We start from the raw sequence: 288,358 nt of genomic DNA on the forward strand, positions 1-288,358 counted from the left end.
TTTAATGTTCAACACGTTGCACGTTTAGACATGCTCTTCTACATACTTTGTATTTAGCAAGTGGTTCTTTTTTTCCTGACCTCACTCCTCTTACATCAATAAGACATTTTCACTCAGAAAACCGCCAAATCACTGTATATTTCCTCTTTTTTGGACTATTCTCTAAATTGCAGTGACAGATGTGCACGTTCTGCTTCTAGAGGTCTAGAGGTGCATAAGTGCACGTAGTTGCTGCCATGTGATTGGCTGATTAGATGTTTGAGTTAATGAGCAGTAAAACAGGCGTATCTAATAAAGTGGCCGGTGAGTATTTATTCAATCACTGCAGCAGGTGAGTAGCCATCTGCATCCTGCTCCATTCATTCACAAATACTAAATTAAACGTGCATCCATCTATACATTACTGTGTTATTTTTATTTAAATGAATTTGAGATGCCCCTTTCCCCCGTCCCATGATGACAATAAACACACATTCACTCACGGTTTTCTTTATAAAATATGTCATCTCATACTCACATGGTTCTGTACTGTTGTACACAAGACAGGTAAAATCCACACCACCGCACATACATCTTAACAACAAACCACTGCTCTTGTGTGTTACACAGGTTTTCACTGTTGGCTCATGGTTTTCCTACAGATATCATCAAAGGTATTACCAGAGGTCTACGCCAGCTCTCGCCTCTCTAATTGGCTCTACTGTGGAAAAGCAGCTCATGTTTGTTTTGCTTATGGCGCCTCGCAGAGTTTCCACAAGTACTTAGACATCAACAAGTTTCGGAAACCGCCACAGCGACCGCAGCAGCCAGAGCGTAACCTGTCAGGGCTTAAGCGCCGAAAACAGACACTAAAACAACTTTTACAGCCAGTGAGGTTAAAGATTTAATCGCCTCGGAGGGAAATCACTTACTTCATGTTCACAAAACTCTGGTAGCACTCAGGTGACTGGATGAACGTGTCTCCAAACCCATAAAGAGCAGTTTATTACTTGTACATCACAGTTTAGTGTTCAGATTTTTGCTTTTGGAATAATAAATGTTTTCCTCAAAGCTTTTATGCTGACGGTTATGTGTGTGTGTGTGTGTGTGTGTGTGTGTGTGTGTGTGTGTGTGTGTGTGTGTGTGTGTGTGTGTGTGTGTGTGTGTGTGTGTGTGTGCTACACATTTATATCAAATTCTTCCTAAAACCCAAACATTCAACTAAAAAGGACGAGTCAAATGCTCTTGTAAAATCCGAGCAACCCAAGTTTAAAAAGTAGTTGGTGGACATCCAAAGGAAGGTCCACTGCAGCGAAGCAGGACAGTGGTTCTTTACCCATTAGTTAACTAATAATACACCTAAAAGCAGTCAAAAGACTGATGGGTATCAGCTCTGAGTGTCTTTTTTTTCTCTTCCAAAAACATAGAGGAGTTTCTGCAGCACACTGTATCCCTCCTCGCCCTGCTGCTGTACACAAAGGGCCACAAAGTAAAACAAAATGCTTTTTTTCTGTGGAACAAATACAAGTATAAATGTAAGGCATTGGTATGAGAGGCCACTGAGCAACCCCTAAACAGTCAAAAGTACAAAAATACAGCAAGCTCCTCCTCTCACAGCTGCACTGGCGACTGCCGAGACGTCTAAGACGACGGGAAGAGACTTTTAAAAGTCTGCAAGATACAAAACCCACTGCAGTTTCGTACAATGACTGGAAAGGGGGGCCTTTGTTTGTGATAAAACATTATAACCCCAACTAATTTCTGTCCAGGCTTTCATTTGCTCAGTCCATGATCTTTAAAACTCTGCAGACACACAAAACACAGTCTCTTCGTCTTCAGTTTCATTCATTCACAGTGTAACAAGAAGCGACAGACGAGCACGGACAGTCAGCTTGAGACATATCTCTGTGCTCCGGCTGAAACTGTCGCGAAGTCGTCGAAATCCAACGTTCCTCGAGATCTGTTGGCTTCGGGTCCACTAGCAGAGGTCAGAGACGTAGTCAAAGTCCCGGAAACTGTCCTGGTCTTTGCGGGAGAGCGCACGGGGCTCACGTGGAGGCGTGAGCGTCGGAGGTTCCGTGGTGAACTCCTCGTCAAAGTTACTGACGTCTTCTTTGCCGCCGATGGACGGGACGAAGGGAGGGGGCAACTTCTTCTGCAGCAGCGCCTCCCAGTCCATGCTCTGGAGGGAGAGACGGACAAGAATAAGAGCAAGAAGAGCAATTAAAGCTGCAATTCAAAGGGCTTCGAAACAACCACCATAACAGTCTGGCTGTAAACACACGAGAAAAACCTCTTCCACCTCTCAGTGTTTGCTAACGAATCTCCATCTTGCGTTCTCACCCCCAACAAGTTGCCTAGGTACCTTTAAGTCTACTTACTCTGAAAAATGGCTGCTTCTTCACCTCCTCTGCATCCTTCTCACCAGATCCCAACCTTCTCTCTGGGTTCCTCCTTAACAGCTGCACACAGACACACGAGAATAGGAAATGACGAGTGGCTATAACAGTGAAGCATCAACTGTCTGACTGTGAGTAAGTGAGGATGTCGGACTGATTCAGTGTTTCACGTGTAAGTGCAGCATTTGTCACATACAGTTTGTGTGCATGAGCGAGCTAATGTGTGTGTGTGTGTTTTTGCTTTACCCTCCTCATGATGCCAATAGCCTCAGTGGAGAGGAAGCGTGGGTAGCGGACTTCATCATTCACAATGCTGTCAAACACCTCCTCTTCATCATCCCCTGGGAAAGGAGACTACAAAAAAATACACCGGTCACACAAAAGCACAGTTCACTGAATCCACTTTTGATATTCTGTCATTTAAAACAAAATCAGCATTTAACTACAGCGAACACGAGTAATTAATCGGCACCAGATCAAACTAACACGTGGCTATAATAACTCCATGACCAGTGACAGAGGGCTAGCTCTTACCTCTCCCACCAGCATTTCATAGATGAGGACCCCCAGGCCCCACCAGTCTACGGCTCTGGTGTAAGACGTGTCTGTCAGGACCTCGGGGGCTAAAAACTCCGGAGTCCCACAGAAGGTGCTGGTCCGGTCACCAAAACCCATTCCTGCAGAAAAAAAACGAAAAAAATGATCTCTGAAAGCTAAAAGAGAAACAAAATCACTTCTTAATTTACCTGAACTTCAGATGATGAAAACCTGCCGCTCTGTACTGTTTAATCACTCATATTCCGACATCTGTTTAAATTTCAGAATCGAGTGGAGGTATTACGCCAATTTCCAACTGCTTTACTGGAGACATTTTCCATGATTCACAGTTCAAAATGAGGGTTATTTATCTTACACAGAGGCTTTTTTTGCAGCCCATCAGCCTATCCTCTGCCTCAGCCTCAACTTTCTCGTGATTGGGGATGTGGAGATACCTGCTGTGGTGACCCCTTGTAACAAAGGCTTGGGCAACAGCAGCTTTTTCATATGCTGACCTTATTATTTGATATTGAGGCCATGTTTAATATGGGCACCCTTCATTGTAACCATACAAACAGATGTTGGATAATATGGAGAAGCTAATAGGTCACCTATGGTGTTTCTGAGCTCAAGGCAGGGTTCGGTTGACCTGCTTTTCAGGCTCCCTGACAGACTAAAAACATCACACTGTTTTCCGGTTGTAAGTAAATTTGTATCCCGAAGCAAAGACAAAAACAAATAAAAGACCGTCTGTCAGTAATACACAGATCCACCTTCTTTGCAGAGTCCAAAGTCAGCGATCTTCACATAACCATCTGTGTCTAGCAGCAGGTTGTCGAGCTTGAGATCTCTGAAAGGGAGAAAACATGCAGGTGAGAATCAGTATCTTCGTACAGCATTTAGATACAAACTCTCTCTGTGAACTGACTGTAATCCCAGCAGACTGTACTAAACTGAGCCTGTACAATAATGCTCACAGCAAACGTCAGCCTGATGGTGCGACACTCAGTACCCCGGGGATGAATCCTACAGCTTCTGGATGCCCTGAATGATCCAGCATGTGGTACCTGATATTTTTTCAGCTTCGGGTTTTGTGTTATTCCTTGTTTGCGCCTTTATTTTGAAAGTGTTTCAGCCTTTGTGTGTCTCTGGGGTTTTTGGTTTCCTGCTGATTGTCAGTCACACCAAGTGTATAAACACTCTTTCCTTTGTCAGACTGTCTGTTTACCTTGCTCTGGTTTCTTTTGGATTATTTAACTTTTGGGATTTTCCTGCCCCATAATGAGGCAAAGTGTGTAAAGTTTTATAAAATAAACCTCCCACTGTTGAAGCTCCTATTTGCTCTATCTGGGTCCTCTAACTGAACTGCAAAACTTAGACTGACATTTCAACCTATGCTGGCAGAAATGTTTAGAAATTAAGAGCTCGATTTAACATCGATCTTTGACGTTTCTATTAGTCTGATGCTTCCTGAGGTGAAAGAAAGCTCAGTTTTACATCAGTTAAGAGGTTTGTGTGGGCTCGACTCACCTGTACACAATCTTATGGTCGTGGAGGAACTGAAGTCCGAGAACCACACAGGCTGCGTAAAACCTGAAGCCAAAAGCAGAGAAAATCAACCTCCAGTTAGACGCGATAAAATGGGAACTTCATATTAATAACAGACATACTGCTTTCAGACCACTAGCCACTGTAACCAAATCTGCTGTCTGAGGCCTGACAAACAGCTGCTCCCCAGCTGTTGAACTCCTCGGTATGGGGACAGCAGTAATAGTGCTGAGGGTTTTCTGGCATTATGTCCTTAAAAGACCCTGCACACCCACTGTAAACCTCATACAGATGGCTTCACTTATTTCAGCGGATCTTTTTAGACTGTGTGGGTGTGCTTATGCTGTGGCGTCTCCCTCATTTCTCTTCACTGATGAGAGTTTGGTGACCTCATGATAATCCCAGGATAAATTCAACTTGTGCAGAAATCTAACAAATAAACAAACATAACTTCAACAGATTTCTGGAGGATGGAAGGCCTTTAAAACATTCAGTCTAATACAGCGCATCTCTAAAAGGTTTTCACATCTGTCCTAATGCTCAGCAGCGCACATGTACAAATCATAAAATAGAATAGAATAATCCTTTAATTGTCCCACAAGGGAAAATTGGTTGTAACAGCAGCAAAAACAACGCACACATACAAACAGAACAGGACACAGAACAGAAACGCACACAAACATATTTACATTATGGACAAAAGTTACAAAAACAGAGTACTGTACAGTTATTAAGAGTAAAGTACAGATAAAAATGGCAAACCCAGGCTGTAGTGTGCAAACAGAGCAGGGTACTGGAAGATGTTTAAGTAATTAAGAATATTTAGAAAAGGTACAGATTGTGTATTGTACCTGTAAATCATGTTAGTATGTCTTGTGTAAGTATGGCTTATGTGCCAAGAGACGTGCCACATACACGGTACATAAGTTACTTTGAATTTAAAGATCGCAGACGGCTATTTCACACTAAATGCACAAAGATGCTTTTTGCTCTCAACTTTGTCACAGTTAGTTATTGTCAACAGATTACATATATGTGACCCTTCTATCTCTGGCTACACAACAACAACAGTTGGCATAAGCTAACGTTATTCCGGCTAATGTTAGGCTCAAATGTCTAAAAAAAAATAAAATAAAATCACGCTTTCTCTTTGATAAACAGTTCGACTAAATTCTCATATTGTATCAGAGTTGGACAAAGTTAGATCCACTTCAAAGAAAATGTCACTAATACTGGCTAACAGTGGCAAAAGCAGCTGTTAATGTCAAAAAAGTTCAGGATATCCTCAACAACTCAGTTCAGTATCGCTTCACCGTCTCATCAACGTATCGATCGGACTCTTTCCACAAAATTTTACAGCCTCCTCCAGAGTAAATATAAGTCCACACATATTGAAAGCTGAGGTAAACAGTGGACTGACAGCCTACACTCACTACAGATGAACAGCGCCCTGATTTGTTTGCCCTGTGGGAAAAAGTGGGAAAAAACACTGGTGTATTTAACAGTATTGACTCCCACTCTGAGGTGAAGGTCGAGATATCGTGCTTGACGGATTCTCGTTAATGTAACTGATGTTTTAAGAAGGGATCTGTTTACAATCTCTGTGTTTTAATGTACATATGGGCGATTACTACATAAAATGAGTGTTTATAACTGATCCCTGAGGTTGACTAAATTCATCAGGACTAATCTCTGGGAAAGCCTAAAATTTGCATGGAAATACTTCAAGGATAATCCATTTATTACGTACACGGCCCGTGGCTCTGTGAAGACGTCTGTGTGGATGTGCATCATCAGGTCGCCTCCTGCTGTGTACTCCATAACAAAACACACGTGCTCTGGTGTCTGGAAGCACGCAAACAGGTTGATCAGGAAGGGATGGTGCGACATGTTGACGATCTCAAAGATGCGCTTCTCGCACATCAGACTAGGGGAGGAAGGAGAGAAGGAAAGAGTGGAAGAAGAGGCAAGAGGAGGAGAGAAAAAAAAAAGATTAGAGGGCCATTTAAACATAATTAGATAGTGTTTATTTTAGCCTATGAGAAAACCCACACTCAGCCCACAGATGAACTGTAATCACAGTGATTCAAGACACAAATTAAATCCTGTGAGTAAATCTACTACTGGAGCGCTTAATCTCTGGGCTAAAAACAACAACCACACATCACACAAGCACAGGGCTGAGGAATAAACATCAGCACACACCTATCCACCTCATCCCGAGCAACGATATCTCCTTTTTTCAGGGCTTTGATGGCATACATCGTGCCGGTCTTCTTGTACTCAGACAATAACACCTGTAGACACATAGACACACTCTGATTAACTCTAACACATATAAAGCATTGTTTTTTTTTTAAAAAAATCTTCTTTTATTAGAGCTTTTAAAACTTCTCAGTGGATCCACGTGTGATATGGTTTCTTTTTCCCCCTGCAGTCACCAATACTTAAAATGTGGCCTTCATGTGCACCTAACAGCATAAGGAAAACAAGCTTTCTTTTTTACAAACTGTCTTTTATTTTTGTTTGCCTGATTGTAGTTGTGACAGTCACATTGTGAGAATCCACAAACAGAGAAGCTGTTAATCTGGGACTTTTTTGCTGTTGTGACCTTCAGTATATTTGAGGGAATAATAAGAAAAAGACTCTTGTTCTTTGTGTTGTTATTAATTGGTTCGGTTGTTCCAGTTTTTTTTTTTTTTCTGGATTAGAAAGAAATCGTACCTTCCCAAAGTGTCCACGACCCAAAACAGCAATGAGCCTGAAGTCCTGGAGGGACAGCGGACCTTTCTTCTGCTTGCTGGAGAAACCAACAGGCACGGTGAGGAAGAACATTTAAACTAGACACCAAAAAGTAACAACTGCTGATATTACATGACACACATATAAGGACTGTGTACGTGTGGATAATACAAGCTGAATAATACATTAATACATACATGTAATAATGGGGAGCAGACATTTTAAGCTGCAACAGGAGGAAAAGCAGAGGATTTATCAAAAACATCAATGATTCTGTTTTATTCGGGTGTCTGAAGATTTTTGACAGCTAATAACGCAGCAGCTGCTCTCCTGAAAACGCCCAGCTGGGAGCGCTTGAGAGCGCTTGAAAGGCTTGCCTCCAGGTGAGTGTTTGGTTGCTATGATACAGAAAGTACACAGACGTAATCTGCTGCAGGTACCTGACTCTCTGTCTGACTGCTGCTTTTACTCACACACGCACAGGAAACCAAATATTCCTCATAGTATTATTTTAATGTTAATACGCACACTTGCACGTGTGCACACTTGGACAGCAGCACTTAAAACTTGTGACAGAGGTTTGCTGTAGCGTTTCTCCCACTTCCACTGTGCTTAGACAGCTGGGTAAAAAGTGACAGTGGTGCATGCAGCTGGTTACATTTGTAACTCTCTTAAAACCAGAAAAAAGATAGATGTGTAGCGATGAGCACAGAAAAAATGCTCAGCCTGTCGCCATGCTGATGTCGCTTTGAGGACATCAGGGAAAAAAACAGAACACATGTAGTGGGTTTCCTCCATCCATAAGCTTCAGGCCTTTATGCTTGGAGGGTTGTAGGGAGGCTGAGGCGAACACCAGCAGATGGTAGGTAAGAGTCAGGGTCATTCATTCACACTTGCATTCAAATATTGAGCAATTCATAATTAACCTGTACATAAAAAGGCCTGTATGGTCTAAAGGCTCAAGCCCAGAAACATTCTGGCTTGGACGTGAGATTTAACCAGAAAGTCAAAGATCAGCTGCTCATCCGGCTCGTGATCTTTCACAATTCACAAGTAATTGTGATGTAGAAAGTCAGTTAGAAAATTTAGGTGTCGTTGGTTGGGTGTTTTAGACAAAGTAATAAGAATTCAAATCCACTGAAAGACCAAAACAGCTCAAACGACCTCTGTACGTTTCCTAACCGGAGGAGGCCCTGTGATAAACGCAGGATACGCTGGAGAGATTGTCTCTTGGCTGGCCTGGGAGGCTGGGGGGAGAGAGGTCTGGGCTTCTCTGCCCTCACAACCGAGCCCCAGATAAACGGCATAAAACAGATGATGGCTGGTTTTATTTCCACCTGTGCTTTTCCTACTGCCACATTTCAAAATGTTTTTTTGTCTGATAAACTTCATCCTCATTATTATATATCATCATTTATCATTAAAATCCAAACAAATCCATTTTAGAAAACAAAGAAGTAAAAGTGTTTCGGTGAGTGTGCGTGCGTGTACCTGCTAACTGAATGGGTTCGGACAGGGGACTCAGGGGCGAGGTCTCGGGGGGAGAGGGGATCGATGACTAGATGTTGGTCCTATCGGAGGACATGCGAGGGAAGAGACAAAAAAGGAACAGACGTGCAGAGACAGAGATTATAAAACAACATGAAATGGAAGACAGGAGACGCAGTCTGGAGCTGATGGTGACTGACCCTGCGCTGGATTTTAAATCTTTAAACCCCGCAAATACCAGGTCGACCACAGTCCTTTACATCCAGGTGTGGCTGTGCTGCTAACAGGAAGGACACCGTAACAGAGCAGAGAGTGGGTCGATTTTACGTCTCTGTTCACATCAGAAGGAGAGCTGACGTAAAGCAGCAATATTTGCAGTATTTACTCATACCGTAAACTCTTCCTCTTTCAGTCATTTTCTTGTAAATCAGACTCATGTCACATGACCATTATTTAAATGTTAAATGCCTAAAATTATATTAACTTAATAACTAAATCTCCTGTCATTAAAATGATTTACAGGCTTATGTGACTTTATAATGATGGAGCCAAGTCTAACATAATTATTTTTTCTTTCACAATCAGTGTTCAAAAAAGGAGTGTTTGTGCTCCTGCAAGCTACCTGGGAGTTAGACAAGGTTAAGGCACTAGAACACATCCCAAGCCCTGAAAAGTACAGTGTGCTTACAATGTAAGATGGGGAAATATTTGATTTTATTTATTTGTAATTTTTTCTCTGATACTTGCCTCCTTTCATCGAAACTTACCCAGAATGTATACATTTTTAAAAATTACTTAAACTGCATTACTTAACACTACTTGTATTTGATGCTGTTACGCCTTTCTTTCCCTGCCAATTCGAACTTTTAGTTTCTTTTTTAGTTAGGAAAGCCCCGTCCCTCATCACACACCTCCCCTAACTCCCGGGTTTCCTCTCGCTCCATCGGTCTCACTGGAGTGTTAATGTCCATGTCTCTCTTGTAATCGCCTCTTATTGGAGAGTCGCTGTCCAGACTCAACTTTTCCACTGAGATCTCCCTGAAAGACCAACAAATACACACACACACAAATAGACCAACGTGTAACACAGACAAACAGACAGAACAACACAGAAGGGTAGTTAGACACGGGGCTGGGAAGGCATCGTTTGCTTTATTCTTTGTCTGGAAACAAAAGGAAAAAAGGTTCAAGGAAAGCTGCTACGTTTGATAGCAAAGTCTGACTGACGGTTATCAAACGTCACTCCCGATGAAAGACCGAAGCGTGTGCACCTGCGTGTACATATCTCAATGCGTCTCACCCAGAGTTGAGTGTGAGGCTTTGTGCGTTGGGACTGTAGGTTCCTGAGTTGTTGACGGTGGGGATGGCGTTTCGAAGCAGCCTCACCCACGTTCCGATATCCACGTTCATCTGACGAGCCCGGAGGAACGCCTTGCCTGAAAAATGCACAAACACACACATCTAGTCAGAGTCAGAAATTAATCAAACATAACATTCAGCCACTAAAACTATTTTGTTTCTGTTCAGGAATGCTGATATTTAGCATCTTAATAAAAAATGTTAAAATTAAAAATGGAAATTTCATAGATGAAAACAGAAATAATATTTCAGCATTAAAAACATAATGTTAATTTAAGAGTTTTCACATACTGGCAGATTAACAATTACAAGATCATAAAAAAATATTTTTTATAAGACACGTTTACGTTTATGTTTTTATAAGACAAAAAAACACCAGACCTTTACAGAGTTTAGCTCAAGTTTTTATATTCTGTTTGCTTTCCTATAGAAATGAAGGTAAAAAAAAATAATAGTCACCACTAGAGGGTGCTGTGGTCTAAATAAAAAAAGCAGGGAACTGATGGCATAAGCAGTTGTATGTTTTACTGCAGGTAGTGTCCATCTTCCTGTCATGATAAAACTTTTAAAGTTTTACTGTTTCTCCATATAAAACTGCCCTCAGGCTGCTGAGTAGAAAATGGAAGAGAAATAGAAAATGTGTAATGTTTCTTCGCTGCTCTGTCTGCTCCCCACCTTGTTGCTTAGAAAAGACTTTCTTCTGCCTCCGCAGGCGCGGGACTCTCTCAATAACCGGGTTAAAGAAGGTCACCTGGAAAACACACAAAACAAAACATGAAAAGAAACGACCAAAAAAACCCACCCATATTTTATTTTTACGCTCAGAAACAGCCTTTCAAGTGTGACGTATCAAAGCAACGCTTTCCAGCACAGGTGCATGTGGCAGCTCACGGGTGGGCGCGCACATCTGAGTGTGTGTTTGAGTACGAGTGATTCGCCATTCATTTCGCTGTTTCTTTTTTGCAGGTGTGTGGTATGTGTGTACCTCAGCCAGCAGCAGGCCCTGAGGCTCCAGCTCCAGCTGAACTCTGTGCTTCTGGTTGTCCAGGAACTCCTCCAGCTTCAGGTACTTAAGAGCGCACAGCGAGCGGTAGTCCTTCCAGTAAACTGCGATCTCCATCTCCCTCGACTGAAGCGCAGGCACCCAGCGGTATCAACAGAGAGAAAAGCTGCCTTAAAAAAACTCTTTGGTGCCTGCGTGCAAGTTTGTGGGAAGGAGATTGTATACTGACCCTTTCAAGCTCCACAGTGAACGTCTGGTCCCAGGCCTGCTCTCCCACAGTCTTCCAAGCAGTCTGACCCACCACTGTGTTATCCAGCTTCAGCACCGCACTCACCTCAGCTAAACACACACGCAAACCAATGATTTCCTTCATTAATGAATCCAAAAATGCACAAAATAATAAAACAAAAAAATTAACGCCGACCAATAGGTTCCTTTGAGATATGGAAAAAAGGACTAAGACCTTATAAAAAGCTGTTTGCAAACTGCCTTTAACCTCCTAGGACCTGGCGTCCACATATGTGGACATCATATTTTGGGTTATTTAGACCAAAATACTCAATTTTGCTCTACATGGGCCTAATATCCACTTACGAGGACATTTTACTGCAACTGTTCTATCAAAATTTTAAACAAATATCCTCATATGTGGCTCTCATTTTTCTTAAAAACAAAAATAAGGTAAAAAAAAAAATCTGGTAATTCTTTGTTTTTACTTTCATCGGGTCCCAATATGCCCAAATATCAAAGAGAAATTAAAATGCATGTTGTGGAGGAGTTCAAGTCTTAGGAGGTTAAAGCATCTGTCACGACCTGACAAATAATATCTAACCTGATGAGCCTAAAGGGACCCACGACAAAGTTGAGGGGAAAAAAAGCCAATACAGCCAACAAAGAAGACATAAAAAGCTGAAATGAAAACCTTAAATGCACCACGTGCACACTCATACAGTCACTCACAGGAGAGCTCCTCTGTCTTGCTTGGCGTCTTCCCGCTGACGGAGCCACTGCGTCCGTAGAGCCCCTTGCTGCCCCTCATGAAGGACCGCGTGTCTCCGGGGCTGTAGCAGGGCAGCATGAGAGGTGTCCCTTTATTGCGCCCTGGGACCACCTCTAGTAACCCAACACAGCCCAGCAGCTGCACTTGTAATGTACCTGAAGACAGAGGAAAACAATGTAGGCACAACCTGAATGCATTCCTCGCTTCTGTACCTTCTTCTTCATATTGTAGGCTTCTCCTGAGCCTGTATGATATACCAGTGAGAGGCGATGGCTTGCTGAGGGTAGTATACTGGTTTTGAAGGTAGGGGGCGCCGTGGCGGGAGCTGAAGGCAGGTGAGGAGGCCAAGACCAGCTCCTCTTTGATGATGCTGGCCTTTGGATGGTCCTCTGGCAGCTCTGCCAGGCGCTGGTCAAGAGAATCTCTCAGCAGGTCCAAACGCTGGGAAGCCTCGCTCAGACGAGACTGTGCCTGCAGAGCATCGAAACAGACGATATCTACCTTTTAAACTCTCAGACAGACATAAAAAAAACAAGAAGTCCTATGCTACTTCTCAGTGCGCAGATATCACAGTAGCACACCTTAATTTAATCACATTTTTTGTGACCTGCTGCTTTTAAGTGCATGCAGAAAGACAATGTTAGGCTTGAGCGAGTTTTTATGTTCATTTATAGAGTAAGTAAAGGCGTGCGAGTGAGGATTCAAACGGCAGAACTCTCACGGCATGTGGTGAGAAAACAAGTGGTTCATTGTCACTGTGGGGGTAAAATGCAGCACGTTACGCGGCAGCTGCTGTTGTGAGGCTCTCTCTCAAATATTTTTATGAACAGATTGCAGAGTTCAGCAGCTGAAACTGTTCTGCGAGGGATCTGACATCACGGGACACTCCTGCTCTGAGTTTCCTCGACGTATAACGAGAAACCATATCAGACCCAGACAACTCAAGATGCCATAATGTTGGTGAACAAACAAACAAAAAAAAAAAAAACTGTTGATAAGAGATCAAATTTTTGTGAAGGATCTAAGGCAAAGCCAAAGATAGCTGAAGTCTCAGAAGTAAGAGATAGCGGAAAACAAAAGGAGCAGATCTGAAGAAGATCTACAGGTGTGTGTCAGCATGATGTCATCGGTACAGCTGCCGTCTCACACGTGTCTGTGTGCGCTTTGAAGTGTGTGAAAGCGAAACATCAGCAGGATCCGCTCTAACCTCAGACAGAGCTTTCTTGTCCTGAACTTTGCTGGCCCCCAGGAGCCTGAGGACGTTTTTGGCCCCCTCAGCAACAGCATGCTCCACCCTGTAGTGATGTCTCAGCTCTTCGATACGCAGCTCCATCCCGCACACGTCTTGGTTACCTGCGTGAAGGAAAGGGGCAAACAACATTACTGCACAGCCGACACGATGGCAATCTCCTACGCAGTCTCTGTGCTGCGCGCGTGGCAGCTACGTTAAGGCTTTCCTGTTTTGCCAATGGCGTGTTACAGGGAACTCCCCTGGGCATACTAAGTTAGGTTAATGCCTTAATGCCTGTCATGCATTACACAAGAGGCGAACAAAGAAAACATTAGCGAGGCCTAGAGGGAGGTAAGCAGCCTCTGACTGTTCCCCAGCAAGCAGTGCTTAGCATAATTCCAGCCTCTCCTTCCAAATAGCCCCATATCCCTGCTCTAAAAGCAAACAGAGCAACCAAACAAAATAAGTCTCTCACCTATTTACATTTTTAAAACAGCTAGCAAGACTAAAGCAAAACCACTGCTCTAAATTTGTAGCTTCATCTCTGCTTTTCTCAGAAATATAGTACCTCATAAATGTACATTAGTGGGAAACAGAAAGTCTTATAATGAGATGCAGTGCTTTCAACTCAAAATCTAAAAACATGCTCAAGCTCCCTCACTTAAAAGACCAGATATGAGAATCAGCATAAGAGCAGCACCCTACAGCACAAATTAGAGCAAAGTGCTTAGCTTAATGGCACCAATACAGCCTTCAAATGATGGGCAACAAACTGAGAGCACTCAGATATGGGAAGAGCCGGAAGGAGGTGTGCGAGCGTGATAAGGAAAAGGACAATTGGACAAATGGCATTCAAAGATGATGCATTTGACTTTCAAACACCAGATTGGTTTAGAAGAAGGACAGAAGACCAGGATGGATGGTTTTTACAATTCTGAGCTGCTCAAATAACTGCAGGAGACAGAAGAGAAAGCAAGGACAGGAGGGAGGTAGGGGTGGAGAACGAAGTGGGTGCTTTTATCTCCTAATAAGGTGTTCTGCCTGGAGCCCAGACCTCTGCTAGATGACCCCTCCACCGGGTGTGGTGCCTGGAGACTGTCTGTGTACACCATACACACAGCCCTGTGATATGGTGTGTGTGTGTGTGTGTGTGTGTGTGTGTGTGTGTGTGTGTGTGTGTGTGTGTGTGTGTGTGTGTGGGGTTTAAAGAAGAGAGACAGAATCAGAGCCAGAGAATATACAGCCGTGGTTGCTGTTAGAGACAATCAAATAGAGAAGAAATACAAAGGGAGGGGTGTGTGGTGGTTGATCAATTTAGTCTGATAAACACGAACATTAGCTCAAGCTGAAATTGTAGTTTAAGAAAAAGCCAAATCTGGCTGTGCAGCATCATTTTAAACTCTGCTGGAGAACCATTAGCTGCTGCTAGTATAACACACCCCTTTGTGCTCAGTATCAGAGCATGAAAATCCAATTAGAGATGCACAGACTGTTGGATTCTGGGTCAATACCAACACAGATGTTTACAATAACACTTTACGATCACAGCCAATGGAGACAGTGTACTGTTTTTTCACATTTTGCCTGCTTTGTTGTTAATTATTCCTCCTTTTATTCCAGTGAAGACAAGAAACTAACATTTTAGAAAGATTTAACTGGTGTAAAACTGATATGACAACAGATTTCAGCCACTGATATTTAAATGCTATTTTGTCAGCCAACACACATACACTCACCTACTGCTTCCCCAAACCATTACACCACCAGCAGCAGCCTTAACCAATGATTCAAGGCAAGATGGATCCATGCTTTCATGTTGCTTACATCAAATTCTGACCCTACCAAGTAAATGTACAGCAAAAATTGAATCATGAGACCAAGCAATGATTTCTCATGTGCTACTGTCCAGTTTTAGTGAGTAGCCTGAACTGTAGCCTCAGTTTCCTGTTCTTAGCTGACAGGAGTGGCACCCAGTGTAGTCTTCTGCTGCTGTAGCCCATCTGGGTTCAAGGTTAGCATTCAGAAATGCTCTTCTGCATACCTTGGTTGTTTCTGTTATTTTACTACTAGCTCAAAGCAATCTGAATATTCCTCTAAACAAGACATTTTCACCCAGAGAACTTATGCTTTTCAGAACATTCTCTGTAAACCCCAGCTTTCTTCTCCCATTCAGATGCTCAGTTTGAGCTTCAGCAGCTCATTTTGACCACAACTTGATGTCTAAATGCATTAATCTGCTGCCATGTTACTGGCTCATTAGATGAGCTAAACGGATGTACCTAATGAAGTGGACTATGAGTGTACGTATTTGTGAACGATGTTCGTATATGTTGATACTTTTATGCTGCCAAAGCTGTGGCTTGGCTGCATTGCTTTTCATCCTTTTAATTTTCACTTTTAAAACAATTTCAGAGGGCTAACATTTTAAATACGCTGCTGCTTACTGTGGTCATTAGCCTCTATATGACTATTTATATCACGTCGGAGCAGTGGAAAGAACTCCAGATCATTAAAAACCCTTTAGGTTTTCCACATGGAGGACACAGATGGATAAAGTATGCCCTTAAAAGGCCCTTAAATAATCCTTCCAAATGGACATCATCTTCATTCCCTTAGAAGACACCCTGTCTTTTAACAGCCATCGGCGCTCGTCTGACAGGAGCAGAAAGGAATAGATAGCCCCAAAGGGAATATACCGTCTTTAAATCTGTTTTTTACTTCCACCCCCTCCCATCGCTCTCCCTCTGCTCTCCTGGTACATTTTACCAGACTATTCACCTCCCGTGACCGGCATCAGTCGGCCTGTTTTCCCAGCAGAGGGGTCTTAATGGTCCACAGCACTTAGTGCCCTATAGCGGCATGTTCACCTGCCCTGGCATTGATCGCCCTGCCACAACACATAATATGAATGTCCAACAGTAAAGGGAGAAAGCACACAGTTAAAAAAAATAAATGTTTGTTTGACTGTATCTACAACTGCACTTCGGTATGTGTGTTTATATCCATGCAACTGCTGCACACCTGATGTGTTTCGTTAACATGAAAATAAAGAGACTTTTAATCTGCCCACCACATTTTTTGTAGGCTTTTTTGTGTGCATCTTTGTGTGAATCGAATTGATTGTGCTAATATACCAGGTGGGCTATTTCACAGGCTTTTCTGTCCCTTATTTGGCCACCACACCGATATAAACAGACACACACACGCACGCACAGCTTTCAGCGCGTCAACTCCAACTATCCTCTTCATCTTCTTCTCCCAGGCAGAGAGATGAAAACAGAGTCGGCTCTTCATTGATCTGTTTATGCTCTCTCATGTCTGCTGTCTGGAGCTGCTGCTCAGGACAAAACGTATTACACGCAGAGAAGAAGAAAAAAGAGACTGCAAATGCCACAAAGGGATAGTGAGATTGAACACACCTGACTAAAAGCACCTTGTCACTGCCAGCTGACCACAAGATTTAATATGCGATCGTTTAGTTCACACATTATGTAAGTACGGGCCAACTTAACACTCTTTCTGGCTTTATATGCAATAGAGCAGGTTGGATTTAATTTCTGTATCCACACTGATTTACTGCCAACAGACCAATTTACTGTGATTTGGATCAGCAATGGGTGCACTGATGCTTTATGGTCCTGACTGTGTAATTGTAACCTCTGATGGCTCTCTACTTTATAGACATATAAAAAATGCACTAAAATGTACCTCGGGAAATGAAAAGACCATGGTCAAAAAGCACAGGTACTACAAAAGAAGAGCAATCAATGTGGTTAAATGTGTCTATATCCCTTTAAACTCACCCTGTGTGTCGTCATTATGCTCCGTGGCCTGAACAGCTTTTCGAATTTGCATGCGGATGATGTCGATCTTGGTCTTACTGTCCTGAAGCATCTGCTGCGCCGTCTGCAGCATCTTCTTATCCTGGGGAACCAAACAGTAAGCAAGCCACATCACAAGACAGAAAAAGTAGACAATTATAACTGTCATTAAGACTATGCACCAGTTAGTGAACATCACAACAAGGTTTTCCTGCATTTACTTGCCATCAGATTAAACATTATAAATCAGTAAATCTAAAGCTAAAGATATAAAATCTTTAAAAAAAAGAAACTAGGATGTATATGAGACAAAATATAAAAAAATATTATAAGATCCTGATTATGAGATTATAAGATCTCACCATATATATAAAATACAAGGTTAAAGGAATGATGTTTGTCACTTTACAAAAACAAAAGCAAATAAATAACTAATTCTACTGACGAATCAACAGGGTGCCATATCCCTGCAGCAGTAAGACAAGTGGAGATGGAACAGAAAGGCTAAAAGACAACGAAACAAAGGCAATGTATATAGTAATAAAGGTAATCAGGTATTTATGAGTCAGCAGATGGCAAGGTTACTAACATGAAAGTGTGCACACAGTCTGCCACTTGGGAGGGGGGAATCTTTGTCTTGGACATTTTAACCCTTGCAGTCAGTGCTGTACACTTTCTCCTGTTCAGCTGTGCTTGACAGTGTGTGCATGTGTGTGTGTAGGCTGTTCCGTACCTTGGTGGATCCATTGGAGTAAACAGGGATCATATTTTCAACTCCCTGTTTGACTTTGAGCTCAATGTTGAGCTGTCTCTCCAGGGCTGCGATGCGTTCCTTGTGGGCTGACGTACGACTCTCAGCCCCCGGAGACTGAGGACACTCATCTGTGGCAACAAGTAAAGGTTGGAAAGTATAAAATAAGGAACAAGATGAGGGTTCACATGGTGTGCTCTAAAGTGAAAATACCCTTTAGGGAATTACAAGAGTACTCCAATAACATTGCACTGTATTTCTGTGTGGAGAGTACAGGAAACTGATCCAGTGACTTAAGATCAGAGATCAACCACAGCCATAAGGGAAGAAACAAGCTGTAGCAAACAATGTCAAGCAAGATGATATAATATAAATAATAACATAAAAATTTCTATGCAGGCGCTGTGGAGAGCATCCTCACACAGAACATCACATCCTGGTATGGAAACAGCTGTGTCGAGGATAAAAAAGCTATTCAGAGAGTGATCCGCGTGGCAGAACGCTGCTGCAGGACTGCTCTCCCTTCCCTACAGGACATTTACGTCAGGAGATGCTGGACTAGAGCAACTGAGATTTTGAAGGACCCGTCCCATCCCAGCAACGAACTGTTCCAGCTTCTGAAATCAGGCAGAAGGTTCTGCACCATCCGAACAAGAACAGAGAGGCTCAAGGGGAGTTTTTATCAGGCCATTCGTGTGTTGAATACTCATTCACTGTATATATAAAGTTCTGTCTGTCTCTTTTTTTCTTTGCACAGTCGAGGAGCGTATCAGGTCACATTTCACTGCGTGTTATACCTGTATAACCAAACACGTGACAAATAAAGAATCTTGAATCTTGAATAAGCAAAAGCAAATTTTCTAATAAGTTGTAAAGTAGGAGGAAAAGAAATACTACATGACTGCAGATGCTGAGGACTGAGCTCATACTAAAAATGGCTTCCCTTGTTCATGTTATACAAAGTTAGATCATTATGTTTTGAGTCTGTGCTCCACCACATTTTACATCAAGCAATCAGGATGTGATTGAAGTGTACGCTGAGCTTTAATTTAGGGGTTTAAGACACATTTAGCATGAACTGTTTAGGAATTACAGCACTTTAAATACACAGACTTCTATTCCAAGAGGCTCAAAGGAAATTGGACAAACTAACATTTTAAATATAAGGATTTAAAAAAATCCTTTGCAGTTTATGACTGTCTATAATCCACATCATGAAATGCTGTGTTTGCTCTCTTGAGATGCACACACAGCATTTATTGCAGCCACCCTCAGTTGCTGCTTGTCTGTGGGTCTGTCTGCAGTCAGTTTTGTATTTCAAATCAAATCACTTGATTTGATTAATAACTGAAAAGCAAGCGCTGTTTGGCTGAGATTGCTTGATCAGTTTTGTAGCATGTACCAAGTCAAGTGCTCTTGACTTGGTTAGTTTGTTTGTGTTTTTTTAAAACCATGGAAATAATTCTGTCATCACCCACTTAAACTGTCTTCTGTGGTCTTCCAGGCCATTTTTGGTGTTCCTGAGCTGACCAGTACATTCTTTCTATGTAAGAATGAATGACACTGCAGATATGGTCACTTCCAAAGTTTTTGCTGTCTCTGATTGGTTTATTTTGTTTCTTCAGTCTAACGATTGCTTCCCTTACTTGCAAATACCTCTTTCTGGGCCTCATTCTGAGATTTCCAATGAACTTGTTAGTTAATTACTTTTGGTCCTCTGAAACGGTGTATAAAAATGGCTGTAATTCCTCAAAGATTTAACGCTTGAATTAAAGCTGAAAGTTTGCATTTAAACCACACCTTGATTGCATGATTAAAAATCTACTATTGTGGTCCTAGCTGCACAAGACTCACACAGCTTTTGGATATGAAAAGTAAAGTTAATGAGTATATGTTCTCAATTGCTGCTGTCAATTCTCATTAAATAAAACTTGTTGTCTGTTCTCTAAACGATGTTCCCTATCAGAGCCAAAAAGGCTGATAAAGCAGGCTGTGTGTTAGGGTGGACGAACGTTTTGATTAACAAGTCACTACAGTCCAAACATGTAGTATCTCTGCCACAAACACACTTGTACTTAGTATGCTGGTCATTACACCAGCTTATGCACTGAATTAATTACTGAAGATTAATGACTAAAGATAACGGAGCGACAGTTTCTAGCATACACACCTCGATTCTCTTCTCCTCCCTTCACCACAATATGAGCGTCCAGTTCCTGCAGCTGAGCATGCAGGTTCTCCAACTTGCGGTTTGAAGAGCGCAGCTGACTGTCCACCTGAAGACATAAAACCATTGCTGTTATGGAAACCATATTATCTACATAAAATCGTCAGTGTACACGCCCACCAGTGAATAACATGCCGGACAACGTGTGGACCACTAACAAGACATGCAAGAACACAATGACAAGCAAGAGAAGATGTCAATCTTTGAACCAATTCAAAGACATTAAATTAAGCTTTCCTTTATTTTCCCTATAATAAACATGCTGCGCAGTGCTCTAAACACTGTGATTCAGACTGTTTTTTTATACTCTTGGCTGTGTATGACATCAAAAAGAGGGGATATCCCTAATATGGTCATCTCAGGCAGAACACTCAAAACTTGTTTACAAAGGGCACTCAGTGAAGTGAAAGTGGACTTAATGGCTTGTTTCAGACAGAGAATGAAGTAAGGTGCTAATCCAAGGCCCAGGATGGGATAAATAAAGATTATTTTAATTTCTAAGTGAGCCAAAGCTGCTGTAAAGAGAATCGATCCACTTAAGCTCTCAGTAATTTTCTTGAAACAACATCTGAGCCTGAAAGTCATCAAAGAATTTATTATTTTGTTATGTTGACCTTCTGCATTAATCTTTGTTTTTTTAAGTAGTTAGTTCACACACAATGCCATTACACCCACAGGCTCTGCAGGAAACAAAAGAAAAGCCATAAATAGTTCTCCATTAATGCTGCTGGGTAATTTGCTGACAAGTGAAAACTATTAACCTGAAGGTGACATATTTCTGTGCTCGCTCAGTAATAAAACAGGTGTAATTGCATGAGAGTGAGCTACAGTTCTTTCCCTTTGAATAGTCATGACTTTTTTATGGCTTTACACAAACACAGCCTGAAACTTTAAGAATCTTCCATCTATAAAACTGCTCCAGTATAATGATAGCACAACGGTTTGATGCATACTCTGTGAGCAGCAGTGTCTAGGCAATCCTTTTTAATATTAAAGTAGCTGATGTACGTTTCAAAAAGGTGCCGTTGTGACAGATTTTGCATCAGAGGAAAAATGCAGGTTACAAAGTAAATGACAAAGTAGTCATTCACGCTCCTTGAAAAAAAATCTCCTGAAAACAAATCCACAAGTAGTAAAGGTACGCCATGTGAGTAGAGTGACCTGTCTGTGGTTTATTTGATCCCTGTACCCACATAGTAGACAGGTCTGGCCCGGATCTGGTGTCAAGCCAGCACTGATGGCTGACTTCTGGCATGGTAAGTGGTATGTCATCCAGATATGGGCCAGGCCTGGCGTAGGTGGCACTGTGTATGTATGGCATGCTACATCTTGCCCGATTGTGGTTGATTGGTTTATGTGGCCCAGGCTCATAGAAAACAGGTCTGGCCTGGATCTGGCATCAAGCTGGCACTTCTGACTGACTGGTATCATGGCAGGGAGTAACCATGATGTGGGCCAGGTCTGGCAATGAGGCACTATTTATTTTCCCATTTTAGTTCGAAGACCTAAAATGCCATGTTGCAATACTATACTGCTATGGTAGCCAACTTTCCAAATACAGGTTTCACAGGTTTGTGAGTGTACACTTTATCCAAAACCTAGTGAGGGTTTACTCATGTTTACCACCGGGTGGCTGTAGCTCAGGAGGTAGAGCAGGTCTCCTACTGATCTGAAAGTACTGAAAGTTTAGTGGTTCGATCCCTAGGTCTGCATGTCAGGAGGGTGAATGTGTATGAATGTAGTTAGGAAGCACTCAGTGTAGAGAAAGTGTGGGATTGGGTGAATGTAGCATGTTGTATAGAGCACTTTGAGTAACCTGGGAGAGTAGAAAACCGCTATATACGAATCAGTCCATTCACCGTCTGAGCGGAGTTTTCGTCATGTGACTTTTGCACTTTTATGTTCCGGCACATGTTGTTATTACATGGCTTGATTAAAGTGGACATTAGGCTGACATCTGGGGCCAGAGCTGAAACTGTTCTGGGCCAGCAGTGTGTCTGCAACTGGCCCGTGGCTGCACACAACTTACACCTGGCCCACATACCGCAAAGAATGGCGGCCCTTTGGTGGCCCCGATCAGGTTTTCCAGAGGTAATCCACACATGGGCCAGCACAGGACCACCAGTGTGTCTGCAACTGGCCTTGTGCTGGCCCATGTGTGGGTCACCTCTGGCAAACCTGATCTGGGCCACCAAATGGCCGCCATTCTTTGCGGTATGTGGGCCATGTGTAGCCACATTGTGTGGGCCACATCCGGGCCATACCAATTTTGCTATGTGGGTATAAGCTGGGATAGGCTGCAACTCACCCACCACCCTAAAGTGAATAAGTAGAAGCTGAATAAATGGATGGACGGAACTCATTGTCAAGTTCAAGACACCAATTTGAGCTTTGTGACATGGCGTATTATCCTGCAGGAAGCACCCAGTAAGAGATGCATACAATGTTGACATAAAATGATGGACATGGTCAGGATCAATATTCTGGCTTTGGCATTTATGTGCTCAGGAGGGTCAACAAAATATCCCCACACCATTACGTCACCACCTCTGCTTTCATGTTGTTTACGCCACATTTTGACCCCACCATCCAAATAATGCAGCTGAAATCAAGACTCATGAAACCCAGCAACATTTTTCCAATTATCTACTGTCCAGTTTTGCAACTTTATATATGTTCTTAGCTGACAGGAGTGGTCTTCTACTGCAATATGCCATGTGCATCAAGGTTTGACTTATTTTATGTTCCATGATGCTCTTCTGCATACCATGGTTGTAATGAGTGTTTATTTAAGTTCCTGTTGCCTTCCTGTCAGCTCAAAGGAGTGTAGTCATTCCCCTAAACAGGACATTTTCACCCAGAGAAATGCTATAGTGATATTTTCTCTTTTTTTCTGTGATTGTGTGGGAAAATCCCAGTAGACAGCATTTTCTGTACTTTTTCTTACTCAGACCAGCCACGTTAAAAAAATCACCATTTTTCCACTCCTTGCTCAGTTTGAACTTTAGCAAGTCATCGTGATCACGTCTACATGGCTACATGAATTAAGTTGCTGCCACGTGATATGCTGATTATATATTTGCATTAAAAAGCAGTTGAACAAGTATAACTGATAAAGTGGGCAGTGAGTCGTGCCGCAGGCAAAGTCTGACACTCTGGGAAGTGACCTGTTTTCTGCAGTTGTTTAGAAATTCCTGTTTACATGTGTCATGAGCATGAGCACACAGCAGGAGATAGTCCACTTCAAATGTGTTTTCACTGGAAATGTTCAGGCTGTTTAGGCGAGTGTGCTGTCTACAATGCAGTAACACCAGTGTTCAGTGCTTTGCATATGTAAAAACAGCATATGTGCCTGTGTGAAGGATTGAGGACACTTCACAGTGTGGAGATAGGTGCCCAGAAATCTCCACACTTTGGAAAGTCCCAGTCTACTGAAAACAAACAAACAGCATAGCAACTTAGCATGCTAACAAATCTGTTCAGCTCCGGTAAACTCATGTACTCCTGATTCACCGGCCTCATTTCCAAAACACTGTAATTGAACCAGTTTCCTGTTATTACTGTGGTAAAACTGAGTAACTAAATAGGGCTGCTCTGATAACCTTATTTTTTCCTACCTTGCCAAGCTATAGAGGTTTTGCCTGTCTTATTAACAAAAAAAAAATCACTGCAAAGTCTTTAATGTCATTTATTTCATCAGTTCCCATTAATAAGCATGATACCTGGAGCTTTTTGGATTTAAATAAAACCCTACCTGCTGTGCATTCCTCTTGTCAGTCGTCGCCCTGCGCAAGTTCTCGGCTCCCTCCTTGATCTTTAGCTCCTTGCGAATTTCCCTACGGATCCTTTCCCGCTGCTCATCCAGAAGCTGCTGAACACTGGAGTCCGAGAAGTCCGAGTTTTGGTCCAGACCAAGCTGCTCCAGAACCGACAGCCCGCCTGGGTCACTCTGGACAAGAGGAGAGACGGAGCGGGAAAAAACGAGGAGATGATTAGACGAAATCAACAATCAAATCACTCTGCCTTAGCCTGGTTAGATGGGGTGTTGAGAGTGAGAAAGACAGAAGAGGAAGAGATGGTGAGCAAGATAAGGCAGTAATGGGGGGAAAGAGAGCAAGACATGATAGTGATTGGCGTGAGGGATTGGTGGGGGTAGAGAGGAAAAGGGCAAACAAGAAAGCTACAAAAGGAAGCAGGAGGATGGGAAAAAGATGCAGGAGGAGCGTCGAGGAATGGCAAAAGTCTTCTTCAGTTGCTGTTTACAATACTTTCAAACAAACTCTGCAACGTTTAACCTGTTTACAAGCAGCGCTTTGAAACTACTGATGTTCAGGAATACCATTAGAGATGCTATTTTCAGGAAATTTGTCTGCCAAATGAAACTCAGACTACACACAAGGATCAAAGTGAATTACAGATCTGTCCCATGACCCAGACTGGCCATTGTATTCATTCAGAGCTTTCTCACGAGCCAGTCCCTCTCTTCTGTGCGAGAAATCCAACGATTGTCTGAAAGTACATGAAAAACAACAGCACAACAACATATAGGTACTACAACGTGAAGGGACTCCACTCACACCACAACTTTTTCTTCTGTACTAGGAGGCTATTTACATATTGTCTGGTCTCGAGCAGAGCTACAGCTTACTATAAAATAAGTCATCAGGAACCCGGCAGCAGAGAAAGACTCCGGGTTACTCGAAATCACAGTCACTCAGCCACTATTACAGGAACTCACAAATCAAACAAACAAGCCAACACTTCACCTCAGAGCTGTCCTCATCCTCCTCGTCACCATGCCAACACATAATTCCCTCGGATTTTGACGTCCCAAATAATCTACAGAGGAGCAAAAACCTTGCAGTACGCTTCTGAGCTCCGCCAAACTGTTAATGCCACACAGAGTGCGACAAGGGCTAAGGGGAGAAAAACGATAAAAAGAGATAAAGAGAAGGAGAGTTAAGTGAGGGAGGAGGGGGAACGCCTCCAAAAGAGGATATCCGTCCCAACACCAAGCTGCTCAGGCCTTTCCTGTTTCCTCTGCGATTTTGCTGCTGTCAGTGGCGAGTGAGACACAGAAGAGGGTCGCGGCTCAGCACATAAAGAATGCATTCTCCCTGTTAAAGCTTTAGTCAATTATTATTGTATCTGTGACACAAAGCCATTAAGTTCACTGCTTAATCTGATCTGGCTAGAAGTGAATTTGTGACAGCTATGTTTTTTTTAAACACTCTTAATTTGATGGTTGATATGATCTTAAGGGCGGAAACAGGGGGAAGGATGCGTTTTCTAAGTATGGGATCAGAGCCAGAGAGTAAGGTTTGGACGCATTACTGCTGCCTGCTTGACCTCCCATTTCCTTTGGGCTCGACATCTACAAACCCCAGTGGTGATTCCCCATCGCTTATAGAAAGCCTTCTTAAAATATGATAACATCGCTATAGAAGCTACAGTGGGTGGACTCCAACATTATTAGAACTATGGCTGACTCATAATCAGCCTTATTTAGAAGAAATTGATGCATTTTCCTGTAGGTCTGACCACATGACAAGCAAAATGTCTATTATGCTGAAACTCTAATAAATAGAACCAGTTAGTAAATGATTTTATGACCGCATTAGGAAGGAGAAAGGGATTTTCCTTTGGTTATTGGCAAAAACTTCCAAAGGGCAGGAAAAACCTTGATGATCCTTTAAACTATAAGACAAAGAGTGAGTAGTCTGTGTCATGTTGTACAATATCAGTTTTGAGATACAGGATTATCTGACAAATAGCTGTGATTTGTAGCCCGGTGGTCTCAGAAGAAACAAAAACATGCCGAGTTTTGATCGTCCCCCCGTGCTGTTGTTGAGTTTTGAGGCTTGGCCACAGTGCTGTGAGTCCTGTTATTCTATGACTCGTTTCCTGCTGCATGATGATTGGCTGATAGCTTACCCACTACAACCACATTTAAGAGAATGTAATTATGAAAATTACAACCTTGAAACAGACGATTTTTGGTATACAAAACACGCCATTACTCATCAGTGGATGTGTGTCAGTATAATTCAGATCATATACACTCATCATGGGAATGAATGTCATGGTAATTTGGGGATTTTAATGATTTCTTTGAACTGCTCTTTTTTCCAGGGTGGAATGATTGTACAGCATACATCTTTAATGACATTGACAACGAAGAAAAAAATTGGGTGCACAGGTTTGAAATGTAAGTCCAAGAAACTCAGTAAAGATCTAAGAAGGAGAATTGTAGATTTACACAAGTTGAGAAAGTAACTTGGAGCCCTTTCTAAACAATTGCAGATTCCAAGATCATCAGTTCAAACAAGTGTATGTAAGTTATTCAGAGGTGTCACCACTTTGCCAAGATCCGGAAGAAACCACGATCTGCAAGGATGTTCAGGAACCACTTAGGAGCCCCCAAAGCCCAAGCCTGCCATGAACTGGAAACTGCTGCAACACCAACGTTACTGTGCACAGTGAAATCAGTTTTCCATCACCATGGACTGAGAGGGTGTTTTGTAGTCAAGGATGCAACAAGAATTGAGCTATTTGGCCAAAATGACAAGAGCTATATTTGAAATAGAGGTGACACTTTCAAACCTAATAGCACTGTCCCAACCATCAAGCATGGTTGTGGTAGCATCATGCTCAGAGGCCGCTTTGCTGCCAGCGGTTCTAGGGGCACATCACACAAAGTGAATGGGATAAGAATGGAGAAGAACTTCACCTCAAATCAACATCTAGATAGTTGAAACTTGGACATAGCTGGGTGTCCCAACACCACAATGGTCCCAAACACATCAAAACTGGTTTTGAATGGATAAAGCAGGCTAACATTAAGCGCCTGGAACGGCGTTCCCAAAGCTGTTGAAACCAACAGGCTGGAGGTCGGACGAGTTTGAATGAATTCTACTGGTTCTGCCTGGAAAAGTGGTCAAATATTCAGCCAGAATTATGCCACAAACAAATGAGATTGGTCTTGGTACTACTTGCTAAGGGTCATTTAACCAAATATAAGTGAAGGTACACGAATGTATTTGAGCCTGAATGTATAGTTTCGACCCTGTGTGGATTAGAGAAAATGCAAGATAAATTCAAACTTGTGCACCCAATACTTATTTTTTAGTTAAGTTATTAAAGATCTATGCTGTACAATCATTCCGCACCTGAAAAAGAACAGATCAAAGAAAAGCACAAAATGATCATGACATTCATATTTAAACCTGTGATCAAAACTGCATAAGACCAAGGAGTAGGACTGCCTTTCACTTCTTAGTTGGAGCAATCCAAACTAAGTGGACATATTACTCTTTAAAACTTAAAATCTTTCCTGTTTAATAAATCATTAGCATCTAGCTTATAACAGAGTGAGTGAAAAACAGGATGCAAGTATACAGAAAGGCAAGAGTATGCTATTAGCATGCTGACATCACTTTGCCACAGCAAAAATGAATGCAGCTCATTAGGTGCCCTTCTGTAAGCAGTCACTGATAGCAATCACAACAACCAAAGTCATGAGGTCAGCAGTGACGGGCCTTTCATGATGACTAACGATGAAGTGTTTTAACTGGATTCTATGATTTCTATTTAGGGAAGCGTGTAAAAATGGTTTTTTTTTTGTCATATTGGGAGAACCTGAGTGCAGACGGGACTAATTATCTGTGATTTTGCAATTTGTCTGTGTGTCCACATAAAGTTGACTCATCTCTGTCTAAATTTAATATAATTGCTTCCTTTAATTGGAAAAGAGGGACTTTGACTGCATTTGTCAGTAAGCTTTAGTCTGTTATGATTCATTTTTTATAAAAATAAGTTAAAACTGAAGAAAAATACACTGTTAGGATATTCTGTGCTGGCATTTCATTGCTTGACATGAACTGTGGATTATTAAAATGTACAGCAATGTCATTTTCTTCTTTGTCATGCCTGAGGACCACATGAAACATTACCAAGGGCTAATAAAGACTAGCAGGCCACACTATGATAATCCCGAGTGTTTGTGAAGTGGTTGGATAAATCTATACAATCTAAAAAATAACTGCATAACACCTCAAGCACAATAAAAGTTAAAGCAGTCACATCTGTGAGTTCTATGCGATATCATTAAAAACAGCAAGTAAAAAGGGTCTCTGTGGCTCCTAAAGGCTGTAAACCAAAATAAAGACATTTATAACTTTACCACTAATCACGCAGCGCTGCTCTTAATATCACCAACGACCATCTTTGAAAGGAAATGTTGACTTTTTAAAGCAGAGACTCTTGTCTTTATGAGCAAATATGAGCCTTCTGGGTGGCGGCTGTTATTCTAAGGCTGTGACCCCTCTTAATCCAGAGTGACTGATGAAGACGAGGAGAAAGCTCATTGATGCCAAGACGTCACTTTAACACGACACAATCCTCCACGTCTACATTTGCGTCTCCACCTCGTTGTATACATATATACACGTAATCCACACCTGCAGCTGTAAAAACAAACACACAAACAAAAAACCAGACTAAACGTTTGCTTTATTTCCAGCAGACGATCTGCTGTTGCTAAAAAAAGGCTGAAGTGTTTGAGTAATCGTGCATTGCTGTGTTTGTGCTGTTCCTCACTATCAAGTGATTATCAGTGAGATGGTGAAGTGATTGTGTAACTGAGCCAGAGGGAGGCTGTTTAAGTTCTCCTACTTTGCATATACTCTCCTGTTATCCACAATTTTGGGCAGAGATGCCAATAAAATGGAGTCATGTTACAAATAAAGCTTGATTCACTGCGCTGCTTTTGATGTGTACCTCCTTAAAAATGCGGCTACATAACAAGGCAGCAGAGACAAGTGTTGGACTGCAAGACATCTGGTGGCTGCTTTGGTTTTCTTGAACAAGTTTCTGATCCGAGCAGAGATTGTTCAGTGACGAAGAGAATTTTAAGAAATTAGAACGACCACTATCTTCTCATTTTCAGTAACACAAAACTAGGAGAGCAGCGACCTTTAGTTTCCTCTCACTGTGCGCTTAGTTTTAAGGCACACTGTTTAAATACAATTGTCATTATGTTAAAGTAGAAGCTCTAAAGCTCAAATTTCCTCTTTTTGATGTAAACTGTATCTGGTCTATAGGTTTGGTTGTAGTTTCTCCAAAGGTTACATTAGACTGTATCTTAGCTCAATGCTTTTGTGACGCGCTGAATTCTTTAATGTTGTGTAACTATGGCCATACTTTTTCTGTCTTTTCTTTCACATTAAAGGGACTCATAGCAATAAGTAGTTTCTGGACTGTATATTGTCACAAAAACTGCAATAAATCCTATTGTTTTGCAATCTTAAGATCATTTGCACTATGAAATATGAAATTTAATTCAAAATTTTTATTTATGGTATTATGTTATCTTCATTTCACTTGGGTCTCTATTTCTGTGTGTGTTTAAGAAGGTGATGTTTGGATGGTAGCGTCCACAGGAGATGTTTTGGACCTGCTTCGCAGCACCAGACTCCGCAAAGGAAGTTAACGGAGAGAAGCGACTAGGCTGGGGTGATGTGATGTTGTCAGTAAAAACTTTTTTGAACCGTTTTGAGGCGAACGACTGACTTTTGTCCATACCAGGGAGGAGAGAGAGTTGCAATACTAACAGAAAATAAATGTATGGATGACTTTTTACCGGTTTTACTCTGAAATTGGTTCTTATTTTTAAGAAATAAATATTCAGTCTTAAAACAATCAACCCTCAGACCAGCAGGCTTCAGGATGTGCCACTTGTTACCTTCCAGCACAACATCTGCTAAAGACATGTCAGCAGCATTCAGATGTCTGAATAATGCGATCTGACACAGATATGTAGGCAGCACAAAGAGGAAGCACCAAGTGAGTCATAATGGTCACGGTGAAACTGACGCTGTTCTCACCTGACGTAAATAAAGCCGATACAGTCCAAAAAACAACGTCACTTTCCATCTGCTGACCCCTGTGTAGCAGTGCAAAGACGGCGACAGCTAAGGGACATGAATGACTCACCTCGTGCAGCTTGTTAGTGAACTAGCCCAGGGAGGAACATACAGCTGCAGTGTCCAGGGAAGCAATGACGGGCTAATTCAATAGATAACGGCACCAAGCGAGGTTAATTCAATCAGACTGTGTGAGCAGCACAGAGGAGCCTAGGGCTGGACAGAGATGGACAAGGCAGGATCGGGGTAGAGTGCAGGGTTTTTTTGGTGTGTGCATGTACTCCACTGTGAGTACAATAGCTGGAGTTTTCCAACTGAGTGATAACGACCACTCAGTTCAGAGATAGTGTCCACACAGAGGAAAGACATGGCTCTGAGAGTCTTTCTATTCTATTCTTATGCAGACTTTAGGTGTCTGTTAATATTCTGGACAAATGGTAACCCTGCAACATGGAAATTTTGACGCTTCAAAGAAGTCTTCGCTGTGTTAAGTTGTCATGAGGAAGAGCCTTGCCCATTTTCTCCAACACGCATATTTTCTCCAGTGTGATACAATGGCTGGAGTTTTCCAAGTGAGCGATAATGACCAGTCAGTTCAGAGAGAGTGTCCACACAGAGGTCAGGGAAAGGCGGTGCCAGGCAAAAATAGGAGGACAGATATTCACTTTGAATGCACAGACACAGACACTCAAAACAAGCAAAAAAAAAAACCAAACCCCACCACGTCAGGTTCCAGTGAAACATGACCACATGTCTCCTGGGGAGCAAGGCCACACAGCTCAGCCCAGTTCAGGCTGACAACGTGATGTTATTGTAGAGGGTGGGATCAGTGTACTCTGGTGGTCATAGCGCACCCTTTTCAGAGTGGCCTGGCAAACATGATGAGAAGTGAGAATGCCATTTTTAAAAAAGAAAAAAATGACTGGACGCCTGTTCTGTCGTGATAGAGGAAGGACAGATGGGCTAATAATAGAGGAGGAAGAAGAGAGAAGAGGAAGAAGAACGATACGCTTCAGGAAGCATTTCATAAAGAAATAAAAAATATATATAAGTATGAGATAGCACCAGTGGTTCAGTCTCTACACTCAACAAGGAAACGCATAACTATTTTAATCAACAGATGATGACTATTTATAAGGGCCAAAAGAGCAGCATTTCACGAGTCATGTATGTTAACTTATTACTCTTAGCTTTGTTAAAGGGAAAACCCACGTGGCAACCTTTAGGACTGAAAAATGTGCAGTTCCATTGCAATAATGTGATAAATAATTGATTGAGTATTGTTGCGTAAACTCCTTCTATTCATGTGCTCTCATTAGCAGGTGTCTATGCCTGTGTTAATGCACCAATACTGTGTTTCAATTCATCTTTCTGAATGAACATAACTTAGCCTCTCATGCAGTTATAGTCTGAGAGCTAAGGTGCAAGTGTAAAAAATGATGATGATCAAAAGCTAAAAACAAGAAGCTACATCCATGTAAATATTGTATACACAGTCTAAGAAGAAGAATGGCCTCAGTCTTTCTCTTAGTTTATGTGGTACTTGTTTAGCATTAGCTACATTTGGATCTCTGTGCACATGGGAGCCACAAGTGAAGTTAGAATGAATGTGTGTATGGATAAGTCTTGGAAAAAAATATTAGTAATTAGTCATTTTGCTCTTAGCAGCAAATTTATTTACTTCTGTTAGTCCTGAGCCTAGCTATGGTTTCCTAAAAACATACACGGCGTAACAGAATGTGATACACAAATCTAAGAGTAGTTACTGAGGAGCAAAGCAGATATTGCCTGATGGTTTATTAAGACCAGACTGATATTGAGTGAGCAGCTCAGTTCACCATTAATAAGGAAAAAGCGACATGAGTCTCTTCCTGTTAAAGGGAGTTCTTTATTCCCACTGTTGCAGAGTGCTATTTTTTTCACTGAGACATTGTTGCACCAGGATCCCATACAACGGGTGATTGTTATTCTTTTACACCACAAAGTTTTAACTGTTGAAGAAGCAGATGTTGAGGAGTCTGTGCAAACTTCCTAGGCAATTCAGCCAAATAAAAGGAAGCTAAAATAAATCCAAATAAATGCATCTTCAAAGCACGCAGCCACCTCTTCTTTCCTTTACTGTTCAGTCAGGAAAGTGTAGGGATTAGCCATTAAGGTAAAGATGTGGTGAACAAAACTTAAAGAACCAAAACAGAAAGAAATATAAGCCTAATCATAGTCCTTGTTTCTGCTGACACGCACTTTCATTTATGCAAACGTTTTTCACTAACAGCTGAAACCAAGAACGCAGTGGTGAGCAACAGAAGCAAAAAGGAATTCCTCATGTGATCAATAACCACGATAATGTTTGGGAACTGCACATGCTGCATGGCTAGAAAGGGGAAGGCAGAAGTCATATCTGTAAGTGTTTACTGTTTCCTCCACATCAGTCACAAAACAGATGGTGCACCTTCATGGTGTGTGGTTAGTAACCCTGCATCACTGCACTCTCTGTTTTGGAGGGTTTTATAACCCAGCAGTTAATGTGGCCGACCCTTGAAGTAAACATTTAAAAGGAGTGAAAGTGAGTAAGGAGAGGGTGTAGAGAGTGGATTGTATTTGTGCCTAAGACTAGCAGCTCTGTGATGTTTATATTTCTTTAGATTTTTAATATTATCCTATTAATCTATGCTAATTAAAGTCATGATAATGCAAATGCCATTAGCAGGATCCATGTTTTGTGAACAATGACTGAACAAAACAGCACACATATCTATCATCTGAACCCAACTGCTGGAACTGAAGCAGCAAAGTAAAATTGCTGCTACCATGACTTAACAGTCCATGTACTCCAGGACGAGGGCGATGAAGAGATCATGTTTCTGTAACACACACACATACACACAAACAACAATGGCAGAACCATGATTCAGCACGGGGTTCCTCTAATGGATTTACAGTAACTTGTATGTGATTTCCTGCAGACCTATTCCACTCGCATATGGGTCATTTCGAACTATTGTACTAAAAAGATGAAACTCAGGATCTCAGGAAACACCATTTCCTATTCTTGTCATGCTGATGGACTGCAAGGCACAGAGGCAAGGACAGGGAGTGGGACTAATAAGCAGAGAGTGGTATGATGCCCAGAAACGGAAAGCATACAAGAAGAAAGATGGAAATAAAAAAACAAAACAGTTGAAGGGAAACGGTGGTTTGCATAGCCAGTTTTGACCTTAGATCAAAAGTCATTAACATGCAAATTTTAGTAAGAAGTGCATCAACGATATTCAAATGGCTCGCTCAGGTCAAAGAAAATACAGACTGGTGAGAGTAGCAGCCAAAATGTGGAGTCACGCTAAAGAAAAGGAGAGAGAAGTGGTTAGCGATGGGCCAAGAGGGGCAGAGAGACAGACGGAGCAAACAAAGAGAGAGTGGCGAGGGGACAGGAAGAGAGGGAGGAGAGAGAGACCGCCGAGGCGGCTGAGAGAGCCACGGGGTTGACGCAGGCAGGACGGGGGGCAGAGAACGGCAATGAATCAGCAACCGCACACTGCAACTACAATGTGCAAGAACTGGGCCAGTCAAGTATTCACCACAGTAGCTCGTAGACAGCAAAGCAAAGTGGCTGCTGGCTCAGGTCTTTATATATCTGGAGCAATGGCAAGGTTGCTTTTTTTGCTCCATCTTTCTAGCGTTTATATTACAGTATTAATAAATGCCTCTGACACAAAAACCACCAATAAAGGGCTAACTGGAAATGATAACAGTGATATTTCCATTTACAACAATGGAAAAATGCCCATTATAGCATTCCAAAGAGCTAGCATGACTTTTAAATAACTTTTTTATCTTTGGACTCCAAACCCGAAAGATTCCTCCTCCTTGCATGTTTGCAAGCTGGAACCACTAAATGTTTTTTATGCTACAGAACTGATTGAAATGATTAGCATAGAGGTTTTTTGTTTCAGCTCCATTAGATACACATCTTATTTAGGAGGAGGAGCTTAAATAAAATAGGACTAAAAAAAAATGCTATCCGGTTGTTCAGTGATGACGCGACGAATCCTACTTCCGGGTCTAAAGTAGTCTGCGTTTAATATGGCTTTTGTGTTGTTAACATGTTTAATGTTATGTATTTTCTTCTATTTGATCTCAAAAAGCTCCTAAAACAGTCAGTGATCACTGTTGACCTCCCTCGGCTTTTATTATCGCTAACCATTTATTTAAGCTCAGTTTTTAAAACCTTAGGATGTAACTACAGCACAGCCCATGCAGCAGTATATGAATGACTAACCTCGTATTGTGGATGGATTATCTCAGTTGTTCTCCTGGCTGAAGTTTGGTCCTTTTACAGCATCCTGCCATGCGATTACATTTGTTCCTGACCACCGAGAACACTCACGGTAACTTTTATCGAGTGGAAAAAAAGTTAGCTTGTTTATATTATGCTAACATAGCTGTGTCGCTAGCGGTCACGTAGCACATCATTATATACCAGCTAGCCCAACTTCAGTAACCCTACAAACGTCACTGCTGTTTAGTTTTCTGTCTTCATTTATGCTGGAAGTGATAACAGAGCTGTACGTTTTAATTTGTTTCCAAAACCCCGCAGTCAGGACATGCTATATTGTATTTAGATAGAAGCTAGCGAGCTAACTCCCTGCTAACTTCTAACTCCGTTAAATGTCATAAATTCCGTTTTCATGGATGCCTGGATGTTAAACTCAATTGTTACACCTGGTAGAGCAGAACGCTGATCATTTTATTAAAGATGAAAGACTTTAGATAGTTTTTCAGCTCTCAGTAATGCCATAGTGATCGTTTGATATATGGACCTGCAGCGGAGTTTTAGACCCAGACACGGCTAGTGACGTCAGACTGAACAACCGGATAGGAGAACATAATGACTATAATTGGGACGGCGTGGCCTGACCCACAACTTATAAATGCTCATGTAAAAGCATAATCATGAGAATGAGGGCAAAGATGGGAAGTCCCGGTTGTTATATTCACAACTTCCAAGCCTTCCAGTACAATCCCCCCTTTTATCTTCATCATCTCCAACCTTTCTGGCCAAGTTTTCAGGCTCTAATTTGTTTTGTGCCACATCGTTTAGTGTCATCGCCGCCACCTTAATTAAAAAGGAAATTCATACAAAAAAAATCAATGATCTTTAAGGCAAAAAACACGTATTTCAATTTAAGAATCTCACTTTGTTGTCTTGTGTTAGCTCAAATGGCAAGCCATCACTGAATCTGAAGGCCATTGTTCTCACGTCCTACTGGCCACTTCAATTTTGCACTGGTGGAGGAAACTGAACTCTGTCAGCTGCAGCCAGTTTTCCCCAAAATGACTGCACACTCGTTCACTTTACAGCTAACTTGTAAAGTCTTATAACAAAAAACAAAAAAACTTGACTACATCAGCGCTAGAACCATGTTGAAAGCCATTAGCCACAAATGGAGAAAACCTGGAACAGTGGTGAACCGTCCCAGACCACGGAAATGACTCCATCGACAAGTGATGCAGGACGTCACCAGGAACAACATCTAAAGAACTCCAGGCCTCACTTGTCTCAGTTAAGGTCAGAGTTCATGATTCACCAATAAGAATAATAAGAAAATTAAAAAAAAAAAAGGCATCCATGGAAGATCCAATGAGAAAACCACTGCTGACTAAAAAGGACACAAGGGATCATTGCAAATTTTGCCAAAAAATAGGGGAAAAAACCCATCTTAATAATTCCCAAGTGTTTTAGTCCTGTTACATGTGGTATAAAACTAACACAGCATTTCATAAAAAAAAAAAAACACGAGAACAGTCAAACACAGTGATGGTAATGTGATCCTCTGGGGCTTCTTTGCTGCTTCAGGACGACTTATTGTAATTGATGGAACAATCAATTTCAGTCTCTACCAGAAAAGGTTTGACCATCAGTTCATGACCCTGAAGCTCAAGCTCACTCGGGCTATGAAGCAGAACAATTATCCAAAACATACCAGCAGCTCCAAAAACAAAAAGAGAGAAGCTGAGAAGGTTTTGGAGTGGGTTAGTCCAGTCCAGATGATTTGGCATGACCTTAAACGGACTGTTCAAGCTTGAAAACCTTCCAATGAGGCTAAATTTGAACAATTCTGCAAAGAAGAATGGGCCAAAATTCCTGCATAGCATTTTGAAAGAAGCATTGCCAGTTACCACAAACACCTGATTGCAGATCTTGTGACCAAAGATGGCACAACCAGTTATTACGTTTAGGGAGGGCAATTACTTTTTCATTTAGGGCCAGGTAGGTTTGGATAGCTTTTTCAGCTTAATAAATGAAAACAACATTATCTTTGACATGTGTAAGACTGAAATCCAGAAAGGGGCAACATTTTTTCCAGAGCATTGTTTGTGGAGAATCTTCAGCTGGGATACTTCGCTCAAGCAACTGAGAAAAGTGGCAGCCATTGTATTTAAACCATGATCTGATTCCTACGGTAATTAGTAAACCCATCTAAAATAATACACTCATGGCCTCTTTCCATTAGAGACGGATTATTCTGTATCTCTCTTTAAGAAAACTCTTAATGACTGAAAATAAAGCCTCAACAGCGAGATAACCATTCAGAGCAGACTTACTATGAACTAGAACATTATGAGATTATTACGCATCCTCCTGTAGACTCTGCATCAACCATGTTTCAATCAAAAATGCTTTTTAATGTGTTGGACAAATACTACTCTACCTACAATCCTAAATTAAAAGAGTAACGTCTCCAATTGGCCCCAGAGAGATTTTAAATCTTATCTCTTGTGTCTATGGGCACATTATGTGTTTCTAGACATATTAGAACAACTGTGTCCAGAAACACATAAAACAGAACATTTATCAAGACACACAAGTCAAAATGAGGCTGACCTTTTCTAAAATGTGCTCTGTCCAAACCTGAAATTTGTCGGCTTACACTCAAAACAACAGGTGCTAATGTTTTCATATACACTCAATGCTGGACATGCAAAGTCAAGTCTTACTGCCTTACCCATATCCAGGTATCCATTTTCCTTCCATCCACCTCTTTATCTGCAATGTTTACTTGGTTTTACTTTCTTTAGCTGCTTACTCAAAACCTCTGCTGGAACAAACAGACTCAGAGCAGACAGAGCTGACCAGTTTCAGAGCAAAAGGAAACCTTCTTCAGGTATTTGCAGTAGTGAAACGTGCAGGTCAAACGGTGGCTCCCAGTTTCAAATCTTTCCTTATGTCTTTTCCTCATTTCCCTGACACGTCAGTAAGCTGCTTTGTTATGCAAACTTTTGGGTGGAGTCCTGGATTCTCACCTGGATTACTACTGATATCCTACAGCAGACACAAACAAAGCCACTACACAGATACATTACCTGTTACGTGTCCAACAGCAGGTGCAAAACGTCCAAGAAAAAAAAAAGGATTCGTAACCCCCCCCCCCTTTAGACCCCCATTCTTTTTGCTTTCATTTATAACTTTCACACATGCAAAAACTGAACATCTTATACAAAGTAAACACAAAATTATTTTGTTTTAAGTTGAACGTTCAAGAGAGCCCCACAACGGCAGTGAGTAATCAGATTAAATAAACACCTTGCACAATATGCACAGCACACTGTTACTAGTTATTAATGACCTTATATTGGTTATTATTGAACTTATACAGGTTATTAATGAAGTGTGAGATATATACTGCAAGGGAAATTTTAAATGGTAAAGGGCCTGTATTTGTATAGCGCTTTACTTAGTCCGTAAGGACCCCAAAGCACTTTACACTACATTCGGTCATCCACCCATTCACACACACATTCACACACTGGTGATGGCAAGCTACACTGTAGCCACAGCTGCCCTGGGGCACTGACAGAGGTGAAGCTGCCGGACACTGGCACCACCGGGGACTCTGACGACCACCAGTAGGCAAGGACACAACGATCGAGACTGTCGGAGCCGGGGCTCGAACCGGTAACCTTCCGATTACAAGACGAACTGCCAACTCTTGAGCCACGATCACCCCATTAAAAGTGAAACTAACTTAACATCGATCCATCAGAGACTCAACTGTGATTTCCTGATGGAAAAGCTAAAACTTCGAAGAAAGCTGACATCCTTACAACAAGCATAACTTCTTTACTTGTGATCACTGTGATTCAAATGCAGATAGCAGTTATAAAACAATAACACTGATCCTATGATCTGATAATGTATCACGTCAAAGAATAGTCGATAGTTGAAAATGATTAGAATTACTAGGATCTTCTTTGAGTCGGTGATGGAAAATACATTTATTAGTCTTTTGATGACTCAAAAATAGATGCATCCTTCGAGACACTGTTTCTCGTCATTTTCTAATAATTTACAGGCAAACTGAAAGAAGTGCAGCCCAACGAAAACCAGATCTTTGCAGCGAGAGAAGCAACAGGTAAAAATAAATGTTAATGAAAAATGGCTGAAAGCCACGGAGCCACAAATGTTTAGAGACAAAGGTTAAAGATGAATCAATCATAAAAAGACTTCAGTAAACAGAGCTGGACGTTTACATGACAAATATCGCCAGGTGGGAATGTAAACACAGACCTTTTCCCTCCTTGAACTTGCTTCCATAATCACAAAACCATTCCAGGAACCGAGAAGGAGAGAAAAGGAGGCGAAGGCAAGAAAGAAGCAGCTATTCAGACGGTTAGTCTTTAGAGGATAGCTGCTGCATTAATCCCCTTCATCAGCTGGGGGCTGGGAGATCCTCAGCACAGCAGGTCTCCTGTCAATCACCTTCTGCTCCAGAGGTACTTATTGACAGACCACACCTGTCAATCACTGTCCAATCCCCGCTGAGTCAGTGAAGAAGGTCGGCAGCTGTCTATCGACAATACATAAGTAGAATAGCTGACCTTACAACATGCCAACATGACTGACTGAGCACAGAGGGGCTTTACCTGAAATGTTCAGCTTCTCATAAAACCAGATTGCGCTCATAGACCTGTCTGTGTGCAAGGAAGAGGAGTAGGAGAAAGAAAGACCCATTTTAAAAGTTATACATAGTACATGTGAACTCTTTTACATGAAACTATGTAAGCACCAGAAAACCGAGGAAAATCGCTCTCTCAGTCAGAGAAATACCGCTACCTGAGTGGGCGTGCAGAGTTTTTAAATTACAACAAGCAAAAGAACAGAGTGAATGTCAACTACAGCGTTTAAATAAAAAGCTCCCTGATGGCGTCTTCAGGCCAAATGAAAAGTGAAGTTGACATGAACGGAGCTAAATCCATACAAATATTTCAACTTTGGTGAAAATTGTAGGCGTCCAAAGTCTACGATTGTTGAGATTCTCCCACATGTTTATTCTAGTTATTTTTGTAATAATTACAATGGAGAACACGGTTAGTGCTGCTGACGGTGGGCAGCTCTGTTTGACTTTACTTTTCCATAGAGACAAAACAAAACAGGGGGTTTGGGGAAAAGTTAGTGAAATCGCAGAACTTCCTGGAAAGTTCTGAAAAAAAATCTAATGTTACTTAAATCCAATCGGTTGCACTTTGGAAGGAAGTACAGTCATTGGAAACATAGAGTCATGTGACAATTTAACCTTTACTTAACTAGGAAGTCATCTGAGGTTTAACATCTATTTTTAAGTGACAGGCACACATGTGCATAAGCACACATTAGAATGACACAACTTTAAAAAACAAAACACATAAAACAAAATAAAGTCAAAATTATACAAACGAAGTATACCCTTACTGCTTAGGACATATGAGGGCAAGTAACAGCCAGGTGCTGCTAATCAAATGCAACTGATTAACTGATCATCAGCAAGTGTGACCAGCTCTGATGGTGGTGGTCTGTGTTAACCCAATCTCACATTCATCCAAGTAGTGAACATCCCAGTTCATTATTATTAGAAAAAGACTGAAAAAGTTTGACATTTCCGGAAGGATAAAGCTGTTTCTCTCTAAAAAGAACATGGCAGCACAGCTTAGGGTTGCAATATTGCATGTGAACAAATCAAAAGACAGAAGAAACCGACCATGAACTCCTCTCTGTACCAAAGTATTCTAGACTTAAATGTGAGGTCATGCGTCTGTCAGCTGAAGCTTCCCTAAAATTGGGTCGCACAACAAATCTACAACAGACTGGCTGAAAAAGAAAAGAATGAAGATGCTACAATGACCCAAGTCTAGACCTCAACTCGACTGACCGCAAACCACAATAAACACAAACAAGATTGTAAGAGTGGGAAAAAAATCCCCCCAGTGATGTTAGAGACTCAGAAAGTCATACATAAAACAATTACTTCAAGTTATTGACGCTAAATGTGGTTCCAGGAGCTACTGAATCATGGGATGTACTTAGTAGGACTGTAGGGTGGACAAACAGACCAACCTTCCACTTTCAGTTGTACAAATATTAACTGTGACACCATCAGTGGACAAAAAGGTAAACAGTACGCCCATGTGTAGGTTTAATAAGACGATGAATTTAAAGCTCATGTCAGACTGACCAGTAACAACTCTGTAGTTACGATTGCAGGACAAAGTAAAAAGCAGACAAAAGCGTATTTACATATTTATAAACCAAGAACTGAAACTACCAAGTCCTCCCAGCCGTGCATCACCCAGTGCAGCCTGCTGAAGCACTAATGCAGGTCAACAGCAGCAAGATCAAATCTTGTGGACTTCTTAATGTACTTTTTCAGTTTCAGTGGTTGAGAGACAGAAAAAAAAAATGTAACGCAGATGCTGCTGATAACACTAAACATTCGTCACAGAGTAATAAAGTGGTAGCACATATCTGAAAGTGTGTGTGTGTGTGTGTGTGTGTTTGTGTGTGTGTGTAGGCAGCTCTTGTAGAGATGTCTCGGTAATTGCTTTGACAGGTCTGGGGTATTGTCTGAGATGAGCTTCAAGGAAAAACAGCACTGCAGAGCTGCACAAACTAAACTGATATCACTGCACTTCATGTGTCTTTCAGCGTGTGTGTGTGTGTGTGTGTTAATTCTGAAGTGAAGGGACTGAAATGGTTCTGCAGGCCTGACTTGCTATGTAGCACTAATGTGTTGCCAGTTTAGTTTTGTCACGCATAAAAAGCATGAAAAACAGCAGAGAAGAAGCATTCCCGGATGTGTTGACTACACGGGGATTTGAGGCCAAAGGTTACATGCAAACTTCCACCTGAAGTCAAAACAATGTATGCTTCACTTTGCTTATGAGCAGCACGCCAAAGGAAATGTGTCCAGCAGACTGCAAGTGTGTATGTGTGAGTCAAAGAAAACATCTGGAGGCATTTCTGAGATGCCTGAGTGATGACAACAGCCAACCTGGCAGGAAAGAAGGGGAGGAGAGAGGAAAGGATGAAAGGAAAGGTAGCGGACGAGTCGAGAAGCAGCAGAGCGATAAAGCTACCACGCTATAACTTGTTTAACTTCAGTTCCTCTGAACCTAATCAGTCTTCATTTGTCATTTTTTATGTCAGATAGCAGCACATGGACCACACAGAAAATCTTTTAAATTAGAGGTGCTGTCAAAAACTGAACTGTGAGGACTGTTTCAGACAGTAGCGGCAGATACTGATCAGTACTGGAAGAATAAAAGCAGGACCAGTGTCTAATATTCTTTTACCATCATTTGTCATTTAACAGCACAGAGATTGATTTAGTTATAGGGGTATCCTATTAATATTTAAAGACATATTCTTACTTCACTGGTTTTTAGATAGCACTTCTTTACAGAGCAGACAAAGCACTTCTAGATTCTTCCAGTTTAACTGAGTTGATCTACTTAAAAAACAGTGAAGTGAACTAACTAACCATCCATGCATCCTTCTCCCCATCCACACCTTCCAGGTCCTCCTGAGGCATTCCCAGGCCAGATGGGATGCACAGTCTCTCCAGCAGATTCTGGGTCTAACCCCGGGCGTGCACTGAAAACCTCCAAAGGGAGGTGCCTGTGACACGTCCTAACCAGATGCCCAAACCACTTCAACTGGCTCGTTCCTACATGCAGGAGCAGCGGTTCTCCGGGTGTTCGTGCTCCATCTCTAATGCTACAGTAAAGCCCAGCAACTCTACAGAGGAAACTCACTTTGGCTGTTTGTATTCGCAGCCTTACTTACTTCTTCAACAGGTTTGACCAGCCCACAACCCCCCCACCCTCACCCTCACCTTCACTACTGAGTCCTCCCCCCACTCTCCTGCCTCCCTCGCTTCCCCCCCTTCCTGACACCATGACACCCCCCTCCTCCAATCCCTCTCTCAGCAGCAAGACATCTCCCCCCCTCCCCTCCTCCCAAACATCTCCCAGTGTCACAGTGGATCAGGTCAGGAGGCAACTGAGGAAGCTTTGCCCCAGAAAGGCAGCAGGCCCAGACAAGGTGTGTCCTAGGATGCTAAAGGCGTGTGCTGCTGAACTTGGGGAGCCGCTACAACGAGTCTTCAACCTCAGTCTGCGACTGGGGAGAGTGCCCGCCCTATGGAAGACATCCTGCATCGTCCCGGTCCCCAAAAAGAACCGGCCCAATGAGCTGAATGACTTCCGACCGGTGGCACTGACGTCACATCTTATGAAGACTCTAGAGCGGCTCTTCCTCAACTTCCTCCGACCACAGGTACAACATGCCCAGGACCCACTACAGTTTGCATACAAGGCGGGTGTCGGAGTGGAGGATGCCATCCTGTACCTCCTACACAGAGCCCACTCACACCTGGATGGGGGAAAAGGCACGGTCAGGATACTGTTTCTTGACTTTTCCAGTGCCTTTAATACCATCCGGCCCTGTATGCTTCAGGAAAAACTGAACAGGATGGAGGTGGACCCCTGCCTGGTGGCTTGGATCTCCGACTACCTCACCGACAGACCACAGTACGTCAGGCTGAAGGACATCACGTCTGACACTGTGGTCAGCAGCACAGGAGCACCACAGGGAACTGTGCTGTCCCCTCTTCTCTTCACCCTGTACACCTCTGACTTCTGCTACAACTCTGAATTATGCCATATTCAGAAGTTTGCAGATGACACGGCCATCATGGGGTGTATCTGGGATGATCAGGAAGAGGAGTACAGAAGTCTGGTGAGGAACTTTGTCGCATGGAGTCACACAAACCACCTGCAACTCAACACCTCAAAGACTAAGGAACTGGTTGTGGACTTCGGGAGGTCCAGAGAAGGTCCACTGCCGGTTCAGATAGAGGGGGAGGAGGTGGAGGTGGTCAACAAGTACAAGTACCTCGGGCTGTGGGTGGACAATAAACTGGACTGGTCATGCAACACAGAGCACCTGTATAAAAAAGCCCAAAGCCGACTGTACTTCCTCAGGAGGCTGAGGTCTTTTAACATCTGCAGGAAGCTCCTGAGGATGTTTTACCAGTCGGTGGTTGCTGGAGTACTTTTCTATGCTGTGGTGTGCTGGGGGAGCAGCACAGCAAAGAAGGACTCATCCAGGCTGGAGAAACTGATCAGGAGGGCTAGCTCTGTGGTCGGCATGAAGCTGGACACTCTGGTGACAGTGGCAGAGAAAAGGACATTAAACAAACTGATGGACATTATGAACAATGCTGGGCATCCTCTGCACACGGCCATAAACAATCAGAAGAGTCTGTTCAGTGACAGGTTGCTTCTCCCCAAGACAAGAACTAACAGACTTAAAAACTCCTTTGTCCCACACGCCATCAGACTGTTTAACTCCTCTCTGGAGGGGAGAGGGAGGGGAAACAGGAGGACAAAGGAGGGGGGAACAACTAAGCTGTAGTGCCTCTTCACCTCACTGTACAATACCTTGTGCAATACTTTTGTAAATAGTCAACAGTGCAATAGACTCAATACTTGAAATGTGCAATTCACTTGTATTTTTATTTTTTATTCCTATTTATTCTATTTATCCCCTTTGTATATTTTATTTATATTTGTCTCTGTATTTATATATATGTATGTGTGTGTGTGTGTGTGTGTGTGTGTGTGTGTGTGTGTGTGTGTATATATATATATATATATATATATATATATAACAATTCTGTAACTGTAACTTCGGTCGTTGCTGTGCTTTTTGGAAGTCGAATTTCCCAGAGGAACCCACCCGAGGGATTAATAAAGTTCTATCTTATCTTATCTTATCTTATCTTATCTTACTGTTTTGGACATTCCAGACATTCCAGAGTGGCTGTAAACTGCTCCAGTTCCATTTATTTCAAAGTACAATATTTTTTTATTCACATAACTGGTGTTGACAGAATATTAGCAGAAGCTAATCTTCTCTAGAGTTCAGACAAAATGACAAATAAACAAAGCTTTATTCAGGCTTTATTTAAGCCTGAATAAATGCAGGACTATTCTTCTAGTTTGTGGTTTGGACTGCTGCTTCACAGCTAAAAGGTCATGCATGTATTGAAGATTAGGCTTAAAACTTTCCTTACAGGGTGTAAGGCTCTCCTGTGTGGTGTTTGTATGTTCTCCTTGTGCTTGTGCTGTAATCTACAGGGAGTGCAGAATTATTAGGCAAGTTGTATTTTTGAGGAATAATTTTATTATTGAACAACAACCATGTTCTCAATGAACCCAAAAAACTCATTAATATCAAAGCTGAATGTTTTTGGAAGTAGTTTTTAGTTTGTTTTTAGTTTTAGCTATTTTAGGGGGATATCTGTGTGTGCAGGTGACTATTAGTGTGCATAATTATTAGGCAACTAAACAAAAAACAAATATATACCCATTTCAATTATTTATTTTTACCAGTGAAACCAATATAACATCTCCACATTCACAAATATACATTTCTGACATTCAAAAACAAAACAAAAACAAATCAGCGACCAATATAGCCACCTTTCTTTGCAAGGACACTCAAAAGCCTGCCATCCATGGATTCTGTCAGTGTTTTGATCTGTTCACCATCAACATTGCGTGCAGCAGCAACCACAGCCTCCCAGACACTGTTCAGAGAGGTGTACTGTTTTCCCTCCTTGTAAATCTCACATTTGATGATGGACCACAGGTTCTCAATGGGGTTCAGATCAGGTGAACAAGGTGGCCATGTCATTAGTTTTTCTTCTTTTATACCTTTTCTTGCCAGCCACGCTGTGGAGTACTTGGACGCGTGTGATGGAGCATTGTCCTGCATGAAAATCATGTTTTTCTTGAAGGATGCAGACTTCTTCCTGTACCACTGCTTGAAGAAGGTGTCTTCCAGAAACTGGCAGTAGGACTGGGAGTCGAGCTTGACTCCATCCTCAACCCGAAAAGGCCCCACAAGCTCATCTTTGATGATACCAGCCCAAACCAGTACTCCACCTCCACCTTGCTGGCGTCTGAGTCGGACTGGAGCTCTCTGCCCTTTACCAATCCAGCCACGGGCCCATCCATCTGGCCCATCAAGACTCACTCTCATTTCATCAGTCCATAAAACCTTAGAAAAACCAGTCTTGAGATATTTCTTGGCCCAGTCTTGACGTTTCAGCTTGTGTGTCTTGTTCAGTGGTGGTCGTCTTTCAGCCTTTCTTACCTTGGCCATGTCTCTGAGTATTGCACACCTTGTGCTTTTGGGCACTCCAGTGATGTTGCAGCTCTGAAATATGGCCAAACTGGTGGCAAGTGGCATCTTGGCAGCTGCACGCTTGACTTTTCTCAGTTCATGGGCAGTTATTTTGCGCCTTGGTTTTTCCACACGCTTCTTGCGACCCTGTTGACTATTTTGAATGAAACGCTTGATTGTTCGATGATCATGCTTCAGAAGCTTTGCAATTTTGAGACTGCTGCATCCCTCTGCAAGATATCTCACTATTTTTGACTTTTCTGAGCCTGTCAAGTCCTTCTTTTGACCCATTTTGCCAAAGGAAAGGAAGTTGCCTAATAATTATGCACACCTGATACAGGGTGTTGATGTCATTAGACCACACCCCTTCTCATTACAGAGATGCACATCACCTAATATGCTTAATTGGTAGTAGGCTTTCGAGCCTATACAGCTTGGAGTAAGACAACATGCATGAAGAGGATGATGTGGACAAAATACTCATTTGCCTAATAATTCTGCACTCCCTGTATAGTGATAGTAAGGAGGAGGTGGAAGAGAGGCTGGAGATGGAGAGGTGGTGGTGTACTACTGTTTGAAGATAAAAAACACAGGAGGCCGAGCTGAAGATGTTTACTAGGAATGGCAGAATGGACAAGATTAGACATGACTAAATAATTGGGACAGCTCAGACTGAGATGGTTTGGACACTGAACAGAGGAGGGACAAAGGATGTTGACTACTGATGCCAGGCAGGGGGAAAAGAGGAAGACCACACAGGAGGCTCATGGATGTAGTGAAGGAGGTCATGAAGAGGGTTAGTGTGACAAAGGAGGATGCTAGAGATGGGGTGAGATGGAGGCAGATGCTCTGCTGTGACAAACCCTGAAGGGAGCAGCCAGTCCTTTCTGGTTGATACTTAACACAACACGGCAGAAAATTTAATTTCAGTATATAGTGAACTCTATGAGCTTCCCATTTTGTTCCAGTCTCCCTTGGTGACACTTCTTTTCATCTAATTTTCTGAAAGCAGAGGGAAGGATGAGACTGGAGGGGGAAAAGAAAAAAAGACAGAGACCACCCTTCCCCACGAGACAGACAAAAAGGCCAAAAAAGCCTCCAAGCAGAGAGAGAGAGAGAGACAGACAGGCTGAAGGAGGTGGACAGCAAGAGAGTAAGAGACAGAAGGAAAGGGAGGAGAGGGGAAGAGAGATGGTCAGCCAAAAAGTGATAAAGAAGCAGGTGGAGGAGCAAGGGAGGATGGTTGGCCCTCAGAGCCAGAGGCGAATAATAGATAAAAGAGCATGTGAGAGCATGCTGGCAGGCCAGACTGGCTGCCAAATGCACAGACATCAGACACATGAGGGGAAGGAGGAGGATGAGAGCCTGTGTTCATGGGTGGAGAAGAGTTCATTGAGAGCACTTTGGGCAGAGTACAGCAGTCTGATATATAGAGTGCAGGGCTGAACATTAAATCATCCTCCCAAAGATCAAAAACAATCAGTGAGGGAGGCACTGTAGTTTTTATTTTTTTTAAATATTCTACATGTTTTAAACCATTTCTGAAATCGAAATAATCTCCCTGCATTTCAAGTGAGGGTCTTTTTAAAGAAACATTTCTTATTTGGGCCTCCAGGCATCCTGCAGTCCAAAGGCAAATAACACTGTATGTGATGGGAAGCAGGAGGGAGCGTCATAGCCAGAGATGGAAACAGCGAGGGAGGGAAGACTTGCTGCGAGTAAAGACAAGAACAAGAGGGAGACCGGGGTTCACAGCTCTGTCAAACAACAGTATGCAGCCAGCATTTAAATTTCGCTAGATGTGAAGCTTGAGGTCAGTGTTGTACACTGAAATAAAGCCACTGAAGGAGTTAATACATGAATAAATCATAAAACTGCAACTCCAGTGTCAGACTAGCTTGTGAGACTTGTGTGTGTGTATTTAAATGGAAGACGAAAATGGCAGATTGTGAACAAAAGTGTTAAAGAAGTTGAAATTGGCCGTTTGTTGCTGAAGAGAGAGGAACACGAAACACTTTTAAAAAGAGTAACTCTGATTTGAAAGAAGCTAGCCCCATGACAGACTGGTGACCTGTCCACTGTGCACCCCACCTCTCGTCATGTGGTAGCTGGGATAGGCTCCGTCGCCCCCTCAACCCTAAATTGGATAAGCAGAAGTAAATTGATGGATGGAAAAAGAAACTAAATGTATCTCATTGACTGTTTTCTTTTACCCGCCAGGCAAGATGCAGCTACAATGAAAGACTGTCCAGACCTTTGGATGTAAAATGTGAGAACTTAATAATTAAATTTTTATCCTGACATTTCTTCAGAGTCATTGAATTAATTCTTGATTGATGGACAAAAAGAGGTTACAGTGAACTTAACTTTGAACACCAATACCCATTCACTCAGTCCAGGTGACTGTACATTATAAGGTGGTAAACGGTACGGGATTAAAGATGATGGCAGAGTCTTTACTGTCAAATGTACTAAAAGTTACATTAAACAAATTTAACCTCCTAGGACCTGGCGTCCAAATATATATATGGATATATATATTCCATGTTGTTTTTACATTCATCGGGTGCAAAGAGAAATTAAAAATGCATGCCATGGAAGAGTTCGTGTCTTAGGAGGTTAAAAACAATTTTGATTCTGTTAAGTCTAATTGTTGAATGTTGCCATTGTGTTTCTTAAATTTGTACAGTCTTGGTTCAAGCAGTAGGATCAAAGCCATTCCTTTGATCCTGACCACCTCTCCAACCACTCTGTGCTGGGGGAGGTTTTATTGTAGATACATCCTATCTGGAAGATCTGCTTCTTTTGATGTAGGCTTCCTGCGTTTACGACCCTTTGGTCAGCAGGAGGTCTGACACACACACACACACACACACTCTTACAGAAGTTCACACATATACATAAAATGCTTTGTCTTAGAACCAAGGGGGCGTGGCTTTGTTCTGACGTGTTTTGTGTGAACTGTCTCTCAATAAAAGGTAGCAGGAGGAAGTCAGATCTGGGGGTCATTTTCGTGGTGGACACAGACGAGGCCTCCCTTGCGCAAATAATCGATCGATCGACTGTCTTGTTTTCTTCATGATGAATAAGTCTCTAGAATTAGCGGGGCTTGTGGAAACACAGACCCAACAGATTCTGTACATCAAATGATATTTATAAATCTCTTTTTTTTTTTTTGACATTTTTATTATTACGTTGTGAGCAGTCCAATGGTACAGACGTAGAGGCGAAGCATCATACCTTCAAAGGGGGGGGATTTTTAATCTATTGCTTCCTGTGGGGACAGTTCGTTCCTTCTAGTGTCACACGATGCCTTTTCTATAATGTAACAGCTTCCTGAGTCTGGAGCAGAGTTTTTAAAGGTTGGCATTTTTCATTAGTTTTCATTTTTTTTTGTTTCCAGTTTCCCAGAATGAGTTACAGTTTCACTTTAGTGTTTTAATTAGTTTCAGTCTTAGTTTGAGTTTAATTTATGTTAATGTGGTTGGTATTTGTCTTTGACAAGATTTAAGAATTTCACAACAGGTATTTCCAAACCACTGAAATGAAATGCCCCCAAGGACATAAAGTTTGGTAGTCATTATTGTGACTGCAGAGTGTTGTTCAGTTACAAAGAGTCTGCTAATTTCAAGTTCGATTCAATTCAGTATACATTTTATATAGCACCAAATCACAAAAACAGTCGCCTCAAGACGCTTTATATTGTCAGGTAAAACCACAAAATAATATAGTGAAAACTCCAACAATCAGATGACCCCCCTATGAACAAGCATCTGGCGACAGTGGGAAGGAAAAACTCCCTTTTAACCGGAAGAAACCAGACTCAGGGAGGGACGGCCATCTGCTGTGGCCAGTTGGGGGTGTGGAGAGGACAACAGGACAAAGACATGCTGTGGAACAGAACCAGAGATTAATAATAAATAATGATTAAATGCAGAGTGGTGTATAAACACATAGGGAGTGAAAAAAGCGAGCGAAGAAGAAACACTCATCATGGGAAGTCCCCAGGAGCCCAGACTGATTGCAGCATAACTAAGGGAGGATTCAGGAGCAACGTGCTCTAATGGGATGATATGGTACAATGAGGTCTTTAAGATTTTGCCTAATTATCCAAGACTTTGTATGTGAGGAGAAGGATTTTAAATTGGAAGGCTGGATTGAACAGGGAGCCAATAAAGAGAAGCTAATATGGGACAAATAAGCTGTCTCTTTACCACATTAGTTCATGATGTTAGCACCCTAATCTTCAGTTATTAGCACAGTTATTATGCAGCTCTGAAGCCCATATGGAAAAGATATATATAAATCTTATAAAGTTTGTATCTGTCTTGGGTGAAACTTGTATGAAAAGCATACAAGAGTGAAAACAGATATAAGATCCCTTGAAAAATTATATAATGAAACTTGTATGTTTTGGATACTTACTAAAACAATATATGAAAGTAATGAGGAAGTGGCCACTTTCATGAGTAAATCATATAAGTTTTTACTATTTCTTTTCCATATATGGAGTATAGAACATCTGGACCAACAGAAAAGTTATTTTCATCAAAAAACAAACATGCTGATCTCCTTTGTCTTCTATTCAATCTGTTGTTTTTCACCAGTTTATACGATCAATACCATTAAACAATTTGTCACAGTGCCTGTGTTGTGGTCCAGTGAACTGTTCCAATAAAATCTAACCAACGGCAGTCACAGATGTCAGACAAACTAGCTCGAGAGTAAATATTCATTTTTCTGTTGCAGTGACTTTTAGTTCTTTAGAAAACATGTCAGGTTTGCTCTTTAAGCACAGCATGACTAAGAGTTGACCACGAGCAAGCCACACCTGCACGTTACAATATGTGTGATTGCCACAGTGTGCGTGCGTGTGTGAAAAAGCCACGTGAACTGACTGTGTGAGCAATGTGGGTAGAAAGTACGTCACATTTGTGTTTTAAAGCACCCGAGGGAGACTGAGGGTGCGTGGCTGGTGAAAAGAGAAAAACAGAGTCGAAATGCATGTTAACATGCCCCAAGAGCACCCTGGGGATTCATTGTGAGTGTGTCTGTGTGCGCGTGTGTGTGTGTGTGTGTCACAACATTTACGGTTATGACAGTTGGGCTCAGGTGTGGCAGCAGGAGCAGAGACCAGTGCAGCAGGTCTCTGGGTTTATGTTTAAACAGCCTGCAGAGACAAGTTCAGCTCACCAACAGCGGTTGTGTGGTCACAGTTGGAGAGACATAACTCATATACATACACATTTGTGGTAAATCAAACTAATGTCCCTAATTTTCAGCTACATATATCAAGAATAACTGAAAATGTGACAAATGTGAATCTAAAAACATCTCTACTCTCAGGTAACTGAATACCTGCCGATGGCAGGAGAAATACGCTGCGACTGAACAAATGAACTCTTCTATTTATTTAGTTTTTAAAAATCGGTCAACTTTAGCAGGCAATTTAATCAAACATCTGCCACGCAGGTTGTGGTTGTGCAAGAACATTTTAGGGGTTCATATGAAGATTATCCCCTTACATCATTTCAGTTTAATCTGCAAAAAATCTCATTTTTAATATTGTTAAAAGCAGCCAGCTTTGCTCAGCCTTACAGACCTTCAGACAACAACTTCTCCTGCATCTAAATAAAACAAAAAGAGCCGACTTTTGAAATACGTTGATATTATCGAGGCAGCAGATCAGTTCTGTGGAAGGTGGGTGAGTTACTATACCTCGTAAAAGTGGAAGACTTTGTGTAACTGAATCTAAAGCAGAGAAAGGTTAAGGTTCATGTTTTGGTGGGTTTGTATCAGGTTATATAAAGTATTCGGGGGGGGATAATGATTGTGTAACCACTGTTTAATCAAGTGTGAAGGCTCAAAGCATCTCAGTCCCATCTCTAATTACATAGCCAAATATAATTCTAGAGACTACGCTTAGTTAATTGTCCTCTAAGAGGCCACTCTCATTAAAGTGTCCAGAAAAAGTGTTGACGTGTAAACAGACTTGGGAGAAGAGTGCTCGGTCCCTCATTAAGTGCAACACTGAGTAACGTATGCCTAATCCTAACCCTTTCTGTTTTTTTTTTTTAAATAACATCACTGTTTGTTTCCAAAAGTTGATTCTGTTCATCTGGACGTAGCGTTTTGTGGGAGAAACGTTTTGTCACTCATCCTTCTTCAGTCTCAGCTGACTGCAGGTTTCCCCCAATCTTATAAACAGTACATTTGCATAATGACTGAAACCAGCCCACTGAGGAACAATGGGCTGGGAGGTCAGTTTCTTAATCTTAATTATGCAAATTCTCATGACCATTGATCAGCAACCACTGACTAAAACCCACTGATCAATGGCCATGAGTACCATTCACAGAGAGTTGGGGATTGGCTGCAATCACAGCATTGTAAGATGGCGAAAGATGTACCCTTAGGCCCCCTCCTCGATTCAGAGATGGTCTTTCCCTTTTCACATAAATGGCCTCCTTGACTCTTCGCTCAAACCAGCGTTCCTCCCTGTCCAGGATGTGTACATCCTCATCCTTGAAAGAGTGTCCACTGGCCTGTAGGTGTAAATAGACTGCAGAGTCCTGGCCTGACGAGGTAGCTCTTCTGGGTTGTGCCATCCGCTTCACCAGAGGTTGTTTGGTTTCCTCGATGTTATAAATCCTGGCAATCCTCCTGGTACACTGTGTTACTCTGTTTGTGTTGGGGGACCCGATCCTTGGGGTGGACCAATTTTTGGCGCAGCGTGTTTTGGGGTTTAAAAGCCACAGAGACCCGTTTTTTTTTTTTTTAAAAAAAAGCGTCTCAACTGCTCCGATACTCCTGACACATACGGGATCACTACAGGTTTTCGCTTAGGCAGCGTTCACTGTTTGTTGGATATCACGAAAAGTTTGCCATAATCCTGGATGATCCTGCTTTTTGGCATCTTAGAAACACAGCTGTGGCCAAGCAAGAGCTAGAGAAGCTTATTCATGCCTTTATTTCATGCATTGCTCTTTTTCTTTTAGACTGTTTAGTTTAGTTCAGAATGCTGCGACTCAAATTTTAACAAAAACAGGAAGACAGAGGATATCAGCTCCCTGTACTGGCCTCCAGTAAAATACGGAATTCAAAGTATTGCTCACTGTTTATATTAGTAATTAAATGGCTTGGGTCCTACGTAAGACTTGTTTAATGAAGCTAAACAGGGTCATTTATCTGCACATAACTGGAACCAAGTACCCACTGAGGTCAGATCATCTCCAACCTCAGCCATTTTTTTTTTTTTTAAAAAGAGGCTAAAATAAGGATTATTCACTGCTGCTTTGAATGAATCAGGTAGCTGTATCATGATTGTTAATATTATTTCTGTCTATTATTTTTTAGTTTGGAGTTGATCCTGTAAAGTACATTAAGGGATTGTAGTGTTTGAAAGGTGCTACTTAAGTAAACTTGCCTTGCCTAAACAAGTCGTTGAGTCTTTCAGCAGCGTATTTCACTTCATTGTCCTCAAAGTAATGATTATAAAAGGCTATCTGTGTATTGTTGTATTGAAGGACATGTTCAGACTGAAAGTCCTGCACACCAACCGTCTCCTTTTTCCCCTTTTAATTTCTCTCTTTAGTAAGGCACACTCATCATATCCTCTCCCATAATAAGGGCACTGATGCAAATACCTTTTGCATCTTGATTTGATTTAATTCAAAGTGATTTAACTGCAGCTCCACCCAGTTATCCAACCATCCATTGAACTGAGGCCCCGAGCTGGTGAAACTCCCAGTAGGCCAAATGTTATCAGTGCAACTTGATCTCCAGCCCTTTGTAATGAGAGGGATTGTTTGTGGGGAGACTTTAATAACTCCCGCAGCCTATTTATATCTTGTAAGTCACACACTGCGTATGACGCACTATAAAAGCACACAGGCACACCCACGACATGTGCCACAAACTTTGATAAAGACCGTCTCGTAACTGTCTGCCAACAGTCACATTAAAGCAAAGAAAAAAAATACTTTAAGTACGTTTTCATACAGTGGGTTATCTATTAACTCTAGATGTGACAGCAAACAAGTTTGCACACTGAGATAATGCAGCGAACCAACAACAGTCTGGTGATATGTTCACAGACCGAGAGTGTGTATGACACCAACAGGATGGTGTTATAACGTAGCAAGAATTATTTTAGTAAATTACCCATGTCTACATATGTTTAGTCTACTTGGCTTTAAGCTGATTAAGAGCAACAAGATGTCTTGAAACTAAAAGCTTTCCTTCTAATTATCCCTAGCGGAGGACAGCTCTTTAGAGCCAACAAGCCACACGGGTAAACATGGGGGAAGAAAGCTGGAGGAGCAGCTGGTACACAGCAAGGAGAAGGAGGAGGGATGAGACAGCAGGAGGAGTAAATGATAACGCAAGACCAACGTGGCGCTTGCTTTACTTTCGCAAATGTTGCTGATCCAGTACCATTTGTGATGAACGTTTGTTCATGCGGCGGTTTCCTTAGAAATGTGGAGAGCACCATTAACACAGCACTGCAAATACTACACTCACAGGACGAGGTACTATGTCTGAAAATCCTTCAACGATGTTCACAGAGGAGGGGACCTACGTAGCTCTTAAATAAATACGTTTTAAGGAAGTCTGACAAGCAAAATTGTCTAGTTGGTCCCGTTTAAGAGAGTTAAACCATCATAACCAGCTCTCTCAGTAGCAACTGACTCCAAGATTAGCATCAGAATATTCAGCCAATGAGGGGAATTGTTTGACAGACATCTGTATACATTTTTATACAGATATTTGGTGTAGTATAAACACAACTGTCAGAAAGATTACTTAAAAAAAAAATCAGTTTTCCGTATAATGTCATTAAGAGTCAAACACAAAGCAAAAACAAAACGAGTCACTTGTAGCGATGAGCGTGCTTCACGGTGCATAACAGATTTGAGTTTAAGCTGACTGTTCAGCTGACTGTGCCACAAATTTACTATCTTTGTTTGCTTTCAGGGTTCTCTTAGAGATGTTTTTGTGCTAAGGGGGCTTTTCAGTGAGAACACTCCAAAAGCTCTCTGTACACTCGCTTCTTAGCCTAAAAGATTACCTATCAGTTAACCACTGGCTGGTGAACACATACAGACAGATACTGTATTCCTCAGGAGTCAGAGAAGAAAAGCAGAGCTAAAAGAGTGAATACTGGATTTACACTTGCCCCTAAATGGGTTTAGTTATGTTTCTAAAATGAATGTAGAGCTGAATACACAGTATTGTGCAAAAGTCTTGAGTCACCCTTTATTTCTTTATATTTTTCATCCAAGGAGCTGGACATTCTTGGAATTTTTAACTGGTCTTGAGCAACAATTCTCCAGGTTTTCTGAAAATCTTTTCTTTGGACATCGGCTGCTTTTTCACAGATTTCCAGTCCAGCCCTTTTATTCCTCAGAGGAATGTGTTTTGGTTTCTTATTCCAGCTAATGCTGACCTATGAATCATTCAAGAATAAAAAGGCACCCAATTCAAGGGATTAACCAGTGTTATGTGTACACATAACAGACAGCTTTGCAAAAACACATGTTTAAGCAGTATTTTTAAGCACCTACTAGCATCCAGTCACAAAAACACATAGTTCCCCAAAATTAATAAAATGACAGGCATAAAACAGTATTTTTGTGTCTACAAGGTGATTTCTAAAGCGCCGTCAACTAAAACCACAGAAGCACAAAAAACTGTAAACTAGGTCCAAATAAATGTTTATAGATTAACAGGATCTGAAAGTCATGTCCTTGAGAAACAGCAACGACCTGACACAGGACCAGAGATCTGATCCTTCAGCTGACCATCCTTCCACCTAAATAGTGAAAGGGTGGCTGTCAAAATGCCTTTCTTGAGGAAGAGAGAAAGAAAACTGAGGGATGCCAAATTACACAAGAACTTCAGTCTTAATGAGAGCCATCTGTAGAACACAGAGGAGGTTAAGACTGCATTTCAGCCAGTGGTGCTGGAGATCTTATCAAAGTCTCGTTAAAACCACACAATTTGCACACAAAAATCACCCCCTTTAACATACTTAAATGTCCCCACACACCCTTTCTTTTGTCCTAAACCACACGTTTATGTCAAATCACGGCAGATCTGCAGTGTTGGAGACACAAAGCAAACAAGTACGCACAGACAATACAAAATTGTTTCTGGTAACAGTATTTCCACTTTAGTGCTATATAGCATTTCTGTATTTGCTGGTGTTTTCTTCTCTTTTTGGCAACGTCTCTAAAAGCTGTACATCCTTCTATGCAAAATCTGTGATGGTATTTTCTTACTTTGCTTGCTTTTTTGTCCATTTTATAGTATTTTCTTGACCCGCGGTGTACTGAACTCTCAGCACCACTTTCCAAATGTGTCCAGTCGACCAGATTTCAACCTGGCAGTGAGGCTGGCTTAAACAGAAAAAAATGATCAGCATATAAGAGCAATTTTGTGACTACTTGCTCAATAAACCCACATTTGTGCCAGAAACTCTGTTTAAAAAAGGTCAGATAAAATAATAACTGAAGAAGCCATCTTTTTGTTTAATAGGAAGCAAATCCCCCGGCTGCCCCATGAGGCTCACTCATACAGCACACAGCGAAGCATGCCCAGCTTATTCCATTAACTGATGGTGTATTGCTTTGTTCATGGACTGTTTACCAGCTGCCCCCCCGCTGTGAGGAAAATCACCAGGATTAAATTTCATATTGTGTACAGGAGGATGAGAGCATCGCTCGCTTAAGGACGGCAGCATGAGAGACAATCAGGGTTTGTGCAGGCCTGCACTTTGTTCATCAACATTCATGCCTAATGCTTACTATACAACACATAAAACACTCCATTTCCTGATTATTTCTCCTCAGAACCAATCAAAACTCTAAAACTGCATCAGCTTAAATCTCCAAATATCTTATCCTATTAGAGGAAGAGCGCATTTCCCTGAAACACTCTCCCTCCGGCAACACCAGAGATTACAGCATAATGCTCTCTGTTGATTTATTTTTCCTAAAAACAAAGGTCTCTGACCTTTAGACGCAAGCTCAGCGTTGGGTTTTAAATGCACCACAGTTTAAGGCAGACTAAATTATTTGGTTTATTTGCTATTCGAGTTCTTTCAGAAGGATTGTAACCTACACTTTAAAGCACAAATCCTTAGGATAACATCACAGCAGCCATGCATTCAGTTGTCCGTCCCAATTCCCTGATTGTTTCAGCAAAGACTGAGTTTGTTCTAAATATATAAAGTGTCCTCTGGTAGGTTCAGAGACAGTTAACATAACTGAGTGGCTGTTTAAACTGCACGGCAGGACTGACCGATGAGGCTGGGATCGATGTATGTGTCCCGAGGGGCCCTGGGCACTGCCATAATGAGGAAGGGGTCAGGGGTCGAGGTATGTCGAGTGCAAGGTTGCTGGTTTTGACAAGCCAGGCCGGGACCCAAATGAGCACGAAAGTGAGGAACTACTGCCATCGTATAATGAAACTTCAAAGACTTGACATTAAAAAAAGAGGTGGTATCCAACTTTAACGGATGCAGATGTGAGGGCAGAACTTCGGCATCTGTGGCCTGGCCTCATGCGACGAAAAACAGCCACAGGCAGTGAAATGTCTGTTTCATTTATGTTTTAATTGAGTGACCCGCCCTGAGCCACTCACTCCTGATCACTCCGGCCCTCCCAGTTCTCACCCAGAAAGCTGGCGGAGGTTAACTGGCCAGGGGTGATAGGTGATGTCACAACAGTGTGTGAGCTCAGCCTCGCTGGCCTGTGTGCGAGCGTCTGGGGAGAAGGAGGGGTCCATGCGAAGCTGGAATGCAGGGGTACATCGCTATGAGGTCATGGGAATTATGGGATGTTTGCACAGAGGGAAGGCAAGATGTGAAACAAAGATAAAGAAACAGGGAGGGGAAAAAAATCCACGGACAGGAACGCCAGTTTACAATAGCTGCTGCGGCTCATCACATCTACCAAGCACACAGGCAGGCTCTCAGTTTAAGAAAAACAAACACCTCCACCCCTCCACCCAAAAAACTATTAACAGTATCGGACTTTAATACCTTGCCTGAGGGTGGGCAGCTGGGCTGGTTGGTTAGTGAGGGTGTGGTCACTAACACGCTCCAACAAGGATGAGGAAAATAAACTCATAGTGAACTGAATGTGATCTGGGCTGCTACTGTCAGACAATGCAACCTATTGTACCGCTGCGGCCGTAGAGCCTCATCATCAGCACATCGCCCCGTGGCCCCTCCTCTTCCCTCCACTGTTGTGCCCTTGCAAAACTTTGCCCCCATCTGAAATGCTCCTATCAGGGCACCAACGATCCAAGCAATGAGCCAGTGCTATTAAAGCTCTTATTTTGTTTTCCCATCAGTACCAAACATGTAACTTACTGTAAGAAAACACCCCATTTTTAGACGCTGTTAAAAGACTGATTTGCCTGCTAATGAGACGTTTATTGGCTCTTATGTGGTTCCTTTACACTCATTTCAACAGATCAACAAATTTGAGAAGTGAGAGGGGCAAAATAATTTAATGCATGACAAAACTGAGAAGATCTTTGGCAGGCTGCTATAATAGGGAGAGCAGAAACAGAGCAACTGTAATAGTTGACAACAATCACACCCCATCTTATCTTAGAGACCCAATAACACAATCTCACACCAATAGAGCATTTTACTCTCCATTGGTGTGATATTGTGAGCTTACCTGTGGTTCCTAGAATATTTAGTAGAATGGGAGACAGACCCTTCAGATCTCAGGCCCCTCTTCTGTGGAACCAGCTCCCAGCTTGGATTCGGGAGACGGACATTATCTCTACTTTTCAGATTAACCTTAAAACTTTTCTTCCTGGTAAAGCACATGGTTAGTGCTGAATCAGGTGATCCTAAATCCTCCCTTAGTTTTGCTGCATTGACAGGTACGAACGGTCTAATGTTAAAATGCCCAACTCTACAGGATCAAAAAGCAGGTTTAGAACCTGGTACAAAACAGCTGTTTTTTAACTCTATGTGTAGCTTCTACCCTTAATAACATCTCTACTGTTCCTGAAATTATCCACCTGGATACTGGAGTTAGGGGCGTCACCACATTTTTGACAGATGTTCCAACTCAAACCACCACATGACACTAAGAAGTCAGTGCCTCAGTTCTGATGACAGTTTTTATTAGTCTGGCTCTCCAAAACCAATGTCTCACACCATGGTGGCTACATCCATGTTTTATACTGCCTATGATTGAAACATGGATTATGTGTGGTAGAGGAATAGCGTTGGTGGGCTTTTAAAACCTCATTTTAATCATCGTCAAACTGGTTTGAATTGCTAACGCTTCTGATGACACTCATTTGACCTTTGACTTCTCAGTAGAAACAACTAGTGTTAATGGTTTTGTAGATGCTATAAAATTCCACGAAGGTCAGATGAGATTAGGCAGACATGCAGTAGAGCTGGTAGGAGGTTCTGATCATGTGTTACAAGCCTAAAAACAGAAACATTCATGCGAGTGAATACATCACATGATAGGGAGTACATGACCCCATTAGTCCACATTGTTTTATTAAACTGAGAGGCCTGCTATGAAAATGAATGTGGATATTAATTTCCTCTCAGAGTCTCCGGTTTCTCAACAGTTCCTTGATGCGTTACTGTGGATTCTGTCTGCCTACATGGCCACGGGGCTGAGAAAAGTCTATTTTGTGTGCATAACTGTCTCCTTACGTCATTGTGAGGCTTATGGGAAGCTCTCCTATGCATTCCCTGGAGTGTCTGACTCTGTGTGTGTCTTTAAATATTAGACCTGAATGTGTGCTCATGTAAATTGTGTAAAAAAAAAAAGAAAAAAAAAAAGAAGTTTGTCATTAATGAACAAATACAGGATTTTCAAAATTTTCCACGCAACAGATCCATCCACATACAAGAAGTGACACATCTCCCCTCGACTCCACTATTGTCCGCCTTCTAACCTTCGCAGGGAAGTGTGACGCAGTTGGATTCAGGCTTCTATTGGGGCTGTTTCACATGGTTTTCCTGTGGGGGCAAACAAGCGGCACACCAGGGGAAGGCTGTAGAGCTTCACTGCCTGCCTCTGATGTACAAAAATGGGAACTTAAGAGGGGAACTCCAGGAACTTTACACATCAAGACGTGTTTGCAGGACTTGTGGAGGAGTTCTGCATATCTGAACAAATAAATCCTTAGAGAGGTGATAAGATAACTCAAGTTAAGTTACTTCAGTCTGTGTTGGTTAAAGATGAAGATTGAAAATGGAAACCCCATAAAATAAAAAAGAAACAGACTGATTTATGCATCAACTAGGAAGCCTGGAGACCTGCCATGTCCTGACTACACAAAGGTGTTTTACTACCTAGGACAAAAGCTACAAACTTTAAGGTAATGTACCTCAGTAGCCATTAGAAATAAGGCTCAAATATTACATGTGTCTGTTTGAAAAAACAAGTGAAGAAGTTTAAAAAATAATAAAGAAGAGGGTTAAGGGCAAAAATAAACATCAATGAAATCAAAAGAAGAAAATAAGACCTTTGCCATGACTTGATACAGTTCTTATGTCTACTGACTACTACATAGATTTAGTCATACGAACAGCTTCCCTTAATACACTGGAAGCAGGAAAAAAACTAGTATTTCTTTGTGTCATACAATTAGTGCTGAAGAAGTTGGACAAGTGCTGAAACCCTGCATCAGCACATATAAGATAAATTTAGAGATGAATGCCCCGCAGACCGCTTCCAACTGATGCACCCGCTCCATGAAAACATGAGGAAGTTCCACCAGTACATCATCATCAGCTCCTGTGGACAAAAGGGGGTTTCCAATTCTGCTGAAGCGGTTGCCACTTAAAGTAGCCTCTCCCTTTTCAACTTTACTGGAAAAGATCAAAGACCCAAGTCCATGTCTAGATCTCCTTCTGTTTTCCTTCTTTTACTGACCATCCTTCTCCATAGACTCCAAATCTCCTGAGACCATGATAAAAACAAAACATGTACACAGCAGACCAGAGAAATATCAAACTGCTCTTAGTGCTGCTGTTTGCCTCCTGATTATTGGAGTCTTGCGATATTCTTAGAAAGAAAAACATAACCACATCTTTTGTGGGAGGCAGAAAAAACATCTGGCTTTAAGCTGTAGGCGCTCTCATTAGGTGGTTGATTCAAATTTACAAATTCCAATCAATGGCACATCTCGCACATTGGTCAGCGGAGTAGGGGAACCAAAATTAGACCTATCTGTTTGGCATAGTACAGAAAAAATCTATGCCAAACAGACTGGGCAGATAGTTGTTTACCCGGTGAGGACGTCTGACACAGAGTGCGTGTATTGGCACTTTAACGTCAAGGACAACGAGGCTAGAATTGGTTAAAGAGGCAGAAAGCTTTTAAAAGCAGTCACATAATACGGTGTAGTCAAGCAGCATAATTAACTGGGCTCATTTTCCTAAAGACACATGCTGGTGCTCATAGCTTCCTGACACAAATAAAAGGGGGAAATCTAATAAAGTCGCTGTCTTTGTAGCTAACAGTCATTCTTAGACTAGTCTCTTGATGAATTAGACTTGATATACCAACGCAAACATTTGAAAGTTCTTTTCCTAAATGTTTTGTATCCAAATCCCTTTTTTCCTTGGAAAATGCTTTATCCTTCAAACCAACCTTTACTCTGTTTTTTGTTTGTTTCCCTTCTGGCTTTGAGTAGTTTTAAAGGAGTACTATTGTTAGAAGCCTTAAAAGTGACATGATCGTAATACAAAGAAGCAATTCTCTTGTACTTACTGAACTTAAAGAATTTTTTTAGCTTTTCTTTTTGAAAGGAAATTGCAGAAACAGTTTTACATGCTGTAATAAAACACTGAAAGCAACACATTAATTAATTCATTTAATGGGATATGACATTACAATCACAAGACAAATCTCTTGACCATAGATCTGTGATAAAGATACGTGTAGCAACTTACACACTTTAGCAACTTTACTTACTGTTTAATTAAATCAATTTAGTATCCATACCCCTTTCCATCAATTTATCATGCTGCTTTTTTAAATTTCCCATCTCACAAACACAAGCTGCTCTGACTGAATGGTATCTTTACCCGACCAGACCTCTCGGACTGTGGCACCCAGCCGCTATCCAAGCCACATAGCATCAAATCCCTACGCCCATATAGTGAACCCCTCTGGCCTGGCTGTTTGATGGGACCACAGGAACTCTGTATTTGGCAGACTAACAGTCTCTTGTTTTATTCCTCTTTATAGGGGTTTCTGAATTGGAAAGTAGTCTTTGGGGATTTAATCAGAATAGCTACATGAATGTTTCTTAGATGATGTGTCTCAGGCTTCTCCTACTGTGGGCAGACTCAGTAAGGACACAATGGAGAGAGCATGTCTCTCAGCTCACTTGGAAATACTTTAGTATGTCAACAGGAAGGAGGCGAGGAGGTGGCTCTTGGCATCTATTAATTGGATGGTTGGTGGTTCCATGTCTGGCAAGATCCTAAGCTCAAGTTCCTCTTCCATTCATCCATCAGAGCGTGAATGTTACACAGAAAGCACTTAAGAATATAAAAAGTGCTTGTAAGAATGGGTGAATGACATTTGTTGTGTGAAGTGCTTTGAGTAATAAAACAGAAAAGAGCTATAGCTATATCCTATTGTAAAGTGTCCTTGGGTGACTTGAAAGGCGCTCATAAATAAAATGTATTATTATTATTATTATTATTATTATTATTATAGCAGAACCAGTCCATTTCCCATTTACCTCCTGTAAAATGTGGATAACCACCTTTGTGTGATTGCTTAGCCTGATGATCCATGTTAGTGTAAGTGAAGCTAGTTAAGAGAAAAAGCTGTCTTGGGTTTATTGAACTTCCCTCATAGTACAGGCCCCATGAGCAACAACCTAGCTACTGGAGGAAAACTACAAGCTTTGTCACCAGGTAACCCTCAAAATCCAGTGAGAGCACGAGTTCTCATGTGTGCCTGCATCCATGAATGCGTTTGCAGATCAACACACCTTATTTGGTTATAATGTACTGGAGGGAAGTGGCAGCATGGGTGAAATGACAGAATGTGGGCAAACAACATTTGAGTTTAGTCAACACTTTATGGCAACAGGAACTCGTAGACTTGCACACTGGTTATAAATTTCATATTTCATTATTATTGCAAGGAGCCCGTCTGTTCTGGAGCTATCACCTCTATTATCTTCTTCATCTTCTGTATTTTCACTTGCATACGTTCCAAACCTCTAATTACAGAGTAAACCAATGCCAATTTTTCAGCCGTGAATAATTGGCATTAACGTTCCTAAATTACAAATAGGAATTCAAAGTAGTAGACAACCTGTACACCGACGTCATCTGCGTGACGACACGGACACACCCATTTCTCAGCTGCACGCAGCTCCAGGCTTGTACATCAGCTGACACACAGCTCTAAATGTCAACAGCTTCTCAAATCCAGTGTGTATGAATCTCATAAAACTTATCTGCCCCCTTCATGTTCTTCAGTTTCAGCCTAGATGACTTAAAGCAATTAACTCATTACCTAAACGCCACTTCAGGAAATCATGTTTCTCTTTAACTCAGCACACACCTATTCCCTGTAAATGCAAACTAAGCACTCCTTCCTGTTTTGCTAAAGCATTCACATTCAAGTGATGCCTGAAGGCAGCTGGAAATAGTGAGTGTTGTTTTACAGCAAACACCAGTATTGTGCCTGCATGCACCTGCCTTTCCTATATACACACACACACAACACTATGAAAGCAACAAAGCTTTGGACAAAACAAGCTTCACCAGGTCACAGCAAACAGCCAAACAAAGCAAGGTGCAGGAGATCTCTGCACAAGCTCTTTGCAGGACCAGACAGTGGACCCATCATACATTATTAACAAGAAGCAAACTATCCATTTCCACTTATACTGACAGGTTGTTGGTTCTTACAGTGTGGTACGGGGGCCACTAATGGCCTCCAGCACCAAGCCACCACCAATAATCAATTAAGATAATAGCAATCACCAACTACTAATTTTTCACCAAACAATTGATTGGGAGACTCGAATGTCAGAATGAGCTCATGTTTCTGAGCTTTGGAAAACCCATCTTAGGCTCTAAGATCCTGTGGAAATTTGTGCCAAATTTTAACAAAACATGGGTCAGTTAAATCCACTATTCTCGTTACATTTGTAGGGGGAAACTTTCTATAAAAAAACAATACTGCTTAACTTAAAAAGTTAAAACAGCTATTTTGGCTTCACACAACTTGTGTCAACAGAAATGTCTGGATTTCAAAGGATGAGTATCTGTGAGCCAGTTTTGGCTTTATTCAGACCACGTTTGCAGGCTTCAGGACATCCAACTTGATAAAACTTACTTGAATGGAGTCGTTCGCCATGGCTGTCCCTGTTGCTGCCTTCAGTCCGTGCAGATTCACGGACAACTTGTGCACATGTGGGGATTCGGCCCACAGATGAACGCGATGTCTCCTTTCTTAAGACAATAAAATAAGAAAAGATACTCGTATAGGCCTGCGAGTCTTATCTCAACTTCAGGCAAATGTGTAATAACACAAAGGCAAACAGTCAAGGGGTAATCCGCATTGTAGGTCCGCCTGTGGCCGCGCCTGAACCGATCCACCCTGTGTTGTTTAACCAGCGTTAGCCCCCACTCCACTCCACGAACAATCAAAACGGCTCCACCGTGTGTGCGCGTTTTAACAAGAGACACAAGTCATTCAGATAACTGCAAACTACTGAGCTCCGCAGTCATTCATCACCATCCTCTTCTGTGAGTATCTGCCATTCAACAGCTAAAAATCCAGCAGCACGTCCCTGCTGAACGGTCACATCCACAGCCGACATGAAACCAGAGGAGATCCCCCGTCTTCCCTCTCCCCAGCTCCCGGTTACATCCGTGAACACGCCTCACAGCCTCCTCTCTCTTATCACATGCCTTACAAGAAGAAAAAACCCGCCTGTCAGTCCTTCACACAGCCGCAAACCCAGGACAGCGGGAAGCTAACCTGGGCGTTACACATCCCACTCTGGGCTCAAGTCAAAAAACACCACAAAAGAGCTCCTTCTTTGTTTTGCCGCTCGAGATGGACAGCCTCACCCGCCGTGAGACATCCAGGCAGCGGTTAACTGACGGCAAAGCGGCAGCACGCAACACTTGTACGCTAGACCCCGGCCGCGCGCTCCCGACGCCCTTCCAAATCGACCGGGCTGCTCATTGGTCCAGAGCGGGGCAGCGGGGGCGCGCAGGATAGGTCATGTGACATGCTGCAGCGCTGCTTGTTACCTTGTAATGAACCAACTGTTGAATTTGTAAAGCACGCAGAGCCTTTACCTGCCTCATGGTGATTCTATTCAGTAAATACACACAAATACATAAACAAAATAGATCTACATCAGTATGTACAACAGCCTGTCTCACCGAAAAATGAAGAATAACAACCGCAGTACAACTTCAGCCTGAAGGTACCTGATTATTATATATTGTTTTATAAATAATATTAAATGGAAACTAACACTCCTGTCGGCTAAAGACAGGAAACTGAGGCTAAAAGTTGCACAGTCTCACCCCAAATTATCTGGGCATCAGAAAATTTGGATGAAATTTGCTGGTCTGACGAGTCTTATTTTCTGCTCCAACACCCAAACGGTCAGCGTAAAACAACATGAAACCGTGGATCCATCCTGCCCCTTATCAACAGCTCAGCCTGGTAGTGGTGGTGTAATTTTGTGGTGGATATTTTCTTGGCACACTTTGGGCCCCTTTGTACCGAAAGAGCATCATTTAAACACCCCAGCTTACTCCAGTATTGCTGCTGACCACTTCCAGCCCTTTATGACCAAAACTACAGGTCTCAAGTGTCTGAAGACAAGTAATTTGCCATTGGAACAACACATAATACAGATTATAACACACCATTAGCCATCCCACTTTCACGTTTACATCAATAAAGAAAAACCTTGCCTTTGAAAAGCCATAAAAAAACCCAGATTTACAGCTATGGAGGCCCACCTGTTTAACAGGCTGATACTCTCTCATTGAGCAGAAATGTTAATAATAATGTAATACAAACCCTGCGTGTGGGAGAGAGAAGCTCATGACAGGGTCAGTTGATGTTAGGGTGGTGTGAGTGGGTGTCTGTGTTAGATTTAACAAAGATAAACTGATGCACATTTGCATATCTCATTTGCATCATGAAAATCTTTCAGCGGGGGCAGAGGACAAGAGCAGGGACAGAGGACTCACATACCATATCCTAAATATATGTTAAATGTGTAGGCTCATAACGATAAACTTAATACAGCTGAGTCACCTACGGTCATCAAAGAGCTGACTCGAGCAGTGAAAGGCAGCAATAACTCATGATAAGGCAAACAGATGTCTGTAATAAACTGTTAAAATTTCCACACAGATGTTTTAGTCCAGTTGTTCTGAGGGGTGGAGTTATTTAGGTTATGAAAAACTTTTCTTATCTCGGTGATATCTGCTAACAGAGCACGGCATGATGGTTAATCTCTCTCTGTATGAAGGAGGGACTGAAAACAAAATTAGGTGTATTTGCACAAGCTTTGAAATGCAAGCACTAGTTTTATATTGGTATTTGTCATATTGGCTGATATCTGCCTATAAACAAATGTTTAAAGAGGACCTATTAAAATGTAGTGTTTTCAATTTGTTTTCATTATTATTATTATTAGTAGTAGTATTTAGGTTTCAGTTTAGTTTAGTTTCAGTCATTTTCCAGAGCCGCATTGAAAGTTTCACTTTAGTTTTCAACTGTAGAAACTGTTCATTTTCAGTTTGATTTGTATTAGTTTCAGTGTTAGTTTAAGATTTCCCCCAATTTCACAATAACAATAATTCAAATATGTGGCATAAAATCAATAATAATCAGCTATCATTTGCTCCAGCGCATCTGTTTTAGCATATTTGTGCTGCAGGAGAAAAAGAAAAAAAAAATCGGTTTCTTTCTGCCACAGGGAAAATAATGAATTAAAAAATTAAATAAAAGTTAAACCAAGTCTCAGGGACTTGAGTCAAAATTTTCAGTTATGAATTAAGTATCTCGAAAGTTAATTCGGAATTTCAAGATATCTTGAAATTTCAATTTATTAGGTGGAAATTTTGACTCAGAGACCCATTTATGTGGTTTTGTTCTGTTGCTTTTCAGTGTCAAATAAAAAATTAAATTAAAAAATAAAGAAAAATAAAGAAAACGCACAATTGCAGGCAGTGTAAAATCGTGAAGCTTATAACTTTACGTGATTTATTTTTTTTATTTACTTTTTTGTTGCTAGGCAGGGACCTTTGACCTTGGACAAGAGGCTGACGTGCAAAAGAAGGGTAACGGCTAACAGCTAAGCTAGCGAAGTTGTTAATGGTAAACGCCGGCTCCCAGTAAACGTGCTAGTGAGCTGGGGCGATCCCAGCATAACATTTAACAATCATTTTCGTTAATTCTAATAAAAACAGTATTTTGCTGCCAAATTTCACTTTCTTTTCGTGTTTGCGTCTCATAGCTAGCTAGATCGCTGTGTTATCGTGAATTAGCAGGACGTTAGTAAAGAGTTCACTCGTGATGCCTGTGGCAAAGCCAGAAATGCTTCTCTAATGTAGTTTGATTTTCAGCAGCTGTTCAGTTAACGTCCACTTGCCTGCAGCGGGAAGCATGTCGGTCACTGAAGTGTCAGCATCAGGGCAACACCTGGATCTGGATCTACAGGATTCAGACGGCAAGGACCGTCTGCAAATCGGCACATATACAGGTCAGAGGGTAGAAGACACTGTAGTACATGTCAGTGCAAAAGAAAATTGGCTGTTAGGAGGAGGATGAAGAGTGGGCAGGTGGCTGGTCCGGATCACATACCTGTGGAGGTATGAAGATGTTTAAAAGAGAGGGCACCGTTTAACACCGTTTTGGAGAGTTAGAGGAAGAAACGGGGAAGAAGTGGTACTTATTTTCAAGAACAAAAGTGTAAGAGCTGTAGTAACAACAGAGGGATAAAGCCGATGAGACATACTATGAAGCTGTGGGAAAGAATCGTTTAAGCTAGTTTAAGGAGAGAGGTGGCAATCGCTGATCGCCAGTATGGTTTAATGATGACAAAGAGCACTACTAAGAATTTGCTGTCGGTGCCTTGATAGAGGATTACAAGGCTGGCCAGCAGGACATGTATGAATACAGGTGTGTGGTAGGAATAACAGATGGATTAATGAGGAGGAGGTGGAGGTATGCTCTGGAGAGAAGAGGAATGAAAGTCAATAGAAGCGAGACAGAATACATGAGTCTGAGGTGTAACAGTGAAGATACAAGAAGGACAGTAAGTAAAGGTAGCTGAATTGAAATATCTGGGTTCAACCATCCAATTTAATGGATAGTGCACAAGAAAGGTGAAGCAGACAGTGATTGGAGGGTGGAGTGGGTCGAGATGACTGTTTGGAGAAGCAGAAAGAGTGATAAAGTTGCATTATGGTAGTGAGACCTGCTATGATGTATGGTTTGGAGACGCCAGCATTAGCAAAATGACAGGAGGCAGAGTGAGCAGGAGAGATTAGAAATGAGTGCATTAGCTCAGTTTGAGTAGTTTGGACATAAAGTTAGAGTCAGCTGATCGATACATGAATTTGTAGGAACATCACGGTTACACATTTGTTTTAGTGTAATCGCACCACAAAAGTGATGTAGAGACTGGAACACAGGAGGCTGTATAAAGAGGTGTTTTACCATCATCTGTTTTCTATTATGTTTTAATTTATGTGGGTATAGCACATGTGCACCATTCATTTTATGGTTTAGTAAAATTCTTTTAAATGTTTAGTAATAAATATAAAGTGAAAAATGGTTTTGATCACAGGCGTGCATGGTTTTTCTCCTAAAAAAAATAAAAAGTAGAAAATGAATAAATAATGAATCGGAAAAAACATAATACTAATTCAAGAAAAGAAAACCAATTTTAAAAAACAACATAAAATGTAAATAAACATCTAACAACCCTTTTAATTTACTGTTACTTTTATAATTTTTCTTTCATAAATTCATAAACATTTGAAGAAACAAACCAATCAAAATGAAATCGTTCCAGTCTGATCCAAAACCCTGTAAATTGATGTGGTTTAAACCTACAGGAGAACATCAGCCTCTCCATCATGTAGTAAACAGTATGGAGACGTTTTTGGTAATGGCTTTCTTTGCAGTCAGCATTACTCTAAAAATATCTCTGTCTCCAAAGTTTCTAATTCTTGTATTTCTTTTTCAGAAAATATTAAACCTTAATGAAAGAACACTGTGAAGCGATCATCATCATGCTGTTCTCTGTGTTTATGCACATGATTAGGTGTTTCAGAGGCGGAGAAGCAACTATCGTTTTTAGCTGACGTTGCTGTGGCGCCATCCTGTGGTAAATATGGGTGCTGCAGCTGCCCAGACTTGAGCCAGGTTGAGAAAAGCATCTGGCTGCAGCTCCAGTTCTTCTTGAGCAAAACAGATTGCGTACTTGACTGCCTCATCCAGGGGTAGGTTCCTGCTTTGTTGCACTCATTTTGGTCATTTCTCTGTATCATGAAGGTTTTTTGTGTCCTGGCAGGCAGAAGTGTGTAAGCAGGGACACTGTAGTTACTGCTGTGCAGAATTTCCTGTACACCTGTCAGCCTTTCTTTAACCACCTGGAACACCTAACCAGAAGCATCGTGTCCCAAAGCAACCCTCTGCCAGCTGAGAGTTGCACAAGGGTAAATTTTCACAGTTTTATAGCATTTTTTTCCTCATGCATATGAAAAGTTTGGTAAGTTACCATGCTCAGATTGCAAGCTAAAAGGAATTTCAAACACCATAAACATTGCTGAAGTTGTAGGGTTTTTTTTTTTTACCCCCCCCCCCCACCTCTTGATGATAAACACCTGCATTTAGAAAAAACATTTACTTGTTAATTAAATTGATTTGAAAATCTCAAATAAAGGAAATCATGTAGGCAACAAACACTTTTCGCACCACTGTAGTTGACTTTGATTGGAAGCAACAGGTTCATCTGTTGAGTAGTTAAATTATGTATTTGACAGAAAGCTTATTGCACTTCATATAAGAAATGAATCCTATGTTGTTGTGGTCAGTCGCTTCAGAACAGTGTGTGCATCAGCTGTTGGAACAAACTGCCCGAGCGGAAGGTGTATCGGTGCCGTGTGTGTCTACAACTTGAAAATTTTGTGGTTTATATTTACTCTAAACTGTGTGTATGTGTGTGTGCAGCTGTTGGACTTCTCACAGCAGCTGTGTGACAAGTTGGAGCAGATGCTGCTGAGGTGTTCCAGCTACAATCTTCTCAGTTTGGATGAGAAGGAGCCCCAAAGGTGCACGCTTATGCAAACGAATACTTGCTTTTGTTTACGGTGTGTTTGTACTATGAAGCAGAATTTAGTCTTATCGAGCTACAGTTGTGGGTGGAAGTTTGCATCCACTCATTATGGGAATGAATGTCATGCTTTTACAATTTTGAACCGTTCTTTTTCAAGAATTGGGTGCACAAGTTTGAATTTATTTTGGATTTTCTCTAAAGTCAAAAAATATAAATTAACTCACTCAAGCCCTGTAATAAGTGGAGATGGAGATTCTATAATGAACTCTAACTTGACAAGGCCAAGCCTGACTAATACACATTAACCTTGTGTTAGTGATCATGATTGACTAAAACTGGTAGTTTCTCTTTGCTGCATAAAAACGATTTGTTGGACAGCACACATTGGATTTAGAACAATGAGAAAGTCCGAGGAACTCTGAAGATCTAAGGAGGAGAATTGTAGATTTATAGAAGTCAGGAAGGTCTTCTTTTGGAGCCATTTCTAACTGCAGACCCAAACGGTCACCCACAGATGGGATCGGTTAGGATGCTCAGGAACCATCCAGGAGCCAGCAAAGCTCAAGCCTGCCATGAAACTGCTGGAGCCAATATCCAGCCAGAATTATTCCATGAGCATATTAGCGGGAATGTATGTATACTTTGACTCTGTATGGATTAGAGTCAATCCAAAATAAATTCAAACTTGTGCACCCAATTGTTACTGAAGATGTATACGGTGCAATTATTCCACCCTGGAAAAAGAACAGTTCGATTCTATAATAAAAAAAGCCAAAATTTACCATGACATTCATGCCACTGATGTATTTATTTAAACTTTTGAAACTGTTACGTCATTACAAGTTATCAATGTGACTAACTTATGATTCTCCAAATCCTCATCCTCCTGTTGTTTCTGCTCATGTCCACATTTTATATCTAGTACTGTTTAGCTGTCACACATAAACCTGTAATAATTTTAAACCTCATGTGGTCACATTTCTTCCCTGTCCTACAGATTACTTCACATTTTCTTTGCACCTGCGTGCAGAACCTACTGTTGAGAATCAGCATTTTGTGATTCTTTTTTTTAATACTCCCATCATTTTCGTCTTCTCTGCACAACCCCAACACTGTGACTGTTGCTATAAACCTTTCACTCTGAACATCAACGTCTTTTGCGTTTTTGTTCCCAGCGTGTCTCAGTTCTGCATCGGCCAGAGTCAGCTCGGCCACCTGAGGCTGACCGTTTTCCGTTACTGTGTACCCACGCCGTACCTCTCCCAGGTCAACACGGGGCTGTACAAACGCATGCGCTGGAACGTGGAGAAACTCCACAACGATGAAGAGAAAGAGGCAGAAACTGATTAGTGAGTCTGGATGTTGAAGCATCTCCATGTTCCGTTTCCTATTTCTTGCTCACTTTAAGTCATTAAAACTTCTCACCTTTCATGTGTCATTCCTGGGTTTCAAGCTACTTCCTGTGCTGTGAGGATTTCAGGCCACACAGAGAGGCTGATGATAGCTGCAGTCATGATGATCTGAAGGGGATCTGGTCCATTGGTCGCTGGGTGCAGGTGGACCCGGATCCCAACTCAGATGATATAAATGACTGGTAGGCTGCTATTTATGAAAACTCTGAGCTGTGTCCCCGATTAGGATTTTCTGACTCATCTGTGTTCATGTCTCAGGATCTTGTGTGAGGTCCCTCTGGCCAACTACCACAGACTCTTGTTTCTGGGTGAGGACGAGCCGTCTAGCTGCAAGGCTACAGACTCCCTGATGAAGCTGCTTTTGACTCTGGAGACAGATTAGCAACGAGCATCGTTTTGGTGCCTTATACAAGACCCAAGAAACTGTTCAAGGTTTAAAGTACGTTGAATGCAGCGTGTTGCCGATTCATCTGCATCCAGCTGATGCGAGACGTTTGAACATCTAGTTTCAGTTTGGACGTCAGAGCAAGAATTAAGTATTTGTGTGTTTCCGTGTTGTTTGCGATACGTGACCACTTCACTGGTTGGTCACAGCGACTGCATTCAGGCATGCTACTTTTACGTTCACCGCTTCATTCAGACACTCCTGCAGCAGTGATTGAGAGTTGTGTCCTGCCCCACCCAGACGGGCTGAGAGTGGACATGCTTTAACGTTACTGCAAACAATAAAGAGGCTGTTCTCTGCTCATCTGATTAACCCATATCGACATCTAGAGTCTTGTACTACTGTGACTCGGCATAAACAAATCCTACTACATTTACTTCAGTCATATTAGCATCACAGCTGTTGATGGCAATTGACCAGGAGGCACCTTTAGACCTGAAGCTGAGCTGTTCAGATGACATCTGGAAACCAATCCTTAACCTTAAAAATAAAAGGACAGCGTCTTAAACACATCTGTGGGAACTCTGGGAAAGCGGTGCATGTCTGAAGGGGCTGTAAATAGGTCGTGTCTCTATTAGTGCACATGCCATCATATTTTAAAGTAGACAAAGCCTGTTGCGCACGAACCCTAGAATGTCCAGCTGTTAGAAGGTTCAGTGTCTTTTAGTTTGCATCTGGACATCAGAAGAGAAACTGTTCTACTTTTGTTAGCTGTAAAAACACAGAGGCGCCTGAAAACCTGAGGAGGTGAAGTTGTTCAATACTGTGAAGTTTGCATGTATGGTTTTTAGGTTGTAAAAGATTTCTGCAGAGTTCATGTCTGATGTTTTCAACATTCCCACAGTTGTACAATTTGTAATCGCTCATGTTGAGAAAAGGCAAAGTGTTATTAAAAAAAAAAACCCATTTTATTTACATGAAACATTGCATTGTAATAATTACACACAATCACAGATTTGCCTACAGAAATGAACAAAGACATTACACTTCAGAACAAGCTGCCACGGTCTGGGCCTTGAGCGAGACGGCCCGATTCGGTTCATTTCACCCGGTTCACGAAGACATTAAAGGAGCACACACAGGCTTCATTTTCAATAAATTACAAAGCAAATGAGAGACCGACGGACTCTGAGCCCAAGTAAATAACGAAATGTGTTCAGTTTGACCTTGTAACCATTCAGCTCATTAGTTCTGTTGGTTGAACATGAAGAAAGGCAATTTACTTAGAATAAAATCTACCATTTACACTCAACATCTTTCATTCTCTATTCAATAAAAATCTAAATATAACTCTTAAAACTGCTACTATAACTCTAAAACTCTGAAGTACAAAAGTAAAGTGGAGTATCCCTTCATTACAGTGATCAGTCTTTAATGATATACCCGCAAATACTTGAAAACACACCAAGGACATAAAAAATACTGAGCGCCACGTGTTCCCCGCCTGGAGCTGCAGGAATGCAAACTTTAGAATACGCTCGAACATGTGGCGGACTCTCTGCTGGAGCCAATCGTGGGAAAGGGCAAAAGTACCGAACATCGAGTCTCAGTCTGCGGTTTAATATTCGGGTCCCTGCTTTGAATTCCATTATCAAACACAATTCGGTCTTTATGCCACTGATCCACAGCGGAAAGGCCAAGGCAGCGAGCCAAGAACTGACTCAACAGGATGTGGATGGAGGGGAGGGGCGACGAGTGCCAGATTTATGAGCCCTCCATTTAGATTCACAACTAGAAGCAGAATTAAACACAAACGGACATCAACATATGGCACTTTTAAACATCTCCTCGCACCTCACAGCAGTGTCGGTTAAACCCAGAGCTCAGTGGTTGCGTTGAATCTGCATCTGACAGCTGGCCTTAAAGCATGCAGTCTGTCACTGAAGCAACGCAAGTATGAGAACCTAAGGAAGACTTTAAATATAACGTTGGGCTACAGATCCTGCAAAAGCATTTAAACACTAACCAGTTCTGTCCATTCTAAACAATGATAATAATGATAAGAACACAAGCTTACTAAAACCTGATTCCAGTGTTTCAAAGGGGTTGCACAGACCACAGGTTGTACTGACCTTTGGTGAGGAAATGCGATCTGAGCAGCTCAGACTGACATCATTTCCTTCATCTTGTCCTAATCTAACGATTTCTTTTACCTCAATCTGGAATAACTTACATTAAAATAGGACAACAGGGACGTCTAGGCCTCAAGAATAACTAGATTTGAACGGGTAAAAATTTAAAACACTATAAGGAATTGAATTAAGTGCAATCTGAGTGTGTTCCCACTTTTACCTAAAGTGATGATGATGCATGTAAACACAAACAAATTAACAGGTATGGCTTTGATTTAAAAAAAAAAAACAAAAACAAAACACCCACCCAAAAAAAAAAAAAAAAAAAAAAAAAAAAAAAAAAAAAAAAAAAAAAAAATCGCAGGTTCAAGTGAGGAACAGTTTGCCTTACTGGGATCAGCAGTTGCTGTTTGGCACTGTGTGCGCGTGAGTACAGAGATTCAGCAACAGTGTCCAGTTCCACCCTGTCAGTCAATAGATGTGGTGCATGATGGGAGTCTGTTAGTGATCGTATGGTTTCAGGTGTGTGATGTTCTAGTGTGTAAAGTTGGTGTTTAGAGTTGGTGTTTAGAGTTGTGCGAGAGGTAAGTGAGGTGCTGAGTTTCAGCGTGCGGCGTCAGGTTGTGCTCATCTGCTTGAGTTTCATCGGCAGAGATGAAGCTCGGGTTCTTCGCCTGCAGAGTGAGAGGCTTTCAGCGGAAGCTCTCAGGCGGTGTCACAGCTCAGGTCCTGTTCTTCAGTCTTGCCTGGTTTTACATGCACGTTAAAGAAGACCTAAAAATCGGGTTTGAATATCAGTCAAGCCTGACTGATTTAGAATTTTAAGACTAATGTTTGGCAATTCAAAAATTTGACATTGGTTGATTTGTTTGTTTGTTTTCTTTAAAATTGTCCTTGCTGTCCTTTCAGCTCGGGCTCTAATCTGATCCCTTTTCTCATTCAGAATAGTAAAAATAAACGAGCATAGAAATACAACCAAACATACGGTAACTGACGCTATGGATACATTTCTCTTTATAGTGTTGGCAATGAACATTTTTCCTACTTGCAGAGAAGAATTTTAAATATTTACCTAAAGACGTTTCACCTTTTCAGTCCATTTAGTTTAATTTACCATCTTAAATACTGCCTGAGAGTCTTACTCATTAACCTTTTTGCATTAATTAACAGCAACGTGTTTGGAGAACCAGCCAATAATTCAACTGTAGCACCACCAAACATTGGTAACAGTTTTGTTTGTGCTTGTTTTCACAGTACAGGAAGAAAAACCATCATCTCTGAAATTAACTCGGGGCAGTGGTTCCATCTCTTAAAAATAACATTGGTCACTTTTTGCCACAGCTCTGAATTTTAGCTGCTTTCAAAGCCCCCAGTAAGTAGACATACTCAGTAGTTTGGAAGAAAAACAAGATTCAAAGAAAGTCTAAAAAAAATAAAGAGTGCGTGGAACAAAGTCATTCGCCACCCTGGTTGGGAACCACTGATCTACAGCACCACATGATCATGGGTCTGGGCAGAGTAATACAATTTGCCTTTGTGATCCCTTCGTGTACTCTGAAAATTGCAAGTGACTTAAGTGTGATCTCATTTATGTTCCTTATCAGATTATGTAATATTGATGATGCCCAGCCCAAAATGTTTACCTCAATCCATACGGCTCTTCTCCATGAGTGAATATCGGGAGTTTATACAGTAGACTGTTCGTCACCCTGTGGTGTGTGCATAAACTGGCAGGACTTGTGTCACGTTCCCTGTATGAATGCGTGACTGGTCCTTCAGTGGTGAGTCTCCAGCTCTACCACCGTCCACTCCCCCTGTGGCGAACTGCCCGTGGCCTCGGGGGAGAAACTACTCACGGAGGTGACCGTGGCAGAGGGAGGAGCGAGTGAAGGCAGCAGACTGGGCCACATGCTGCTCTCCAGGGGGCTTAGTGTGCCTCCTGCACCTCCTGGCAACAACAGCAGCGAGGAGCAACTATCTCCATTCAGTAGCAGGGTCTGATTAATCAGCTGTTGGACTATGTCCACTTTCTTCCCCCAGTCCAGATCCAAGGGTGGAGGCCGCTCTGGAGACTGGGAAGGGGAGGAACTTTCTCCATCCTGGGAAGGATGGTGAACGTCCTTTTGCTTAGGTTCCTTGTGTTTAGTAGGTTTTAGCTCGTTTATTTCTTCCTCACCATCCACTTCCTCTTCATCACTGTTCTCCAGGGCTTCGTAGATGGTGCAGAGGGCAGAGGAGGGGGACAGCAACACCGTCTGACCTTTGTTAGACTGCTGTAGCTCCTGCTGCCATTGCATGATTTGCTGCCTTTGCTTCAGCTCCTCTTGTTGCTGCTGCAGCTGCAGCTCCAGGTCTCTCCTCTGTCTAAGCTCCTCCTCCTCTTTCTTGGCTGCCTCTGCTTGCTCCTTTATCCGCCTTGCCTCCTCTTTATTGCGCTTTATTTCTTCTTCAGCTTCCTCTTTCTTCCTTCTCTGCTCCTCTTCCTGCCTCCTCTTCCTCTCCTGCTCCGCCTCCTCAAGTGGTTTGCTCTGTTGTTCCCTACGTTGTTCCAGCTCCTGCAGCTGTCTCTGATGTTGCTCCAGCCTGCGGAGCTGAGGGCTCAGCGCCTGCTGCTCGAGGCTCCTGGGAGGGAGGTCGGCACAGGTCAACCTCGGTGGGGTAACGCCGGCGCTGTGAGGTTTGATAATGTCATAGTAGGCTCTGGTGTATGCTGCGTGATCGCGGCGGTGAGGGTGCGGTAGTGCAGTGAAGCCTGTGAGAGAGGAAGTGGGAAGGAAGATTCAAGTAGCATGACATACAACAGAAGGTAACAGGCAGCAGGACAGTGACAGCGGTGCAGTGTGAGTACAAGCAGAAAGGGTGTAGAGGGAAAGGGCAGCCTTTAAAGGCTTGTACTAGATAAAGAAATGATGAAAGCGCTGTAAAGCCAAGGCCGAACGTCTGCCGGTAGCCTACAGCACCAAAGTGACCAGCAGTTATCTGTAATTTTGCAAGTGACAGTGTGGCATTGTCAGAGGGGTTTAAATAATTAAAACAATAATGAGAAGAAAAAAAAAATCTCAACACACCAAAACAAAACAAAATTGTTTCCTAAGGTGAGGTGACTCAGGGCAGTGACTGGGCCGAGGGTGGGAAATTTGTGCAGAGAGCAAAAGGTTTGTTTCGTGTTTTTCTTTTTTGTAAATATGCAAAAAAAAGCAGCCAAACTTCCTGTATATGCAATCACTATCAAATACAGTGAGACATGAACAACCAAAGAAAAGCTTACTGCAAGCTCTTGACAGTCATCACCCGTGAACAGAGTTTATAGTTAGACAACCAGTGATGCATGCAAAAGCTCTCCATGCATTTTCAGACATCCAGCATCACAAGAGAAACCAAAAATCATAGCTTGGCTTTAGAAGAACTCAAATGGAAAAAGAAAAAAGGTAGATATTGTTCTAGAGCCAAGCTATCGAGCTGTCCCCAAACACACCAATCCAAAGTAATGAGATGAAATCAACCCAGTGTGCAACACTGACATGCATAAGCTCTGTTAACATTAACACAGTGCAGCGAGAATGCTTAAAAGGGTAGTAGAAAAGAGCTGAAATAGCAACACACCCTCAGTGAACTGGAGGGAAATTGCAGTAGTAGAAGAAGAATGAGCAGAGCTGGTTCCATCGATGCCCGACGATGAGGCTTCAAACTTCTTGGCTGCTTGAGATGTGTTCGAGGGTCTGATTTAGCGAATGATCAGTTCACTCATTCAGTTTGTGATATTTAGACCATTTGATGAGTCTCACTGCTTACCAAGTCCGATTTTCAAGATAAAAGTATAACTCAAGTATGTTTCTCTGCAAGTGTATGACAGTTATTAAAAGGAGATACGTTTAATAGCAGTAATGTGAGGACTTATTATAGATACAAATCCATATATCAATGAAAAGCATTTACACGCCGTTCCCAAATGCCCACTTAAAAATAAACTGTAGAGTAGGAGGATAAATCACAGTAAAAATCTAATCTTTATTTAAAGTTTTAAGGTTCATTACTCCAAAAAGATGGACGAACAAAAGAAAAAAAGGACAGGGTACAATTTAAAGTGCAAGAAGATTAAGCCTGTGTAATGTAGGAGAGCAAACTCAAACATGAACATACAATCAGAATCTCATGATTAGCCATTAGCTTCTTAGTTCAGTAAAATGCAACAGGATAAATACACATGGAAACATCATTCCACATTTTTTTTGTTATGTTTCCGTCGTTAAGAGCTGTAAACAGACAAGTCACATCCATGCCAGTTCAGGGCAGCCACAAAATTCTGTGTTGAACAGAAACCAAAACCCAGGCACGCTCACACATTACATGGAAATAGACATAGCTATTGCACATACAGGAATTGAAGCCATATGCTCTAAATGGAAATTTAATATCAGGTTGAAGTGCCATGGTTGTCCTGTTTTTGCTCTCCGTTTCTTTTTTCCTTTTTTTGGGAGTTTAACTTTGATTACATCCACACCCAAAGATTGCAGATCAAACAACAAGAAATCTAACTGATATTAAGGGGAGACTGGTCTACAGGGCCAAAAGGAGGACAGGGTCATGATTTGGGCTGTTAGGGAGATGATGAACTATACGTTACCTGCAAAAGAGTCCTCAGTTTTATCACACACAGCAGAATAGTATGGAGGCTGGGCATCATCCAGGTTTTCCTCTGGTTGCTGTAAACGGTGAGTGGATGAACGATCTGGCGCTTCATCTGACCCCGGCGCTTCCTCTCTGACATGTTGAGCCGACTCTCCTTCCTGCTTCCCACACTCTATGTACTGCTGCTCTGCGAGACACGGCTGTGGGATCAAACAGGACTCCTTGGCTTCCTCGGGCAGCTCCTCCAAGGAGAAAATACCAGGGCTTTTGATACAGTTCTCCCCTGTGGACTGAGCGTTGGAGTTTGAAGTTGTGGTGATTGTGTCAAAGCCATAGGATGCCAGTGAAGTAGCCGAGGGTGGAGTGGTGTCTTCCCCTGCACGGCCCTCTGTCTCCGTCTCAGCCTCCTCTCCCTCTTCCACAGTGGACAGGCAGCGCTGGGCTGAAGGCTGGCTGTCAAAGGTTATGTTGGAGACTAGTGGCGTCTCCAAGGAATCATCCAGCTGAGCTTCTCCTTCCGTGTCACTGGCCTCATCTTCTGTTACTGAGGATGAGGACGGGTTGGAGGTTGGGGCAGTTGCAGGGCCTCCCAAAACTTCATCAGCAGGGAGGGTCTCTGGCTCAGTTTCTTCCTCATCTCCTCCCTCCAGATCAGGCTGTGGAGAAAGCACTGGGGTTTGTGAACTTTGTGGCTGGAGCTTTACGTCTCGGTTATAGTCCCCCAGTTCCTCAGGTGTGCTGGTCTCACTGCTAACGGTGCTTGACAGAGACATTCCAGGTGCAGAGAGGGGGGGTGGGTGCGCAGTCTGCATTGGAGCTGTATTGGTCTGATCAAAGTACATTTGGCCCTCTAGATTTTGTGGCTCCTCTTTGATAGACAAATGATGGGGAACTTCTAAGCTTTCATGAACAAAAAGGGCAGATCCCATTTCCAGCCAGGCATGAGCTGAGGTCTGCGTTGGGGTCTCAGAATCTGCTCGCAAAGGGTCTGCTAAAGGGCTTGCTGCAGCTGCTCCCACCAGCTCAGGATCAAGAACCCGCTGTTGCTGTTGCTGTTGATGTTCTGCCCAGGGATCTGCAAAAGGGTTTAGCTGTTCCCACTGAGCAGCTGGTGCAGCAGGCAGCAGAGGCGGCGGAGGTGGTGGTTGGGCCACCCTGTTCAAGTTGTCCAGCCTTTCATCCTCAGCAAAGTCATCCTCATCTGCATTCCCGTAGCTTTCTAACCCACTTTCAGTCACCCCCTCACTCGCCATCTCCACATCATCGTCTTCCTCCTCTTCTACATCATTGTCATGCCTGGGTCTTGGCGGTTCATCTGCCCGCTCGGAGCCTACATCCATGTCAATCACCCGATCATTCTCGTCCTCATCGTCATCTTCGTCTTCATCAAAATCATTAACTGGTATGTCAGGAACCTTCTCAAAGTCAGGAGAACCTGCTGAGGCTCCTTCCATGTCAATGGCTCCTTTGAGACTACCATCTCCCAGATCATCAGTGCTTTCTGTGCCCTCCAGGACACCAGGGGCGCTCAGTTCAGATGCACCCTGCTGACTGCCGCTCACCTCCTCAGAGTCCAGCTCAGAGAGCAAGGCACCACCGGCTCTCCAAGCAGACCCCCCAACTAGTCCAGCTGACCCAGGGCGGGACTCCTCTGTGGGCTGTGTGGTTCCACTCATTTCAGACACAGAAACCAGCTGGCTTCCCTCCCTCTCCTCTTCATCTTCTTCCTCATTTAGATTGGCCGGAGGGACTATCTGAGGGACAGCATTTGCCGCTGCTGGAAGGACTGCAGATGCAGAGGAGGCCTGGTCTGTTAACAAGTCAACATTCGCTTCTGACAAGTCTGGAGTTGAGGCCTCGGGTGATAATGAAGGCATGACTGACGAAGGGGTTGGCTCCTGTGCTGTTGTTGTTAAGGGAGCACTGCCTTCAACTTCTTTTTTGAGCAGAGACTTCTCTGGTAAGGTTGTCTCAGAACACGGTGGAGGAGAGTGAGCCACTTCTTGGCTTTGAGGGGCCTCTTGAGGTGCCATCTCTGCAGTGGTCTCCTGAGGCAAAGCTGGGGCAGGCACCTCCTCTGGTGCAGCAAAGGATGACTCTTGTGGTAAGGCTGCTTTGGCCTCTGCTTGCGTTTCAGTTAGCACAGCTGCTGCTGCAGTACCAGCTGCAACTGCAGCTGCAGTAGCGGCTACTGCAGCTGCTGCGTTACTCTCTGACGCTTCAGCAGATGTGGTAGTGTTTGAAACGTCTTTCTTCTTGGTGGCAGAGAATGGTGGGACAGTCTGAGTGGGTTTGGGTACACGTTTTGTTTTAGAGGGCATGTCGTTTGCCGCTTTGTTGGCTGGAGAGGAAGGTGGCGTTTGGCCAAAGGGTGGTCTGCTAGTGGCAAGTGATCGTTGAGAAGCGACGGGTTTCTTTGTGAGGGCATGTTTTGCAGGCTGTGTTGGTTTGAACTGTGATGCCTTTGAGTCCACTGGCTTTGTCGTGGATGATTTAGATGTAGTGCTCACCTTTACGGTGGCCACAGGTTTAAAGGGTTCGGGTTTTTTGGTAGTAGCAGCTGCAGCTGTTGTGGGTTTCTTGACTGGTGTAGTAAGTGGTGGTCGAGTGACATCTGGTGAGAAGATAAATAAAAATTAATAAAACATAAATTCATACACTCCTACTGGTTGATCATCATGCAGCTGATGTATGAGTAGTCAAATGCAGGTAGCTGACTATTTTAATTTGAGTACAAAGTGCTAAAGTAGAAACAAATACAAGGCATTTCTATTCCAAAGATTCACACAAACATTTTTTCACTAATATCTAAAAACATATGCTGAGACTTACTACAGATATTAAATCTGACCATTATATAGGTCTCCGATATACAGAGTCAAATTGGACTTTGCTTCAGAAGAGTATCTTGTCTTCTCACCTTTCTTAGCAGCAGCTGCTGCTGGTGGTTTAGGCTGTGCTGATGTGGTCCTGCCAGTAGATGGGGCTGTATTAACTCTGGAAACAGTTTTGGCAGTTGCAGCGGTGGAGAGCTTGGTTGTAGCTGTGGGAGGCCTGGATGTAGCAGACGTAGGTCTAGAAGTTGAGAGACCTGGAGAAGGCCTGCAGGCAGAGAAAAACAATGAAGGGTGAAAAAAAAAAAAAAAAAAAAACCCTAAACACACAGCTTTATTGTGTGGTTCATTCATTTTGTTAACAAAAGTCCAAGCATGAAATCAAAGACTCCACCTCTGTATGCATTTACGAGCATAAATAAATGATCAACTACACATAAGCCACAAAGGTAATTTCAACAATGGGAATCCATTAACAGCACCTTTCATCTACAGCCACGTAATAATGCCTTCTTCACCACCCCCCCCCCCCAAAAAATAACCAAAAAATATAAATCCCCAACCAACTGAAGATTAAAGCACAGTGAGAAGAGAAATGGGAACTAATAGCCATAAAAGGCCCAAAGAACATTTTACAGTCTCTTCTTCACCAAGGTCCTGATTTGCTACTCAGTCTGGAGTTCTCATGAGACACTGCAGTGATCTACTAACTCACACCAACTGCAACTACAAAAACTCATACTATTGCCACACACCTCACCTTTTACTGCTTCCCTAGTAAGTCCTTCACAGTATATCTGCCTCCGCACGTCGTTTACACTATGCCTACAACAGAGTCTCATATTACATTATAGACACTTTCATACATGAGCTTCTGACAGCTTCAAGTCTCAATTATTTCCAGTTTTTCTTCCTCACATGTGACACGCAGCAGGAAATATTTTGCTTCAGATGAATACACACTACTGGAAATACTAATGAGAAAGGACGTTGTGTGGACAGTGTGGAGAAAGAAGTACATGCCGCCTATTCAGTAGCTATGAATGCACCAGACTATAAGCAGGAGCACACTGAAGCAATCAACAGCCTTTGTGCATCAGACATTAGGCAGTCTTTAGCCTGCAAGCTCCAAGACAAAGACTGTAAAAGATTCCAGGTTTGAACAGTGAACCCAGTACATAAATGCTTTAAACATGCTTAATTTTAGCAGGTGGCGAAGGTAATTTCACTGACTAATAATTTGTCATAGGTGTTGTCAATTTTATTTATATTTTTTATTTTTAATTAAATGGAGTCGACCACCTGGGCTGTCGTACACTACTTCTTTAACTGACCTACAAGTAAAGAGAGCTGGTTAAATGAGCAAGTTGCAGCTGCAGGCAGGTCCAGCACTCATTGAACAAACATTGAACAAACAATGCAAAATCTCAGCCTGTAAAAAATTCACATGCAAACCATTTTTCTAACAAAGACGGACTAGTTTTTCCTTCAGGAACTACGAGGACTCTTCACAAGCACAAAAATCTTCCTTGCGTCTTCCTCTTTTTGACCTGGCCTGCTGATTTGGTAGCTGATACAGACATGAACAGGAGAATGCACAATAATGTTGATGCCTTTCAGTTGGGTTGCATGCTTCTCCCACATTACAATAACCATTACAATGGCCATCTGTTTTCCTAGAGATCAGACAGCCACTGTACAGACATAGCTAAGGGATGTTGTAATTGGCTGCTATCAGACAGATGATTTGGATCGTAATGTAAAGGGCAGCCCAAACACAGCAAATTGTGCCATACATTGAGATAATATCAGCCCAGACTTAAGTTTGGGTACTGATAAAAAGCAGGAAAAAAAACAAAAAAAACAAACAAAAAACACACCACTATGAAAAAAATTACTGAAGTCGTTTCCTATCCAATACTGCATCCAAGCAAAATATAACCTGAAAGCACCACCCAATTACAAGAGGAATCAAGGTGGACAAAATTGAGTTAATGACTTTATCTACAGGGGGAGCGAGTGAGAGAGAAAAGACAGTAAAGTGATGGGCATAGAGAGTAGCAGGAGTTCACAGACATAACCTCAAACAACCCTGCTCTGCCTTCCACTGTTTTATAGCAAGTCACAACTCATCAATTTTGATCCAGAGAACCAGCGCAAAGAGGAAAAGACAGTCCCCATTAATGCCTTCACACATGGTCTATGGGTGGTGGCTGGTGGTTCTGCTGTTGATGTAATAGTACAGATTACATTTCCTGCCAACAGAGGCCTGAAATCAATACAAACCACAGTCCAAAGAGATGAGAGGCTCTGAACAGCCATCCATGTGATGTTAATGTCCTAACATGAGGTCATCAGAAAGCCAAAGGTCGACAAAGGAGGGGAGTCACTGATAACTAATGGGCTTTCCGTGCCATGCAGTCATATTAATATTTAGAGCAGATGCCGTAATATGCCCATGCCATTAATGCACTGAGCATCTGCAACATCTGTTTTGCCAAAACTGGAAGTGTAAACATGAGCTTGAGGGGCTTTTGGAAGCCACACCTACTCCATCTACAACCCCCTTTCCTACATCTAGTAAGTCAGTGTTGTTTTTTGTTGCACTTTGCTTTATTGAATTTGACACATTTATATAATACACCAGAATATTCAACAAAATAAAAAGTATATCCATTATACTTTAATCAAATCAGTTTATCCTTAAAAAAAAATAAGACATTTTTATTTTACTGATCTACTGGACAGATTGTAGTTTAATTATACAATCTTTTGTCTTTGCCCCCCCCCCCCCACAGTCCCTTTCCACTCACATCACTTCAAATGGTGTAGAGTGAGATGGATAGCTCCTGCAGTACCTTGTTTGGTTTGTAGCCTGTCCAAAACTAGCTGATTTACTCCTTCCACAGAGGCACACACATTCCTAAGGCTTGTATGGACTTTGTTATCTCCTTGACAATAAAGAGTCAAGGCATGAATCAACTCAGTGCAGTCTGGAGCCTAGCGGTAGCTGTGCAGCCAGTTTTTGGCTCTAATGCTCTAGGCACCCACTGTCAGTGTGACAGATGCCATGGGTCTTTCCTGTTGGAGTAATCCTGCTCCCTGCCAACACTGTTGGTGAGAAATGACTGTTTCATCCCTAAAGGGATAATGCAAAAAAAAAAATAAAAAAAAAAATAAAATAAAATTTGAATGCATTTTCGATTGCAATTTTGCTTTTAGCATCCCAAGTCTACATATCCAGGAGAACTGCCCACCAGCAATTCTGTCCATTTCCCATGGTGACCCTTTGAATATTAATCATCTTATAGACTGTTCAGGAACATGACATGGGCTGCATTTTATTGTGCATGCAGGTAAATGATACATTAGTTTGAATTTTAGATGGATGTGGAAGTTTTAAGGAGGACTTAAGGAGTTCCTGGCCAAATTCCCAGCACTGTGCATGTACAGAAGGCAGGGGGAAAAGGGATGAAGAGGCAGAGAAGAGAGAAGGGAAGAGGGGGTGGGGTGGACAAGAACGGATTGCTCAGTCAGTGCAAGGACACCACAGCCCATCATTGGAGGAGAGTGGACCAAAGCAAATGTCAGATCTGACAGCATTTGGCTTCTACTCCAGTTATTAATCTTAATCTGCTTCAGAGGACTGGAGGATGTCTCTGTCCCAGTGATGTTGTGTCTGTTACATGGTGTAGCTAAGAAACCCTGAAATAAATAAAACATTCCTGACTTCACTGTTCATGAGTGTTCACAGACCCAGCACTGCTGATCAATCAGATTTTATTCCCCACTGTTCCCAGGCACCAATTCCATTTTTTAAAAGCTCATAAGTCTAACACAATCTTCAAATCCTATGTACCCTTCATTCACTTTCTCCATTGGTAAAATTATTTTTTAAATGATTTATTACTTTAAGTCACTTCTCCTGTTGGGAGAGAAAGAGGTTAGTCTCAGGCAGTGTGCTGCTACTCAAGTCCACATGAAATATTTACATGTACGAAATTGTCAATATGGCTTCCTCCTGCAGGATAGTTTGGCTAACAATAACTACTGTTTTCATAGCAGTATAATAATACAGTACACAAAGCAGAGCTGAAATTACAAGCAACAGGAGATCCCTTTTGTGCAGGTCTTCCCCCACCACCATTAAAGCCTGTTGTATGCATTTCTATCAAAGATTGGAGCAATAAAGAAGAATACTGCTGAATAGTGTGAACCAGAAATCATCTTTAAAGAAAAAAATAAAAAGATACAAATTTGGGGAAAATGCTTTATACATTATTAAATAGTAGGACGATTTCTAAACGCAGTCAGTTTCTCAGTCAGGAGCCATTTAAAGTTTAAACAATCATAATACTGTACAGTCACAGGGTAAACTGATTTCAGTGAATTTAAGTAACTATTATTCTGACCAGAACCGGCAGCAGGAACTCATGTGCCGCTACACAAAATATGGACTACAGTTTACATGCAGAGCTTAAGAAAAACAAATTTGTGTCTGTTCTCAAAGAAATTTGTGTCTGGCTGAAGAATTCACTTGAAAGGAGGCTGATTATTGCTCACACATACTCTTCGTGCATGCATGTGTAGAATCCAGTTGTGTGGATAACACTGTCTGCATCCTATTAATGTATAAATTAATGCATAACACAAAAATATAAACCCAAAAAGTTGTCATAATGCCGAGCCCTATTCAAGGCTTAGGACTAATGCACGTCATGTCTCGCTGATGTTTGTGCCCGACTCTAACAGAGGGCTAGTACAAACACCAAGGGAAATGCACACCACCACTAATGTCCCTACACATTGGATTTGACACGCTACTGACTTTACCGTGTCACCCCCCTCATCCAAAAAAAAAAAAAAAAAAGAGAAAAAAAAAAGCCACCTGCTGCCGTTCTCCTGAAAGCAGAGTGCCTGATGCCAAGTCCCAGGAAACCAGCCAGGAAACAATCACATAAGGATGATGCAGCAGTGTAATCAGACTCTGACACTTGAAATGGCTCATCTAATTAATTCAGAGGATCTGCTTCTTCATGTACACACCCTACCACACTTGTACAGAGTAACAGAAAATAGTTCCAGCTATCTGGACAGACCACCTGGTGCCGCTTTGGATTTTTTTTCCTTTTATAAAATGATCTTGGCCACTGGTTGGAAAAAAAAAGAGAGAAAAAAGAAAAAAAAAAAAAAGCGAAGATGAATAGCTGATTAACCAAAAACCACATCATCTTCTCTCTGGTCTGGGAGTTTTAACCATTTCTCCTTTTTATATCATTGTAAAACAAATATCACTGAGTTTTTAGACCTGTGATCTTAGATGGATTCAGCCACCGCATCGTTTGGAATAGTAATGCAAGGAGGAATCCACTGATTAAAAACACAGACAACACAGAGTATTAATAACTTAAATATATCTCAGCAGCTAAAGCTTAATGAACTTCTGAGATTAAGGGAAACTGAAAATATGATTTAACAAAAAAAAAAAAAAACAACAACAACAAAAAAAAAAACAAAAACATCTCTGAGCAAGTAATAAAATGATTTTGCATTATTCCTTTCCATCCTCAAGCCTAGTACAAATTTTTGCACCAGTTTCACAAATGGTACTGAAACTAGTTAGAGTTTATAAACAGGTATCTACAGCATGATAGTTACTTTCAGCCAAATAAGAACATAATGGGTCTTTGTTGCTTAAAGGAATGACAATGCAGCACATTATTCCTTTATTCAATAAGAGGGCATTAAGAGGAAAGGCAAGGGGAGATCAAATCTAATAAAGCCTCTCCATACAGAACATCACATCCTGTAGAAAGATGCTGGATTGGTCTATTATGTCCAATTCTTTGTGAAGTATAACAAAAGAACTCTTCATTTGTGGATGTCTCACAAAATCAAAAACTTTGCAATGACTCGTTTCTCATGCTTGGGCTTTCAGGTAGCAATCGTTCTACACAGTACATAATAAATGCATAACAAAAGCTTACTAGTGGAAGTGACAGCAGTGACTGGGTCAACTGCTAAATTCTACAGCACACAAAAGGATCATTCGTGCTTTGTTTAGTCCAACTAGAGCGCTCTATCCAAACCACCAACCCAGTATGAGAAGGGATTATGATCCAAGTCAACAGCTCTCTGCCCTGGGGAGGTGGGTCTGGTTTCTGCCAGGGGGGGTCTGCCCATGACAAAGCAGTAGTTCTTCAGTATCACTGGTTCTGTTAAGGCCCTCTGTTTCAGGTTATTTCTGCTAACATGACTCACACACTTTAAGTGAAATTTGACTCAATAATGGCCCAAAGACCACAATGAGCATCGTTCTTCACTGCTCCTTTTCAGGGCATTGAGATAAAGTCATCCTCTCATCCAGTTTGAAAGGGGATTACAAAACTCTCATGTCAGAGGGAGATCAGAGAAAAGGAAGACATGTATGAAAGAAACAGAAGAGGATGGAGGAAGTAAGAGAGGGGTATCTGTTAGCACACCACTGATAAAATAAAGGGGCTTTCCACCCACATTTTCACAGACTGTGCTACTAGACTTATAAACTGGGAACAGGTTCCAGCAGTTTACGACAGAAAGCCATACCTTGTGGTTTTTGATGCAGCAGGACCAGCAGCTTTAGCTGTGGTCAAAGCACTGGTTTTTGGAGCAGTAGAAGGGGCTCTGCTGGCAACAGCTAAAAAAAAAAAAAAAACAAACAAAAAAAACAAACAAACAGAAAAGACAATGAGACGACAGAGAAATCAGAACAAGACAGTTTATTCATCATACCTTATTTAGAGGACTGTGTTGAACCTTAAGCTGTCACAGCTCCTTAAGACTCACCTGTAGTTTTGGGTTTAGCTCCATTAACAGTCTCCGTTGCAAGTTTCTTCTTAGGTGTGCCATTCACTGATGGTTTGGTACCATTTGTTACTGTGGCAGCAGCCACAGAGGTAGTCCTGGCAAGTCCAGCAGACCTCTTGTCAGGCACTCTAGTTTGGTTATTGGCTGTTGTGGAAACTGCTGATGTACCCAGTGGTCTTTTGGGTATAGCTCCTGCTAACGAAGATGTTTTTACCGTAGATGTTGCTGCAGTCTTCTTGCCTGGAGCAGCAGAAACACCGGAGGCAGATCTGACATCATTCGCAGTGCGATTTGAGGCAGTACCAGGCCGTGAGCTGGAAGCCCCAGCAGAGGCCAAAAGCTTCGTTTGAGGCCCACCAGCTTTTGGTTTAACTTTGGCCTGCGCAGGCACTGGTTTGCCATTGGCCTTTGGAGCAGCTGTTAATGCAGTATCATTTGCTACATCATCTGCCTGTGATGGGGCTTGTTCAGTTATGTTTTCTTGTAATGAGGAAGGCTCTGTTACAGTAGCAGCTTCACCTTCACTGGGCTCTGTGGTTTCCATGCTAACCCCATCCGGTTTCATACCCTACTTCAGAAACGTGTGGATGCTGCTAGAGTTGATGCAGATATCTACGTCTACGGGCTCACACCTGTCCTGAACGGTCAGTTCCTCTTATCCTTAACAAGGACGTCCTGCTGAAAAAGAATACAAAAATGTGGGTTAACCTCCAAGCTCAGTTTTGACTGTACTTCAACTTAAAGCTGAATTAAACTATGCTGCAATATCATGGATTCACATGATAAATTATGTCCCTGTCAGCCAAAGGAAACGGTAGTTATGGTAAGGGGCCTCAGTGGAATTTGGGAGAGTTTAAGAAACACAGGAAGCAAGCAGCCTGAGATGCCAGCAAATATTCTCACTAAAAATCACCCTCCTCTAGAGTGACTACTCCATCAACTAATGTGGCACAACCATGACAATAATGCATCAATAATGGCCAAGAATCTACTTAAACTAAAGGCAATTACCATTAAAATACCACAATAAAGAGAAAGTGAATTGCTTTAACTGTACGTTTTAGGGGAAAAAACCCAAAAAAAAAAAAACCCAAAAAAAAAAAAAAAAACAAAAAAACACAAACACCACACCACTGCTCCAAATTGCTTCCAGCAGCTTAAAACTCAGAGGAAAAAAAAAAAAAAAAAAAAAAAAAAAAAATCTGTGGTTTGGAGAGCTGAAAACCAGGAGAGGTTTTCCTAGTTGAGAGCCCACAGGCGATGAGACGGTGGGAAACGAGCATCAAATAACCCATTTGTTGTCGATAGTTTTGTGTTGAACAGATGCAGTGTAATACAAATATCATCCTATGACTGTTTAACAGTTTTAGTGCAATGGCAAAAATGCAGACAGAAATTGTGGAAAATCAGAACTTGACATTAATTATAAAAGAAGCTGTGGTGAAGAAGTGACGAAAACAAAGCCCGAGGGGCAATCTGGAGATTGCGTGCTAGTCGAGTCGCAGATCTTTAGCTTATTAACCATCAAACTGGAATTTATATTGCTATGACGGGACAAAGCTGTTCCCAGATGCTTAATGGATTTATCCCCTCCCTCAATCATCCCTTTTACCCACAGGCCCCGTGTCTTTGCCCTTTTGACCACAGAGCCCTCTACCAACCCCCTCCTAAACACTCATCTCCTGGTTTTCTATAGCCCCCCCACCCACCCCCTTCTCTACTTCCCCTGCATTTAGATCTAGAACCAGTCAATTGCTATACAGATGGATGATCTAGCAAGCAGAAGTCCTGCATGGTACAGCAAACAAACTGGGCAAATGAATAAAGATGGACAGGAAACCCCCCCAGCAAATATCTTCTAGAAAATGGTCAAGTAGTTAAATTAGGTAAACCAAGAGAGCAAAGCTGCTTTTCCACTATAGAAACTTAATGACCTGCATTTTATGGCAAATGCACTCTCCTCTACTCTAAATATTTGTAAAAGTCCTAAACCCCTACCGATAAGCAAAAACATCTGACATAAACTAACAGTTCCAAGGAGCAAGAGTTTCCACAGACATCAGATTACTCAGTGCATTTATAAAGCCACACTGTGTACAACAGCATGCACTACAGTAACTTTTTTTTTCCCCGTCATTTTTTCAGAGATCCCAGACTTTTTCCTCCCACAGCAAGAAGGTTAAATATTTACTTTTCGATATCAAGTCTTAACAATAACTACTGATTCATGCCTCTAAATGCAAATTTATCATGGACTATTGGTTGGAAATTCTGGAGGAACTTGTTTGACTAGTCTGTTTAGAGTTTTTGGTGTCTTTAAACCAAACTAAACTCCCCACCACAACCCCCAAAGCTGCCGATAAAAGCTACAGAGTCCTTTTCTGTGTTACTTTTAAATAACTGACCCAACCCATTTGCTTTGCTAACTTCAGATTTTACGGTTGTTTCAATCTACTCCATATGTTTCCTTCTCTGATTCTTGTGGCTAAAAATCTCACAAAGTAAGCAAAGTTGGGAGAGAGCAGTGCACCGAATGTAATTTTGTGTCATCTCATGGAAAACATCAAGCTTCACATGAGGATTAATTAGCCAAATGTGCAAAGCTCTTAGAATAGTGGTATGCAAATTAAATACCAAATTAAGTTTGTTTTCACATCCCCCTCACCACTTCTCAGCCATTTTAATATATTTGCACTGACATTTATTGGGGTGTAGCTCTTGGAGGAGACATTCTGGTTATTCTTCTCAATAAACTTTACCCAGATTACTCAGACAGTACTGTACTTGGCATAGTTTTGCCAGTCAAGCTACTAATGCTAGGAGCTTAGCAAACAGAAGCTCAAAGCACATTCCTTCTGAGATGGTGACCCTGTTTCGGGCAACGTCTTGATGCATGCTCAATCATCCAGGTAAGTAAATCTCCAAAAGTTGATTCTGTTCATCTGGACGTAGCGTTTTGTGGGAGAAACGTTTCGTCACTCATCCAAGTGACTTCTTCAGTCTCAGCTGTATGAACAGTACATTTGTTTCAGTCATTATGCAAATGTACTGTTTATAAGATTGGTGAAACCTGCAGCCAGCTGAGCCTGAAGGAGTCACTTGGATGAGTGACGAAGCGTTTCTCCCACAAAACGCTACGTCCAGATGAACAGAATCAACTTTTGGGCAAGTAAAAGGCATCATCTGTGACCAGCTGACTCTTTGTGACGTAGCACAGATGGGAAGCGAAAAGATATACAAACTCCCAGCCGCACGGTCGTGCAGAGATAAGCGATGTCTTACGGCGAGGTTGCTCTGCAGAGCAACTTTTGGCCAATTCTGCTCTTTAAATTCATTATTTTTTTATTTAGAACTGAAGATTTTGTGTTCGAAATTCAGTTCACTGAAGAGCCATAATCCTCATGAGTGCAGCGTACCCTTTTCTAGTCAACATCACTCAATATGCCTGACATCTAGTACATTTTGCAGATTTTGTGATGAAAGCAAATGCCTGAAGGCTAACAGACTGCAGCAGTGCATTTGGCCAAAAGCAGGAGAGGAGAGTGTTATTTAATGCAGTCATTACTTTATTAGACTGTTAGAGGGAGTGTGTCTAGACAGAGCAAGAACTCTAGTCTTTGTGGCATTTACATTGCACTGCAATAGAAATATGTGTCATTACATTTTATTTCGGACTTCTGTCTTCAAGCAGTTTAATTGCATCTGTCGTAACCCATCTCTCAGTCTCGCCCTCTGCACATCCAGACGTTAGAAGTGGTGCCTGACAAAATGGGTCACTTTTAATACTGTGTTAATACAAGCACAGGGGGATTTAGCTGTGTTTAGAGCACGACAGAGGTTTGGGATGCATTGTGCAGACTGCTGAAGGTGATCTGTTGATAGAGATGCTGTCAACTGCAGATTTACACCAGACTGCTAATGATGTTGTAAATATGAAATATCAGAGACATAAATACACATGACAGACTGTATGCTTAGAAACTGTAGATAAATGGGAAAAAGCCAGTGAAGTAAAACAGGAAAATATTTCAGCTATTCAATGCACAGTTGTCCCCTACGCATTTCGTTGTAACTTAGTCTATGCGTCACACGGCCACGAGGATTGTGTCAATACATCTAATATTGTGCATTCTGGACTGCTAGCTGAAAAAGCAGTGTGTCAGACACTGGGCTATAAGACTTAGAACTGAACCCCACAGTTAAATCAAATTATTTAAGAAAAAGGATAAATCCATAATGCAAATGTGTTAGTGCTACATGAAACTGACCACATCAGTTTATTAAGGTTGAGCTTTTACTTTATGATCCATGTCGATGCTGCATCGTCTTCAAAGTGAAGAATAAAAGAAAGTTAAGGCCTAAAAGCTGCAGCAGTATCGAGTGCACATCCGCCCCATCCACATTCCAGCTCTGACTTCCTCAAGACTCCTTGGGGCTACGCAACGACAGCTGGCTGCGTGCATGTCCGTTTATGTGCATGAGATGAGTAACAGTGCAAGGGTCAAATGGAGAGTGATGAATGCGTGGGCTGTGTGTACATGCACAAAGATGCAGTGTATGAACGAGCAGAGGGTGCAGGTTCAAAGTGTGAGTGACATGAAAATATCCATTGCCATTAATGAGACAGCCAGAAAAAAGTGAAAACCAGAATTTGCTGGCCTGCCTACATTCCAGCAATTCCACAGGCACACTTGATTCATCGCTGCATTCTTACTACAGCCACACCTTCGGAGATTGTTTTTCAAGCAAACGGAAGCTGCCGTAGTGAATTTGACCGTTGTTTCAGGCCTGGGAGTGTTCAGCACTAGAGTGAAGTAGGGCCAAGTATACAAATGGGTTGACTGATCATTAACTTTCCTCTGGTGTGAGTTTGAGCAAGATGCATGTACGACACAGGAAAAAACACAGGCGGTATTCAGTTCAAGTGAGAGCTCAAATGAGTGTGTAAAAAGGGCAAACAGGAAGAGGGTGTTCGATTTCTGGCACTCAAATTACAAGAAAAACAAATCAAGACATTTAATGGTGTTTGGGGAAAGGCAGGGGTTTTCCTAACCTTGAGCTCAGGCTTCATCCTCATTAAAATAAAAATTAAAAAAATGAAGAAACCTACTCTCATTCACTCAATCCTACTGTACTCACCACTTCATAAACCTTTAGGATTTACAGAACGAGCCTTCAAACAAGAATCTAAAAGTAGGTAGGAAAACTGAGTCCAAGTAAACAGGGGCTGTGTGTGTGTAAATCCATGCTTCTCTTGACCATACAAGGTAGTAGTGGCGTTTCTGCTTCATCACCAAGTCAGTGTTTAGTTCACAGAGAATGAAAAGGAAACCAATTGGCTCTTGGAAAACAAACGTCTTAACAGTTCAGTCTCTGTGCATTAAGCCACTCTCCCCAATTACAAACCACTGGTGAGTCAATATACCTCCACATAATTTCCTGTCAAAATTTCTACATATCCAAGAAGGAAATTACTGCGACTTTCAGTAACAGGTATTGATTGGGTTCTTATTAGTCACTTTCGACCCAATCTGCATTTCAATAAGCAGGAAATGAGCTGTTTGGTAGTAGCTCTAGTTTTTAGTTTCTAGTCTAGTTCATTGGACCAAATTATGAGTTAGAAGACCATGGCTTCGTGCAGCTCAAGGAGTCCATATAAAGAGCAAAACGGAGATGTCATTTGCCACAATTCTCTCTTGAAACCACGGACTTTAAGATATATATGTGCTTTGTAAATCAGGGCTCGCAAAATCGCTAGCCCGACGTCCCGGAGCTAGCGATATCTCCGGTCGGGCGACCAAAATCTATCTCAGCCCTGCCCGTTGGGCTATATGATAACCCGACGGGCAGGGCTGAGATAGATTTTGGTCGCCCGACCGGAGATATCGCTAGCTCCGGGACGTCGGGCTAGCGATTTTGCGAGCCCTGTAAATGATAACCAACCATTAAAATATTAACTGTTGGCCTAGAAATCTGCTGTTAGATCCAGAAGCCACTGATCCACAGGCTAAGTCAGCAGACTGCCCAGTGGGTGTGTACAACCAGACCTGGTCTGGCTGAATGCACTTGCAAAGAGTAATTCACTATCTGGGCTTGATGGCACAGATAGTGGAAAATACATCCTGCTCCATGTTTTGTGAACAACCCTTCACTTGATCAAATTGATCCAAGATAATTAAATATTAAAAAAAGGTGACAGCTCGTACCAAGTTATAAATAATCAGTAAACAGGAAGTCAGTGAAGGATGGGGCAGCTTGTCAGCTACTATCGGGGGGCAGTGTAATACAGCGATTGGATTATTGACTTTATGTAGCTTTCCAGCAGTTACAAAGAGCTAGTGAGAAACTGTAGAAATTCCTTGCATCTGTCATAAATTAACTGTTAAGGCCAAAAATTTGCTATCGAAGACATTACCTCAAAGTGGATCTTTTGGGTGTGACCATTCGTGCATATTTTAAAGAAAAGGGTCCGTTATCTTATTTAACAGAATTCTATACATTTTCCACTCATTTCCACACTTCTGATAAACAAAACCTGTTACTTCACTAATCTTCCAAAACAGCGCAACTCAATTCATTACCTCCTTGAGACATTTTTTCCTGAGCTGTGACTTAACACAATTTCCTTGTTACCAGTCATAATGTTTTGTAACCCACATGACCTGTTCTACCACAAAAGGTAAGCCACAGGGGGGGGGGAAAAAAAAAAAAAAAAAAAAAAAAAAAAAAAGTTAGACTACATCCTCTCAAGTCTATCAATACAGATTCATGAAATGAAAAGCAAAAACATTACATTTTGCATTATCAATGGTTCCAATATGAACATCAATGAAATTCTCTTGAAGCATGTAAGGCAGCACTACCTACACATGCTCCTCACTCTTTGAAGAAAACCCATCAACACAACAAATGGCACTCAAGAACCTCGTTATCCGTTAACAAAGAACCACATTAACCTTGAGTGATCTTGCAGCTTAACTGGTTTCTTTTCTTCTGTCCAAATAACTGAACCATGTGCTGGTGTTGACAAGCCCTACATCACAGCACCCAAGACTGCATTTGTACTGATGAATGTTTATCCAGACCGTGCCAAGAAGTTGTCTATCGGTCTTCACCAAAACACTTGTCCAGAAACAAGTGTTTGGAGTACTTCAGCAAAACATTCTACACAGATACCAAAAAAAAAAAAAAAAAAAAAAAAAAAAAAAAGTGCTTACTGACAATAATCAATGTTCCTGGCAAAGAGAAAAAGAAAAACACTTTCATCACTAGAGTTGGACTAAATGTTAAGCATGCAGCTTAATCAATTCCATACAGGAGACTAACAGGTGCTAAGTGACTGTAAGCTCCTCAACACTGTCATTAGGAGCAGGTGGTTAAGTGAACCTACAAGTTAAATGGACTTAGCCAGCTAGCCCTTAAGGGAGTGGCAATAAAACAAGATGGACTCCCAGCTATTGGCAGTGATGTGGTCTAAAGGACTGCAGAGAAGTGGGCTGCAATCTGTTCCAAACCTGGGAGGGTTTTCAAAAGCAAAAGCCAGGCTTTCCTGCTGGCATAAGGACAACCTGACAATGGAACAAATAATAACAGCAATGAGGTAAAAATCTAAGTAGTGAGGAGAGGAATGGAAATATTTCTGTGCAATCGCATCTGATCTTCTTACATGTTCGTGTGCATAAATGAGTTTTACATCACAGTGCTATGAGGGGGGGGGACATTCAGACCCCATTGTGTGTACCTCACTCAGGCTTGGTGCTAAGGAGAATGGGGGGGTGGGTGCTCAGAGGATTAACTGGAACAGCGGGACAGAGGAGCAGCTGGCACTGAAACTTCACCTGTAAGATTAGGGACACTTGTGTGAAGCTACCCCATTCTTATATACTGAACACACAGTGAAGCAGTGAAGCATTCAAATCTGCCATCGGTCAACCCTTACCGCACCAAATGGTTACTTACATTTTATTGCTGGTTGGAGCTGCCCTGGCCCACGAGTTAAATATTACCTTTCAAAATAGCATAGTCTCTAATCTATTACCCCACTCAAAGCAGGGGTGCCGTAGTAATCAAACCGAGAAACGTGTGAGGCGTGACTTTAAAATTGGAAATCAAGGGGATCCGGGAGGAATTCAGTAGTGATGTGCGATACTACAGATTTCGATATCGAGCCGATACCAAGTAAATACAGGGCCAGTATTGCCATCATCAATACCAATACTACCTTGGGAGCAGTGTGTCATGACATTTGCAAATTCTGAATTTGTTTTAAAGACCACTAAATTGACAATAATTAGTTAACACAAAACCCTACAGCTTTCAGGATTGTTTTTGTTTTTTAAGGGGGTGTGGGCTGGAATCTAAATGTGCCTGTCTTTAAAGGACTTTATGTCAACTTCTGTTTAAATGTTCTATAGGTGATAAATAAATAATGTGACAGTCAACAAAAAAAGGTTCATGTTTGAGATACATTTCTTCATTTTTAATAACTAACTAAATAAACAAATAGTCAAAGGAGCTTGCAAAGAAAAGCGTCTGGACTTCAAGTTGCTTCAAGCAACTTAAAGAAGCAACTTAAAGAAGTCCAGACGCTTTTCTTTGCAAGCTCCTTTGACTACGATGACCTGGATGACTGAGAACCTTCACAGACATAAATAAACAAATAACACAATTCAGTAGGCTATATACTGAACTTAGAGGAGAGAAACAAAGTATCGATCCTTTCACACTAGTATAATCCACTACCAATTCCAGTGTTGGTATTGATACTGTCAATATTTGGATCAATCTGCCCAACTCTAGAATTTAGCCCCATAAGAAACACATAGATAAAAGACAAATGCAGTTAAATGTAGTCCAAGGGAGATTGAAGAAATATGCCATTATGTTACAGGCCTGTTACATTTTCCACAACTTCAATTCAAAACAAGAGCCAATTACGAGTTTCGATCGAAAATCGAGAATGGCTGGGCTGTAGAGAAACCAGAGATGACATCACTTTTGGCATATTAAATCAACTCAGTGGCTACTCCCTGTCCACCAGCCAACTGGTTATAGACAGGCGGATAGTCAATAACACTGAAGAGCCCGCAGCCAGATTAGTTACGATCTCTGTGACCGGGCCGGGTAAGGTGAGGACAGATGGATACCGATCCCACACCTTGCCTCCATGCTTCTGATAGCCACACCCCTGAACTGTCACACACATAACTAAATACACATTGGCAGACTTTCATGCACATGAAAGAGGCAAAGGATAATAAAAGATACACAGCCAATCCAAAACAAACACACATTTTATTGTTGTTGTGAACTTTGCTTCTTCTCTGGCAGTTATCTAGTTATCAATAGTTCTCAGTTTTCCTGTATGCAAAAAATAAATAAACTGTGGTACCCAACAAAGATGTTTTACCCTTTCTTAGGGAAATTACCAGGATAAATGAGACTAGCCAAAAACACAATATGAATATAATATTATTTAGAAGTGCAGGATTAATTCAAACATAAAATATATTTGTTTTTCATTGAAATGGTCACACATAAGAGTAAAATGGTAGACTTAAGGTAATACAGACCAACTTACATACACAGTCACCTCCTAAAGGCCGATTCAGAGCCAGGAAACTCAATTCGTGCTTTAGCGGACATGAAGGCTGCACGTGTCAAAGAGGGGACAAGCTCTGAGGCATCATATTACTCATACAATACAAAAACTAATCTAGTTAAAACCGTTGGCATTTAGCCACACACAAACACAGGACTCATTGTTTACAGTTCTCTCATTACCTGTTCTTTGTAATGCTACAACACAAATACACCCTATAATATAAATACACCCTATAAATGTATTTTTAAAACATCTTTAAAAACCATTTTGCTGTATTCTACAACCACAAAATATCTGGCTTTAGGAAGGCATTCAAGGCTACCATAGTGAGCTAACAGACATATTTCTAAAGTGCTGAAGTACCGTTTCAATAATTACAGTACATTGAGACTGGCTTCAGTTCCAGACAGAGTACCTAAAAAAAAAATGCAGCGCCAGCATCCACTACTCTATCCTAATGGGCAGCAAAGTACCAGCCTCCAAACCACAGTGATGAGCATTACATCCTTACCATCCCACAGCTACAGAGAGAAACACAGGCAACAAGGGTGAAGGATGAAATAAAGTTTAACCCTTAAAGTCTTCCTAAACAGATGTAGTGGAGCAGGGTTCAAGCACACTGGTGGTAGCCTCACAGCCCTGCACTCACAATTAATCCAGCTTTTTGACATTCATGCATGTAGACACTGATGGAAACCAAAGCTGTGGTACCACTTTTTAGCCAACTTTAGCAACTAGCATAGCGCTACAGAAGAGGAGTCCGCATTAATCAACATGATAGAATTTACCATTTACTTTCAAATATCACAACTATAGCTTTCAACCAAACAAATGACATTTCATAGAAAGGTATTGAAATTATCTATTTATTTCATAACAAGTAAAATGAAGGCTAATAATGTGTTACTTAAAAGGCTATCTGGGAATGCCGAATCGGCTGTGGATCGGCAAACTCTGCAGTGTTGTGGTAAAACTGACAATAGTTAACTAATGTGACCTAGTGCAGAGGGGGAGAGTGTTACTGTAGGTGTGTGACCATCAGTTTAAAGATCATGCTCTTTTGTGCCAGTTAACATGTAACTCAATAGACAGCCAATCACAAGCCGGCTCACAAAGAAAACAAATCTATGAGAGGTTAAGAGCACAAATTCTGTGGTTGCTTTTTTGGTCCCACAGTGCAAATAATGAGATCTTGCCTGCAAAAATCCCACTTCATCCCCTGGCTGCAAGTATTTTATTTTCAAAATTCCCATGAGTGGACTCTGAGCCACTCTAACATTATGCAAATCTGCTGGTGTCCAATCTACTAAAACGATCATGAGACAACTTTTAGGGGTTAAAAGTAAAAATGTATATATAAATAAAATACAATTTAAATAGAAAACAAAACCCTAAATGTGAGTTTCTTCCCAGTGAGTTTATTATAAACGAATAAACCGCATGTAAAAGCTGATAACTCAGCAAAGCTCCCTTAAATATGAGCACTTCTGGCTCCATTTTTATTTAATAAAAATAAATAAAAATTACCACAATGCTTGACTAGAAAAATGAGATGCTGTATCCGAACCCCTTTGGTTTCTCTTAGGATATTTGTCTTTTTGCAGCCATTTTTCTGCCTTTTGTTTGCAAATTTAATTGCATATCAAAGTCCCATAGTGTGAGCACCGAGCATCATTCTAATTACCTCACAACCACTCACACGTTTGGTTTGTTGATATGGAGGTGGTTAACATCTAGCTATTGGGAATTTTTCATTCTGATCAGAATTTTTAAAAAGATCATCATATGAACTTTCCACCAGATCAGACATGAGTATAGTACGACAAAAGTGTGGATTGAATTTCCATGAGTGTGGGACTGAGACGGACTCTGGTTACAAGATGTAACCAGCTCACTTCCAGGAAAATGCAAATACTCCATGCTGTGCAAGGGTTATGCGCTTTTCATTCATCTGCTCCGACTTTTGACATGAAATAAGGTGACTGATTGACATGAGCTCTAATTTCTTTTCAAAATTTAAATGATTAATACAAGAATGATTTCACAGGGGCATTAATACTCTATTGGTTAAACTTGCCTTCTTTTTAAATTTGCCAGTAGGTCTTTTTTTTGGACTACCTACAGCATCTTTTCAGAAGTTTCTTCCTGTTAAAAGGGACTTTTTTTCTTCCCACAGTCACCAAGTGCTTGCTCATAGTGTGCCATGGGATTGTTGGGGTTTCTTTCTAAAATTCTAGTGCATTTACCTTCCAATATAAATGTCTTTAAGTGTCTGCTGTAGTGATTTAGCACTACATGAATAAACCTGAGTTGAACTGAATACGATTTGAACCCCAGACATCATATCCACTCAGAGCCGATGCACACATGATGAGCCAATGCAAAGCTGAATAAATAGCCAAAAATCAGGAATAATGCTATAGAATATCACTGCAGTTATCAAACTGAAAGTGAAACTTGAGACATAAAATTGCCACTTTTATTTACCCATCACCTCAAATAACAATCCCAGCACTGACAGTCTGTTAGTGTTGTAACAGTTGTTTATACTGTTGCTGGTCCTTTACCTTTTTCCTGTCATAGAGAAGTCATAATAGGCAACATGTTTGGAGTGTAGAGAATTGAATGTTAAAAAAAACAACTAAGCGCTGCAGCCACTGTTAGTGCTTTTATTTTTTTTAATCTTTCTGCATTTTTCCAACCAGACACAAACGCGACCAAGAATCCACCTGAAGGCGCCTCGTAGCTGGCAAGGTTTGACAAGGAGGTATCTGAAGCATTCCATGCAAAACAAAAGGACAGGTTTGTTAATCAGTTACAGACTTGCTCCCTAGTGCACTGTACCCATTTACACAAGCCAGTCACACTAGATTTCTCAAACGCAGCCACCTGCATTTTTCGCACAGACCGTCACGCCTGAAATAAAACAACAACTGCAGTCTCCCCATTAGGCACCACTGCCCAGGCTCAGTCATAAAACAAGCCTTAAAGTTTACAAGCCAAGCATACCAGGGCTTAAGGATGTGCGGAGAACTTGAAGCAAATGCTTAAATCAATTCCTCCGATTCAACATAGTAGTTTGTTTTGGGGGTTTTTTTTTTTAAGTTCTTGTACTAATAATGTAAAAATGTTTCATGTGCTACTGATAGTTTGGATTTTAAAAAGGAGTTCATAATACTTGCACATTCCTGTTTATAAATCCCCCTTTATCCAGCCATTGAAGTTTAAGGTTACAGAAGACACTGAAATGAGAAAACTATTTCAAGCCCTTCTTCTCGGTTGCTTTGACCTTTGGGAAGAGGAAGAGGAAACGGGGGTGTGGGCAGGGGAAATGGCTGTACAGTATGAGGGGAGAAAAAAAAAAAAAAAGAAAGAAAAAAACCCCAACCAAACACAGCTGTGTCCAAGTTCACAGGCTGGCAAAATATGAGAGCCTTTTACTTAACTTTAAAGCTACACTCCATCATATGCTGCTAAAACAGTAGATATCTGATGCATCTTCATATGCTCGACATCTGTGACCAGGAAGTGCACAAATACACCAGCCAAGTCACTCAAATTCAGTTAAAAGGTGACTGCATTTCTCCATTCGTTTCCGATGAGCCTTTTAAATGGGGCAGAAGTGCAGATTTTGCCAGATTCATCCTCTGAAGTAGGACACAGCAGCAGTGAACCTGTAATGACCCTCTAAGAGCTTAGCCAGACAGTCAGAATAAACAGAGAAGGGTGGGTGTCATGTGGCTGTGTCATCCACACCCTGTGTCACATCCAAGTGATGAAATGGGTTTGGGAGTAAGAAACACACACCCAAATGCAAGGGCCTGCATGTAAATAACATTTCTGAAGCCAGGGACAGTCACTGGTCCTGATTCCAAAAGCCCTGCCACACCACACCCAGTCAAGCCCCAAAACACAGTGATTATGTAATGCAGACTCACAGCCAAAACCTGAAGGATAAACAGCATCGCTCTATCATTGAGATCTGCAGACGGTGCCTCTGATAGTCTGCCTTACTTACTGCTTTGCCAGGTGGAGAGTGAGATCACCCCATGTGCAGAGATGCAAATATGAAAACAGGCCTTGATGGTAATCTTGGAAAGAAACTACTAAGCTGGCAGTGCCAAGAAAACAAAGGGTGCACGGTGCTTAAAATGACTGGGGAACTTAACGCATGAATGGCAAAGTAAGATTCTCAGATGAACGCCTAAAGATACACCACATGAGGAAAAGAAAACACAAGATGCCCACATATCCAACTTTGCACGCCTGGTTCCAATTTTACCTCCCCAATAGTCTGGTTTAGAGTTTCTGGGTGATTTAAACGCCTCAAAGGGAGCTTTAATAACACCGATTAGCAGAGGGCCCCGTCGTTCTGCCTCGCAGAACAATAGCGTGTGTACGCCAGGGAGGCTGGCGTGAAGCTGCTCAGTAAACTGAATCTGATGCCAACGGAGACCCTGTCAAACAGAGAACCTGGAGCACCGTACATCGGGATAAATTTCACCCCGAGACAGAACGGCACACCGGAACCACCGCCCAGCTCCGTGCTAACGTTTCACATCCATCATCCCATCAAGCTACACACCGACCACTCCACACCACAAAGAGGGCGTCTGGCTTCAAAACAAACGCTGCTTTCTTCATTTAAGAGATGCTAAAATAAAACAAAGAGGGTGAGCCCTTCTAGGCAGAACTGTAATTTTTAAATTTAGCAGAAAACTGTGCAAAGATGTAGCCTAACTCGAATGATGTCGCTCGCGGCAGAAACGTTACAGCGTAGTAAATTGTCCGTTACCTTTCAGCCGTCGTTAAGACTCCCGAGGAAACAAACAGTCGGCCCCTTTCTGCCCCGAAGACGACGCGAAACGCACTAAATATGCAGGCGAAGCCGTATATTTTACTGAACTAACAATAGAGCCGCGCGTTCAGCGGCGGGCGTCCCTCCTCGTGTCCTTCCCTTCACGTTTGAGCAGCGGCAGGAGGCGACGGGCTGCTCCCCTTAATGAAGGACGGACCCGAAGGGGAGGAGTGGCGGAGGAGTCCGGCTGCAGACTGAAGGCGAAGCGTGGCGGTCATAAAAGAAAACGCAGATTAAATCCCACCGCCGGCCCAATCAAAGGCGCGAGCCCCGGCGGTTATGCAAAGCAGGAGTGACGTGGTAGTCAAACCGTGTCCCTGTGTGAGCGCGTGACTTTAAAATTGGAAATCAAGGTGGTCCGGGAGGAATTCAGTAGTGCTGTGCGATGCTACAAATTTTGGTATCGATCCGATATCAAATAAATACAGGGCCAGTATTGCCAATACATAACAGTGTGTCATGACATATGACATGAGTCATAATCAACTGGCAAGTTGTGAACACGTTTTAAGGCTACACACACACACACACACACACACACACACACACACACACACACACACACTTTTCAGGGTTGTTTTTGTTTTTTTGAGGGGGGTGGGCTGGAATTTAAATGTGCCTGTTTTTAAAGGACTTTATGTCAACCTCTTTTTAAATGTCCTATAGGGATAAATAAAATATATTCATGTTTGAGATACATTTTTTCATTTTTAATAAATAAATAACACCATTCAGTAGGCTATATACGGAACTTAGAGGAGAGAAACAAAGTATCGATCCTTTCACTCTAGTATCATCCACTACCAATACCAGTGTTGGTATTGATACTGTCAATATTTGGATCAATCTGCCCACCTCTAGAATTTAGCCCCTGCAAATTTGTGGCTTCAACAGCATTGCTTTGTCCTGCAGACACACACATCTTTTAAAACACAAGCACATGCTCTGACCAAGCTGAGATAACCTTGTCCTTTTTCCAATTTCATCCTCCCTAAGCCAGGATAACAAGATGGAGTATCTCCAGTTTGTAGATACGACCTAATCCTGCTGCTGCACAGAGTAAACAACAGGAACCATATCAGATTAAACTCCTCTTATAGGCCTTATGCACAGCATGCCTCTACCTTGTTTTATCATCTTTTCCCACAACTGTGGATAGAGAAAATCTTTTGCCCCCAGATTTTTACTCATGAAGCTCCTCTGTGAAATATTAATCTTTTACTTTACTTTTTCCTATTCTCTTGTTGATTTTGCTTACATTTTTGTGTAATTTTCACCCTATTATTGCACGAGATAGGTGAAGAACAGAGTGCAGGCAGGTTGGATCGGGTGAAAATTAGTGTCAGGAGTGCTTCTGGCTGAAGAATAGCAGCAAGAGTGAAAGGGAAGGTTTACAAGATGATATCGAGACCTGCTATGAAGTACGGTTTGAAGATGGTAGTCCTGACACATAGATGGGAGTAACTGGGAGTGAGCAGGATGGACAGGATTAGAAATGAGTAGATCAGAGGGACAGCTCAGGTCGAGCGCTTTGGACATGTACAGAAGAGGGAAAGCGGATATACTGGAGAAAGGATGTTGAACATGGAGCTGGAAAGCAGGAGGAAAAGAGGAAAACCTCAGGGAAGATTCAAGGATTTAGGGGAAGAGGACATCGATGTGACAGAGAAGGATGTGGGGATAGGGTGAGAAGGAAGGAGACGAGCTGCTGTTGTTACTATGGGAGCAGCTTAAAGAAGGAGAAGAAGAATACGAGTTGTTTTTGTCCTTTTAAATTCAAGCTACAGTTCATTAGGAGCCAGCGGTGATTTATTCAACCAGGAGTTTTCCAAGAATCTCTGCTTCTCCGCGGGGACAACGCCACTGAAACTCTCTGCCTCAGATTCCTTCACCCACATGTTTGCGATCTGTACTTAAAACCAAAATTCCTGACAAAGAACTGCAAGAGCTGCACAACAGGTTTGGATAGTTATATCCAAAGAAAGCGAATAAGAGATTGAAATTGTTAATTATCTGTGCTCACACTTTGGTACAGTGTCCACCGCCCTATGGTACGAGCCCACAATAGGTTTTAGACGCATGCTTTTATTTTCTTATCACAATGAGACTTTGAGCTGCAGCTGCAGGCTCAGTGAAACACTGAAAAGACAGAAGGATACAAAGACGAGCAAAATGGGTTTGGACAGCTGACATCAGCTGTTGTTTTCTCTTATGAGCACGGAGAAAGAATGAGGTTATTTAAAAAGAGAGGCCGTGGGTAAAGAGAGAAATCTGAGTGAAGGGGAAGAATGAAGGTTTAGCAAAAAAAATCCTCAGCCTTGGACTCGCTGGTGTACAAGTTCTCACTACACTTCGATGGAGACTGAGAAACAGAGAGAGAGAGTGTGTGTGAATCATGTGTCTCTCCATCCCTGCTCCTTTCAGGACTCTGGCAGTTGTTTCATCAGCTGCCTGTCATCTTTTCCAGTCGGGAAGGGGCCCTGCGCCAGAGTGAGAGGGGAAAACCCAAAGCTCCTCCAAAAGTTTAACTAATTCTTATTTTAACTCGTTGCCTCCTCTGAAAGCCTACTAGAAGTAACCCTTGAAGCTCTTTTCTAAACTGAGTGCTTTCTGTCATAATTTCTGCCTCATTATGACACAAAACGACTGGGTATGCATCAGAGGTTAGGAAAGGTGATCTCTCTCTGTGCAGCTGCCCTTGGAAACTATTTTAATGGTCATCAAACCAAATCTTTACTGATCTGTACTGAGGTGTCAAAACTTGCCACGGGAGAGGTCGTTCAATGTTGTGTTTATGGAGGAAAGCGTTAAGGAGATTTATTCACTTCCTGTTTTTTTTTATGCAAACTGAAACCTAAAAACCGAAACGATTTTTAGTCTCCATCTTTTAGTTGCATGAACTGAAAACTAATGGAATCCATCATTATTTCACAGGACTGAAAAAAAAGCTGTTATCCCCACACATCCTGCTCATCCATTTCAGATTGATCATAATGTTGTTACACAAGGGTGTGGCTCAGCGGTTAAAAAAAAAAAAAAAAAATCCTTAACAGAATTAGGATAGACTGAGAATTTGAAAGGCTTTTATGCACACACTGTCTTGTTTTTAAATCTGCTTCTTTGCTGTGGTCTTCACTCACCCATCTGCCCAAACACCTCACAGTAAGGACAGCTGCACACACAAAACAAAGCTCCCCCACACACAGAGACACACACGATGACACACCAAACGGAACTCAGGCGCTGATACAGATTGAGTGACACGGCGCGTAAGATGAGGGGGAAGGAGACGGTCCTCGCCGCTGCCACTGCTCCTGCTGCAGGCCTGCGTTTTTGATCTGGGATGCTTTGTTAATTTAAAAGCCTGTGAAGTTCAAACGGCGAGTCACAAATGAACAAGCGGCATCAAACTGGGATCAACAAAAGGACCACACCTGACAATAGCATACTGCTACAACTGAGACCATTAGAAGCTTTTGGAAAGACGATTTTCCCTCTGGGCTTTCACTGAACATCAAAGGTGCTGAGTGAAGTAGTCCTACACATTCACACACATCAAGTGGAAGAAAATAGTGACAGCCTCTAATCCAACAAGATGGATGGGCCATGTTTATGAGAGACATTACACTGTGGACCTTTCCTTCTGCCTTACACACTCCAACACGAGGCACCATCAGAGCGGTTGGCTACATAATGCATGATGATATTAGGTTAAGTGGGTGGAAGGCAAAGATGGGCTACATGAGCTGCTGCCAAAGCTTGCTTAGGACGCTCAGCAACCAGGAAATGAGCTCATGTGTTCTCTAACAAAAGAATTGCAATCTACCCTCTCTGGAAGATCTTTTTTAAGAATTACCCATCTTTTCATTTTCTTCCACTTATCGAATTCAGGGTCACAGTAAGGGTGGAGCCTATCCCCATATGATAGGCTGTCATAGGGTGAGAGCCAGTGTACCCCTTGGACAGATCATTAAAACCCATTTTTACTCCTTGGCTTATGACATAGTCTGAACCTGATTTTATTGTTTTAATCTAATGTGCTGACTTTATTGTTTTAAATGTAATTCTAATGATCATTTTATACTATTTTATTATTGTTTTTGCTATTTGTGCCAATTTTATTATTTTAAATGTCATTTTAATTATCATCTTATTTTTTAAAATATTTTTTCTTTATTTTATATTATTTATTTATTTTTTTTAACTTGTTCAATGTATCATTTCTGGCATGTCAAGTGTACAGCACTTTGTGCTGGGGGCTGATCTGAAAGTGCTATATAAATAAATTGCTTGCTTGCTTGCTTGCAGTCTATCACGGGGCTAACACACAGACATGAAACCATTGATTAGTTACTCGAAAGCTAATTTAAAGTCACCAATCAACCTAAAACACGAGTCTTTAGAACCTGGACAGAACATGCAAACTCCACATAGGACGTTTGCAGCCAGCTGGTGGATTTTAACCCCAGACTTTGTTTCTGTGAGGCAATGCAGTCTATTTTTGAAGACAGAACCATTAAGTTCCAAATTTGGATCAGTAAATTGTTCATACAAATCCATCAATAATTTTGGATAGAGGAGAAAACCACTGGGACTTCTCCATTCAGGAAGTTGGACCGAAGAGCCAGAACCATTATCAGTGACTTCTCACACCCTCCATCACAGACCGTTCCCACCAGCTTCTGCAATAGCTTTCCCCCAGGGTCATCAGACTTCTGAAATCAAAACGAAGATACGCCACAACTCCACAGGTCATTTTTATTATTGCACTTTGTAGTATTTTTGCTGCTATACATTTAAATATAGTTCTTTTTTTGTTTGTTTTTTTTAAATCCTGTGTTGTACCAGTTGGAATGTTATTTTATCCCTTGTACACTTGGTGTGTATTTAATGACAATAAGATTGAAATCTAAGTGTAGCTTTTGAGTAATCTTGGTAAAAATGTCCACACACACACACACACGATCATGCAAGGTTGCGTGAATCACCATCCCGACACATGAACTACTTCCTCCCTCTGCTGATGGTTAGGTGGAACAGCAGGAAACAGCTTGTTGACTTAGATCAGACCAGGAAAATTTAATCAGTAGTTTGACAAGTATGACAGGTCACACTACGTGTTGTCCCTCACAAGTACAGTTCAAGTGCAGGTAATTCATAAAAAACAAACACAACAACACAAAACAAAAACAAGATAAAAAAAACTCCAGGGAAACACAAGATGCAACATTTAAAGTTATCTATAATTTAGACATGTTGTCCATGGAAATCCAAAGTCCATCCGTATATTTAGCTTACAATTTACTCTGCTGGTGTTTCAGGCAGAAAATGAAAAGGCTGAAAAAAACATCTTATACTTCATTTACCTACTCCTCCCTGACCCATAGCTCCTCTCGCTAAATGGTATTTGGAGTCCAGACTTAAAAACTCCTTAAACTATTGTGCGTTTTTTTGCGATAAAAAGACAAACAAACATACATTATTCAAGTTTCTACTAAAGATCAAGTCAGTAGGCAGCAGTTAGAGACATCATTATGAAGGCAACAAACAACAAAAAAAAGCAGAGCAAGCCACTAAAACAGGACAATCTGTTGTTTTCTTTCTTGTCATCTCTCCCAAACCAGACTCCGCTTTACTTAGAGCTACTTATTGTGCTTAAAATAAGTCAGATCCAGTTTGCTAATGGTCATCAACGCAGTCTACAAACAGGGGTGCAGCACTTTTGATAGACCGAGTTTCTTTTTAATACTTCAGCTTCATTAAAAAAAATGTGGGTCTGAAGAAGAAACTGCAGCCAAGGTCAGGCAAAAGCTAAGTGCTTTGTTAGTGAACGATTGCGTCCCATTACCCTGATCATTACTGAAAGAAAACGAAGCAATAAAAATGAAATAAACTGGGATCTACATTTGAAGGCAACATGATGCAGCACAGCCGCCGCTAATGACACTGGTCGAAACTTTCTAATAAATGTGCAGCTCACAAAGAAAATGAATCAATTCCACACCGAACGCCCATCTGCGTTTCCTGATATGTTTTGGAACTCTGTAAAAACAATCACATGGGGGATTTTTTTGTCCTGTTCTGTTTAAATGTCATGTCATGATTCTCCAGCTAGCAAATTACCTTTGGCTAATTTAAGAGATATTAGATTATTTAAATTTTTAAAACGAGTTCTGTACAATAAAATGTTGCTGAATATGATATAAATATCTAATTTTAAGAGTCTCCTCCTCAGGAGCCAACCGATTTGAAATACTTCAAAAGTAAAACAAACAAAAAACAAAACATAGACAGCACCAAAGAGTTCCTAGTCTGGGTGAGCATAAAATACACCAGATATATTAAAAAATACTGAATAATGTTTCAAAAAAAAACACACTAGAACCAAGAGAAATGTCTGTGCAATAGCCTTCTTCGATGCTGCTGTTCATACAGAGGAAAAGGCCCAGCTCTTCATCTGTTCCACGTTTCCTCTGCAGAGCGCAGTTCCAGCCAATCGCAACTCCCACTTTGGAACAGTCGTTTGGTTTGACCCAGATACACGGAGACACCGGGTGTTGGGTGGATGCAGTGTGCCCCACTGGTCAGCAGGGGAGGCTAGTGAGGTTTCAGAGATTGGTGAGGTTGATTTCAGTTCACCAGCAGGACATCTTCATACGTGGTTGTTCTGAGGGGAAAATAAGGTTTGATGATTTACTACAGTTAGGATGTTTAATATTATTATCTCTGTAATTACAGTTTCTTATGGTAATATTTACGGGACATATTTTAACAATTTTAACAAAAACAACACGATATTCACGGACGCATTTTTGACGTGATATGATGTAGAGTATTGTAAGAAAGCAACTTTCACCACAGCAGGAATGTTTGATTTAGCAGATTTTTGGTTTAAATATTTATTTTTACAGTGGTTGTCATTCCCAAAAACTCCAAAGGCATCCGTGTCTCTTCCCAGGACTGAACCTGAACCGGGTTAGGTTGCGTGTTAGGTGATTAGGTAAACCACTGCACTATGTTATTTTAAAATAATCGAGCTGAAAACTGTATTATGTTTTTAAAATTAAGGATAAAATATTGGTGTGTTCATAATCATGTATGCAACTTTACGTCTTTTTCAGTGCTGATCATTTTAAGGATTTTAAGGACCTAAATATGCTCCCTCTGCTGGCCAAACTAAGCATTTCTTTTAATGTTAAATATGTGTTCAGGCTTTTTTATGTCTCTAATTTGTGCCTTCTTATCTTGTTCCTGAGCTATAACCTATGAAGCAAAGGTTTATTCGTTGTGGAAGTGTTCATCTATAAAAGGAGGCACAGCACAAACCTGAAACACACACATATCAGGAGGAGGACTCTTAAACATTTAAACCCCCATCCCTGGGACTAAGATCATAAAAAAACAGTAGTTGGGATTTAACAAAGTAACTACTGTTTGCACTTTGATTACCTCACCTCCTCTCTCTGTTCACATTGCATGGTTCTACTGAAGGTTTCTTCCTCTTAAAAGGGATTTTTCCTTCCCACTGTCGCCAAAGTGCTTGCTCATGGGGGGGGGGGGGGGGGGGGGGGGGGGGGGGTCATCTGGTTGTCGGGGTTTTCTCTGTATTATTTTAGTGTCTTTATCTTACCAATTAAAGCACCTTGAGGTGACTGTTGAGTAAATTTGGTGCTATATGAACAAAATTGATTTGAATATGTGTTTGGAAAGACTAAGACATGAGAACAGGATACCAGGAGAACTAGATGTAAATAGGACAAAGGATGTATAAAAGTGAGGAAAGAGAAAATGACCTGATTTCCTTCCAGTGTGCTTGGTCAGAGCCTGATAATTAACACCAGTATAAATGGTAGAGAAATATCGTCTTTCTCTCTCTTTTTCTCCTCATCAGCAGCCAAAAATGTAATCAACTTACTTTGCGACATAATTGTGAGGTTGATATTTTTGTGCTGTCAGCTTAAATTAGGGAGTCAGACTTCACAGGTTTTGTGGTTGTTTAATAAAGCCCGCTGTCGCATTTATCTGCTTTGGTCTTTAGAAATGTAGCATTATGTTAATTTAATGTATATGTTTAAGCTTTCAGGGGGGTCACAGGAGACTCACTCACCTGTCACAGCAGCAGAAGAAGGAGCAAGGAGAAGTCTCCAAACCTCTGAACTTCCCAGAATTCGGTGCATCTGTGCACTCTGCTATGAAGGCGTGCAGATCTGTTATGTGGATTGGTTCTTGGGTTTGATGCTGTGGAAATCAACAACAACAACAACAAAAAAAGACACTACTGTTACTTTTCTGCTCTTTATTTGTAGTCCACAGTAAATACAGAAGCAACAGTTTGGATGCTACGGTGAGTTCTTTGTAATGCAGACTGAGTGATTCTACACATTGTAAATAAACGGATCCTTTTTATAGGCAGCGATTTCCTACCTTGATGGTCTCGTACGCTCCTGTGATGAGAGCGATGAACAGAGACAGCACCATGTAGATGAAGAGGGAGATGAAGGTGTACAGGTAAACCTGGCTAAACAGCCACACTAGAGGACTGGTCTCCTGCATCTCTGCGAACGTCACGAACATGTCGTCGCCGTTAATGAGGGAGAACAGACACTCGGACACCATGGACAGAGAGCGGAACTGTAAATATATATTTTAAAAAAGGTATTTTAATTATCAAAGTTAAGAGAAAAGGTCAAGTTTTTGAAAGCAGTTTAAAAGTCAGAATAAACTGTAGTTCATGTTTCTGTTCCACTGATTTACTCAGTGGACGGAGAAATGTCCGAAAGAAAGAAGGAAGTCCAAAACTGTTTAATTATCTTCTCTGTTACACAACTTAGATATTATTGCTGAATGGCATTTGTGTGGCCTACTAAAATTTTTTTTTTAAATAGGCACGTTTTGTGTGTTCACATTTACTCATATACACCGATCAGACATAACGTCATGACCCCCTGCCTAAGATTGTGCTGTTCTCCTTTTTGCTGCCAAAACAGCCCTGACCTGGTAAGACACCACCAGACCCCAGCACATGTGCGCTGGTATCTGGCACCAAGATGTTAGCAGCAGATCCTTTAAGTTTTGAGGTGGAGCTTCCATGGATCAGACTTGTTTTTCCAGCAAATCCCACAGATGCTGGACTGGGTTGAGATAGGGGGAATTTGGAGGCCAAGCCAGCACCTCAAACTCATTCCTGAACCCTGTTTGCTTTGTGGCACCACCCAAGGTTTCCCAGCAGAACATTGCCCAAACATCACACTGCCTCCGTCAGCCTTGCCTTATTCTCATAGTGAGAATAAGGCAAAGGCAAACACCTGGCACATTTAAATCATGGTGCCAGGTGTTCCCCAGATAAGTGACGCACACACACCCGGCCATCAACTAGATGTGAAAAAAAAGATGTCATTCACGAGACCAAGACACCTTCTTTCATTACAGTTTGCCATTTTTCCTGCTTCTACTGCATCAACATTCATATCCCACCCACTATCAGTTATTCACGTCACCTGTGAGTGGTCATAATGTTATCCCTGGTCGGTGCAAGTGAACTAAAACTTCGAAAGGAAAACTTAAAATTCCAAGGAGTGGAAACAAGTTTTTGACATTGAGTTTTTCCCACATTTAATTCACCTTGACATGGTATGGTCCCAGGACGATCCAGCCACAGAAGCAGTAGCCCAGATAGATGACAGCCACACAGCAGCAGAACCGAATAACATTGGGGAAAGCTGCTCGAAGTGTCACGATAAGGATCTGCAGCAGGGAGGTGCAGAAACACAACACAGATCAAATTACAGTGTGAGAGAGCCCAGAGACACTAAATTAAATGGCTTTCTACATTACATCAACCCACAGGAGGAACTTCTCACTTTCTCACAAGTTATTAAATCAGCAGCATGTAACAATGTTATCAGAAGCTGTGCACCAGCACATCTGCAACTTACATTGTACTTCTGGAAGAATGTGAGGTAGCGAATGACTCCCACCCACACTAAGAGAGTGGAGGTTCCCAATAGGATGGCACAGAGGTCATAGGAGGATATATTCTGTTGGGAAAAACCCAAAGGAATCGGCTTTTAAAAAAAGCTAAGACTACATGTACATGTTAATGTGTGTCAACGCTAAAACAAAACCCCCCAAAACTAAAGCTGATATTAGACCTTTGTCTCGATGCCGATTTTGATGAAACTGCCAGTGATTGTGAAGATGTCACTGATGATGAGGAGGATATACCAGCCGTTAATAAACTCAAGCCGGTCTCCCCAGCATACTTTACGATCTAGCGTCGTCTTAAAGAACTTCACAAACTCCTGCAGAGCAAAGAGAAAGAGAGATTAGCCATGTTTACACACATCAGTAGAATACAATATCGTCACTGACTTTTAGAATCGATTTGATTCCGATTCGCAAGGTCCCAAATCGATTCGAGCCACGATTTCGATTCGATTTAAATCGGGAAATTTTGCCTCAAACAGTCAGAAATATTATAATTCTGATCATTTATCAGTACTGACACTTCATCAGAGGTGTGAGCATCACAGCAGATGCGTTTGTGTCAAAGTAAGTGAGCAAAAAACACAGAAGAACATGAAGGAGATTTTCTTGGCCTGACTTTTTATAGCAGACAACTTTGAAAATATTCTGCAGTAGAACAAAAACGGAAGAAAACCATGACTCAGTATATGAACCTGATGCTGCTGAAGTGAAGCAGAGCAAAGTTACACAGGTTTTGAACAGCAGAAATGAGGCTTTCTTGTCGGAAGTCATAAAAAAAAAAACAAACCAAACCAAACAAAAAAAAACCTAAACAGTGGCCGACAGTGCTGTACACAACGGTAGACTGTTGGGTAATAAGGAAGTGAAAAATGCAGAAAATTTAGCTTTTTAGATGGGAAACTGCTCTCAAATTAAACTGAGAGAGGGAGAGAGAGAGCTCTGTACGAATCGGAATCGTACGTGGCGCCGGGTGAGAAAGCCAACATCTCACGGATTCTGATGCGTCGGGTCCACGCTTTGTGTTCACATCTTTTTACGGAATCTGTTTACCTGCTCTCGTTTGCTATTTTAGCTGTTTGGTGGTTGTTGAAATCGTTTTGTGAGGTTTAACCTGAGATTCTGGCGTTTCTGGCAAAATATATTAATATTTAAAAATCGATTCAGGATTTTAATGAATCGATATGGTTTGTTAAAGCTAAAATCGATTTTAATCAATAAATCAATTACTGAAACTCATCCCTAATACAATATGGATCCCCAGTCAGGCTACAATAAGCTTTCACAAAATTATTCAAGAAAAACATTTAAAGGTTAGAATGAGAACCTACTAGAGATGGCACGATACCACTTTTTCATGTCCAATACCGATATCATAAATTTGGATATCTGCCGATACCAATATGAATCCGATATAGTGTGTTTTTTAATCAATAAACCCGTTTTTTTTTTATATCTTGCTGCTTTTTGTATAAGTTCATACTCAAGTAAAAAAACAAACAAAAAAAACCCCACTGAAGCTATTCTGTTATACCTGTATGCAAAAAATGCACTGCACGCAAAATATTTCATAGTTCAGCAATACTGATCAATCTAATAAACTTAAACCTGCACCATCCTCCCTATTCTGGTATTTTAAAGAGTAAGCAATAGGGGTGCAACGATACACAAAATTCACGGTTCAGTTCGATACTTTGGTGTTACGGTTCGATATTTTTTCGATACAAAAAAAAAAAAAAATGTTCATGCCTTTTTAATTTGTCATTTATTAAAATTATAAATATATATTTTAACTCAAAAGTACAGTTTTTAAATTTAATGTTGCTGAAACAAAAGTAATTAAAAAAAGAAATATATCTCAGGGCTCTTAAAATTTCAAAATCCCTGGTAGCCCTTCGGGCAGGGACTCTTCAGTTTTTGGTAGCCCAAAATAAATTTAAGTAGCCCGAATAAAAAAAGAGAGCAATTTTTTGATTGATGTTTTGTTTCTTGTTTTGTTTCCTTTATAATATTATACATTAATGTATAATATTGTAAAGGAAACAAAACATTAATTAAAAAATTGTTAAATTACAACATTAACTCAAATACTTGGTTCTAATTGAACAGAAATTTCTATGAACTTGTAAGAACTGTGTAGAACATGAATCAGTCTGTGTCAGATCCTGAATTTGAAATTTCCACTGAAGTCACGGGTAAGAGGCAAGTGGAACCAAGATCGAGGCCATTTGCTTTTTGAAGTTTGCAAAGACTGCTAAATTTTGCCAGTGTTAGTTCACTCTTTGCAACATAGTACGCTGTTTTAAACTGATTTTCAGGTTTATTTTTAGTATGTTATTTGCAATTGGTGTTTGTTCTGGGAAAGATATTGCAGACTGAGCAATAATGCATTTCTTGCATTTCTCATGGGTTCTAATGGGGGCCTTTCTTAAAATGACTGGTCCCAGTAACAAAGGCGCTTGTCGACTCAGAAATCGAGAGAAAACCAACAACACACCCGGCAGAACATTATGTTATTTACACGGGTGCACATAAGTGGTCCGCATGTGCGCATTCGCTGTCAAAATAAAAGACGCGCACCAGATAAGAAGTTATGTGCAGCCCTGGTTATATAGCTCGTCATATTGCAGCCACAGAAATTCTTTTGTCCATGAAACCATAAAGCTGCACTTTCTTTTTGCCTTATAGTCTGATTTGTCATAACTTTTCAGTTTTGTGGTAAGCTTTTCTTTGGCTGTCACTTCTTCACCCTGACCTGTCTTATTTGGCTCAGCAGAACTAAAATATATCCTGCTGCTTTTACACACACACACACACACATAACGGTCAGCGATTCTCTGCGCGATCAACCTCTCACATGTTTAAGCTTGCTGCGGGAGATTTCACTTGTCATGTTTGCATAGTAAGCTAAGATTGATAAGACGATGTCAGAGGAATTGGTGTGCAAATTATCATCACTCACAGATCAGTGCTGTCGCTCTCTATACACAGTTCGCGCGATTGCAAAGTGAAAGCAAAAAACAAGCGCAAATTCAAACGCGATTTCAATATGTCACATATTGACAGTGGCTCACCGATGCCAATGACATAATTACCCAGCTACATTTCTGAAAGAATGCAAAAGCATTGACATATATTTTTCCTTCCTACAATAGCCCGACGGGCAGGGCAGAGATAGATTTTGGTAGCCCGACTGGAAAAATCGCTAGCCACGGTACGTCGGGCTAGTGATTTTGCGAGCGCTGTATCTGATTGAGGAATCACTCATCTTTGGAAAAGAGAGTTTATTACAGAGAAATGTCTCTTTCCAAAATAAAAGCTATACTATCCGCTTCTTCTGGGCTATATTCTCAGCAGCATATTGTAGCGGGTCAGGGCTGTTCGGGGTTCTGTTTGTACAGTTATGTTTTGTTTATGTTGCCATAGTGACGGGTGACGCCCTCTCGCTGCGACGGTGTGTCCTTCCGGGGTCAGAGGGCGCCCTGTGTGTTGTTGTTGTTGCTGGGCGGTTGCCGCGCTGAGCAGTTAGCTAGCGGCAGTGTTCTTCTGCAGATTTCAATAAACGGCTGTGCTCCCTGGCTAGCTCACGGGAAGCAAGACCAAACGACACCTCCGTCTCCTCGTTGTCTGAGCTCGCCACATTGGTGTCAGAAGTGGGATGATGGTGGCACCCCATGTTCTGACCCGAGTGACTTTTCCCCCGCCGGTCGTGACCGGCCGGTGCGCCAAAAGAAGGCACCTGGACATTTGCAGGACTTTGTGTGGGGCAATGGGGTCGTCGGGGACGACTGACCCCTTAGGTGGGGGGCTATGTAGCGGGTCAGGGCTGTTCGGGGTTCTGTTTGTACAGTTATGTTTTGTTTATGTTGCCATAGTGACGGGTGACGCCTTCTCGCTGCGACGGTGTGTCCTTCCGGGGTCAGAGGGTGCCCTGTGTGTTGTTGATGTTGTTGCTGTGCGGTTGCCGCGCTGAGCAGTTAGCTAGCGGGAGTGTTCTTCTGCAGATGTGAGAGCGAGACCAAACGTTACCTCCGTCTCCTCCTTGTCTGAGCTCGCCACAATATTAAACATATCAGGTCCCCATAAGGAGAATCATGTGCTAACGGCTGTCTAAATGACTCGGGTAAAGTTTGTAGCATGCTTGTTGTTTTTGTCTGCTTCCACTTGTCTTTGCACTAGGATGATGTCGGCGTAAATGTGCAGTCATATTCGTTGTGTTCCCACTAGTGCTGTCAGCGTTAATCTCGTTGAAATGACGTTAACGCCACAACACGGCAAATCTCCGTTAACGGCTACCCCTGCGTGGGGCTAGACGGCCAACACGTTAACGAGCTAACTGCGCTAACACACTAGTTCCCACCCATGTAATTGAGCATTGCATGGCACATCCAACATACTGTTTTACTTTAGTCCATGACGCGCTTACCTTCAGGGTCATACCTCACATGAAAACCAAAATAATTCCAAACGCCAGATCTGAATGAGGGTGGGGGAGGTTCAATTTGCCATGTTGCCAGGAGAGCTTAACTTCTGTCTCGCTAGCTTGCCCTGCGCTCTTCCTTCTGCTGTTTGTGTTGAACGCTCAGTGGATCTGCGCTCCACAGTGCAGCCTAGGCAGAGTAGTCGAACGCAGATTCACTGAGCGCTCAACACAGACAGCATCGTCAGAAGGAAAGTTGATAAAATAAATTACAAATTTTGTATTGTTCGATACATATGCGTACCGAACTGAAAGCACTGTATCGAACGGTTCAATATCGATACGAGTATCGTTGCACCCCTAGTAAGCAACCTAACTAATAGGGCTCTAAAACTCCCAGCAAAAAATAAAAAATAAAAATAAAAAATAAAAGAAATAGGGAACCACCCTCCACCTCATGATGCTTAATTGACATAATCAACTTTAATTTGATGCAGTGTGAAAAAAAAATGCACAGAAATAAAATATTTTTCAAGAATAATTAAATAGATTCAACATCTTTCTTCAACAGAATTGCAGACTGCACAGCCTTCCCAAAGGAAAAGGTACTATAGCTTACTAGGGTATATTAGACTTAATAGTTACTATATACAGTAATGGACTTCTATATATTTTACATAAGATTAAAACTTTGGGTGTAAGATTCGGATAATTATTTATAAAAGCTAGACATTTTAAATGAGAATAAGAAAGAAAAGTATGTCTTTGTGCCCCATTTTCCCTGTTCATGCGCTATCGGCCCCCCTGGCTAAACTTTGCTAGATCCGCCCCTGCACAGTTACCAGCTGTCAGCTACGTAGAAAAGGATCCTGGTGTAGATCGTAAATAAATTCTAACAACAGCTGATCAAGCTTAAACGTGCTGCTGTTGTTCAGCCGCTGGTTTCCTCTTTCTGGCGCGAAGTGGGAGATAAACAAACAAGAGAGACGGACTCGCGACAGAAAAGCTGATCAGCTGATCATTAATCAGTTTCATGATTGAAGTAGCAGCAGGAGAGGGAGGAAGAGAGAAGAGACAGTCGCTCCATATATCGGTTGTAAAGCTTAACGCGGGGATGGTTTACAAACAGAGATGAACTTACACATTTGCTTTACTTCTCTCTGGGATAACTTCCTCGGAGATGAAATGCCGGATTGGTAGCGAGGCTACAAATACACACAGCCGCTCTATCAGGTGCTACAGTTATGAGCCGAGTTACGCCGTGTCGCAAGTTTTGTGAGGTGCTTTTTTGATATTTAATGGATCGGATTACATTTTTTATTTCTCTCCGATATCCGATCCAGTAATTTACGTCAGTATCGGACTGATACGTAATATCGGATCGGTCCATCTCTAGAACCTACTATTCACTACTAGTCTGACATTTCCTTAGAACCTGATGTTCCTCTAATGTGAGTGGCCCCAGGTGATAGTAAAGTTGTATTGGAGATTTTCTTTACCCATTGCAGCATGATGCCTCGTATTATGGAGCGTCCACACAGCACCAGCGACAGCATGCAGATCAGAACCACAATAATATCAAATGCCAAACGTGCGTACGTCTGAACTGGAGGTTAAAGAGGAGAAAAAAAAGATGTGAGCAGTCTGTCTCCTCTTCATGGCTGCAGTCTAAGCCTACTGCTACACACTTCTGTATAAATAACTTCACTCATTGTAACTTCCTGTTGGCTCATTATTGTGAACTAGAAACAACTTTGTGATATTTTGTAACACCTTTGCTTACATGTTTCTAGTTTCATCACTGGTATCATATTTTTCTTGCTGTACTACTTGCACAGTAGTCCCATGACCACTAACAGATGCTTCTTCTTTTCTGTTTTCTCACCTTGTCCAGAGATGCTCGGGTCTTTGCACTCCTTTATTGACGCCTGGTTATCTAGCCGGATCTTCACCTTGCCACTATGAGCCTTGTTGTCCAGAACTATCTGTAAAAGAGAGAAGAAGGTTTTAAATGACGCACACAGCTCGGCCTGCGAGCACAGCAGCTGTTTAAACCTGTTTGCGAGCGGCAGTCAACTGGAACTAAAGAGTAAACTTACACGGCTGGTTTCATAAATGGACTGCGCTGAGGCTGGTTTGTTTGTTTTCACTTTAACTCTTTCCCCCATATTCTACAACCTCCCCCTGTAGCTTCGATACCCTAAGTTATATCAGTAAAGACTTGGTTTGACAACCATTAGAATAGTTTCTGGGTTCTTCCAAGGGTAGATGTATGGGGAAAGACCACCCTCACTAAATTCTAATGCACAGCCTGTAATGTTTTTCTAGCCTTGACATATGACAGCTCAAGCATGTGTTGAGTCTGAAAGTCTTTAACTCACTGTTATATGAAAGGTGTAGCAGTCTGGGATCTCGTTGTTGATGATAGTCTGGATATTTATCGCCTTCAGCTGGAACTCTATGGTAACATTAATCAACCTGTTTTAAAAGAAAAAGAAAACAAACAAATGAACACAAAAACATCTAATTTCTAACAATGAAACCAAGGTGACTAAAAGAATGACCAGAGGCACACATGCAGGACAAGAAACACAACATGATTCATATCATATCTCTGTGGGTTTGAGTCGCTGTCCTTGTATACATGCTTGTGTTTGTTTGTTTGTCTATGTGTGCTGCAGAGGTATGTGATCATTAGATAATCTTGTCAACAAAGAGGAAACGAAGCCATGTGAAAAATGAAGCCGTACTTGTGGAACTTGAGTGTAAAGTTCTTGTAGTTGCTTGTGAGCGGACCCTGGGGGATCGTCATGGGGTTCACGCCAACACACTCTAAAGATTACAAACAAAGAAGAGAGAGGAATATCATGCTGAGAAACTACTGTCAAACTTGAATTTGCTTTCTTATTTTATATACAGGAAGCACAACATCATTTTTCAACTGCTAATCTTTTTTCTTAACGTTGATAAACTGAATGAAACAGACACTGGCATGAGGAAGTAAGAAACTCTTAGGCTGTGCAACAACTTCTGTAATAGGAACTATCGTTATGACACATGTTTGATGTAATACGTCAAGAAAAGCTGGTGACTGGTAGTCCCTTTAATGCCCTCAATTTTAATCATTTATAGAAAGGAGGACAGCAATTTAAGACTTAACTGTATTGCTTTACAGCTTCCCCTGCTGATAAAGACCTCCTGTACACTGCACCAACCTACTTTGTTAGTCATTGTTTAAATGACAGAAAGTCATTGTTTAAATTACTTTCTGTTATTTAAACAATTAAATAACAGAAAAGTTCCTGTTTTTAAAAAAAATCTACTATAGATTTCAGTTTTTATAGTTGGTCGACAAAGAATGTTTTCTGTAAATCAACAAAAAAAATAGACTTTCTGTAATTTAACACTTTATTTCTTGAAACTGAATCCCAAAGAGTTAGCTGCATTGTCGACAAGATAAACAAATTCTGCTTTGGAGAGAGAAAGTTCTTTGCGTTGCATATTATTACATCCAAAATACGATTAGTTGAGCCTGTTATGATCTATTGACCAGTCATGACTTGACAAAAATGACAAGACAGTCATTTAACTTAATTATTTGAAATCTGTGGGGAATGTACTGCTCTGTAATACAGCTGCTCCTCTGAGTCAGACTTTTCCTTTTAAAGTGACAGAACACATTGTGATGCCCACCTCAGGCAACAAATGCAACTGGGGACTTTTTGCAAATAACCACACTCTGCTTGACCTCTAATATGTGTGAAATCCTGCCCCTAACCACTTTCCATAGAAGATTTTTTTTTTTTTAATCTGGTCTCTCTCTCTCTGTAGTAATCTCTGCATTTTTCTTGCATTGTTGTAAAGTGGGAGCCCAGATTTCATTTCTTTGAGTGTGTTTGACAAAATTCTCTGCTGAACTACTTGGTACACAAAGGCAAAAACTCTTCATATGCAACCCGCCACCAGTAAACGTGAACTGTCATTTTACAGAACCAACGTCTTGTCACATCGAGAAAAAAATTTCACACATTAGCAGTCTGCAGAGGCGAGGACTCTGCAGACTGTACAGACTGTTCTTTTGTACAATGTAGTTCACGCTGCCTACCTTTGATGACACGGGGGTCTATGCTGAACGTGTCGTTGGCGGGGTCGATGTGTCCCTTCTTGTAGTACTGCTGGCAGAGAAAGAGGGCACTGCCATTCTCGGCACGGTCATAGACATATGCATAGCGTCCCACTGTGGTCTCTGGCAAGGCCAGATACTGGGGAAAAGGATGAGATTAGACTAATTCAGGATTATCACTGGGTTTTATGAAGTGAAGAGAATACAAGCTTCCATAGAAACAGGCCACACAGGTCTTAGCTTTCAGCTAATATCAGTACAATCAATACAAGAATGAAAGTCAAACACTTAACTTCGAGGGAATGGCGTTGCTGTCTGGAGTCAAATAAAACTGTCAGATTTTATGTTGTCAGCTTTCTACAGCTCACCAACTAAACTATGCACGTGCTGTATGTGTAGGCTCTGCCCTTTGTCTTCTAGTTATCAACCAAATAATGTAATGTCTTCACTGACCAACACCTTTTAGCCTCGTTCATACTATAGATTTATTTGACTGTGACATTGAAATAACGTGAAAGCACAGGCAGAGAAACAGGAAGTGAGCTGTATGTCAGACCCACTGTGTGCAGATCTAATCAGCGTTGCTGACATCCTTGACAGTGACTTATTTTGTAAACCATGGTAATAAAACTTCATGAGGCTTACTTTCATATTTATACAGTCAAATTTGGGTATATAAGACTGAATGTGTGGAACAGGTGAGCAGTGAATAGCACTGATGATCTATTGCAATGCAAAGTTTGGCTGGAGAATCTCAGATTCTGGTATTTAAATGGAGGACACTGTGACATGGACCACACACCCAAACATTCGTGCAGATCAGTTTCTAACTTCACTCAGTGTTTATCTATGGGAATAAAGCGAGTACAGTAGCAAACCATACTCACGCTACAATGATTCCCATAGACTTATAATTTAGCCCATGTTTGGGGAGAATGATGGAGACTTCAATAATATAAAGCAGAAAATTTTCATGCTGTGGCTAATCAGGAAATTCTGTTTAAAAAGTTGTTTAATAAAGATAAACGGTTACAAATTTCAGTTAAAAAAAAAAAAAAAGATTATCACCTGATCCACGGCGTAGAAGATGTGGTCGTAGACGTCCTGCTGTGTGTAAACGGCAAAGGAGTCATCTGAGGACTCATCGTAGTCCTTGAGGAAGATGTGCTTGAAGGTCATAGTGTTCTCCTCCTTAAAGGTCACCACCACCTGGTTACTGAGACCAAACAGCACCAACTGCAGCAAAAACAGGCACGGGGTATAGAGAATGATGTGAGGACGATAAGAAGCTGTGACAAAGAAAAAACCCTTATGTGGTGCGTTACTGTTACAGCCCCTAAACAGATAATGTTTCATATTTGATATTCAATTTGTGTGAATGTTGAAACTTCTACATCATCAGCGTGATTCCCATTAAAATGTACAGAACCAGAAATGTATCCAAATCAAGAGCACCCCCAAGTATAATATATGATGTACCTGAGTGGTGACAAAAAAAATTTTGGCTAGCTGCAGGATCAGTTTAAAAGGATAGCGCCCCTTGGCATGATATTTATCACAAGGGCTCATAAAGAAGTATTTTAGCTTCCTGCAAATCGCCTCCTCTTCCTCTCCAGCGTGGACCCAGTGACATCCTGCTGCTGTGGCAAACCGGTGGTGGTTACAGTTGTTGTCATGACTGTTAATTTGATAGTCATCCTCGCCACTGCTGTCTGTGGAGCCGTAGCGAGTCACCGGAGAGGGAAGTCTTTCCCGCTCTGATTGGGAAAAAAAAAAAAAAAGATTTTAATTTTTCTAAAATATATCTTTTTAAAAACACTCTTTAAATTGGCCAACAAGTTTACAATGAGACCCTGGTTGTTCAGTAAAAAATATTGTCCAATGTATCAGTAATTTACCAATAAACTGACCTGGTCTACTAATGCAACACGTTAGTTGATAATGGCGTAGAATATATGCAAGACTAGAACTGAAATCCAACATCTGAAGCAGACTTTGGTCCAATAGAACATGCTGTGAAATCTTTCAGGTCTGGTTTTCATTATTCACATAACACAGCATTGTATCTGAGGACTGGTATTCATCAATGTTAAGAAAGGTAAACCCACATGTGCAGCGTTTTTCTCGAACTACTGGAAACTTCTGCTGAACTTACTTTAGTTTACTCACTCTTCATGCAGTTGTTTTTTTTATTCATTTTTGAAAACGCAGCTTGTTCCTCTCAGTCAGTAACACTTTGATAATCGCAAAAATCTTTGCATTTTATTGACTTTAATATAATCTATATCAGATGCTTATTTATAATGATAACATGCCTTGTTGTGGTGAAATAAAAAGATGAACTTAACTGCTAAACTTAAATCACGATAAGCTAAAAAGGCAAAGGCAAAGATAAATTGTGGCAATGAAGTAATTATGCAAAACACAGAAATTCCTTTTTGTGCAATCAAGCAGTTGGGCTGCTTTCCTTGCAACCACGTGTTGCAAGGAAAGCAGCCGTCATGTGAATTGAGCAAATTTCACATATCTAAGTTTTTTTTCAGCTGAGACCAGTCATTTATGGGCTGACTGTGCATCCAAGCATGATTGGTAAATGACTGGTAAAAGGAAATTAGGAAATGAATGCATTTTCTGTTATTTCTGACTATTGAATAAAATGTCCATGCTTGAGTAAATGAAACTCCACTTAACAGCATTTTACAGTTACAATGTTGGTGACTGAAAAGAACCTCTAGGCCTAAAAGTCCTCTCTTCAGGAATAACACTGCAATCATTTCCTGGAATACGTGATTTAATCTTCCCCAGACTACTTCTAGAAACAGATTCCTGAACACACCACGGTTTTCTTGGAACCCATCATAGTCCTCATTGTGTCTAATACTTTCTCTTTATCTCAGATCTCATTATCTCAGTGAGGTCAGCTCTGCATCACACGATAGCTAACCTGTCCAACTCAGAGTCTATTCAGACTCATGTGAAAGAAGAAATGCTGCTCTCAATTAACCAACACGCTTTTAGTCTCTAACGTAGTTTTTTTTAAATGACGCCGATTCATTCACTCTGTTTAGGTTTATTGAGTAGTTTTACTTTCCACTTTTTCCTTCTTGAGAAAAAAATAGAAAAGTTTGTGAGAAAGTCTGAAACTCTATATTCCTGAAGAGACTGCTCTCCCAAAAGAGTCATAAGAGACCGTTGCAGATATCAAGTATCTGGTTTCTGCGATTGGTAAGAGATGATAAATCTGGCCCGACTTTGTTAGCCACGGCTAAGAACAGAGAAGTAAGGGCACACTGATTTTGACCTCGGCCCGATGATAAGGTGCTTTTGATATCAAATGCAAAACACACTGTGGTGTGATGTTTACGTGTCATGGGTTTTTGCAGTTGAAATTACACAAACAAGATGTCAGGTTTAGTTTTTTCCTTCTATGACACTGGTTATATCAGATAAGTTACATAAAGAGACGTTATGACACTCATGAAATCCTTAATGTAAGTCTGATGGAGAGTTCTGGAACATCACAGATAGCAGCTGTTTCGCAAGCATATATCAATGACAGACAGGTACAGCTGTGTCAGGTTTTTCAGTCCTGTTGCCACAGGTGTCTAAAATCAAGCATCTACGCATGCAGTCTGTCTTTACAAACATTTGTGAAAGAAGGAGTGGCTCTAAAGAGCTCACTGAATTCGAGTGTGGTACTATAAAAGGATGCCACCACTGTAAGTCAGTTCACGGACTTCTTCCCACCTACATATTCCACAATTAACAGAAAGTGGTATTACTGCAAAGTGGAAGCATTGAGGAACTACAGCACCTCAGCCATGAAGTGGCAGACCACATGAAGTTACAGAGTGGGGTCACTGTGTGCAGAGGTGCATAGTGCGTAAATGTCACCAGCACGCTCCTGACTCTGGCATTAACATCAGCAGAAAAACTGCGCCAGGAGCTTCATGGCATGGGTTTCCATGACCGAGCACTTCTTGTATCTAATATCAAATTTAGATAAATGCACTTTAAAAGAAAACCTTTTCTCTGATGAGCTGAGTGAAATGTGTGTTAATGTGCACGTGTGCAAATTAACAAAACCCCTGACTCTATCGGCACTTTGAACTGAGCCAGATGCTTTAAAAAAAAATGATAAAACTTCATCTGTTCACAGTAATCAGCAGCTTTTACATACTGCAGACAAACACACACAAGATAATTATACAATAAATATCAAATATAAAATGATACAAAGAACGTGTCCATATTAAGTGCATATGCACATATCAAAACTTTTGTTTTGCGAATGTCCATACAGATCAATTGTATTTCATTCTTTTAAATGTTTGAAATAAATCAATCCTATCCATTCATCCACAAGACAATATATCATGTTTTAACACTGCCTTTATAAAAAAAACAAACAAAAAAAAGCCCCACTCACACACTGTGACCCAATCACAGCTAATACTTGTCACATGTTTTTTGGTTCGCTTACCCTGCTTATTATAAAGAAAGGAACAAAGAACAGGGTCATTCAGTTTGTTCGCTTTATACTGAGGAAACAACACGGTGGCAATAAACCTAAAACTCTTTACGTAATCTGTTTACTGACCTTTAATCGACAGTTATGAGTTATTTCTCAAAATGATCACTTGCAAGATCACATACACGATTGAATTAGGGAGGCAAAACCTGTTAATCATTCTCGACGTGTCAGCAGAGCAAACTACCAGCTTAGCAGTGTCTCTTGCAAATGGGAAGTAAAACAGGAGAAGTAAACCCTGTTGTGTCCAGTATTAGTCAGCATTACCTGTAAGAAGAAAGTTCAGCGAAATAACTTTACACAGCAAAGTTTGGAGCTGGAATAACGCCAGGTTTGTCGTGCAATATTCCTTCACTTTGTTTATAAGATTACCGTTCCTGAAAGGAAAAGCCTCTTTTTGCAAGTAATTACCCGTGACACAAAAGTAAACAAACAAGAAACCTCAAAAGGAGAGAACGGCTGTTAGTCTTACTTCTACTGACATGGATGCAGGCGGAAAGTTTTGACAGGTGATTGATGAATGGCTTCTTGGACTGTTAAAGGAGCAGTCCGCATGCTTTTGTTTCAAGTGACAAGCATATCTGAGATGTATTTAAATCAATGTCATAGTTTAAATGTCACAGTTTTGCTTTTTTATATCTAAGGTTGATTAAAATACATTGCTTAATTTAGGAAATCAACAGTAAAAGGAGATTTTATGGAATCTGCATGTGGTAAACTGCAGTAAACCAAAGCCATATTTGTAGGGGTCACTTCCTGCTGTAACCAACACCTGCAGTTAACCTGTGAGAATTTTTGGCTGTAAAGTTAAATAAATAACACACCAATGAACATTTGGTGTTAGCACAGTATGATGGAAACAGTTTTTTAATTATCTCAGCTAGAAAGGAGGCCGGGCTTTGGTTGCGTGCCTCGGTGAGAGGAATGTGAAGCATCCAAAAGAATCCAACAACTTAACATTTTACGCAGACAACTGGGGCAGCATTCATTTATATCTATGATCGTAGGAGTGCATTGATTGACATGGCAGATAGCAATCAAACAAACAAAAGTGGGCGCAGGCCAATGACTAAGCCATCCCATTTGACACTTAAAAGACAGGATCTCAGATGCCGCAGAAATCTATAGAAATATCTGGCTCTTCTGGTTCACTGTCGCCTGTGGCACTCGCAGAAACACTGATAAAGTTGCCTTTCTATCAATCAAAAACTGGAAATCTCTCATATCAGTGTTTAGATCTAGTCTAGTTGTCCAAAGTAAAAGGCCACACACAGGCTAAGAATCAAACTCTTCCACTTATAAAAAAAAACTTAAAGGATAAATCTTAAATGAAAACAGAAAGACTGGCAGCTGTGTTCAGGGTTGTTTTGCACGTAGGAAGTGATCCATGAGTGAACTTAAATTGGTCTTTGTTCTGCAGCAATATGCTTAACTTTAGTCAAGTCAAGTTTATTTATGAAGCACATTTAAAAACAACCAAGGCTGACCAAAGTGCTGTACAATAAAATACAAATATAAAATACAATAAAACGCAAGTACATAAAACACCTCACTGATAAAACAATAAATTAAAACAATAAGTTAAACCTTGCTAAAAGCCAATGAGAAGAGGTGAGTTTTAAGAGCAGTTTTAAAAGTTCCTAGGCTTGTGGAGAATCTGATGTGAGGAGGTAAACTGTTCCACAGTCTGGGTGCAGCCACAGCAAAAGCCCTCTCTCCCCTAGTCTTTAATCTGTACCTGGGAACATCTAAAAGCATCAGGTCTGCTGACCTCAAAGATCTCCTGGGGCGGTAAATGCTAAGAAGCTCTGCCAGGTAAGGAGGTGCAGTACCGTTAAGAACCTTAAAAACCAGCAGTAAAATTTTAAAATCAATCCTAAAAGCAACTGGGAGCCAGTGGAGAGAGCAGAGGACCGGAGTGATGTGGTCTCTCTTTTTGGAACCGGTCAGCATGCGAGCAGCAGCGTTCTGCACCAGTTGGAGGCGATGCAAGAACAGCAAACAGAAAACAGGTGGAGTGACAGCGAGCCGAACATACTGGCGCCATCTTGTCAACTTTAAGCATTTGGTTAAGATTTTTTTCAGGTTTATCTTCTTTGGAAGTGAAAAAGCCTTGATAATGGTTTTATATGCTAATTTTTTTATATAGCCATCTCTCAAAGTTCTGTTACAAATATGTGAGAAACTTGAAGGTAAAGAAATACAAGTTAAAAACTCAACATCCATCCATTTTTCCTCTTTACAGGAATGTCATATGGGTGGATCGGTGGATAACCCCACGCTCTCACACCCACAATTACAGATACATTTAGGATCACAACCTAATAGGCATTCCTTTGTCCAGAACCCACACACACAGGAAAAGCATGCAAATGCCACAAAAAAAGGCTCCAGCAAGTCAGCAGGTTCAAATCCAGAACCTTCTTGCTGTGAGAGGACTATGGTAGTACTGCACCACGGTGCTGCCACTAAAAACAAGTTTAATGTCATTTTACTGCTTAGAAAAACTCAACAGTTTATCATAGTTCTAGAAATATTGTACACGAAGTCACGAAGATGTCTGATGTACAACCTGAAACTACAGTCTGTGCACATGAGTAACTTGTCACCAGCAAGGGGAGGGCGAAACAATCCTTAATTTTAAGTTATTGCTCATACATATTTTAGGAATATTTAACATGTGTCTCGTTGAGGTTCGTTGAGGTTTGTTGCTTACTGTAAGTTTTCAACACTGTCAGAAAGTCTCAAAAGGTTACTTCAGTTAAGTCAAATTTCTTCTCTTGAGGTCAAAAACAGACTTTCACTATCAGTTAGAAAATTCTCATCAGCATGTCTCACTGGAGCTGTACTTCATTTTATACACACTAATAATCCATCAGAAAACAGAGACTCAACCATGCATGTAAGTAGCTTATCAGACAGAGGCAGTGTGACTATGCATGAAAGACTTCGGATGCTGATTTCATAGGTTTGCTAAAAAGGGTGGTGGTCTTCATGGTTGTAGTGCAGGATTTGATCTGGGTTTGGGGAGACAGTCTTCATTACCAAAGTAATACTTTTCCTTCACTGGAAATAACTTTATACACTGCTGTACATTTTAATCTATAAAAACAGTGCATCATTTATCAGCAGATTCATATTGGCTGCAAAATAGTCAGTAAATCAAGTTTTAAAACAAATGAAATTAAATGCTGTGCTCCCTTTAAACACTTTTGCAGTCCACACACAGCTTTCAAAAAGTAAAGTTTCAAAAGTACAAGAATGTACAAGAACACTACGACTGTCACCTTCTTATTCTGTTACTTCCAGTACTGATCCCCATACCCTTCCTATAATGTGAAGACAGTTATTGGAAGAAAGGTTTGCTTCACAGGTTAGCTTGAGACTATGATTAGAGGGACCACTATCACTGGCATTATTATGTTGAAAACTGCATATGGATGATATTTTATTGGAGGATTTCACAGTAACTACTAATTAGTACCAAGGCATCTAATTTTATTATAATCTAGTAATTACAGTCTGGAATGCATGCAGTTGAAGGTATCAACATCATTAAAAACGAAAACAATGACATAACTACCAGAGTTTCAAGATTAACCAATAATCCCACCGTTCATACATCTTAGAGAAAGGACATTATAGGATGAATCCACACGAGCTAAACTTATGACAAAATACAAAGATATTAAATGCAGTGTTGCAAAATTAATAAAAACAGCAGATCTTTCTCTTTGTCATAATGTGTTTTTGATTTGCATTTATTGGTTTTTAATGCTCTGCGTTAAAACAGCGCCCCGAACAACTTCTGTGTTAATCTTTTAGAGTTAAACATGCAGTATATCATGATATCATGTCCGAGTTGCATGTCTGATGGAGGAGCAAAAGAAGGAAAATCCCACTTTGTCAACAAGGATTCAAATATGTAGTCATGGAGCAAAAAAAAGAACTGATGTTAGCGGAACATTTGGACACAAAAACCACTTGATGACACTGAGTGCTGTACTTAGCAGCCCAGAAGATGACCGAGCAGAAAAACAGTTTCGTCTGAGGTTGCAATGTTACTCAGGTTTAAACTCATTACCGGTTAGCTTTTAAACACAAAAAAATCAGGTTGAAGCTAATTTACGCATCGCAAAGAGCCAGCAGCAGGGGAGTGTACTAGAAACCAAAGTAAACAAAACCACAGTCGTTACGGATAAGATAAATTAAGTAGTTAAATGTTAGCGCTACATTACCAGAGGAGTCCTTCCGTCCTGTCGTAGCCATGTAGTTATCTGTTAAAATACATAAATAGGTGAAGAAAACGGTTAAACCTATCGCCAAGCGGGTGCTTTCTCGGGAGCTGTAACTGTTGATCACTGACGAGGTTAAAAACTAAAAGCGTTTCCGCTCTGTGCAGAGCACGTGACCTATATCAATTTTGACCACGTGACTCCTGCAGGAACCCTCTCGCGCTGACATTTTTAACAGTTTATATGGTTTTCTATTTTCTAATTCGTTTGACTATTTGCTTTCAGCTTAGTTTATTTCCGTTTCCAGAGTTTTCTTGTTTCAGGTTAATTTTTATTGTTTGATTATTTGTTTAAGTTTATTTCTTTTTTCAAACCTCCCTCAGTATCTCACTATGGGAAGCGCCCTCTGGCATGGCCAATCACGGAAGCTCAACAAGGAACACGTGGGTCCAGGACAGCCCAATCACTTCAGGGACATGGGGTCTGACCCGCTTATAATAACGTGACCAACCGTCCTCTTTTCCCAGGACATGTGCACTTTTCATGTTCTGTCCGGGACGTCCGGGAGGGGGGGGGATTTTCGAGATTAATGAAAATGTCCGGGTTTTCCTACAGAGGACCCATATGTGTGACGTCATCCCCGAGGTGCTGCTTTGTGTTGTTGTTCTGCCCTTAAAAAAAAAAATGTTGTTCTGCCCTCACAGACGGGACAGACGGGGCGCAACAGCGCGCCTGGTGATGTTTCAAAAATGCCAAAGCGCAACTGCAGCTTTTCAGACGAACTGCAAAAGAAATTTCCTTCGTACCGTCCCGGTACTGATAATTTTTCTTATACAGATGAGGCCTTATTTCTGTACCATTATTTAATTCCAGAGGTTTTTAAGTTTTTTTGCCCTTGTTGACTTGTAAAAGCCTATATGACATTTTTGTTTCACCATTCATTAACCGCACAGAGAAGGCATCGTTTAAATATGTTAAAATTTTCTTTAAGCAAACAGTATTATTAAAGTTCTTCATGACTGGGCCAAGTGTTCTCTTTTTTGGAAATCAAAATATGGTCACCCTAGCTTATAATAGCCCCGGCCCCACACCACCCCTTGAAGATCATAAAAGCTTTGTGCAGAACCTTGTGCACTAATTAATTAGACTAAACAATTATTTACTTTAGCTCAAGTTATTACGTTCGCTAAAAAGTTGGGATGCTGTGTAAGACATAAATAAACCTAAAATACAATGGTTTGTTCATTCTTTTGGAACATCCATTCTACTGTAATTATATATTTTCGTTGAGGAAATATATTGTTTTACTTTTATTAATATTAAATTATAATTATTAGTACTTTTAATGTTAGTTTTAGTCTTTCTTAAATTATCACACTATGGTATATATCAGAGAAAATATTTAGGAAAATCAGTATGGTTTAACTTTTAAAAGCTATTATTTTAAAATGTTCTTTGTGCACATCCAGTTTTGCTTTTTAGTTTAACTTTGATTAACCATAGCAACTTTGTTAGCTAATGTTTTTTTAAAAAAAAAATTTTTTTTAACTATTCAAAATCTACATCTACATCCTCAATAAAAAAATTAAAAAAATAAATAAATACCCTTTCTGGACGGATTTAATTGCAATGAACCACGGAACAGCACCAATGATGAATAGATGAACCAGCATTGCAAATAATGGACCATCAATGATGGTAGGAAAGAAGCTGCAGAACTGCATTTGTGGCTGGTCAAAACTAACAACTGACATGGGCCGTAAAATCCACCAAGGCAGGAAGAAGTGCCTCAGCGAGCTGAGAAAGGGGCCTCGCATTGACACATACTTTTTAAGAAGTAAGTCATATCAGTCGATGGAAGTCCAGAGGCAGGAGAATCCCCACAGTCCTCAGGGTATCAGCACCCCGTTCGAAGTTCTTTGTCGTACAGACCCTCTCATAGTCTCCAGATTGGAGCTCAGTCAGATCCAGCCAGTAACAGTTCCCAGTCTAGAGCTTAGTCAGCCACACCCAATATTAGATTCTAGCCCAGGACCCGGCCATTTAATATCAGCCCCTAGGTTGGAGGTTAGCCACCAACAGCTAGCAACACATTTTGTACATATTGTACATATATTTATTAGTTTCAGATGTAGCCATTCTTGTATTTTGCTTGTTTACATTATTGTATTTTGCACAACTCTGTTGCTTGTGAAGCTCGCACACAAGAATTTCACTCACATGTGCCGTACCAATGTACCTGCACATGTGATGTGACAATAAAAGTGATTTGATTTGATTTGTGTACAGATGTAAGCCAGCCATAATCAACACCATGTTCCAGCCCAGAGCTCATCCAGAAACAACCAACAGAATCTTCCAACACTGAGTCTAGCCAACCACTACCAGCAAGGGAAAGGAAGATAGAAGGTAGGAAAGATCAGATTCTGTGGCCCAGAGCCAATGAATAACCAGTTAAAGTCCAGGAGACTGTGGGAAATTGACAGATTAGTGAAAGAGAGAAGACAACTGAGGAAACAGTGGAGGAGGGCCTTTTCTACAGCAACCCATACAACTTTGTTATGGGCCTTTTTGTTGAAGAGAAGAGCGGGTGCCTTAAAAATGCCCATTAAAGACCTGGAAGATCATCCGAGAAAAACTTACTCTGAGGATCCAAGGCACGAGCCAGTTACCATTCCGAGTAATATGCCGCCTATCCAGGCACCTGGACACAAAATGGTCAAAGACCACCTACATGGAGTGAAGTAGAGAAGGTAGTGAAGCAGGCAAGAGCAGCATCGGCTCCAGGACCTAATGGCATCTCATATAGGCTCTATAAAAACACCCCCACGAGTCCTCAAATACCTGTGGAAGCATGCCAGCGTCATCTGGCACCAGATTCAAACTGCCAAGAAAGAACAAAGAGACCTTGACGTGGTCTTTTTAGACCTTGCCAACGCCTTTGGGTCAGTTCCGCACGAGATCTTGTGGATGACCTTCAACTATTTCAGCGTACCAAACCACATCACAGGACTGGTCAAGACCTACTTTCAAGATTTACAGTTTTGTGTGACAGCTGAGAACACCACCACAGCCTGGCAGCACCTGGGAATTGGGGTTATGGCAGGCTGCACGATTTCCCCTCTGGCATATATTATGGCAATGGAGTTGGTCATGCGGGCATCTTGGTGGGTAGTGGGAGGCGAGAGACTCAAGAGTGGCCTTCGTCTTCCTCCCATTAGAGCCTACATGGATGACATGACCATCATTACAACAACAAAACCATGTACTAGGCGATTGCTACAGAAGCTCCAGGAAAACATCGAATGGACAAGAATGGAGTTTAAGCCAAGTAAATCTCGCAGCATCTCCATCATAAAACGAAAACTGACAGCCGAGCAATTCTATTTCAGTGGAGAACCAATTCCAACAGTCTTAGAGAAGCCCATAAAGAGCCTGGGACGGTGGTATAATGCAGACCTCAATGATTCGTGGCAACTAGAACAACTAAGGCAGAAAATGGCTAATGACCTCAAGCGGATTAAAAACGCTGCACTCCCAGGGAAACTGAAGCTTTGGTGCTTCCAGTTTGGGTTATTACCCAGACTACTGTGGCCGTTGACAATGTATGAGGTCTCACTCAATCATGCCAATCGACTAGAGTGGCTAGTGAGCTCCTACGTTAAGAATTGGCTCAGACTTCCCAAATGCCTCAGCAGCGTTGGACTCTATAGCGACGGGATATTGTCATCGCCGATCAGAGGACAGGCACAACAGCAGGCTATAAGAGAATTAGCTAACACTGCTAAGAGGACCAGTCACTGGCTATGGTTAAAAAGGGCTAACATCACTTGGGCAGCTAAGGCAGTCAGCTAACCGCGCGAGAAGAAAATATTCCGCTCTTCTTCCCTTTTCTGGGAGGCAGTGGGGAGGTAGAGCGTACAGCCCGATACGGCGGGGACTTGGGAGGTCTCGGAAGTCAGATTGGGTGCCCCCCTTCCGGCTCTCCTCTCTTCTCCCTTTTGTCTTACTTCTCTTTATCACCTTTTCTATCCCTTTGAAGAAGTGAGGCTCCATAAATGCTAAAGAGGTAATAATTATTTTTTTTGGATGCAGTGAATAGATAGGAGAAAATAAACTGTAGAAAACTAAACAGAAGAAAGAAGAGGAGAAATGAAATAACAATTTGACATAAACCAGTGACACACTCCAGGGCCTGATCAACCCTGGCAGGGCCTCCTTGGATGAGGGTGTCTTGTGATGATGGCCAAAACACCTGATGAATCCAAGGTCCACTACTGACGATGTGTACCAAATCTTAATATGATAATCTAGATCAGATCTCTAATCCCCAAAAATGGCAGATTAGCTTGGGTAAAAGACCGAAAGTTGAGGCACACAACGATGTGTGCTGCCGGTAGTTTGTGGGCTGCCTTTCCTCATAACAGCCATCCCTCAAGATTCTCTCCATTTAAAGCAATGCAATATCAGGGACTATAACATCTAGTCCTTTTACTGAATAAGGGAAAAAAGTTACAACATAAATGCATAGTCACCTGTAAATGAATTATAGTAGTAAGTACAGTTTAGTTTTGAGACCAAGAACGGTCCAAAGTGATTTACAGAGGTACATGGTTTTTAAATGAGTAAATAAATGAAACGTTTCTCATACCAAAGGTAAAGTGGACATATATGTGCTTGTCTGAACAGATGAGTTTAAAGTACTTTTACAGGATATTGTATAATCTGAGGTCCAAAGAGATAAAAAAAGAAAAAAAAGAAAAGGGCTTATAAGTAAAAGGAAAATAGAGATGGGACTATTTCCATAAGGTCTTGGGGGCAGCTTTCAAGGCAACAGTCCTGAGTTTAACAGTATTTCTTAAATGGAAAACAAGAGTGGTTCAAAGAGTTGATGTGAGCATCAAAACACTGGTTAAAAAAAAAAAAAAAAAAAAAAGCATGATGAAAAAGATTCCATTAATAAGCTTTTATGATTGACAAAAGGGACTCCAATCCCTGTCTGATTTGGGCAGTAACACTCTCGTTAGCGATAATTAGACAAAGCCTTGTCCGCAAAAAAAGTGAACATGTGAAAATTAACTGAATGCAGTACAAATTTAATTTGTTTTAATAAGGATTACTGGCTAAAAAAGGGCCACCCTCGGCACCTGACTCTACCATTTACCACCTTCCGTGCTGTGGAAATTCTTTTATCCCGTTCTAACTTTCAGTTGTACTTTTGTCATGCTGGCATGTTTGCGATCATCAAATTTTAAAAAATTTAATATAACAAATATAACCCAATTAAATACGATTTTTTTTTAAAATTATTACATTTTGTGACGAACATGTGACGAATATGCAAAAAAAAAAAAAAAAAAAAAAGAAATGAGGAGAAATGAAGAAATAAGGAAATGGGTCAATGCTTTTTTCACAGCACAGCATTTACTTTCATATTTGTGAGTTTAAGAAACAAGAGCAGTGCTTTTATTTTCTTTCTGAGACAAATGACTCACTGCCCCTCCCTGGTTTACCAATACTGAATTTTCTAGTTTCTGGTGAAACCACCACAGTTTCTTTTATAAATACCAAAAAGTAAAAAATAAAAAAAAGACAGAAAAAAACATCCATTCCCAAACATTTTCTTATACATTTACTTATATTTTATAATAACAAAATGCATGTACAAACATTATTTAGCATAAACACATGCTAACCGCAAAGCCGCTGCCTCACCTCTTGAATAGGTCGAGGTAGCAGCATTGCGGTGACCCTGCAGTACAAACATGTGGACACCTGTGCTGACATCAGGCCTGCCAACACAGATTCAGTCACTAACTTTAGCTAATATGAGGAAATGGGACATTTTCTATCAGCTGTTTGGTTTGGGAGCTGCTGATGTCGGTCTACATTGTGCGGTAAAACAAAACCCCTTTTTTAAGAGCACTAGAGCAACAAAGGCTTTAAATAAAGAGCTTGTAGTGTTTTGTTTACATTCTGAACTCCTCCCAAATCTCAACCTCCACTGAAAGGCTGTAAAGTCATGTTCTTCACAGCTTTGTTAATCCTGCTTCTCTAACATAAAGAACTCGTTTTATAGTTGAACGTGAATTTTAATACCACTTGAATCCTGAGAATCCATAATGACGACAAGTCTCCAGCCATTTATCCAACTCCCTCCTATCTTCCTTCCAGTACTTTGTCTCTAGCGATGACAGCCTCATCGAACTTTATCATGAGCGTGGTGCCCTTGTGCCAGTGGACGGTGACCTTGGCAGGGAAGCCGCTGTGGGTGAGAATGGCCTCTATGATCCCTCCCGTGAAGGCCGCGCAGTTTAAGGTGCTGTTCTCCTTGGGAACAGAGATGTAGGTGTTGACGAGGGGCTCCTTCTCTATGATGTAGTAAGTCTTGTCATCGTCGTTGGCTTGCTCAAGCTTGTCTGCTTCCTTACCAAAGAGTGCTCTCCACACAGATACCTGAGAAGGACAAAGAAAATGACAGGATGACAGGGGATGCACAAAACATGTGCAATCCAAAAAAAATTACTTTATTTGCTTTGGGAGAAAGTGTGCAAAGTGACAGGCAATGACTTTTTTCTGCAGCTAAAGGTAGAGGCATAACAAAGATAACACAACTGAGATAAAAATTTAAAAGAAAATGGCAAAATTAGTCATTTAAATAGTGCCAAGATCTATTTTACCTTTGTTTATGCAAAAACTAATGTAATTTCCATGTGTCTGTTACGCAACATGGGACAGACAGTGATGAACAGTTTTAATCTTTCAGAGCTCTAACATGCAGTCATCTCATGAGCAATTAAAATTCAGCACTGAGCCTGAACTAAGCAGATTAATGAATATATTTACATATGAACTCAAATGATCACCTGGTGTAACATTATGATATCCCTCATCTCAGACTGGAGTTTTAGGTTTTGCTGAATCAGCAAACACAAAGACAGTCTGGCTTTGTCAAACATGGTAAATGGCCTGTATTTGTATAGCGCTTTACTAGTCCCTATGGACCCCAAAGCGCTTTACATTCAGTCATTTGCCCTTTCACACACATGCTTCCTACTAAACCCCTCTAGAATCTGTAAATCAGGGCTAAAGCCATCATGGCTTGCTTGAGCTCTCCCTTTACATGAGTCACTTCTTACAAATGACTTTTCCTACTGTAGGTTTTTTATGACCACAGCACTGCTTATTAGAGATGGGTACCGGTTCTGACATGAGCGGTAGTAACCAGACCGAAAAGCAGCGCACATTTTGGTGCTGTATTTCGGTGTTTTTTTTCCTGAGATGTCACATACTTTGGATTCTAGCCAATCATTTTACCTTTCCAAGGATAGTAGGCGGGCTCAGGTACGTACATTCTTTTAGAGCAGAGCTACAGATTAAAAATGCCCAAGGCGAAGCGGTCAAAAGTGTGGCTGTACTTCACAGCAAAAGATGCAAACTCAGCAGCCTGCAACAAGTGCTTTAAGCTGATACTGTGCAAAGGAGGTAACACCTCAAATCTTTTTTTTTTTTTTTTTTTTTTTTTTCGCCTGTCCCATTTGGTTCTTTAGCCATCAGAATTGTTGTCTGAAGACCAACAAGGATACCCAATGGATTTACTTTGCCAAATGGATCATCGTGGCATTGCCGTATTGGTCCATTTGGTCGATCTTTGTTTTTATTATTTATTATATTTTATTTTCAGATGTTACAGACGGGACAGACATGAGTGAGGGATAGGAAAGGGAGAAAGAAAGAGGAAGGAAAGGAAAAACAGAAGGGGAGAGGGACAGTGAGAAAGGGGGGGGAGAAAAAAAATAAAAATCTCCTGGATCACCTGTTGAGAGAAGAATAGAAAACAAGCAAAAAAAGACAAAAAAAACAAAAAACAAAGCAACATACTAAACACAACACCATCGCATTAATCTAGCTAAGTGTAAACAGCAGTAAATACTAAATATTCAATGTTGTTGTGCAGCACGCAGGACAGATGTGCTTCGAAGTAGCAGCCAAGAAAGGTGTAATTTGGGTCTACGAGCAGTGAACACCCGTGTGCATACCTGTGTGGATCAGCGCGCTTGTATTCCAAAGGTTTCTCCATGTAACGATCTGCTAGGGAGTGTGGGGGGGCCACAGCCCCGTCCTCCAGGGTGTGAAGCAGGTATGGAGGAGATCAAAACTCCAGACATCCAGAGGCCCCCAGAACACAAGAGACCACGGAAGAACAACAGAGGGGCAGCCGCGCCACTGTTCCAGTAAGAGCTGAGGAGAGTCCCAGATGAGGGCTCACTCAGCAGCCGCGGAGCAGAAGCCAGGGGGAGTTGCAGTGACGCGCCCGTGAGCTCCGCCGGCCGCCAGCTGTGCCTGAGTGACCGAGCCCCAGGCCGAGAGGCCGGGGGCACCCCACCCCCGAAGGGGCCCGAGCGAGCCCCAGGCTCCAGGCCCCGATAAGCGGCCGCCAAGGAGTGAGCCGGTGTGTACCTGGACGCCCACCCCCAGACACAAAGAACCACCAACGCACCGACACCTGAGGGAGTCCGCCACCGGCAGGGGAAGTGGTGGTAGGTGGAGATAGGCCTCCAAACCTTGGAGGGCCTGAGGTGTCCCCAGAGAGGTGGCGTCTGATACCCAACCTGACATATAGACACAGACATACAGGCACACACAGATACAAACATTCAATCCCCCCCCCCATGCTCTCATATGCACTCACTCCACACTCAACCAACGTGGAGACAGACATAAAGAGACGCTGTACACACGATCACACTCCCCAAGCGTACTCTACAAACCGGGTCTAGGTACCCTTGCTCCTGGAGGGGGGAACTGCACCCAGACCCAGGTGGTGTTACCCTTTTCCCTGCGGTGGGGAGAGGCAGACCACCCCGACTCCGTAGCAGCAGGGAGGCCCCACACTCCAGACCGCAGTCGGACGGCCAACTCCACCTAGCCCTCCCGCTCCAGCAGGCCGCAGAGAATGGGGGTGGGAGAAGACTCCAAACCTCCCTCCACCCGCTCATTGTAGTGTTGATGCATGTGTGTTCTAAGGTGCAATTAAAACCCAGGAGGGCATGGAGCTACCTGCCAAGGAGCAGCAGGTAAGCGCATAGTCCCTCCTGATAGCCCTCAATGTCTAAGTGTATTTAAAATTGAGAGGTGGGCAACGACGCCAGGGGTGGGGTGTACACCCTGATGGTAATTTGGACTCCGTGATTGTGCCCACCCCCAAGATCCTATATGTATGTGTAATGAGAGTGTGAATAATGTGAATGTCTAAGTTGTGGGATAAAATTGAGGCAGAGGCAGCCAGAAGGGGACGGGGGGGGGGGGGTAGCCTCCTCTGCACCCTGGTGACATACCCCTACTCCAAGGCCCTGCATGTGTGGGTGGTTGTGGTGGAGCAGGAGGAGGGAGGCAGCTGGAGATGGGGAGGGAAGGAAGGGAGGGGCAGGTAACCCCTCCCTGGGGCCAGCTCCCCCGCTGACCCCAGTAGGCACTCCCACACTCCGCGACCCGCCAGGGAAAGGGGGCCCAGGCCCATCCAGACCGGGGCCCAGTGCAGCAGCGCCTCCCGGCCCAACACCTCGAATCTGACGACGAACCTGGCGACGCATAGCGTTTTTTTTAAAAGCTGAGAAATGCGTCGTATTTGATAGCTTGTTGTGAGACCTCACATCGAGTACATCTACTGCGGGAAGTGGTGCCTCGGACCCGGAGTTAGCAAGAACCCGAAGAGTAGAGTCCTGGCCCCTAGCCCTGCCAGTGTAGCAGAAATGATGACGGATGATGATGGCAGCAGCAGCTGTTCTTCTCTGGGCGAGTAGCTTAATGTTGTTCGTGTGTAATTTACATTGTGTAGGCTAACCACGTTATTAAATTAATGCATGTAAGGTGAACTAGCAAACACCGTCGTAGTTACATGCGGCTGTCTCCTTTTTGATGGCAGATACTCCCTTCACCCTGGCCAAAAAGGCTAAAATGACCAAAGAAAAAGTGGAAAACAGCTAAACATGAGAGGTTTTTGGACAAAGTTTGTGTTTTTTTCATTGTTTAAGCACTGCTTCCAGCCAAGAGTGATACCATATATGCCCTATAGCTGCAGAAAAGGCTAACATTGTTATCTTTTTACAAAAAAAACCCCCAGCTAAACATGAGAGGTTTTTGGACAAAGTTTGTGTTCTTGATTCTTTAAGCACCGGTTCGAGCACAGTTTAAGCACCGGCACAGTTTCAAAAGTACCGGTTTGGCACTGGAATCGGATAAAACCTAAATGACACCCATCCCTACTGCTGATGTTCTGCATTCACAGCAAGTATTATGTGGAGCTGTATTTACACTAATATATGCTTGATTTTAATATTCATCATTGCAAAGTTATTATTAGTTAGTGAGGAAGATCTTTGTGAGCGGTCTGAATGAAATCCTGACACACACACACACACACACACACACACACACACACACACACACACACACAGTATACCTTGATGAACAGCAGTATGTTTAGCACTTTGGTCTCCCTCTTGCCGTTTTTCTCCCTCAGCACTAGCACGTCCAGTAGGCTGCCTCCCACTCGCTGCCCCAGCTCCGCTAGGCGAGCCTGCAGCTCGGACACAGAGTACACACGGCTCTGGCAGTACTGCACCACCTCTGAGAAGAGCAGGGTGAAGGCGCTCACGCTCACCTCGGTTTTCGGCCGGCTCAAAGGCCTCTCGAGAATAGCTGACTTGCCTCTGGTGAAGCGAGCCTCCATTATGATTTAACGGACAGCTGTAAGAGGAAACACCGAGGAGATTATTATTGTTAGTGAGGCTGCAACTAACTACAGGCGAACTGCTAATGCTAACCAAGGTGCTACAGGCACGCGAGAAACACAAATATGACATTTACGAAAATTATTCAGTTATTAAAATTAGTATCTTTCAACTCAGCTTTCTTTAAGACTATAATCAACACTCACCCGATCACTTCCTACACCTGAGTTGTTAAGGTTTGAGTACTTCCTGTTTATTAAAAACGTAACTTGTCACATGACCTCACCGATCGATTCACAGCTACGGAGTCCACGAAGTCCACGAGGGATTTATTTATTGCTTTTCGGCGGGGTAGCTAGCTAATTTGACTGCAAAGTGTGTGTGTGTGTGTGTGTGTGTGTGTGTGTGTGTGTGTGTGTGTGTGTGTGTGTGTGTGTGTGTGTATGACTTGTAGTCAATCAAAATTAGAAAGTTAATTCAAGATTTTGGTTTAACAAACCTAAATGTACATGATTGTATGAATAACCATACAATACAAACCAAATCAGCTTGTGTTGTTTTTTGCCACCAAGTCCACGTCTACTTGTTTGTTCATGTGACTAAGCTGTTTCCCGGCACAGGTGAGCACATATCAGACGTACATATTACAGGGGACTGTAAACATTAACCATAACTGACTTTATCCCTCGCTTCTATTGTTTTTGTCCAGGCATATACAAAGGAAACTGCATGAAGTAAAAAAAAAAGTGAAACATAAATAATATAATAATAATAATAATAATAATAATAATAATAAAATTAATTTGTGATGAAAACTGAAATAAATGGAAGAGAAATTTTGCTCTTTGATGTGCTGTAGGTTAAATCAATATTTGGGGCCATCTGTGTACAGAGAGTACTCTTCCCTCTGAGACAGAGCACTGCTGTCATGCACGTACACCTACTTAAATACACCTAGACAAGTGAGGGAGCCCCACACATTTTGGATTATTGCAGAGATTCTTTCAATTTCACTGTTTAGGTTCATTTGTTTTGCAAGAATAAAAATAAAACAATAAAACGATTTAAGAAGCACTAACCGGGAGATGCAGAATGGCTTTCTGTGGACTCACATTTTTTCTTCTGACTTTATTTTACCTTGTTACTGTCTACAGCAGGCCGACAGGTAAGCGCAGTTATTTAAAACATGCAAGCATTCAGTTATCTTGCATTAGAATTTCCATTACAGGCCACAGTGTACCTGCTTGGCATGTTGATAAGGAATATTTTCTCTTTGGGCAACCTGATGTGTTTTGACTCACTTGTTCCTTGTTATCTGTAATCGGGAATTTTCTCTCTTTCCTTTCTTTCTCAAACTAAAAAAAAAAGCTTTCCCTCTTTCTTTAAGTATTGGGTTATTAACTGATCAATTAGAAAGGCTATTCAACTGTTCCCAAAATATAGGTCTTAAAAGAGTAAGACAAAGACATATACTGTATTTGGTAGCACAAACTCAGTATACTATGGAAGTGTGTCTAATGCCTGATCTTAAATGTACATTGCTTCAGCTGTATGTTTGAGCTCCTCCACTCATTCTCTCAGTGTTGGTATAGTTCTTTCCCATCTGTATAGCATTTGAGGAAGTCATGCTAGTTATAGGGCAACAACCTCTTGTCGTGCTATCAGTTTCCACCTTCTTTAATCCCCAGTTCATAACTTAGCTGATGTGAACTCTATATCACTTCAGACAGACTCTAATGCCTGTAAATTGCATAAGCTGTTAAGACAGATAAATGAATGGTTTGCTAAACCGGCTTTACACTAATATTGAGCAAGGACCACTGTTTCATTCTGAAGTAACTGAACATTTCATTCACTGAGGGATTAATGCACTTTTCTCGGCTTGTGTTGTTGTCAGGCGTCCACCTGCGTAACATGGAAGGCTTTATTCAAGCCGTGCAGCAGGTTGAACACTCCAACCCTGGTCTGCCCCCGCTGGCTCTGGTCAGGGCCTTGCGGAGGACTGCAGGCCATGATGACGTGATGACCATCCATTTCTTGGGCGCTTCCAATAATCTCAGCGATGCTGACCTCCTGGAGACGGCCATTCTCAACACCTCATCCTTCAGCTTTTTTGATAAGGCCATCCACCACATTGTGACGGACCATGGAGAAGAACGAGGGGTGGTTCTCACAAGAGATGGAACTACGGTGGCGCTTGTACCCTTATTACTAGGAATTGAATCAGGACTGAACGCCAAGATGGAAGAGGTGGCAGCAGCTGGGATCTTCCCTCTCACCTTCGGCAGGACACTGGGCTTATCATTTCTCAGCCTCCAGGACTTCCCACCATCTCACCGTTTGGGGCCTGACGGGTGCTGGGACAACGTGGAGCACCCCAGGGTGTTCAAACTGTCTCAGCCTGCCACTCTAGCCACCGATGCCATGATCAATGGGGGCATGGATGGCCTTATACTGGGCACAGACCTCAGCAATTTAACTGCATCTGAACAGCCACAGGCCCTCAGTGAGATTCTGAGAGGATACTACAATTTTACTCTGAGTGAGGGGCAGGGCATGGATGCTGTGAGCAGTCAGATTAGCCCAAGGAGGAGGGAGCTCTCTAGATCCATCCTAGAGTCTGTTGATCTTCACAGCCAGGTGATGGAGACACTAGCGTTGGTCTGGAAACTGGAGAAGACAGAATGGATTTCTATGGACACTGGGGTGGGAAAGGCGGTGAAAGATGGATTGGAGACATTTGTCAAGAAGTACTGGGGTGAGCTATGAATGAAGACATTTAATCATTCTTTTGTGCAAGAGTCTAGTGAACCTGGATGTTTTCATCAAACTTTGCAGTTAAAATAATCAGAATTAAATTTTTGTTTATGAGACAAATATTTTTGATAAGGATCTAAAGAGGATAACGTCACACTAGGTTAAACAGTAATCTCACCATGAACTCGTAAAAACCTTGTAAATTCAAACATATTTTTTACTTAACTATCTTTAACTTCAGTTAACATTTGTGTATTTTGGCTGCCGGCCAGTCGAAAAAAACTCAATTTGAAGTGAAAGCCAGCACTGAAATAGTGCAAGGCTTTTACCAACATTATTATGAAACTCATTATGAAGTTTTTAACTGCAATTGCATGTTGTGATCACTATGCCCGTGGAGACTGGATTAAATCCACCGTTAAATAGTTAGGCCTCATAGAGGAAGAGGTATTTCTTTTATAGTATTTTTTTAGTTTTCAGTCATCTTGGTCCTGTGATCCATTGATATTTTATACTTTAAAGGCTCAACTTTAAAATGAATAAAAAGACACAAACCATTCAATTTTTTAGTCATGGAAGCTCAAGTTCATTCTGGAAATGTTAACATTCAACATTTCAGTCCATTTACAAAACAGACTGAAAGAAGTATGTTTCAGTTTTTCCACATTCAGTCAAATGTTATTACAAAGGAATTCGTCCATGCTTGGCTTAGCTGCCTTGCTTCTGGTGTGGGAAATGTAAGTTCTGTAAGTTTGCAAATTATTCAGACTTTTGGCTCTGATAAAATTAAGTGTGTGGACAACAATTTCATGAGATTATTCTAAAGGACTTACTGCACAGTCCTTCCTGGTGCAAACATTATGCCATCCTCTTTCTAAGCAAATTTCACTTTTGAAAATGTCCCACATTTGTCAGAACAGTTCTGGCAGGTCTCTGCTATATTCATAATCTATAAACTGTAATCAGTTTTTCAAACATCACTCCCACGTTTCGGATGTTTCAAAGGTCAAAGCTCCATTTCCAAAAAACTGCACCAACCACAAGCAGTCATCTGGTAAAAACACTGACAGATTTTAGACCTTAAAGAAAGATGTTGTGTGCACTACACTGGGCTTAAACAGTTGGAAAAACAAGCTTGTTTAAGTAATAAGCTCATTGATGCTGGACAAACTGAGTCATTATTTCCGAGCTGTCACAAAGACCTTTTTTTAGACACTAGCCCATATGTTCTGTTGCAGCCTATCAAGGTCTGGAGTGTTATTACTTTCCTAATCCTCACCTTGTCTCCTCCTACCCACAGACTGCCCTCAAATCATCCCTCGCTGTCAGTGGGGGGCAAAGCCCCACCGAGGTACACCTATCCCGCTCTCTCTTCCCCTCCAGTATCTGTACATTCATCATACTTATGAGCCATCATCACCCTGCTTATCCTTCCCAAGCTGTTCTCGTGACATGAGGTCCATGCAGCGTTTCCACCAGGAGGACCGTGGGTGGGCTGACATCGGATACAGGTAACAAAACTTTAAAGGAATCATTGGAAATCTAGGGAAATGTATTTTTACACGTTGTTGCAGTGTTTGTTAGTTGTATACAACAGATGTATACAACTGTCACTGCCTCAAAATATGGATCTGCTGTAGACAGGTGCTGCCTACTCTTTAGCGACCTTTGAAACTAATCACTATAGTTTGCCTTTCCTGTAAAAATGTCAAATTCTGGTCATATTCTGTCAAAAATAATTCTTCTAATTGAACAAATTCTTGTTTTTATACTTTTATTTTTGTAAATTGTAAGATTTACAGGTGCTTGAAGTGGTAGGAAATGAACATGGGAGTGGTGATTCGGAAAAAAAAAAAAAAAACTACAACAGAAAATTCCTAAAATGCCAAAACATTCATTTAAGTAGCCATATTTCATATCTATGTTATTAGCGGGAGAATTTTCAGGAATGCTGTTAAAACGCTGTATTGCTGAAAATTCATCACATATGCTGGAATAAATTCTCAGCATTTCGCTCTATTTGTCTGCAGACTAGGAACCATCCACCTCATCCATTGATCACCTGCTCTCATATTTTTGCACTTTCAGCTTTGTGGTTGGGTCTGATGGCTACGTTTATGAGGGTAGGGGTTGGCATCATCTCGGCACTCACACCAGGGGACACAATGCCATTGGGTATGGCGTGTCAATCATCGGTAACTACACTGCCACCCTGCCATCTCGCTATGCCATGGACCTGCTACGTCATCGACTTGTCCAATGTGCTTTACACGGAGGAGGACTGGTTTCCAATTTCATCATCCATGGCCACAGACAGGTGGTGAACTACACCGCCTGCCCTGGAGACGCCTTCTTTTCAGAAATAAGAACCTGGGAGCATTTCAGCGAATAAGAGGACAGGCAGCATTCTGTCATCAAAGGTTCATCACTACTTTTGGAAATGTCTTATACTCTGGATCATTCTATCTTATTAATGTAGAGGTCACATTTAAAATTTGCATAGTTCAGTGCAGAAAGAAATGAATTCTGCTTAGATCCAGCATACAAAGTGGTACCATGATGTACTATACCTATTAATCAGCTGGTCAGTATGTTTATCCACCCAATTATCAATCAAATGAATGTTATTTATCAGTCCTCTGGGTGATATATGGGTGGATAAACAGTCTTAATTATCAGTACTCACGGTGTGGCCAGTACGTGTCCTACTGTTCCTACTCGCAGGCTCAGATGGGAGGTTTCAACAGGCAAATAACATTCAAAACTGATGGCTTGCATTTGTTTTCAGGCCGAGCTTCACATTACGATCCATTCCAAATAATGCTAAATACAAATGTTGCTTTGTACGCAATGCTTCGTATTAACTACTCAAGTACTGCTTGCCGATACCTTAAAACTCGAGAAAAATATATGCTATTCATTTGTAAATGTAGTTACAAATAAAAATTAGTGCACTCAAAAGCAACAGTTCAAGAGAATAAGATTTCTCTTTCTTTCAGGAAAAACCAATAAGGAACAAACACTCGTTACTGAGGATGATGATAAAATACACCTTTGCTACATATTAGTGCTATGAGTACATGTCTGATCATGTTATTGTTAATTGTCTGAAAGTAAAAAAAAATGTCTTCACAAAACAAAATTTTCCATTCTGTTTGAATTTTGCAGGAAGCGGACACACTAAAGAGAGACGAACAAAGAGACGGTCTAATAGTGTTTAATGTGACTGCGTATTAAAAATGTCAGTTTTGTTCTATTGTAACGCAGATACTGAAGCAGTCGCGCCAGAATGTAATACAAAAGAGGATGGTTCTTGAATACAAGGAGGGAGCAAGCCAGTCAGAAACCCAAGGCACAGAGATGGTGGGAGGTCTGATCAGAAACAGTTCATTTCCAGGCCAGGAAGCAGAAAATAATAATAATAATAATAACAATAACAATAACAACAATAATAACAACAACAACAACAACAACTCTTAAAAATGTATGTAATAAAATATTGTCAGTATACCAAAATCCCCATGAAGACTAAAAACAATTCTAAAACCCGTAAAAATACAATTTTCTACATTCATAAGAATCCCCTGATGTAATTATGCCACACGTTCATTATGGGTCCACCAGCAGGCCAGGAATTTCTTCTCCAGAGCGGAGTCCATGCCAGCCTCGTCTCAGGCAGACGAGGAGGAACCTCTCATCCTCCTCTTGTCCCTTCACTGGGCCCATCACATCCCATCCCAGCTCGCGTTCTGCACCCGAATCCGTCATGCGATGCCACCACGGCTCCCCTCGTGTCAGTGCCCTGTAAATAAATAGGGGCCAGAACAATGGTCCCGGAAGCTGCCCTGACTTATATGCATGGCGACCCTCACCCAACACGACTGCACCCAATGAACGACAGTGTAGACACTACTCACAAATGCAGGTAGAGGTACACCTCTGCCCTGCTGCCAAAAACACGTGTTGTCTCCTACTGTTGCCGTTCCTTGCTGTCAGGACTGGGTCGCCACGTCACACTGATTAGGTGTCGCACCCCCACGATCAGGCAGCGGGTCCCTCTTTTCACGTGGCCTTCGCACATTCCTCCTCATTTCGGGGGCCTCTCTCCTCATAGTGCTCCACTAGCCTGCTTTTAATTGGTCTTTAAACAGCTGATAGGCCACCTCTGGACACACCCATGCCTCAGCAGGTGATCCCTATCAACTAATATATCCCATGCTCTGCCACGCCACAGTGGATTAAAACCATGTCAAATAAAACACTAAAAACCATGCAATAGAAACAGAATAAAACCATGCAAGTAAAAATTACACTCATAAATAAACACTAAAAATCAGAATAAAATCAATATAGAAGATAAATACAAATTTCCACTGTGTGACACTATTACAGCTGTAACGGTCAGGATGTGCTGTGTGGCAGGACCCAAGTGCAGGACCCAAAAGAAGGAAGATTACCCGAAAGTGCAGCTTAGTTTTCTGTGGGAAACACAGAAAACAAAAGACGAAGTATAGTGACTAGAACTGACAAACCAGGGACTCGGGGAACTGGAAAACAAGAAACCAAAAAACTAGGTGCTACAGAGACTGGGAAGACAGGCAAAATGAGGCTACAACACGACACAGAGCAAGAAAAACACAGGGCTTAAATACACACTGGAGTACTCAGAGACTGGGGGACAGGAGGGTAACACAGCTGGGAGAAATCAGACTTAACAAGACAAGGGAAGCAAAACCAGAAACACTGACATGAGACATGGACTTTTAAAGTAAAACAGGAAGCACACGACAGGCACAGAGACAAACTGGACAGAACAGAGGGAGCTTAAAATACAAAAAACCAAAACACTGGTAGTAATAAACCAAGATGAAACCAAAGATTGATCATAATAATAATAATAATGAAACAAACCAAAACACTGGGTCACTGACCCAGGACAGTGACAGTAACACTCGTGGGTGTCTCTTTTTCTTTTTTGATTCAGAATGACTAGTTTATGGCCCAAAACTGTAGATTTGTGCTGCATGTTTAACATTTTTAATGAATGCTATTCCATTAAGAGGTCATAGACCTCAGTCAAAATGTCATTGGTAAATTAATTTCTGTATTTATTGAAATTACGTTAATGAAATCGATGTCTATTGTGTGTTTCTTTGGGAAAAAAAAGAAAGAAAAGAAAACACAGGTGTAAAAATCTATGCAACTTGATTTCAACAGGTCACTCACTTTTGCTGGGACCAACAGAATCCCATGAGCATGTTTTCTCATGCTTCTGCACTTTAAACTGACCCATTTCTCCTCATGCTGACGATAAATAACCTGATCTGACAGATTGTTTACTGTGTAAAGTCCATCATATGAACGCTGCAAAAAGCTTTCCAGAGGAAAACACTAAAGTAGCTATGGCTTCACAGTGCAGCTGTTGAGACAGTGAACCCAGAGAGACATCAGCACCAACAGCTCGCCAGTCTGTGTGACAGGAGAAAGCTTTTGATAAAGATTATGCAACAAAACAGTCTCATCAGCCACACCTGGGCCTGATTACTGCAAGACCTGTTCAATGAAAAAATCATGGAAATAGAAGCTGTCTGACTATGTAAAGTAGGCGAAAGGATCTGAAAGAGCAACACATCATGCCACAATCTAGAGAAACTCAAACCAGATGAGAAACAAAGTTGTAACCAGTCTGGAAAGAGTTACAAAGTTATTTCTAGGTCATCGGGACTCCAGCAAACCACAGTGAGAGCTATTATCCACAAATGGAAAAACCTTACAGCAGAGATGAATCATTAGTTATTATTAAGCTCTGCCTGTCTTCAACAGCATGCCTTTTGTCCCGTCTTCCTCTCCTCACCCCCAGCCAGTCGTGGCAGACGTCTGCCCCTCCCTGAAGCTGGTTCTGCCGGAGGTTTCTTCCTATTAAAAGGGAGTTTCTACTTCCTACGGTTGCCAAGTGTTTGTTTAAAGGGGGCCATTTCATTGTTGGGATCTTGGAGTGACTGTTTTTGTGATTTGGTGCTATATAAATAAAATATAAAATTTAATCAAATTAATATCTGTTTAATATTAACATTTGTTTGATTAGTGGAAATGCGTCTCGCCCTAAGACAGCTGGGATAGGCTCCAGCTTCCATCCGTGACCCTGACAAGGATAAGTGGAAGAGAATGAACGGATGGATGGATAGTGAAAATGTGTAAACAAAATTTAGGAATGGACTGTATGTGGTGTCAAATTCAAAGACAGACTTGGAGTCCTAGTGTGACTCATTGAACCATTAAGAATTTATCAAAGAGTATCAGCAGCCCTGAAACACGTCAGCTGTTGTTTAAACATGTTTCTGTTTCATTCTTTCGTGGTTACTCTGTAGAAGACATCAGCACCATCTATAGGTTTAAGCCAATTAGTGCATCTGAGAAAACCATAAAACAACGAATTATGTACAGTATTAAAAAAAATAACTAAACATAACTAGAAAGTGCATTTTCTGAAGAAACTGCAGTGTGAATGCTTGAATCTGAATGTATGCACTGAAATGAATTAATTGCTGAATGTTAAGTTAAAAATTCTGAATGAGCTGGAAAATACAGAAATTTTCACCTGAAAACAAAAGTGCAGAACTTTTGAAAGCTGATGTTCACACAGAAGAAGTTGGAAAAAAGCTAAACATGTTTAAAATGTAAATAATAAAAAGATGAGTAATGACAAAAGAAAATTTAGAGTCAGAAAACCTCTGAATGAATATTAAAAGTTCAAATTCTTCTAATTGAAATGAACTTAAAAGATGAACAAAAATTCTGGAGAAAATACAAACTTTAATATACAGCATAATGTTTTTCAGACATATACACATGTGTATATCATGTTTAATAGTATTACATACATCAATTTGTTTTGTATGTCATAGAAAATAACATAAAAATCTTAAGTCATATTTTACAGCTTCTTTCTGAAAAGGACTAGTAGAATAAATAAAAATAACTAAATTAAATAACTAAATAAAAAATAATAAGCAAGATATGAAATACATGAAAATTCAACTTTTAAAACCACAATCCTGAACCTTTAAATTGTGTTGGTTTCTTAGAACATGGCTGAACAGCTGTTTCTATCGTCCTACTTAATCTGTCTACACATCTTTTTATTACTCATTCTTCTTTATGTTTTAATGTAAACAGAGTCCACACAGTGGTAAAAGAGAACTGTATAGAGATTTGTGAGTAAACTCAAATGAAAGCCTAAGGTGGTGACACAGTTTAACACGTGCAAATAATCAAATAAACACATTAGTCCTTTTTGTGAACATGGATAAATAAGTATCAATACAGCATTGTTCAGCCATGCCACTAAATGCTTTTTTACACATTGTTTTAACCTGGGCTCAGACACAAAGTCCCAAAATTAGTTAGTCCCTGACTTTGAGTTGTGGTTATGACTAATTATTATACACAAGGCTTTATCTATCTGAACTCTAAGGACACAAATATGAAAAAAAAAAACTATACTTACCAGCTGATACCCCACACTACACACTAGGTGTGCCATGTGACCTGAAACTTTGGTACAAAATCATCATAATCATTCTGTTAACACTGTTTTTTAACGCTGTTTGTGTTGCTGTTCAGCAGTTTAAAATGTTTTAGATTGGATTACATGGAATGAATTTGAATTTTCTTGGGGGGTTTTGTGTGTGTTTTGTTCTTAGCAGATTTTTTCTTCCATACTGTTGAATTCCAGTTACCACATTTCTGGTCATATGACATCCCGAGTGCCCACTTAAAAAAAATCCCCACAGTTAATTCAACATTAGAACAAAGTAAAAATATCCATCCATCCATCCATTCGCTTCCGCTTATCCTTTCCAGGGTCGCGGGGGGCACTGGAGCCTATCCCAGCTGTCATAGGGCGAAAGGCGGGGTACACCCTGGACAGGTCGCCAGTCTGTCACAGGGCCAACACACAGGGACAGACAACCATTCACACTCACATTCACTCGCACATTCACACCTAGTGACAATTTGGATTAATCAATTAACCTATCCCCACAAATAAAAAAATAAAAATATGTTAAAGAAAAAAAGGTTTGCTCTGTGATGAAATACTAAATAAGCATACATTGTACAGAGCACTAACAATGACAACAATCCTTTAGCCTGTTGATCAGAGAGAGGCAGTCATTATGTCCATTTAAAACCTGTAATCACAGAGCACATCGTTTCTGTGAAACTATAAAGTCCCATATGATCCTCATCATGTCCAGTGACTTCAGAGTGGATCCTCCCTGTCATCCGGCCAGTGTTTGATGTGTGGCAAGCAGCACAGAAGCAGGATAGCTGAGGACTTTAAAAGAAGAGCAGAAAACAGGAATATGTAGTTGTAAATGTAAATATCAGTGATACTTGTCTTGTCAAAGGGAATAAAATAATGAAAATGTTAACTTACACACTCATTTAGGGAGGATCTTGACACTGCACAGAGGAGGCACAGTCAGTCTGACAATGATGGTGATCTCCAGGGATGTTTTCCTGCAGCAACATTCCTGCCAACTGGCCATATGATCCAGAGTAGTGGGTTTGTAATGAACAGAAAGGTGTATATGTTAGGTAGTGTGCACTCAGAGCTGGTCCTAAGAAACAAACACATCCTGTAATAAACTGAATACCTGTAGTAGTGCTGCTGCAAATATGAAGCCCTTCTATCATGAGTGGTTTCAAAGAAGGTGTTTTGGAGGCTCAGTCACAGAAACTGTGCCGTCTGTTCAGTCCTGAGTGTCTCAGCTCTGAAGGGGATGGATCACAGAGGGAAACACCTGAGTACAGACATTACAATACACTCTAACACTCCTAAGGTCAAGTGAAAACACAATTTAAACACTTCACAAAGAATGAATACATGTTTTCATGGAAATTATGTCATTAACCCTTTTTGTTGTGAGTAAATCTCACCGGCTGCTTGTGGGACAAGCTAGAAGGAGGACTTATCACAGAATCTCTCCTGTGCTCCAGATGTGAAGTCTCACGCTCTGATCGTATGGCGATGAAGATGGTGATGATGAAGTTTCTCTGATCTGTGGCATTACAGTTTCTGGCTGCTATGTGCTTCACATTGTTGGATTTTACATGTGAAGCTTGGAGAAGACACAGGAGGACTGTGTCTTGCTTAAAAAAAAAAAAAGAAAAAAAAAGGAAACCTAACAGGAAAGGAAACCCCCCCCCCTCAACTCCCACCGTACCCTCCCCCCCCCCCTCCCACTCAACTCCCCAACCTCACACCATCCAATGTCTATACAAATGTAGGGTATCAGCTGGTAACAGAAAGCAAGTGTAACATATGCACTACATATGTAACACTGCTGAAACATTTCTGGCCAGAAATGTGCAGTTATCAACCCAGACCCACCCTGATGATTGCACTGGCCAGAAACATGATAAAAGCTCATAAAAATTTATGTTTCATAGTAAAATTGGTCCAAAAATATAATCGTATACTTTTGAAAAAGTTTAAAGTTTATAACAAACCAAAATAATAACATTTTTGTAAATAGTATTTCAAAATAGAGGCACACATAAAGTGGCTTAACTGTCATTATTGCTGTAATTAGGTTTGTTTGTTTGTTTGTTTGTTTTTTTAAAAAGCAACCTTTAGTCATTATTGTTCTCTCAGAAACAATGAAGAAGCTGTTGAACATTTATGTGTTGTGTAGGCAATCCTCTGGTCCACCCTCCCTCCCTCCCAGCCACAGTGAGACTGGGGCAGCCTGGCAGGATGTTGAAGCCTGGCTGCAGAGAGGATATGCCTACACTATTCATTTTAAACTGCTATATTTGATTTTTCTGACATTTATAGGTTACTGTTAGTGAATTTTAGATTTTCTGTAATAAATAAAATTGTCATCTTTTACTGATATCATTACTTAATTCATGTAATTGTATTTTATGTAAACAATTCAAACATTATACTGCAATGCAGGGCGTCAACTTTTAAATATCGCTCTACTTTATGTCTGTGAAGGTTCTCAGTCATCCAGGTCATCGTAGTCAAAGGAGCTTGCAAAGAAAAGCGTCTGGACTTCTTTCTGGAGTTCAAGCATCGCTCTACTTTCTTAAGTCATTCAAAAATATAGATATTACTTACTGTATTCAAAGATCTAGATCATGAATCATCACAGGACAATACACAGTATACTGGGTCATGGTAACTATGGTATGTCTTCATGACTCCAGAATGGAGACATCGATCTGACTGAGAAATGAAAATTAGGTCAAGCAGTGTGTTCTTCTCTGTGGTAGGGGCAGTGATGACCTGTGCGTATCCCCTAGACTCAAACAGCTCCAGGATTGGTTTGTTTGCACTGGATAAAACATTCTCATTAAAATCACCACAAACTATGATGGGATGACAGTCCATGATCTCCAATGAGTCTAATAGGCTTACCAGGTTTTTCAGGAATGGCCTCAGAGTGTAGTCTGGAGGTCTGTATACAACTGCAATCAGAGCACTGACTGGTGCTTCAACCTTTAAAGCCAGAAATTCAAGGTCAGTTACATTATGGATGTACTGTTTTTCATGCACTTGAATGTCACTTTTCACATAAACAGCAACTCCACCACCACTTCTGTTTGCCATCTGGGGAAAGTTTGTGTAGGACAGGTGTCTGTTGCGTTTGAACAAATTGTAATTTTCCAAGTGGAGACTCTCTGCGACAAAAGAGCCCCGCAGGTGTGTTTCTGTTAGGCACAAAACATCTGCTAGACACAATTCATGGTGACTTTTGATGTCATTAATGTGAGCTGGCAGTCCCTCTGTATTATGATGAACAATGGTGAAAACCTCTGACCTGCTCAGTGTTTGCCTCACGTGTAGAAGAGGCATCATGTCATCAAGGTTGGCTTGTCTCATGTTCTCAAGCGCTGCAGTGATTTCTGGGTTGGTGAATATTTTTTTCTCTTCCATATCAAGAAGATACAGTCCACTGAGAGACGTCACTCTACTGACAGCTACGTAGGCCATGCCGGGCTCAAAAATGCTCTTAAGAGAGACAACAGCTGATGTAGTTGTCATACCCTGTACCTTATGTATTGTACATGCAAAGGCCAGCTTCACTGGGAACTGTCTTCGTACCACTCCTTTCTGCTTCAGATTCTCCTCTGCTCTCTCAATGTACACCATGTCGTCTGCTGGTGTGCGGTTATTCTTTCCAGATGTCTCATTATCCATTTTAAGTCCAAGCTTGATGATGTGTTGGTCGTTTTCAGAGTGAACTACTCTAAGTAGTTTTCCAAAAGCTCCATTAACCAAACCATTTTGTATGTCAATGTTTCTGGTGAGCATGACACGAGCTCCTTCTGCAACTTTCAGTGTGTCTGGTAACTCGTTTTTACCTCCTTTCAATGGTCTGTCTTGAAGTGCCATTCTGCCAGTTCTAGGATCTTTTCTATAATCATCTGCATGGATGTCAATGATATGAGTGTGGAGCAGAGCCAGTGTTGCAGAGTTGTGTGCATCCACTTCTTTATTAGTTGCAAAAATGTGCAACGCATCAGTTGGACAAAGGGCTGGTTCAGTTATGGCCTGTGACAACAAATTTCTATCTGCTTCGCAAAGCTCATCCAACTTTCCTTTCACACGAATTCTGTTCAGCATCTCTGCAAAGACAACATCATCTTTCTGACGCATAATCTCAGTCAGAGTGATCATCTGAAAATGCTCCCGCCACAGGTCGATCTCAGACGGGTCGTGCACACAGAGAGGTTTAGACTGTCGCACTGGGGGTAGCTGATAGAAGTCTCCGACAGCAATGACTGACATGCCTCCAAAGGGTCTCCGAGTCCCTTTGATCTGTTTGAGTCTTGCATCTACATATGCAAAGAGATGTCTTGACACCATAGACACTTCGTCAATGACGATTATTTCAGCATTCAAAAGTTCTGATCTGACTTCATCCAGCTGATTGCCAAGTCCCTGAATGGGAGGTTTTAAGCTTCTCGGGAGCTTGAGAAGAGAATGCAGTGTTGTTCCAGAAATGTTAAAAGCTGCAGTCCCAGTGAAAGCAGTTAACAGGACAGTGGGTTTTGATATGTCAACGTCGTCTGCATATCTGGGCACTTTGCTCAGTATCTTAGATGCTTCTGAGTAGATGCATTTGATAAGATGTGATTTTCCTGTTCCAGCACCACCATTAATATAAAAGAAAAACTGCTCTGGATTTAGAGCACAGACTCTTTTAATGCACCAGTCTCTAACTGCATAAAATATGCAGGCTTGCTTCTTATTCAGATTTTGAAACATCTGACGTAACAATGTGGGATCAATAGCAGGGGGTTCCCTGATGGCTCTGACTTCTGTTGAAGCATCAGCCTGACGGCTGTAGTCGGGCACATCTTCCTGTTCATTTTCATTGTCTCGCTCTCTTTCTTGTTCAACAAGTGGCAACCTTACGAGATCTGATTCAGGTGCCAGATTACACCATTCGTCAGTCACACCTCTGTTCTGCTCATATTCCTCAACAGCGCTCTCGATCTCCTCACTGTTTTTCTCATATTTTTCTCTATTTCTTTTGACAATGTGTTGCACGTACTCAAGACGATCAGTACCTGGTAGCTGTACACAGCCAGCACCATAGAAAGCCTGATAGGTTGGCAAAGATGGTGTTTTCAGTTCGTGGTCTGAACGATGAGGAAGGTACAGTTTAAGCAGTCTTCCGTAATATTGCTCTGGATGTTTTTCTTGTGAGCAGCGGTGAAATCTGATGATAGCAGGCTTATTGTTTTTGCGCCTTTGCACAAACCCCATCTCATTGAGAAGGGGCAAAACATCTTTACCTTTTTTCTGTTGGCCATAGACAATCCTGCAAGTAGCAGCAAAGTCTGCCATGCACATCTCCTCATACTCTGGTGTTTCAGGTCTGGCTTTGTATTTGTCATTCAAAGATGTCATCCAAACATTGGAAGATTCAGGTGTTGTGTTGTCCAGAACTGACAGGGGACGACTCATTTTCACAGGATTATCATCAGTTGGTATGAATATTACAGCACGTGAACATTGCTTCATGTGAAGACCACATGCACGAGCAACACATTCTTGTGCACTGATCTCTCGCTTCTTTGAATATGCCTGCATGACGGCTCTCATTTCATCGCACTCATTTACACTGTCCTTATGGGAGTTCTCAATGACAGTTTTCAGGTACTCAGATAGCCCACCCTCTTTTTTTGATATATATTTCATTAAATAATTTGCAGCACCAAAAGCATCTAAAACAAAGCTTATGTCGATATTACTGTTCCAGGCTTCAAGCAGATGTGGATTATAGCCATTTATCCAAGAGTCTTTTGGATCACGCTTTAGTATGATCGTACTCCTTGTGTTCATTTTATTCAGGTATCTCTGATATTCTGCATGTGTCAAGTTGCATCTTGCCAAGAGCTGCTCTAAACTCATGGAAGCAGTTTCAGGTTCATTCAGCAGCTGGTTCAGTGGTCTGAGCTTGTTCTTTGCTGTTTCTACTTCCAGTGCATCATCCTCACTGGGTCTTGTGATCATTGTCTCATTGCAGGGTGGTTTGGGAAAACCAAAACGGCACCCGGAGCTTAAACTCCTAAAGCACGTCTTTGTGTGGTTCTTACTGTGTTTTTGCACTTCTGTTACTTTCTTGTACAGTTCAGGTTGTTTATGTGGATCAGGCAGCTGAGCTGTGATGTATTTGTTTATAAAATCAACAACAGTTTGCTCATCATCCTCCTCAAACACAGGAGCACCTTCTACCCACAGGAGACAGTGTATGTGTGGGCTTCCTCTGTGCTGAAACTCAACTCTGTAAAAGTAGTCAATGACTTTGCCAAGTGGCTCTGCGGGAGATAAGAGTAAATCTCTGAATAATGCTTCAACTCTCTTGTCAAACATGCGCATTGTTGTGACAGGATTGCTTCTCAGGATGTCACACTTTGCTGACCAGTCGAGTCCTTCAAAATTCACTTGTTCACCTTGCTGCCTTGTTATTGCCTCGATCACTTCAGGCCAGCGCATTTCAGCAGCTGAAAATGTGCAAAAGAACGTGGGAGTTCCCAACTGTCTGATCATGGCAAAAAGATCTCTTGTTGTTTTCTCCCAATAGGCTGGGGTTCCTCTCAGAGGCTGCATGAATCTCACTGCGTCTTTATTTCGCACCAGTTTCTCCACCTCATGTTTATCTTGTAACATGCCTGAGGTTATTTTTCTCCCATCTCTGGTCAGAGGCTTTGCCTTTCTTAACTGTATCGTCATGCTGGAAGTAGCCAAGTGTATTTCAGTCACAAACTGTGCAAAGAACAAATAGTTTGTGTCTTTGGCAAAACGATCATCAATGCAGAAAAGTCTTGATTTGAAATACCCACTGGGGGATACTTTGATCAGCCTTCTTTCATCAAGTGTGTTTTGGCCTGTAGGAAACTGCACAGGGAAGGCCATGGCCTCCAGTTTAGGTGTTTTGAAAAAACTTATTGGATTGTTTCTCTCTGCAGGAGCAACAGAGTAGATTCCTTCACTGAAACATAATATCTCCTCAGCCACATCAGGGGGCTGCAAACAGGACTCGAGTGCAAAACCACCATTAGTCAGTCCATCTGCTTGCTCTGAATCATCTCTCATCTGTTCATGCGATTGTTCACCATCACAGGGTAACGTGTCAATGTCCTGTTCATTTTTATTTTGTGCTTCACTCAGTGCATTTTTCTCACAGCTGTCAATTTCCATTAAATCAGCCTCATCATAATCGTCCTCATTCATGTTTTCATCATCATCATCATCTTCATCAGGAAGTGTTGGATCACACAGCTCAGCATCATCTCTGATGCTCACATCCTTATACTGTGGGTGAATCTGCTTGAGTTTATGCAGTGCTTGCACAAGTTTAGACCAGCTTACAGTCTGAAACAGCTGATGACCTTTGTAAGACAAGCGTCTCTTCAGTTTCACTCTGATCACCTGAGAATTAATTCTCAATCGAGGTAGTGTTTCAACAGTTTCCTGTACCTCTGATGGGACACAGACCACATTTCCTCTAATTGCTCTTTGTCTGCCTTTGGGAAGAGGAATGATCTTGGCAAATGGTATGCACTTGGCTATGAGATGTCTCTCCAGTATGTTGAGATCAGAAAGTTCAGCTGGAATATCAGCAAGATCCAACTTATTGGCAACAGCAAGTGCTGGCATGGATCCATTTTTAAGATGATCGTGGCAGGTGTGACATATCCACTCTCTCTTTCTCTCATCAGGCACTTTGCACTGCTCATTTCTGCAGTTTTCATCACAAACATGAACAAACTTTCCTGTCAAACATGTTGTAACTACATGTGGGTTTTTGACATAATTTGACCTTCTGCAGGGTCGTACTTGGTTTGGAAATGAAGCCTTGAAACATACAGTACATGGGTATGATGGTCCAGCTTTGATTTGTGATTTGAACACAGATATGGCCTCGTTAATCACACTGTTGTCACTCTCTTGAGTTTGTCTGTTCACCCATCTGTATTTCCTTTTTATTTTCATTGCACATCTCATATTGTGCATAATCCTGAAGGCAAGATTACTTTGATACCTGTCTCGCATTAGTTGTTTCATTAGTTGTCTGTGTCTTACTCTGAATGCGTTATCACGTGCATAACGCTGAGTCACTCGAGATCTCTGTCTCTCTCTGAAATCTGGGCTCTCTTGATACCTTTTAGTGATATAGTTTTTTTGTTTTTGTCTAAATTCAGCATTGTCACAGTAGCGTCTTTTAATATATTGTTGTTGTTTCTTTCTGAATTCATCGTTCTCACAGTAGCGTCTTTTAATATATTGTTGTTGTTTCTTTCTGAATTCATCGTTCTCACAGTAGCGTCTTTTAATATATTGTTGTTGTTTCTTTCTGAATTCATCGTTCTCACAGTAGCGTCTTTTAATATATTGTTGTTGTTTCTTTCTGAATTCATCGTTCTCACAGTAGCGTCTTTTAATATATTGTTGTTGTTTCTTTCTGAATTCATCGTTCTCACAGTAGCGTCTTTTAATATATTGTTGTTGTTTCTTTCTGAATTCATCGTTCTCACAGTAGCGTCTTTTAATATATTGTTGATGTTTCTGTCTAACTTCAGGATTGTTTTTATATGCCTCGCTTGTAGAAGATTTCTTCTTTTCTTTGTAATCTTTATTTGAAGCGTACTTTTGTCGTTCTTTCCTTTTTTGGTTTTCTTTTCTCTGATTTCTTGGTTTGTCTGATGCCATTAATCTTCTTTTCATTTTGCGCCTTTGCTGTTTATTAACTTTTGTCAGTTTATAGATTTTTTGTATAACTGTATCAGAAAGATCACAGTTAGCACCATTTTTTATTGCAGTCCTTGACTGACAGGAAAAAACATCATTTGATGGAAGGAAATTAAAGTCACTCGATAGTTCTTTGGTAGTTATAAAAGTAAATTCATTTTGAGGAGCTTCGTGTGATGTGAACTGAGTCATATGGACTTCTTGTTGTTTCTCCAGTGGTGTACAAACAGACATTGGAGAGATCTCAGTAAGATCAGTGGTTGTGTTTCTCCTTGGAGTAGAGGAGTTTGCTTCATCAACAGTTGTATCAGAGTGAGTAGGTGCCACAGCAGTGGCAGCTGTTGGTCTGCAGACTGTGTCTGTGATAGTATCACTCAGGTTGACTGTGCTCATACTGTAGAACTGCACAGGCTTCAGTTCATAGTTACAAGAGGGTGATATCTCCATCATTTCATAAGAATCTTGGATCCTCTTAATCATGTCACTGAGGAGTGTGAATTTCAGCATCACTGCTGTACCACGATTACGTGACTGTAGTAGTAGAGGAAGACCACTGGGTGTTCTGGAGTGTGGATCAAAGAAACCATATTTGCCTGATGTGGATCTGAACACTGCGATACACAATCCACTCATAATCAATAAGGCATACTGCACATCTGACAACAGGCAGCTCAGTCCTGCTTCTAAGCTGAGAAAGGTATCTACTGCTTCCTCTGGAGGTTCTTCAAATGTCCCATACCGGGAAGGCTGTGTCATGTCGACATCATACATAGACCAGCGAGCATCAACTTTGTCTGGCAGCTCATCGGTTGCCAAATGAATATTTTTAGGAAATCTTTTCTTGGCCTCTTTGTACATCACATCACCTTTATCCAAGACCAGATTAAGGTCAGCTGTAGTCATGTTATCATTCTCATGAAGGAAAGCAAGAAATGTGAGTGAGTTACATGTGCACTGCTTGTTTCTGGAGTCTCCATATTTGGGATGAGCCTGGCTGTGAGATGCACAGATATGTGTAACAGAGGGCTGGTTTTCAAAGTTCACTCTTTCTGCATGAGATGGTCCTGCCACATCACTGTGACGGCCTCTTTTTACAATATCAGCATAACCCACCTGTGGGGCACTTGACACCTCAGGTTGGTCTCTATGGTTTACCTGATGATCATTAAATTCATGCTGCAATCCAATCTTTACAGCATCTGCATAGGATACCTGTTGTACATGTGCAGGAACATGTTGACCTGCCTGTTTGACACCATCAGCATTGGTCTTTGCAGACACAAAGTCTTCTGCAGAGCTCTGAGGAAAATCACACTCAGCTTGTTCACATGTTGCTACTTCATGAAACTCATGGAACGTCTTCCAGCGTTGTTTTGCAGCTTGTGACTTTTTCTGCTTCCTTGGCATTTTTACACAAGTGTTTCTCTTAGTCTTTAGAAAATATGTTTATAAAATAAGAGTGGCACAGAGCAGGAGATGTTTTCTTTGTCTTTATATTTCAGTTTTTATTTCTCAGAAACAGATGTCTTTGTTTGTTTGACAGTTTGTCAGTCGAGAGAATAATATGCACTCTCTTTATTGGCTTGGCACAACTTAGCAGCAAGCGCAAAGTGAAAAACAGCTAGAGAGAAAATTTAGAAGAGAGAACAGACAGAGCAGGAGAAACACGGCTGGGAAATCACAATCAAACCGTGAATTAGAGTTTTCTTTATTTGTTCAGTTTGTTCTCAGGTAGAGGCAATATGCACTCTTTATTGCTTTAATGGCTTGGCATTTTTCAGCAGCAAGCCAAGAGTGAAAAACAGGTAGAGAGAAAATTTAGCAGAGAGAACAGACAGAGCAGGAGAGACACGGATTTAAATCAAACCGCAGAGTTTTCTTTGTTTGTTCAGTTTGTTCTCAGGTTGAGGCAAAATATGCACTCTTTATTGTTTTATTGGCTTGTGCATTTTTCAGCAGCAAGCCAAAGAGTGAAAAACAGGTAGAGAGAAAATTTAGCAGAGAGAACAGACAGAGCAGGAGAGACACGGCTTTAAATCAAACCGCAATAAGATTCTTGGTTTGGCAAAATTTCTCACAAACCACAGGGTGAAATACAGATGGAAAGAAGGCAGAGACAACAGGTGGAGTAGGACAGAAGATAGAGGGGTTGGGGGGTTGGGATGTGAGATAGAAAACTGGAGATCTGGTCCTTGTTCTTCTTCTGCACACTGTGAACAAAAAACAAGAAAAAAATAATAATTTTAATAAAATTATATCACATGGTAATTGTATGAACTAATTGTGACTACTGAAAAAGGACAAAACAAATATTCAAGCTAAACTGTTGTCGGCTGCCATGTGCAAAAAGTTGCACAATTTGGCACTTTTTAAAAGAATAAATATTTAATTAAATTCAGCAATAATATTTTTAAATACAAATATGATTGAGTGAATTGTTAACTAATCACATGTAATGTGCAAAAATGTACGAAAAAAATATTTTAGCCCAATTGTTAAGCTGAACTTATGTGTATTTATTATAAAAATGTGTTTAAAAGGTCTAGCACAAAGTTTGAACCCATCACTTTACAGCTTATAGTATGTGCACACCTACCAGGCAAAGCACAGTGTCAGTCAGGTTCCTGAAAGTGTAAGACGAGAAATAATACGTTAGTTGTCTGTACAGTGTTATCAGACTAACAGAAATACAAAGCCCACACGACATGATACACTGAACTTATAGTCAGCAGGGTAATTATAGAGTAATATAGCACACCAACTGATACAGCAGCCATTTTACAATTCAAACTAATTAACTGAAGTATTGCCACTTATGTAAGGCTACTGTTAGACTGTTACTAGCCTTAGCATTGCTGCTAGCGCTAGCATTCCGGCTAGCATTAGCACTTCAGTTAGTGTTAGCAATGCTGCTAGCGCTAGCACTCTTACTGTTAAAACTGAGCCACAATGGCAATAATAAAAGCTCATTTCTTACTTTTGTCTCACTGACCGCCAATAAATATCACAGGAATATCACAAGAATATTCTTTTTGTCAGTTAACAACTGCTAAGGCTAGTGTTAGCACTATAGCTAGCATTAGCATTGAAGCTAGCGTTAGCACTGCTGCTAACAGCAAAAGTCATAAACCTATATAAATGGTAGCAAAGGTTATTCTTTTTTTGCTTTCTTTATTCTTTGAACTCTGTTGAACTTTAAAAAGACTTGATATGTGAGTTTAAATGTCAAACATGTATTTTTACCATCATAAAACTAAAACAGTGCTGTACTGAGTATATTGTACTTACCACAGCAGAGAGCAAAGCGGAATGACGGCAGTTGGTGCAGTGATTAGTTAAAGACTGATGAGGCGTTCAGGTGGTGCTTGGAAATTTGACCATCAGTTTGAACATCAATAATGAGCATATATATTTCTCTGTCATAGAGAGACAGAGAAAAAAATACACAAGACTCACCAGCATACAAATTGGTACTTTTTCTCTTTATGTCACTCATTCGCTTATACTCAGGAAAGAGGGCAACTGGCATTAAATTAGCAAATAAAAAGTATGTCATCTTGAACTGTTTTATGGATTTTATTTTAAGACTACTTTGAGCGTATTCGTGGGGAGATTAACTATACAGACTAAAAACAGAGACATTAAATGAGATTCGATTATTTAAAATGTGGGAAAATACACTACAGACAGGTAGATGCTGTGAGCTTTAATTATCCAGTCAGAAAAGATTATTTTAAAGTCATCAACTGACTAAAACTGCCGAGGTATGAAAAACCTGTGTGGAGAAGACAAGTCCACCAATACACAATCAACTTGAATTTAACAGGGCAATAATTCAGGGCTCTATTCAGTTAGCCTATATTAACTACTGACATACTGTTAATCTGTGGCAAAAGCCTGTCAAACCTGTCTTATTGTACCTATTGAAAAAGTTAATCTTACTACAACTGCTTAGATGTAACACACATTTTTGATTTAATCTTGGCAGAGTGAGAGACAGAGCTCGTTAAGCAGGCAGGTGTGAGCCTGGTTGCTATAGTGACCGCACCCAAGGGCTCCATACACACGGACACAGACATGTGGACTGAAATGAATTAATTGCTGAATTTTGAGTTAAAAATTTTGAATGAGATAAAAAAAACAAAAAAAACAACCTGAATTTAACCTGAAAACAACAGTGCTGAACTGCTAAAAGCTGAAGGTTACACAGAAGAAAAAGTTGGAAAAAAGCTGAAAATGTTTTAATTGTAAATTAGAAAAACCTAAGAAATGAGAAAAGAACATTTAGAGTCAGAAAACATCTGAAAGAATATTAAAAGGTCATATTCTTTGAATCACTGAATGACTAAAATGTGATCCCTCCACTTGGACCCACACAGTTTAAAAAGTTTACATCTCTGAGCTTTGAAAGACAAGATGTTGGAAAAAGAACAACGATGGCGACGTTTTGAGGGTAAAATGATGGCTTTAACACTGTGGACACAGCAGCAGTTGAAAGAGAAGTGTTTAAGATGAATCTTGGCAGAGTGAGAGAGAGAGCTCGTTAAGCAGGCAGGTGTGAGCCTGGTTGCTATAGTGACCGCACCCAAGGGCTCCATACACACGGACACAGACATGCACCTCACTTTTGCTGCTTAAAATGAACAGAAAAGTCAGGCTGAAACAAATCGTTCCCAAATGAAAAGTAAAAGTCGTATTGACAAAATTCTTTCACCGTGAGTGACAGCAATGTCTAGTCTACTGAATTCTCAGTTTTCATGCCTGTGGAGTTTATTATATGGACGTGGTGACAGTGGAAAGACACCATGCTCTTCTGATTTTCAAACGAACCTTCTGAGCCATTTTAACATTAGAGTCTATGGAAGAGTTGGAGGGAGGAGGCTGTGCATTGGTGACATTTACGAAAGAACCATAACACCTAGGACAATAGTAAACACATTGGATGAAAGAGGACAGCGATGGCTACGTTTTGAGGGTAAAATCATACCTGTAGAGCAAACGCTGCGGACACAGCAGCAGTTTTAAAAAAGATTTTAAGATTAATTTTTTTGCTCCTCTCACTCTAGCAGTTGAGCTGCCTCACTCTAGCCCCAACATTCCGTCCCATACACACCCATTATAAACTCTGAAACGGGTGAAAAAACATCATGAAACTTAAACTGGAACTGAAGAAAAAGTATAATAGATATTGAAAAGATAAATACAAGTTGAATAGTTGAATGTCTTGTCTTTGTTTTAAAGTTTGAATGGTGGCTCTATGTCAATGTATGTGGAAGTAGTAAGAGTTTAAAAATGAATAAGTTGAATGAGGATTTGAAGGGTCTCTCCATTGAAATACATTATAAATTTTTGTTAAATAAAGTTGAATAAAATTAAAAATATAAATGTTAAAAATGAGAAAAGTAGAAGCTTTCATGTCCAAAAGAATAGGAATCTAACGGTGTTTGAATGGTTTTTCTAAGTTGAGCGGTTTTGAAGGAGTGAGATGCCAAAAAACGTACGGAATATATAATAATAATAACTAGAAAAATTTGCATTTCCTGCGAAAATGCAGTGTGGATGCTTAAAGCTGAAGCTGTATGCAAAAAGTAGCTGAAAAAGCTGAAAAGTTGCAGAAATTGTAAAAACTTTGCAGAAGCAAAAGAACTTTGCTAAAATGGAATAACTTAGCAGAACTGCAATATCTTAGAGGAAACATAATACTTGGCAGAGATACAATAGCATAGCAGAATTTAGCAGAAATATTGTAACTTACCAGAAACATGATAACTTCTCAAAAATACAAGAATTTAGGAGAAATAGTATAAGATAACAGAAAGAATATATTTAGCCAAAAATACTTAAACATTACAGAAACACTATGATTTAGAAAAATAGTACAACAGAGCAGAAATATTGTGATTTACCAGAGACACTGTGATGAACTATGAATATTGTAATTTTAAATTAAGACTATGTTTTAGCACAAATATTATAATTTGGCAGAAATACTATAATTTAGCAGAAATACTATATTAAGCACAAATCCTATAAAAAGCAGAAATGGTATGTTTAAGCATAAATACTACATTTAGTAGAAATACTTTGTTTTAGCACAAATCCCATAAAAAGCAGAAATACTGTACTATGATTTAGTAGAAAAACTATAATTAATCAGAAATACTAAATTTAGCAGAAATACTATATTAAGCACAAATCCTATGAAAAGCAGAAATAATATGATTAAGCATAAATACTACATTTAGCAGAAATACTATATTAAGCACAAATCTTATAAAAAGCAGAAATACTATATTAAGCACAAATCTTATAAAAAGCAGAAATACTATATTAAGCACAAATCCTATAAAAGCAGAAATAGTATATTAAGCACAAATCTTATAAAATAGCAGAAATAGTGTGATTTAGCACAATAGTAATAAGTTAAACAGAAAAATTGGAAAAGCAAAATGGACAGCTGAAAAAATGCTGAACATGCTGAGGTTCCCTCAAATATACTTGTTAAATGACAAAAATCAGCAAAAAAATTTATGACTGCCACACAATTACAAATATGTACACATGAGGAAACACACATGCACAGAGAGACACACACACAAGATCCAATTCAGTCAACCAGTCTAAATATATTGAATTTGAATCTTACAATGGGATCATCCCATTAAAAGGCTTTCTCTCTCTCTCTCTCTCTCTGTCACACACACACACACACACACACACACACACACACACACACACACACACACACACACACACACACACACACACACAGGGAGAGAGAAGTAAGTTTCTAGGTCAGCCTGGGAGCTGGTGAATTTGAATCCACCAATCAGAGAGGCTGTGCACTTTTCCCCACCAAAACAGGTGCATCTGTTTACACACGCAGCAGCACAGAGAGACACAGGATTTTTGCAGTCTATTTCTCATAGTGACGACTCCCCTCAAACAAATGACCGTAATTTCCTAACCGTAGGGGCTAGAACGGTCATTCTTACACCGTTTTGTTCAGAAGAGATGGGGGAATCTTCAAGTGTTGACAATTTAATATTAAAATATGAATTTTTAGAGATATATGACATGGATGACTTGTTGACTTAGAAGCCACGAATTCCCCAATATGCAAATTTGAATGCCTGAGACCACATATGTGATTGGCTGGCTGGGAAGCCGTGCAGGCCCTGATTTGTGGATTTGAATTCCTCAGCCCTCAGATATGATTGGCTGGCTTAGAAGCCACGAAGGCCCCAATATGCAAATTTGAATGCCTCAGGACACTTATTTGATTGGCTGGGAAACTGTGCAGGCCCTGATTTGAAAATTTGAATGTCTCAGTCCTCACAGAGGATTGGCTGCCTGGGGACCTGGCAGAAATATATAGAAATACTATTATTAAGCATAAATACTATGTTAGGCACAAATCCTATAAAAAGCAGAAATACTATAATTTAGCAGAAATACTATATTAGGCATAAATCCTATGAAAAGCAGAAATAGTATGATTTAGCAGAAATACTGTATTTAGCACAAGTACCGAAAAGTACCAGAAATACTATGATTTAGCAGAATAGTAATAACTTATTGAAACACAAATGCACAGAGGGACACACAAACACAGGCTCTAATCCAGTCAACCAGTCTAACTATGTTCAATTTAAATCCTACAATGACATGCTGCCAAATAAGGGCAGGGTCCTCTCTCTCCCACTAAACACACACACACACACACACACACAGGGAGAGAGGACTAAGTTTCTAGGTCAGCCTGGGAGCTGCTGAATTTGAATCCACCAATCAGAGAGGCTGTTTACGTTTTCCCGCCAAAACAGGTGCATCTTTTTACACACGCAGCACAGAGACATAGACCTGCTTCTTTCAGTTTATTTCACATAGTGAGGATTCCCCTCAAACAAATGACCATAATTTCCTAACCATAGGGGCTAGAGCGGTCATTCTTACACCGTTTTGTTCAGAAGAGATGGGGGAATCTTCAAGTGTTGACAATTTATCATTAAAATATGAATTTTTAGAGATATATGACATGGATGACTTGTTGACTTAGAAGCCACGAATTCCCCAATATGCAAATTTGAATACCTGGAGCCCACATACATGATTGGCTGGCTGGGAAGCTGTGCAGGCCCTGATTTGTGGATTTGAATTCCTCAGCCCTCAGATATGATTGGCTGGCTTAGAAGCCATGAAGGCCCCAATATGCAAATTTGAATGCCTCAGGACACATATATGATTGGCTGGGAAACCGTGCAGGCCCTGATTTGAAAATTTGAATGTCTAGGTCCTCACAGAGGATTGGCTGCCTAGGGACCTGGCAGAAATATATAGAAATATATAGAAATACTATGATTAAGCATAAATACTACATTTAGTAGAAATACTATGTTTTAGCACAAATACTATAAAAAGCAGAAATACTATAATTTAGCAGAAATACTATATTAAGCACAAATCCTATAAAAAGCAGAAATAGGATGATTAAGCATAAACTCTACATTTAGTAGAAATATTATGTTTGAGCAAAAATCCTATAAAAAGCAGAAATAGCATGATTAAGCATAAACACTACATTTAGTAGAAATACTATGTTTGAGCAAAAATCCTATAAAAAGCAGAAATACTATATTAGGCACAAATCCCATAAAAAGCAGAAATAGTATGATTAAGCATAAATACTACATTTAGTAGAAATACTATGTTTTAGCACAAATAGTATAAAAAGCAGAAATACTGTAATTTAGCAGAAATACTATATTAGGCACAAATCTTATAAAATAGCAGAAATAGTATGATTTAGCACAATAGTAATCAGTTAAACAGAAAAATTGGAAAAGCAAAATGGACAGCTGAAAAAATGCTGAACATGCTGAGGGTCCCTCAAATATACTTGTTAAATGAAAAAATCAGCAAAAAAATGCACAGGGAGAGAGAAGTAAGTTTCTAGGTCAGCCTGGGAGCTGCTGAATTTGAATCCACCAATCAGAGAGCCTGTGTACTTTTTCCCGCCAAAACATGTGCCTCTTTTTACACACGCAGCACAGAGAGGCACAGGATTATTGCAGCCTATTTCTCATAGTGAGGACTCCCCTCAAACAAATGACCATAATTCCCAAACCGTAGGGGCTAGAGCGGTCATTCTTACACCGTTTTGTTCAGAAGAGATGGGGGAATCTTCCAGTGTTTACAATTTATCATTAAAATATGAATTATTAAAGATATTTGACTTCTAATGCACCATAACTGAGTAGAGCGAAGCAAAAACTGCCTTGACTTGCCCTCAAACAACGCTTTGTAACTCGAAATCTATTTGGAGTATCGATATCATTCTTTCACCGTAAGAGACAGCAGGCTTTGCTGAACAGTCATGGAAATTTTCAGGTCTCTGTGGAAATCCAACAAAAAGTTATGACGAGAGAAAAAAGTGGTTCATTTCCACAGTTTGAAATCTGAAGAAATCTGAGCGAAGGACAAATTTCCTACCCTCAAACAAGTCCAACTCATTTCAGAACGGTAATAGGTGAGAAAGAAATTCTTGAATTGTGAGCGTCAGGGGTGTCTGAAGATATTCGGGGACAAGCCTCATGTCTTAAAGTCGCTTCGTTAAGGAGATATGACGATTCGAATATGCCTCTCATTACAGAAATCCAGCGATGATTTTGAACAAGCTCTCCATTGACTTTATATGGAGAGTTTTGAGACCTTGTGTTGGTCTGAGGAGATTTGCAAAAATTCTATAAATCCCACAACAATGATAGTGACATTTTCTGAAAGCCAGCAAAAATACCTACGTTTTGATGTATAATTTGTGGAAGTTGAGTGAAAATTGAGCAAGTAGCAAGAAGTTGTTCGGACATGAAGTGAAAATTGCAAAAGCTTCAGTGGCACACTGGAAGCCAAGAGCATAGCAACCATAACAACGCATGTATTTTGTGAAAAATCACAATTTTGCAACTCAAAACTTTAAGAGGCATAAAAGTAAAACAGTAAAACATTTGAAAAAGCTGAATCATACCTGAATAGCCCAATAATTTGTGAACATTTTAAAGTTTGAATGGTTGTTCTAGGTGAAAATATGAGGAAGTAGTTAAGTTTCAAAAACAAGCAAATTTTAGCAGAATTGCAGAAGTTTCCCATTCATTTCAATGGGACAAATTAAAGGAAAAAAGCTTAATATTTTAAAAAGTATAATAGTTAAAAATAGCAAAAATCATAGCGTAAATTAGCAGAAATAGCAGAATAGTTTAAAATTTGAACGGTGAAAATCGGCTGAAAATTGTGGAAGTAGTTAAGTGCCAAAAAGTGTACGGAAGCAACTAGAATAATAATAATAATAATAATAAAGAACTAGAAAAATTTGCATTTCCTGCGAAAATGCAGTGTGGATGCTTAAAGCTGAAGCTGTATGCAAAAAGTAGCTGAAAAAGCTGAAAAGTTGCAGAAATTGTAAAAACTTTGCAGAAGCAAAAGAAGTTTGCTAAAATGGAATAACTTAGCAGAACTGCAATATCTTAGAGGAAACATAATACTTGGCAGAAATACAATAGCATAGCAGAATTTAGCAGAAATATTGTAACTTACCAGAAACATGATAACTTCTCAAAAATACAAGAATTTAGGAGAAATAGTATAAGATAACAGAAAGAATATATTTAGCCAAAAATACTTAAACATTACAGAAACACTATGATTTAGAAAAATAGTACAACAGAGCAGAAATATTGTGATTTACCAGAGACACTGTGATGAACTATGAATATTGTAATTTTAAATTGAGACTATGTTTTAGCACAAATATTAATTTGGCAGAAATACTATAATTTAGCAGAAATACTATATTAAGCACAAATCCTATAAAAAGCAGAAATGGTATGATTAAGCACAAATACTACATTTAGTAGAAATACTTTGTTTTAGCACAAATCCCATAAAAAGCAGAAATACTGTACTATGATTTAGTAGAAAAACTATAATTAATCAGAAATACTAAATTTAGCAGAAATACTATATTAAGCACAAATCTTATAAAATAGCAGAAATAGTATGATTAAGCATAAATACTACATTTAGCAGAAATACTATATTAAGCACAAATCTTATAAAATAGCAGAAATAGTATGATTTAGCACAATAGTAATAAGTTAAACAGAAAAATTGGAAAAGCAAAATGGACAGCTGAAAAAATGCTGAACATGCTGAGGGTCCCTCAAATATACTTGTTAAATGACAAAAATCTGCAAAAAAATTTATTACAGCCACACAATCACAAATATGTACACATGAGGAAACACACATGCACAGAGAGACCCACACACAAGATCCAATTCAGTCAACCAGTCTAAATATATTGAATTTAAATCTTAGAATGAGATCATCCCATTAAAAGCCTTTCTCTCTCTCTCTCTCTCTCTCTGTCACACACACACACAAACACACACACACACACAGGGAGAGAGAAGTAAGTTTCTAGGTCAGCCTGGGAGCTGGTGAATTTGAATCCACCAATCAGAGAGGCTGTGCACTTTTCCCCACCAAAACAGGTGCATCTGTTTACACACGCAGCAGCACAGAGAGACACAGGATTTTTGCAGTCTATTTCTCATAGTGACGACTCCCCTCAAACAAATGACCGTAATTTCCTAACCGTAGGGGCTAGAACGGTCATTCTTACACCGTTTTGTTCAGAAGAGATGGGGGAATCTTCAAGTGTTGACAATTTAATATTAAAATATGAATTTTTAGAGATATATGACATGGATGACTTGTTGACTTAGAAGCCACGAATTCCCCAATATGCAAATTTGAATGCCTGAGACCACATATGTGATTGGCTGGCTGGGAAGCCGTGCAGGCCCTGATTTGTGGATTTGAATTCCTCAGCCCTCAGATATGATTGGCTGGCTTAGAAGCCACGAAGGCCCCAATATGCAAATTTGAATGCCTCAGGACACTTATTTGATTGGCTGGGAAACTGTGCAGGCCCTGATTTGAAAATTTGAATGTCTAAGTCCTCACAGAGGATTGGCTGCCTGGGGACCTGGCAGAAATATATAGAAATATATAGAAATACTATGATTAAGCATAAATACTACATTTAGTAGAAATACTATGTTTTAGCACAAATACTATAAAAAGCAGAAATACTATAATTTAGCAGAAATACTATATTAAGCACAAATCCTATAAAAAGCAGAAATAGGATGATTAAGCATAAACACTACATTTAGTAGAAATATTATGTTTGAGCAAAAATCCTATAAAAAGCAGAAATACTATATTAGGCACAAATCCCATAAAAAGCAGAAATAGTATGATTAAGCATAAATACTACATTTAGTAGAAATACTATGTTTTAGCACAAATAGTATAAAAAGCAGAAATACTGTAATTTAGCAGAAATACTATATTAGGCACAAATCTTATAAAATAGCAGAAACAGTATGATTTAGCACAATAGTAATAAGTTAAACAGAAAAATTGGAAAAGCAAAATGGACAGCTGAAAAAATGCTGAACATGCTGAGGGTCCCTCAAATATACTTGTTAAATGAAAAAATCAGCAAAAAAATGCACAGGGAGAGAGAAGTAAGTTTCTAGGTCAGCCTGGGAGCTGCTGAATTTGAATCCACCAATCAGAGAGCCTGTGTACTTTTTCCCGCCAAAACATGTGCCTCTTTTTACACACGCAGCACAGAGAGGCACAGGATTATTGCAGCCTATTTCTCATAGTGAGGACTCCCCTCAAACAAATGACCATAATTCCCAAACCGTAGGGGCTAGAGCGGTCATTCTTACACCGTTTTGTTCAGAAGAGATGGGGGAATCTTCCAGTGTTTACAATTTATCATTAAAATATGAATTATTAAAGATATTTGACTTGTAATGCACCATAACTGAGTAGAGCGAAGCAAAAACTGCCTTGACTTGCCCTCAAACAACGCTTTGTAACTCGAAATCTATTTGGAGTATCGATATCATTCTTTCACCGTAAGAGACAGCAGGCTTTGGTGAACAGTCATGGAAATTTTCAGGTCTCTGTGGAAATCCAAAAAAAAATTATGACGAGAGAAAAAAGTGGTTCATTTCCAGAGTTTTAAATCTGAAGAAATCTGAGCGAAGGACGAATTTCCTACCCTCAAACAAGTCCAACTCATTTCAGAACGGTAATAGGTGAGAAAGAAATTCTTGAATTGTGAGCGTCAGGGGTGTCTGAAAATATTCGGGGACAAGCCTCATGTCTTAAAGTCGCTTCGTTAAGGAGATATGACGATTCGAATATGCCTCTCATTACAGAAATCCAGCGATGATTTTGAACAAGCTCTCCATTGACTTTATATGGAGAGTTTTGAGACCTTGTGTTGGTCTGAGGAGATTTGCAAAAATTCTATAAATCCCACAACAATGATAGTGACATTTTCTGAAAGCCAGCAAAAATACCTACGTTTTGATGTATAATTTGTGGAAGTTGAGTGAAAATTGAGCAAGTAGCAAGAAGTTGTTCGGACATGAAGTGAAAATTGCAAAACCTTCAGTGGCACACTGGAAGCCAAGAGCATAGCAACCATAACAACGCATGTATTTTGTGAAAAATCACAATTTTGCAACTCAAAACTTTAAGAGGCATAAAAGTAAAACAGTAAAACATTTGAAAAAGCTGAATCATACCTGAATAGCCCAATAATTTGTGAACATTTTAAAGTTTGAATGGTTGTTCTAGGTGAAAATATGAGGAAGTAGTTAAGTTTCAAAAACAAGCAAATTTTAGCAGAATTGCAGAAGTTTCCCATTCATTTCAATGGGACAAATTAAAGGAAAAAAGCTTAATATTTTAAAAAGTATAATAGTTAAAAATAGCAAAAATCGTAGCGTAAATTAGCAGAAATAGCAGAATAGTTTAAAATTTGAACGGTGAAAATCGGCTGAAAATTGTGGAAGTAGTTAAGTGCCAAAAAGTGTACGGAAGCAACTAGAATAATAATAATAATAATAAAGAATAAAGAGAAACAGGAACTCAATAGTGTGGATGCTTAAAGCATCCACACAATAAAGAGAAACAGGAACTCAATAGTGTGGATGCTTAAAGCATCCACACAATAATATTAACTAGAAAAATTTGCATTTCCTGCGAAAATGCAGTGTGGATGCTTAAAGCTGAAGCTGTATGCAAAAAGTAGCTGAAAAAGCTGAAAAGTTGCAGAAATTGTAAAAACTTTGCAGAAGCAAAAGAAGTTTGCTAAAATGGAATAACTTAGCAGAACTGCAATATCTTAGAGGAAACATAATACTTGGCAGAGATACAATAGCATAGTAGAATTTAGCAGAAATATTGTAACTTACCAGAAACATGATAACTTCTCAAAAATACAAGAATTTAGGAGAAATAGTATAAGATAACAGAAAGAATATATTTAGCCAAAAATACTTAAACATTACAGAAACACTATGATTTAGAAAAATAGTACAACCGAGCAGAAATATTGTGATTTACCAGAGACACTGTGATGAACTATGAATATTGTAATTTTAAATTAAGACTATGTTTTAGCACAAATATTATAATTTGGCAGAAATACTATAATTTAGCAGAAATACTATATTAAGCACAAATCCTATAAAAAGCAGAAATGGTATGATTAAGCATAAATACTACATTTAGTAGAAATACTTTGTTTTAGCACAAATCCCATAAAAAGCAGAAATACTGTACTATGATTTAGTAGAAAAACTATAATTAATCAGAAATACTAAATTTAGCAGAAATACTATATTAAGCACAAATCCTATGAAAAGCAGAAATAATATGATTAAGCATAAATACTACATTTAGCAGAAATACTATATTAAGCACAAATCTTATAAAAAGCAGAAATACTATATTAAGCACAAATCTTATAAAATAGCAGAAATAGTATATTAAGCACAAATCTTATAAAATAGCAGAAATAGTATGATTTAGCACAATAGTAATAAGTTAAACAGAAAAATTGGAAAAGCAAAATGGACAGCTGAAAAAATGCTGAACATGCTGAGGGTCCCTCAAATATACTTGTTAAATGACAAAAATCTGAAAAAAAATTTATGACAGCCACACAATTACAAATATGCACACATGAGGAAACACACATGCACAGAGAGACACACACACAAGATCCAATTCAGTCTACCAGTCTAACTATATTCAATTTAAATCCTACAATGACATGCTGCCAAATAAGGGCAGGGTCCTCTCTCTCCCACTAAACACACACACACACACACACACAGACACACACACACACACACACACAGAGGGAGAGAGCTGCCGAATTTAAATCCACCAATCAGAGTGGCTGTTTACGTTTTCCCGCCAAAACAGGTGCATCTTTTTATACACGCAGCACAGAGAGGCACAGGATTATTGCAGTCTATTTCTCATAGTGAGGACTCCCCTCAAACAAATGACCATAATTTCCTAACTGTAGGGGCTAGAGCGGTCATTCTTACACCGTTTTGTTCAGAAGTGATTGGGGAATCTTCAAGTGTTGACAATTTATCATTCAAATATGAATTTTTAGAGATATATGACATGGATGACTTATTGACTTAGAAGCCACGAATTCCCCAATATGCAAATTTGAATGGCTGAGGCCACATATATGATTGGCTGGCTGGGAAGCCATGCAGGCCCTGATTTGTGGATTTGAATTCCTCAGCCCTGATATGATTGGCTGGCTTAGAAGCCATGAAGGCCCCAATATGCAAATTTGAATGCCTCAGGACACATATATGATTGGCTGGGAAGCCGTGCAGGCCCTGATTTGAAAATTTGAATGTCTCAGTCCTCAGAGAGGATTGGCTGCCTGGGGACCTGGCAGAAATATATAGAAATACTATGATTAAGCATAAATACTACATTTAGTAGAAATACTATGTTTTCGCACAAATACTATAAAAAGCAGAAATACTATAATTTAGCAGAAATACTATATTAGGCACAAATAGTATAAAAAGCAGAAATACTATATTAGGTACAAATCCTATAAAAAGCAGAAATACTATATTAGGCACAAATAGTATAAAAAGCAGAAATACTATAATTTAGCAGAAATACTATGTTAGGCACAAATCCTATAAAAAGAACAAATACTATAATTTAGCAGAAATACTATATTAGGCACAAATCTTATGAAAAGCAGAAATAGTATGATTTAGCAGAAATACTGTATTTAGCACAAGTACCGAAAAGTACCAGAAATACTATGATTTAGCAGAATAGTAATAACTTACAAAATTACAAATATGGAGGCATATTGAAACACAAATGCACAGAGGGACACACAAACACAGGCTCTAATCCAGTCAACCAGTCTAACTATATTGAATTTAAATCCTACAATGACATGCTGCCAAATAAGGGCAGGGTCCTCTCTCTCCCACTAAACACACACACACACACACACACACACACACACACACACACACAGAGGGAGAGAGCTGCCGAATTTAAATCCACCAATCAGAGTGGCTGTTTACGTTTTCCCGCCAAAACAGGTGCATCTTTTTACACACGCAGCAGCACAGAGAGGCACAGGATTATTGCAGCCTATTTCTCATAGTGAGGACTCCCCTCAAACAAATGACCATAATTTCCTAACCGTAGGGGCTAGAGCGGTCATTCTTACACCGTTTTGTTCAGAAGAGATGGGGGAATCTTCCAGTGTTAACAATTTATCATTAAAATGTGAATTTTTAGAGATATATGACATGGATGACTTGTTGACTTAGAAGCCACGAATTCCCCAATATGCAAATATGAATGCCTGAGACCACATATATGATTGGCTGGCTGGGAAGCCGTGCAGGCCCTGATTTGTGGATTTGAATTCCTCAGCCCTCAGATATGATTGGCTGGCTTAGAAGCCATGAAGGCCCCAATATGCAAATTTGAATGCCTCAGGACACATATATGATTGGCTGGGAAGCCGTGCAGGCCCTGATTTGAAAATTTGAATTTCTCAGTCCTCACAGAGGATTGGCTGCCTGGGGACCTGGCAGAAATATATAGAAATACTATGATTAAGCATAAATACTACATTTAGTAGAAATACTATGTTTTAGCACAAATACTATAAAAAGCAGAAATACTATAATTTAGCAGAAATACTATATTAAGCACAAATCCTATAAAAAGCAGAAATAGGATGATTAAGCATAAACACTACATTTAGTAGAAATACTATGTTTGAGCAAAAATCCTATAAAAAGCAGAAATACTATATTAGGCACAAATCCCATAAAAAGCAGAAATAGTATGATTAAGCATAAATACTACATTTAGTAGAAATACTATGTTTTAGCACAAATAGTATAAAAAGCAGAAATACTGTAATTTAGCAGAAATACTATATTAGGCACAAATCTTATAAAATAGCAGAAATAGTATTATTTAGCACAATAGTAATAAGTTAAACAGAAAAATTGGAAAAGCGAAATGGACAGCTGAAAAAATGCTGAACATGCTGAGGGTCCCTCAAATATACTTGTTAAATGAAAAAAATCAGCAAAAAAATGCACAGGGAGAGAGAAGTAAGTTTCTAGGTCAGCCTGGGAGCTGCTGAATTTGAATCCACCAATCAGAGAGCCTGTGTACTTTTTCCCGCCAAAACATGTGCCTCTTTTTACACACGCAGCACAGAGAGGCACAGGATTATTGCAGCCTATTTCTCATAGTGAGGACTCCCCTCAAACAAATGACCATAATTTCCAAACCGTAGGGGCTAGAGCGGTCATTCTTACACCGTTTTGTTCAGAAGAGATGGGGGAATCTTCCAGTGTTTACAATTTATCATTAAAATATGAATTATTAAAGATATTTGACTTGTAATGCACCATAACTGAGTAGAGCGAAGCAAAAACTGCCTTGACTTGCCCTCAAACAACGCTTTGTGACTTGAAATCTATTTGGAGTATCGATATCATTCTTTCACCGTAAGAGACAGCAGGCTTTGGTGAACAATCATGGAAATTTTCAGGTCTCTGTGGAAATCCAACAAAAAGTTATGACGAGAGAAAAAAGTGGTTCATTTCCACAGTTTGAAATCTGAAGAAATCTGAGCGAAGGACGAATTTCCTACCCTCAAACAAGTCCAACTCATTTCAGAACGGTAATAGGTGAGAAAGAAATTCTTGAATTGTGAGCGTCAGGGGTGTCTGAAGATATTCGGGGACAAGCCTCATGTCTTAAAGTCGCTTCGTTAAGGAGATATGACGATTCGAATATGCCTCTCATTACAGAAATCCAGCGGTGATTTTGAACAAGCTCTCCATTGACTTTATATGGAGAGTTTTCTGACCTTGTGTTAGTCTGAGGAGATTTGCGAAAATTCTATAAATCCCACAACAATGATAGTGACATTTCCTGAAAGCCAGCAAAAATACCTACGTTTTGATGTATAATTTGTGGAAGTTGAGTGAAAATTGAGCAAGTAGCAAACAGTTGTTCGGACATGAAGAGAAGACTGCAAAACCTTCAGTGACACACTGGAAGCCAAGAGCATAGCAACCATAACAACGCATGTATTTTGTGAAAAATCACAATTTTGCAACTCAAAACTTTAAGAGGCATAAAAGTAAAACAGTAGAAGATTTGAAAAAGCTGAATCATACCTGAATAGCCCAATAATTTGTGAACATTTTAAAATTTGAATGGTTGTTCTAGGTGAAAATATGAGGAAGTAGTTAAGTTTCAAAAACAAGCAAAATTTAGCAGAATTGCAGACGTTTCCCATTCATTTCAATGGGACAAATTAAAGGAAAAAAGCTTAATATTTTAAAAAGTATAATAGTTAAAAATAGCAAAAATCGTAGCAGGAATTAGCAAAAATAGCAGAATAGTTTAAAATTTGAACGGTGAAAATCGGCTGAAAATTGTGGAAGTAGTTTAACGGCGAAAAGTGTACGGAAGCAACTAGAATAATAATAAAGAATAAAGAGAAACAGGAACTCAATAGTGTGGATGCTTAAAGCATCCACACAATAACTAGAAAAATTTGCATTTCCTGCGAAAATGCAGTGTGGATGCTTAAAGCTGAAGCTGCATGCAAAAACCAGCTGAAAAAGCTGAAAAGTTGCAGAAATTGTAAAAGCTTTTCAGAAGCAAAAGAACTTTGCTAAAATGGAATAACTTAGCAGAACTGCAATATCTTAGAGGAAACATAATACTTGGCAGAAATACAATTATATAGCAGAAATGCTATATTTAGAAAGAAAAATATAATATAGTAGAAATAGTATGATTTAGCAGAAATACTGTATTTAGCACAAGTACCAAAAAGTAGCAGAAATACTATGATTTAGCAGAAATACTATGATTGAGCAGAAGTACTAAGATGTAGTAAAAGTACTTTGATTTAACAGAATTACAATTATGGAGGAGTAATACTTTAAAATGGGAGAAATAGCCTAAAGGGAAGAGTATTTGTGCCATGGAGTGTTAACAAGAATGTGAGGTCCATATTAGAAAAGCTGGTAAAATCATAAAAGTTTGCAGAATTGTAATAAATGATGAATATGAATTACTGGTCTGTGACAGTGTATTAATTTGTAGGGAAAAAAACATGTTGACCAAGGTGGAATCGAACCCACGATCTTTGGCTTGCAGACCCGTGTCATTACCAACTGCGCCACTGGGAAAGAGAGCAGCCGTTTTGAAAAACAGGGTGATGAGGAGTCAGAATTAGATCGCGGTGAGAGGCGAAAAACGCCGTTTTTTGGAGTTACAAAACGTTGTGTAACTCAAAAACTAGGTGGACTAGAAGCATAATTCTTGTACTGGGTGAATCAGCGGACTTTGGTGTACTTTAACTGCGATTTTCATTGCTCTATGTACATCCGTCGCTGAGATATGACGAGAGAGGAAACGGAAAACCTCAGATATGATTGGCTGGCTGGGAGGCCGTGCAGGCCCTGATCTGTATATTTGAATGTCTGAGTCCTCACAGAGGATTGGCTGCCTGGCAGAAATATATAGAAATAGTATGATTAAGCATAAACACTACATTTAGCAGAAATACTATATTAAGCACAAATCCTATAAAAAGCAGAAATAGTATATTAAGCACAAATCCTATAAAAAGCAGAAATACTATATTTGGCACAAATCCTATTAAAAGCAGAAATAGTATGATTTAGCACAATAGTAATAAGTTAAACAGAAAAATCGGAAAAGCAAAATGGACAGCTGAAAAAATGCTGAACATGCTGAGGGTCCCTCAAATATACTTGTTAAATGAAAAAAATCAGCAAAAAAAATATATAACAGCCACACAATCAGAAATATGTACACATAAGGAAACACACATGCACAGAGAGACACACACACATGATCCAATTCAGTCAACCAGTCTAAATATATTGAATTTGAAGCTTAGAATGAGGTCATCCCATTAAAAGCCTTTCTCTCTCTCTCTCTCTCTCTGTCACACACACACACACACACACACACACACACACACACACACACACACACACACACACACACACACACACACACACGGAGAGAGAAGTAAGTTTCTAGCTCAGTCAAGCAGCCTTGGAGCTGCTGAATTTGAATCCACCAATCAGAGAGCCTGTGCACTTTTTCCCGCCAAAACAGGTGCACGCAGCACAGAGAGACACAGGATTTTTGCAGTCTATTTCTCATAATGACAACTCCCCTCAAACAAATGACCATAATTTCCTAACCGTAGGGGCTAGAACGGTCATTCTTACACCGTTTTGTTCAGAAGAGATGGGGGAATCTTAAAGTGTTGACAATTTATCATTAAAATATGAATTATTAAAGATAATTGACTTCTAATGCACCATAACTGAGTAGAGCAAAGCAAAAACTGCCTTGACTTGCCCTCAAACAACGCTTTCTAACTCTAAATCTATTTGGAGTATCAATATCATTCTTTCACCGTAAGAGACAGCAGGCTTTGGTGAACAATCATGGAAATTTTCAGGTCTCTGTGGAAATCCATTAAAAAGATATGACGAGAGAAAAAAGTGGTTCATTTCCAGAGTTTGAAATCTGAGCGAAGGACGAATTTCCTACCCTCAAACAAGTCTAACTCATTTCAGAACGGTAATAGGTGAGAAAATAATTCTTGAATTGTGAGCGTCAGGAGTGTCTGAAGATATACTGGGACAAGCCTTATGTCTTAACTTTGCTTCGTTAAGGAGATATGACGATTCGAATATACCTCTCATTACAGAAATCAAGCGGTGATTTTGAACAAGCTCCATTGACTTTCTATGGAGAGTTTTGCGACTTTGTGTTGGTCTGAGGAGATTTGCCAAAATTCTATAAATCCCACAACAATGATAGTGACATTTTCGGAAACCCAGCAAAAATACCTACGTTTTGATGTATAATTTGTGGAAGTTGAGTGAAAATTGAGCAAGTAGCAAGAAGTTGTTCGGACATGAAGAGAAGACTGCAAAACCTTCAGTGGCATACTGGAAGCCAAGTGCATAGCAACCATAACAACGCATGTATTTTGTGAAAAATCACAATTTTGCAACTGAAAACTTTAAGAGGCATAAAAGTAAAACGGTAAAAGATTTGAAAAAGCTGAATCATACCTGAATAGCCCAATAATTTGAGAACATTTTAAAGTTTGAATGGTTGTTCTACGTGAAAATATGAGGAAGTAGTTAAGTTTCAGAAACAAGCAAATTTTAGCAGAATTGCAGAAGTTTCCCATTCATTTCAATGGGACAAATTAAGCTTAATATTTTAAAAAGTATAATAGTGAAAAATACCAAAAGACATAGCAGGAATTAGCAGAAATAGCAGAATATTTTAAAATTTGAACGGTGAAAATCGGCTGAAAATTGCGGAAGTAGTTAAGTGCCAAAAAGTGTACGGAAGTCCCAAGAGGAACTCAATAGTGTGGATGCTTAAAGCATCCACACAATAAAGATTAGAAGAACAATACTGTGAATGCTTTTCAAGCATTCACACTAATTATGTGTATAGATTGGATTAATCCGGGGCGTTGTTCAGGGGCTTTTACAGGTTATTGGATATGTTCAGTTAAGTGTTTTTTGTTTGGAGCACTTCTTATCGTCATTTTACATTCATCCCATTTAATTCTGAGACACTGAAAACATCTCTGTCCTGTCGCAAGGACCTTGGTGGATTTTATAGCCAATATCTGCTTTCCTTACTGGTGCAGTAGTTTTACTGGAACTTGTACATGCAGCACACTTCTATATTTCTGTCTGCAGGAGGGATAGCAGCAGCACATAAACACGACACAAATGAGGGTGTTGGCAGAGCTCATTATGCTGTATCACTAATTAAGAGTTGTGTAACAGTAATAAAAGGTTTTTAATTGCAGTGGTGCTAAGGTGGCATCTGGGTTGTGATCATTTATTTGACACAGAAGCTGCTCCACTGCTATTAGAGTGAGAGGTGTAATTAAATCCTGTAGTTTTGCCAGTCTGTGTCAAAGTTCTGTTTCTGTGTGCTGTAGAGGAGAAAACCAAAGTCCATCCACACATAGACCTTGGACTTCTGTGCTCACATGGGCAGACAACGTTCTCTGTTTGGGGGCTGGGAGTTTCTAAATAAGTAAGAGTTTTAATACTGAACTTCCTTCACCAGCCAAACAAACAAATATTACTAATATTAGTATTAGTATACCTCAAACTACTTATACTAGGAAAAAAACTGAACAAAACAAATTATAAAAACTAAACAAAAAATACCACATGTATCAAATATGCTAAGTAACCTTGAGGTGTAATGATTACATTTACATAAGATAAATCTAGCTTTAAATAAATGTGCACATAATATCACACATTAATGAATTACAGGTAAGAGTACAGCCAAAGCCGCAGTAATACATTTGATCGGTACAGCTAGCACAGTGTATTCCCTTGCAAAAACACAGTTTAACCAGAGGGTGGTGCTGCACAGCCAGAGATCATATTAGTGAGTTTTATATCGCTAACCCTTCTCTTTGAGCTCAGGGAGACATGAAAGCTGAGGTTTTGGACCCGGGCTTTGAGTTTTTGGAAGTTTATGAATCATTTTGTTTTGAGTGACTCATATAGCACTTTATAATAATGTCACACTATTAAGCATTAGTAAGTTATTAATAAGCAGTTAATTGAGCATTTATAAAGTTTTATAAGCTTTTTGTGAGTGTGTTGATAAAGGTTTCATTAATAGTTATTTCATATTGTAATTCATGGTTAATTCAGGCAGTTACAAGTGAATTAAGTATTTTGTGTGAGCTCATGTCAAATGAGGACTATTTATGCTTTATAAAGCATTTATTAACAAAAATAAAAGTAGCTCGAGACTCCAGCAGGTCTCAGATATCTTTATAACAGAAAAAGATTGTTTGGCTAGCTGACAATATGGATAAGATGACTTCTTTTAGATTTCAGAAATGCATTAGAACTACACACTCTGTTAGTCGTATTTACTTTTATAGGAATATTTTTGTATTTTGTTTAGATTCATTTTCCTTCTTCTTTATAAATATGCTCTGAGATGTCAGATAGTCAAGATGGCGCCTGTGTGTGTGGCTCGCCGTCAGCTGTTACCTGTTTTTGTTTTTTGTTTTTTATGTTTGTAGTTCAGTAAAAGCAAGTGAAAACTGCAGGCTTTTGTTATTTGACCCGTTTAAATTCATTTTAATATCCCAGACAGGATTAAGGTAGAGTTTTTTTAATATATATTTTATAATTTATGTGGCTATAATACATGTGTAATATTCATTTCACCCGTTTAGTAATAAAAATCAATTGAAAAACATATTTAACACAACTTTATGTGGTTAAAAAAAAGTAATAACAAAGCCAATATAACATAACGCGATAGTTAAAATCCTCATAGATCAGCGGTCCCCAACCTTTTCTGCACCACGGACCGGTTTAATGTCAGACAATATTTTCACGGACCGGCCTTTAAGGTGTCGCGGATAAATACAACAAAATAAAATGACACGGCCAAGACAAAAACTGTAGTATTTTGTAAATATATTAATAAAGGCAAATTCACTGTGTAATTGTGTAACTTTATTAGCAGCGTCCTCCTGAAATGCGCCAACAACATTGAGAGTAACATCCTCCTCTCTGCCCCTTAATGCTCTCTGGTCGCTATGGTAACGTGTAGATATTTCTTTCAAAATAAGACGCACAACTACAACCCGGGAAAAGACCCAGGGAAACCGAGTTAATGATAAAAACCCTGAACACCATAAATTTCACACCCGAGCCTCAACTCTCGCGGCCCGGTACCAAACGACTCGTGGCCCGGGGGTTGGGGACCGCTGTCATAGATCATTCCCCATTTTTTCAATACAAACAATGGCAGTAAGAGCCAGTTTTAATAACCTAAAAATGTCTCATTTTGACCTTTGAATCAATCTATTGACCTTCAACGAGAGGTCAAAGGTCAAATGTAGTATATTTAAAATTTTACACAGTACTTTCTATATGATAATAGACATGACACTTGTAAGAATCATTTCTAAGTTGTAGTTTTTTTGTGTTATTTTTCAACCAATAAATCATGAAGTTGACTTTTAAGACTTTGGTGGCTTTAAGACAAATTTGAACAAATTGATAACATGACCTCAATCTGCACTCTTACAAAGCTGAATCAGAATTCATTCAAAACGTTTTCCACTATTGTGTGTAGAAACAGAATGATGCACATGCGATTGCTACCAAAAACATAACCTCCATGGTGGAGATAACTATGACAGAAACATGACATTCTAAAAGGATTTGTCACAATCTTGCATACCTGAAAATAAACCCAGGCCAAAATCACTCAAACTACTGTCCACTTTGTGCCTGTGTGTGTGTGTGTGTAAACAGAGGTGCATCTCCAGGCTCCACTGAGCTACACGGCGCTCTCTTTTGGCCTCGGTGCTTTTAATTAACTAGAAAATCTCAAAAAATCTCAAAAATGAAATGAAATGAAAACATTTGTAAACACATGCTGATCACTGTGGCAATATTGCTAATAGTGTTTTTGCAAGCATTAGTTTTGAAATACAAGGAACTGCCCAGGATTTAAACCATGTTTCAGAAGCATTGTAAAAGTTCAAAGGGTCGTCGTCCATCACTTCCTGTTTCTTGCACAATTTAACACCGAGGGTGTTTTGACCACATGTTAGGACCAGTGGGAGGCTTGCAGAGACGTTATTTACTGCCCTATTTCTAAAACATACTAATGTAAATTTTGAAATATCTTTGCATGCCATGCATAACCAAATGGTAAAGATCTCTTCTTAAGTATGAACAACATCATGTTAATTTTAAGTACTTACTTTAAACAGTTCGGTCCATAATTTGCTGGACAAAAACAGATTTTGTGGTTTTGCCTCTGTATACAACCCCACTGAAATTCAGATTAGTATGTGACTGAAGTGCAGGCTGTCAGCGTTGATTCAAAGAGTTGAACAAAAATGATGATTCATGACTTTAGACAAAGTTGTCTGTATTTTTTGTTTTCGGTTTCAATAAAAACAAAATTACCACAACAGTCGGGTACGTGTGGTGTGAAGAAATCTTCTGAACACAAATGAGTAAAATCAAATTAAATGAATTATTTTACCATTTGAACAGATGCCAGAGTTTACTTCCCCCAAACAGGCTGAAATGTTGATTCACTCTGACTCATGTGGGATCAATTGTACAAGAGGAAAAACTTGATAACTTGGCTTCAGTTAAAACAAATGTGTAACCTTTGCAGTTATGCAATGCCACATAGGAGAGGGGGAAGCACTGCTGACCTTTGTATATCGAGTGTGCCATGTTTAAGGTGGATAAGTCATGCTACCCTGAATCCAGTGCAGAGTTATCATAGTTTTGTATCTTTTAGGTTTTTATCTTCATTTAATTTAGAATTTTTTTGCTTTTGGTTCAGTTTCGTTTCAGTTCGTTTCCTGGTCGGGTTTTTTCTGGTTTCAGTTTAGTTTTTATTGTTTCAATGTGTTTATCTTTAGTTTTTATTAGCTCAGTGTTAGTCTCCACAGTCTCAATAGACACACAAGTTTTAATAAAATTATACCAAACTAACAAATATTACAACTAAGGATATTTCCTCTCTATGTTTTTTTATTTTAGTTGTATTTAATTATAGGTTTCCAAAGGTATTGAAGTAAAGCCTAGTTTTTATTTTTAAGTTAATCGAAATGTTTTTTTGCACATCTAGTTTTAGTTTGGTTTTAGTTAACTGTTAAAACCTTGATCAAGTACAACAAAGAAAATTACAACTGTTGCTATACTACTCACCTCTAAGTTAAGTGCACTTTAAAAGCCTTAGTTTAGATAAGTTAAAGCTCCAACCACGCTCGTAGTATCAAACATTACTGCTTGACGGACAAACTGAGATCAGTAAAATTCTTTGTACTACTTTAACTTATTCAGACTTTATCCTCTTTTCCATGTAGTAGGATGTGTTTATCAGACCCTGTCTTTGGACGATACACCTTACTTTAGCAAATCTTAAAACGAATAAACTCAAAAGAATCCCCTATCAATATTTCTTTCTTCTTCAATTTTTTTTAATTATTACAAAGTTAAGAGTACATATACACAACATTATACTATATTAAGAGCTCAGCTTTTGTTGCACACAGCACTGCTTTTATTAATATTTGAACAATAACTCTGAATATCTAACCAGGAATGATTAATCAGTGGGAGTCTCATACTTGGTGTCCCGTTAATACAAAAACACTGGAAAACACACCACATGTCCACAAGAATTAAAGTCTAAACACAGCTTAACTGAAATAATAATAATGATCACTAATATAACAATAGTGACTCTGACTTTGGATAAGCTATAAAGAAGATGGATGGAAGCATTAACAGTGCTGTGATTTTTCCTGTACAACTATATTCCTCAGTATGTGGAAAGAAACAAAACAAAAAACAAATAGCTCGATATCACTAAGTACACCTGAAAAATAAGCATCAGTTAAATCAAATGCACTGACTGAGGATGTATTTTGCATTTACAATTTAAATTATTAAAGTATTGTTGTAACCAGTACTGTTTTTTGTACTTTCCTTCACATAAATAAAGTCATTTCACTACACTGCTGAGACTCAACACACCCTACCACAATGCCTGTGGTATATAATACACCTCCAACACTGTACACAGCTTTGCATGAAATATTAAACGCTGTCTTGGGAGCAACACAGTCAAAGATTTAGATCCCAGTTCCTGTTCCTCTTCGTTGAGAAGGTTAAAGTCTCGAGTGGGGCAGAATCAGCGGTAGGCGCAGTGTTGCTCCTGGTGCTGCCGCAGGTCCACTTTATGCTGGAAGCTGTAAAGGCATTGTGGGCAGCGGTAGGGCCTGTCATCCCTGTGCTTTCGGCTGTGGGTGATGAGGTTGGAGCTCTGGCTGAATGCTTTGCCACATATCTGACACACGTGGGGCTTCTCCCCTGGCAGACAAACAGAGAGAATTGAACGCTGTTATTGTTTGCTTTCAGAATCCAGATATGACACAAAAACTAACCAATCAGGTTTAGAATCTAAGGTTAAAAGATTTATCAAAGGGAACTGTTATGTTTTCCTTTCTTTCATATTTGTTGCTTTTACAAAGGTGGATAATAATGAGCTTAGTGTGCTCTATAATAATCCCTGTGGGCAAAGAGCTCAGATTTTTTTTGGTCTTCGATGTGTATGACATCAAACAGAGAGGATATCGTCATCTAAGATGAACACTTTTGAACACAGAAAGCCCCACCCACCATCTGAGGGGCAGCCAATCACAAGAAAGCTGGCTAAAATGGTGCTAAAACTGCTTGTTTCAGACAGTGGATAAACGAAAGGGTGGCAACAAAGTCCAGGAATATATATATGTAATATAAGCTTTATTATTAAAAAAAGTCAACGCTACTCTAGTAGAGCCTGAGAATAAAAAGACATATAAAGGAATTACATATGTACTAACTCTGTGTAGTGGATCTGAAGGTCATTAATAACGTAAAACGTTGTACTTTTACGTGTGCTGGAAACATCATCAGGAAGTAGTCTGAGCCTTTTTACAGTCTGACTTTTATGCCAATTTTAATGAGCCAGATTTCATATTAGGCAAACTGACTAACTTAAAGGATACTAATATACACACGTATGTTAGTAGTGCTCATTTTAGCAGAAAACACCAGACTGGTTTACTGAGAGCAGGAGTGCACCAACTCACCGGTGTGGATGAAGGTGTGTTTCTTCATGTCAGACTTCTGGTGGAAGCGTTTGCCGCAGTACTGGCAGGGATAGGGCCGGGTGTCTGAATGAATGAGCAGGTGAGTGGAGAGGGTGGAGGAGCGCTTGAACACTTTTGCACACACCGTACAGCTGAATGTCCGCTCCTGAAAACAGCAGACAGTCATGGATCTGACAAAGCTCTATCCCAATAAATGGTTGATTTTACATCCAAAGATGTAACAGAATAATGCATTTAAAGGCAAAGTGATGCTGACCTTCCCCCTGCAAGGTGCCTGCTCATTACCAGCCCTGCCGGACTTGATGTGTGCCACTGACATACGGGCTCTGCCTCTGTGACTCTTACATATGTGAGTTTTCAGACTTGACAGACATGAAAATTTCTGCAAAGACAAGTTGTAACAATTTAACATATCAATGAGGAATTTTTAAGTTATGGCTCATTAGAGGTTAGACTTTTCAAACAATCAAAGGAAGCTAAGGAGCACTGATGTATTCATTAGTTAATATTGTGTTTCTTCAGTCTATAAACTTTTACATGACTGAAATTGTTGAGCCTAGTTCATGGTTCATGGGTCTCTTGGAGGACATTCGGAGGATTTTTATGAATATATGGAAGGTTACCCATCAAAAAAATTGCATCACCTTCAGAATAACTGAAAAAAGGCATTTCTAAAATGAAACGTAATAAATAAATAACTGTATTGTGCATTTTAATATTTTATTTGTTGTAAAAATGACTCCAATAAACACAGTCTACGATATATGTCTTGCGGCCCTATGCTGATGCTGATTGATTGATGATATATGTCTTTTTAGTCTTTGTCTTCTGGTGGATGTTTGTTAATCTGTCTTAAGTAAAGATATCTTTATAGATATATAATAATATTATTATTACACAATAATAATAAAATATAATAATATAACAACAACAGCAATAATAATAATAATATACTAATACCCAGTACATAATAAAAAACTAAAATGCAATAAAATCCAATGAAATAGTACTTCTGTAAAAATCATAGAAAATAAATCTAAAAATAAAAAGTCAAAATGAAATAAAAACAGGAACTTCATAAAAAAAATTGTTGTAACCTTTCCACATAGTAGGCACTCCTGCCTCGGAGCGCAGATCTTAGAGCAGCTGCTGCTCCTGGTCTCTCTCAGGATCTGATGGTGCTCCAACTCTCTCAGTTCGGACAGTTTGTCTGGATATCCAGACCTCACCTGAAGACTCGACAATACTTCTGGTTTGGGAGGCTGAGAAACAACTTTCTCCACTTGGCTAAAAATATTTGCGTTGACAGGACTGCAGGCCTCAGCAGAACTGTGGTCTGAAAAGAAAAGCAGACAGACAGTTTTTGAAAAATATGAAAAATATGTTTTTTTTCTTTAATTAACACGGGAAAAAAAGTTGGGTCCTTGTTCTTTTATCGGACCAAACAGAGCTGCTGCTGATCACATTTAAAAGTGTAAAGTTTAGTCTTAGGAGAGCTAAAACAAACAAAAGACGTTGTCACCCACCGTATGATTGAGGACTGAATGGGTGACGGCTCCCATTTTCATTACAGAACTTTAAGTCCTGCTGTAATAACACAGCGGCGATTGCATTATCACCGTTTGTCTTCGGTTTGGTGTACTCCAGGGATGCGTCCCAGGCTCCCGCCCTTTTTTCCAGTTCACTGAACATTACTGCAGTGGCTCCAGGGCTGGGGCTTCTTGCCACGTGACGAAGGTGGTGCAGCCCACCGCGCTTCACCAGGAAAGAACGAGGCATTGCTCCGGGGTCTTTTGCTCCTGCTGTAATCCTGTTTTTAAGGTACCTAGAAAATGAAAATAAAGTTAATTCAAATGCAATATATGTAAACAGCCTGTTGTAAAAGATGTAAGAAATAAAGCAACTAAAGTAAGTTTTTTATGCACACAGTAAAATTTTACACTAAAGACATAAAACAAGGTGAATGACCAACAGGTCACACATTGTGTCTATAATACCCAAAAGAGGGCAGTAGAACTGTACTTTCTATATAGTTTCCTGCTTGAAAGTCAAATACATATACAGAGTTAGACTGTTCAGCAGATACTGTTTTTCTGATAAGTAAATCAGAAAAAACAACCCAAAATGTGTATTTATTGATTAATGTAACAATTATTGATGAGGCTGCTTCTCACCCTTTTATGTTCTGTAAATGTAAATAATTTTAAACATTAAAGTTACATTAAATGCTTATTTGGGGTGCAATACTTATTGCACAGATACACCTGAGGGTGTGGATGTGGATAAACTGAGACAAGCTTTAGGAACAACTACGAGGCACAAATGCACAAAATGAAACTAACACAGACTGAGCATGAAGCCAGCGCACAGCGAGTTCTTTATAAATTCAAATTTCTTAAAATTTCATCAGAACAAATAAAATTCCTGTGACCTCATTGGTGATGTTTGGAAGTGAGACATTTTAAAGTGAAGTCATCCTGATTTTTAGCCTGTGTTTATCTGTAAATACCAATCTGGAATCTTGAGTTGCACTCTGTGTGCCTATAAGGGTGCATCTGTGGTTTAGCTTTCCTCTCACTGGGCTGCTGACGATTTATCTGAAACTGTTATTTAGCAGAAACGTGAGCCAGGACCAGAGTGCACACGTCTGGGAGAAACACAATTTCCTCCTTCAGTTTAGCGAAGAAAGCTCAGCTCGCTGTCAGCCACTGAAAAACTCAGCTGATATTGTTTTGTTGCTGTGATTATTTTGCTATAAAATGCTAAAAAACCCCAAAACAAAACAAAAAACTTCCACTATTATCAAGTGTGCCTAAACTTTTAACTTTAATTTGTCTCCAACTTCATTTAGAATGGCAACCTTTGGTGCCCTTTAATTTATTTAACTACTTTATTGAACTTCTTAGTTTTGCCAGCTTGTTTAAGGTTTACTCTTGTGCACACAGGACAAAGTTTTTCCATCACAGATGACAGCGAGGATCTCTGCTTCCTGAAGAAAAACAAGTTAAACTCCTCACACCTTTTGTTTTGTTTCATTAGTTAACACTGAAGGCTAGAAATAGTATTATTTTTTATTGACATCATCATCTTTTCTCCAAATGTGGTTTCAGACATTCGGAGTCATATCAGAGCTGTGAAAATGTCACTTAACAGCACCACAAATCATGACTCAGTGCACAAATGTGCATGCTGTGCAGAAACTGAGGTATCACACCACGAATAAAAAACAAACAAACAAAAAACGCTGCAGCTTTAAAATCGTTTTTTTCAAATGAAGCAAAAATATGGTTTAACTGATAGGACTTGCACATGGGTGACAAGTTAAATAAAGTAGCAGTGAGCGGACGGCTGAAGGCTCTGTTCAAGGTGCAAATCAATGCAAAGCATTTGGAGCGATCGTCTTTATACTAATGTGGTCTGTTCTAGTACGACGAACCCTCCATCCAGAGAGACGCCGCTGATTCAAAGCATGATGAGCATAAAAATGTCACACGCTATGTGCTCACTGGATATCAAAGCAGCTGAAGAGCCCTTGCAGAGCTTGGATCGACATCTGAGACAGCACCACCACCATCAACATATGAAGAATACCAAATATCTATTATATAATGGGTAAATGAGTAAAAGGATGGATGATAAATATCTCCAGAAGAGTACAAGTGATTTACAGAACAAATACCAGGATGCACAGGCTCTTATCTGGTGGCCAAACACCTCACTGAGAGTCTTTGTTCTGGTTTTTCTTCGAACCTGTCACCTGTCTGTAGTACCAGGAGCTGTAGGTGAATTCTTAAAATGAAAGAAGCTTCCCAGATACTCAAGCCCAAGTTTGTAAGCTTGTTTACAGTGATGAAAGAAGCCCTCAGATCTGTTACTTGGGTAAAGGTAGCAATAAGAAGAACAATAAAAAAAAAAGTAAATATCCTGTATTAAAAGTAGTAAAATGCAAAAACGTACTTAAAAATAACTTGTTCTATAGAAAAACGGCCCCATGTCCTGACTTATTTTAAATAAAAGTGCTGCGGAGATTCATAAATGTTATTTTATTGCAACCGAAGTAAGGCTATTTTTATTTTAACAGCATATTCTGCATTTAGGTAGTTTCCTAACTGGGTTCCCAATCTGGGGCAGGAGGGCCCCTCCTAAATGTTGCATGATAAATATGTGTAGATCATTATACAGGAAAAAACAAAAATAAACTTCTGGCACACAAGTTTGCAATAAATTTTGAGCCTTCAATTATGTTTTCTGTGCAAAATATGGAATGAATTTAACGTGTTTGCGCCTCGAATAGAGAAACGTGACAACTCTGCGAAAACGTCTGCAGCGCTTTGGTGTTTTTCATGTTTTTTTCATATATACAATCTTACTCTTTAAAAAAACAGCATCAGACAAAAACAATGGGGTAGTAAATTATTTCAGTCTGAACTTTAGTAATGCATAGAAATAAACTAGGTGCAAATCCTCAAGTACAGGTAACAGAAATCTGTTTAGTAAATGTAATTTCACCGCTTTATTGATATTTAGCTACTGAAAGTTATTTCCTTATGTAGTTATTACAGACAAAGTAAACTGATTTAAATTTCTGGAAATCAGATAAGATCAGGTCTGCGCTGCTGACTTGCTGATGATTTGTTTTGCTCAGGGTAGATTTATGGATGAAGGAGAACTAACTCTTTGCCTTTGATTTAACATCAAGTGAGCTTACAAAGCTTTCAGAGGCCTGATGTTGACATATATGTGCACTGACTTAAAAGTTTAGTCATTCACCTCAAATTTTCTTTATTAGATGAGAGATTAACAAAAACACCGCTACATATTGCAGTAAAACAACTGCTGCAGTGCATTTTTAGACAAAGAAATGACGTGTTCAGACAGGTGTGGACCGCTGCCCATGTTAATGTGTTTTGTGAAGTGTCTGACAAAATTTAGATCTGACATACATGTCGACATGCTGCAGCCACTTTCGGTATGAATGGGCAGCTAGATGAAGGAAGAAAGCGGTTTATTTCTACATCTTTGCACCAGAAAATCTGGCCTGGCATACAAAAAGCTTTGCATGCCACCAGCTTAACTCTGCCCTGACTAAGATCCTTTCTTTTAAGGATGATAAAATGACAAGAAGGTACTTCTAGATGAAACTTTTCCACATTTTTTGAGTCTGCTGCATAAAACAAAACATGGCCTCTTAAAGTAAGTCATAATCTGAATCAGTCAGGTAACGCTTGCAGTAATCCACCTCATTTCTTTTCTATATATTATTTTAAAATCTAACTTAACCTGAGTTGGAATGAGAAAAAAAAAGTCTACAAAAAAAGAGAAAAGAAATAAAAGTGTAAATACTCACCAAAGTTCTCCTCCCAGCACTTCTGAGCTTCATACGCACTTTGCATAAAATAATACGGGAACCCCTGAAATGGAGTTAAAACGGTCACATGTGCGATCAGTCTGCCGCCGAGGTGGACTGTGAGACGCTGCTGACATCTGAAGGTCGCTCTAATGCGAGCACAAGAGGATGAGGAAGTATTTTAGATTTGACACTCCAACCACACAGCTTCCTCAGACAAAACACACACAAACACTCGCAGCAGCAGCAGCAGCAGCAGCAGCAGCAGCAGCGCAAAATCAGTCCAGTTTTACTTTAAAAAAAATGTGCAGATACATGACACGTCGCACAAAAACACACCGGCATAAATCAGAGAGGAAGTGGATGGACTGTGATGAAAGTTCTTAGGAAAGTTTTGACACTCTTGTGTTGACACAGTGTTGTTACCAAACACACCAGTGAGGTGAAACTTATAAAGAAGCTCGGCTGATGCAACGGCAGATTCCTTTCCATAGAATTTAATGAAATCATTAAGCTAAAACATCAGTGACAAATAAACACAAGAGGGACAAGTGTGAATACATTTCTGTGGAAGGTTTTGAGAAATACTTTCATAAACAAATGAAATATTACCGCCTACGTTTCACTAAAGCAGACCTCGGAGCGACTCTCCTGGTTAGAACTGTCGCCTCACAGCACGGAGGACCTGGATTTGAAATTAGTGACCGAGGCTTTAACGTGTGAAACCAGCATGTTCTCCTTGTGCCTGTGTGGGTACTCTGGTTTCCTTTGACAGTGGCCGCAGGTGTGAATATCCAGGGTGCACCCCACCTCTCGGCCCATCACAGCTGGAACAGGCCGCTGTGCCCCTGTGACCTGGATAAATGGATGCGTGCTCTACATATTTAACTGTTTCCATGTCGTATAACAGGAAGCAGTTTTGACCAAATATTTTTAAACACAGTTGGCGCATTTCCTTTGGATACTAAGTCTATTTTATTTAATTAGCACAAAATCACAATAACAGTTTCCTCAGTGCGCTTAATATTTTAAGACCCTGCAATAATACAGAGAAACACAAGCACTTGGCAACAGTGAGAAGGACAAACTCCTCCAATATAAAGGGAGGGGGCGGTCATCTGCTGCGACCGTGGGGGTGATGGGAGGGAGACAGGACAAAAGGCACGCTGTTGAAGAGAGGCAGAGATTTATAATAACTAATGGCTCATCTTTGCTGCAAGTTTTTTTCCCACGTTGGTAGAGCAGGTCACCTATTGATCTGAAGGTTAGTGGTTCGATCCCTGGTTCCTCCAGTCTGCATGTTGTGAGTGTAAATGTGTATGAATGTAGTTAGGAAGCACTTGGTTAAGAGAAAGTGTCTGGTTGGGTGAATGTGGCATGTTGTATAGAGCACTTTGAGTAATCTGGGAGAGTTGAAAAATGTTATATAAGAATCAGTCCATTCACTGTCTGAACAGAGTTTCGTCATGTTACTTTTGCACTGTTATGCACTTGTTGTTTTTACATGGCTCAATTAAGGTACTCATTAGGCTGACATCTGGGGCCAGAGCTGAAACTGTTCTGGGCCAGCAGTGTGTCTGCAACCGGCCCATGGATGCACACAACTTACCCATGGCCCACCGGCAAAGAATGACGGCCCTTTGGTGGCCCAGATCAGGTTTGCCAGAGGTGATCCACATATGGGCCTGCACAGGACCACCAGTGTGTCTGCAACTGGCCTTGTGCTGGCCCATGTGTGGGCCACCTCTGGCAAACCAGATCTGGGCCACCAAAGGGCCGTCATTCTTTGCGGTATGTGGGCCATGTGTAAGCACATTGTGTGGGCCACATTCAGGCCATACACATTTTGCTATGTTGGTAGTCCAGCCTATAAATAATAAATGAATTACCTAGTTTTCAGCATCCCTCTGAGGCAGGATGGAAAAAAGGCAAATCAGACACACATTAATCCCTGTAAATACTTTGGCAAAATTTGACATGTTGTTCTACATTATCTCAAAACCTCATACCACACATTACTCATAAATGCTCAGTTTATGACCAAACCATGCTCCCCTGAACTGGGCTGCATCACCGTTTTGTAATAATCTTACTACGTTTGCGTGTGAAATCCTTTCTCAAGTCTTACTAACAACAACCTGGTGATTCATAGTTCATAGCTACCGAGTAGGCTGTTAAACTCGTACGTCAGCATGCAACCCTGAATTTTAATCCATATGTAAAAGCTCATCTGTGTTTACAGTCTTGTTATTATAAATAAAGATTTCACTCGATTTTTGCACGAACAGATCGAGAAGTTTCAGACTTAGTAATACTGATGTAGGCCAGAATGAGTCAAAACTATTCTGTTATGCTAATTTGACCAGTGAAGACTGTTACAGAGTGTGATTTTATCAGATTATCATTTCCTGTTTATTTTCCATAGTATGACTTTCACAAGGTATTTAAACTCGTCCTGCTCTGCATGTTCACCTTTCCACCTGCCTCCCTCTCACTCAGTCTGCCATGTTTTTAGTCTTTAAACTAAACATGTCTTTAGTAGAAAAGAGAGTACATGTACGTGTTTTAACCTCACGCAACAATCAATTTGTTATGCAACACTATGCAGCACGGTGACAATGCATCTCTCGTTAGCGACTAAGACAAGTTTAAAAGAGAAATCAGGCGGTTGCAAAGGTGCAATGTCAAAGTTTATTTTGTATCATTCGTAGGATACAGAACACTGAAATGCATTTTTCCCCATCATACTGGAATTTTATATAATTTTTACTGTCATTTAATATATTTGACAACATCAGCTGAACTGCAAGAGAGAGAGAGAAAGAGAGAGGATGGATGATGAATGATGCGGCTGTGGATCTCAAACAGTCGCCACATACAGTACATAAATCTGAGAAACTCTAGGCCAGACTGACACCATCTGACAAGAGAAAAATCTTCTCCTCTTATTTCTTTTTCTGCTTCGAATCAGGGAAAACGTGGCGGATGTTCCAGTTTTAAGATGATGAATCTGGAGTAACACAGTGTGACGTAAAGCAACAAAGTGTGTAAATCTCTCTACTTTTATGGCACATCATGACATTTAATCACCATCATCATGTGTAATGCTGTTAGCGGGACGAGCCAAAGTACGGATGGGAATTCTAAAAAACCAACATGAAGGATGAAGGCTAGAACCGTATTCAAAACTGATTTACAAACATATCAAAATGCTTCATCACAGTAGGTAAGAGCTGAATTCAGACAGAAGTGAGAACAGAAGCACCGTTACTGAACAGCTGTTTACAGATGTGTTGAGGGACCCTAATTTACTGATCCATATTTTTGGTTAATTATGGAAAGTTCCTGAATTCAAGCTTTCTTCAATTAGTTGATGTGTTTTCTTCTTGGGGTTCTTTTGGACTGGAATACAAACTGTACTCAAATCCTAAAGGTTTTAATAGTGGTGGGTTAGGTTTAAGTTTAGTTTGAAGTATGTTTAATGCATTAATGAAGAAGAAAGTAAATAGACAGATTTTCCTCAAAATATGGTGCAAACTTGACACAAAATGTCCAGAAAATCGTCAATAAAAAGGGAAATTGATGATAATTTTCAGCCAATATTTTTAGGAGCTAATTATATTATTACACTGCTCCTGAATGTGCAGTAAGATAATGTATTAAAAGAGTGCAGTTTAAACCTCAAACCATGAAAAGCAGTCGTAAAAATGAGGGTATTCCGTGCATTTATTTGAGAAAATTATAGCCTCTGTGTGATTCTTGATAAATCTAATTATTCATGGTCGCTCGCATTTTAAGCCTCTAATAGATCGAGTTTCTTTTCCCATTTACAGCACGGCCTTTTATGTCTTCCATAATGAAAAAAGGGCTAATTGCATTACATAAATGCACTGAAATCAAAGCATCCCTATAGAGGGGGCCCGATATATCCAGAAATCGTGATGATTATGACCTTCTGCATGAAATTTAGTCTGACATGATGCAAAATATCATGTCATGTAACTCACTTGCCTTCTGCAGGCCACACACACAAGGGTCCAACTCTCATACTAAACAGAGCAGATGCAAATTTGTAAAACTGAAACGCTTGTACAACGGTCATTTTGGTTTGACAATATCTTAGCAGTGATTCCAGGGTAGAGATTTCAGTTGCCACAACCATCAGTGACCACTAAAAAGCTGTTACTTGCAACAGTATGGTGGGCAAACTGACATCCTCTTTAGTTCTTTGAAGGCCATTACTGGAAGATCCAATTACTTAATTTCTGAGAGGATGGCAATAACGCTCTGCTCTTTTTAGATTTGCATTACATAAAATATGCTTTGTTATGAAGCAGAAAGCCTCTAAAGGATTTAGAGACAGTTGGTCCATAGAGTGAAGAAACACAAGACAAAGACTATCTTTAAGGTCCCTCTGAAGAAATGCACATGTTGAAAAATGATCCCACCACGACTCCACGAATCCACACCAGCTCTCACGGCTCAGCGCCACAAAGCTGGGCGTGTCTTTCTCTGTAGTGCAAAAAGCAAAGATCACTGCTCTGTAGATATAACACCCTGTTTGATAAACTATACACACTCCAGTACAGCTTTAAATATCATCTATATGTTCCTGTCACACAGTATATTTCATATGTTTCCATTCATTTTACAGCCATTTTTTTAAATAGAATATGTTGTTTGATATGTTAAACGTTTTTCTACCCATGCTCTCTCCTGTCGTGAAGACACTGACCTTTGCCGAGGAAACAACCCTCTGCAGTCATTGGCCCACACTTTTAGCTGTCAGAAAGCGATAAGAGCCAGATTACTTGGGTTTATCTACTTTGTTTCCTGGAATCATTTGATCACTCTCATTTCTGTCTTGAATATGAAGGCTAAGTAATGGAAACTGGTTAGCACAGCATAAGCTCAGGGCTGTCCAAATATAAAGAAGTCTGACTTTCAGCACTCTCAAAAGTTTATTAGCAGCTACAGCCTTAGCTACTTGGTTTAGTATGCCGAGTTGCTGATAACTAGTCCATAATAGCAAATATAACGTGTCCGTCAAACTCTACGCAGTCTTACTTGAATCCATACAAAAAAGTGTAAAAACAAAGCTGTGCATGAAATCAGCCAACTCCATCCAAGTTGTAGCTTTACACAGATATCAGAGTGGTCTCATCTCGGTCTCAGTCTGACAGGGAATAAAGGCATTTGCCAATATGTTGAAGTACTCCCAACAGAGTCTGGTGCTAAAAGCTGAAAAGCTTCTGGGAGAAAGTTAAACCATTCAGTTTTTTAGACATTACTCCAAGTAGTAATCTACATTGATATAGAGTTAATCTTGAGGTTGGATGGTAACCTCACAAGACTGACAAAAATAAAATAAAATAACAGAACAAAAAAATACAATAATGGAGGAAATAAGTCAAATCATAGCAGCACATTTTCTGTCTCTGAAGCACTCGGCGTGTGTCACAGTGAGCCCGTGACAGATGACTCTAGTTGGCACAAAGGACGTTGTAGAAAGTTTGGCCTCTTTCAGTATGTCTACACTCCTACAAGTTTCATATAGATATATAAAAAAAAAAAACAATATCAAAATAAATTACAACACATAAAAAAACCAAACAAAAAGATTTGGCAACACTGAGTTTCTGCCTTTTTGTGGGTTGCTGTGAACGTGAACGGTTGTGCGTGTAACTCACTTGCCTTCTGCAGGCCACACACAGGCAGCACAAGTACTCAGTATGCTAAGGGTTCATTTAGGAATGCCTTTACGTGATATGCCTGTAGAGTTTGATACAGATGTGTGCGTATTCCTGCTCCGGACCACTTCTTCGTATAATCATCACCACTTAAATTTCTTTTTCCTTTTTGTCTTTCCTTTTTTTTTTTTCTTTTTAAAACACAGAGATGAACAGGTGGCGGCTAGAAGTTTCTTTTAAAGGCAGTGAAGATGGATGAGGGCGAAAGGGGAGGATAAGGATGTATTTAACTCTGAACTAATCAGGGAGAAGAGTCGTATAGGGGTGGCCAGAGTATACAGTGCGTCATATGTCTTACTCAGCTTAGAGGGAGGAAGGATTTTCCTTCTGTGTGTACTCGTCTTTCACTCGTGGCCACAGTCACAGATTCAGGTCCAGTGGTAGATTTTGAGCAGCGAGCGGTACATTTTGTTCGTATGTGATTTGTTCATGTTTTTGATAGACGTGTATTTTGACAGTCTGTGGCACAGTTACACGTGGGGATGAGGAGGGAGGCTGTACGTAAGCTCTTTGCCAGGGAGCGACAGTGTGGGAAACAGGTGTTGGAGACAGTAACGAGGAGCAGAGACAACAGGTAGTGATGATCAGCACAGGTCCAATCAATGCCACTATGTCTGCATCAAGTAAAAGATAAAGACTGGAGAGGCCGAGGAGGAGGACTTGACTGGATAACTACAATCCCAGTTCCAGCGTCTCTTCAGATCATAGGGGATCTCAGCACCCTCCCGAGGTCTCAGTTATCCAGTGCCTCGGCGCACACAATGCTGCCATAAAGCTGCTGTGGGTCCGGATGCGTCTGCACCCGCTCTTCTGCCTCGCTGTCCGTGCTGCCCTCGCTGTCGAGGCGTGGAGACGGGTGACATTGGCCAGAAAGACTGGGGTAAAGGGCGGTGGCCGGCAGTGGGCTGGGAAGGAGGTCCTCATCTGAGCTGAGGAAGTCCCCCTCAGCGGAGGCGGGGCTGGCCAGGCAGAGATCCTGGTAGTTGGTACTTCCCCCTCCACTGGTGACCCTGGAGCTGGGAGTCACCTTCTGTCCTCGCAGCTGCCTGATCTGAGAACAAAGAAGGAGGTTTTTAGTCAAAGGTAGGCTGGCTGTGGTTCAGATGTATTTCCCCCCCACCCTCAGCTAATCTGGATAAAATCACCAGCCAGTACAGGTTGTTAGAACATCTTGTGAAAACGCTGATTGCACTGAAATATAGACCGTATGTTCATGCTGAACTGGCTCACATAGATGTATATAGAGCAGCATTATTAAAACAGGAAAAAGCATTTGTATTTGGTGCTGATTATTTTTAACAGTAGAAAAACACGTTTATGACCAGTTTGGTGGACCCTGATTACTGATCCAGATTGTTTTTAGTTCCTGAATTCAAGCTTCCTTCCGTTAGTTTACACGTTTTCTTTTTGGGGTTAGACGTGACACATTTAGTGGCAGCGGCACGGCACATTAACTATAGCACCTCTGGGTTTTATTCCAGGAAGCGCATTTAACAAACTTTAACTTCAAATTTAATCAACGTTCTGGGATTTTCTGACCTAGAAACAGAGTGTGTTACCATTAGTTAATTCTGAGAACTCAGTTATCTCAGTTTCCTTAAGCGCCGGGTTAACAAACTCACAGCTGTTTCTTAAAACCTGATTACTTGAATTGGGTCCTTCATACTTTATTACGTCAACAAGAAGGGTCAAAATGTTTTTGAGGAAGGAAAATCTAAAAAAGGAAATTTTTTCTCAATACCCCAGAAAAACGTTTTAAGCAGAGCCAGGGAAAAATTAGCACCATTTATTAATTATGGTGGCAATTTTCATTTACTCCAGCATAAAAGACTTTTTGCTTACTCGATAGCCAGAAAAAAAGCAAAATGCCTTCAGTTTGGATGAAACAATAAGGTTTATGTGCAAAGTCCATCTCCCAAAAGCCGATCCCTTCCCAGATAATTCCCTGAAGTGATATAATTTACAGTATTTACATTTCAGAGGGAAAAAAAAAAAAAACCTCTCTCCCATCTGCCTGCAAACTTCTTTTTATAGAAATTTCATCAGTACGTCCGTGCAATAAACAGTATTATCTTAAACGTTCTCCTCCTAAATACCTGTTGACAAAAGGTTAAGAATTTTGCAAGTAACAGGACAAATGAGTGTATGTTACTGAACACTACTGTAGCATGAGGCCTAGTGGTTTTTAATGCTTTTAAATACGTTTGACACGTCTTTGCAAAGCCACTAAATGTCAGGTGATTGGAATTTTTTTAAACAGGTTGTTGGGTGTTAAAAAAAACAAAAACAAAAAAAACCCTAAACCCTGTGAAACCCACTGATGCATTTTTTTCTTACCATTAAAAGATGTGCAAATAGGACTGTGGGATCTTTACAGCTAAATCTGAGCGTGCACCTGTCATTAGGGTGAAGGTGGTGGTACGATTTGAATTTTATTCAAGTTGACAAGAAAAGTAGCTTTGTGGAAACGTACAAGCATAAAAGGACGCGTTTGCATGTTTCTACTCCGTGGCTGATGTCCAACTAGCAGAGTGCAGAGTTCTTCTTGTGAGCAGCAGCGATGCCACCACTTTTCACATGCATGCCTTTTGCATGTTAGCCTTGTATGTACCACAGTGACTCATGACAAATCTCAGAGGTTTTTGTTTTCCCCCAATCATAAACTCAAGCTAGCTGCAGGGCGGGCAGGTGGGGGGGAGGGGGAAACCGGTGGTTAACCAGTGGAAATATTTTGACTGTGTCTGAGCTCTTCACGCTACAGCAGAGAAACATAAGAAGGTACCGGGCTTCATAGGTTATATTCTCTCCAGTCTCTCTCAATATGAACAGGAACATCAAAATTGGCAGACAATTAAGTCTCCAAATGCTATGGAAAAGTATTTGCTTTCACAAAAAAATCAATGTCCACCTGAATCAAAATAAATGTGCGCGAGTAAAAATGTAAAATTAATTCAGCTGCATTTTATAAAATGGCTCATTATGTGTCAGCAACGCCAATATGACTCAATCGTACGATGATCGCTTTCAGCTCTATACTGAGATTTTTCTAAATGGTTCATTGCTTCCTCATCTGTACTCACGCAAGTTTCGGTCTCATTTATGAAAACCACGGCTTTGATCAAAAGTGGTGGGGTGACAAGAAGAAAAGAGGAGAGGAGCGCTAAAGGGCAGGGCCGTCTCATCACGCCCCCTCACTCTGAAGTTTAAACATACTCCCTCCTCCTAGTCACGCACAGACACTCTCTGAATGAACAAACCCAAGTGTATGCTGACTGATAACTTTCTGTCTCCAATCAGGGCTGGAGATTATCCTCATGAACCCAAGATAACACTAAATGTTGTCAAATTACATCATAAAAATCAGCAGAACTCGAGCTGTGGGCTCAGCCTATAACAGACCAAAAACAAGTTATTGAGCAGGGCTTCTGTATTCTTTTCGACCCCCCGTTTTCAGAATTAAAGTCCAGTGTGAACTAAACAATGAGAACACAGCTGTTAAGAAGAAAATTGATCTCTTGTTACGAGAAAGACATTGAAACAACTGAGCGTGTGTCGGGGTGGAAGTGGTATCTGTTCTGAGACTGTACATAAATGACAAGATTCATCTGTGGTGGTTACCAAAAGCTGCAGAGCATCTTATACACACACACACACACACACACACACACACACACACACACACACACACACACACACACAAAATGTGCATCTGTGTGTCACACGCCATTTTGAAAAGCCAGTAAAAGTGAAACAAATTGTTCATTTATACCCCTAATAAATGATCACACATTTATACGTATCAATAGCTAATGAAAAAATGGCTTAAATGCTTTCGCAGGTTTCAACACAGCATCGAACCGCGGCCAAGATTCAAACCGGTCTGAATTTTTTTTTTCCTGTTGAAGAAATAATCGACCAATCACAGCTTAGTAGCTGAAATCCAGGATGGTGTCATATCCTTTCAAAGCTACCTAACTGACCAAGTGACTGAGTCTACAGTAAGTGACGTGTTAATGAAATAATGAATGGATGCATTTAATGAATTCTTGGTAAATATCCAGAGATTTTTTTAGTATGCTGACAAAAATAAATAAGTAATTTTAGTAATCTGAGTGCTTGTAATTTAGCTGCTTTTGTTCCTAAAATGTGGAAGAGACATCAGCTTGGATTATTCCTTTAGAAATGTTTTTAATTATTGGCAATACTCTGTCTTTGTCTTCTTCTTTCCCCCCAGCTGCCCCCCACAGGGGATCATCTGCCTCCATCTCACGCTAGCATCACACCAACCGCCTGGCATGTCCTCCTTAACTACATCCATGAAGCTCCTCTGAGGACTTCCTGCCTGCCTTTCCTGCTGCCTAGCAACACCACATCTACCATCCTTTGTCTAATATATCTGGAATTCCTTTGTCAACATCGTAGCAAGCAACATAATATCGTGGTCCACAGAGAATCCTGCCTGACCCCATTGGTTAGCTTGTCCATCACCATTGAAAACAAGAATCTCAAAGCCACTCGATGATCTATTGTCACCCTCACCTTAAAGAACTTATTTTAACATCGCACTCAATAACAAACAAATCCTCCCTAACAAAAAAGTAACTTCAAGGGTCAAATTGCATGATATTTCTTCACGTCAATATACGGACCAAGAGTTCGACACCCCTGCTCTAGATCCACAGACCCTGAGCGAAGCTCCTTCTGATCTTCTCTGACCTACTCCATCAACACTTGAAGCAAACATCACATCAAAAGCCATACTGCTGATGCCTGATGATCACCTCTCTTCTTAACCTAGCTTCAGCAACTGTGTCCAACACCTTCATGGTGTGGCTCTTCAACTCTATCTCCATAGTTACTACAGTTCTGCACATCACCCTTGGCATGAAAACCAGTTTGAGTACACTTCCTCCCCATTCCTCAGGCATCCTCTCACTCTCCATGATTGTGTTCAGTATGGTTAAAAAGTCCACCGGCCAGGTTTCCAGTCTGTCTCTGCTTCTTTCTATTTAATGGTGTCTTGAAAACTTATCTGGACTGGATGTCCTGTTTTTGTCCATGATAAAAAAGCAAAAAATATTTCTGATAAAAATCAGAAAAATCAGAGAAAACAATCATTTTCTGTATAACTATCTGTTTTTGTGGAACATTCTGGCCACTCCTCATTACTTAATTCACTGAGGTGTGTGGGCATTTGTTTATGCACATCTCTGATAAGATCATGCCACAACATTTCACAAGGCTTGAGCTCTGGACTTTGACCTCATTGAAACACTTTGATTCTTTTCTTTTCAGCCTTCTTGTTGTAGATTTTCTAGATGTTCTGTGCTTCGGATCACCGACCCATTGGATGACCAAATTTGGGTGGAAACTTCAGTGGAAACATGGACAAATGGGCTCGCATTTGACTCTAGAATACTTTGGTATACAGGGATGTTCACATGTGACTCAGTGATTGCAAAGTTCCCACATCCTGTGGCTGCAAAACAAACGCAAATTGCCCCTCCACCATTATCACGTTTGACAGTCTGTATGAGGTGTTTGTGCTGATATGCATATGATATGTGCTGATATTAGGTTTTGACCTAACGTGGTGCTGTGCATTATGACAAAACACCACCACTTTGGTCTTGACTGTCCTAATGTCATTGTTCCAGGAGTCTTGTTTGCTCTGAAGCAACATTTTAAACCTAAGCCATGTTGGCATGTTCCTTTTAGAGAGAAGAGGGTTTCTCCTGGTAGTCCTTCCAAACAAGCCGTACTCGTTCAGTCTTTTTCTAACTGTACTGTCATGACTGTTGACATTTAACATGATCACTGAGGCCTGTAGAGTAAGAGATGTATCTCAGGTTTCTTGTAATTTGTCTGAACATTGCACGGTCGGACCTTGAAGTGAATTTGTTGGGATGTCCACTCCAGGGAAGACTGGCCACTCTCATAAATGCTTTCCACTTGTAAATAATATTTCTCACAGTAGAATGACTGACAGCTTTTTTGGAAATGGATGTAACCCACCCCAGACTGATGGGCAGGGACAATTGCTTCTCTAAGTCTAAGTCTAAGATCTTTATCAGGTAACCACTTCTAACATCTGCTTCCATGAACTGACATTTACATCAGTGGGATTAAAATATCACTACATGTTTTTAACTGCCGTAACTTGTTTCCTTTGTTTCTTCCCAGTATAGCAAAGCATGAAATGGTTTAAACTACTCATTATTCTGACAAATATTCAATTAATTAATCATTTGGAGTGGAAAAAAACAACAACAAAAAAAATCAGGCAGCTTTGAAAAATGTTTCTATTGTTTCATGTTTCCATGGTGAATACTGCATTGGTATGTAGTTTTAACAGCTACAGGTTTGCTGTGTTTTAGTATAAAACCCTACGAATAGGGTGTTTTTTTGTTTGCACCCAGCATTTCAGACAAGTGGCTGACTTGAATATGTGAGCCTGCTCGTCTGTGACTATGTGGAGAAGGTTGCCTCACCTCGTTCTTGAGCTCGGCAATCTGGTCCCGGAGCTGGTTGATGTACTGTCTGGAGTCAGAGTGGTTCAGCTGGCCCTGGATCAGCCCTTCCTCCTTCTAAAAATCAAATTTCAGACACACAAGGTTAAAGCTGAATTCACTTTGATTAATACATTGATCACTTAACTGGCTAAGACCACAGATCCAAATGTTTATTCAAGGATGCACTCAGACAGACACTGAAGTACACGAGCACACACACCTGAATCTCAAGTTCAGCGATCTTCTGCCTGAGTTCAGCCATCGCAGCCATACTGTCAGCTTCCCTCAGTCGCACTGCCATCACCTCCTCTTTACTCTACACGCATCACAGGGAGGAAGGAAGCACATTGACAGGAAGAAAAAAAAAAGTTAAACAATATTTTCTGGGTAATAAGTGAGCCTTTATAATGACAACCTTTTAATGGATTTCAATTAGAGATAGTAAAGAACAATAAATTGTCTCTACATCCTGCTGTGTCATTCATCTTTCATTCTAGACTTCCTCTATTACATCTGTTGATCTTTTTCAGGATGTGAACCCCAGAATTTATGCTCTGACCATTTTTCAACATTTCTCATGTATCTTTTTATCTTCTCTGTTCCAGGCATCTTTTTTTTTTGTCTTCAGTCAAAAGGTTTCTTTTTCTATTACAGATTTTAGTTTCCTATTAATAATTCTTAAATGGTAAAATGGTAAATGGCCTGTATTTATATAGCGCTTTACTAGTCCCTAAGGACCCCAAAGCGCTTTACATATCCAGTCATTCACACATTCACACACTGGTGATGGCAAGCTACATTGTAGCCACAGCCACCCTGGGGCGCACTGACAGAGGCGATAATAATAAGAAAATGCTGCTCTCCACGTCACTCTGCTCTTTTCTGTTAAATCTGCTCCTCTGCCTCTCTTTCCACCTTTCACTATCCAGACCTTGCAGTCTGATTCGGCCTGCTTCCTCTTCATCTCGTTGAGCTGGGCCTGCAGAGCTTTGTTCTGATTGGCCACCATCTGGAGTCGGTCCTGCAGGGCAGAGCGTTCCTGCTCGTTGCGTCCGATCAGTTTGCTGTGGATCTGGTTCTAAAACAAGAGGTTAAATGGTAGATGGTGAGAGTAGAGCTCTTATATTTATGAAACAACAACAACAACAACAAAACCCAATAAATGAAAACAAAAACATCTCACAAGTGGCACTATGGTCTAACAATTAACAAACAATAAAATCTTTTCTGATTCAGTTATACTTTGTTTCATTTTCATTATGTGCATGTCAGGCACGATGCACATTCATAATTGAAAAAGCAAAACAAAATGTAATATCCCAACACCACAGGGCTGATTTCCCTAGTTCAGCAAGTTATATTCATTCTTATAAATGTGTAAAATAAACAAACATGACAACTTTTATGCTTCACAATCATGCATACATCAGAGAAGGACTCACAAGCCCACTGCTGCAGTGTGACAGTACAATGTAGTTATACAGCACCTACCTGACTCTCCAGCTGCAGGGCTTTAAGTTTAACCTCTCGGAGCTCCGCCTGGGCTTGAGCCTCCCTCAGCCTAACCGTCATCAGTTTGTCCTGCAGCTCATTCATGGCGTTCTTCTTCGGCGATTCCTTCCAGTGCCCGCCCCCACCACCAGTGCTGCTGCTACGGGACATATGATGCTGCGAAAGAGCAGACAGGTGTAACTGGCCGCTGGTACATTATGCGCACTCATGCACTCCACCAAACAGATGAGAGATCTGTTCCCATTTTACCTGCCAGCGCTGGTTCAGCTCAGTGACAGCCTCCTGCATCTCCCTGAATGAGCGCAGCGTCTCCAGCTCCCTCAGCTTCATTTGCTTCACTTCTTCCTGCAGGGTCGCCAAGTTGTTCTCATCTGGCAGGCAACTGCTCCTCTAGATAGTAAACATTTCACGGTTATAAGTTAGCAAATTCACACACGCAGCCTAATGCATATATGAAGACGTACATGGGAAAGGTTTTATGAGGAAGGGAATCCTTATTAGATTTCAGTGAAACACAATATACCTTGGTGATTAATACAGAATGTACCACAGTACCTACAGCATTATTGTTATTATTATTATCATCATTATCGTTATTGTTAATAATAATAATAATAATAATAATAATAATAATAATAATAATAATAATAATAATTAACAATAACTACTTTTGTAACACTTGAATAGAAACCACACATTAAAGAATTGTATGCATCTTAATATATAATATATAATATATACAAACAGTGGTGTGAACCACAGCTGAAATGGGCCCTGATCAGATGATAAGAGAAGCTGACTGCTAGAGTAAGGTCTCAGCAGATCTGCTATATCTAAACACGAGCCTGGTCACATGAGGCTTTGCATGTAGGTAATCTAATTTTAAAATTCTAAATCTTACAGGACTAAAAGAAAGCAATGATAGAGCTGATGTGTGAGCAGTGGTGAGAACTTCTGGCTGAAATGAAGATGGACCAGAGGAGACTGAGGGGTGCACATTCATGGGAGATAAAATAATCTAGACATGGGAAAGCATAGGAGTTTAGTTTCAAATTATTGACTTACAGGAAATGTTGTTTTTCCTAGATAAGAAAAACAGCTTTAGCTCGCCAAGCGTTCAAATGCTGGTCAAAAACAGAATCAAGTTTTTTAGCAGATAATTTGAAATTGGTGACGAGGGGGCCGATGTAGCAACTGACCTGCTTTGTGACGCTGCTGAATGAAAACCTCAGTTTTGATCAGATATTACATTTGCTAAATGTGACCATGCCTAATCAGCGGCATCTGTATCCTGACGACCAGGAGTCGACAGACTTATTAAATGTAGTATGAGAGGGACAGGAATAGATTAATACAACTATCTGATATATGAAATTTTGTTCAGACATCAGACAGTTGTGAGGTTGTTTCACTCCTAACCAAAGTGGTGCAACAACCCACTAATAAAAACATTAGCATGTTTACCTCCTGACTACAAACCAGCAGGTTTGTCAATCTTTGAGACGCTGTATAAGCAAACAAAAGGTTTGTCCAGTTTTGAGTTAATTTTCAGTAAAATCTTCATCGGGAAGCAGCAGAGCGTTTGTGTTCCAACACCTCATCAAGTGAAAATGAAAGCTTGAGAAATGGAACGCGTCTGTCATTTGTTTGAGTGTTTGGATTAAACGTTAGACAGGTTGGTTAACGGTCAGACAGACTTTACCACATTCACAGAATCACACGCCTTCTGTCTGCTTGCTGTTCACACTATTCTCTTTCACACAGTTTCAAAAAAAAGAAAAAGAAAAAAAAAAGGCATGTTTGTGAGCTCACCTTTTCCAGATCGAGCACCTTGTCTTGCATTTCCTTCAGAGCTCCAAGCAGTTCGGCCTCGCGGAGCCTCGACTGCTCCAGCTCGGTCTGCAGATTGCTCACAAACTGCTCTGTGTACTGAAACAAACATCCTAGTGTTAAAGATATAATGTAGGTCAACTTTTATTTATTTTAGTTTTAGTTGAGCAGCCTTTTCTACCTGGTATTTGTATACTGATATTTATTTATTGATGAGACAATTAGGTTTTTGAACAGAGCTTGGCTTCCATTTCACTCTCATTTGCAGACCAGTTTAACAGTTCAGCTAAGATTACCACAATCTTGCAAGGGGTGAAAACTCAAGGTAGTGTTATGTATCTGTCTTTCTTTTTTTTTACATTTAGTTTCCTGAAAAAGGAAGAAACGGGAGACAAGGAATTCCACAGAGAGATGGAAACATGACCTATCAACGAGCTATTTGTGGGGGAATAAATGGACGTGATTCCCAGCAGCAGCGTTAGACTTACACTTTTCTAAAAAATAAACCAAAAGCATCCATTCTCAACTGCAACTAGTGAGCGAGTAAAATCCAAATATGTTACCTACGCCTAGAAATGTCTGTGTACAACCTTCAAAACAGCCGACAACCTAAATTTAGCTGCCATGAAGGTGCACTTGTGTCCCGCTGTCTGTGATGTCAGCATGCTACTGTACACTAACATGTCACCACATCAAGGGGAAACTGCAAAGCTATGAATATGAAAGCAGCAAAGAAAAAAAAAAAAAAAAAAGAGAGAGCTGAGTGGAAAAATACTTTCCAATGAGGCAAATTACAAACGCTTGAAATCGGGCAAGTACATAGCGTGACTGCAAGATTCGTGATTTGTCATTTTTGGCTTCTCAGTCTTGGTTATCAAAGAAGATTGAGAGTGTCTGGAGGTGTGTGAACCCTGGTGGGTGATGGGTACCAGCAATCTGAGCTGGAATAGACGCACACGTAACAATGACATCATTTAGAGAAAAATCAGTGACTGGAGTTTTTCTTTTAAAGCAAAGCAAATTATAATTTTAGTGAACCATCTGCTCCCTTCACATCGTGCTGTTGCTCTTCACACCACCTTCCCACAGGTAGGTGTGAGTTGAACCTATAAATATTAAGAGCAAAGCTTTGGTTAACAGCACTGGCAAAGACCACAAAACTTTTTTTTTTTTTGAGTAAGTCAGTAAAGCGGTTGCGGAACATACAGAAACTGACATGCATACATTTACTCATGTGGAAAAGCAAACGTGGGTGTTCTCTGTTAAACCCAATGTGGCGTTAAATACTAAATACTATACTAAACATCATATTTACTAGAAATTCACAGTAGAGAAGCAGAGTCTCTCGTACATATAAAAATGTTTGGAAAGTCAGTTTTCATATTTTTCCTTGAACAATATTATATGTAAAAATAAATAAATAAATAATATTAAAATATGTTATTTATACTGTTTTGGGAGGCAAAAACAGTTCATACATGAATTACATGTTAAATTACACCCAACTCTAATTTGTATAATAATTCCAATATCATGTGACTCACAGAACTTGAATGAATTAAAAACAAAAATCAGTCATCCTATAATGTAGGATCACTTCTTTTAACTTTACAGTACTATGCACCAAATACAGTTTGATTAGCTTTTCCTTCAGTGTTTAACTGAAACCACGTTTTAATAATCTATGCTACATTAACAAAACAAGTTTCAACATTTAATCATAGTCACACTATTACTTTCAATCAGGCTGTGTATCACACGTACAACAACTCAAAACAACAAACAGCTGCTCTGTAAAATGTACACGTGCAACCTTTACAGCCGCCATCAGTGTTACGTGCGACCTCAGCCTGTTGGTCCAGTTTTTTTATTGTCACCCTGATTAACCTGCGCCCTCTTTCTTTGCAGATTTATTGTTAGTGTTGGCTGCTGATGGCTTGCTGCATGAATATAAACCCGGAGAAAGTGGAGCAGGAGGGTCGGCCATTGGCGTCTTGGATCCCACCAGATCTCCATCAGCACAAGCTTTACCAATCTGTTGCTTTCATAGCTTTGTTTATTCTGTACAGGTTGAGTCGGGAGCTCCTGGAACTACTGTTTTCAGTTTGGTTTCTGTTCTTCTAGTTTTCCAGGACTAGTTTGAGTGAGAAGCCTGTATTCGATGGCCCATTGTGTGATTGGTTCATGGTCTTCTTCCTCTTTGTTTGTTTTAGCTGGGGCTCACATCTCTTTTTGTTCTGTCCTTTGGGAGTAACTATATTTCCATTACTAAAAGCTTGTTGAATGGCACCCGTAACAGTCAGACTGGCTTCACTGGCGTCCAACAGTATTTTTTAGACAGTGATAGGTTCCACATTATTTGGCTCTCCTCCAGAGCTAGACTAACTAGATTTCACCTCATAAACCTCACCTCACCTCCATGGTGTGAAAACTGTAGAAGTCTTTGTGCCTCATCTGTATGTAAACATCTTGCTAAAACAGAACTTGAACGGTTTCATTTTTGGGTGCTGAGCTTTGCACCTTTGCGGGGTTAGCTCACGGGTTAATCACCGATTTTCTTTGAAGGTTGGTGAGAAAATACAAATGCGTGACTCACTACTTTGTTATCAAAGCAGCATAAAGAACATATCGGAAACAAATCAACGCTAGTCTGACCAGTCTGACCATATTTGAGAGGCGCAGTCGGCCCCAATTGTTTTTTTTTTAATCCGTTTTCCACAAGCTTGTATAAAATATAGCATTAGTACATCACTCCCACCATGGGATAACTTAAACGAGCCATTACTATGAGTCAGTCTGACAGTCTGTTCATACCAAGCTGCAACGTTTGAGTTTGAAAACTGAAAACATCGCCGCAAAGACTGACTGACGGGTACCAATCCAGCTTCAGCTAATCGCTTCCTGCTAATTCACTGAGCTTAACCTCCCCACTGTGTTAGTACTGGAACAATTGTATATTTGTAATTATACATATATTTTACTTATATTTTATTTAACTTGCGTGAGTTAGCTGACAAGTTTGCGCACCACTCTCTCATCCAAATTAGGGATGTGTGCGACTAGTCGACTAGATGACTAATCTAGTTAAGTGGAATGATTCATTGTTGAAGAAGTTGATTAAGTGTTTAAAAAGCCTTTGTTATTAGTTTTTGGCATTAAACGGTTCTCAAATTTACTTAATATCTGAGTGTTTCTTGGTTTTAGACTAGTCGGTTAGTCAGATTTTTTACCCCATGTTTAATTGACTAAGAAATCAGTCACCAGGAAGATTCCCAATCCAAATTTTTCCACAATTGGCCAACATGGCGCCAGCCAGATGGGCAACTTTGGCGCTTCACAAATGATGCTATAGTGGCTTTGTCCTTTTTCCATATACAGTCTATGACTGGCTCATACTAACAATCATACTAGAGTGTGTGTGTGTCTTTGACAACAAAGTGAACTTTGATATATTCGGTTACTTGACAAAGTTGTAAACCTTTTGATATACTGACATTGAAATCTGATCAAATTGTGTTGCATTCTAGTGAAATCACTTAAACGTTTGCGACATTTGTGCCCTGATTTTGAGTCCAAATAATCTGACAAACAGTAAAAGCATTATCAGGAAATACACAGCTTACAGAGCCTATCTGTAAGTTAAATATAGGACAAAATAAAGACTGTAGGCAGGAGGGAAACAGTTCATCTTGCTATCTTGGTTCATTTATTAATTCATTCTTTTACCCTCTGTTGTTGTAGCTCTCGGATGGTGTCCTGTGCTTTCTCAAGGCTCTCGCTAGCTGTGGTGCACTGCTGCCTCACCACCGCCAGCTCTCGCTTGATCACATAGTTCTCCTCTGCTTCCTGCGCCCTAGTCACCTGACCCTGGAATAGTGTGACCAAAATAGGATGACATTTAAAATCGTCAGTGGAGTGCAATTTTCAAATTCAGACTATGCAGGGGGAAAAGGGTGGTTCCAGACAAAACAACAATATAATGGTTATAGAGAACTTTGCTTCATGTCATACTGAGAGTCAACATTTTAGTAAGGAGATTTATTTGCTTTCTTGTAAATCGCCTACCTGAGGATATCACTCACACTCTTACATCTGTCCTTTAAAGCTAAAGCTAACAACCAACTAGCTCAGTTTAGCATGATGAATTGAAACACAGACAGAAAGCTAACCTGGCTGTATCCGAAAGCAATAAAAAACTTAAAACTCAGTCTCAGTCTCTGTTTTTTAACAATTATTAGATCTCAAGCATGACCATGAAGAAAACAAGTTTCTGGTGTATTTTTTTCTACAATTTTGTACAAATTAAATCAAACACATTCAATATCAAATCACGTATCTATACCTTCTAGAGCGTTTAGCAAGAAAGCAAATAAATGTACATTTCATTCAAATTTTCCTTAATTGTAGGTATTCAAATATAAATGAATGATAGTAATAGCTGAACTTCAACATGCCTCATGCAGGATTGTACAACGTCATCAGTCTCCATCATGGATAAATACTACATGCATTCAGGCATTAAAGGATTGTCTTGTGGGCTAGAGACAAATATACGATGTAAACAAAAAGCTTTCATGCACTTTTGGCAGGATGCTGTTACAGGAGAGGGAGAGAAGCAATGCAGGACGGTAGAGGAGCAGAGTGTGAGTACGACAAAGGACAGCAAGGTCAGTGGGAAAGTGGTTTACAGTACTCTACCTGTATCAGTCTGTCTGCAAGAGCAGCACTCTCCTACAGCGCAACGAAGGAGAGGAACAAGAGGATGAAAATAAAGAGATGAAGAGAGTGAAAAGCAGTGGGTCACCAGGAAGGATAAAACAAGAAAAACCAGGATGAATTCCAAAAGGAGGGACGTAAGAAAAAGTTGAGATACCAAACACAGACATGTTTGTGAGGGAATAAAGAGGCAGCAGTGAGATCATTCAGAAAACAATTTCACAGAAGAGGAAAATATGAACAAAAGCAGCGTGCTGAAACAGCACAAAAGGCGGGCACACACACACACACACACACACACACACACACACACACACACACACACACACACACACACAGGAAAGAAAACCAATAACAATATATTCGTCAGTTGTAAATTTCAACCCCGAACCACACAGAATTTAACTAGAATCAAAATGTGAAGCGTGTTAGCTCAGCCTCATCCAATTTCTCTATTTCAGTGAAGTTCTCATGTTTATTAGCATTTAGATAAACTGAAGTCACATCTGCCTATCTCACCTTCTCCAAGGTTTCGATCCTCTGCTTCAGCAGCCTGTTTTCTGTGCGTAGCCTCTGAACACAGAGAGAAGGAAGACAAGTGGAAAATGTTTGCTTCACTTCACTTTTCAAATATTTTATTGCAGTACAAACAAACAAGATATAAGCACCTTAATTTCAATTTGCTCCTCCATTTCTTTGTTCTTGATGGTGGTGTATTCTTTCTCAAGTCTGAGGAGAAAGATACAACAGTAAGAAAACGTAATGTTACCTCAATCTTCCTTGTTTTTAACTATAATGTTTAAAAGCCAAAGATCTGAGGTGTACAGCGCAGAAAAACAACTTTCAGAAGTTACCTAAACAGCACAAACGCACAACAACAACCATGCACACGCTTAAGTGTAGAAACCTCAGCATTAGTAAGACACAAACAAAACTCTCACTGGTCTACATAAAGGCTCTCCAGCTTTAAGTCTGACTATTTGTTAGCCGACTAACGAGCGTTCTTACTTCTTCATCCTCTTGGGGTTGTATTTGACCTGGTAGGCCCTGAGGATCAGCTTGTCTGGGCAGCTGTCAAACTGGTGGGGGATCACCTTCTGGAAATGCTGGCAGACCCCAAGGGAGAAACGCACATGACAAAGATGGTCATTCATATTTAATGAAGATGCAGAGACTCGCTTTTTTTTTTTTAATGAGTAAAGAAAAAACAGCCACAGATTTACAAAAGGCCTTGAGGCAAGCCAGGAGCTCCTGCTTAAAAAAACAAAAACAAAAAAAGAAACTAAGATATTTTAATATACTTTGATTTAATGACATGACAGTCTCACTTGGCATGCGTAAAAATGTATATGCACTTCTAGGAACTGGAAGCATATACAGTATTCAAATTAATTCAAGTTTGCAGTGCAAGTCAAAAAACTGGGAAATGTACAGGTACAAACTTAATGTTTTTTCCGTAGGTTTTGTGAGGAAGATAAAGATAAGAAATGATCAAAGATAAGAAATTAAGATCCAGATCAAATTCACCTATCTAAAAGGTTTTTATTAGTGAGCAACAAAAAATTACACGTTTTCTACTGAATTGCTGTAAATCCAGATTGTGGACGCTGCCTGACGGACACAAAATTTAAACACAAACATAGTGTAAAATTCAGCAGCAAGTCAGTGTTCCATTTCATAGAAGACAATCAGATAAAATCATGTTGAATGGACGTAAACGAGAGCAGCTTATTTTTATCAAATTAGATCATAACTTTAGATTTGTAGCTCAGGAAGCTTGCGTGCAAAAAGGAAAGTGGGACGTTCAGCCTTTGACTCATGGCTCAATCTGTGCACAAAACAATTTCTGCAGAAGGCACCGCAAAGCTACAGCTGCGTACCTGTGACATGCCCTCCATGTCCAGCTGAATGAGGTCAGTCTGGTTGTACTGCAGGATTGCCAGGCCTACACGGAAGATAATCTCTAGGCCCTGCAGAGAGGTCAGATATTGTATAATATATATATATATATATATATATATATATATATATATATATATATATATATATATATATATATATATATATATATATATATATATATATATATATATATATATATATATATATATAACACAATTAGTAAGGTGGAACATATCCACAGTTATAACCGATCTTTTGATATTTTGTATGCTTTGTATATTTCTTACCTCATACATGAAAATATCAAAGATGCGTGTGGCGACAGGAAGAGGGAGAAAGGTGAGAAAAAGCGTGAGGAACCAGGATGAGGCATACATGGAAGTGTGGAAACTCTGGGACCGGAAATGGACATTCAGCTCTGGAAGCTGCTCCTGAAATCGCAAATGTTAACAAAAAACAAAAACAGGAAAGAAAGTTAACATCTCAAAAAACTAAAATAGACCCAAGAGAACATACCTGAAAAGGAAGTGATGTGCTGGAGATTAAAAAAACAAAAAAAGAAAAGAAAGATCTGCTGCCCCTTTGTGGAGAGCGTTCACACTGCAACATTTATCGTTTTTTAGATGCACGCTCCTGCTTCCTCTTTACCTGTAGCAGATATTCAAACTGGTAGATGCAGAGACCGAGCTCTGCCATGCTGGGCTTGAAGAGCTCCCTCAGGCGATACTCCTGCATCAGACGAACAAAAACACAAAAGGCCTCCTCCTCTGGCATCTGGGAGAAGGCGAGAAGATTGTTAGAAATCAAACTGTGCTGGACTCTGTATTATACACCATCTCAAAAAACAAATTAACTGCAGTTTAATTTTTCAAAGACCTGCTACATAAATAACTGTGGCTATAATAAAGACATTGTTTACAGATAAAATGTGCTGAGCCTTGAAGCAAAAATATTCTCTTATGGTTCAGTTTCCTGCAGCACACCGTTTGACAATTACCTGCATTAGAAGCAATCCAACAATGAATGCGCTGCCCTGGCAGTAGCCCACCTCTCGATCCACCAGAGAGTACGCCTGAAAAAAGGAAAAAAAGGATGCACACACACAACAGATTTCAGTTACTATGTTCTGTATGTTTAGAAAAATACATCTTTATTTGTGACAGGACAATCAGACCTAGCGACAGGACCAACAAGTCAACAGAGGTCCCTTCATTTCCTGAGCAGCTCAGCTACAAGGGAGCTCGACTGATTTGCAGACAGGAAACGAGCTTGTCTCCATGATAGTAAACATATTTCCACATTTTTGTGTGTCTCTGCAATTTGTTTTTCTCCCCAGGAACAAAAAAAATCACATTACGAAGGTAAAACCCAGTCTGATCAAAAAGACACAGCCAATCAAATCCTTCCATTTGCTGCAGAAAGATTAAAGGTTTAAAAATGGCTTTTAGTTTTGCATGTTAGGGTTTCATTAAAACTACACAGCACTTCCTGTCATTCTGAAATAAAGTTGGAATTAAAAAAAAAAAATTAATACAATAGCTAAATACAATAATTTCACACCACTGTTAAATCAACATATCCATATTAGTCGTTCTTATCCAGACATTTATTTGTAGATGTGTCATTTAAGAAAGCAAGTGAAGGAAATTCCAGAAAGTTGACTGTTCATCCATCTGTTGTGCTACAGTGACACTACAGAGTGATTGAAGACTGCGGCTCAACCAAAATCAGCGCTTAGTGCTTGTAACCATTTTTGGTTTGGTCTTATTTTTTCTCCAGTGTGACCAATACACATATTTCAAAGCTCACAGTGTAAATAAGTCCGTTTTTACAGATGATAAACCATGTTTCAAAAACACAAAAAAGCCCCTCCCCCTGATAAATTCAGACCTTGAGGTGATCAAACGCTGCAGTTCTCACCTTCATGACATTGAAGAGGACCTCCTGTCCGAGGCTGTCCTGGCCTTTGAAGAACTCGTGCTCAGGGTAGGTGCGGGCGATATCTCTGCGGATTAGCTTCTCACAGGGGGAGGACATCTTCAGCAGTTCAGAGTACTGGTTCTTCACCGGCATGTCTGTGGCGTTGCCCAGAAGCTGCCACACGATGGCCCGGAAATGATGAGGAATGCCCTTTCTGATCAACTCCTGGAAGACAGAGAGAGTGAAACGAGTTATATTAAAATAGAGTACAGGGCGGTCGTGGCTCAAAGAGTTGGCAGTTTGTCTTGTAACCGGAAGGTTGCCGGTTCGAGCCCCGGCTCGGACAGTCTCGGTTGTTGTGTCCTTGGGTAAGACACTTCACCTACTGCCTACTGCTGATTGCCAGAGGGGCCGAGCCACGATATGGCAGCCTCACTTCTGTCAGTCTGCCCCAGGGCAGCTGTGGCTACAACTGTAGCTTGCCTCCACCGGTGTGTGAGTGAATAGTGGAATTGTAAAGCGCTTTGAGGGCCCCAAAAAGCGCTATATAAATGCAATCCATTATTAATACCCAGCCTCTTTATATACTGAAAGATGTCATTTTACAGATATTAAAGCACGTCAGAAGAAAAGACATCAATGCAAACTCAATTATGAAACGCTAACAGATTTATATTTACAAGGACAATCTAGCATCGTTTTGTAATCACACTCAGTTGTAAATTATGATGGATTGCTATTTTCTATTTTCAGCATTTATAGCCTGCTTATAGATTTTTGTGTGAGCTCCCAGGTTCCCCTGACTCATTTTTATTGTGTCCTCTCTCATCCGTCTTGTCTTCCCTGGGGGTTTAGTCTTTTTGTGATGGAGGACACAGAGACACAAAGAGAGGGATGGGAGGCAGAGGGCAGATAGAGGGGATTATTGGTATTTTACTGTATTAAAAACAAACAAACAAAAAAGACAGCTTCATACCAATAGTGTTTTTGTTTGTGCTGAATTTGAGGGTAACACTGCGAGACATTTTTGAGCACACTTGCAGACAGCTAGAAAAAGGAGACCCACTGTGCCTTCACGAATAGAAATAAACCAGTCATAGTCTGTGAGCAAAGCTATAAATGACCAACCAGCCACTTAAAAAAAACAAAGCAAACTAGAATATGAGTCAGACATTAGGAAACAAATTGGAAAATCGACTTGTGAAATGTGACCCGCCAACTATAAAAATAAAATGAGGAGGCTCATAATTTCCTTACTGGTGTTCTTATTTTGAATCGCACTCAGTGACTCATTCTCAGTGAAAAAAACCACATGTGCCTTCCAAATACGTCATTCTCCACTTCAAGTGCCAGACTCTCCCTTCACCTTCAGGAGTTTGTCCTTCTTGCGTCTCCACTCCTCCCATTCGTTGACGATGCGGCCCCATAAGATCCACGTGTCTTCCTCCAGGTGCGACAGGTTTGAGGAGGCCGAGGAGCTGGAGACCAGCGAGGAGCCACTGTTGCGTCGCGAGCCACTCATTGACCGCATGGACTTGGAATCAGCCTCCAGCAACCTGCGTGAAGACACAGATTATGAGAACAGGAAGCTGAATTTATGACTGATCACACAGGAGAGCTTATTTATGTTACACACTGGAGAGTTAAGCTAAGATAAGCGAGAGCGAGAGGCAGAATGTGACATTGCAAAAAATGCTAAATTTAGAGAGGCACCAGCAGCTGCAAGGCATGTTCCCCTTGGTTTATTTATTCATTTATTTAGGTGGGAAGGGCGTTTAATGGTTATATGCTAAGCTAAAGCTAAAATGCTCCTGAACTATGAGTTTGAATTTGGAAGAACTCGAACTCAAATATAGGCTGGGGCGAGTGATTTCCTTTAAGTCCTTGTGGAGTCTGCTGTACAGCAGGGCAGCAAAATGCAGAGGTGATGTGATTAAGAAGGGCAGCTCTTTACTCCAAGGTTCAGTCCACTTTGACCTCAAATGTCGGTTTCTTTTAAGTCACTTTACACCTCCGTCCAGCACTCTGACCATTCTGCTGGGACTGGCTGTGAAGCTGAAAATGTGCTACTGTTGTTCTTCTTCTCAATGTGATTTCTTGGGATTTTAGCTTGATGGCAGTAAATACAGCCTAATGAAAACACTCCTTCTGCAGTGGTGGATTATTTAAGGTAACACATTTATAAATACAAATTCCAATGCAAAGGCTAGTGCTCCTGATTGTGTGGGATTAAACATTACCTAACACAGATTAAACCTCAACCTTGAATTAAAAAAACAACAACAATTATTTTCTCTGAAGCCAAGAAAATAAATGTTCAAATTTATCCCTGGAAAAATAGATCCTGAAACACAGAGCTTCCTGAAGTAACACACAACATAGAAATTGCAAAGTATCTTATTTTAATCCTTTTTGATTATAAAATTTTATTCTCTAAAGAAAGTTGGTCTTGAGTGAACCCCATGGTGGTTCATGTGACCCTCCCGCTATCGTGACTATTAACAGAGGCTACACAATTCAGCTGTATTAATCAGAAAACCAGAAAAGTTTTATATTTGCTATAAATCCTACTTTCCATCATGCCTGACTCCATTACACTTGGATGTCAAAAATGGTAATTTCAATGCGAATTTCTATCTAGATGTACCTTTGTGTGTTTCCTTTCTGTTCCATATGTGAACTTTAACAATCCTAGAAAGAAGCCGTAACACCATGAAGGCTCCTTGCTGCAGGGAACCTCTCATCATAATTGAGTTCCACGAACACAAACTTGACAACACAATCTTTGATATCGCACATCATTCTCGTAATTGTTTAGCATTTATTGAAATACCTTGGTTCTATTTGTGGTACACAGTTTAACCTTAGTATGCCGTGGAGTCCGTTTAGCTGCTGACGTCCTGGAATGCCCAGGAATCCAGGACTATTTCCTTGGACTCTTGACTTTAGTTCTAATTAATTTATGTTATTATAAAGTAACCAATAGTTACTATAACTATAACTCTTGGGTTTGTTTCCTTCTAATGAATTCATTTGTTAGAGTGTATGTTCTTCTTGTGTCTCTCATTTGATCGGATGAGGCAGTATTTTTATCTCTCCTTTGTCGGGTCAGTCTTTGGTTTGTTTAAGCTGATTTTGGGTCTGTTCTGTTTGAGCAGTTAGTTGTAATATTAACACGGGCAGTGTTGGGGAGTAATGGAATACGTATATAAAATACAAAATATGAGTAACTGTATTCCATTACAGTTACCATTTTAAAGGGTGGTATTCCAAATACGGTTACTTTGTTAATTAAAAAAAAAAAAAAAAGAAAAAAAAAAAAAAGGGATTACACAGGAGTCTTTTCCTGTTTCATATGTTAGGCTGTCCCCTCTGTATTTTTGGTAATTCCACGCTGGTGGAAACCCAAACAAAACACGCATTAAGAGCCTCTAATGCCTGTGTTTCAATGTCGCGGCCCTTGTCACCTCTACTTGCGGCCCGCATAATGATGTGACAAAATATTTGTAAAAATTATTGTTCAAAAAATTATTTAATATGAAGGCAATAGGCAGAGTGTTACAGGCATAGCCCTAAAGAATGCAGCCTCATGGGCAGTGTAGCCCAGTTGTAAGTAAGCTATTAAGACTCGACTGTACACTGTGTTCGTGTTTTTCTCCGAAACAATAAGTTCTGTTGGAGCAGCCTTTCAACGCCTCTCTCTGCCTCTCGCTAGCAAAGTTGACCCAGGCAAGAAAGTAAAACTAGTTTTCGGTTACCAGCCCGACACGCAACCCGACGTATTAGCCAGAGGTCCCTTTACTATGGGACCTGTTTTATATACGTGCTGAATAGTTTGTGATCGCCGCAAAAAGTGCAGCCTTACCTAATGTCCACCCTACTGTTACTCATTTTATATTAAGATTTAAAAATCTAGTTGGTATTGGTATGGCGAGTAGCCTTCAGTAATAGTAATAAATCACACAGCAATAGTACAGTCATGTAGTTGTAAAAAGCATGATAATATATTATTAAGTAATCCAAAGTATTCAGAATGTTACTCTCATTGAGTAATGTAACGGAATACGTTACAAAATACATTTTGGGGCATGTATTCTGTAATCTGTAGTGGAATACATTTTAGTAACCTTCCCAACACTGAACAGGGGATTATATAACACAACTTGAGTTTAGCTATTTATTTGATCTCTTTCAAGGATTCATAAAAATATTTTAACTTTTGTAAAAATTTGTTGGGTTTTCTTGGCAATTTTAGATAAAATAAAATCTACTTTTTCTGTAACTGCTCTGTGACTTCATGCCTAACCAGCTCGTTCCTTCACAGTATCTACAGTTGTGGTAAGAAGTTTACATACACTCACAGGCATGAACATAATAGTAATTTTCCAATTTTTCAATTACCAAGACATTCATTCAGAGTTTCAGGTGAGATGAGGCAGATATTGACAATGTAATAGTGAGTAAATCTGCAGAGGAAAAAAAAATGCTTATTTTGGGCCAAAGTTGCCAATCTTTTTAAGTGTTTTTTATTAGATTTGCCTGGTGACTCTAACAGCAGTTCATCCTCACTGTTGTCCTTGTGCTCAGTGGTGTGTGCCAAATGTGAAGTCATAACTGCTGGCATGCAATACGCTTTAGTGTCTTTTCAGCTTCATCTCCCTGTGAACAGGCGAATCTCTTCAGGCATCTCCGTGTTAAATCAAGGCAGAAGCAGATTTTTTGGGGAAGATTTTCTGCAAAAAGAGACTACTGCATTCTGATAACAATGCTGTGCTGCTATAACACTTTGCACATGCCTCAATCAGTGCATCAAACATAAACAGGGTTCTTAAACATGCAGTTTTCATTTTCTTGTGAAAACTGCAATTAAACTTGCAGCTCTCACGCAGTTGTTGTTGTTTTTTTTTTAGTCTGATATGGTGCTACAAGGTTTGTTACAAAGACTTTGATTTGACTGGCTTCCTATACAAGAAAAAAAAAGTCAAATAGTTAATAAATCCTGGGCCACATTGAAGCTAAAAAACTGCTGTGTTTTCAGTTTAAAAGCTTAACACAACAATGACAACTACTGATCTTACCTGTTCTGCTCCTCCAGTTTGGCTAGCAGCTCTAATTCATCAGGACTCAAGTTCTCGGAGTCTGCTGGGGAGGCTGCAGGTGCTGACAGCACTGCATCGTGGGAAGAGGAGTCTGGGCTGAGCACAGGGCTGCCATTCGATGAGGGATCTGGATCCATGCCAGGTGGGGAGGAAGGGCACTCCAGCTGAGGGGGAGCCCCACCAGAGCCCTCTCTTTCCGGGCTGCCGCTGGGGATAGACATGACGCTGAGGTTGGCGTGAGGTGGGTAAAGCAGTGCTGGTGTGCTCAAAAAAAACGTCTCCCAGTCTCACTGTATGTCTCCCTCCTTAGTGAGCCTGGCTGTTGCCTGATTGGCCACCAGGCAAGCCTATATGATCAGAGGTCCTCAAACCTGCCAAGAATTAAAAGAAATGTATGTGAGCAAAGGCTAAATAAATAAAAACCAAACATAGTTTAGTTCATGTCATTATTATTAACTTGATAAGTTAATACACAGGTGCCATACTATATTGCCTGATAATACCAGTATAATGATGCGATATGAAAGTATCATATCATGATATCAAACGATATCAAGCGTTTATGCTCCTTAGTGCACACAATGACAAAAATAAACCAGGCATTACTAACAAGGAGAGCTAAGTGTGACTCTCTGATGACAATTTAGTAAAAAAGGAGCAGGGAGTTACTACAACAACCTCCAAGAAAGCTCAACGTTTTACAAAATATGCAACAAAACTGTTCCTGCTAAAGGTGGAAACAACAAACTTGTTTCATCACTTGAGGCAAAAAACACACCATCAAAAACATCTAGTCTATGAAGGCGGACATGCTAGCTATATGCTAGCTGGTCATGTGTGGGCTTTAAGCAGCTTTTAACAAGCTCAACTCAAGATTAAACACTCCAGGTACAACATATTTTTCAACTTTCACACTATTGTGCCGACTCCTCAGGAGTTACATGATTAAGTTACTTTTCTGTTAAAGTATTTAGCAGTTATGCAAATTTGATTTAAAGTTTACAAAGAAAATAGTACGAAGGCTAATTTTGTTCTTAATTTAATGTGTCACTGCTATTGCACTGTACTGCTGCTGCTGGTGCCTTGTAGCAACAGATTCTCCCTTTGAATCAGGTACTCTGTCAACATGGCATTAACTCACTGGAAAAGAAGGATGGAAACTGTCCTTTATTTTTATTCACACTAATAAATAGCACTAAATACCACTGCCTGTAAGCTGGAAGCACCAAAAAGTGCTTCCAATAATGTTTTCTCCCATTACTGTCAGAAATATTATCAGAATTTCCTTGAAATATAGTGATATAATTTGGAGGCTATGTCACCCACACCTAATAATCCATTTCTATCTATTCTAAAGCTACAGGTAAAAATACTGTGGTTACATTGAAAAGAGTTAACACAACATTAAACAAAGCTTTGATCCTCTTCAGTCAGTTTCATTTAGTAAAACAGAAAACTGTTTGCGGGCCAGATGGCAACCTATTACTGGGTTGATTTGGCCCCTGGGGTGTAAATTTCATGTCATTGCTCTATGAAGGATAAAGAAGGTGAAGCTGAAAGTCTGATGTAGAACAATGAGTTATAGTAATAATCAAGTTTCTGAGTCAGAAATCAATAAGTATGAAGCTAATTTTCTCTTTATCACAGATTTGAGTGCTCTAATGTGGTTTACACAGACATAATCACAACTTTTTTTTCCTCCATCAGAGGGAAGAATTGACCTGTCAGCATATAAAAAGAAAAAAAAAAAATCACAATAAAAAGTTACTGCAAATTACTTGTTACACTGTTATTCGGTTAAGATCACACTGCACAGCTTTCAGAAGGACTAAGACATGGTCACACATTCATCTACATTCAGAAACAGTGCCACAAAATGACTGCAAGCAGCTGAGGAATTTATTAAAACCAGACTATTAAACAAATCAAATGAATTACAGAGTAAATTCAGAGAGATAAACTCAGATTTCACACAGTTTATGAGCAGCTGACACCGCTGGTTTGGAACAGAAGGCTGAGGGCCAGAGGCGGAGCCAGACATTTGAAACACCCAGGGCTTAGAACCTAAAGGGTAGTATGCATGTGGGATTTTTTTTTTTTTTTTGGGGGGGGGGGGGGGGGGAGTTTAGAAATGACTGAAAGATTAATAGGCTCTGTTTTGAGTTTTGTTCAAAAAAGAATGACTTCATATAGGGAAAAATATATATCACATGGCGATCGTGGCTCAAGAGTTGGGAGTTCGCCTTGTAATCGGAAGGTTGCCGGTTCGAGCCCCGGCTTGGACAGTCTCGGTCGTTGTGTCCTTGGGCAAGACACCTCACCCGTTGCCTACTGGTGGTGGTCAGAGGGCCCGGTGGCGCCAGTGTCCGGCAGCCTCGCCTCTGTCAGTGCGCCCCAGGGTGGCTGTGGCTACAATGTAGCTTGCCATCACCAGTGTGTGAATGTGTGCGTGAATGGGTGGATGACTGGATATGTAAAGCGCTTTGGGGTCCTTAGGGACTAGTAAAGTGCTATATAAATACAGGCCATTTACCATTTACATGTGCAGGACACCTTAAACTAGTTTTTTAATTAAGCAGCAAGGCAGAACAAAATCGGGGCTGTATCAAGACATGAGGACTAAACCCCAATTCAACCAGACCCAAAACTGATCCAGAATTAAAACAGGACTACAACAGTTCAAAATCAGGACTACTTAGGATTTAACCAAGACAGAACCAGAATCAGAACTAGATGATAGTAGCACTAAAAATCATCATAGACCTCCACTACACTTATTTTTTAATTCTACCAAAGTCCACTATTTAGATTGAGAAAAGTTTATATAATTATTTAGCCTTGTTGTGCAAACAAGCTGCAAAACTTAATAAATATAGAATTTGAAAAATAGTAAACCTAAAAAGAAACACTAGGTACGAGATACATGAGGACCTATGATACGGTGATACTTTTGTTAAACAACCATTTGACTAACATGTGTGTCTCACCTGCTCTTGTTCCATCTGTCCTCATTCTCCTCTCTCTTCCTCTCTCTTCCTCTTTGTGCTGACAATCATCAAATATACAGTTGAAACCAGATATTTACATACTCTTCAGATAAAAACACAAACACTTTTTTAATTGTAACATCAAATCAGACTAAATGTTTATTTTTTTAGATTGATAAATATAAAAAACATATTTGTTAACTTTAAGAGTAAAAAGAGAACCTATCTGTGTTTCTTAATTGTAAATGGCACCAAATTGTATTCAAAATTGAGCCACACTTATGGAGCTCCACAATTCTTTTCCTGGTGTTTTGGTTGACATCTCTTGATTTTCCCATGTCACAGAAACAGGCTCTGTGTTTTGCCTTATATGCATCCACAGCTGTGCCACCAATTTACTCACATGGACTCTACTAACCTATCAGAAGCTTCTTCAGCTCAGAATGGAATCGTCTGCAGTTTTCTTATTAATTAACAATAAACTTAGTGTACATGTACTCCTAAATTTGATGAAAGTGATAACAAATAGACCGCTCTGTCTCTCTTTATTCTGACATTTAACTAATTCAAAAGACATTTCAATATTTATCTAAAACAAAAGTTTACTCTAAATTAATGTTGTACAGTAAAAATGTTTTATGTTTTCTCCCTAAAGTGTATGTAAATATCTGGTTACAAATGTGAATATCCTGCTGTGTACTGAAATCCCTCTTGTTTTGCATAGAAATATACTGAACAACATACAAAGCATAATATATAAAATAACATTTACCTGAGTTTTTTCTTTGAAAGAGCCCTCTAATGTCCAGTCTTATATTTCAGTGCATTACTGAAACCGATTTAGTCGGGGAGGGTAAGAACTGAAAATATGAAATAAACACACGTAAGCTAAGACTCTCTAAAAAAAAATAGCATTTCTTCGGCTTTTCATTTCGCCATTTGTTGATTCACTTGAAGAGCAAGTAACGTAATATTGGTCAAGTGATCAGTTTGATATCAATCTTTCGTGATTCACCGTCATATTTACATTATTTGTACGGTACGAATGATTTGCTTTGGTACCTGGTCAAACTTAAGCTCTCCTTAGTATGGCTGGCTCTGACAAAACAACCCGGGCTTAAGCCCAGTAAGCCACCCCCACGCTCCGCCCCTGCTGAGGGCAGTTTTTAATTGAATTCTTCATAAGATAAACCGAGGTGTGATTTCCCAGGAGGAAAAAAAAGGCTTCATCATTCAGCAGATTGTTGATGCAATCATGCTTTTTGAGCTGTAGTTGAATTTCTTTAATAAAGGATTAAAAAAAAGAAGAAAAAGAAGCTACATGTGCATTTGTGTGCTTGATACTTTCAGCGATAAGGACCTTACAAAGCACAAGCTTGGCATAAACGTAATATTTTACTAGCTAATGTTAGCCTGGGTAATTAAAAAAAAAAAAAATCAATACAGCAATCGATACAGCAATCGAATGATATAACATATGGCGATGCTGTGTTGAAACAAAGACACCAGATATCGATACAATATCATGGTTTCAAATAAAAAGTAACTTGTCAGCAGTAGAATAATAAAACCAATTACTTTTTCACTTCACCAGATGGTGCCATTGAGCTTAATGATTTTTCTAGCGAAGTAACGTCAGTCGCACAGTAGGAAGTTGGTAAACCCAAGGTGGAAGCAGGGATCAGGCAAAGTAAAAAATAAAAAAATCTGAAAAGTATCATCCACATTTGAATTAGATGCATGGACATATTTATTTTTTTAAACATGAAGCATATGGATGTGACATGTGGGATTTGTAAGGAATATTATATGAAAGTAAAGTACTTGGGGAGTAGTGCAAACATACTGTAAGATCTCATCTCACATACAGAGGATGTTAGCCAAGTATGGCAAAGCTAACGTTCATTCAACTGAACCGAAAAAAACTAAACTAAACTAAAACTCAACACACTTAGCTCAACAAAGCTTCCAATTTGGGATAAGCTAAAAAAGTAACACAATCTCATCACCTACGTTATGTGCAGACCTACTCGATACAAGGCTATGTAAAACTAAGACTTTTGTTTACTTGTTCAAAACAAGTAACAAAAGCGACTGCTGAATGCCATTTTAAGCTCAAAATACCTTTAACAGTACAATAGTCGACACCTTTTCAATTAAGCTAGATGACTGTAATACAAACTGTTTAGCAGGCCAGGTGAATGTAACATTTATGACAGCTTGTAATAGCAGTGTTGGTCAGTGTGCCTGCTTTACAGTCCTATTTTGAAGCAATAAATCAAAATGCTTTTTATCACAGTAACAATGATTCCCACTTCTCTTAGACAGCACATTTTGACCTTGGATTTCCCACATTTTCATCCTAATATGTCTGAAGATATCTGGCTATGGAAGGCCAGTGTAAAAATCTTTACCCATATCAAAGAAAACAAGCAAAGCAAATACTCACTCAACACATATACAAATACAAACTATTCTATGTGTGTAAAAATCCCACTTTCACTCAAATGCTACACATTTGTAGAGCACGTGTGTGGTAGAATTATATTTATTTTTGCATGACTTTAAGATTACATTTTAGTTGCCGTTTTGTTTGACTATCTGACAACCCAAATTCTCTGTAAATTTTTTAGAATCAGGACATGAGTACTTGTAGCTTTTTCCTGTGATTAAGTTTCTTTTCACAGAGAAAACTCCAAAACAAAATGAGTCACTACAAACCAGGTGTGTCCATTTACTGGCCAAATGTGTCTCAGAAAAAGCAACAAAAATAAATGCATGAAAAGGTGCTGTGTTCTGGACAATTTTGGACTAGTGAGCCCTTGGTTCATTTTAGGGCTGGTTACTACATTCCGCATGTTCTTGGTACTCTATCACATCTGAGATACATACTGGCTATGAGAAGGTGTTTGCATAAACTTGCAGCGTGCCACTGGGTTCAGTGCCTGGAGTTTGTTTGGACCTGGACTGACACCACTGTCTCCAAATGTTCTCGCTGCAATTGTTTTGGTCTGCGCCCAAATTTGATTACTTTGTTTGCATCTGCACAAATGAACCGTACCAAGTGGGGAAATGAACCTCCATTTAAAAAGCACCAAAAAACTAATTAGTCTGGGTTAGGAGAAGATGACGCTCATTCACAACATTAACTCTGCTGCACTTTGCATTTTGATAGGATGTCAGATGAGTTTTGTCCTTACAACAAGCTAAACCAAAAACAACAACAAAAAAACCCAAAAGGTATGCATCTCACAGTTTGCAGGTCTTTAAGCTGAAAATAAACTGTTTTGCATTGTGGACTAACAGAGACATTACATATTGTGGTGTGGGACTGGGCTGCAGAAATGAAGGGACTGACACAGTGTGTCTGTGCAGAACATTAGCAGTAGTGCTGCTTTGTAAAGTGGCTAAAAATGGTTACAGTTGACTCCTCTGGATCTCCCAAGCTTGCTTTATAGATGTGTGTGTCACACACACACACACACACACACACACACACACACACACACACACACACACACACACACACACACACACACACACACACACACACACACACACACACAAACTGCTGGTCAGCTAATAATCTGTATAATCCGTCTATTCATAGTCAGTTTAATCCCAACGAACAACAGCGGTGTAGTGAATTCATTAAAACTATCATATCTAACTGACTCAGATCAAACTGTCTTCACATCAAAAAACTCCAAAACAGCGCAATAAAGAAATTCAGCTCTGTCACAGGGCATTAAAATTAAAGAGAAACATTCATTGGCCTGAAAAACATGAAGCACATGAAGCTGACATACACAGCAAGGAAAGCAGAAATACAGCCTGCAGGAGGGGAGAGGAAAGCAGAGGAGCATAACTGTCTGAACAGTGCATGGGGAGAAACAAGGCCCACATTCATGCATCTTAACCAGCCCAATCAAAAGAGCCATTAACAAGCCTATGAAACCAATCACATTTGTAAAAGGGCTTCTTCAAAAAAAACAAAAAAACCCAATCTGAAATACAATCACTTTGATTTAACAGGATTTGCTGTAACAATCAAAAGATGATGTCAATCTGCCTTTTCTTCTGAAACTCATTTGACAGACTGGTGTAGCACCTGATGAAACTGCCTTGTCAATTAAGCCTCAACCCCAGCAGCAAGACTGAAGTGAGCTCGGTTATTGACATAATGTATAACTCTACAAGATACCTGCGGCATTTTAGCCTCTGGCTCTCGCTTCCCAGCAAGCAGCAGGTGAATACAGAGGGCTCGTGTTCACTATCCTGGCCAAGCTTTGATGTTTTGCACCAAAGACACAAAAGTATATCATAGAATATTTAAATTATATATGTCTCAATGCCGACTCTTTATGGACAGCAAACTGCTATTATTACAGCGATATGGACAAATATCCACACCAGATTTTCCTTCGGCTTAAGCCCTGCTGGGCTTAAATTATTGCTGACCAAACAATACGACTCAAGCTTAGACTAATACATAAAGACTTAATAAAGAGGTCTTTAGATTAATTGAATACTGGGTTAATGTACTGCATTAAAAATATTCTACATGCCATTATAGCATCTTCTAAAGGGACTGCCTTTTAGGAATAACAGAGAAGACGTTTGAGAGGTTTTCAGTACTACAAAGGACTATTCAGCCGTGTCATTGTGGTCAACCCACACTGTAAAAGGTGTGAGTCATGCAGGATTTAAAAGTCCCCCTGCCCCATTCTGTCTCTCTCACTCACAAGCACACGCACACACACACACACACACACACACAGTGACATTGTGAAGGTCTCTGGCAAAGCAAAACAAGCCATATTTTCAGAGCTTGGCTGTTGTTCTGTATATGACTGCAGGCCTGCAGTAATGTCATTGTGGGCATGGAACTGCAGAGAACAGAGAGTATTAAGGTAATAAGTGGTGGTGATGGTATTTCACTTATATTTGCTTTTCTGAGCATGCGTGTGCACCAAATGAAAGGATAGTTTTTAGTTGTGCCGTGGCATTTCTCCACACTCGTTGTAACCTGTGTTTATAAAATCCTATCTCGATAATGATTTGTTGATAAATATGTGAACGACTGTGTGATGCACATGTTTAGTTTCTCCACCACCGCGTCACTGTGTACAATTATGGCATTGTGCATAGTCTATGCTTGAATGCATCCTCTCCGAGCTCTCACTGTCCACACAAACAGACAGGGCCATTATCTCCCCCTCTGACTGTCCTCTGCACACAAACACACACCACCCCCCGTGATTTAACATGAATTTGCATTTACAATGTTATATGCATATATTGCATGGGAACCTTACTTTACGATGTTTACGATTAACAAAACATTAGTGCTTAAAAAAAAAAAAAGTCTTCACAGTCCCCATCTGGGCTCGACTTTGACACTGATCCACCCTGAGGCAGTTATAATAGGGAGGGTGACAAAAACAAAATGCTCTCTTTTGATCTCTTTAGGAGATCAAGTAATAAACAGATGGATCCGCAGTTTCCTTAGAGGAATTACATTATACATACACTTGGAGGTGTAAGAAAAACACAAAAACACAAAGCTAAAAAAAAATATATCAAGATTTACAAAAACAAAATAAAAACAAACACAAAAATTAGCAAGTTGTCACAGTCTTCCTGCTGTGACAACAAGCATGACCCTTGTTAATCTGTAGCTGCTAACCTCCTCGCTGTCCCAACATGATCTCATGCTTAGCTTCTGACACGTGGACTTTTCTCTGGCACGCTATTCAACTACTGTACCCGTTATCCTTGTGACTGCTGCTGGTCTCCACACTGCTCAAAACATCCCATTGTAAGATGGGGATGTTCTTATTTTTGATTTTAACATTCTATGGAGCGTACTTCTGTGCAATGTCTGAAAAGTAAGACATGCTGTTACTTTAAACTCTGTCTCTGGGTGATCATTTAACTCATGAATATAACTGAAGTCACAGCTCAGTCACTATTTTTAACTTCTGTGTACACTGATTTTTAATCAAATGACGTCAAGGTCATAAAATCCAGCTTCCCTCCCGCTTCCAGGCAAAGCTTTGTCTAGTTGTTAATTACCACTGAATCTGTGAAGCCAATATACTTTCTAATCCTGTCTTCCGTCTGCTAGAGATATTCAACAGTGAATCTGAGTCTATATTCACCAGCTACCTGACACTCCTGCAGACATCATCCACCGTCATTAGTAGTATTGTAATGACAATCTGCGCTCCAAACAGCTCTCATGTATCGACTGCACAGTATATATCAATGAGTGTTTATGTGCATATAGTGCAGCAGAGGTTTTCCAGATTTGTCAAGTTTGAACATGCTATGGTATTAGGTATACAGTGGGGCAAAAAAGTATTTAGTCAGCCACCGATTGTGCAAGTTCCCCCACTTAAAATTTCAGATCTTCTTTAGGCTAATGGACAGCTTTCTCCTGCTTCACAACATTAGTGTCAGAGAGGATTCTTTTGTTGTGAAAGCCTTTGAAAGAAGTCATTAGTTTAGCAATCATTGCCTGATTGTCACTGTTCAGTACATAGCTTTTTGTGTTTACCTGTATGGAGAAGAAATAGAGTTAACCATTCAGTTATTCTCGGTCTTACCATCTTGTAGTTCACTTTTGACATTATGGATGTTTTACTTTTTTTTTTTTTTTTTCCAAAATATTGATTAATCTGACCTGTTCAAATCTGATCATTCAGTGGCACAAAAGAGTCAGCTGTGACTTGAAGTCAACAGTAGGTTGTATGGATGGCCATTTCTAGACAATTTCCTGTCACAATGGCACTCAGGGGAACCAAACCTTCTAGAAAGGGATACTAATTACATTTAGAGCAGGAAACCATCAGTCATAGGAAGTGAGCAGGGTCAGTAGACTTTGTGAAGTCTCAAAACAATATTCATTGGCTTTGTTAGTTAATTTTCCCCAAATGTGTCTCCTCCTCATTTACAGTGGGGCAAAAAAGTATTTAGTCAGCCACCGATTGTGCAAGTTCCCCCACCTAAAATGATGACAGAGGTCAGTAATTTGCACCAGAGGTACACTTCAACTGTGAGAGACAGAATGTGAAAAACAAAATCCATGAAGCCACATGGTAGGATTTGTGAAGAATTTATTCGTAAATTAGGGTGGAAAATAAGTATTTGGTCACCTCAAACAAGGAAAACCTCTGGCTCTCACAGACCTGTAACGTCTTCTGTAAGAAGCTTTTCTGTCCCCCACTCATTACCTGTATGAATGGCACCTGTTTGAACTCATCATCTGTATAAAAGACACTTGTCCACAGCCTCAAACAGTCAGACTCCAAACTCCGCCATGGCCAAGACCAAAGAGCTTTCGAAGGACACCAGGAAAAGTATTGTAGACCTGCACCAGACTGGGAAGAGTGAATCTACAATAGGCAAGCAGCTTGGTGTGAAAAAATCAACTGTAGGAGCAATCATCAGAAAATGGAAGACATACAAGACCACTGATAATCTCCCTCGATCTGGGGCTCCACGCAAGATCTCATCCCGTGGGGTCAAAATGATCATGAGAACGGTGAGCAAAGATCCCAGAACCACACGGGGGGACCTGGTGAATGACCTGCAGAGAGCTGGGACCAAAGTAACAAAGGTCACCATCAGTAACACACTACAACGGCAGGGAATCAAATCCCACAGTGCCAGACGTGCTCCGCTGCTGAAGCCAGTGCATGTCCAGGCCCGTCTGAAGTTTGCCAGAGAGCACATGGATGATACAGCAGAGGATTGGGAGAATGTCATGTGTCCAGATGAAACCAAAGTAGAACTTTTTGGTATAAACTCAACTCGTCGTGTTTGGAGGAGGAAGAATACTGAGTTGCATCCCAAGAACACCATACCTACTGTGAAGCATGGGGGTGGAAACATCATGCTATGGGGCTGTTTTTCTGCCAGGGGGACAGGACGACTGATCCGTGTTAAGGACAGAATGAATGGGGCCATGTATCGTGAGATTTTGAGCCAAAACCTCCTTCCATCAGTGAGAACTTTGAAGATGAAACGAGGCTGGGTCTTCCAACATGACAATGATCCAAAACACACCGCCCGGGCAACAAAGGAGTGGCTCCGTAAGAAGCATTTGAAAGTCCTGGAGTGACCTAGCCAGTCTCCAGACCTCAACCCCATAGAAAATCTGTGGCGGGAGTTGAAAGTCCGTGTTGCTCGGCGACAGCCCCAAAACATCACTGCTCTCGAGAAGATCTGCATGGAGGAATGGGCCAAAATACCAGCTACTGTGTGTGCAAACCTGGGAAAGACCTATAGTAAACGTTTGACCTCTGTTATTGCCAACAAAGGTTATGTTACAAAGTATTGAGTTGTATTTTTGTTATTGACCAAATACTTATTTTCCACCCTGATTTACGAATAAATTCTTCACAAATCCTACCATGTGGCTTCATGGATTTTGTTTTTCACATTCTGTCTCTCACAGTTGAAGTGTACCTCTGGTGAAAATTACTGACCTCTGTCATCATTTTAGGTGGGGGAACTTGCACAATCGGTGGCTGACTAAATACTTTTTTGCCCCACTGTAAATGAGGAGGAGACACATTTGGGGAAAATTAACTAACAAAGCCAATGAATATTGTTTTGAGACTTCACAAAGTCTACTGACCCTGCTCACTTCCTATGACTGATGGTTTCCTGCTCTAAATGTAATTAGTATCCCTTTCTAGAAGGTTTGGTTCCCCTGAGTGCCATTGTGACAGGAAATTGTCTAGAAATGGCCATCCATACAACCTACTGTTGACTTCAAGTCACAGCTGACTCTTTTGTGCCACTGAATGATCAGATTTGAACAGGTCAGATTAATCAGTATTTTGGAAAAAAAAAAGAAAAAGTAAAACATCCATAATGTCAAAAGTGAACTACAAGATGGTAAGACCGAGAATAACTGAATGGTTAACTCTATTTCTTCTCCATACAGGTAAACACAAAAAGCTATGTACTGAACAGTGACAATCAGGCAATGATTGCTAAACTAATGACTTCTTTCAAAGGCTTTCACAACAAAAGAATCCTCTCTGACACTAATGTTGTGAAGCAGGAGAAAGCTGTCCATTAGCCTAAAGAAGATCTGAAAAGGTGTGAAGTCAACAATAAATGAAGCTTCTAGTTGTTTCAGACTACAGGAGTGAAGCTGAACTCCAGCCCGCAAAGATTCACAGGATCACAGATGTGTAGCTCAGTACAACCATCCCTGCTGTGAGGCTGGGGTGGAAGGAAACGCATGTTTTCACGGCTTGGCACGGCGTGCCTAAAGCCAGTTGGTGGTTAAGCTTTTTCAGTCGCTGACTTATTTTTGCTTTCCTGTTGCATTCATTACATTATTTAAAGATTTCATACTTTCCCAGCAGTGCCGTCAGAAGCACTAATCAGTTGTCGAGCTGTTTAATCACCCATTCTGATTACAAACATCTGCTGTTTGCTGCTGGAAATTTGTATTTGTTTGATCTTTTTTTTTTTTTTTTTTTGTTAAATTTTTTCAAATTAAATTTTAACTGCCTGAAGTCTCTCAGGAAAATGGAAATATAATAAAGCTCAGGGGGAGCATAGGACTGCTCAGCTCCCCTAATAAAGATTGAAAAGGGCCATTTTTCTTAATGAATGTTTTTACTGTAGGAACTTAAAATATATATTTGATTTGAAAACAGATGCACTAAAGGATACTAAGGTAGAATTACAACTTTTACTTATGTAAAGGGACTAAATATTTGTTTATCGAGTTTGCAAAATAGTTATCCAACACAAGTTTTTAACTTAAACACAGCATGCTGTGTTTAATTTAAAAACTTGTGTTGGATAACTATTTCTACCCTGTAGATATGCTGATAGGTAGACCATTTAAGGCTTTAAATACAAACGGTGCCACTTTATACTTTATACAACAGCAAGAGCCCCATGTGATGACATGGATTTCATAATATGTCAGTATCTCACTTTTTTAATCATACTCTCATAGGTTCATACTATGGTAAATCATTCCCTCGTGTTAATTTTAAATGACAGCTAAACATTAACTGTTCAGTTGCAAGGCATCAATCTTTTGTACAGAAAAACCCCATGTTTAAAAAAATAAATAAATACTGGTAATCAAAGGCATGAACATAACAATAACATATTCTTTTGGTATTCTTTTTGCCAAAGAAACTACATCAAATTACTATTCAAACAGGTGAATGAATGAATATAGTTTCATGTACACAAGCCTTGATAAATATGGCCCTACGGTATATAAGTCAAATTTACATTTTGGTATAAATCCCAAGTGCAGCAGCAGTATGAAAATGAGATCACGATTCAGTCTGTGTGAAACCTGCAGGGTAACACAAATCTAGTTACAAATCTGCAGAGAACAATAAACCAGACAGAGGAGGGCTGAGGAGGAGCTGCAGTCATAGTGAGCTTGAACCACAGCAGTCAGGTCATCAAGCAGCTCCCTGTTTCCATGTGTCAGCAAAAGAAATGAAGTGCAGTGCCATGCAAATGGCCAGGCAACCATAAACACAGACAGCCAGCAAACCAAGCAGGAACCCCAAGCATCAGTCCAAACAGAGTATTTTAAAGGAACACTATTCTGTTATTATTACTATACCATAAATCTACACTTTAATCACATTTTGCATGGATTGCATCTGGGGATGCCGTGATCTGATATTTGGATCACATACCAGTCCAATCCTTACTTGTAAAGCTGGATCGGATATAGGTGATGATGAGCTACATGTTGTTTACTACACTACACAGCGGCAACAGAGCATAGTTAGCTAACAGCAAAGGAAGGCAGTTTGGAGGCCCTTCACATTGGCTACAACAACAGCTTTTCTTTATGTTTGCCGTAGTTTCAATTTAACTGCAACTGTGGTCAATGTGAGCAGGTATGACTAAAAGACAGTGGCGACAAAGAAAAGTCACTGTCATTTGTATCTTAGAGGCAGTACGTGTTTGGAAGCTTTTACCACATTTACAGGAATGTAAGATGTTGTAACCAGCCGTGTTAACAGTTCTTCACTTCATCTGTCTCTGTCAGCTCCACCCTGCATGCAACGTGTGTGTGTGTAACAGTAAATTAAGGTGCACTCAGAACAAAGAAGGACCGCAAAAACTAACATAAATAAGGGCAGTATGGAGTAGCACGTGACTCAGAGCCCAGAAATCAACATTACTGAAGCAGTGAGGGATCATCAAAACAAAAGGCAGCCAACATCAAAAGAAGAGCGTATGAGGGTTCAGGCATTGTTGATGAACAAAGGTGACCATATCAAATATCAACTTTCAAGTTCGTTAGAATTATGCAAACATATACTGCATTTTCATTTATGTTTCTATTATTCACCACAGCCACTTCCCAATTTACCCAGCAAAATATAAAGAGATAAGGAGTGACACAAGACTTTTGCACAGCACCGCATACTAACCTAATCAGCGAACAAAACATCTACAGTGTGAGGAAAAGCTGCATTTAAACCTTGGGAGTAAAACACTGAGTAAAACATCATTGTCCTGTACATGAAAAAAATTAAGTCCATCTGAAGAGAAACTGCGCATATATGATAATAATGATTCCCCATTGAATCAATGAATAGAACTGTTAAAAAATAAAAAAAATATCATAATGTCACTATTTTATTATTAATCTATGCTGCTGTTGTTGCATTAAGACACTATAGTAGATCAAATGTTTTGCTTTAGCGTAAGATTTCAAAGAAGAGACATCTTTACTGAGACCAGTCATTAAAGACCAGTCTTGTTTCAGGCGTGAGGAGAAAAAAAAAAAAAAATCAATCTTTCCATCTTGTGAGGACACACACACATGGGGCTCCTGTTTATTACTGATGGTCCTCTCCTACAACCACACACAGTGGCAGACAACAATAACCCTGGACGGCAGCATGTACAGAATCTGTATAGTACACTGACAAAGCTGTGAGGTGATAGCCCTTCTCTTGTTCTTGCTACACACATTAAACAAATGCACACATGTAAGGTGTACACACATCTCTGAGATTGTTTATCTTTAAGACACTGCCCGGAGCCTTTTTGCTCACCACAGTCTTACACAGATAATGAGGAAGCAGTGTCAGTTGCAGAGCGCAAAGGAAAAGATTGGCTGGGAAGAACTAGGGTGTGTTTGCATGTCACAGAGTACTAGTCACTTGTTTCTATTTCTTTGCTGGATCAGATAAAGATGAAGTTTCAGGCCTTTGCGCTTAAAAAACAAGGTCACCAGGATGTGAGAATCTGATACCGGTTTCCTTGACAGCAAAATGTGTGAGAAGGCTTTTGCACAGTGAGTGGATTATACAGGTAAAAATAAACATTATCTCACTGAATCTCACATCAACACATGACAAGCCCATTATTCACCCATTACTCAGTGCAAGCCCTCATTCATGGAGCATCCTTGGACTGTCTGCCCTCTTAAAAAAGATAAGAAAGAGTACTTGGGGGAAGAAGGGTGGAGAATTGTTTAATTTCTTGACTAGTGAGGCGTGTGGTGTATTTAATAGAATAGAATAGAATAGAATAGAATAGAATAGAATTCAACTTTATTGTCATTGCACATGCACAGGTACAGGGCAACGACCCACCCTTTCTCTATTTTTGTTATTACAGTTGGGTTTTTAAAATTATACAGCATATCTGCCCTCATGAGTCAGTAGTGAGTTATTTAACTCGCCTGTAGTAAGAGCAGTAAAGCCAGTCAAGCACATTACAAGGGATTTAGTTGTTAACCCCACTCTGATTAGATAAATACAGCAAGAACAACCGGATTCACCTATAATGAGTAGTTAGAGGGCATGCATGAGCAGTACAGTAAACATCTGGAGGGAGATATTTGTAGCAGTCCCTCTGCTATCTATAATCCCATCTTGCAAACTCATACTCCAAGATCCTGTAATCTACTGGCCTGGTTTGTTTGGACATGACAGCTCATTATCCTGGCCTGCTGCTGTTGCTTAAGAATGCCTGGACTACAGGGGCCTGCATGCTCTGCAGTCGGCTCATGGCTCGGCTGGATCAACATCTGTGGCCAAAATGACACATCATCCTCTCGCTTTGCGGCACCAAATGTTCCGGCTTCCTACGGCAACATGATTGTGTAACGACACGAAACGAGGACGGGACATTGAGGAAAAGACGATATAAACATGGCACACCAGCAGCGTGCTAAGCATTAGCAAGAAATATGGTTTATGTGCTAATGAATGGGCCGCGTCTCCGCTGGCATGTTGTACAGTGGATTTTTTTCACTGATACAAATGGAGCAGACCCTGGAAGCAGCGGCTGCTACTGATGTCGGCCCGTTCAGTTATCATAGCATTTAATAAACCAATAAGCTCGCAAGCCCTTCAACTGACTGCTCGTGAAAATGCTAATGTTTAATTTAAATATAAAACCGTCAAATAAACAAATAAGATTCGTTAACGCTTACCTGCACTCCTTTTCCATAATCGGAGCGGTGTGTTTAGCGTCGCTCCCAAGCCGGTCTGTCGTAAACGTCAAACGTGTGTTACCGGCTAATTAAAATCTTAATAAACCACCGAGGACAAATACGCCGTCCAGCACAGTGCCATCCTCCTGCCGCCGTTCGACCGGGGAGGAAGCGCCGCGTCTCTCGCTCGCTGGTCGCGAGGCAGCGCACGCGGTGAGAGGGGACGTGCGCGTGCGAACCGAATTTAGAGGAGAAAAATATTTCTGGAGGCGTCCACTGAAATAACCATGACAGCCGTGTGATGTAGTCAACGGCTCAGCAGGGATGTGGTATAAACGGATGCATCAATCATTGCAAGTAAATCACACAGAATGGCTGGCGTTCTTAGGCTTCAGGTTGAGCTCGAGGTAAGGCGAACCAATCAAACAGCGGAACGAGGCGAGAGCGACACGCCACGAGCCAATGGCAGGGCCGAATTACGGGATTCCAGTGGAAGGACAACGTATACAACCAATCACCGAGGAGCTTTATTCTGTTAGAAGGCGGGCTCCGCAGGTGTCACAGAGCGGTGTCAGTTAAACGGATTTATCGGTATTTGGCAACGATATTATTCATTATCTGACAAAAAATAAATAAATAAAAATAAAAAACATGTAATTGTTTCAACTAATTTGTGGTAATACTTTTGATTATCTTATAACCGACAGAAGCAGCTACCTGTTACTGGATAGTGAGAGTGCATAATAATAATAAAAATAATAATAATAAGTATAATAAGTATAATGTAAACTGTCAAAACTAAATGTGCTGGAGGTTATAAGTGCTGATGCATCACTCATATGTAAGTAGCATTTAAACTAACCTATTAGTTATTGTATTGACTAGTCTAGTTTGTATTTGAGATGTTAATGATTTGTATGGAGACGTTATTCTGTTAAATAACAACTAGAGAAACATCTAGTTGTTTCTCTAGAAACAACACCTTAACTTTCCTGAGTTTAATGTGAACTTATGTGAACTAATCAATCAAGATGTGATTCAATCAAGATCTGATTAGAGAATGTAAACTCAGTAAAGAAAGGGGGCGATCAAAGTGCAGTTGCTTTTAAGATGAGGTTAGTAATACAGCATTTAAAGCTGGAAAAAAGGAGCCAAGATTAGATCATCTGGGCCAGATCTTTGGCCGAGACTTGCCAGTTTTGAATCACAATAGCCCCATTGAGAATTCTGCTACAGCTTTGCTACCAATGCTGCCAATAAAAACACACGCACATTTCACATAGTGTATGAAGTAAAAATAATTATATTACATGGTGTGAGATTCTGCACATTGCCTATGGAAAGGCAGACCTGGTTCCAGGGAAACACTCAAGTGAACAAACACACAATACGTAATCAAAATAATCCCAGTATTCTTTTCTTTATTTTTGTTAGTTTCTGTTATTTTTACCTTCCAAGAGACACCCGGTTTTTAATAGACTAACAAAACTGTCACTTTATAGTTAAACTATGATTAATTGGACTGTACAAATGTAAAGTGATAAACATTTAGATTCAAATATTGTCTCAGTGTCCTCTATTCCCCCCAAATTCACATTCACATCTTGAATTTCAGTTATATATGGAAATGTGACCTAACATATTGAGACATGCCACAATACAACAAACGATGATGGTGTTTTAATAACAGGATATATTTTAATTGACTTTTATTTTCTTACTCTCTAAAGGCAGGGCTTGAAGGGTGACTGACTTACTGTGCACAGTATTGATAATGTGCATCATCTGGGCAATTACTTTATTGCCATCAAGTGGACAAATTGGATACTACACTTTTCCATACCCAAAGCAGCAAATACAGCTTAACTGATACCTACTGGTTTTTTTGTTTGTTTTATTATTCATTTTAAATCTAATTATTGGCATTTATGGATGTTGGTGTACAAAATTTTGGAGACATTGTGCATTTCTTCATATTTTGTTTTCAATGAGCCATGCTTAATATGGTTTCTTAAAGTGGTCTCGGACAGTAGTATACCAGCTCCAGCTCAAGACTAAGAAATTTAGAAAATCATGGATTGATGGAATACATATTTTTATTCTTTCGTTCAAATCATACAAAGGACGTCAGGACAGAGACACAACAGTGAGTGCCTATAGCCATTTGTAAAACACGGTGAAGGCTCTGTCGTGGTTTGGGACTGCATTTCAATTAGTGCTGATGGAGATATTCTCTCTTCTACGGAATTATGACTGCAGAAAGGTTTAATCAGTCAAATCTACCATGCATAACCATCTGTGAAGCACCTGATTGGCATGGTAGTGGTTTTACAAAATACAGACTTTAAATCTTGTTAGAATTGTACAAGCTTTTTTTTTTTTAAACTTATATACTGTATCTCCATGTATGTTTACCTGTTTCAATCGATCGATGCACCCATTTTCAATTTTCCTAACAAAATATAAAGAAGGGGGGCCTGAAGACCTTTTCAGAGTAATGTATGTATAATCATTTTCTTTATAATTTTACTAAAACAAGCATCGATACCGGTACTGGCAGACAATCACTTTTTGGCACAACACCGGCCCTCTGCTGATGCATTCAGGTGTTCTTCCAAATACCGTAATAATGAAAAAAAAAGTATAGGTATAAAAGACAAGACCATGATTTTTGGCTTAAGAACATAGACCGTACGTAAGCTCATGCGTGAGAGTTAAGGTGGCGAAGAACCGGAAAATTCAGCCATCGAAGTGTTTTATTTAAGTATCAATGTTGGAAATGGAATCAGAAAGCTAAACATTATCCAGATTGTACCTGAACGCAGCATACGTGTGTGCTCGTTAGAAGCTCCTAGCTAGCTCGTTAGTTTCACGCAGATCGATAATCCGCGGAGTGTAAAATTTCATAGCAAGGTGACGTTGATGTTCCTTTATATTTTTTCTGCATTACATTCTGAAATGCGTAGACGTGTTTAAAAACTAAGAAATGCTTTGAACGCTTTGCACCCGTCTCAAATTTGTTGATTTGAAGGTTGCTTCGGTAGCTAGCATGCTATGCAAATTCATGTTAGCTTCGCTCCGATTCAGTTTTGATTTAATATAGACAGCTTAGCTTTAGGTGCAATAGATAATTTTGTTTCTAAATAGACACATATTTTAAATACCGTGTAATTAACAATATTAGAGTTACATAAATGGAAATGTTTGCCGACCCATCTTGCTAACTAGCCGGTATGAATGAAGGGGAAGGACTCCATTGTTTATACCGGGTCACACGCTGACCTGCATTTTGACTTGAGATAGTTATCCTTTGTATTACACTAGACATTAAACAGTGAGCAGACAGAGGTCCATTCTGACTATCCCCAGCCTTAAATTCGCTGATTAGATTTGACTTAATTGAGCATTTTTATTCTTATTTTTTTAATTATTCTATCAGCCTAGCACGTCAACAATTCATTATTAACACTGTTCATCTGTTAATTTATGTACACTGTTATTTATATAGGTACGTGTCTAATGATGATTTATTTATTGGTTAATAATTGTAAAAAGTATAAAGATATACATTTGATTTATTTATTCATACTTTTAAAACCTCCTGGCTTTCTCATAAACTATTAATCCACATATTAAAGAGGGTTCTTAGATATAATCTCTACTATAACAAATGTCCTTGCTGTACATTCTTTTATACAGATGTCAGAGAATAATCTTGATAATGAACTTCTGGATTATGAAGAGGATGAGGAGCCTCAGGGAGTCCCAGAGAGTGGGACCCCAGCAAATAAAAAGGAGGTGAAGGGGTCATATGTATCCATCCACAGCTCGGGATTCAGAGACTTTCTCCTCAAACCAGAGCTGCTCCGTGCCATCGTTGACTGTGGTTTTGAGCATCCCTCAGAAGGTGGATAGCAGGGCTATTTAAAGTTCAAATAAACTCCTGGACATGATCCTGATCATAGAACTACAGCCACACATAATAAATGATTTCTTATGATGTTGTAACTGCACGCTTAGTATGTATATAAAGAAAAATGTATAATTGCCAATTGGTTTTACTTTCAGTTCAACATGAATGCATCCCTCAAGCTATCCTGGGCATGGATATCCTGTGTCAGGCCAAGTCTGGTATGGGAAAGACAGCAGTGTTTGTGCTAGCCACCTTGCAGCAGATAGAACCTGTGGATGGTCAGGTGAGTTTGTCATTACAGTTTTACAAGCTCTCTAATTCTGCGTTGTTATGGGACGTTACATAGTTGGCTAAGAAATTAAAGAAAAGATGTGAATCCTTAACCCCTGCAGCGAAAAGAACAGGTAGCTCTGTTATGCTCTGGGAGCACAGTTCAGGAAGAAGAAAGGCTTCTTTCAGATCAATATGAATTTTTTTTTTTTGATTGATCACATTTATTTTCAAACACATTTCTACAATAGTAGAAGTGAACTCCCAAGACAAGCCTATAGATCAGGGGTGCCCAATCCCAGTCCTCGAGCTCTACTATCCTGCAGCTTTTAGATGCATCCCTACTCCAACACAGCTGAATCAAATGGTGTGATTGCCTCTTCAGCATGCCATCAAGTTTGGCAAAGGCCTGATAACAAGCCATTCAGTTGATTCAGGTGTGTCAGAAGAAGGATGCGTCTAAAAGCTGCAGGACGGTAGCTCTCGAGGACTGGGATTGGGCACCCCTGCTATAGATTGTGTTGTTGGTTAACAGGGTGGCTGTGGCTACAATGTAGCTGCCATCACCAGTGTGTGAATGTGTGTGTGAATGGGTGGATGACTGGACATGTAAAGCGCTTTGGGGTCCTTAGGGACTAGTAAAGCGCTATATAAATACAGGCCATTTACCATTTACCATTTCGGTGTATGATTATCTACTGTAATTTGCATGTGTTACACACCCAGTGTTTTTGACTACAAACAATACAGACGTTATGTTCAGCATTAGCAAACTTTAATCTGGAATTACTCAGGCTTTGATGAAATCAGATAATCAAAACGTCTCTGTCTGAATGAGAACCAGAAGCGTTTGAGTTCATGTCCGATGTCTTTAGCTTCTAGTCCAGCACGGTGCCTTTAAGATCTTTTTAAGTATTTTCTAATTTGCTCTTTCACATTATAAAGTAGTCATGATTTGGGGGATTTATAAAGGAAGTTTGTGATATTGTAATAGCATTATACACAAATGAGATAAACAACAATGTACATGCTATATAAAGATGAAAGCGTTGATAAAACCTCTGTGTTGTTTCCTTGCAGGTGTCTGTCCTCGTGATGTGCCACACACGAGAGTTGGCATTCCAGATCAGCAAAGAGTACGAGCGCTTCTCCAAGTACATGCCCACTGTCAAGGTGTCAGTGTTCTTTGGTGGCATGGCTATCAAGAAGGATGAGGAAGTCCTGAAAAAGAACTGCCCTCACATTGTTGTGGGAACTCCAGGACGTACACTGGCCCTCATTCGTAACAAGACCCTCAGTGTGAAGAACATCAAACACTTTGTGCTTGATGAGTGTGATAAGATGCTGGAGCAGTTGGGTAAGTGAGAGGAACCAAGCTGTTTATAGTCGACTCTTGGTGAAGGTTTTTGACCAGTATGTAGGAGTGGCGATAGAGTGTGTCAAGTAAATATTGTTGAGATAAATTCTGATGGTGATTACATACATTTTGCTTATTAAAGGTCATCATTAAGAAATTACACCATATATAGATATATATACAATTTTGGATGTATCATTTATTTCCTTGCAAAAGACATGAGACGTGATGTCCAGGAAATCTTCCGACTGACGCCTCATGAGAAGCAAGTTATGATGTTCAGTGCAACTCTGAGCAAGGAGATCCGCCCCGTGTGCCGCAAGTTCATGCAGGATGTGAGTTTACATGTGGCCATACACGTTATATCTGTGCAGCTTCATGTATGGCAAAAACATCAATGTCTATCGCAACATTATGTTCCTTAGTGTGCACTACAGCAAAGCAAGCCTACACTTAAAAAATTCCAGGGAAAACACTATCTAGACTACTTTTGTCCTTACATTTTACTTATGCTAAGTCATTGGTGACAGTGCTGTATCACTACTATTGCACTATAATGCTGCCACTGTCATTTTGTTTGAAGATTGCAGCAGCAAATTAGTAAATGTGTCATCAGTGAGAGCAGCTTATTGAAAAAGGATGGAAAAAAACCTCCATTTCCTTAAACTTACAAATGTTGCTGCCTGCAGAGTGCTAGCAGTATTAAAATGATGTTCAGTGGTTTTTTTTTTTTCTCATCGTCATAAATGTAATGGAAAATAGTCGAGTTTCCTTTTATTTTTGGCCATTTGTTGGTGCCTTTGTCATATTTGCTCATAAAGCAGGCAAATTGAACCTCTCAGCAGTTTAGAATTGTCCTTTTCCAGGTAATCTGTAGATCTGTCTGAGAGACTAATGCTGGTCATTCTGTCCTTTGCTGTGTAGCCGATGGAAGTGTTTGTGGATGATGAGACCAAGTTGACACTTCATGGTCTACAGCAGTATTACTGCAAGTTGAAGGACAGCGAGAAGAACCGAAAGCTGTTCGACCTGCTCGATGTGCTCGAGTTCAACCAGGTATCAGTGGTAATACTTTTGAAAGGAGTTGGAATCTGTTATGTCCATTTTATTTGTTTTAAATCCTTGCTAATTGTTAACAAATGCAGCTTTGTTTTTTATCCTTTTTTAATTTTTTTTGTTTATTTTCTAAAATAACTTTTGTGTCTTGTCCTCTCTTAAACCCTCCCATGTCTGCCTTTTCCAGTACAAATCGGAAAATATGCAAGACTCAGCAGTTTCTTTTATATTCCTCGCAGGTGGTGATCTTTGTGAAGTCTGTAGCTCGCTGTGTTGCTCTGTCCCAGCTACTGGTGGAGCAGAACTTCCCTGCTATAGCCATCCATAGGGGCATGGCGCAGGAAGAGAGGTTGGTGCTGCGTCACTTTAGAAAGAAGAGTGTTTTTTTTTTTTTTAAAGTTTGTCATATTTTTTGTTATTGTCACGTGAGACTGTCCTCATTGTGTACGTTTTTTTCCAGGCTCAAATGCTTGTAGACAGTGTTAGTACCTGTAAAAGACAGGCTAAAACTAGACCCAACTGACTATTAACTCTTAGTTTTGGATATAATCTTATTCAGTTCTGCAGTTCATGATGCTGTTGCTTCTCTACTCCTGCCAGGTTATCCCGATATCAGCAGTTCAAAGACTTCCAGCGGCGGATTTTGGTGGCAACCAACCTGTTCGGCCGTGGCATGGACATTGAACGAGTTAACATTGTCTTCAATTATGACATGCCAGAGGATTCTGACACATACCTTCACAGAGTGAGTAATATTTAATTTGAGACATTGGTATATTTTCATTTCCAAACCTCCCATTTCTGGTCTTTAAAGCTGAGGCCATGTGTAGCAGTAAATTTCTTGTGTATCGTTCAGGTGGCCCGTGCTGGCAGGTTTGGGACTAAAGGCCTGGCCGTCACCTTTGTGTCAGACGAGAGTGATGCCAAGACCCTGAATGAGGTTCAAGACCGCTTCGAGGTCAATGTAGCAGAGCTACCAGAAGAAATCGATATTTCTTCCTACAGTAAGTATCTTGTTGCTTGCAGGCGTCATGAACCTGGCTTAAAGACGCCCATTTAATAACTATACAAGTATTATAATATTAACTAAGTATTTTGGTGTCACACTGTATACCTCTTTATGACCAGTTTCACCTAGTGACAGCCAGCAACCACTAGCCAACCGGTCAGGGAATGCACATTTTTTCTTAGTGTTGGGAGGTTTCCAGGAGCTCCCTGACTGGTCTGTAGGCCTTAGCTGCAACAGGTATTTGTTTACTGAGAACTTCAGAATCAGAGTCAGAAAGACTTTGTTGTATCTTAATTGCCCCTTGGGGATAAATAGAGCAGCATGACGTTGAAGATAAGGACAGAGCATAAACAGGCAAACAGAATATACAGTATATATACAGTTTTAAAATTACACAGTTTTAAAATTTAAGTGACCTAAAGGTGAATAAATAACTGTAAGTGACTACAAGTGAATAAAGTCTCAGCAGTATAAAAATAGTTTAGAGTAGTAGAGCAGGACGATATGACCAAAAATATTTATCACGATATACATTTGAAAATTTGCGATAATAACTGACGATGTAATTGAAACTAGACAAAATACTTTACAACTCCACAACTTTATTAGTGCAAAAAAAGCCCATCAATGTATTTTCACTTAAAGAAGCAGCTGTTTTTTATGAAGTTATATAAAAATTCAACAGTGCAAATGCAAATTCCTTGCTGACAGTTTAACCAAAAGGCATTTCCAGTGGAAATTGGCCGACATATCCTCAGCATAACCATGTATAATATCCACAAAACTTAAAAGAGGTTACACACACACACACACACACACACACACACACACACACACACACACACACACACACACACACAACACTGTAATATTATGTTGAAGCACAGTACGTATCACTCCGCGAGGCTCCTGCCTACGATAGCTGTAATGCTCCGACAATCTATCAAGCGGTGCGGGTTCGTAGCTTAGCAAAGTCGCACTAAAACATTTGACAGATTTTCGAGCGCCATGTACGACATAAAATCGTTTTGAGGTCAGTAAACACAACCAGAATTCATACATAAGGCACATGGGATTATAAGGGGCACTGTCGATTTTCAGAAAACTCAAAGGATTGATTTGAAGTGTGCCGTATTTTCCAAAAAACACGGTAATAACGACGGCCCGCTAGCATGCTCTACCAAAAAAAGTGCTTTGTTATGTATCTGAAGGACGAAAGCCAAACCAGTTCCACGCCACTGAAGTTGCAGCATTTTTACAAACTCGTTTCATTCAACGATCCACTTTCGCTCTTCTCATTCTCTGTCGCCGTCATGCTTTTTCCGCCATGTGCGTATGAAAACAAAGGCACTGCGCATGTGCACTTTACTCATATTCTATCGCGATATTTCATTTTCTTATCCTTGCCAAACGTTATACCGGTATTACCGTGAACGGTATGATATGGCCCAGCCTTATAGAGTAGTTTATGTTTCTGGTGTGGGAAATGGTCTTATCGGCTGGAGTTAAAGCAGGGTGGCTTTGGGGACAAAGGTGGCTCTCCTCCTCTCAGTCCTGCAGGAAATGCAGCGGAGGCGTCGCCCAGAGGGGAGCCATTGAAATGTGGGGTGAAGAATGTGAGAGGGGTCATTGATGAATTTGGCTGCCTGTCTAAGAGCCGGCTGGCTGAAAACCTGTGCCAGAGTTCTGACAGGCAGGCCAATGATTTTAGAGCACACTGATGCAGTGTGCTGCAGTCTGTTCCTGTTCTGAAGGCTGACAGAGTCCAACCAGCAGGTAATGGAGAAGGTCATGATGCTTTCCAGGAAGGCATAGTAAAAAGTCATCATGATGGGTGTGTTGAGTTCCCTATGAGGTATAGCCGTTGGTGGCACCCCCTGAGGAGTTGTCACACCACTCTACATCACTTCTTCTTCTTTATCACTAGGAGAACCTTTTCGTAGTATCACGCTTTTGATTACAGGAAGTGGTGATTAACATTGTTTAGTATGTATTGTGTTGTCTTGACTGCTAAAATTCTGAATGCATTTTGAGATTTTAGCTCATCTTTAAAACTAAACTAAGAAGTAGCCATGCATTTGCAAATGAAAGCCTGTAATTATGTACAGATAACAGGCCATGTTCACATACTACATCACTGCTGTGTAGAAATACTCAAGTGTGATAGCTACTGTATAAAGTTATTATAGAAATTTTCTCTACCTCATGTTAACCTCATGTCTCTTTGCAGTTGAACAGTCCAGATGAATGAAGCGCCCTTCCAGTGAAGATCATGTGATCCCTGTTGTTACTGTGTTTTGGTGGAAGAAAAGAAACCTTCAACATTTATTTTAATGTTTCCATCCAACCATTTGTGAAGGCACGTTCATAGTGATAAAACGTGTTTTGTCATCTCGCTGCAGAGTGTTTGTTTTAGTGTGTTCCTTGTTTAAAAAGAAAAGAAAAGAAGCAAAAATCTGTGGATATATTGTTTTGGTTAAAGAAATAAACTTTTATACCTTATTCGACGGTGATGAACTTCACTTTGTGTGCTTTAAACATTTAACGCATGTCAGATGTTAACATTACATATAAAACTATAACAGGAGTGACCCAGACATAGCTTGGCATCTGCAGATATTGATACCCACAAGCAGAGGGCGCTATCACACAGTTTGAGGAGGTATCCACTGTTGATAAACAGCTGGTGATGTTGCACTGTGGAGAAACTTAATTTGAAACCGTCAAAGTTGAATTAAAATAAAACGTCACATGAAGCTTGAGCACAGGAGCCAGTTTTATCACATAGATCGACCAACAAAAAACTGGTGACTGCTACACTGTACAGTGTCTTAATCTATAATAGAACATGATTGTATACAATCTTGGATCAAAATCAAGAAATGTGTTTTGCAGAATACACTGATCCAACATCAAGAAAACATTTATTTGGCTAATAAATTTATCTAAGTTGTATTAAATGCTAAACCAAGGCAATTGGCTCTGATTCAGTTCTTCCTGAATTCTTATCAGTTAAAGATAATGTCTCTTATCTAACAGTGTGAGTTTCAAGGGAATTCACTCATGTGCTTTACATGGCATCATGCCATATAGAGAGATATAGCTATAACACCATGGTGATTTTCTGTTTTGAATAAAACAAGTCATCCACATTTGCATAACATCCTCTAGGTTTCTACATAAAACTGCAAAAGTTAATTCAGCTGGTTGTCAGCAAGTCGTCACAGTGCACTGGGAGATATGAAGTATTTACAGTATGTTGAGCTAAAGATTAATAAATGGGTGACAAATTATAATCTTTGGCCCCTACAATGAAAGAAACTGGCAGCAAAGGGTCAAATTAAAAACTTGTGATCACCTTTAACCCGTTGACAATATCCAGGGCATGAATGATATAACATGGCTTTACAGTCACTAAATCTCAATATTGTAATCAGAGGCTTGGGACCAATATGACAGGGCTCTCTGTCACCATTACCAAATGAGGGAAATGATTAGAAAGATCCCTCCAACAGACCATTAGAGACTTCAAGGCACAGTGAAGCTGTGCTGGCAGCACATAGTGGCTCAACACCTTTTTCCTCCCCTTTCATTTGTCACCCGTCTGTGGGTAAGGCAGTCCTGTCAGATTCTTGTGCACTGCTCACAAAGTTTCAGTGCTAAATAAATAAAGTGCTTTGTTGCTTTTGTAGCATTTGTCCTCTCAGGCTGATTGGAGAGTCTCAAATCCTGAAGCAGGACTTAGGAAATGCAGGAAGTTCAGAGTATTTCGGGGCTCTAATTTAAGTCCCACATCAGTTTGAACAGGAGCACAGGGTCACAGATATTATAATATGGGTTGTCTTTAAGATGAATAATACCAAGGCAGTCCTTCCTGCCTATGGTCTCTGCAGTGAGGCGGGTGGCCTGAGGCCTTCATTCACTTGGAGCCAGGTGAGGAAAAAAATGGCTCCTCATCTTCAAGCGGCTTCCTTCTTTAAGAAAACAAACCTCGTCACATTAAAGTCAAATAGGAAAAAAAAAAGCCAAGCAAGAAAAAAAAAAAAAAAGACCCTCAATTCAATTCTAGTCTGTGAACTTGTGAGTGTCTCCGTACATCCAGTGCTGAGGAGGGAGGGCCACTTCATTAAGGTGGCCGCAATCACTGCTGCATTTACATGACTGGATCAACATGGACAGCCTCTGAAACCGCTCACCATCCGGGCACGCAAAGGTCACAGGCAGGGTGCGGGTGCGACGTGGCGAGCAGCACCGTCCATCCATACACACGCCGCAGTAGTTGGGCCTGTAGAGGCGGATGCTCACACATTCCCCATAGGACAGGTGGATTGGCTCTGCGACTTTCTCAGTTGGGGAGCAGCTTTTCCCTTTCTGTGATCGAGTTATGAAAGCAGAGAGATAAGAGTTATAACCTGGGTCATAATGATTATTATTAGTTGGAATCAAGATAAATGAATAAATAAATAATCTAACAAGATCTGATTTATACCCCCATCTGCGCCTTACAGAGCGGCAGATTAAAGCAGCTTTACACTCATAGTCTGTTTCACATTAAGAGGACTAGACTTCCAAAGCAGGGAATCAGAGAGGGATTATTTTTAGATAAATGTGATTATATTTAAGGTTAAATATTTATTCAACATTTGAGTGTCCTCTGCTGTTAAATACACCAACACCTATGACAGCTCTTGGCAGCAGAGCTTTTAACTCAGTGGAGCAGAGTAAAAGAGTTCTTACCGTGTCCAACGTGTAGGATTAATATAGACACACAACTTCCCTGGGCTTGAGTACACAGACAGAGCCTAGCTATGGACAGTTGCTTGGCAGGAATGCTGAGGGTGGGGGACTATATTTAAAAAGGCGCCGGGCTGCCACCAAAACACTGCTGAGTAAATCAGCACTGCCCAGTTCCCAGTGGATGTGGAGTTTCCCGAAAGTACCGCTAAGATAATCTCTGTTCTTAAGCTCTGGATAAAGATGGCTTTAGCACTAAGAGCATGTTTACTCAGTGCCAGAACATCTAATTTTTCATTCAAGCAAAATTAAAGGTACTGTTTTTGCATGAGGAGTCAAACGCAGATACAGGTTAAATAATAAGTGTTATCACAATTCAGCAGAGTACTGCGTGAGAGATAAGTTGCTATTACAAGTTATCTCGGCAGTGATACGGCTGTTTGAACTATGGTCCCTGTCTGCGTCTGTCTCATTCCTTCGTTCAGATCACGCTCAGTCCATCTCACCTTAGCTGGGACCGCCAGGCTGTGACACGGCCGTATGGTGCAGATTCTGGTCTGTCTCTCCATCTTGCACTGAGGGTTCTTGTTGGTGAGACGAGAAGAAACACCCATCCCACAGCTGCGAGAGCACGGGGACCAGTCGGTGGTCTGTACTGCACACTTGTTCTCCTTCAGCGGGCTCCACACTGAGGAATGTATAAGGGTTACGGAGGGTGGGTGAAAGGCAGGGAGAAAAATGACACCAATTAGAGCAGAGATTCTTGATCTGGAGGTCAGGTACCTCGTCAATGTCTATGAGATAAACTGCCGTGAAATTTGGTTCAGACGTTCATCCCCACTTTTGGATCAGCTTTGGTGATTAGTGGCTTTTCATTCTCTTTCCATTCATCCCCAGCCGGTCGTGGCAGATGGGGGTGTTTTATCTTCCCAGTGTCACAAAGTGCTTGCTCATAGGGAGTTGTGCGATTGTTGGGCTTTCTATCTAATATAGTAGGGTTGTAACCTTACAATATAAAGTACCTCAAGGCAGCTGTTTTTGTGAAATGGTGCTATATAAGTAAACCTGAACTGAATTAAATTGAATCTAGCACTACTATTGAGTGATAGTTTATCTGCTGGTCAGGTTTATTTACCCAATTGTCTTTTGTTCATTGTTAAAAGCAAGATAGAAGGTCACCAAGAATATAAATACAGATAAGTAACTGATAGCAAATCAGAGCAAAGCAGATGATAAATTTGGGATCTCCTGCAGTGTTGCTCTTGTGAAAGGCAAATGTGAGCACATCTGTGTCTGACATTGTGATTGTGAAAAACTCTGTTCTCATATTCTCAGAGTACAGTAAAAGTACTGCCATTATGGAACAACTTTACCTTGTGATTTAAGAAACACTTTTCAATTGTTGCCTCTTATTCACCCATTCATTCATTTGCACATGAATGGTAATGCAAGGTGCTGGTCTGCCACCGGGGATAACATGACCACCGTCTGGCCTGAAGATATTTCAGCATGAGGACAGAAAGAGCCCTTTCTACCACCTTATTCACACAGCCTAGAACAATTGAACTACCTATATAGAGAATCTTTAATATTATACAACCAATGTAAATAAGCAGTACTTAAAGTTACTAAAATATGAACTACACTGCGAGAAACAGTTTGCATACCAGGCAAGTGTTTGTAGCCACGCTCACTGTGCCAGCTGCTGGGTTTGACGTCTGTAAGCTGGTTGGCTAGGACCAGGTCATTTTCAGAGTGGCGCGGCACAGGATGGAGCCGAGGTCTGTGCGGGTGTTGTTGTGGAGGATGCACCTGCGCAGAGAGATACGCAAGATTAGATGGTTGCAGTTCATCTTTGCCATGACCGTGTCCGACTTTCGTGTGCTTTCCCCACAGTGGGCGTAACCCCTGATTTTCAAGGGGTTAGGTGTTTTAAAGCACTTAATAACAGTACCTGCTCTCAGCAAGCGAACCAGATACTGTTAATCAGAAAGGTTTCGGCATCCTTGCACCAGAGGCTTTACTACAGTGGCTTGTATTAGTTTGCCAAAGCAACTCCAAATTATAGTAAACAAAATAAGAAAATATAATTTTTGATAACTGAGTTTTTAAAAAGTTTTTGGCCAAATTGTTTAATTCAATACACAATTAACAAGTTCATCCACAGTGATTTTTTACCTCCAGTATCATCAAACTGTTTCACAAATTCCTTACAAACTCAATGTAACAAACCTGATGCTTAGGTGGAAGGCGCCATGTGCCCTTATTGCAGTCGACAGTGAAGCAGCACTGCCCAGGTATCCTAACCAAGCGTGGGTAGGGGCAGGATGGTGAAGCTGGTGGCAGCTTGTTGCTACAGAGAGGCGCGCAGCCAACAGCGCCATCAATGCAGGTGCACTGGTGTTTACATCCAGCACGGAAGCTTTCGCCATTCTGGTAGATCCTTCCATTGTACTCACATGTGCGTCCCTCCGATTTTGCTGAAAAGACACATATTACTCACTGCTTCTGACTTCATCAACACCAACAGTGACACAGGACACTAAAAAAATCCCACAGGACAAATGAGATCAAAAAGTGAGTGGATACAAAGAAGCAGGAAGAGTCAGACCCCCCCGTCTCGTAGGCATGGAAGAACCAGCTATTCATAGTTTGTGGGGCAGCACCGGCATGGTGCAGAAGGAAAGAGTATTTTTATCCCTGAAACCCCCTGTTGCTGTCATAAAACATCTACTACTCATTAAAATGTCTCCTGCTGTGCAAGGTTCCATGTTTCTAAATCACAAATCTAAGAAAGCTTCTCTTATGACCTTTGTCGCACCATTTTGGCTTTTCTTTTACACTCAGTATATAAACTACATTTTCTTGTATTTTAATACTTCAGATGTAGCTTTTCCCCTCCCCCCTCCTCTGAGATTTCTTCCCTCCCAGCATTCATTGTTTTCTCACCTCGGCATATGCCCCAGGCCATGGTCACGTCATTGCCATAATTACACTCCAGCCCTTTGTGGTGGTCGCAAGGCCTCGCAGGGCTGCAATCTTGGTTAAGCTGTGCAGCACACACCTTGCAGCATCCACACCTGTCTGAGACGGCGCTCACGCCTGGAGGGCAGACCGGAGGCTCTGCGGGGCACTCACACACCGCTGGGCAGCGAGCAGTCACCTGAAAGATTCACATATTCAGACAAAGCTCAGAACACGACTTGTATATGTGTGTGTGTGTGTGTGTGTAGCATTTTCCATTATTACTGTTATTATTATTATCAAAATAAAACAGTCAAAAATAAAAACAATAAACCCCACAGGCTTGCATCTATAACCCAATTGTAAAGAAGTCTCCTGGTACTTGGAACAGAAAATTCCCACATCCCCTCTGACTGCCTGTCATCAGCAGGCTGTTAATCTACCAATTTCAGCATTTCTTACGATACCAAATTGTGTGGATGTGCTCTGGCACATGTATGTTTGAATTTCTATTATCTTGTAGACACCCCAGGGTTTGTGACAGATCATCATTTTGTTGGTCATTCATCCAGATATGAAGCATTGTAGTAAATCTCTACAGTAAGTCAAGTTACTGCTGGTCAGCCTTCTCCGAGTGTCTAGACAACTCAGGGTTTGTACTCAGCCCCCTGCTGGCTCATGATTTGAGTCATGGCTCAGTACTAGAGCCAACTTGTTCCAGTGTTTTAGGAATCAGCATGCTACTATGCTCTAAAAAAACTAAGACATGAGTAGACATGCTGATTACCAGAAAGGCAAACTTCATCAGAAAAAACATTCGTCATTATATAAGTGGGGGTGCAGTGCCACTGTTAAACTCACTTGCACTCTATTTCCCCTTATTGTGTTTGTTTTCTTTTCTTTTCTCTCATTCTCTCTCTCTTTTTAATTACTTTAAACATGACCGAGATAAAGTACAGTAAAATCTGCTGCTGGCTCATGAGGATTAATTTGTTTCAATGAAGGAGTGTTTGCTGTTCAGACTCGGTAGCTCAAAGTTTAAGGGCACTTTTACTGTCACAAGTACTTTTAATCTTTAAGTAGACTCACATACTTAATCTTACCTGTGTGATGACGACTGTTGTCAGTAGAGTCAGATAGATGAGAAATGTCATGATTATCCTTAAAAGTTAAAAAACAAACAAAAAAACCCTACAAGTAATTTTAAAACAACAATTTCAAGCAGAAATCGAGGGAAATATTATTGATCTTAATTAATTTCACATGAAGATTCTAGTTTCTTTTTCTCATTAGCTCGGACTTCTATCCTTTTTTTCTAAAGGGGTGAGGAGCTAAACTCTAATTTATAGCCGATGGACTACGTAAGACCCCGCCTCTCTCCGTACTTCTAACCAATCAGCGTGCAGGTAACAGCCCAGATCCTTTTTCCCCCCCAAACTACCGAGCGGATAGTTTGCTGATTGGTGGGCGGGTTTTGAAATGAATGGAGCCATTGATAAAAATCTCAGGGGCGCTCTGTTTGCTTTATGAGTTAAAAATGAAATTGTAACAACTCCTTTCAAGTCACACTTAGCACATTCCTGCTACCACTGAGTAAACACACTCAGCTGAGCCAGACAGCCATGCAACATTAATAAGACCTCCACCTTTGGGGAAATAAGGGAGCAGGAGGAATTCCTTCTTTTTTTGTTCTAAGCCAGGGCAGAAAATTAAAGTGGAGTGCATTAAACAAACATTAACATAATATGAGGAGCAGAGTGAAAATACTCGACTTTGTCTGTGCCCATCATGTTCTAAGAATAAGTGTTTCCAAAGTTTTTAAGTGTAGATTTTGATTGTTTTGCTTTCGCTGTGAATTCAGGTGGACTGCCTGTTTCTATTATTTCTAACCACATGGTGCTGACACGGGAATGATGATGATATGATTGCTTGGAAAGAATGGTGAAGCTGAGGTTAAAAGTAAGATTTTTTTTTTTAAGGGTAACACATGTTGGTCGGTCTCCTCTTTCGCTGCCATCTTTTTTTTTTTCTTTCTTTAACCACAGGTTTCCAGCCACGCCTGTCCTAAAACAGAGACCTCTTTAGAAGAAAGTAACGTGATAGGTAGGTGTTTTGAAAGTTAGGATCCTGCTATGAATGTCAAAGTATTCTTGTAAAGTTCTGGTTTATAGGCTCATTTAATTTTAGGCTTTAAAGAGGATTTAATTTTTTAAAATTTGCGTTACCATCACTACTCACTCAAAATATTTTTTACCTCCAGCTAAAGGGATGAAAGCTTTGTGCTTTAATTTTCAAAAATAATAACAAAACTCAAAAATTATTATTATGTAATTTTTTATAACTTTTACATTTTAACTAATTTCTTTGCTTTTTCCCCCTAAAATATATTTTTATGTATCAATTTAAGATGCATTTCTCAGTGCATTTGTACATATAGGTGTCATGGTACTGGGTGTATGACCCCGTGTTTCCAAGCTTCTGGACATTATGCTGTTTATTTTCAGATATTCAATGTGATTCTTCCTCGTGGTTATTTTTATGTCATGTATATGTTTCTGTTAGCCTTTAGTTCTTTGTGACTTGTGAGTTTTTTCCCTTAGTGTCTTCTCCTGTGTCTTGTCTTCACGTTTGTTTTTCTCTTGTCTCCGTGTTTGGAGTTTACTTTCTGTCTTCCCAGTCAGTCATGTCTCCATGTCTGTTTCTCCCTGTGTCCCTGTGTCAAGCCTGTGTGGCTTAGTCTTCATCTCCGTGTTTATTGTACTCCCTGCTTTATTTGGACAGTCTCCTGTCCTGCGTACAGTATGTTCAGTTCTGCTTCCCCTGTCCTGTTAGTCTGTATTAGCGCCGTGTTCCCACCTGTTGCCCATCCTCACGTTCTCCTGTGTGGATTTTAGTTCCCCCTCTCCCTCTGCTTGTTGTCTGGTTGTTCCTATTTGCAGTGTTTCCCTTGTTTATCCCAAGTTCCCTAGCTTCCTGGTTTCCTCCTGGGTTGGGTTTGTATTTTGTATGTTTGCATTTTCAAGTATCTTATTACAGCAAATAAAGTTGTCTCCTTTCGTTTATTCCCCTGTGTCCTGAGTCCTGCGTCTGGGTCCTGCCTTGCCTGCCGTACAGTTGTACACAACAATAGTCACAATCTATGAAAATGGGAACTGACAATCTCACTGCACACTGCTCTGCACATAATATATTTGTATAAGAAATAACCCACTTCCTTCTGAAATTTTCCTGTGGAAACTGAGCACTGCTGTAGGTGCCCACACTTCTGCTTAATCCCACGGTGTGCTCCTACCATGTGACATATATTAGATGTTGTTTGCAATCACTTGACAAGCAATGCTCTTCAGTTTGGGAGCACAGCTGCACATCTCATGGCTATTTGGTGGTTCCCAACTAATGTTTTAATCCAGTTGCTACAGCATGAAGAGTCAAAACAAGGAAGATATGCATGTTTCCTGTTCCTTCCCATCATGAGTCTTCCTGGTGACTCATTTTGCGACCAAAATTTTGTGACTCATTAAGCTGATTTCAGTCCTGACAAAGCCATGTGGCAAACCACTCTTAAATCAGTAATGGGAGTTTCTAAGATCAGCTTTATGACTTTGGTTTGGTTTCTTGAAACCAGCTTTGTGGTTCAGATAGATATTCTAACAACAGTTTAACTCTGTAGATAGATAGATGGATACATTATTGATCCCACGAGAGAAATTCTTGTCTAACAGCAACATAAATAAGAAAAATAGAACAATCTAAAATATATAAACAACATAGTTAAAGTAAAAGTGCCACAGGTGCATCCTGAGATTTTTTAATTGAATACAACAGTGATAAAAACAACAAATACAAAATAGGTTAAGATACAGAAAAATGTAAGAGGCTGAGATTGTTGAACAGAGTAATGCAAATTGAATTAATAAATAATGTTTACACTATAAACCTGAGAAAGAGCTACAAGAATGTATAATACAGAAATATATGTGTGGAATCTCAAGCCTAACAGGTGTGTACACCTGTCACAGCAAGAAGAGGTATTGTACAATTTCACAGAGGATGGTAGGAATGATTTCCTGAAGCGCTCTTTATGGCAGCAGGATTGAAGGAGCTCTGCTGCCTCACTAGTGCTGAGTGGAGTAGGTTAGATGGATTGTCCATGATGGCAAGCAGTTTGTTCATTGACCTCCTGACCCTCACTGACTCAAACAACTCCAGATTCTGGCCAGTGGTGATTGCAGCCTTGTGAATCAGTTTGCTGATCCTGATTTACAGTATATGTTATTTTATTTATATTATTAAATTAACTCAGGATTATATACTTTTTTTCAGAATAACAATGAAAATCTTGTATCGTGTATGGAGCACAGGCATTAAAACACACCTCATCTGGGTAGACGGTGTTTTGGGAGTAATCCTGGGACATTTGGATTCAACACTGAACCCTCTGGAGATGTTGTTTCCTATCAGCGAAACGCGGAAGAAGGATGGCACCCACTTGACAACCCAGAAAAGTGCCACCACTCAGTTGAGCAGTTCATAGAGCCCAAGCTGCAGATCTTATAGGTGCACCAAGTCAACAAACTGAATCTTGAAAATGAATAATCATCTTGAACAGGCACAGTTTCCTTACTTGTGATTTTAAACTGTTAACACACTGTAGAGAGATGGAGTGTTAAAAAGAAGGATGCTGGTGGACACTGGACAGAACTGGACTAGTGTTTCCATTGAGTACACCAGTTAAAATTTCCTGACTGGAGTCATGGCTCCTGCTTTATAAAAGGAAACCACGTCCGGAAACTGTCAGTCATAGCTCTAATGGTATGACGAGAGAGACAAAGTCATGGCCCATCTATTTTAATCCTCTGGTGGTCATGGTACAGGGAGAGGTCTGAAAGTCCTGTGACTACTTCTTTTCTCAGCGTCTCCACTGATGCCTAATAAGAGAGAATCAGAAGCATGAACACTTCACTTTGACGAGGGTAGAAAGCTAATGCTGAAGGGGATCGGACTGTTTTTAAACAGGAAAACACTTTATACAGGAAACTGTCTGTGAGAAGTTTTATTAGGATTTGTAGTAGTTCTATAGTTTTATTTGATTTCTGCTTGTTTATGTATTTGTGTCTTAGTGACCCTGAAAAAAGGCGGTTCATCTGAAGGATTTTAGCCCTCTAAATATCTTTACTTCAGAGAATTATAATGTTCATTTAACTCAGAACACTTTAATGTGGGAGATATAAATAACCTTTCTCCAAGCTGAGATTAAAATAGAGTTTAAGTGACTACTGGGAAAAATTTCCTTCTAATTTAATGAGGAAGTGGACTACAGTTTCACCATAATGACATTCTTTAAATACCGTTATGTAACATAAGCCCAGGGGGCTCTCAAGCGAAAGACTGAGCACCTAGAAAGGGGCACCATATAAATTTGAGGTGCTGTATGAAGATTACCAGAGGACAAAAGAATGGAAAAAAATTTGCAGCGCACAAATTTGTTGTCTTAGTTTGGAACATTTTCAAAATCTGATGTTGCACACAGGCCTCAATGTTGTTTCCATTTGGTGGGACTGTTGATATAGATTAAAGGCCTGCCCAGAGTTTGATAAAAATTAAATAAAATGTTCTGAGAAGGCAATGAAAACCAACTACTGTAACTAACACAATATCAGAGAATAAATATACTCAAGTGTAAAATTAAAGAACTCACAATGAAGAATTGTTACTTTCACAAACAGAATATTGCCTTTTTATTATTAGATTACTACAGAAATGTTAACTTTGTTTCATTTCAGCACCTTACTTAGTATGTATGCCAAGATCTTTCAATAAAAGTGGACATAAAAGGCACAAAAGTGTCGAGTCATCCCTCAATTCTTTATATTTCACTTCCAAGGAGCAGAAGTGGTCTTGAGCTTTAGTTCTCCAGGATTGATAAAGATATTTCAAAGTTTTTTAGTGCATCCCTTGTACCTGAATGCTTAATATTTATCTATGAATCATTCTAACATAAAAAATGCACCTAACTCCTAAAATAGTATTGTTGCACAAAGAGCCTGATTCCTAAAGAGCTATTATTTGCAAACTTGGCATTTCTTGGGATAGTGTGTCCTTAAAAGATTTGAGGAAACTGGACAAGTGGGGGAGAAAATAAGACCTAAAAGCAGGCCTAAAAACTCAATTTGAACTTTTTGGTTGAAATTATTGTCAGTACATATGGAAGAGGTCAGAAGAGTCGGCTCTGTCATGCTTTGTGGCTGCATTCTATTCAGTGGTGTTGGGGACCCAGAAAAGTACCATCAAATTTTTATCCATCATGCAATACCATCTGAAAACATTGGATTGGCATCAGCTTCATTTCTCAACATGGTGATCCCAACACTAACGATCCCAAACACACTGGTCCCAGATATGCAGTAAAACCTGGATAGAAAAACACAGTGGAACACTATTAGTCATAGACTGACCTCCTCAAAGCCCCAAACAACATTACTGAAGCAGAAAAGGGAACAAAAGGCAGTCAACATCCAAAGAAGAGCTTTGAATGTCAATCGAGAAGCCTGGAGAACCGTTCCTGAAGACTACTCAAAGAACTTACAGGAAAGATTGCCAAGAAAGTTCAGGCTGTGTTGACTAATAAAAGTGGCCATAACAAAAATTGCCTTTCAACTGCTTGTTAAAATTATAAAAACTCTATTTTTGATTAATCATTGTAGAGATCACTACTACCATTTTCATAGCAAAAAATTAAAAAAAATGAGGGGTTCCTCAAGACTTTGGGACAGTGCAGAGTGTTCAAAAATAGTATGTTGTTGTTGTTATTAATTTTAAAAAAATATCTTAAGTGGTGGAAAATAGAAATTCTCAAGCAAAGTATAATCCAAAATGTTACATTACCACTCATTACTAACTATATGTAACCGATGCCCCTGAGGGAAAAACAATAATGAAATGTATAGAACATGCAGTATAGTGCACTCACTAAAAAAACAAAGTGATGTCAGCTGCTGAATGATCCTATAATGTTATATATATTTTTCTCTCATGTGGCTGAGCGGCATTTTTAATGGCAGCACAATACATAAAATATATAATATGAGTGACAGCTTTATGAGAAAAGGCTGATGTGGGAAAATAAGGAAACATCCAAAGGAAAGAACAGTGACTAAAACTATGTACAAGGGTGGCAGGAGAAGTGTGTTTATGTGTGTTCGGTGAAGTGAAGGTTTGTGGTGACAGGTGTTTCGAAGTAAGAGAATTTGTTTTTTCAAGAGGAGGAGTGAGCAAGTTCCCCGCTGACTAGTCTGCTCTGCCATGACGGGGTACATGGCAGTCTGGTGGTATGGTATTTCGCACACAAACAGACAGCTGGGATTACTGCCCATACCACCTTTAAGGTCACATGAACCAAATTACACGATACAGAGGTCACAGACTTTTATAAACACATATGGACATATGTAAGGAAGCGCATGATAGAAAAGGTAATTTAAAGGTAATTATACAGATGGGAGAATGAAACTGAGGCTTAAAGAAAACACAGGAAGAGAAAGTGCAAGTGGAGATGACAGGGTCGTTACACTGTTTTCTCAAAACAGCGGAAGAATAAAGGTTATTTAAAAAAAAAAAAAACACCCAAAAAACCAAAACAAAACTCATGCACTGATTATCTTTGACAGATACAGAGGCTGTGCGTGAGAACTCAGGTGATACAGTGTGGATACACCACATCTACCCTCGTCAAAGTGATAGTATAATGTGCAATGGAATATGTGCTAAATCTGAAATCTGACACTGACAGATGGTTCTGGTGTTAATGAAGGTTTGGAGGCCTATCTCCACCCACCACCACTTCCCCTGCCGGTGGCGGACTCCCTCAGGTGTCGGTGTGTTGGTGGTTCTTTGTGTCTGGGGGTGGGCGTCCAGGTACACACCGGCTCACTCCTTGGCGGCCGCTTGTCGGGGCCTGGGGCTCGCTCGGGCCCCTTTGGAGGTGGGGTGCCCCCGGCCTCTCGGCCTGGGGCTCGGTCACTCAGGCACAGCTGGGGGCCGGCGGAGCTCACGGGCGCGTCACTGCAACTCCCCCTGACTTCTGCTCCGCGGCTGCTGGGCGAGCCCTCATCTGGGACTCTCCTCAGCTCTTACTGGGACAGTGGCGCGGCTGCCCCTCTGTTGGTCTTCCATGGTCTCTTGTGTTCTGGGGGCCTCTGGATGTCTGGAGTTTTGATCTCCTCCATACCCGCTTCACACCCTGGAGGACGGGGCTGTGGCCCCCCCACACTCCCTAGCAGATCATTACATGGAGAAACCTTTGGAATGCAAGCATGCTGATCCACACAGGTATGCACACATGGGTATTCACAGACGCGGACTAAAGCTTTCTTGGCTGCTGCCTCAAAGCACACTGTGCGCTGTCTATCTTGCGTGCTGCACAATATCGTTTATTATTTAGTAAATATTGATATCTATGACTAGCTAGTTTATTGTGATGGTGCTTTGTTTTCTCTATTATTATGTTACTCTTTGTTGTTTGCTGTCTCCTCTGTTTGTTTTTTTTGTTTGTTTTTTTTTTTTTTCTCCATACAGGTGACCCAGGAGTTCTTTTTTTTTTTTTTCTCTCTCTCTTCCCCCCCCTTCTCACCGTCTCTTCTCCCCTTTGGTTTTCTTTCTTTCTCTCCCCCTCTTTCTCTCATTCATTCCCCCTGTCCTATTTATTAAAAAAAAAAAAAAAAAAAAAAAAATGAAGTGTGAAGTTTGAAACATTGTAAAGTTACATAACAGAGCAAGACTCTGGTTTTTGAGGAGAAGAGATGGTACCTGGCCGACTGAGTCCATGAACTGCTTGAATACTTGAAGCAACTTCTCCCTCTTGTGGAAGTTTAATAAAAACCCCATACACACACAACATTGAAATCAAAGATTTGAAAAACATTTAAACGGTGATAAAAAAAAAAAAAAAGCTGACTTGGACAGTCCTTTAATTCTTCCTGAACTGAGACAAACACAGGGCTGCTTCTTGATGGCATGAATGTCTATGAGGCTTTTGCAGATAATGCACAGCAGAGACTGTTTTCTTTCCCAATGCTCCACAAGATGGAGCCAAATGCTACAATATGAGCAAAAGTATCTTTTGCCATTTAAGATTCGATTGCGTTCCATTGAATAGGCAGATACACAAAAGAGCTCCATGAATCCTCATGGTGAAAGCTCAACACTACTCGGCTTGCTGTTTTCAAAGTCCAAAAGGAGGGTTTTGACTAGTCGTGGGCAGGAATGTGCAAACTATGTAGGCAATCATGGGTTACAGATCACGTCCATATCAAACGATTTTTATTGGAAAATCTTCCTGCTGCACGACTAATGAATGTTTTGTTACTTTCATCTCCTTTGCCTGCTCACCCTCCCTGATCTTTAATTAAACTCTTATCAACAGACTGTGAGTAGGTGGTGGAGCTGATGAGGGATCTTCTCGCCCTCACTCTCGCTCCTTATCTTCTCTGTTTATATCACTCGTTCCCCCTCCCCATTCTTGGTTTTTCAATTCATTTCCTTTCACTAAACCTCACTGACTCCCTTTCCCTCACGCCTTCCTCTCCTATCTTTCTCCAGACTGTGACAGCAGAGCACAGCGGCTTTGAACCCGGTTTTATTCAGAGCACGCTCTTGTCTCCCATCACCCATGGTCTCCTGATTAGTCTGCCCCCTCCTTCTTAGCAGTCACTAAGGCTCACAGCAGCTAACTGACAGGCAAGGAAAAAGCTTTTCCCAGGTAGAGTAGCAGCACTGCCTCAAGACTTGTAAGCCTAAATATCCCAGTCATCTGGGAGGTGGGGATTACCCTTTGGTCGGCTGCTAGATCCTTCATTTCCCATATGGGAGTGTTGGGTTTGAAAGGCACAAATATGGGAGCTTGTTCTTCAAAAGCTGCTGTAAGGGTGGACACATAGGATTTAGCCCTTGATATTTAATACCCACTTACATGAAATTTAGAAAATTACATTGGAAAACAGATCACTTGGTGCTGGTTCGAGAAAAAAAATGACAGAAAATGCTGCTCAGGCTGGTACACTGTAACCAATAGATGTTATGTAAAGATTTTTAGTGGATTTAAGCCACATGCTTTTTAACTGTGGTTCAGTCACACTCATTACAGCAGAGATAGAGAATGTAAACGTAAGCTGGCGGGAATGAGTCATCTTCCCAAGAAATACTGGTTAGAGCATTTCATTTCAGCACCATATGCTACTGTCTGGTTATTAATATCTTTCTCAGTAATTTGCTTCTGGATTTTTCTGTTTAATATAACATGATAAGGCTCCTCCTTCACTGAGCCACTCCATCACTCTGACCACTGGTGGCCATGGCTCAGGTGGTGAGCAGGTTGCCCATTAACTGTAAACTTGCTGGTGTCCTTGAACAAGACACTAATCTCGGTGTTTCTCCAAACAGCAGATGAACACCTGGATGAGAAATCTGCCATCAGTGATGGGTGTGTGTGCTTGTGAAATTCTACGAGGTGCACTGTAGTATTGAGGTTTTGCAGACATTTGACAGCTAACCATGTGACCTTAATTAATCAAGTCACGGCGACACTGTAAGGTCAATTGGATAAGCCCCAGTCACATAGGTCTAGAGACCAGTCTCTGCCCATGTGGCAACAACTAATTGTGAGGGAGACCTTGTGCATGCCAAAGTCAGCAAAAACCTCTTTGTGATTGCTACCAGATTGTTGGGGTTGTCTATAGTTTTCATTCAGACAAACGGCCCAAGCAGTAGTGAAAAAGAGACCAATTGCCTTCAAGTAAAAGTTGGAACATGTTGGAGGACTGTAGCTAGTGTTTGCAGACAATCTGTCTCACTGACAAAGTAATCTTAAGGAGATTTTTGTTACAGCACCATATTTGCAAATAATTTTACCTGGCGACAGTCAAACTTCCAAAAACCAATCACAAACAAGTTAGGAAATATATATTTTCCGCTTACAAGAAGCGGTTGCAACACATCCAGTATGGCAGACATCTCTCAAGCAATGTGTGGATGACATCAGGCGAGACCTCTATATATGTTTTAACATTTTCCTTTGGATCAGCTTTGGTAATCCATGGCTTTTTATTGGTTTCATGGTAGATGGCTTCCCATACCTGAACCTGGTTCTGCTGAAGGTTTCTTCCTGTAAATAGTAAGTTTTTCTTTCTCACTGTCACCAAGTGATTGCTCATAGGGGGTCATTATACGATATGAGCATAACATGGTGATGTTAGCAAGATTAGCTACTGTCTTTAAATTCAGTTTCCCAGCTTCAGTTTCTCTGTTAACAATTTTTTTTCTCTATTTCACAGTGTGAACAACCATGTACACTTTCAGTAAACTATCAAAATAATTCTGCATAATATCAAGATTCCAAGATGGTGTAAAACTGCATGCATGTTGTGACGGTACAGTTCACTTCTTGTCTTTTACTCCAGAACCCCCTCCTCCTACTCCATCTGTCCCCAGCCATGCATCCCATTCTGAACTGCTACTCGCCATCTATTCCCCACAAGCACACATCCTTTTCTCCCCATCTGCACTGAAATGCACCTCAAGCTGACAACAAGTGCAACCTTTCTTCAGCAGAGACAGACAGACTAACACAGATATGTCAGTCTGCAGCATTTGCAGATAACCAACATCTCTCTCTCTGTCCTCTCACTCCACCCTGCATTCCCCACTCTCTCTTTCTCCGCTTGTTCCGACCCCACTGGAATGCACTTCTTATGAAGATAAATGACTCCTCTCAGCTTCCTTACCCTCCTCCCATCTGCTTCCTATGCAGCTATGGTGGGGAATTCCCGTGGAATTTTCTCATTCCTCTGAGTGTCTTGCCTGACAGGTTCACAGCATCTTTTTTTTTTGTTCTCAGTGAAGACAACAAAGGACCATACAAGCTTTGCTGGAAAAGCTTGTATCATTTGAGAAGTTAAACTATAGTTCATCACATTTTTATTATAAAGGAAATGAAGTCAAACTCTGTAACTCTGATATGGTTCAGATGGCAGATAGAAAACCAATCCGGTGTGAAACAGATTCAGCGTGTGACTCTTTCATATTACAAAAAGGCACTATTTTTGGAAATGCACCTAGACTAGTCATTAGGGTCAGAAAATGATGGGAAAATTGAACCCACTCTCGTGACTATATTAAGCTAACACAATGAATCTAGTTCTCCTCTCTACCCATAGAATATTTTAACTTGGAACCACAGACCATGTTTAAACAGAGACAGGGTTTCATCTTTTCCTTATACACACTGCAGTGCAATCACATAATGTACATTTAAATGTAAACGACACCTGAGCATGTCCCACAATCTAAAAAAAATAAAAGGCAGTGTATCGTCACCACCTTATCCCTTGTATCTTATTGTTTTTGGTCATCAATGGCATTGTTGGTGGTTGTCGTTAACCTGGGCCCTGGACATTCTGGTATAGGCATCAGGCATCTTGATTTTCATTTGTCAACATTTCTGTTTCTGTTAAAAAACCCAAACAAACAATAAAACAGTCTGTCTCTGCTGTGCATGCACTGAGCTCTTCCAAATGACATTCTTGGTTGGAGAAACTTAGTCACATTGTCTAAAATCATTGCTGTGTTTGGAAACTGAGTAGAGTGAAACTGATACTAAAATCAAGGGATGAGACAAAAATGATGCCAAAACGATGTTACTTCCATTCCTTTCTTTCCACGCAGGAGCAGGAAGCCATGAATAAATCAAAGAATGAGCAAACTCCGTACAAGTCATGAGTGCTTCGGTGCGTGTGAGGGGAAATTTATAAGGCAGAGCGGGAATGTTTAATTTAAAATGAAGACAAAGAATAGGCCATAAAAAACAGTGTATTCCACTCACCCTGGCACCTTGAGCTACGTCGAGAAGCAGCAACCAAAAGACAAAACATTTATCAAGGACATAGTGCAGCCTTCTTTTTTGGCACACTAAAAAGTCATAACTTCAGAACCTCCTGTTTTGTTTTGTTATTTTCTTAGAATGAGTCAATATCACAGCGATGGGTTGTGTTAGAGTCAAAGTCATATCATGTGATCAGTGGTGAAAGGACGGCTTTTCAGTATCATACAAACAGCACATGGAAGAATGGACGCATGAGTGGGATTACCAGTAGCATGACCAAAAATAGACCTCGTCTTTGTCTCTGTGTTCTTGTTTGTTAATAATAAGTAAACACAAGTAAAAACAAGCAGATTCAAACCCATAAACTGTTTATTATTGCTCTGATTGCTAGCAATTTAATACCTATACAAAGACACGATATGAGAGTTTCTAGATGATGATGAGCTTCTGACATCATCCATCTCCTACAGATGAGCAAATGATATCACTACTACTCAAGACTATCAATTAAATGAGATTCTATTTGTATTTATTTTAATTGTAAGTGACCATGTACCATACTAAACCCAAGTTTTACCATCTGGTGTACCAAAGTAGCCCAAGGTTGTTCCATCTGTAGTGTTGAATTTCACGGACAGAAATCTTTTTATTCACACACACACACACACACACACACACACACACACACACACACACACACACACACACACACACACACACACACACACACACACACACACACACACACAGAGTGCCACCAGTATTATAAGTAAAAAACCTGCAGATGAAAGAGGAATTTGATGGATTTAGTGGGAATGTAGGCTATCGGCACACTGAGCTCTGCATTCTTTCCTTTTTTTTTAAAAAACCTGAAATTAAACCATGGTAGAAATGAGGGCATTTGCGAATGAATTTGATTTCCTTTGATGTGAAAAGCTGATGCTTAAAAGTAGTTCATAAAGTGATGATTTGCTCGGAGAAAAGTGTTTGATGAAACGTTTGTGGCGTTTTTTTGCCCAAAAAAGGAAAAAAAGAAATTTTTTGGGACAATATTTGCGCGTGTGTGTGCTCGTGTGTATATATATGCTTTATATGCTTTCGGTGAGTATCGTTCACCAAGACGTGTTGAAATGCCCTTACCCTACACAAAAACAAATACCTTACAATTAACCTGCAAATCACACATACAATTTTGCTGTACATGTACAATGACAAAAAAGGGCTATTCTATTCTGTTATTAGTAATAGTAGTTATAGTAACAGTAATAGCATTCAATTCAAAGATGTGGGTTTAAACTTTGTAAGACAGCTAGACCTTCATTGATTGAAATTTGTAAAGGAGAGAATGAACAAATTCAGGGTACTCAGGCTTTATGCACATATTTGTTTATACTTACTGTTTTTATTGAGAACCTATATTGAGAACCTTTACTGAAATAGAATTGTAAAATAGAATTTTAGAGACTAAAAAGGATAGTTTATCTAGTAAAAAAACACACACAAAAACCCCCAGTCCTGCAGTGCTTGCTGCTACTGTTAAGACCTACCTGCACAGTTAGATTGAAAAAACAGAGGATAAAGGTACTACGAAGAAGCGCTTCTTTTTCACTATAAAACATAGATCTACAGGAGGTGGACCATGAGGTTGATGCACACAAAACTGAGGTATTAGCTCGGTGTTGACACAGAAGGAAAAGAGCAATGTGAAAAAGGGATTTTCAGCCTCAGCAGCTGTCAGTCAGAAGGCAAGTGTTCTATTTGATGCTACATTCACATATTGGACATTAACGATGATTTAGCTACAAAAGCAGCTAACCTTGCTTTCATTTTTTTCATTGCTTTTCGAAGCAAACACTGCCAAAAACCCCTTAAAGACCTATATATTTTCATTTATGAGGTGTGAAGATTTTTTATTGTAGCCTCTAAAACAAATTTCCTTGCAAACAGTTGAAGTCTAATCTGATCTAATTTCAAAACAAAAGCAAAAGAACAACAATGACAACAAAAAATCTGCCTCCTTTTGTACATCTACACTCTTTCCCTTTATTTGCTTCAAGACACATTTATACCCTTCCTGTAGCTCGGCTAAACACAATCTCATCAATATTTGCAAGTACAAGTGCAACCACTGTCTGATAAAGGCCTATCTCAAGGGCACCTGTCACCATGATGTAGCCTCGAGATATGTATCTAAGTTATAATTTTCAAGAACAGACTTAAGGCATGTTGTCAATTCAAACTAGACTGGTCTGGAAGCAGTACTCTTAACATGTTTTTATCCTAGAGCATCAAATACTGCTGCTCTGTGTTATCTGGTGTTAATCCAGAGATTCAGCAGTCAGTTGTCTGAATGATAACAGACATTTTTGAAATTATTTTAGGTATCACCCAGAGACGGTATTAAGAGGTTAATGAACACTGGGCTTGATTGTGAAGCACACTAGACTCCTTCTCTGTCAGAGGGGCTTAGGTGTTTGATTTGAGGTTTAAAAATTATTGAAGGAAATATTTAATTTCCAAGGGTAATACTCAAAGTCACGTAGGGACATCTTTCTTTTTCTTGAGAAATTACATAAGCTATTTTAACAAATATGTTTACTATTAAGGTATTGAAACAATAAAACATTTCATTAAAAAAAAAAAAGAAGTGACTTTTTTTTTACTGATGCTAAAAATATTTAGCTATTTAGCTATTAATTTGTTGCTGTACTATTCACAGTGGGACAAAGTGGCAGCTTCTCACATACTTTTACTTTAGCAAAGGATTTGGACAGATTTCTGCTGCTGTTCCTGTGTGTTGTCCTGGAGGGCATGGGCCAACGACATATTTTGTCGTTTAATTTGGATGACTTGTTGCACTGAGCTGGGAGGCTTTGGTTGACAGCTGGACTTGATCTTTGAGGTCTGCTGCCATATCTGGAGTCAGCTGGAGAACCCAATGATTGGCAGACTGCCAGGCAGCGAAGTAGGTGTGTTTCCAGTATTGCTGAGGTTGTGTCAGTATTTTTTTTTCTGCTGACGTTGTACTCTTGTAATCTCATCAAGTGTCAGAGCTGCCTGGATTGTTTGCTATATAACCCCTCCTCTCATGTGACTATAGGTTTCTTTTGGCATGTGTTTATATGCTCCACATACTAAAATAACCTAATTACACAGTCAAGCTTGATTAAGGCACACATATCAGCAAATATCACACTCTGTTGTTGCTGTACTGAAGGTTATACTGCACATTAAACTATGCCACACTTGAGGGGTTTTTGCTACTGCTTGATAACACATGTGCATGCTAACTGCACATTTTCACAAATTAATGATGCATGTGTGAAAGGAAAATATTTCTAAAAATAATTTCAGTTTATTCGCTATAATAAACATGGCATCCAACTTAAGAGGTAGTGGTTTTAAACTGTAGTACCTCATCTCTTGTGTATGAGCAACTGATCCCTAAATAATTAGATTTTCATAGAATTAAGTATTGACAATAAGTTATGTTTTATGACTGTTTTAATCACAATTTCACGAGTTCATTTTCCATTTTCATTATGTTGAGGTTGAATTAATATTTTATCAATAAATACACAAATGCATCACAGTTTAATTAATTTTTAAAGATTATATTCAGAGTCTCACAGGGTTTATATTACAGGGAGTGCAGAATTATTAGGCGAGTTGTATTTTTGAGGAATAATTTTATTATTGAACAACAACCATGTTCTCAATGAACCCAAAAAACTCATTAATATCAAAGCTGAATGTTTTTGGAAGTAGTTTTTAGTTTGTTTTTAGTTTTAGCTATTTTAGGGGGATATCTGTGTGTGCAGGTGACTATTACTGTGCATAATTATTAGGCAACTTAACAAAAAACAAATATATACCCATTTCAATTACTTATTTTTACCAGTGAAACCAATATAACATCTCCACATTCACAAATATACATTTCTGACATTCAAAAACAAAACAAAAACAAATCAGCGGCCAATATAGCCACCTTTCTTTGCAAGGACACTCAAAAGCCTGCCATCCATGGATTCTGTCAGTGTTTTGATCTGTTCACCATCAACATTGCGTGCAGCAGCAACCACAGCCTCCCAGACACTGTTCAGAGAGGTGTACTGTTTTCCCTCCTTGTAAATCTCACATTTGATGATGGACCACAGGTTCTCAATGGGGTTCAGATCAGGTGAACAAGGTGGCCATGTCATTAGTTTGTCTTCTTTTATACCCTTTCTTGCCAGCCACGCTGTGGAGTACTTGGACGCGTGTGATGGAGCATTGTCCTGCATGAAAATCATGTTTTTCTTGAAGGATGCAGACTTCTTCCTGTACCACTGCTTGAAGAAGGTGTCTTCCAGAAACTGGCAGTAGGACTGGGAGTTGAGCTTGACTCCATCCTCAACCCGAAAAGGCCCCACAAGCTCATCTTTGATGATACCAGCCCAAACCAGTACTCCACCTCCACCTTGTTGGCATCTGAGTCGGACTGGAGCTCTCTGCCCTTTACCAATCCAGCCACGGGCCCATCCATCTGGCCCATCAAGACTCACTCTCATTTCATCAGTCCATAAAACCTTAGAAAAATCAGTCTTGAGATATTTCTTGGCCCAGTCTTGACGTTTCAGCTTGTGTGTCTTGTTCAGTGGTGGTCGTCTTTCAGCCTTTCTTATCTTGGCCATGTCTCTGAGTATTGCACACCTTGTGCTTTTGGGCACTCCAGTGATGTTGCAGCTCTGAAATATGGCCAAACTGGTGGCAAGTGGCATCTTGGCAGCTGCACGCTTGACTTTTCTCAGTTCATGGGCAGTTATTTTGCGCCTTGGTTTTTCCACACGCTTCTTGTTGACTATTTTGAATGAAACGCTTGATTGTTCGATGATCACGCTTCAGAAGCTTTGCAATTTTGAGACTGCTGCATCCCTCTGCAAGATATCTCACTATTTTTGACTTTTCTGAGCCTGTCAAGTCCTTCTTTTGACCCGTTTTGCCAAAGGAAAGGAAGTTGCCTAATAATTATGCACACCTGATATAGGGTGTTGATGTCATTAGACCACACCCCTTCTCATTACAGAGATGCACATCACCTAATATGCTTAATTGGTAGTAGGCTTTCGAGCCTATACAGCTTGGAGTAAGACAACATGCATGAAGAGGATGAAGTGGACAAAATACTCATTTGCCTAATAATTCTGCACTCCCTGTATATACAGTTTTTATGATGTGAGAGTGTAAACAGACAATGTAAAATCAGGTAGGACTGGGCAATATATTGAGTTTTAAAAAAAAATATCGATATATTTTTATATGAGATATAAGATGTGACAATATCCTTTATATCGATATAGTCTATGTTATGTTATAATTATAGTTGTGGAGCCACAAGTTTGCCGCTCTTTCGTCCACTTTTGTGTTTACGCAACGTTACTCGGCCTCGCCTCTCCTTCACTGAACACAACTCCCCCTCCTCCCCCATCGCTTCACCTGCAGGCAGCGACAAGATGGACACAGCAAATCTCCATTAACGAGTTACTGCGCATCGCCCCGTGCGTGGGGCTGGACGGCATCAATGTGTTAACGAGCTAACCACGCTAACAAGCTAACCATGCTAACGGCTGCACGGCCTAAAATCCTTTCAAGCTACGGAGCTGCACCGCTTGATGGATTGTCGGAGCATTACGGCTACCAAGGAGCCTCGCGTAGTGTAGCGACTTCCACAGTCGCTAGAGGCCGGAAATGAAGCCTGCCTATTTGCCTGACGCGCTGTCAACTCTACGCAATAAGGCGAGAGGTGGAATTGTTTGCTTGTTTATTAAAGTGCTTTGAGAGTTTACAGAGTAATGTCATCGGCTCCTGATTCAGACTCTTACAACGTCACAGGCTCTAATGTAGCGGTCAACAAAAACTACGGCTACCCAGCCCTCCTCTCTGTCAAAATCAAAACCAGTGAATGACAGACTGACAACGCCCATTTATGTCACCGCTAGCACCCACGTGACTCCCATAACAACCAAACAAATAAAAACCCAGTGATCATCAAAATTCAAAACATTCAATTATGGCTCCTACATGTAGTAATACGTATTGTGCTTCAAGGTAATATTACAGTATTGTGTAAAAGGACCATAAATGGCACCTGTTCAGAGACATGGTTACGAAGCGGATTTCAAACTCCAGGCTGTCAGTCACGCAGTAGAAGTTGGGAACAGAGCAGCTGTGAAATCTGTCTATGTTATTGTGCTCAGCGTCTTTTAGTTTACATTTTGACTGCACAATTGTGAGCTTTTTGTTATGCAAAAAAACAACATAGTTTTGTTTTATTTACTGAGCATTATTATTTAATAAATGCTCATAATTCATTTTTGAGTAGTTTTTTTCATGTACATCTATGCTGTATGTTAATAAAAGTGCCTGTGTGACATCTGGGACACAGCTTTGACTAAGAACTCTCTTTTTGTTCTTACTTTATGGCTTTAAAACAATATCAAGATATATATCTTATATCGCCATCCAGCTAAAAAATATCGAGATATGAATTTCGGGTCATATCGCCCAGCCCTAAAATCAGGTCAGATACAAATCAACTGTTTGAGGCTCATTATGTAAAGTATGCTGAATTACATTATTTTTAAGGAGTGTTACGGCCCGGCTCTGCTAGGCGGCAGCGGACGTAACATAAACGAGCCCAGAGACCAAGGAGTTAGATAGGACGACAAACATAAGGTTTATTAACACAACTGAAATCCGTTAGTGAAACAACTCACTAGGCAGCAGAGAAACTTTAAACAAACACCACGATTAATAACACCAGTAGAGCACTGCTCTACTAAACGTCTCGCAGGAGGCAACACAAAACACAGGCAAAAGGCAAAAGGGAGGGACTCTCTGTACAGTCTGTTCAAATCAACAAGTCCCTCGACGAATGAAGACTCCTCAGCCTTTTATACTATCAGGTAACTGCAGTCAGCTGTGTCACTTGTCATAACTGCAGACAGCTGTGTCACTTGTCCGTCGTACTCCAGGCTCCTGCGGGAGCCAATGGTGTGTGTAGTCTGACAGGCTCGGATCCGCATGAAGTTGGGGCGGGCATATGTCTGGGCCAGCCAATCCCCCGTGAGTCCTGGAGCACTGTAGATTCCAGGGAGGAAGGCGGGGCCACCTGAGGCCAGCGGCCGTAACAGGAGGTGATCAGCTTACACAAAGTGTAGTTAAAGGGAAAAAAATCATTTGCAGGACAAAACTATTATGAATGATCAGGTTTATTGGAATCAAACTCAGACCAGGGCATGCAGTCAGGCTTGGAAAAGAGTACTTTCTTTTCAGAGATCAATGAAGACAAGGAAATCCAGCCAACACACATCAAGAAGGAACAAGGAAAGATGATGAGTGACTGGGATAATATCAGCTTTCTATTCTAAGGTAGAGATCCTGCAATATTAGAAAGAAACCTCAATAATCACACAACCCTATATGAGCGGGCACTTGGCAAAGGAAAAACTCACTTTTAACTGTGAACATTACCATTCTTGAAAGAGTGTAGATGTACAACTGAGTCTTGCTGAAATGTCTCTCCTATGTTGTGCACCTAAGGAGTGGTTCGTTGACCTCTCCTATGTAAAGGTCGGAACAATCCTCACTGCAACACACAACATCATTACCCATTACCAACGGGTGTTGCTGGGTCTAAAGGGGACCATGATCTTATTGTTGGACAATGTTATGTCTGTTGTTCCGGAGCCTCCCTGGTTAATGTCCGAGGTTCAATTGAATTCACTCCATCTTTATCTTCACGTTCACTGACTGTAAAAATAGGTAATTAATCTTGTAAGTACATTATTTGAACTGCAAGTCACAAAAAAAACGCAGTTTCACCACAGAAATGTTAAGAGTAATGGTGCTAAAACACCACCTGGTGGTCAGGAGAGCTGCACAGTTGGTTGAAATTGGTTGAAAACTTGCATAAATAACCTCTAATTCTACCCCTTGTTGATATAAAAAATGATGATCCTTCCAGCTGAATGTTATGCACATCTAAAACTCAATACCAGTTCACTCTTTTGTCTCTTTTGTCTTCTGTCGTTGACTAGCTCACGTTTTTGTCCACGGTGCTGTTTTTTTTAACCGATAAGCACCTGGGCACGTTATGCAGTAAAATTATGTATTGAGGGCAGGATATGAATTACAAATGGGATCGACTAATAAGTTATTTGAAAAAACAATCCTTTATTATTACCCATGGGTCAAGGCAACTCTTTTATTTTTAGTTTCCACCAGGTCAATATCAAATTTCATTACATATAAATATTGTATATTCAATTACACTGTATCAAATTAACGCAGCAGCTGACTAGAACACAGCAAAGTCAGTACATTAAGTCAGCGGTCCCCAAACCCCGGGCCTCGGACCAGTACCGGTCCGTGAGTCGTTTGGTACCGGGCTGAGACTTGAGGCTCAGGTGTGAAATGTATAATTTTCAGGGTTTTTATCGGTTTTCAGCGTTATTTTGTTATCGTTTTTATCGTTTACTCGGTTTTCCTGGGTCTTTTCACGTGTGTTATGAATAAATCTTCTTTTTTCGGTACCGGTACTAGTTTTATTTTGTTGTATTTATCCGCGACACCTTAAAGGCTTTCTATTTTGCTTTCTGTGCCCACTTCAACAATAGAATGACAAATCGATACAACGGTGAATAGGGTCAACACGGGTCAACAGAAACAGTTTCAGTTTCTGAGGTTGAAAGTAAATATTTTGTATGAACAACTTTATGCTTCAACACAGTCCCACTGCAAGCCTGAATTGGACAAGTAGAAGAAAATTGATACCACCACCATCATCAAGTTTGCTGACGACACCGTCGTGGTGGGCCTGATCTCTGATAACAACGAGACGGCCTACCTGAAGGAGATTAGGAATCTGGAGAACTGGTGCCAGAGGAACAACCTCCTTCTAAACGTCAGTAAGACAAAGGAGCTGATAGTGGACTTCAGCACTAAGCAGGAGAGGAACTACCAGACCCCCGTCATCAACGAGTGCCCAGTGGAGAGAGTGGACAGCTTCAAATACCTCGGAGTTCACATCACGCAGGACCTGTCATGGTCCTGTCACATCAACACCGTGGTGAAAAAGGCCCGTCAGCGTCTCTACCACCTCAGACGCTTGAGAGACTTCCAACTGCCCTCCAAGGTGCTCAGGAACTTTTACTCGTGCACCATAGAGAGCATCCTGGCGGGAAACATCTTAACCTGGTTCGGGAACAGCACCATGCAGGACAGACGAGCTCTACAGAGGGTTGTGCAATCAGCTGAGCGCACCATCCGCTCCGAGCTCCCTGACCTGCACTCAATCTACAGCAGGCGGTGCTGGACCAAGGCCAGGAAGATCGTGAAGGACCTCAGCCTCCCAACAACAGACTGTTCTCTCTGTTGAGGTCAGGAAAGCGATTCCGCTCCCTGAAGACCAACACAGAGAGACTGAGGAGGAGCTTCTTCCCGCAGGCGATACAGTCTCTCAATCACACCACCACACAGTACTGACCCACACATACAGTTCTTACACACACACTGGACATTGTTTTCACTTCATCACTTAAATCACTTTAAGCATATTTGCACTGCACAAGACATAATGTGGATTGCACAACACTGGTCACTATATTCTTCATTTCCAGTTAATACTTGTACAGCTGCTGTTATTGTGTATATATTTATTTATATTTCTTCATACATTCTTATATAGTTCTATATTGTGTATTTTGTTGTACAGTTATTTTATTTTCAACTTTAATTTATATATTTTATCTTATTCTTTCCCAGTTAAATTTACCCTTCATTCTAATTTGTGTTGTACAGTTATTTCATTTTTAACCTTAATTTATATTTTATTCCTTCCTAGTTAAATTTACCTTTTTAAATTTTTCATATTTATTTCCTATCTTATTCATAGCCTTTTCCTTTTTTGTTTTCTTTAGGTCACGAGCAGTTGTCCAAGCATTTCACTACATATCGTACTGTGTATGACTGTGTACGTGACAAATAAAATTTGAATTTGAATTTGATAAGTAGAATCTATTTTATATTAAACAATGTCCCAGAGATACACTGAATTATTTTTGCAATATATACTGTATTATGCTTCTGCCACCACTGAGCAAGAAATCTTAATAATGCATGCACCATTCTCTCATATAACTGGATCAATTAGGTCCTCTCTGTGTGCTGCATTTACAGGAAAATTATGGTTTGTCAAATTAAAGACATAAACACTTTGGCTCATTTAACATTAATACTTTCAGTATTCAGGTAGAACTATTTAAATATTGGTTGTAAATTTCACATGCATCATACTATAATTATGCTAAAAACCTACTTGCTGAATTTATTTAAACATTCTTTACACTACTGCTGACTTCATGCCACTAGTTTTAAGCGTCTGCTAACATCAGTGCTATAAATATGCTTCACGGGAAGAAACCTTCCTTAAGTCTCCATAATCCAGGCCAATTAATATAACCAGTAAATTACACATGTAGGCAGTAAAGAGGCTCATGGTCAGCGCAAGATTTACAACTGAGCCAAGGCTTTCAACAACAAATTTTGGCTCATTGATTATGAATAATGACCCACTCAGGAATCTCAAAAACCAGCAGAGGTAAAAAAAAAAAAAAAGTAAAGGAAGAAATGCTGCACTCCAAAATGTGATCATCAATAATCGACAAACTGTATGAATAATGGTGATTTGACAGATATAAGAAGTGAATATTCAGGAGAAAAGCACAAAGTAAGATCTAGGTTATTGAAATGTAAACTGACATCAATGCTGTTTTAAGATGCATTGTCAGAGTACTGCAAAATATTATAAAATAATTACTATGAATGGAACATAAATTATTTATAAAGCATGACTCATAGAGACAGCAGAAGGTTCTGAGGCAGCAGCTCCTTTTAGTCCGACAAACAGTTGCAGGAACCCACAATGAAAATACTTGAATTCAGCATTTTGGGCATAAGTCATGACTAGGGATGATCCTGGCAACTAACATCCTACTAGACTAACCGTAGAAAAAAATTAGACTGAGTAGTCTAAAACTAAGAAACACTCAGATATTACGTTAAATTAAGTTAAAGAGAGCCATTTAATGGAAAATCTCAAAAACGAATAAAAAAGGCATTTGAAACTTTGCCTTATATGTCCGGCACCATGCATCAAACATTATCAATGTTCCAGACAGACAAGGAAGAAGAAAAACACTTAAAGCAAGCCAATGTTGAACATGATATGAAAACACGCTACTACAAAAAATGTAAACTTATCATTAAAATACAGCAAATTAAAAACGAATAAACTGCGACATAAAAGTGCCACACTTTTATTAACAGATTTATGGCGTTTCTCAATAACGATTCGCCATCTGGTGGCAGATGACGACATAGTCCAGCTTCCGTTCATGTCACAGTACAGAAACAGCCCTAGTAAAAATCACCAATGATCTTCTGCTTGCAGCTGATTCTGGACTTATATCCATCCTCATTCTCCTTGACCTTACAGCAGCTTTTGATACTATCTCCCACTGCATGCTCCTTCACAGATTAGCATCTATTGGCATCGATGGTACAGTACTCGCCTGGTTTACTTCTTATCTCTCTGGCCGCTCGCAGTTTGTTCAAATACTCCCTCACAGATCAGTATCTACTCCAGTTAATTCCGGTGTACCCCAAGGCTCTGTCCTGGGTCCTTTACTTTTTATCATCCATCTCCTACCCCTAGGTAATATTTTTAGGAAGCATAACATCCAGTTTCACTGCTACGCAGATGACACCAAGCTCTACCTATCCTCCAAACCCACAGCTACTCTCCCACCCACATCCATGTCTGACTGTTTAAGTGAAATCAAGGTCTGGTTTACTCACAACTTTCTTAAACTTAACGGCAATAAAACAGAATTCATTTTAATAGGCACCAGATCAAAACTGACTACCGTTCCAACCAGTCTTTCGTTATCTATTGATAACTCTGTTGTCACACCCTCCCCTCAGGTTAAGAGTCTTGGTGTCATCCTTGATAGCACTCTGTCCTTCACAGCACATATAAATAATATCACTCGGTCTTCCTACTTTCATCTTCGTAATATTAACCGTCTTCGTCCCTCACTCACACCACACAGTACCGCCATACTTGTCAATGTTCTTGTCACATCTCGTCTGGATTACTGTAATTCTCTTCTCTATGATCTACCTCATAAATCCCTCCATAAATTGCAGTTAGTTCAAAATACAGCTGCTCGTATTATTTCCAGAACTAGATCCACTAAACATATAACACCTGTTCTTAAACAGCTCCATTGGCTCCCAATTCACCTCCGTGTCAATTTCAAGATCCTGCTTCTCACTTTCAAAGCGCTTCATAACTTTGCTCCTCCATATCTATCCGATCTTCTCCATACATACTCACCCCTTCGTACACTCCGCTCTTCTTCAGCTTCCCTTCTGTCAGTTCCACCTGCTCGCCTGACTACCATGGGACTCAGAGCCTTTAGTTGTTCTGCCCCGAGACTTTGGAATGCACTTCCACTTGCTCTCCGGACCACACACTGTCTCACCACTTTTAAATCACGTCTCAAAACTCATCTATTTAGAATTGCATACACCTGATCTGTCTTTACCTTGCTCAGTTTTTATACTTTTATGACTGTTTATGTCTAAATTTTATCTTACCATGTTTGCTATATATACATTTTTCTTATGTTTTTTATGGTATTGTTTACGTGTTACTGTAAGGTGACCTTGAGGGTCTGAAAAGCGCCTCTAAATAAAATGTATTAATTATTATTATTATTATTATTATAACAACATTTAGGACACAGCAGTTTACCAGCATTAGGTAACAATTGACATCAGACTTAATAGTCGTTTAATCTGACTAATGATGACAGTGACAAATAGTCAGCTAGTAGACTAGTCATGCACATCTATAGTCATGACATAAAGGGCCATAGTAGCATGCTAATTTCACTGAATATCTCTGCAGCAAAATATGAAGATGTCTTTGCTGTAACATCATTGCTGTTAAATCCTCACATTCTGCTGACAATTTCAGTTAATTTAGAGTGTTTCAAATTATTTTTAAACTCGCACCTTTAATGGAACCCAGCCGTCATTAATTGCATCCGCGCTCTCCCTAACATGACAAGTCAAAATGTTTATCATTGCAAAGGTGAGCGTTGACGCTTTAAAAAAAACAAAAAAAACAAAACATATATCCATGATTTATAAAAATAGATCCCTAGAGGTCAAATGAAATGAAAGCATGTTGTGCAAATGAGATGCTCTGAGCTCATGGATCTTTAATGGATCTGAAGCTTGACTCATAAGCACATTTCTTTCTCTGCTTTGCTCTCAGAGACTGCGGAGCACCATAACAATGACTTAATTATGCTAATAAGTTTTGGTAGATGAAATGATAATTGCACTGTCTTCTCATAGGACTGTGTTTTGCTTGAAGTGAAAAGGTCATTAGAAAAAACACACCCAGTAAAATGGATTGACTGTGAATTAAATAATCACACTTTACCTCCTGTTTGTGTTTTTCCCCCTGCCTTGAGAGGACCAAGTGAGGCACAGCCAAGATAATCACTTGTGAGGCAGGTATGTGTGTAGGCGCATTATGTATATTTATGAGTGTGCTAATTTTTGAGTGTGCGTGTTTGTGTTAAAAGAGTGAGGGGCATGACTGTTCTCTGGCCCCTGGGCCAAATGCATCAGTCGGAATAGAGATAAGAAGCTCCACATGCTGGACCTTTGTGATGCTGGTTAACCTCAGCCTGCTTATACAGTGCACAGCATCTTTCTCACCTATACACATAAATACAAATACACAAACACCCTCTACGGTAGCCATCTGATAGCTGACTGAATAACCTTCAAAAGCAAAAGTCTATATGCAAGCACAGAAGAACTTATAGGGATTCAGACTATGGATACTCTGCTGAATAATTCACATTATTAGGAAACTGATACTTATGAAACACACTGAAATGAGTCATGGCAGAAGGAGAAAGAGTAGGATGGCTTTGAGCTGTAACTCAAACAAAAAAAAAGCACTGATTACTACCAAGTTTGCAGAACAGCTTTACTAAATGCACAACGAGTTGAACCTTGAAGCAGGGAGGCCACATGGGGTGCCTTTCCTTTCAGGAAACTGAGGCACAGACCACCAAACTTACATAACACAAGACTGGAAAAACTTTGCCTGCGTCATGATGGCTTCTTCCAGCAGGATAACTCACAATCTTACAAACCTCAGATCATCTCAAAGGGATTTCTTGAACATCTTACAGCATTTACTGGACTCAGATGTCCTCCACAGTCATTAGATCTGATTGCAGTAGAGCATCTTTGTGATGTGATAAAATGGGAGAGTTGCATCATAGAAATATGCAGCAACTGTGTGATGCTTTCATGTTAATAAGAATCAAAATCTCCGAGGACACCAACACCTTCCTACAGCTTGATGAATCTCTACCATGAATGATTAAGACAGATCTGAAGGAAAAAGTCGTCCCCAACCTGTTACTACCAAGAAGTGCCTAATAGAATGGCTGTTGAGTGTAAAAACTTGAGTTTTGCAAAAGATACGAATATAAGTTTATATATTTATATAGTTGTTCTCATAACAGTACAATTTATAAACAATGCACAAAGACAAAATGATATAATCTATGCCACAAAGACCATTTCTCTCTGTGGAAGCTTACGCTACTTTTGATGAGGTCAGAGTGTGTGTAATTGGTCAACTGGCATTTCTTTCCAAAAGGCTCCCTGGAGGTCAGAAAAGCCGCATGTCATTAAGCACCAACAACACACCCACTCATACACACAGACGCTCAGGGCCAAACCTTTATAAACAGCCCTGATGAGCATCATTAGTCCCAATCAAAGCAAGTGATTAGCCTCAGTCTGAAGCCACAGATGAGACAAAGGGAGAGTTTAAAGGATAACATCTACGTGAATACTACTAATGGGAACAACAACATACCAAGAAGGGCAAACAGAAAACATTGGAAAGCCTTTGTTTGATACAATGTGGACCCTCTGACGCCTTTCCAACTGGCAGCCAGGCTTGAAGCTGAAGCCAACATGAAAGGAGCGAATGCCAGCAAATAGATGCTGGCACCAATAACTCCTTGGCACCAATGGGCTCCTCTTTAGTTTAGAGAAAACTAGGTCAGTACTTTTTCATCAAGTTATTTCGGTGTCAATCAGAAAATTCGGGCTCTCTTATGTGTGTGCTTGTGGTCATTTTGAAAATGATTGCTTGCTAAATTTGATTCTGAGTCGACTCGGTCATGGCCCCACATCTGACATTTAGTGCGTGGATTTTGATCGGGAGCTTATAACTCTATGTGATGTGGATTATTCAAAAAGCAAGATTTAGGACATGTCTAATGTACTGTACAAATATATGAGAAGTCATTATTTACTGTGGCTCACATTCATACATACATGAAACAGGTAGTTAGCTTAGATATGATGCTATTTCTCAATGACACAGAACATGTTACAGGCAGCAGTTACCTTGAGGTAATCTGTTCAGTCAGAGAAAATATTAATGACTTGATTAACGTACATGTAAGCAGAGGTGGGAACTAATGAAGTAAAGATACTTCCTTACTGTACTTAAGTATAATTTTTAGGTATCTATACTTTACTTGAGTATTTATTTTTATTTGTTTAGACAACTTTTTACTTTAACTCGCTACATTTTAAACACAAATATCTGTACTTCTTACCCTTTCAAAACAGGCTCGTTACTTTTGGTCTAGTTGTAACATTTATACCGTTTATGCTCAGGAGTGGGTGGAGTGCAGCTGTCCCCATGTTGTGTTTGCGGTACTTCAGAATCTAGCTAACGCTACAGAAGAGGAGGAAGCATTAGGAAGTTACGTTTGTTTAAGTGGAAGGTAATTTCAGACGCACAAACTGTTTGTGTCTACAGTTTGTCTCACAGTGTGTCGCTAGCTAAAGAGCCAGGTGCTGTTTTTCATAGCCAAACGCTAACTTCACTCAGAAATGGAGAAAATGAGAAAGACAGGAAGGGAGATGAAGAAGAGACGTTAAATTGTAATGTAAGGACTGCTTACATGTGATGTCATGATTTTAATCACATACGTCATTTATCTATGATGTGTTTTGATAAATTATTTTAACTTTGGGAAATGTCCTGAAAAAAAACAAACAAAGCTATACTAACTTTGTGTTATTCAAATGTTGCATGAAAATACTGGGTAGTTTTGTGCAGGATAAAGAGGTTAGCTTGCATTAATGTGGTGAATTCACACTAAAGCTCTGGTTCACAGTGGCTGTGGTGCTTATGGTCAGAGTTAGGTTACATCAGGTGCAGCAGAGGTGAATTTGCATTTAAGCTGAGGATGCTTAGATTCCAATTTTATAGCAACTGTATACTGTCTAATATTAAGGTAGTATAAACAGTATAGTGCCAGTGTAGAGGATGGACATCAGCCATGATAACTTGTGAAACGGCTTACATCTTGTTAAATTCAGTTGTGTAAATCTACAAAGTGCACCAGGCCAGCTGATCACAGTCTATACACAAATAAAATCTACTGAAGCTCACATTGGAAATTATTGTGAGTTGTGATTATTTTCTCTCTGCTGAGCCACTACAGAGATTTTAGGGTTTTCCGACCTGCTGAATCCCACTGTAAACCTCAACTGTACTCATTTTACTGTTTAGGTGTGGAGGCAAAGTCACCCACTACAATGCAGGCAACAGAAAATAGGTATTTTTCAAAATTATGCTTCACTGCTTGTGTTCTATATAACAGATTCAAGTACATTCATTTGAATTAGAATTTAAATTTTAATAATTGTTATATTCCTACGTATTAATATTTTATTATTACATTAATATAACACAAGGTTCAGTTACCTCTGTACAAAGATTGCTACTAGAAATGTCCTTTGAGGAGCTACTTTTACTGTCTTGCTTTGAGTACATTTCAGAGCCTATACTTCTTCTCTTTTACTTGAATAAAAAAGTTGCTTCATTACTTCAACTTTTACGGGAGTATTTATTTTTTTAACCCTGGTATCTGTACTTCTACTTAAAGAAAGGAAGTCTGTACTTTTGCCACCTCTACCTGTAAGTTCAGCTGGGGACTAAAATGTGATCGCATACATTATGTATGTGATGAATACCGGGTTCATTTCAGTACTTCCTCAGGGTCATTTGTAATGATTAATCACACTTCGAGGGATTGAGGGTAATTACCTTTGAAAATATTCATTTGCAAGGTCACAGGGTATTGGTTATGAACTAAAAAAACATTAAGGGTAATAGTCCTTCACTCATTGGAAATAGATCAAGTTTCATATGTGTACATAAGCTAGATAGATTGGGGAGGGGGGGGGAGGCAGGTGACATACAGACGTTTTGACACCGAAAAGCTGAAAAAGAAAGAAAGAAAGAAATACTTTTGAACTAAAGTGGCTCGAGAGAAGATTAAATGTGAGAGAAGATTTGAGTGATCTTAAAACATTTGCATTGTCACACACTCTGTCACTCGGGCTCTTTTAATCTTCCAGTGATCGTGAGCTTCAGATTTTCCACACTGTGTAGTAACATCAGAGGAAATTTCCAGCTTCGTTTCAGCTGAAGTTAAACTGTGGCTTTTGATATCTTGAAGCTTATGGGTGAACAGAAATAAAATCCTCCAGAAGGCTGTGACATGATCTGTTCATTAGAAACGCTTTGAAGATAGATGCAAATACAACACGGGATGTGCATTGTGACACCCTTCCTGCGGTCTTGGAGGCACTTCTACCTTGGCTATAGTAGCATGGGGCCATAAAAGCCATTTCTTTTTGAATACCTGTTGTGTACACACATAGTGGATACAGAACTTAGTTTCCCACAAAGTTATAATGTGTGAAAAGTACATGAAAACAAAGCAAAAGGAGATATGATTATTTTTTGACAGGGAAATGGGAATTTTGAATTTGATTCCAGAAATGGGCTTCAAAAGTTTAGTCATTGTGCTGCATCACCTCTTCTTTTCATACGAGCTGTAAGTGTTTGGGAACTGATCCGAGCAGCTGCTGTACTTTAGAAAAAGAAAATGTTTTCCCATTATTCTGTGACAGGACTTGAGCAGCTTTACCGTTTGGGGGCTTGTATGGTTTTGTTTCACAATGCTGGTTTGGACTGCAGGAAGGCCAGTTCTAGCATCAGGACTCTTTTGCTAAAGAGCCAAACTGTTGTAATAGCTGTAAGCCATCAATGTCTTCCTAAAATAAATCGCTGGTCACATCTTTGATTTTTGGGCAATCACAAACAATCTTTTCGGTCATTTGATTTGGAGAGATCAATGGTTGCCAGCTACCTATCATCAAATCTGCTCTTACTGTACGGCAAAGACTGCTTCCCTTTTTTGTTTTTCAATTGTTTCCACATAGAAAGATATTGGACCTTTGCTTTTTCTACAAGGAACCCAGTTTCTCTTCTCTGGATGTTCTCACCAGGATGTAAACACTGGAAAAAATCTCTTCTGTAAGATTTCCCACATTTGGCGATAAACACTGTTTGCAGGGCTTTGCTGTGACAATCTTTATTATAGCAGCTGGGGGCTGGACTTTTTGTTTTGACTCTGCAATAGTTTTTCTTCAAACTGTGAATGCTGTGGATAATGGTCTCCCTCAACATCCTCAGCTTGAAAACCTTGAGAATAGATTTCTATTGTGGTAAATAAACGACAGCATGCCTGACTTTATCCAGATCCATCCTCAGATGTTTGTTTTCCTCACGAAGACTGAAAGAAATCATACTTGTAAATTTTTTGGTTTTATTTTGCCTGCTCTTGTACAAAGCAAATGTACATGATTGGGGTATTTGAACAACAACCTATACCCTTCAGCCTCGAGGGTACTTTTGTTTTCTCCAAAATACTGTAAGTTCAGAGAAAGGCAGCACATCGATATTTAGCTTTCAGTAAGTGTTCGGACTGAACAATCGCAGTGATCATTTATTCCCGGCAGCTGAAAATTCACAATAAATCTACAGCGCGGGAGCGTGACATCGAAATTTTCTTTAAAAAGCTTGAAGATTGGGTAGGCAAATATTTTGGCATTACTGAACACATAGTTCATAATTACCATTTAATTAATTAGAATTTAACTAGTGTCCCAAACCTAGTGTAGGCTCTGTTTTCGAGCTTTAGAGCCCTTGACAACAGTGGGTGAAAGTTAAGTCACATCAGCACTGATTTATGTTCATACCTGTACTAGAGATGGACCGATCCGATATTACGTATCGGTATCGGTCCGATACTGACCTAAATTACTGGATCGGATATCGGAGAAAACTAAAAAATGTAATCCGATCCATTAAATATCACGAAAGCACCTCACAAAACTTGCAACACGCCGTAACTCACCTCAGAACGTTAGCACGTCGGAGCAGTATGCATCACGTGATAGAGCGGCTGTGGCATGCGGGACCTGTCGGTGGTCTGGATAGCATTTGGAGCTTCGCTAGCAACCCGGCATTTCATCTCCGACAAAGTTATCCCGAGAGAAGTAAAGCAAGTGTGTAAGTCCATCTCTGAATGTTTGTAAAGCATTCCTGCGTTAAGCTTAACAAACGACTGCCTCTCCTGCTGCTACTTCAATCATGAAACTGCTTAACGATCAGCTGATCGGCTTTTCTGTCGCGAGTCCGTGTCTCTAGTTTGCTTTTGGCCCATTTTGCACCAGAAAGAGGAAACCAGCGGCTGAACAACAGCAGCACGTTTAAGCTTGATCAGCTGTTGTTAGAATTTATTTAATATTACTTTCTACTTGAGGATCTTTTCTACTTAGCTGACGGCTGGTAACTGTGCAGGGGCGGATCTAGCAAAGTTTAGCCAGGGGGGCTGATAGGGCATTAACAGGGAAAAGGGGGCACAAAGACATACTTTTCTTTCTTATTCTCATTTAAAATGTCAAGCTTTTAATAAATAATTATCTGACACCCAAAGTTTTAATTTGATGTAAAATGAATAGAAGTCCATTACTGTATATAGTAACTATTAAGTCTAATATATATATATATATATATATATATATATATATATATATATATATATATATATATATATATATATATATATATATATATATATATATATATACCCTAGTAAGCTATAGTACTTTTTCCTTTGGGAAGGTACCATCTGTGCAGTCTGCAATTTTGTTGAAGAAAGATGTTGAATCTATTTAATATTTCTTGAAAAATAATTGATTTCTGTGCATTTTTTTTTTCACACTGCATCAAATTAAGGTTGATTACGTCGATTAAGCATCATGAATGGCCTGGTAAATGGCCTGTATTTATATAGCGCTTTTCTAGTCCCTAAGGACCCCAAAGTGCTTTACACAACCTGTCATCCACCCATTCACACACTGGTGATGGCAAGCTACAATGTAGCCACAGCCACCCTGGGGCGCACTGACAGAGGCGAGGCTGCCGGACACTGGCGCCACCGGGCCCTCTGACCACCACCAGTAGGCAACGGGTGAAGTGTCTTGCCCAAGGACACAACGACCGAGACTGTCCAAGCCGGGGCTCGAACCGGCAACCTTCCGATTACAAGGCGAACTCCCAACTCTTGAGCCACGATCGCCCCATGAGGTGGAGCGTGAGGGGTGGTTCCCTATTTTTTATTTATTTATTTTTGTTGTTGCTGGGAGTTGGAACCCTATTAGTTAGGTTGCTTAATATTTACGCTAAGTACTCTTTAAAATACCAGAATAGGGAGGATGGTGTAGGTTTAAGTTTATTAGATTGATCAGTATTGCTGAACTATGAAATTTTTTTTTTTGCATACAGGTATAACAGAATAGCTTTAGTGTAGTTGTTGTTTTAAACTTGAGTATGAACTTATACAAAATGCAGCAAGATATTTTTAAAAAAACAGTTTTGTTGATTAAAAAACACTATATCGGATTCATATCGGTATCGGCAGATATCCAAATTTATGATATCGGTATCGGTATCGGACATAAAAAAGTGGTATCGTGCCATCTCTAACCTGTACTTGTTTAGTGGGAAGCCTTTACAGTCAGACAAGTAGAGCTAGGTTAAATGAATCCTGCAGCTTTCATTCCCTCTCCTGCTACTATAGCTGGTAACTGTAATAGCAAACATGTCAAATCAGCAGGACAACAGGTTCCTAGCAGAGCCATGCCTCGCAGTTCTGAGATCATCTGCT

At 40.3% G+C, this 288,358-nt stretch overlaps 10 protein-coding genes and 2 long non-coding RNA genes across 18 annotated transcripts; 3 read left to right on the top strand and 9 right to left on the bottom strand.

Moving 5' to 3' along the window:
• Window positions 1–1,066: 1,066 nt before the first annotated feature.
• pkn1a (protein kinase N1a) lies at window positions 1,067–64,690 on the bottom strand. 3 transcript variants are annotated; one of them, XM_080881323.1, is made up of 23 exons: window positions 63,885–64,690; window positions 23,840–24,034; window positions 20,029–20,134; window positions 17,841–17,989; window positions 17,090–17,210; window positions 13,263–13,408; window positions 12,313–12,526; window positions 12,016–12,210; window positions 11,285–11,394; window positions 11,038–11,181; window positions 10,728–10,803; window positions 9,994–10,129; window positions 9,605–9,731; window positions 8,697–8,776; window positions 7,188–7,263; window positions 6,669–6,760; window positions 6,214–6,390; window positions 4,446–4,508; window positions 3,689–3,765; window positions 2,913–3,055; window positions 2,625–2,732; window positions 2,361–2,441; window positions 1,067–2,161 (listed from the first exon to the last, which is right to left on the bottom strand). In XM_080881323.1, the coding sequence occupies exons 1-23, from the start codon at window positions 63,903–63,905 to the stop codon at window positions 1,958–1,960; spliced, it is 2,841 nt and encodes a 946-aa protein (XP_080737449.1). In that variant the 5' UTR covers window positions 63,906–64,690; the 3' UTR covers window positions 1,067–1,957. The 3 variants fall into 3 exon arrangements, with proteins under 3 accessions (XP_080737449.1, XP_080737448.1, XP_080737447.1); XM_080881322.1 differs by lacking the exon at window positions 63,885–64,690 and adding an exon at window positions 38,575–38,616; XM_080881321.1 differs by lacking the exon at window positions 63,885–64,690 and adding an exon at window positions 24,852–25,006.
• A 2,166-nt stretch (window positions 64,691–66,856) lies between these two features.
• Window positions 66,857–74,119, top strand: cUnh19orf67 (chromosome Un C19orf67 homolog). The gene is made up of 8 exons (XM_080879806.1): window positions 66,857–66,905; window positions 67,157–67,290; window positions 68,860–69,037; window positions 69,109–69,253; window positions 69,768–69,868; window positions 71,049–71,222; window positions 71,327–71,467; window positions 71,544–74,119. The coding sequence occupies exons 2-8, from the start codon at window positions 67,194–67,196 to the stop codon at window positions 71,665–71,667; spliced, it is 960 nt and encodes a 319-aa protein (XP_080735932.1). The 5' UTR covers window positions 66,857–66,905; window positions 67,157–67,193; the 3' UTR covers window positions 71,668–74,119.
• A 239-nt stretch (window positions 74,120–74,358) lies between these two features.
• Window positions 74,359–102,825, bottom strand: prr36a (proline rich 36a). Of its 2 annotated transcripts, none has more exons than XM_080879805.1 (6): window positions 102,511–102,825; window positions 88,091–88,786; window positions 87,851–87,941; window positions 81,352–81,533; window positions 78,427–81,045; window positions 74,359–76,554 (listed from the first exon to the last, which is right to left on the bottom strand). In XM_080879805.1, exons 2-6 carry the CDS (start codon window positions 88,674–88,676, stop codon window positions 75,578–75,580), a joined length of 4,455 nt encoding a protein of 1,484 aa, XP_080735931.1. In that variant the 5' UTR covers window positions 88,677–88,786; window positions 102,511–102,825; the 3' UTR covers window positions 74,359–75,577. The 2 variants fall into 2 exon arrangements, with proteins under 2 accessions (XP_080735931.1, XP_080735930.1); XM_080879804.1 differs by having other exon boundaries at window positions 88,091–88,789.
• Window positions 102,826–107,311: 4,486 nt separating this feature from the next.
• Window positions 107,312–130,003, bottom strand: mcoln1a (mucolipin TRP cation channel 1a). The gene is made up of 14 exons (XM_080881641.1): window positions 129,870–130,003; window positions 122,580–122,857; window positions 122,169–122,336; window positions 121,083–121,239; window positions 119,728–119,809; window positions 119,359–119,455; window positions 118,863–118,962; window positions 118,477–118,583; window positions 112,725–112,874; window positions 112,509–112,610; window positions 112,195–112,317; window positions 110,998–111,204; window positions 110,681–110,811; window positions 107,312–109,240 (listed from the first exon to the last, which is right to left on the bottom strand). Exons 1-14 carry the CDS (start codon window positions 129,898–129,900, stop codon window positions 109,204–109,206), a joined length of 1,770 nt encoding a protein of 589 aa, XP_080737767.1. The 5' UTR covers window positions 129,901–130,003; the 3' UTR covers window positions 107,312–109,203.
• Window positions 116,111–118,448, bottom strand: LOC308396383. Its single transcript, XR_013971551.1, has 2 exons — window positions 116,587–118,448; window positions 116,111–116,167 (listed from the first exon to the last, which is right to left on the bottom strand). It is a non-coding gene; the product is annotated as an uncharacterized lncRNA (long non-coding RNA).
• Window positions 130,004–135,243: 5,240 nt separating the features above from the next.
• Window positions 135,244–140,905, bottom strand: trappc5 (trafficking protein particle complex subunit 5). The gene is made up of 3 exons (XM_080881229.1): window positions 140,806–140,905; window positions 140,329–140,615; window positions 135,244–136,322 (listed from the first exon to the last, which is right to left on the bottom strand). The coding sequence occupies exons 2-3, from the start codon at window positions 140,596–140,598 to the stop codon at window positions 136,026–136,028; spliced, it is 567 nt and encodes a 188-aa protein (XP_080737355.1). The 5' UTR covers window positions 140,599–140,615; window positions 140,806–140,905; the 3' UTR covers window positions 135,244–136,025.
• A 130-nt stretch (window positions 140,906–141,035) lies between these two features.
• Window positions 141,036–149,346, top strand: pglyrp2 (peptidoglycan recognition protein 2). Its single transcript, XM_080881228.1, has 4 exons — window positions 141,036–141,219; window positions 142,497–143,357; window positions 144,657–144,867; window positions 145,445–149,346. The coding sequence occupies exons 1-4, from the start codon at window positions 141,117–141,119 to the stop codon at window positions 145,746–145,748; spliced, it is 1,479 nt and encodes a 492-aa protein (XP_080737354.1). The 5' UTR covers window positions 141,036–141,116; the 3' UTR covers window positions 145,749–149,346.
• A 1,877-nt stretch (window positions 149,347–151,223) lies between these two features.
• On the bottom strand, window positions 151,224–152,140 carry LOC308395508. Its single transcript, XR_013971397.1, has 3 exons — window positions 152,017–152,140; window positions 151,797–151,900; window positions 151,224–151,694 (listed from the first exon to the last, which is right to left on the bottom strand). It is a non-coding gene; the product is annotated as an uncharacterized lncRNA (long non-coding RNA).
• Window positions 152,141–186,177: 34,037 nt separating this feature from the next.
• On the bottom strand, window positions 186,178–193,383 carry LOC308396075 (uncharacterized protein). Its single transcript, XM_080881136.1, has 6 exons — window positions 193,229–193,383; window positions 189,408–189,706; window positions 188,979–189,217; window positions 188,138–188,263; window positions 187,861–188,026; window positions 186,178–187,099 (listed from the first exon to the last, which is right to left on the bottom strand). The coding sequence occupies exons 2-6, from the start codon at window positions 189,658–189,660 to the stop codon at window positions 186,921–186,923; spliced, it is 963 nt and encodes a 320-aa protein (XP_080737262.1). The 5' UTR covers window positions 189,661–189,706; window positions 193,229–193,383; the 3' UTR covers window positions 186,178–186,920.
• Window positions 193,384–195,900: 2,517 nt separating this feature from the next.
• On the bottom strand, window positions 195,901–239,319 carry evi5l (ecotropic viral integration site 5 like). Of its 4 annotated transcripts, XM_080881128.1 has the most exons (22): window positions 238,925–239,319; window positions 226,229–226,316; window positions 225,457–225,514; window positions 222,449–222,840; window positions 218,737–218,926; window positions 217,371–217,595; window positions 216,448–216,522; window positions 216,099–216,224; window positions 215,738–215,881; window positions 215,429–215,518; window positions 214,557–214,654; window positions 214,217–214,277; window positions 214,068–214,121; window positions 213,531–213,563; window positions 212,559–212,699; window positions 208,815–208,931; window positions 207,252–207,392; window positions 206,982–207,158; window positions 206,422–206,568; window positions 205,711–205,806; window positions 205,470–205,565; window positions 195,901–200,029 (listed from the first exon to the last, which is right to left on the bottom strand). In XM_080881128.1, the coding sequence occupies exons 4-22, from the start codon at window positions 222,688–222,690 to the stop codon at window positions 199,712–199,714; spliced, it is 2,571 nt and encodes an 856-aa protein (XP_080737254.1). In that variant the 5' UTR covers window positions 222,691–222,840; window positions 225,457–225,514; window positions 226,229–226,316; window positions 238,925–239,319; the 3' UTR covers window positions 195,901–199,711. The 4 variants fall into 4 exon arrangements, with proteins under 4 accessions (XP_080737254.1, XP_080737255.1, XP_080737253.1 ...); XM_080881129.1 differs by lacking the exon at window positions 226,229–226,316; XM_080881127.1 differs by lacking the exons at window positions 225,457–225,514; window positions 226,229–226,316.
• Window positions 239,320–241,680: 2,361 nt separating this feature from the next.
• Window positions 241,681–248,974, top strand: LOC308396202 (ATP-dependent RNA helicase DDX39A-like). Its single transcript, XM_080881352.1, has 10 exons — window positions 241,681–241,837; window positions 242,624–242,831; window positions 242,993–243,120; window positions 244,188–244,464; window positions 244,681–244,799; window positions 245,389–245,520; window positions 245,760–245,869; window positions 246,121–246,265; window positions 246,377–246,524; window positions 248,760–248,974. The coding sequence occupies exons 2-10, from the start codon at window positions 242,624–242,626 to the stop codon at window positions 248,774–248,776; spliced, it is 1,284 nt and encodes a 427-aa protein (XP_080737478.1). The 5' UTR covers window positions 241,681–241,837; the 3' UTR covers window positions 248,777–248,974.
• Window positions 248,820–255,521, bottom strand: LOC308396203 (CCN family member 1-like). The gene is made up of 6 exons (XM_080881353.1): window positions 255,331–255,521; window positions 254,213–254,426; window positions 253,496–253,743; window positions 252,931–253,075; window positions 251,770–251,951; window positions 248,820–250,900 (listed from the first exon to the last, which is right to left on the bottom strand). The coding sequence occupies exons 1-6, from the start codon at window positions 255,379–255,381 to the stop codon at window positions 250,595–250,597; spliced, it is 1,146 nt and encodes a 381-aa protein (XP_080737479.1). The 5' UTR covers window positions 255,382–255,521; the 3' UTR covers window positions 248,820–250,594.
• Between the last annotated feature and the right edge of the window lie 32,837 nt (window positions 255,522–288,358).

Source organism: Rhamphochromis sp. 'chilingali' (assembly GCF_963969265.1).
Source record: "Rhamphochromis sp. 'chilingali' genome assembly, chromosome: 4".
Taxonomy (NCBI): domain Eukaryota; kingdom Metazoa; phylum Chordata; class Actinopteri; order Cichliformes; family Cichlidae; genus Rhamphochromis; species Rhamphochromis sp. 'chilingali'.

Coding starts and splice junctions, on each gene's coding strand:
- pkn1a (XM_080881321.1), bottom strand. CDS start 24,893: ATGTGTTGGCATGGTGACGAGGAGGATGAGGACAGCTCTGAG. Junction 10,130..10,727: donor AGTCTTTTCTAAGCAACAAG/GTGGGGAGCAGA, acceptor TGCATTTTTCAG/GCAAGGCGTTCCTCCGGGCT. Junction 2,442..2,624: donor CTATTGGCATCATGAGGAGG/GTAAAGCAAAAA, acceptor GTCTGTGTGCAG/CTGTTAAGGAGGAACCCAGA.
- cUnh19orf67 (XM_080879806.1), top strand. CDS start 67,194: ATGTCGGTCACTGAAGTGTCAGCATCAGGGCAACACCTGGATCTGGAT. Junction 71,223..71,326: donor AAAGAGGCAGAAACTGATTA/GTGAGTCTGGAT, acceptor CTGGGTTTCAAG/CTACTTCCTGTGCTGTGAGG. Junction 71,468..71,543: donor TCAGATGATATAAATGACTG/GTAGGCTGCTAT, acceptor TTCATGTCTCAG/GATCTTGTGTGAGGTCCCTC.
- prr36a (XM_080879805.1), bottom strand. CDS start 88,676: ATGAAACCGGATGGGGTTAGCATGGAAACCACAGAGCCCAGTGAAGGT. Junction 81,046..81,351: donor AGCAGCTGCTGCTAAGAAAG/GTGAGAAGACAA, acceptor TCTTCTCACCAG/ATGTCACTCGACCACCACTT. Junction 76,555..78,426: donor AACTGAGGACTCTTTTGCAG/GTAACGTATAGT, acceptor CCTCTCTCACAG/GCTTCACTGCACTACCGCAC.
- mcoln1a (XM_080881641.1), bottom strand. CDS start 129,900: ATGGCTACGACAGGACGGAAGGACTCCTCTG. Junction 122,858..129,869: donor AGGACGGAAGGACTCCTCTG/GTAATGTAGCGC, acceptor TTTCCCAATCAG/AGCGGGAAAGACTTCCCTCT. Junction 112,875..118,476: donor GAGGCATCATGCTGCAATGG/GTAAAGAAAATC, acceptor TTTGCTCTGCAG/GAGTTTGTGAAGTTCTTTAA.
- trappc5 (XM_080881229.1), bottom strand. CDS start 140,598: ATGGAGGCTCGCTTCACCAGAGGCAAGTCAGCTATTCTCGAGAGGCCT. Junction 136,323..140,328: donor ACATACTGCTGTTCATCAAG/GTATACTGTGTG, acceptor TGTCCTTCTCAG/GTATCTGTGTGGAGAGCACT.
- pglyrp2 (XM_080881228.1), top strand. CDS start 141,117: ATGAATAACCATACAATACAAACCAAATCAGCTTGTGTTGTTTTTTGC. Junction 143,358..144,656: donor ATTTGTCAAGAAGTACTGGG/GTGAGCTATGAA, acceptor TCCTACCCACAG/ACTGCCCTCAAATCATCCCT. Junction 144,868..145,444: donor TGGGCTGACATCGGATACAG/GTAACAAAACTT, acceptor TTGCACTTTCAG/CTTTGTGGTTGGGTCTGATG.
- LOC308396075 (XM_080881136.1), bottom strand. CDS start 189,660: ATGCCTCGTTCTTTCCTGGTGAAGCGCGGTGGGCTGCACCACCTTCGT. Junction 188,264..188,978: donor AGTGCCTACTATGTGGAAAG/GTTACAACAATT, acceptor TTGTCTTTGCAG/AAATTTTCATGTCTGTCAAG. Junction 188,027..188,137: donor AGGCACCTTGCAGGGGGAAG/GTCAGCATCACT, acceptor TGCTGTTTTCAG/GAGCGGACATTCAGCTGTAC.
- evi5l (XM_080881127.1), bottom strand. CDS start 222,690: ATGTCTATCCCCAGCGGCAGCCCGGAAAGAGAGGGCTCTGGTGGGGCT. Junction 218,927..222,448: donor AAACTGGAGGAGCAGAACAG/GTAAGATCAGTA, acceptor GTCTTCACGCAG/GTTGCTGGAGGCTGATTCCA. Junction 214,122..214,216: donor AGGAGCAAATTGAAATTAAG/GTGCTTATATCT, acceptor CTCTGTGTTCAG/AGGCTACGCACAGAAAACAG.
- LOC308396202 (XM_080881352.1), top strand. CDS start 242,624: ATGTCAGAGAATAATCTTGATAATGAACTTCTGGATTATGAAGAGGAT. Junction 243,121..244,187: donor TAGAACCTGTGGATGGTCAG/GTGAGTTTGTCA, acceptor GTTTCCTTGCAG/GTGTCTGTCCTCGTGATGTG. Junction 245,521..245,759: donor ATGTGCTCGAGTTCAACCAG/GTATCAGTGGTA, acceptor TATTCCTCGCAG/GTGGTGATCTTTGTGAAGTC.
- LOC308396203 (XM_080881353.1), bottom strand. CDS start 255,381: ATGACATTTCTCATCTATCTGACTCTACTGACAACAGTCGTCATCACA. Junction 254,427..255,330: donor CAACAGTCGTCATCACACAG/GTAAGATTAAGT, acceptor TGAATCTTTCAG/GTGACTGCTCGCTGCCCAGC. Junction 253,744..254,212: donor GGCCTGGGGCATATGCCGAG/GTGAGAAAACAA, acceptor GTGTCTTTTCAG/CAAAATCGGAGGGACGCACA.